At 45.2% G+C, this 226,512-nt stretch overlaps 18 protein-coding genes and 1 long non-coding RNA gene across 32 annotated transcripts; 17 read left to right on the top strand and 2 right to left on the bottom strand.

The window, feature by feature from the left end:
• Window positions 1-6,912: 6,912 nt before the first annotated feature.
• On the top strand, window positions 6,913-15,401 carry LOC133950321 (basement membrane-specific heparan sulfate proteoglycan core protein-like). Its single transcript, XM_062384572.1, has 12 exons — window positions 6,913-6,989; window positions 8,617-8,652; window positions 8,830-9,096; window positions 9,735-10,004; window positions 10,108-10,434; window positions 11,034-11,306; window positions 11,925-12,200; window positions 13,715-13,987; window positions 14,095-14,367; window positions 14,801-14,915; window positions 15,009-15,163; window positions 15,391-15,401. The coding sequence occupies exons 1-12, from the start codon at window positions 6,953-6,955 to the stop codon at window positions 15,399-15,401; spliced, it is 2,313 nt and encodes a 770-aa protein (XP_062240556.1). The 5' UTR covers window positions 6,913-6,952.
• Window positions 15,402-15,626: 225 nt separating this feature from the next.
• LOC133950320 (uncharacterized) lies at window positions 15,627-19,330 on the top strand. The gene is made up of 4 exons (XM_062384571.1): window positions 15,627-16,034; window positions 16,629-16,874; window positions 17,428-17,790; window positions 18,347-19,330. The coding sequence occupies exons 1-4, from the start codon at window positions 15,662-15,664 to the stop codon at window positions 18,661-18,663; spliced, it is 1,299 nt and encodes a 432-aa protein (XP_062240555.1). The 5' UTR covers window positions 15,627-15,661; the 3' UTR covers window positions 18,664-19,330.
• Window positions 19,331-31,506: 12,176 nt separating this feature from the next.
• Window positions 31,507-35,068, top strand: LOC133950319 (basement membrane-specific heparan sulfate proteoglycan core protein). The gene is made up of 5 exons (XM_062384570.1): window positions 31,507-31,583; window positions 33,147-33,182; window positions 33,360-33,626; window positions 34,265-34,534; window positions 34,638-35,068. Exons 1-5 carry the CDS (start codon window positions 31,547-31,549, stop codon window positions 35,066-35,068), a joined length of 1,041 nt encoding a protein of 346 aa, XP_062240554.1. The 5' UTR covers window positions 31,507-31,546.
• Window positions 35,069-35,201: 133 nt separating this feature from the next.
• LOC133950318 (uncharacterized) lies at window positions 35,202-51,925 on the top strand. The gene is made up of 18 exons (XM_062384567.1): window positions 35,202-35,259; window positions 35,564-35,836; window positions 36,455-36,730; window positions 39,472-39,744; window positions 39,852-40,124; window positions 40,551-40,919; window positions 41,443-41,750; window positions 41,953-42,037; window positions 42,353-42,601; window positions 44,479-44,841; window positions 46,097-46,348; window positions 47,007-47,252; window positions 47,503-47,622; window positions 47,745-47,760; window positions 47,853-47,944; window positions 48,068-48,112; window positions 50,795-50,857; window positions 51,095-51,925. Exons 1-18 carry the CDS (start codon window positions 35,202-35,204, stop codon window positions 51,103-51,105), a joined length of 3,372 nt encoding a protein of 1,123 aa, XP_062240551.1. The 3' UTR covers window positions 51,106-51,925.
• A 561-nt stretch (window positions 51,926-52,486) lies between these two features.
• On the top strand, window positions 52,487-54,483 carry cbln11 (cerebellin 11). Its single transcript, XM_062384455.1, has 4 exons — window positions 52,487-53,055; window positions 53,144-53,209; window positions 53,296-53,427; window positions 54,001-54,483. The coding sequence occupies exons 1-4, from the start codon at window positions 52,797-52,799 to the stop codon at window positions 54,279-54,281; spliced, it is 738 nt and encodes a 245-aa protein (XP_062240439.1). The 5' UTR covers window positions 52,487-52,796; the 3' UTR covers window positions 54,282-54,483.
• A 369-nt stretch (window positions 54,484-54,852) lies between these two features.
• On the bottom strand, window positions 54,853-60,686 carry si:ch211-63p21.8 (kelch-like protein 13). 2 transcript variants are annotated; one of them, XM_062384454.1, is made up of 5 exons: window positions 58,643-60,686; window positions 57,785-58,140; window positions 57,201-57,586; window positions 56,926-57,093; window positions 54,853-55,386 (listed from the first exon to the last, which is right to left on the bottom strand). In XM_062384454.1, the coding sequence occupies exons 1-5, from the start codon at window positions 60,432-60,434 to the stop codon at window positions 54,864-54,866; spliced, it is 3,225 nt and encodes a 1,074-aa protein (XP_062240438.1). In that variant the 5' UTR covers window positions 60,435-60,686; the 3' UTR covers window positions 54,853-54,863. The 2 variants fall into 2 exon arrangements, with proteins under 2 accessions (XP_062240438.1, XP_062240437.1); XM_062384453.1 differs by having other exon boundaries at window positions 57,201-58,140; window positions 58,643-60,685.
• A 3,382-nt stretch (window positions 60,687-64,068) lies between these two features.
• Window positions 64,069-67,423, bottom strand: si:ch211-63p21.1 (uncharacterized). The gene is made up of 7 exons (XM_062383465.1): window positions 67,223-67,423; window positions 66,685-66,791; window positions 66,219-66,302; window positions 65,962-66,036; window positions 65,268-65,338; window positions 64,994-65,165; window positions 64,069-64,653 (listed from the first exon to the last, which is right to left on the bottom strand). The coding sequence occupies exons 2-7, from the start codon at window positions 66,751-66,753 to the stop codon at window positions 64,444-64,446; spliced, it is 681 nt and encodes a 226-aa protein (XP_062239449.1). The 5' UTR covers window positions 66,754-66,791; window positions 67,223-67,423; the 3' UTR covers window positions 64,069-64,443.
• A 1,744-nt stretch (window positions 67,424-69,167) lies between these two features.
• Window positions 69,168-72,884, top strand: si:ch211-63p21.2 (FH1/FH2 domain-containing protein 1). Its single transcript, XM_062384286.1, has 9 exons — window positions 69,168-70,160; window positions 70,425-70,565; window positions 70,676-70,858; window positions 71,195-71,314; window positions 71,395-71,556; window positions 71,883-72,145; window positions 72,223-72,445; window positions 72,550-72,666; window positions 72,747-72,884. Exons 1-9 carry the CDS (start codon window positions 69,684-69,686, stop codon window positions 72,813-72,815), a joined length of 1,755 nt encoding a protein of 584 aa, XP_062240270.1. The 5' UTR covers window positions 69,168-69,683; the 3' UTR covers window positions 72,816-72,884.
• A 476-nt stretch (window positions 72,885-73,360) lies between these two features.
• hnrnpc (heterogeneous nuclear ribonucleoprotein C) lies at window positions 73,361-82,061 on the top strand. 4 transcript variants are annotated; one of them, XM_062383925.1, is made up of 10 exons: window positions 73,361-73,487; window positions 75,146-75,179; window positions 77,984-78,199; window positions 79,116-79,387; window positions 79,542-79,614; window positions 79,714-79,761; window positions 79,914-80,077; window positions 80,159-80,272; window positions 80,469-80,611; window positions 81,069-82,061. In XM_062383925.1, exons 3-10 carry the CDS (start codon window positions 78,195-78,197, stop codon window positions 81,174-81,176), a joined length of 927 nt encoding a protein of 308 aa, XP_062239909.1. In that variant the 5' UTR covers window positions 73,361-73,487; window positions 75,146-75,179; window positions 77,984-78,194; the 3' UTR covers window positions 81,177-82,061. The 4 variants fall into 4 exon arrangements, with proteins under 4 accessions (XP_062239909.1, XP_062239908.1, XP_062239906.1 ...); XM_062383924.1 differs by having other exon boundaries at window positions 80,156-80,272; XM_062383922.1 differs by having other exon boundaries at window positions 79,914-80,272.
• Window positions 82,062-90,426: 8,365 nt separating this feature from the next.
• On the top strand, window positions 90,427-108,367 carry ndrg2 (NDRG family member 2). Of its 5 annotated transcripts, none has more exons than XM_062383850.1 (17): window positions 90,427-90,747; window positions 96,583-96,718; window positions 100,662-100,747; window positions 102,133-102,174; window positions 102,256-102,361; window positions 102,453-102,573; window positions 103,181-103,243; window positions 103,523-103,583; window positions 103,775-103,861; window positions 104,147-104,203; window positions 104,337-104,440; window positions 104,572-104,610; window positions 104,706-104,757; window positions 104,949-104,996; window positions 105,104-105,139; window positions 105,272-105,323; window positions 105,552-108,367. In XM_062383850.1, exons 3-17 carry the CDS (start codon window positions 100,673-100,675, stop codon window positions 105,713-105,715), a joined length of 1,107 nt encoding a protein of 368 aa, XP_062239834.1. In that variant the 5' UTR covers window positions 90,427-90,747; window positions 96,583-96,718; window positions 100,662-100,672; the 3' UTR covers window positions 105,716-108,367. The 5 variants fall into 5 exon arrangements, with proteins under 5 accessions (XP_062239834.1, XP_062239833.1, XP_062239837.1 ...); XM_062383853.1 differs by lacking the exons at window positions 90,427-90,747; window positions 96,583-96,718 and adding exons at window positions 94,308-94,440; window positions 94,797-94,904; XM_062383851.1 differs by lacking the exon at window positions 90,427-90,747 and adding an exon at window positions 94,933-96,480.
• A 1,030-nt stretch (window positions 108,368-109,397) lies between these two features.
• si:cabz01007807.1 (uncharacterized) lies at window positions 109,398-120,342 on the top strand. 2 transcript variants are annotated; one of them, XM_062383445.1, is made up of 33 exons: window positions 109,398-109,521; window positions 109,649-109,696; window positions 110,089-110,154; window positions 110,308-110,364; window positions 110,532-110,606; window positions 111,295-111,348; window positions 111,439-112,422; window positions 112,570-112,689; window positions 112,780-112,860; window positions 112,977-113,039; window positions 113,136-113,195; window positions 113,323-113,358; window positions 113,437-113,499; window positions 113,585-113,635; window positions 113,708-113,776; window positions 114,053-114,121; window positions 114,219-114,326; window positions 114,678-114,734; window positions 114,836-114,901; window positions 115,251-115,304; window positions 115,416-115,475; window positions 116,190-116,261; window positions 116,346-116,396; window positions 116,473-116,574; window positions 116,647-116,766; window positions 116,858-116,953; window positions 117,035-117,079; window positions 117,182-117,256; window positions 117,673-117,741; window positions 117,839-117,878; window positions 117,964-118,021; window positions 118,235-118,562; window positions 118,910-120,342. In XM_062383445.1, the coding sequence occupies exons 1-33, from the start codon at window positions 109,504-109,506 to the stop codon at window positions 119,312-119,314; spliced, it is 3,720 nt and encodes a 1,239-aa protein (XP_062239429.1). In that variant the 5' UTR covers window positions 109,398-109,503; the 3' UTR covers window positions 119,315-120,342. The 2 variants fall into 2 exon arrangements, with proteins under 2 accessions (XP_062239429.1, XP_062239430.1); XM_062383446.1 differs by lacking the exon at window positions 110,532-110,606.
• Window positions 120,343-120,746: 404 nt separating this feature from the next.
• Window positions 120,747-130,593, top strand: LOC133950044 (uncharacterized). 4 transcript variants are annotated; one of them, XM_062384206.1, is made up of 23 exons: window positions 120,747-121,006; window positions 121,807-121,880; window positions 121,967-122,026; window positions 122,246-122,290; window positions 122,409-122,465; window positions 122,742-122,807; window positions 123,488-123,547; window positions 123,621-123,674; window positions 123,953-124,012; window positions 124,625-124,675; window positions 124,748-124,810; window positions 124,889-124,960; window positions 125,772-125,831; window positions 125,946-126,002; window positions 126,142-126,213; window positions 126,568-126,645; window positions 126,750-126,803; window positions 127,060-127,092; window positions 128,512-128,589; window positions 128,677-128,716; window positions 128,797-128,842; window positions 129,258-129,672; window positions 129,871-130,593. In XM_062384206.1, the coding sequence occupies exons 2-23, from the start codon at window positions 121,809-121,811 to the stop codon at window positions 130,345-130,347; spliced, it is 2,070 nt and encodes a 689-aa protein (XP_062240190.1). In that variant the 5' UTR covers window positions 120,747-121,006; window positions 121,807-121,808; the 3' UTR covers window positions 130,348-130,593. The 4 variants fall into 4 exon arrangements, with proteins under 4 accessions (XP_062240190.1, XP_062240191.1, XP_062240189.1 ...); XM_062384207.1 differs by having other exon boundaries at window positions 120,749-120,877; XM_062384205.1 differs by lacking the exon at window positions 120,747-121,006 and having other exon boundaries at window positions 121,025-121,880.
• A 4,346-nt stretch (window positions 130,594-134,939) lies between these two features.
• Window positions 134,940-142,953, top strand: si:cabz01007794.1 (mucin-3A). The gene is made up of 11 exons (XM_062384381.1): window positions 134,940-135,056; window positions 137,871-138,250; window positions 138,411-138,605; window positions 138,735-138,830; window positions 139,017-139,155; window positions 139,302-139,936; window positions 141,057-141,251; window positions 141,381-141,476; window positions 141,775-141,913; window positions 142,060-142,227; window positions 142,327-142,953. Exons 2-11 carry the CDS (start codon window positions 137,873-137,875, stop codon window positions 142,368-142,370), a joined length of 2,085 nt encoding a protein of 694 aa, XP_062240365.1. The 5' UTR covers window positions 134,940-135,056; window positions 137,871-137,872; the 3' UTR covers window positions 142,371-142,953.
• Window positions 142,954-152,085: 9,132 nt separating this feature from the next.
• LOC133950317 (mucin-2-like) lies at window positions 152,086-157,099 on the top strand. Its single transcript, XM_062384566.1, has 16 exons — window positions 152,086-152,241; window positions 152,561-152,755; window positions 152,885-152,980; window positions 153,167-153,305; window positions 153,452-153,605; window positions 153,855-153,996; window positions 154,316-154,510; window positions 154,640-154,735; window positions 154,922-155,060; window positions 155,207-155,348; window positions 155,580-155,685; window positions 156,005-156,199; window positions 156,329-156,424; window positions 156,611-156,749; window positions 156,896-157,042; window positions 157,095-157,099. The coding sequence occupies exons 1-16, from the start codon at window positions 152,086-152,088 to the stop codon at window positions 157,097-157,099; spliced, it is 2,142 nt and encodes a 713-aa protein (XP_062240550.1).
• Window positions 157,100-157,225: 126 nt separating this feature from the next.
• LOC133950316 (putative ferric-chelate reductase 1) lies at window positions 157,226-158,707 on the top strand. Its single transcript, XM_062384565.1, has 6 exons — window positions 157,226-157,338; window positions 157,658-157,852; window positions 157,982-158,077; window positions 158,264-158,402; window positions 158,549-158,608; window positions 158,703-158,707. The coding sequence occupies exons 1-6, from the start codon at window positions 157,234-157,236 to the stop codon at window positions 158,705-158,707; spliced, it is 600 nt and encodes a 199-aa protein (XP_062240549.1). The 5' UTR covers window positions 157,226-157,233.
• A 128-nt stretch (window positions 158,708-158,835) lies between these two features.
• Window positions 158,836-159,828, top strand: LOC133949584 (uncharacterized). Its single transcript, XR_009920158.1, has 3 exons — window positions 158,836-158,892; window positions 159,420-159,614; window positions 159,743-159,828. It is a non-coding gene; the product is annotated as an uncharacterized LOC133949584 (long non-coding RNA).
• Window positions 159,829-160,617: 789 nt separating this feature from the next.
• On the top strand, window positions 160,618-164,381 carry LOC133950157 (uncharacterized). Its single transcript, XM_062384379.1, has 10 exons — window positions 160,618-160,722; window positions 161,042-161,236; window positions 161,366-161,461; window positions 161,648-161,786; window positions 161,933-162,312; window positions 162,835-163,029; window positions 163,159-163,254; window positions 163,441-163,579; window positions 163,726-163,893; window positions 163,993-164,381. The coding sequence occupies exons 1-10, from the start codon at window positions 160,618-160,620 to the stop codon at window positions 164,034-164,036; spliced, it is 1,557 nt and encodes a 518-aa protein (XP_062240363.1). The 3' UTR covers window positions 164,037-164,381.
• A 3,142-nt stretch (window positions 164,382-167,523) lies between these two features.
• Window positions 167,524-197,031, top strand: arhgef40 (Rho guanine nucleotide exchange factor (GEF) 40). Its single transcript, XM_062384320.1, is given in 28 exon segments — window positions 167,524-167,723; window positions 174,163-174,252; window positions 174,678-174,753; window positions 174,756-174,784; window positions 176,975-177,260; window positions 177,637-178,789; window positions 179,015-179,253; window positions 179,334-179,522; window positions 179,796-179,910; window positions 180,086-180,179; window positions 180,286-180,372; window positions 181,042-181,158; window positions 182,256-182,354; window positions 182,478-182,629; window positions 183,444-183,582; window positions 183,774-183,893; window positions 184,100-184,291; window positions 184,398-184,919; window positions 184,999-185,372; window positions 185,511-185,760; window positions 186,083-186,172; window positions 188,045-188,251; window positions 189,986-190,165; window positions 190,260-190,440; window positions 190,679-190,789; window positions 192,579-192,688; window positions 194,079-194,121; window positions 194,509-197,031. Coding segments are annotated over 27 exon segments (5,232 nt in total). The 5' UTR covers window positions 167,524-167,720; the 3' UTR covers window positions 194,106-194,121; window positions 194,509-197,031.
• A 6,156-nt stretch (window positions 197,032-203,187) lies between these two features.
• znf219 (zinc finger protein 219) lies at window positions 203,188-223,207 on the top strand. Of its 2 annotated transcripts, XM_062384177.1 has the most exons (5): window positions 203,188-203,252; window positions 213,278-213,362; window positions 213,502-215,884; window positions 216,068-216,214; window positions 218,321-223,207. In XM_062384177.1, exons 3-5 carry the CDS (start codon window positions 213,505-213,507, stop codon window positions 219,478-219,480), a joined length of 3,687 nt encoding a protein of 1,228 aa, XP_062240161.1. In that variant the 5' UTR covers window positions 203,188-203,252; window positions 213,278-213,362; window positions 213,502-213,504; the 3' UTR covers window positions 219,481-223,207. The 2 variants fall into 2 exon arrangements, with proteins under 2 accessions (XP_062240161.1, XP_062240162.1); XM_062384178.1 differs by lacking the exon at window positions 216,068-216,214.
• Window positions 223,208-226,512: the final 3,305 nt, after the last annotated feature.

Raw genomic sequence — 226,512 nt, 5'->3', positions numbered from 1 at the left:
GCTAACTGCTCATCTTACACGTGTCAATTGTTGACATGTTACATATCAAACATTAAAAACACAACTGTTTCTATAAACTTTTATTGTCAGAAAGATTGCTAGAAAGAATGCCACATAGCTTTTTAATCATAGTTATTAAATGTACTGGCTTGGACAGAGGTAATAAATACAAAAAATACCAAGTATAATAAATTCATTCATTACAAAAATACAATTTGTGCCATCAGTAGCCAAACTGTAAACAAAGGAACACTTTATATTTGTGTGTCACCTTTTATTCTCTAAATACAATGTGAACTTTGCTCAGCCGTTACAGGGATTTGGCGTACAGAAGCTTTGTGAGCTGGTGTTGGGGCCCTCTGGGCCGGAGAATCAGGGTGGTCCTGCCCTCCTGCTCGGTGCTCCAGATACACAGAGTGTTCCCTGATGCTCAGGGAAGTTATACAGGGTTCAGACCTGCCCTTGATTGAACCTCGACACATAGCTGGCTATAACTTCCTGCTTGTCAGGTTTCTCATACTTGGCAGAGAGATCCTCAGGTTTTGAGATCTTCAGCACCTCATTCACATATGGGGCCGGGTCCTGAAAACCTCATGAAAGATGAGGTCCAACAGGTTATCCATGTTATCTGTAATACAAATTGAGGGTAAAAGTTGGACATTTTGCACTTTTTGTATTTATTATTTTCTTTTTATAATTATATTATTCTATTTATCGTGAAGACGATAAATAAATGGTCTTTAAATGGTGAAGACCATTTAGAGACAGCAGTTAATTGATATGTTATTTATGTTTCACGTACTGTTTGTACATTGTTTGGCTTTTAAATAGAGCCTGTAAGAATCATGGAAGATTGCATCTGCTTTCACCGGCTTTGCTGTGCACTCGCCCTTCTTATTTCACCAAAAGGCTGCAACAGCTTAAAAGGTGTAGGATGGTAATCTGTGATTATTGAAATGTTTAGATTAAATATTGAGTCACTCACGTCACATCTTGTCCTCTCCCTCCTCCAAGCAAGGTCTCTTACAGCTGAGGTCCCAACACCGACATCAGTGCAGCACAGTTTTCTGTGTGCCTATGATAAAACAGACACAATATCCATGGAGTCACAACAAATGAGATGCTGTTACAACTTTAACACGGAGACACAATCAATGACATGACGAAGTAACTGAGTGTAAACAAACCTGCACTTGCCTAAACACCAAAAGCAGCAATGTTATTCATGTTTGTCTACTGTCATGCATACAAGGAACTAACCCAAACTCCTGTAAAGTCTCTCCCTATCCCCCACCACTACATACTAGCCCCCCACCCCCTCACACACACGGCACAACATGCTAACGGCACTAGCCTCCACACAAAATGTCTAAAAGAAGCAAATACCAGAATTATAAAAAAAAATACTTACATTTCCCTTGTCTTCAGTATTGCGATGGAAAGATGGCACCGACCCCTCTTTCAATAACAACCTTTTAGAGAATCCAGCGTTACATTGGCCCAGGTTGATAAAACAGTCCGATTCAAAGTGGTGGCAGGAACGTTGCCATCATATATGAACTCAATCCATCTCAATCTTGTGTCTTCTGAAGCTGGAGTCACATGAAGACATGTTTGCACTCGACCACCGATTCATGCTGCTAGTTAGCTAATCCAAGTTTTTCCAAGGCTTGCAAGAATGAAATGGCGGACACCGGTGGACCGAGCTTCTATAAAGTGGGAGGGTCCATCTAGGGGTGGGTCGAGTGGTAGTGGGGGAGTGCAAAGAGCTATGGGGGAATGTACTAAATGGGCATTTTTCGACTATGACGTCTATTTCGGGGGAAATTCCATTGGACGCACTTTAGCACATAGTTTCTGAAATAGAGGAACCACAACAAATCGCGGGAGGGATTTTTTTCCAGAGTTTTTGGGACGGTAGACATGCCAGATACCCAAACTAATGTGTAGAAGCACTACAAAAGTGGAATTTTCATAATATGTCCCCTTTAACAGAAACATGTTGCGTGCGATTTAACATCTAATTGCATGTTTCCTGTCATCAAAATGTCACAACATGAAATGATCATAATCTAAAAAGATATTTTACACTGAAGACATATTTGAGGTAATACTACATTTTCTTTATTACTGCATTAAATTCCCATCATTGCTATCTCCATTATTTCAGATATCATATAATACAAAATGTCCAGTAACCATCAGGAGGACAGTTGTGTCTGGTGCAGGGACGTGTGCTGGTTTCTATCACGGTGGCTCCACAGCAACAGAAACGTATTAAAGTACAAGCAGCCTCAGAGTGTGTGTGTGTGGGGGGGAGGGGGGGTGTTCCTGTGAAGAAGGAAACTGACCCAGGAAACACGTCACTGAACAGCTGATATCTGACGATTCTTATCAACTAATAAATCAGTCGTTCTTATTTTCTGCTGCAAATGAGCTTTTACCAACATGAGGACATTGTTTCACTGCTGTTGTTATTATGTTGGTGGGTTTTAAAAACCAGTCTAACCAGTGGAAAAAGGGGATGGGGACCAGGGAGAGTTGTTTCTCATCTGATGTTAAATCAACATTATGCAGTTTTCTGGACCTTAAAGCAGCAGCTTGATGAAAGTGAGTCTGATGTTTGAGTGTGAACATGTCAAAAAGAGTTAATCATCACATGTGGCCGCAGGGGGCGCTGTTCTTCAGTAACAGGTACATAGTGTTGGTTTAAAGAGATCTCTACTGAACTCTGTAGACTGCTGCAATGAGTTCAAACCAGGACTTTTCATATATGAACATATATAAGTAAAGATATATATCTAGAGAGAAAGTTCCTGTTGCATCCAGCTGTTAGTTTTCACACTGATGGTTTTATCTTCCCTGCTCATTTGTATTTCAGCCACTGGAGGGCGCTCCTCTCTGTTTCCTCTCTGTTGATGTGTGAGGCAGCTCACTGTGCTTCAGTGGCTGTTTGCATGTGAGTGCACGTGATGCATGTTTATTATCACTGGAGGATGTTGAGGTGGTTTCTCCTTCCTTTTGGAAGAAGCTCCGTGTTTCTCCTGCTCAGTTCTTAGATCATTCAACGTCTGTGTGTTGTCTTTTGTTTCTTTGTGTTTTAATTACAGACAAATGTAAATTGAAAACTTGAAACCTGATAGTTAGAAATATTGTTGTGAAATAAACCCAGTGACAGTGCTGAGCTCTTGTGGTTATTGCTCCACACATGTGTCGTCTCTGTCGTGGTTCTGTCGACTCACCAGATGAAGACATCGGACTTTGAGAGCAGGACGAGCTTCATCTGGAAAGAACTGAAAGGTGGAAACATCTGGTTCAGGATCTCCAGCCTGAAGCTGTGTGATGCTGGGAGATACCAAAGCAAGAGACAGCACCACAGTGGAGCTGTGTGTGTGTGTCCAGTCAAACCAGTGTTTCTACACTTAGAAAGGCTTTGCTCTGGTTCTAGAACCTTCAACCTCCCTGTAGCTCACATGTTGTAGAGAACGACCTGAACTTTGTTCCTAGTTCCAGTTGATCCAGAACCCGATCCGATCCAGCTGGACTCCGGCCACTTTAATGCTGGTCTGAGGGAGATTCAGTCTGATCTGTTTGGGCCCTGAAACTTCAGGGTGGTGATTCTAGTCAGGTTAATGTGTTTTACTTTTCACAGGAAAACCATGTTAATCACTTAATAACAATCACAACATTAGAAAAAGGACATTTCAAAAGATCTGATCTGTGATGTTTCTTTTTGTCACTTCAGTGTCACCTGCTAAGCTAAGCTAAGCTAGGTCAAGCTAAGCTAAGCTAAGCTAGGTTAAGCTAAGCTAAGCTAAGCTCGGTTAACCACGTCCGTCAGTCGAGCACTAGGGGGCGGGACTATTTCCCATCTGGATTATGGAGAAAACACAGAGATCATCATCGTTTCACCTTCGAGGTCGAGTTTCTGTCGTGATGGAGGATTTTAACGACTGGTGTAATGTGTCCAAGACTAAAGACACGATAATCCACTTCAGGAAGTAGCCTCCACCGATTCCCTCTGTTTTTAATTCATGTCGGAGCTGTTGAAGTTGTCCGTCAAATTTCTGGGAACAACAATCGACAACAAACTCTCATTTGAAGCCGACACTGATCCTGTTTGTTTAAAGGTCCCCCAGCGATAAACGTCCATCACCAGGGGAGAAGGTTTCATGTGGATTCTGCTCACAGATCTATAGAACCTAACCAAGATGAAAGACTTTGAGACGTAAGAACTCATTCGTCCCTGCGACCGTCGGCCTCATTAAAGCGTCATGTGATCTACACGCCCTTATGTACATGTGTGTTGTGTGTATAGAATTATTACTTTCCTTTATTCTCTGCTGGCTGTAACACAAACAGACTCTTGGGGATAATAAAGTTGATCTTGAGCTGCTGCTTCACTCTATTTCATGTGACGTCATTATCTCGTTTCTCTGACGTCCAGCAGGTTGTTGGTTTGATTCCCCTGATCTCTTACTTTTCCTCTGTGTGTGAAATCAATCCACTTTTATTCTGCACTTTCACCTTTTTGACATTTATTTAAAAAGGTCTTAAATCCATGAGGCCATAAACACACACAGAACCAGTAACGCACAGTATTTCCCATGAAATATGAAGCTGGCATCTGCATTTCTATAGAAGCACATTTCTTTATTTCTTCACGACTTTTCATATTCATGATTTGTTTCAATGAGGTTTCTGGGGTTTATTTACTTGAATATTCTTTGTACTGGTGATGAAGTGTTTGTGACCAGTTTATGATTTGACCTGTTTATTATACTTTTATGATTCATTCATATATCAATGTGTAGAGTGGAGCTCTGACTGTGTCGTCCCACTGAACTGAAACACAACTGAACCAAATGCAATGAGACAATGTCCAGCTGACTCCAGTTTATTAACCCATTAAACATGGAACGTTAGACATCACCCCCCCCCCCATTCATTAAGCCAAATTTCATTTAATTTTTTTAACTAAACAAACAGCAGGTTTAACTTTGACATATTTTTCCATCTGTGTATAAACAGGTTGAAGCCTTTCAGTGTGAAGCTCGTTCAAATGGTGTTGATATGTTTTCTTACAGACTTTCTACTTTTTACCAAACTGACACCACCAGAAATCCTGTTTTTATTTCCACGTCATCTTCTGAATTGAATTTTGACTTCTAGCTGCATATTTGAATGTCGTACACAAAGCTCTCCTGGAAGTGGTTTGCTGCTGTAGAAAGATACGATCAGGTGTTCGTGCATTGAGGAGGAAGTGGAGCTGGATTTCATCATCTGATTGTGACTCAGCGTCTACTCAACTTCTTCAAACCAGGTTCTGCTGTGACTGAGCAGGAGTCAGAATCTTATCACACGTCTCCAGGCATCAAAAGGCTTTTTACATTTAACTACACTTCTATTTGTAGTTTGGGTAAAAGTGAATGTGATGAATTCAAACTACTGCTGCACATGGTTCTTGTTCTGTTCTTCTTCACACTGTGATTGAAGGTGATCTCCAGCATTTCACACATCACAGATACATGCTCTTTAAAAGACTGCATGTTAAGCAGCAGTCTTCATGCAGAGCATCTGGAGTCAGAGGACGGATCCTGAGAAGGCTCAATAAAGTGATATATTATCTTCTGATCTCCATGAAGACGTCTCTACCTCCACCAGGAGCTCATGTTCTCATCCATGTCCATTGTTGTGTTTGTTGGTTTATCAGCAGGACTACACAAAAACTACTGAACCAATATCCACAGAACTTGGCAGGAGGATGGAACCAAGAACCCAATGAGTTTGGTGCAGAAACAGACAAAGGGACAGGAAGTTGTTCACTTTGTTTAAAATGAACATGTTGGACTTTTCCACCAGTTTCCCAGTGAAAGATTCCATTTAGAGAACTGGTATATTAGTGTGTGCAGATTGATTGAACTGGAGAGTCGGGGCTCGGCGGAGGCACTCAGAGGGAAATTCTACATCTTGTGTCATTCTAGTGTTTAAGAATTAATTCAACACACAAATATCAGATTATTTACTTGCCTGTAAATCAGTGATAACATAAACGTCTTTGGAATTAGAATTAGAATTATAGGACACATGTTGAATGTGTTTTAACATCTGATTGCATGTTTCCTGTCACGTTGTTTCCTGTCATCAAAATGTCACAACATGAAATGATCATAATCTACAAAGATATTTGACACTGAAGACATATTTGAGGAAATACTACATTTTCTTTTTTACTGCATTAAATTTTCATCATTGCTATCCCCATTAGATATATAGATACTTTATTAATCCCATGGGAAATTTATGTCATCCAGTAGCTTATACACTTATACACTTAACCGATACATACATATAACAAATATACATAATGCAGATACTGGTACATGAATGGGTCTGACCCTATGGTACAGAATGCAATGATTTGATTGTGTCAGTGTCTAGAATGAAAGTGTTCTTGTGCTGCTGGAGTGGATAGTACAAACAGATATATATATTAATATAAAAACAAAAACAAAACAACAAAAAAATATATATATATAAAAATATATGAATATATAACAGTATTTAAGTGGTAAAAATTAAATCTCTGTGCATGGGGAGTAAAGGGATGAACAGTGGGTTGGTATATGATGAGATGAGAGTATTTCAGATATCATGTCTATCATATATCATATATATCATATCATTCAAAATGTCCAGTAACTATCAGGAGGACAGTTGTGTCTGGTGCAGGGACGTGTGCTGGTTTCTATCACGGTGGCTCCACAGCAACAGAAACGTGTTAAAGTACAAGCAGCCTCAGAGGGGGGGGGGGAGGTTCCTGTGCAGAAGGAAACTGACCCAGGAAACAGAAGAGCACCAACACCTCCCTCTCTCATGTTGATAAGAGATGTGCTCCACTGATCCTCCACCTGTCTTGAAGTGTGTTTGAGTGGAGCTGCTGGATGGGACCATGGGGCTCTCTCTGCTCCGTGTGCTCTCCTTATTCTGTGAGTATCAGGAACTTTTATTCTATCAATGCAAAGTGTTATCAAAAATGAATAACAGTTATTTAGCTATCGATTAAGGATAGTAAAATTAATTAGAAATGATACGTTATTCATTAAGAATAGCTAAATAACTAATGAAAACAGTAAAATTATCAATTAAGAATAATAAAACCTGTAATTATTACATATTACCCTGGTTACAGGGACCAACAAGTCAATCTTTAATTATCAGTCTCAAGTTTTAAAAGTTAAATTAATAATCTCAATATTTAATATTAATGATTATATAATAAACTGAGGGGATTTATCTATGTATGTGTGTGTTGTCGTGTGTGTGTGTGTTTGTGTGTGTGGGTGTGTGTGTTTGTGTGTGTGTGTGTGGGTGTGTGTGTGTGTTGTCGTGTGTGTGTGTGTTGTGTGTAAGTTTGTGGGGATGTTTGTGTGTGTGTGTGTCTGTGTGTGTATGTGTGTGTGTGTGTGTGTGTTTGTGTGTGTGGGTGTGTGTGGGTGTGTTTGTGTGTGTGTGTGTGTGTGTGTTGTGTGTAGGTGTGTGGGTGTGTGTGTGTTGTCGTGTGTGTGTGTGTTTGTATGTGTGGGTGTGTGTGTTGTCGTGTGTGTGTGTGGGTGTGTGTGTGTGTGTGTGTGTGTGTTGTCGTGTGTGTGTGTGTGTGTGTGTGTGTCTGTGAGTGTGGGTGTGTGTGGTTGTGTGTGTGTGTGTGTGTGTGGGTTTGTGTGTGTGTGGGTGTGGGTGTGTGTGTGTAAGAAAGAGAAGGGGGAGGGGCAATGGAGTAATGACTTGGTCACATGGTTTCGTAATCTGGCCGAATTCAAGTCGATGTTACGAAATTCAAAATGGAGGTTTTACGACCTCAGCGGCCCCATGAGGCCGAAGACAAAATGGCGGTAGGTCACGTGGGTTACACAAAGGATGTTTTCAGACAAAGAGATTCAGAAAAGCTCTGGAAACATTGACTTCACCACACAGTGCAATGATCTTTTGAAAGTCTCTGTAAACTTGGTCGGACGGTCACAGTGAAAACGTTCGACACAGCAACGGCTGAAATGTCTTTATCTATTTGCAGAGGTAACCAGACGCATGTATTCTGTTACATGAACTTTAATAACTTTTATTTGAGACTAAATTGTGATTGTTGGAGAACCGTTAGAAAGTGGAAACTATATTTTCTTTACATTTATTATTTGATCAAATTTTATACCTGATTCATTGATTTATTTGCCAAAAGATAATTTGAATAAGAAAAGTTGATTTAGAAACAAATCAAACATTGTGATGATCTCATGGAATTATAGACTTTAAAGTTACAGGTTGTGAATATTGTCCTGATGATTATCAGAGAAACAATCATCTGATCCACATGAATTCAAATAAATGGATCAAACTCAGTAGATCACTGATATTTAACTTCTTTGATTCATTGAGTTATTGATTCTCAAGACATTTCATACTTTTGTACAATTTCTTTGATGGGTAGTTTTAATACTACTGCTCATACTCTCTTTTACAATATAACAGTACTTACTAACAGACTTATTACTAGAGTCTGTACTGTGTTAGATTATTTACCAGGGTTATTAATGTCTGATGAGATACCACTGTTTCTTTCAGTGCTGAATACACTCCTCTCCTGTGGACTCACTGAAGGTGAGTCAGCTCTTTTCTTTATTGATCTCTATCTTTATTAATATGTATATTTCATCCCATTTTTCTTCCTGTGTGTTGTTACTAAGATTAGTGAGTATATGAATGAACTGAAAACTTATAGAACAAAACTCTGGTTGGTATTTCCTCTAACTATGTTCTGTTTGTGCGGGGGGGTAGATGCTGAGCTGACCTTTGAACCCAACTCAACCACTCTATATTCTGGGGAGCACGTTAATCTCACGTGTCACATTCGAGAAGCAAGTGTCAGTGAGTGGAGTTATGAGTTCAAGTGGAACGACAAACCACTGGTCCCCATCACTCCCAGTAACGTCCTCAGGATTCCAGAGCTAACGCCCGACGGGAACGGGGATTATCAGTGCATCGCTCACCACAACAGATCAGAAGAGAGCAGACAGAGCAACAGGGCCACTCTCTCTGTGTCAGGTGAGATATCCAGAGTCATTGTCCCCGCTGGGAGCTTCACCCACAGACATGTGGAGACACAGGACAAAGAGACACCAGTAAAGACCTTCACAGTAACTGGGACAGTAGAAACATGAAGCTTGTTGTCCACATGGTGTCGACAGCCGGACAAATCCAGGTTTCTTCTTCTGAATAAATGGGTTGATTTCTAAATAATTATATAAATATTAAAGGTTGTTATTTTAATGTATATATACAACATATTGAACACAAAAAATAAATAATGAATTGATCTCAAATTAATTATGAAAATATAGATTTTTGCTATTTTAATGGATTTATAATTCATACACTGAATTATTTAAATTGATTCCTAATGGAAGTATTATTTTATCCATGTATACTATTTACCTACATGTACAGAATAAAAAAATTATGATGAATTGATTCCTAATCAACATTGAAAATATATATTTTTTAAATCTTCTTTAATAAATGTATACTACTACAGATGTAAAGATTAATAATGAATTGTCTCCTAATTAATGATGAAGATATAATATTTTTCTAATTTAATAGATGCTTCACTACATGAACTGAGTTTCATAAAGTAATATGAAGGATCCTAATTAAAGATGTGAATATTCTTTCCTGAGCAGCACACAGACCCAGAGCCACAGTGAGAGCATCCAGGACGTCCATCCCAGTTGGCGGCTCTCTGACTCTGACCTGTTCTGTGGAGCAGTCTGCTGGTTGGAGCTACGACTGGTTCACACGTTCCCCAGACGCTGAGGAAACCGCCATCGCAACAAATCCTGTGCACAACTCTCTGAGCATCTCACAGGGAGGCAGCTACTGGTGCAGGGGGAGAAGGACTCACTCAGATTTCTTCTCAGAGAAGAGTCACGTGCATCACATCGACAGAACCTGTGAGTAGCAGGCTTTCATGACTGGCTACGATGAAACAGAACCAGTCAGCAGCAACATTAACCAGTTCTCTCTGTTGGTTTTATATTTGTGTTGAATGTTCAGTGTCCAACAGAAGCTTTGTCGTGCTGCAACACAACTGGACTCAGATATTCAGCGGTGAGACGATCTCTGTCAGGTGTGAGATCCAGGGAGGAGGAGACACCCAGTGGGAATATGAATGGAGGACAACAAGCTCCCACCAACCAGTCACTGGTCCAAACACAGCTCCCACACACAGTGAATACAGGCTGGGCCCTGCCTCTGTTTTCCACAGTGGAGAGTACTGGTGTAAGGCCAGAGCGGACTGGTATTCCTCAACAGAGTGGAGTGAGGCCTTCCAGCTGAGAGTAACACGTACGTCCAATCATCTTTCACAACCTCCACGAGGACGTTACGTCTTCACCTCTTTCTATTGGTTGTTCTTAGCAGGACCAGTAAAAACTACTAAACCAATTTCTGCCCAATCCCCAGTTAGCATCTGGGTGTGGACCTGAACTGGTCCACATGTAAACCAGCTAATGTGGCCCAACTACCTTAAAACCAACCTGGGTCTTTCTGGCACACATCAGGTGCTGTAGGCAAAGTGTGATCTGGATGTGGACCTCAAGTGGTCCATGAATGGTGAACATGGCTCAAACAGCACTAACACATGGGGGCCACCTTCGGCCCTTGTGGTTGACACACGGTATTGCTACGGCTCATCTGTGGCCCGGCTCTGGCAAACAGCAGTGGACTGCCCCAGTGCCATCCCTCCATGAGGTGTGTGGGCTGGATGCCAGAGTGACAGCGTGGGCCACATCTGGGCCTGAAGCATTGAGCTATGTGGGGATCAATGAACCTTTTACATGTTGAGATTCATCATTAGACCTTTTTGTCTTATATATTCTACGATCAGAACTTTGTCCTCTACTGAGTGAAACTCTGCTTCATACGCTTTAATCTGTTTCTCATTTAATTTGTCTTTCATTTTCTCTCACGCACTTTGAAAGCCGATACACCCAGGCCCAGGCTGACTGCTGATGACACAACCATCACAGGAAAGGGAAGCGTAGCACTGACCTGCTCTGTGGAGAACGCGTCTGAGTGGAGATACGACTGGTTCAGAAGAACCTCAGCCTCCTCTGCAGCTCAGATCCTAAGATATAATGAAACAGATGATGAAATCAGCATCTCAGAGGAAGGCATCTACAGCTGCAGAGGACGGAGAGGAGACACAAGCTTCCTCACAGAGGACAGCAACCGAGTCACAATAGAGAACAGAGGTAAGAGTCCGTTTGGAAATCCAAACACTAGTTACCTCCTGTGGAGGTTATATTCTGTCCCTGGACGTTTCTTTCTTTATTTGTTTGTCAGCAGGATTACACAACAACTACTGGATGGATTTCCACGAAACTTGAGACAGAACCAATGAGATTTAGATGGAATCCAAACATCCAGACTTTCTTTAACATGATGTAACTTTAACTGAGCAACAGCGCCCTCTGCAGCCACACCTGATATGTTTTAATAAGTTCAGAGTGTTATGAACTGATCTCAGTTCAGCTTCACTCTTCAGCTGCAGCTGGTTGTGTCTGTGACTCTCAGTCAGTTCTTCTCTCAGGAGATGGAACCCACTCACCAGAGTCACAGAGAACAGACGCTCAGGGAGAGAAGGAGGAAACTTTCTCCTTATTAAGACAGAGAATCATTACATTAACTTGGAAGCTGCTGTTTCAAGGTTAAGAAGTTGCAAAGTGTTTTTCTTTAAGATTGTGTGATTCTTGTTTGATTCTTTCCCTGATGAAGAGATGAGAGGACTGGTATCTGTACAGTTTGGTGGAGGGAGGAGCTGTACTGAGCCATTCTACTTTCTTCTGTTCTCTGTTTCTATTTGTGATCAGTTTCCCACAAGGCCTCTGTGGTCCTGCAACCTGACTGGTCTCTGGTCTTCAGCGGTGAGAGGATCACTGTCCGGTGTGAGGTCCCTGCAGATGAACTGACTGAGTGGGAGTATGAATGGACCCAACCCAACTCAACTACGGCTCCAACACACAATGAATACAGGATTGTCAACGCGTCCTCGTCCGACAGTGGAAGCTACAGGTGTTTGGCTAAAGACAAGAAGAACTTGAAGTCCACGACCGAGTGGAGTGATGACGTCACATTAACAGTTTCTGGTGAGAAAGACCGAGTTTTGAGAAACTGGCAAATGTCTCCTTCAGTTTATGTTCATATACTGCCCGACCACCTGCCCCCTTGACCCCATCCCTTCTCACAGTCTCCAGTCTATTGCCCCTGACCTTCTTCCTTTTCTTACCCATCTTATCAACACTTCCCTGTCAACTGGCTGTTTCCCTAATTCTCTGAAGGAGGCAAGAGTAAATCCTCTCCTGAAGAAACCCACCCTCGACCCGTCTGAAGTAAAAAACTACAGACCTGTCTCTCTCCTTCCCTTTGTTTCCAAAATTCTTGCACGCTATCTTTAATCAACTTTCCTCCTATCTTAACCACAATAATCTTCTTGACCCTCACCAGTCTGGTTTCAAGGCAGGTCACTCAACTGTGACTACCCTCCTTGCTGTCTCTCAGCAGCTTCACACTGCTAGAGCAGCCTCTCTCTCCTCTGTCCTCATCCTTCTAGACCTCTCTGCTGCATTCGACACAGTGAACCACCAGATCCTCATTTCCTCCCTTCAGGACCTCGGTGTCTCAGGCTCTGCTCTCTCCCTGCTCTCTTCCTACCTCAATGAACGCACTTATAGGGTAACTTGGAGAGGGTCTGTGTCTGACCCTTGTCCCCTCACTACACGGGTGCCTCAAGGTTCTGTCCTTGGTCCTCTCCTCTTCTCTTTGTACACCAACTCCCTCGGCTCTGTCATTCACTCACACGGCTTTTCCTACCATAGCTATGCTGATGACACCCAACTAATCCTGTCTTTTCCCCGATCAGAAACACAGGTAGCAGCACGAATCACTGCCTGTCTGACCGACATCTCTCAGTGGATGTCTCAGCTGTCAGTCACCATGTTTCACCAGGTTTTTATAACATCAAAAACTAATTCAGTTCAACCCAAAACTTGAACATACAGAACATCAGACGAACAAGAACTTCCTTTCCTCTTGAGATAATCTGACCTGTACTGCAGCCAGCCACCAGGGGGCGAGCTCACTGTTGTGGAGCTGTGATGTGGTCCATCTTTATATACGGTGAATGCTCAGCACCTTTAGACCAGATGGATGTGGTCCACTTCAGGCAGTGATACTGCTCCTCTAGCTTTCCTGTGGACAGAATGGATCTGAGCCTAAACTCGTCCACTTGTTAAAGAGCTAATGTGGTCCAACCATCCCAGAACCCACCTGGGTCTTTATGGTAAACATGAGGTGCTCTAGGCAAAGTGTGATCTGGATGTGAACCTAAAGTGGTCCATGTGGTGAATATGGTCCAAATAGATCCAAACGAATCGGGGCCACGTCTGGCAGCTTTGGTTGATGTACGGTACGGCTGTGGCTAACTTGTGGCTCTGATGTGGCAAACAGGTGGTATAATCTGGACCAAACCATTCTGTGCTTCTGCTTTTACTGCTGTTTTAGTTTGTACGACTGCAGAAGACTGAAGGAGATACATGTTCTACTCATTTCATTCAACTCACATGAAATGGACTAAAAGCCAAAGTGTTTTTAACATTAACAGAAAGACCAGCGGCTCAGCTGAGTGCTGACCACAGAGCCTTTCCAGTAGGGGGCAGTGTGCTCCTGACCTGCTCCGTGGGCCCAGCATCACCTGGATGGAAGTATTACTGGTACAGAGGTGAGAAGACCTCGGAGCCCCTGACGGATGAGGACTTCAAGTCACATGGACAAAGTGCTAGTGCCTCACGTGAAGGACTGTACTGGTGCAGAGGAGGAAGAGGAGATCCAGTTTACTACACCCAGTACAGTCACCCAGTCAGGATTCATGGAATCGGTGAGTGAGGAGAGAATCCATTCTGCGTCCATGATGTTTGTTGAGATGACGTAAAGGTTGATGCTGATACAAGCTGTGATTCTGTCTTTACTGGTGAATATGAACAGTCCACAACAGAGCTGCTGTGACTCTTCAACCCAACTGGCCGAGCAGATACAGAGGAGAAGCCGTCACCCTGAGGTGTGAGATCCAGGGAGGAGACTCTGAGTGGGAGTATGAATGGACAGCAACCAGCTCACATGCACCCCCCAACACAAAGGAGTTCAGGATCAGTCTGGGGTCAGATCTGAGAGCCAACTACTGGTGTCAGGGCCGACTGAAAGGTGCACGGCAGAACTCAACAGGATGGAGTGCTCCCCTCACGTTGGACCTGTCTAATGGTGAGTCAAGTCTTATTTAGTATTGAAATATAGGTGTTTAACTTTAAATATAAAAAAATGTTTATATGTGTTCAATGCACAGTTACAAAGAGAAGCCAAAATATCGAGGTCCCGCCCATACATGTGCTCGACCAATCACCAGTCAGAGTCAGCTGTCAATCAGGACGTTTCACTGTTTTTATAGCATCAAATAACTAATTAAAACCAAACTGATCAGAAACATGAACACGTGAACAAACTCAAATGAAAGAAACCATGGTGGACATGTACTGCAGGCAGCCACCAGGGGGCGGTGTTATAGTTTGGCTTCACTTTTGGGGGCAGTCATGTCGATGGCTGAATGTGAAGCATCCAGAAATGTCATTGGTTCCAAAATGAACATCTGTAGACAAACATGAAGACGTGTTTCTGTTGTGACGATGTTCTGTTTCAGCTGCTGCACCACCACCTGTCCTCACTGTGTCTCCATCATGGCTGACTCCTGGAGCCTCAGGGACTCTCACCTGTGGGGGGGTTCCACATCCCACTGCAGGATGGAGGTTCTACTGGTACAGAGCGGACCCCATTAGTTTGGATCCAGTCCCAAGATGTAAACAGTCAATTCGATATGGGTGGAGTGATTTGTACTATCCTACGTTCAGTTATGAGCTGCTCCCAGGAAGCGACGGAGGAACTGAACAAAACTCCTCCGTCATCCAAGGCCTGACGGAGTCAGCAGGTTATTCATGTCGAGCTGGAAGAGGAGACCCCGTGTTTTACACTGAGTACAGTGAGACAAAGTGGGTGTGGCCTGTAGGTGAGTTTGTTTCTCTCTCTTGAAGCAGATGTTGTCCCTTCAGTCGGTCAGTTACTTGGGGAACTTTACTTTGGCTGGTTCCTCCAGCTGATTCACTTTTAGAGGTCATAGGTCAAAGGTCAAGACAGATACAGGGTTAGAGAGACAATCTGAAGTTTATATTGATCAGAGAATCATTCCCCAAAATCTAATGTCACATGAAATTATTCTTTGTGTTCATCCTATAGGACTGACCTGAAGTTGATATTATTTATGATCATATGCTCAGACTGACATCATCATGATGTCACTGTGATGTCACTGTGATGTCACTATGATGTCACTGTGATGTCAACAAACGATGTCGTCCTTCTGACGTTTCCTCTGTAAAATGAGTCAAAGCCTAAAATGACTCTTTAATCTGGAAACATTACAAATGTTTTCTGGTAATATTATGACCTGATTCCCAAATCAAGAAGTGACTGAGATGGAGTCTCTGCTGATGACTTCACGTCTTTAATGCTCAACTCATTTAAACTATTAGTTTCTGTTTCACTCTTCATGTCACGTTTTTCAGATTCCAACTCGTCAGTGTCTCTCACAGTGAAGCCGGACTCAGTGCAGCACTTCTTTCTTAACCAAATCCGTCTGACCTGTGAGGGAAACTCTGATAGGTGGAGATTGTGGATGTTTACTGGAGACAAAGTAGAATTGTTCGAGTGCGAGTCTCAGGAGACAAGCTTCACATGGAAAATGGATCATCTTCCTTCTGGAGTTTTCTGGTGTGGATCTGGATCAGAGTTCAGCAACGCAGTTAACATCACTGGAGGTTGTAGTTTTTCATTGAATCTATTCACACTGTGCATGTTTCCAACATCCCATAATGTGATTTAAAGGTACAGTAGCTGAAAGTGGGGAGCACTGCCTCCCTTCACTGCTCCTGCAGGAGCTGCACCCCCCACATGTACCAAGATGCATCACATCAAACATGATCTCTGGATGAAATTCACCCTCTTTAATTACACAACCACACGTTCAACAACCAGAATCAGCTGTGAGAGTGTGTCTGTCTGCGTTACACAAGCAGACATCACGTGACTGTGTGGACGCCACAGCCCACAGCGCCACCCAGAGGCTGTTTCCCTCTCTGCACTCAAGAGGGAGGTCTTTTGGTTGGAGAGCAGGACTTATTGATGTCACATTCAGATTTTGTGATGCTCTCACTCTAAACCCTGCGCTCACACTCAACTCTCCCTGCTTGAGCTCAGATGTCCTGCTCTTGAATCCAGGGCTGTGTATTGAAACCAGATGTTTGTCCAGCGCACACACAACGTACAGCTCATGGACGTGAGGAGCAGAATGTGACAAAAAGTGCATTGAATGACTTTGGCTCCACTTTAGCATCTAATATTTAGACTCAAGCTGTTTATATACGAGCTGAATTATCAGGTTGTTCACATTGTTGATGGTTTTTAACTGTTTACAGTTCGAGGTGATGTTGTCCTGGAGAGCCCTGCCCATCCTGTGACTGAGGGACAGTCCGTCACTCTCAGCTGCTTATGGTTCAGAACAAAACTCGATTCCAACATCTCTTTCTACAAAAATGGTGAACTCCTCCAAAGTGATGTCAGAAGGAAACTGGAAATCTCAGCTGTGTCAAAGTCAGATGAAGGTTTCTACAAGTGTGAACATTCAGGAGACTTCTCACCAGAGAGTTGGATGTCAGTAAAATGTGAGTGTGATCAATATGAGGTAGAAAAGGAGTCTCCAGGTTGAGAAGTAGATTCAAAACTTTTCTACTCAGTATTTTCACTGAGACGGTTTCTAAACACCAGGTCCACTTGATCAATACACTTATAAAACTGTTTGTTACCTGGATACCAGCCATCTTTCACTTTTCAGGTCATTTAGAGCCAGAGTCTGTGAAATCATGATGGAGGTGTGGAGCTGGGGTATCGAGGTCCCGCCCATACATGTGCTCGACCAATCACCAGTCAGAGTCAGCTGTCAATCAGGACGTTTCACTGTTTTTATAGCATCAAATAACTAATTAAAACCAAACTGATCAGAAACATGAACACGTGAACAAACTCAAATGAAAGAAACCATAGTGGACATGTACTGCAGGCAGCCACCAGGGGGCGGTGTTATCGTTTGGCTTCACTTTTGGGGGCAGTCATGTCGATGGCTGAATGTGAAGCATCCAGAAATGTCATTGGTTCCAAAATGAACATCTGTAGACAAACATGAAGACGTGTTTCTGTTGTGACGATGTTCTGTTTCAGCTGCTGCACCACCACCTGTCCTCACTGTGTCTCCATCATGGCTGACTCCTGGAGCCTCAGGGACTCTCACCTGTGGGGGGGTTCCACATCCCACTGCAGGATGGAGGTTCTACTGGTACAGAGCGGACCCCATTAGTTTGGATCCAGTCCCAAGATGTAAACAGTCAATTCGATATGGGTGGAGTGATTTGTACTATCCTACGTTCAGTTATGAGCTGCTCCCAGGAAGCGACGGAGGAACTGAACAAAACTCCTCCGTCATCCAAGGCCTGACGGAGTCAGCAGGTTATTCATGTCGAGCTGGAAGAGGAGACCCCGTGTTTTACACTGAGTACAGTGAGACAAAGTGGGTGTGGCCTGTAGGTGAGTTTGTTTCTCTCTCTTGAAGCAGATGTTGTCCCTTCAGTCGGTCAGTTACTTGGGGAACTTTACTTTGGCTGGTTCCTCCAGCTGATTCACTTTTAGAGGTCATAGGTCAAAGGTCAAGACAGATACAGGGTTAGAGAGACAATCTGAAGTTTATATTGATCAGAGAATCATTCCCCAAAATCTAATGTCACATGAAATTATTCTTTGTGTTCATCCTATAGGACTGACCTGAAGTTGATATTATTTATGATCATATGCTCAGACTGACATCATCATGATGTCACTGTGATGTCACTGTGATGTCACTATGATGTCACTGTGATGTCAACAAACGATGTCGTCCTTCTGACGTTTCCTCTGTAAAATGAGTCAAAGCCTAAAATGACTCTTTAATCTGGAAACATTACAAATGTTTTCTGGTAATATTATGACCTGATTCCCAAATCAAGAAGTGACTGAGATGGAGTCTCTGCTGATGACTTCACGTCTTTAATGCTCAACTCATTTAAACTATTAGTTTCTGTTTCACTCTTCATGTCACGTTTTTCAGATTCCAACTCGTCAGTGTCTCTCACAGTGAAGCCGGACTCAGTGCAGCACTTCTTTCTTAACCAAATCCGTCTGACCTGTGAGGGAAACTCTGATAGGTGGAGATTGTGGATGTTTACTGGAGACAAAGTAGAATTGTTCGAGTGCGAGTCTCAGGAGACAAGCTTCACATGGAAAATGGATCATCTTCCTTCTGGAGTTTTCTGGTGTGGATCTGGATCAGAGTTCAGCAACGCAGTTAACATCACTGGAGGTTGTAGTTTTTCATTGAATCTATTCACACTGTGCATGTTTCCAACATCCCATAATGTGATTTAAAGGTACAGTAGCTGAAAGTGGGGAGCACTGCCTCCCTTCACTGCTCCTGCAGGAGCTGCACCCCCCACATGTACCAAGATGCATCACATCAAACATGATCTCTGGATGAAATTCACCCTCTTTAATTACACAACCACACGTTCAACAACCAGAATCAGCTGTGAGAGTGTGTCTGTCTGCGTTACACAAGCAGACATCACGTGACTGTGTGGACGCCACAGCCCACAGCGCCACCCAGAGGCTGTTTCCCTCTCTGCACTCAAGAGGGAGGTCTTTTGGTTGGAGAGCAGGACTTATTGATGTCACATTCAGATTTTGTGATGCTCTCACTCTAAACCCTGCGCTCACACTCAACTCTCCCTGCTTGAGCTCAGATGTCCTGCTCTTGAATCCAGGGCTGTGTATTGAAACCAGATGTTTGTCCAGCGCACACACAACGTACAGCTCATGGACGTGAGGAGCAGAATGTGACAAAAAGTGCATTGAATGACTTTGGCTCCACTTTAGCATCTAATATTTAGACTCAAGCTGTTTATATACGAGCTGAATTATCAGGTTGTTCACATTGTTGATGGTTTTTAACTGTTTACAGTTCGAGGTGATGTTGTCCTGGAGAGCCCTGCCCATCCTGTGACTGAGGGACAGTCCGTCACTCTCAGCTGCTTATGGTTCAGAACAAAACTCGATTCCAACATCTCTTTCTACAAAAATGGTGAACTCCTCCAAAGTGATGTCAGAAGGAAACTGGAAATCTCAGCTGTGTCAAAGTCAGATGAAGGTTTCTACAAGTGTGAACATTCAGGAGACTTCTCACCAGAGAGTTGGATGTCAGTAAAATGTGAGTGTGATCAATATGAGGTAGAAAAGGAGTCTCCAGGTTGAGAAGTAGATTCAAAACTTTTCTACTCAGTATTTTCACTGAGACGGTTTCTAAACACCAGGTCCACTTGATCAATACACTTATAAAACTGTTTGTTACCTGGATACCAGCCATCTTTCACTTTTCAGGTCATTTAGAGCCAGAGTCTGTGAAATCATGATGGAGGTGTGGAGCTGGGGTATCGAGGTCCCGCCCATACATGTGCTCGACCAATCACCAGTCAGAGTCAGCTGTCAATCAGGACGTTTCACTGTTTTTATAGCATCAAATAACTAATTAAAACCAAACTGATCAGAAACATGAACACGTGAACAAACTCAAATGAAAGAAACCATAGTGGACATGTACTGCAGGCAGCCACCAGGGGGCGGTGTTATCGTTTGGCTTCACTTTTGGGGGCAGTCATGTCGATGGCTGAATGTGAAGCATCCAGAAATGTCATTGGTTCCAAAATGAACATCTGTAGACAAACATGAAGACGTGTTTCTGTTGTGACGATGTTCTGTTTCAGCTGCTGCACCACCACCTGTCCTCACTGTGTCTCCATCATGGCTGACTCCTGGAGCCTCAGGGACTCTCACCTGTGGGGGGGTTCCACATCCCACTGCAGGATGGAGGTTCTACTGGTACAGAGCTGACCCCATTAGTTTGGATCAAGCCCCCAGCTGTCTACAGTCAATTCAACATGGTCGGAGGGATATGAACATTCCTAAGTTCAGTTATGAGATGCTCCCAGGAAGCGACGGAGGAACTGAACAAAACTCCTTCATCATCCAAGGCCTGACGGAGTCAGCAGGTTATTCATGTCGAGCTGGAAGAGGAGACCCTGTGTTTTACACTGAGTACAGTAACACAACGTGGGTGTGGTCTGGAGGTGAGTTTGTTTCTTTCTCTTGAAGCAGATGTTGTCCCTTCAGTCGGTCAGTTACTTGGGGAACTTTACTTTGGCTGGTTCCTCCAGGTGATTCACTTTTAGAGGTCATAGGTCAAAGGTCAAGACAGATACAGGGTTAGAGAGACAATCTGAAGTTTATATTGATCAGAGAATCATTCCCCAAAATCTAATGTCACATGAAATTATTCTTTGTGTTCATCCTATAGGACTGACCTGAAGGTGATATTATTTATGATCATATGCTCGGACTGACATCATCATGATGTCACTGTGATGTCACTGTGATGTCACTGTGATGTCAACAAACGATGTCGTCCTTCTGACGTTTCCTCTGTAAAATGAGTCAAAGCCTAAAATGACTCTTTAATCTGGAAACATTACAAATGTATTCTGGTAATATTATGACCTGATTCCCAAAACAAGAAGTGACTGAGATGGAGTCTCTGCTGATGACTTCACGTCTTTAATGCTCAACTCATTTAAACTATTAGTTTCTGTTTCACTCTTCATGTCACGTTTTTCAGATTCCAACTCGTCAGTGTCTCTCACAGTGAAGCCGGACTCAGTGCAGCACTACATCTTTAACGAGACCCATCTGACCTGCGAGGGAAACTCTGATAAGTGGAGATTGTGGCTGTTTACTGGAGACAAAGTAGAATTGTTAGAGTGCAAGTCTCAGGAGACAATCACAAGCTTCACATGGAACATGGATCGTTTTCTTCCTTCTGGAGTTTTCTGGTGTGGATCTGGATCAGAGTTCAGCAACGCAGTCAACATCACTAAAGGTTGTAGTTTTTCATTGAATCTATTCACACTGTCCATGTTACCAACATCCCATAATGTGATTTAAAGGTACAGTAGCTGAAAGTGGGGAGCACTGCCTCCCTTCACTGCTCCTGCAGGAGCTGCACCCCCCACATGTACCAAGGTGCATCACATCAAACATGATCTCTGGAAGAAATTCACCCTCTTTATTTACACAACCACACGTTCAACAACCAGAATCAGCTGTGAGAGTGTGTCTGTCTGCGTTAAACAAGCAGACATCACGTGACTGTGTGGACGCCACAGCCCACAGCGCCACCCGGAGGCTGTTTCCCTCTCCTCTCTTGTTGATGGTTTTTTAACTGTTTACAGTTGGTGTTGTTATCCTGGAGAGCCCTGCCCATCCTGTGACTGAGGGACAGTCCGTTACTCTGAGCTGCTCACTGGGCAGAACAAACCTCGATTCCAACATCTCTTTCTACAAAAATGGTGAACTCCTCCAAAGTGATGTCACAGGGAAACTGGAAATCTCAGCTGTGTCAAAGTCAGATGAAGGTTTCTACAAGTGTGAACATACAGGAGACATCTCAAAGGAGAGTTGGATGTCAGTAAAATGTGAGTGTGATCAATATGAGGTAGAAAAGGAGTCTCCAGGTTGAGAAGTAGATTCAAAACTGGGTTAGGGTTTCAGCTGGAAACTTATTTTACACATATTTTTACAGCTGGAAACTTATTTTACACATATTCAAAGTATTTCTACAACAAAAACCGTTTTTGCTCATGGATCTTTCTTTGCTCCTCACTGCTCCTCGTCTGATCAGTGACTCCTGCAGCACCTCCCTCTGCGTCTCCTGTGCTGCTGGTCGTTGGGCTGGTTGGAGGCTTCACACTGATTCTCCTCCTCTCGCTGCTGCTGATGTGTTGGTGCAGGAATTCAAAGAGTGAGAGCTGCTCTGGTTCATTTCATTTAAATCAAACTCATTCAAACTATTGTCACGATAGTCATGGAGCAGAGGTTGAAAAATAAAATCATGTAACGTGATCATTATTGTCTTTTCCACAGATCTGTGTTGTGACAGGTTGGTTCCACTCTCTCTTGTTTCATCTTCAACAAAACATCAATACTTTACTTTTTCTGTTTCATTCACTTGTGATTGTTTGACTGTTTCAGGCTCAGCCAGTCTCTGAGAACCAATCAGAGCTCAGACCCAACTGTCCACCACGATGAAATCCAGCTGCCAGTGTACTCGTCTCTTCTCCACGGTCAGCCGTCCTTCTCCTCCTGAATGCCTTCACAGATATTTCTAACTTGATGCTTTTCAGAAGAACCTAGTCACAAAGTTTCAATTACATTTCATTTGATTTGATTTTTTATTGACTCGTAGGTGACGACTGCATCTATGACTCAATCAGAGGAGACACGGAGGAAGGTACAGTGTAAAATGTGTCTCCTGCAGAGAAGTCCTCAATGAAAAACCTTTTGGTTTCAGGTGGACGGGCAGAGGAGGACAGAAATGTCCAACACAAAGTCATGACATCAATACACACGCGTGGTTTTCCAACATCTCATTTTAGTCACATGGTCAAAAGACAGACATTTGGACTTTTCAGTTGAGTCTGAAGCAGAGTTACAGGTGGAAGGTTCCTCAGACCCGGATCCAGACCAATGCACCAGAATGTAGTCTGACCCGGATCAAACTGAACCAGGGATCGGTTTTGCTGCGTCCACATAATGTTTGAACAACAAGGACGTTCATTTGCATTGGACCACGTGTGGAGCACCTGAAGCTGGTGAAGCTGGTTGAGATAGAGATATTAGAGTGGCAACGAGATCAACTACATGAATCAAACAGTGGTTCTCCACCTTCTCAAGTCGTTTCTGTCTGATCTTCACAGGAACCCGAGGTGATCCAGAGGAGACGTCTGACTACGTTAATGAAAATCCACATTCAGCTTCAGGTACAAATATTAACAACTGGCTGTTCAGCTACTGGCTCATGTGCATCTGAAATAAACCTCAACTGAAACTCCATCATATCATTATTAAATACTTCTTGTACGATAAGTATGCAGTTCAATTGGTGTCTCACATTTCAAATCCTTTGTGTAAAACTATGAACGGCCTTGATCCTGTTGTGGTGTTGAAGTATCAAGTGTGTACTTTATTAATTTATAGTTATTGTCTCTTTGTTTCAGGAGGACTATGAATGGTGCGTCCTCCAGAAAACAAGAGCATGAAAATCAACATTCATCCTGAAACACCTTCACATGTTAGACTCACCTGTTTTAAAACAGCTCATTGGAAAGAACGACTTGATCTGGATTGAATTTCAGTATAAATGAAAAATAAATGTTGTGATATTTGCTTTTGTGTTTACGTTCAATATTTCAATTGGCTGATATGGGCCTTTTAAGATATGCACCTATATGAAAAGGTTTATTTTTACAGGATAAACAATGTGCATCATGATTATATTTTACATTTAAACTTTTTTGTCTTAATTCAAGTTCTATATATTCTGTCTTATATGTGTTTTCTTTCTATTTATCTTTATTTCTTCATGAATATTATTTTACCTAAACTTTATTGCAATTTTATATAGAAGTGATGTTTTTTACTCCTTGATATCGGTATCTGCATTGGCCCCTAAAAAAAGTTTATTCTGTATATTTTTGCCACAGTCATGCAACAAAAGTTTGAATACAACCTTTGATGTTTTCCATTCGTACGTATAAATATGTCTTTGTTATTATTCACCAATGACTCAATGGAGGACGATGTCAGAAAGGATATCGTCTGTCTGTGGTTATGTTCCATATACAGTCTGTGGTTATGTTCCATGTAAAGTCTGTGGTTATGTTCCATATACAGTCTGTGGTTATGTTCCATATGCAGTCTGTGGTTATGTGTGATTATTTCCATGGCTCATAATTCTCTGTTTGATGAAAACACTCGTCTGCAGACAGTTTAGCTTTTTGTTTTGAAATGTGATGAACTGTAACAGATTATAATTCAAACACATAATTTGATGTGTTCTTTCTTTTATCTTTATTAAACTTTGAAATCCCAGCTGGACTCTGATGATATGTCCTGTTTTATTTTGAAATCCCTCACCTTACGTGTCCTCAGTGTGACTTCCTGTCTGAGTGGGAGCTGGTTCCCTTCTGGTCCACCAGTGTCTCCTCAGCCAGTTGCTCATGTCTGCAGTGGTCAGCTGGTCTCTGCCCAGTGAAGCTCTGCAGCTGATGGATGTTTCCTCCACATGACGTCTCTGCTCTGACGATGACTCCGGCTTTCAAGTGAAGACAAGAAGGTTTGTGTTTTATTGAGGCAGGAAACTCTTCTGTTGAACATTTAAACCTTTGTCTCAGTGGGAAGACTTTTCTCCCACCTGCAGGTCTCATCATCAGCCACATGGGGGCGCTGCAGCTTTTGATTTGATCTCTGAATTCTCTTTTGCAATAATCTCATCAAACTCTGATGAGAAAGAAATGTATTTGGGACGTTTAACCAGAAACTTTATCATTGTCAAGTTCTGTGTGTTTTCGTGACCACATCTCTGCCCAAACTTGAAAAAACTGCTTGATCAACCATAGAAGGGTGCAAAGGACAACTCAATTCTTCTTATTCTTCCATTTTTTATTTTCTTGATGTTTGATTCTTTCAGTGGACAGAAGTAAATCAAGGAATCGAATAGAATGAATTGGTTAATAACCTTTAAAAAACAGAAAAAGACATGCATTAGTCTCAAATAAATGAATAAACCAGCAAACATTTTCCTCTCAAAATGACCCCAGTTCCTTAGTTCTTAAACAAGTTCAGAATTAACAAACAATTCCAATTAACCTAGACTCTGAGTTACATAAAGTGTCATCATAATTAATTAACCCCATCTAAAGTTTTCAACAAAGTTCAAATTAGCATGCTAAGGTTATTCAACTTATAACTGTAATTTAATAATAATAATTATATGTATAAATAAATGTATATTAATAATAATAATTAACAACAGTCGTGGAGAAGCATGATCTTACTGCACCATCCAGATCAAAGCTGTTCTTTCCTACCAGTTGCGTCTTTCAGATTGATCAGGGGCTGTGGTCATTCCTTCTTCCCAGGAGCAAGTGCTAAGACTAGCTGACTGCATCCAAACATTTTGTGCCATGCATTCCCAGTGGGTGCGCAGGCAAATATGGTCCCCTTTAAGAGTTCCTGTTGGGCTTGGGTTCCACCACCATCTCTTGTGTGGTCGCCCTCTGCAGGTTTGTATGTGCTCTTGAAATGAATTGGGGTCTGACACAACACCTCCCATTTGACCTCCTGGTCCTTCAACCCAAGGAGGTCACACCAGCTGCACAATGTCCTGGATTCAGTTGTTCCATCTTCAATTTTGTTGCTGCTCTTCAACTGGAAGCAAGACAACTATCCGTCTGACATCCCTGTGAAGAATTGTCGCAGGTATTTTTGATGATGGTTTTTTCACCTTTTGCGTGACTTTCACCGTGGAGACTGGGTAGCTGGGGAAGGTTCTGACATGCACATCCCTCACAATTCCTTTTTTGTCAGTGTTGACATCAACAACTCTGCCAAGCCTGAACTGACCTCTCAGGGTGTTCTGGTCAGCTATCCAGACAACATCGCCAATAGCCACATTCCTGTGTGCTGTGTGCCACTTGGTCCTGACAAACAGGTTTGGTCCCGCTAACTGGCTCCATTTCCTCCAAAACCGGTCAACTTCTGTTTGGATGGCTCTTAGTCTCTTGTAAGAGTAGCCTTCAAAGTCAAAGATCCCTGGATCTCCGCTGGGTCCAGCTCTTCCAAGCAGAAGTGAATTTGGGCTGATGTATTCTACACAGTCCTCTCGGCTCTGAGTCCTGGCATCAATAGGTCTTTCATTGGCGAGGTTGGAAGCCATATAAAGGAAGGTTTGAAACTTCGCCAACAAGTCACTCGCTCGCGGGCATTCAGGATGTACGTCAGGTAAATGTAAAAAAAAAAGGCGCCTTCAAATTAAAATAAATGTTGTTTTCTTTGCATGTTCACTTATTTACGTTGACCTCACGCGGGCCGGTCACAGACAGCCAAAGGGCCGGATGCGGCCCGGGGGCCGTACAATGCCCAGGTCTGGGTTGGACTGTCGCTGACATGATAAGTGCTGTCAACGCATTTAGAGCTGAGATGAACCTTTTCTCTTATTTACAGAGAAACAAAGGGCTGCACTTTCCCTCCGTACAGTCAGTGTGGATATAATGGTGTTTGCCTTTTCGGGTCAACCTGTCACTGTGAATCAGCCTTTTCTGACATGAACTTCCTCAAGAACAAACACACAACACGACTTGCTTCATGTCGCCACACAGAGGGAGAGTGGGGGGGGTCTTCCCGGCATGAGTCGACCTTATTCGTGGCACCTGTTGCACTTGTGTCCGTCCTGGGAGAGGGATCCTCACATGTGGCTCTCTCTGAGGCTTCTATGTATTTGTACCTGTTAAAAGGTTTTAAGTAGTTTGTCCTGACTCTTGCTGAGGGTGAAGGACAGAGGGTGTCACCCCTGTTAAAGCCCATGAGACGAATTGTAACTTGTGAATATGGGCTATACAAGTAAAATTTGATTGATTGACTGATTGATATTCCTATATATTTATATATATGTATTTCTACTGTTTTTATAATATATATACAGTTTATATTTTGATTGCACTATCCACTCCAGCAGCACAAGAACACTTTACTACTGGACACTGACACAATAACATCATTGCATTCCATTCCTGTATCTATAAATATGCTCTCCGTATGCGATGTATGTGATTTATGTGATTTTTGTATATATGTCAGTGATGTGTTAAGTGTACAAGCTACTGGATGATCTGAATTTCCCACGGGATTAATAAAGTATCCATCTATCCATCTATCTTACTGATGCACATCTGCAAGACTCACTCAGAACTGCAGTATGAAATGATTCACTGTGATTTAGAACAAAATGCTACAAATGTGCTTATTCATACAAAACTGTCTAGAAAGATATCAACAGAAATTTCAGACCTGTGATACCTCTGACTTTCAAATGTTGAAACAGAATAACAGAAATAGATGTTGCATGTTTTAATATATATGTTTCCTACCATCATTGTTGTGGAAATCATTGTTAATAATAATTGTGAAGTATACTTAATATTGACGTGACCAGACAGTCTCTTCACATATACTGATGGTTTTATCTTCCCTGCTCACTTGTATTTCAGCCACTGGAGGGCGCTCTGTTGGTTTCCTCTCTGTTGATGTGTGAGGCAGCTCACTGTGCTTCAGTGGCTGTTTGCATGTGAGTGCACGTGATGCATGTTTATTATCACTGGAGGATGTTGAGGTGGTTTCTCCTTCCTTTTGGAAGAAGCTCCGTGTTTCTCCTGCTCAGTTCTTAGATCATTCAACGTCTGTGTGTTGTCTTTTGTTTCTTTGTGTTTTAATTACACACAAATGTAAATTGAAAACTTGAAACCTGATAGTTAGAAATATTGTTGTGAAATAAACCCAGTGACAGTGCTGAGCTCTTCTGGTTATTGCTCCACACATGTGTCGTCTCTGTCGTGGTTCTGTCGACTCACCAGATGAAGACATCGGACTTTGAGAGCAGGACGAGCTTCATCTGGAAAGAACTGAAAGGTGGAAACATCTGGTTCAGGATCTCCAGCCTGAAGCTGTGTGATGCTGGGAGATACCAGAGCAAGAGACAGCTCCACAGTGGAGCTGTGTGTGTGTGTCCAGTCAAACCAGTGTTTCTACACTTAGAAAGGCTTTGCTCTGGTTCTAGAACCTTCAACCTCCCTGTAGCTCACATGTTGTAGAGAACGACCTGAACTTTGTTCCTAGTTCCAGTTGATCCAGAACCCGATCCGATCCAGCTGGACTCCGGCCACTTTAATGCTGGTCTGAGGGAGATTCAGTCTGATCTGTTTGGGCCCTGAAACTTCAGGGTGGTGATTCTAGTCAGGTTAATGTGTTTTACTTTTCACAGGAAAACCATGTTAATCATTTAATAACAATCACAACATTAGAAAAAGGACATTTCAAAAGATCTGATCTGTGATGTTTCTTTTTGTCACTTCAGTGTCACCTGCTAAGCTAAGCTAAGCCAGGTCAAGCTAAGCTAAGCTAAGCTAGGTTAAGGTAAGCTAAGCTAAGCTCGGTTAACCACGTCCGTCAGTCGAGCACTAGGGGGCGGGACTATTTCCCATCTGGATTATGGAGAAAACACACAGATCATCATCGTTTCACCTTCGAGGTCGAGTTTCTGTCGTGATGGAGGATTTTAACGACTGGTGTAATGTGTCCAAGACTAAAGACACGATAATCCACTTCAGGAAGTAGCCTCCACCGATTCCCTCTGTTTTTAATTCACGTCGGAGCTGTTGAAGTTGTCCGTCAAATTTCTGGGAACAACAATCGACAACAAACTCTCATTTGAAGCCGACACTGATCCTGTTTGTTTAAAGGTCCCCCAGCGATAAACGTCCATCACCAGGGGAGAAGGTTTCATGTGGATTCTGCTCACAGATCTATAGAACCTAACCAAGATGAAAGACTTTGAGACGTAAGAACTCATTCGTCCCTGCGACCGTCGGCCTCATTAAAGCGTCATGTGATCTACACGCCCTTATGTACATGTGTGTTGTGTGTATAGAATTATTACTTTCCTTTATTCTCTGCTGGCTGTAACACAAACAGACTCTTGGGGATAATAAAGTTGATCTTGAGCTGCTGCTTCACTCTATTTCATGTGACGTCATTATCTCGTTTCTCTGACGTCCAGCAGGTTGTTGGTTTGATTCCCCTGATCTCTTACTTTTCCTCTGTGTGTGAAATCAATCCACTTTTATTCTGCACTTTCACCTTTTTGACATTTATTTAAAAAGGCCTTAAATCCATGAGGCCATAAACACACACAGAACCAGTAACGCACAGTATTTCCCATGAAATATGAAGCTGGCATCTGCATTTCTATAGAAGCACATTTCTTTATTTCTTCACGACTTTTCATATTCATGATTTGTTTCAATGAGGTTTCTGGGGTTTATTTACTTGAATATTCTTTGTACTGGTGATGAAGTGTTTGTGACCAGTTTATGATTTGACCTGTTTATTATACTTTTATGATTCATTCATATATCAATGTGTAGAGGGGAGCTCTGACTGTGTCGTCCCACTGAACTGAAACACAACTGAACCAAATGCAATGAGACAATGTCCAGCTGACTCCAGTTTATTAACCCATTAAACATGGAACCTTAGACATCACCCCCCCCTCCCCCCATTCATTAAGCCAAATTTCATTTAATTTTTTTAACTTGAACATAATAAAACAAACAGCAAGTTTAACTTTGACATATTTTTCCATCTGTGTATAAACAGGTTGAAGTCTTTCAGTGTGAAGCTCGTTCAAATGGTGTTGATATGTTTTCTTAAAGACTTTCTACTTTTTACCAAACAGACACCACCAGAAATCCTGTTTTTATTTCCACGTCATCTTCTGAATTGAATTTTGACTTCTAGCTGCATATTTGAATGTCGTACACAAAGCTCTCCTGGAAGTAGTTTGCTGCTGTAGAAAGATACGATCAGGTGTTCGTGCATTGAGGAGGAAGTGGAGCTGGATTTCATCATCTGAATGTGACTCAGCGTCTACTCAACTTCTTCAAACCAGGTTCTGCTGTGACTGAGCAGGAGTCAGAATCTTATCACACGTCTCCAGGCATCAAAAGGCTTTTTACATTTAACTACACTTCTATTTGTAGTTTGGGTAAAAGTGAATGTGATGAATTCAAACTACTGCTGCACATGGTTCTTGTTCTGTTCTTCTTCACACTGTGATTGAAGGTGATCTCCAGCATTTCACACATCATAGATACATGCTCTTTAAAAGACTGCATGTTAAGCAGCAGTCTTCATGCAGAGCATCTGGAGTCAGAGGACGGATCCTGAGAAGACTCAATAAAGTGATATATTATCTTCTGATCTCCATGAAGACGTCTCTACCTCCACCAGGAGCTCATGTTCTCACCCATGTCCATTGTTGTGTTTGTTGGTTTATCAGCAGGACTACACAAAAACTACTGAACCAATATCCACAGAACTTGACAGAAGGATGGAACCAAGAACCCGATGAGTTTGGTGCAGAAACAGACAAAGGGACAGGAAGTTGTTCACTTTGTTTAAAATGAACATGTTGGACTTTTCCACCAGTTTCCCAGTGAAAGATTCCATTTAGAGAACTGGTATATTAGTGTGTGCAGATTGATTGAACTGGAGAGTCGGGGCTCGGCGGAGGAACTCAGAGGGAAATTCTACATCTTGTGTCATTCTAGTGTTTATGAATTAATTCAACACACAAATATCAGATTATTTACTTGCCTGTAAATCAGTGATAATATAAACGTCTTTGGAATTAGAATTAGAATTAAAGGACACATGTTGAATGTGTTTTAACATCTGATTGCATGTTTCCTATCACGTTGTTTCCTGTCATCAAAATGTCACAACATGAAATGATCATAATCTACAAAGACATTTGACACTGAAGACATATTTGAGGAAATACTACATTTTCTTTTTTACTGCATTAAATTTTCATCATTGCTTTCCCCATTAGATATATAGATACTTTATTAATCCCATGGGAAATTTATGTCATCCAGTAGCTTATACACTTATACACTTAACCGATACATACATAAAACAAATATACATAATACAGATACTGGTACATGAATGGGTCTGACCCTATGGTACAGAATGCAATGATGTGATTGTGTCAGTGTCTAGAATGAAAGTGTTCTTGTGCTGCTGGAGTGGATAGTACAAACAGATATATATATTAATATAAAAACAAAAACAAAACAACAAAAAAAAAAATATATATAAAAATATATGAATATATAACAGTATTTAAGTGGTAAAAGTTAAATCTCTGTGCATGGGGAGTAAAGGGATGAACAGTGGGTTGGTATATGATGAGATGAGAGTATTTCAGATATCATGTCTATCATATATCATATATATCATATCATTCAAAATGTCCAGTAACTATCAGGAGGACAGTTGTGTCTGGTGCAGGGACGTGTGCTGGTTTCTATCACGGTGGCTCCACAGCAACAGAAACGTGTTAAAGTACAAGCAGCCTCAGAGGGGGGGGGGGGGGGGGGGGGGGAGGTTCCAGTGCAGAAGGAAACTGACCCAGGAAACAGAAGAGCACCAACACCTCCCTCTCTCATGTTGATAAGAGATGTGCTCCACTGATCCTCCACCTGTCTTGAAGTGTGTTTGAGTGGAGCTGCTGGATGGGACCATGGGGCTCTCTCTGCTCCGTGTGCTCTCCTTATTCTGTGAGTATCAGGAACTTTTATTCTATCAATGCAAAGTGTTATCAAAAATGAATAACAGTTATTTAGCTATCGATTAAGGATAGTAAAATTAATTAGAAATGATACGTTATTCATTAAGAATAGCTAAATAACTAATGAAAACAGTAAAATTATCAATTAAGAATAATAAAACCTGTAATTATTACATATTACCCTGGTTACAGGGACCAACAAGTCAATCTTTAATTATCAGTCTCAAGTTTTAAAAGTTAAATTAATAATCTCAATATTTAATATTAATGATTATATAATAAACTGAGGGGATTTATCTATGTATGTGTGTGTTGTCGTGTGTGTGTGTGTTTGTGTGTGTGGGTGTGTGTGTTTGTGTGTGTGTGTGTGGGTGTGTGTGTGTTTGTGTGTGTGGGTGTGTGTGTGTGTTGTCGTGTGTGTGTGTGTGTGTGTGTGTATGTGTGTGTGTGTGTGTTTGTGTGTGTGGGTGTGTGTGTGTGTGTGCGTGTGTTGTGTGTAGGTGTGTGGGGGTGTGTGTGTTGTCGTGTGTGTGTGTGTTTGTGTGTGTGGGTGTGTGTGTTGTCGTGTGTGTGTTTGTGTGTTGTCGTGTGTGTGTGTGTGTGTGTGTGTGTCTGTGAGTGTGGGTGTGTGTGGTTGTGTGTGTGTGGGGGTTTGTGTGTGTGTGGGTGTGGGTGTGTGTGTGTAAGAAAGAGAAGGGGGAGGGGCAATGGAGTAATGACTTGGTCACATGGTTTCGTAATCTGGCCGAATTCAAGTCGATGTTACGAAATTCAAAATGGAGGTTTTACGACCTCAGCGGTCCCATGAGGCCGAAGACAAAATGGCGGTAGGTCACATGGGTTACACAAAGGATGTTTTCAGACAAAGAGATTCAGAAAAGCTCTGGAAACATCGACTTCACCACACAGTGCAATGATCTTTTGAAAGTCTCTGTAAACTTGGTCGGACGGTCACAGTGAAAACGTTCGACACAGCAACGGCTGAAATGTCTTTATCTATTTGCAGAGGTAACCAGACGCATGTATTCTGTTATATGAACTTTAATAACTTTTATTTGAGACTAAATTGTGATTGTTGGAGAACCGTTAGAAAGTGGAAACTATATTTTCTTTACATTTATTATTTGATCAAATTTTATACCTGATTCATTGATTTATTTGCCAAAGGATAATTTGAAATAAGAAAAGTTGATTTAGAAACAAATCAAACATTGTGATGATCTCATGGAATTATAGACTTTAAAGTTACAGGCTGTGAATATTGTCCTGATGATTATCAGAGAAACAATCATCTGATCCACATGAATTCAAATAAATGGATCAAACTCAGTAGATCACTGATATTTAACTTCTTTGATTCATTGAGTTATTGATTCTCAAGACATTTCATACTTTTGTACAATTTCTTTGATGGGTAGTTTTAATACTACTGCTCATACTCTCTTTTACAATATAACAGTACTTACTAACAGACTTATTACTAGAGTCTGTACTGTGTTAGATTATTTACCAGGGTTATTAATGTCTGATGAGATACCACTGTTTCTTTCAGTGCTGAATACACTCCTCTCCTGTGGACTCACTGAAGGTGAGTCAGCTCTTTTCTTTATTGATCTCTATCTTTATTAATATGTATATTTCATCCCATTTTTCTTCCTGTGTGTTGTTACTAAGATTAGTGAGTATATGAATGAACTGAAAACTTATAGAACAAAACTCTGGTTGGTATTTCCTCTAACTATGTTCTGTTTGTGCGGGGGGGTAGATGCTGAGCTGACCTTTGAACCCAACTCAACCACTCTATATTCTGGGGAGCACGTTAATCTCACGTGTCACATTCGAGAAGCAAGTGTCAGTGAGTGGAGTTATGAGTTCAAGTGGAACGACAAACCACTGGTCCCCATCACTCCCAGTAACGTCCTCAGGATTCCAGAGCTAACGCCCGACGGGAACGGGGATTATCAGTGCATCGCTCACCACAACAGATCAGAAGAGAGCAGACAGAGCAACAGGGCCACTCTCTTTGTGTCAGGTGAGATATCCAGAGTCATTGTCCCCGCTGGGAGCTTCACCCACAGACATGTGGAGACACAGGACAAAGAGACACCAGTAAAGACCTTCACAGTAACTGGGACAGTAGAAACATGAAGCTTGTTGTCCACATGGTGTGGACAGCCGGACAAATCCAGGTTTCTTCTTCTGAATAAATGGGTTGATTTCTAAATAATTATATAAATATTAAAGGTTGTTATTTTAATGTATATATACAACATATTGAACACAAAAAATAAATAATGAATTGATCTCAAATTAATTATGAAAATATAGATTTTTGCTATTTTAATGGATTTATAATTCATACACTGAATTATTTAAATTGATTCCTAATGGAAGTATTATTTTATCCATGTATACTATTTACCTACATGTACAGAATAAAAAAATTATGATGAATTGATTCCTAATCAACATTGAAAATATATATTTTTTAAATCTTCTTTAATAAATTTATACTACTACAGATGTAAAGATTAATAATGACTTGTCTCCTAATTAATGATGAAGATATAATTTTTTGCTAATTTAATAGATGCTTCACTACATGAACTGAGTTTCATAAAGTAATAAGAAGGATCCTAATTAAAGATGTGAATATTCTTTCCTGAGCAGCACACAGACCCAGAGCCACAGTGAGAGCATCCAGGACGTCCATCCCAGTGGGCGGCTCTCTGACTCTGACCTGTTCTGTGGAGCAGTCTGCTGGTTGGAGCTACGACTGGTTCACACGTTCCCCAGACGCTGAGGAAACCGCCATCGCAACAAATCCTGTGCACAACTCTCTGAGCATCTCACAGGGAGGCAGCTACTGGTGCAGGGGGAGAAGGACTCACTCAGATTTCTTCTCAGAGAAGAGTCACGTGCATCACATCGACAGAACCTGTGAGTAGCAGGCTTTCATGACTGGCTACGATGAAACAGAACCAGTCAGCAGCAACATTAACCAGTTCTCTCTGTTGGTTTTATATTTGTGTTGAATGTTCAGTGTCCAACAGAAGCTTTGTCGTGCTGCAACACAACTGGACTCAGATATTCAGCGGTGAGACGATCTCTGTCAGGTGTGAGATCCAGGGAGGAGGAGACACCCAGTGGGAATATGAATGGAGGACAACAAGCTCCCACCAACCAGTCACTGGTCCAAACACAGCTCCCACACACAGTGAATACAGGCTGGGCCCTGCCTCTGTTTTCCACAGTGGAGAGTACTGGTGTAAGGCCAGAGCGGACTGGTATTCCTCAACAGAGTGGAGTGAGGCCTTCCAGCTGAGAGTAACACGTACGTCCAATCATCTTTCACAACCTCCACGAGGACGTTACGTCTTCACCTCTTTCTATTGGTTGTTCTTAGCAGGACCAGTAAAAACTACTAAACCAATTTCTGCCCAATCCCCAGTTAGCATCTGGGTGTGGACCTGAACTGGTCCACATGTAAACCAGCTAATGTGGCCCAACTACCTTAAAACCAACCTGGGTCTTTCTGGCACACATCAGGTGCTGTAGGCAAAGTGTGATCTGGATGTGGACCTCAAGTGGTCCATGAATGGTGAACATGGCTCAAACAGCACTAACACATGGGGGCCACCTTCGGCCCTTGTGGTTGACACACGGTATTGCTACGGCTCATCTGTGGCCCGGCTCTGGCAAACAGCAGTGGACTGCCCCAGTGCCATCACTCCATGAGGTGTGTGGGCTGGATGCCAGAGTGACAGCGTGGGCCACATCTGGGCCTGAAGCATTGAGCTATGTGGGGATCAATGAACCTTTTACATGTTGAGATTCATCATTAGACCTTTTTGTCTTATATATTCTACGATCAGAACTTTGTCCTCTACTGAGTGAAACTCTGCTTCATACGCTTTAATCTGTTTCTCATTTAATTTGTCTTTCATTTTCTCTCCCGCACTTTGAAAGCCGATAAACCCAGGCCCAGGCTGACTGCTGATGACACAACCATCACAGGAAAGGGAAGCGTAGCACTGACCTGCTCTGTGGAGAACGCGTCTGAGTGGAGATACGACTGGTTCAGAAGAACCTCAGCCTCCTCTGCAGCTCAGATCCTAAGATATAATGAAACAGATGATGAAATCAGCATCTCAGAGGAAGGCATCTACAGCTGCAGAGGACGGAGAGGAGACACAAGCTTCCTCACAGAGGACAGCAACCGAGTCACAATAGAGAACAGAGGTAAGAGTCCGTTTAGAAATCCAAACACTAGTTACCTCCTGTGGAGGTTATATTCTGTCCCTGGACGTTTCTTTCTTGATTTGTTCGTCAGCAGGATTACACAACAACTACTGGATGGATTTCCACGAAACTTGAGACAGAACCAATGAGATTTAGATGGAATCCAAACATCCAGACTTTCTTTAACATGATGTAACTTTAACTGAGCAACAGCGCCCTCTGCAGCCACACCTGATATGTTTTAATAAGTTCAGAGTGTTATGAACTGATCTCAGTTCAGCTTCACTCTTCAGCTGCAGCTGGTTGTGTCTGTGACTCTCAGTCAGTTCTTCTCTCAGGAGATGGAACCCACTCACCAGAGTCACAGAGAACAGACGCTCAGGGAGAGAAGGAGGAAACTTTCTCCTCATTAAGACAGAGAATCATTACATTAACTTGGAAGCTGCTGTTTCAAGGTTAAGAAGTTGCAAAGTGTTTTTCTTTAAGATTGTGTGATTCTTGTTTGATTCTTTCCCTGATGAAGAGATGAGAGGACTGGTATCTGTACAGTTTGGTGGAGGGAGGAGCTGTACTGAGCCATTCTACTTTCTTCTGTTCTCTGTTTCTATTTGTGATCAGTTTCCCACAAGGCCTCTGTGGTCCTGCAACCTGACTGGTCTCTGGTCTTCAGCGGTGAGAGGATCACTGTCCGGTGTGAGGTCCCTGCAGATGAACTGACTGAGTGGGAGTATGAATGGACCCAACCCAACTCAACTACGGCTCCAACACACAATGAACACAGGATTGTCAACGCGTCCTCGTCCGACAGTGGAAGCTACAGGTGTTTGGCTAAAGACAAGAAGAACTTGAAGTCCACGACCGAGTGGAGTGATGACGTCACATTAACAGTTTCTGGTGAGAAAGACCGAGTTTTGAGAAACTGGCAAATGTCTCCTTCAGTTTATGTTCATATACTGCCCGACCACCTGCCCCCTTGACCCCATCCCTTCTCACAGTCTCCAGTCTATTGCCCCTGACCTTCTTCCTTTTCTTACCCATCTAATCAACACTTCCCTGTCAACTGGCTGTTTCCCTAATTCTCTGAAGGAGGCAAGAGTAAATCCTCTCCTGAAGAAACCCACCCTCGACCCGTCTGAAGTAAAAAACTACAGACCTGTCTCTCTCCTTCCCTTTGTTTCCAAAATTCTTGCACGCAATTTAATCAACTTTCCTCCTATCTTAACCACAATAATCTTCTTGACCCTCACCAGTCTGGTTTCAAGGCAGGTCACTCAACTGTGACTGCCCTCCTTGCTGTCTCTCAGCAGCTTCACACTGCTAGAGCAGCCTCTCTCTCCTCTGTCCTCATCCTTCTAGACCTCTCTGCTGCATTCGACACAGTGAACCACCAGATCCTCATTTCCTCCCTTCAGGACCTCGGTGTCTCAGGCTCTGCTCTCTCCCTGCTCTCTTCCTACCTCATTGAACGCACTTATAGGGTAACTTGAAGAGGGTCTGTGTCCGAACCTTGTCCCCTCACTACTGGGGTCCCTCAAGGTTCTGTCCTTGGTCCTCTCCTCTTCTCTTCGTACACCAACTCCCTCGGCTCTGTCATTCACTCACACGGCTTTTCCTACCATAGCTATGCCGATGACACCCAACTAATCCTTTTTTCCCCGATCGGAAACACAGGTAGCAGCACGAATCACTGCCTGTCTGACCGACATCTCTCAGTGGATGTCTCAACACCACCTGAAGATTAACCTTGACAAGACTGAACTACTTTTCCTTCCAGGGAAAGACTCTCCCATCCACGACCTGACTATTAACTTTGACAACTCCGTGTTAACCCCCACTCAGACGGCTAGGAACCTGGGCGTAACACTCAACAGCCAACTCTCCCTTACTGCCAACATTACTGCAACAACACGGTCCTGTAGATTCATGCTGTACAACATCAGGAGGACACGCCCCCTTCTCACTCAGAAGGCGGTGCAGGTTCTGGTCCAGGCTCTGGTCATCTCACACCTAGATTACTGTAACTCCCTCCTGGCAGGTCTACCTGCTACTGCCATCCGACCTTTGCAGCTCATCCAGAATGCAGCAGCTCGACTGGTTTTCAACCTAAATTCACTCACACTACTCCTCTCCTCCGCTCCCTTCACTGGTTACCAGTGGCTGCTCGCATCCGGTTCAAAACACTAGTACTTGCGTACCATGCTGTGAACGGATCCGGTCCAGTCTACATCCAGGACATGGTCAAACGTTACACCCCACCCCGTTCACTCCGCTCTGCTTCGGCCAATCAGCTCGTTGCTCCCTCACTGCTAAACACTCATCAAAAACACGACTGTTTGCCGTCCTGGCTCCTGATTGGTGGAATGAGCTCCCCATCGACATCCAGACATCAGAAAGTTTACACATCTTCCGCCGAAAACTAAAAACTTACCTCTTCCAACTTTACCTTAAATAAAAAAAATAAAAAAAATAACACTACTAACAACTTTTGAAACTAACACTTAAGTAGCACTTAGATGGCACTTACTTATAGCACTTTATAGTTTTGCTTTATTTTGAAGAAATTGTACTTTCTTGATTCTTGTCGTCGTTGGTATGTACCCTCGGGTTTGAATGCACTTATTGTGAGTCGCTTTGGATAGAAGCGTCAGCTGAATGAAATGTAATGTAATGTAATGTAATGTAATGTAATGTAATGTAATATACGCTGATAAGAAATAGAATACAACAAAAACGTAACGAGGGATGCAGCAATTCAAAAGCTGAACATCTTACCGATATTTATCTCATTGTTGCGATCAGCCTATTGGCGAGTACGATGACGTTCACCGATGTTTAGATGTTATTCTCATCTGGGAGGAAACGAGTGCTCTTCAGAATCCAAGTGAAAACATCCTGGAGACAAACGATCTGGGACCAAGGTCCTGACGATACTCGACCAATCGTGAGTCAGCCTCATCTGTCAGTCACCATGTTTCACCAGGTTTTTATAACATCAAAAACTAATTCAGTTCAACCCAAAACTTGAACATACAGAACATCAGACGAACAAGAACTTCCTTTCCTCTTGAGATAATCTGACCTGTACTGCAGCCAGCCACCAGGGGGCGAGCTCACTGTTGTGGAGCTGTGATGTGGTCCATCTTTATATACGGTGAATGCTCAGCACCTTTAGACCAGATGGATGTGGTCCACTTCAGGCAGTGATACTGCTCCTCTAGCTTTCCTGTGGACAGAATGGATCTGAGCCTAAACTCGTCCACTTGTTAAAGAGCTAATGTGGCCCAACCATCCCAGAACCCACCTGGGTCTTTATGGTAAACATGAGGTGCTCTAGGCAAAGTGTGATCTGGATGTGAACCTAAAGTGGTCCATGTGGTGAATATGGTCCAAATAGATCCAAACGAATCGGGGCCACGTCTGGCAGCTTTGGTTGATGTACGGTACGGCTGTGGCTAACTTGTGGCTCTGATGTGGCAAACAGGTGGTATAATCTGGACCAAACCATTCTGTACTTCTGCTTTTACTGCTGTTTTAGTTTGTACGACTGCAGAAGACTGAAGGAGATACATGTTCTACTCATTTCAATCAACTCACATGAAATGGACTAAAAGCCAAAGTGTTTTCAACATTAACAGAAAGACCAGCGGCTCAGCTGAGTGCTGACCACAGAGCCTTTCCAGTAGGGGGCAGTGTGCTCCTGACCTGCTCCGTGGGCCCAACATCACCTGGATGGAAGTATTACTGGTACAGAGGTGAGAAGACCTCGGAGCCCCTGACGGATGAGGACTTCAAGTCACATGGACAAAGTGCTAGTGCCTCACGTGAAGGACTGTACTGGTGCAGAGGAGGTAGAGGAGATCCAGTTTACTACACCCAGTACAGTCACCCAGTCAGGATTCATGGAATCGGTGAGTGAGGAGAGAATCCATTCTGCGTCCATGATGTTTGTTGAGATGACGTAAAGGTTGATGCTGATACAAGCTGTGATTCTGTCTTTACTGGTGAATATGAACAGTCCACAACAGAGCTGCTGTGACTCTTCAACCCAACTGGCCGAGCAGATACAGAGGAGAAGCCGTCACCCTGAGGTGTGAGATCCTGGGAGGAGACTCTGAGTGGGAGTATGAATGGACAGCAACCAGCTCACATGCACCCCCCAACACAAAGGAGTTCAGGACCAGTCTGGGGTCAGATCTGAGAGCCAGCTACTGGTGTCAGGGCCGACTGAAAGGTGCATGGCAGAACTCAACAGGATGGAGTGCTCCCCTCACGTTGGACCTGTCTAATGGTGAGTCAAGTCTTATTTAGTATTGAAATATAGGTGTTTAACTTTAAACATGAAAAAATGTTATATGTGTTCAATGCACAGTTACAAAGAGAAGCCAAAATATCGAGGTCCCGCCCATACATGTGCTCGACCAATCACCAGTCAGAGTCAGCTGTCAATCAGGACGTTTCACTGTTTTTATAGCATCAAATAACTAATTAAAACCAAACTGATCAGAAACATGAACACGTGAACAAACTCAAATGAAAGAAACCATAGTGGACATGTACTGCAGGCAGCCACCAGGGGGCGGTGTTATCGTTTGGCTTCACTTTTGGGGGCAGTCATGTCGATGTCTGAATGTGAAGCATCCAGAAATGTCATTGGTTCAAAAATGAACATCTGTAGACAAACATGAAGACGTGTTTCTGTTGTGACGATGTTCAGTTTCAGCGGCTGCACCACCACCTGTCCTCACTGTGTCTCCATCATGGCTGACTCCTGGAGCCTCAGGGACTCTCACCTGTGGGGGGGTTCCACATCCCACTGCAGGATGGAGGTTCTACTGGTACAGAGCGGACCCCATTAGTTTGGATCCAGTCCCCAGATGTAAACAGTCAATTCGATATGAGTGGAAGGATGTTCACACTCCTAAGTTCAGTTATGAGCTGCTCCCAGGAAGCGACGGAGGAACTGAACAAAACTCCTCCGTCATCCAAGGCCTGACGGAGTCAGCAGGTTATTCATGTCGAGCTGGAAGAGGAGACCCCGTGTTTTACACTGAGTACAGTGAGACAAAGTGGGTGTGGCCTGTAGGTGAGTTTGTTTCTTTCTCTTGAAGCAGATGTTGTCCCTTCAGTCGGTCAGTTACTTGGGGAACTTTACTTTGGCTGGTTCCTCCAGGTGATTCACTTTTAGAGGTCATAGGTCAAAGGTCAAGACAGATACAGGGTTAGAGAGACAATCTGAAGTTTATATTGATCAGAGAATCATTCCCCAAAATCTAATGTCACATGAAATTATTCTTTGTGTTCATCCTATAGGACTGACCTGAAGGTGATATTATTTATGATCATATGCTCAGACTGACATCATCATGATGTCACTGTGATGTCAACAAACGATGTCGTCCTTCTGACGTTTCCTCTGTAAAATGAGTCAAAGCCTAAAATGACTCTTTAATCTGGAATCATTACAAATGTATTCTGGTAATATTATGACCTGATTCCCAAAACAAGAAGTGACTGAGATGGAGTCTCTGCTGATGACTTCACGTCTTTAATGCTCAACTCATTTAAACCATTAGTTTCTGTTTCACTCTTCATGTCACGTTTTTCAGATTCCAACTCGTCAGTGTCTCTCACAGTGAAGCCGGACTCAGTGCAGCACTACTATCGTGACGAATTCCATCTGACCTGCAAGGGAAACTCTGATAAGTGGAGATTGTGGCTGTTTAATGGAGACAAAGTAGGATTGTTACAGTGCAAGTTTCAGAAGACTAGCTTCACATGGAACATGAAATATCTTCCTTCTGGAGTTTTCTGGTGTGGATCTGGATCAGAGTTCAGCAACGCAGTCAACATCACTAAAGGTTGTAGTTTTTCATTGAATCTATTCACACTGTGCATGTTTCCAACATCCCATAATGTGATTTAAAGGTACAGTAACTGAAAGTGGGGAGCACTGCCTCCCTTCACTGCTCCTGCAGGAGCTGCACCCCCCACATGTACCAAGATGCATCACATCAGACATGATCTCTGGATGAAATTCACCCTCTTTATTTACACAACCACTCGTTCAACAACCAGAATCAGCTGTGAGAGTGTGTCTGTCTGCGTTAAACAAGCAGACATCACGTGACTGTGTGGACGCCACAGCCCACAGCGCCACCCGGAGGCTGTTTCCCTCTCTGCACTCAAGAGGGAGGTCTTTTGGTTGGAGAGCAGGACTTATTGATGTCCCATTCAGATTTTGTGATGCTCTCACTCTAAACCCTGCGCTCACACTCAACTCTCCCTGCTTGAGCTCAGATGTCCTGCTCTTGAATCCAGGGCTGTGTATTGAAACCAGATGTTTGTCCAGCGCACACACAACGTACAGCTCATGGACGTGAGGAGCAGAATGTGACAAAAAGTGCATTGAATGACTTTGGCTCCACTTTAACATCTAATATTTAGACTCAAGCTGTTTATATACGAGCTGAATTATCAGGTTGTTCACATTGTTGATGGTTTTTTAACTGTTTACAGTTCGAGGTGATGTTATCCTGGAGAGCCCTGTCCGTCCTGTGACTGAGGGACAGTCAGTCACTCTCAGCTGCTTATGGTTCAGAAGAACAAAACTCGATTCCAACATCTCTTTCTACAAAAATGGTGAACTCCTCCAAAGTGATGTCAGAAGGAAACTGGAAATCTCAGCTGTGTCAAAGTCAGATGAAGGTTTCTACAAGTGTGAACGTTCAGGAGACTTCTCACCAGAGAGTTGGATGTCAGTAAAATGTGAGTGTGATCAATATGAGGTAGAAAAGGAGTCTCCAGGTTGAGAAGTAGATTCAAAACTTTTCTACTCAGTATTTTCACTGAGACGGTTTCTAAACACCAGGTCCACTTGATCAATACACTTATAAAACTGTTTGTTACCCGGATACCAGCCATCTTTCACTTTTCAGGTAATTTAGAGCCAGAGTGTGTGAAATCATGATGGAGGTGTGGAGCTGGGGTATCGAGGTCCCGCCCATACATGGGATCAACCAATCACAAGTCATAGTCAGCTGTCAATCATTACGTTTCACTGTTTTTATTGCATCAAATAACGAATTAAAACCAAACTGATCAGAAACATGAAGACGTGAACAAACTCAAATGAAAGAAACCATGGTTGACATTGGATTTTTGGATTGGATTCAATTTATTGTCATTACACAGAGTACGAGTACAGAGGCAACGAAATGAAAAGAAGGATGAAGATTACAGCATAACATGAGGGAAGGGAGGAGAGAAAAACAACCCCCAGGCTATGCTCCTAGAGGAGTACAATGTGGGAACAGGAAAAACACCTCAGCACATAAGCACATACATTTTAAACATGACTTGCAACGGGGAGGGGGGAGGGGGGATGGAGGTAAGCCAGTGACTGGGTGTTCTGAGCCCAGCCAGTTGGAGGATGGAGGTAAACCAGCACAGACAAGCAGCCATCCGGTCCTGCAGCCGCGAAGCGCTGGTCACAGACCCGCTGTCAAACTGGGGGTACGAAGCAGGCAAAGGCGTGGGATGGGGGGTGTGGGGGATGCATATCTGTGTGTAATATGAACGTGTGTATGTATGTAAAGTTCGTGTATAAGTAGGCCTGGGTTGTCGCCTTCCCCTAGGCCACAATCAGACAGATTCTCAGTTCGCAGATTGCCGTGGAGACAGCCTTGATAGGGTCCGAGACAGGGACAGGTGTCTGTGGGAAGGGGGGGGGGGATGCAAGAGAGTCTCACTGCAGCGCTCTTCAGGGGAGTTGTTGTTCCAGCAATGGCCTTGGCCAGGCCCTTGCTGGTTGGGGGGGCCGAAACAGATAAGATTGGGATTGTTTGGACTTGCAAGTAGCCGCATTCCAATTTGCACGTCTACTCTATCTCCACTTTCACCGATTTTTCCAACAGGTCTCCGAATCGATCCAATTTCCTTTGCAGAGCCGTGAGCTTCTCCATGTTGATATCCATCTGGCGGTTAAGAGCCGCAGTCTGAGACTTAACAGCTCTGCCCAGCGCATCAATCATATGGGGCAGCCTTAGGGGGCTTTTGACAGCTGTCACTGTTTCATTTATTTTCCGAAAAACCAGGGCAGCGCCTAATCCAATCAGCAGAAAGCCTGTAGTCGTGGTTCCGAATAGGTAGATGTCTTCAACGTCCTCCACGGAAAGGGCCGCTAGGCACACGACACGCCACTTATCCCACGCGTCCATCGAGTAGCCAGCTGCGAACGTCCCGGCCGGACAGACAGGTTCCCCCGAACCCGAGTTCCTCGTCGAGAAGATGGTGTCAATTGCGTTGAGAGACCAACTGATCAAATCCATGATTTTAAGTTCGTAAAGCCGTGCGGAGAGAGTCTCTCAAGTGTAGGACAAGACAAGAGGAAGGGAGCCAAGCAGGGAAGGTTAGGGGGAGGAGAGGGAGAGAAAAATGCGACCGCCTTCGAAGAGAGCCAAACGAGAAGAATGACATGTACTGCAGGCAGCCACCAGGGGGCGGTGTTATAGTTTGGCTTCACTTTTGGGGGCAGTCATGTCGATGGCTGAATGTGAAGCATCCAGAAATGTCATTGGTTCCAAAATGAACATCTGTAGACAAACATGAAGACGTGTTTCTGTTGTGACGATGTTCTGTTTCAGCGGCTGCACCACCACCTGTCCTCACTGTGTCTCCATCATGGCTGACTCCTGGAGCCTCAGGGACTCTCACCTGTGGGGGGGTTCCACATCCGACTGCAGGATGGAGGTTCTACTGGTACAGAGCGGACCCCATTAGTTTGGATCAAGCCCCTAGCTGTCCACAGTCAATTCAACATAGTCGGAGGGATATAAACATTCCTACGTTCAGTTATGAGCTGCTCCCAGGAAGCGACGGAGGAACTGAACAAAACTCCTTCGTCATCCAAGGCCTGACGGAGTCAGCAGGTTATTCATGTCGAGCTGGAAGAGGAGACCCCGTGTTTTACACTGAGTACAGTGAGACAAAGTGGGTGTGGTCTGTAGGTGAGTTTGTTTCTTTCTCTCGAAGCAGATGTTGTCCCTTCAGTCGGTCAGTTACTTGGGGAACTTTACTTTGGCTGGTTCCTCCAGGTGATTCACTTTTAGAGGTCATAGGTCAAAGGTCAAGACAGATACAGGGTTAGAGCGACAATCTGAAGTTTATATTGATCAGAGAATCATTCCCCAAAATCTAATGTCACATGAAATTATTCTTTGTGTTCATCCTATAGGACTGACCTGAAGGTGATATTATTTATGATCATATGCTCGGACTGACATCATCATGATGTCACTGTGATGTCACTGTGATGTTTTCGTATCTTTCCCGCAGTAGTGTCTTGTTGAAGTCGGTGTTCGAAGACAGGAGACGCGGACCCAGTACTTACAAGTATAATGTTTATTACACAAGAGTATTATAGGTCAGGACGAGTTTCTAGAAAACTCGGAGATAACACACAAGCTGAATAGTGAAAATCCGCCTTGACTCTCCAAGGTAAGGCGTTTTATAGGGGAGTTGTTCACCACAAACCTAGAGATAAAATGACGTCACACAACCGGGCCTTCTGCCTAAATTTGGGAATGTGTCATACCCAGTGATGCCAGTAACGGCGGTTTCTAATAAATTGAGTGTTGGCAAAACCGGTTATCATTTTTAGGTTGAGGCGGCGGGGTGATGTCGGCAGGTGCTGAATGTAACTTATAAAGTAACTTGTATTCTAACTTAGTTACTTTTAAAATCAAGTAATCTGTAAAGTAACTAAGTTACTTTTTCAAAGTAACTGTGGCAACACTGGTCGTACCTTAAGATTTAAGGACCCGCTGAAAACCATCTCTCCTCTCATTATTCCATAGGCAGTTCAAGGATAGTTCAGACAAAGAGAAACACAATGAACACATTTGGAGGTAATACTTAAAGGTTTGAACTTAAGATTCAAGGCGCCTTAAGATATTAACATGTCATTATGATCTATACCTATGCTAGAGAAAATCATTAGCTGGATATTAACATACCATTTTTGGTTTGTAACTGTGCTATGGAGATCTATTAGCTAAGGGAATATACTACAATGTCAACAAACGATGTCGTCCTTCTGACGTTTCCTTTGTAAAATGACTCAAAGCCTAAAATGACTCCTTTAATCTGGAAACAAAACAAGAAGTGACTGAGATGGAGTCTCTGCTGATGACTTCACGTCTTTAATGCTCAACTAATTTAAACTATTAGTTTCTGTTTCACTCTTCATGTCACGTTTTTCAGATTCCTACTCGTCAGTGTCTCTCACAGTGAAGCCGGACTCAGTGCAGCAGTTCTTTCTTAACCAATTCCGTCTGACCTGCGAGGGAAACTCTGATAAGTGGAGATTGTGGATATTTACTGGAGACAAAGTACGATTGTTAGAGTGCGAGTCTCAGGAGACAAGCTTCACATGGACCATGGATCATCCTCCTTCTGGAGTTTACTGGTGTGGATCTGGATCAGAGATCAGCAACGCAGTCAACATCACTGGAGGTTGTAGTTTTTCATTGAATCTATTCACACTGTGCATGTTACCAACATCCCATAATGTGATTTAAAGGTACAGTTGCTGAAAGTGGGGAGCACTGCCTCCCTTCACTGCTCCTGCAGGAGCTGCACCCCCCACATGTACCAAGATGCATCACATCAAACATGATCTTTGGATGAAATTCACCCTCTTTATTTACACAACCACTCGTTCAACAACCAGAATCAGCTGTGAGAGTGTGTCTGTCTGCGTTAAACAAGCAGACATCACGTGACTGTGTGGACGCCACAGCCCACAGCGCCACCCGGAGGCTGTTTCCCTCTCTGAACTCAAGAGGGAGGTCTTTTGGTTGGAGAGCAGGACTTATTGATGTCACATTCAGATTTTGTGATGCTCTCACTCTAAACCCTGCGCTCACACTCAACTCTCCCTGCTTGAGCTCAGATGTCCTGCTCTTGAATCCAGGGCTGTGTATTGAAACCAGATGTTTGTCCAGCGCACACACAACGTACAGCTCATGGACGTGAGGAGCAGAATGTGACAAAAAGTGCATTGAATGACTTTGGCTCCACTTTAACATCTAATATTTAGACTCAAGCTGTTTATATACGAGCTGAATTATCAGGTTGTTCACATTGTTGATGGTTTTTTAACTGTTTACAGTTGGACGTCCTGTTATCCTGAAGAGCCCTGTCCATCCTGTGACTGAGGGACAGTCCGTTACTCTCAGCTGCTCATGGTTCAGAAGAAAACTCGATTCCAACATCTCTTTCTACAAAAATGGTGAACTCCTCCAAAGTGATGTCACAGGGAAACTGGAAATCTCAGCTGTGTCAAAGTCAGATGAAGGTTTCTACAAGTGTGAACGTTCAGGAGTCTTCTCAAAGGAGAGTTGGATGTCAGTAAAATGTGAGTGTGATCAATATGAGGTAGAAAAGGAGTCTCCAGGTTGAGAAGTAGATTCAAAACTTTTCTGCTCAGTATTTTCACTGAGACGGTTTCTAAACACCAGGTCCACTTGATCAATACACTTATAAAACTTTCCCCCATATTTTACAGCTGGAAACTTAATTTACACATATTCAAAGTATTTCTACAACTACAAACCGTTTTTGCTCATGGATCTTTCTTTGCTCCTCACTGCTCCTCGTCTGATCAGTGACTCCTGCAGCACCTCCCTCTGCGTCTCCTGTGCTGCTGCTCGTTGGGCTGGTTGGAGGCTTCACACTGATTCTCCTCCTCTCACTGCTGCTGTTGTGTTGGTGCAGGAATTCAAAGAGTGAGAGCTGCTCTGGTTCATTTCATTTAAATCAAACTCATTCAAACTATTGTCACGATAGTCATGGAGCAGAGGTTGAAAAATAAAATCATGTAACGTGATCATTATTGTCTTTTCCACAGATCTGTGTTGTGACAGGTTGGTTCCACTCTCTCTTGTTTCATCTTCAACAAAACATCAATACTTTACTTTTTCTGTTTCATTCACTTGTGATTGTTTGACTGTTTCAGGCTCAGCCAGTCTCTGAGAACCAATCAGAGCTCAGACCCAACTGTCCACCACGATGAAATCCAGCTGCCAGTGTACTCGTCTCTTCTCCACGGTCAGCCGTCCTTCTCCTCCTGAATGCCTTCACAGATATTTCTAACTTGATGCTTTTCAGAAGAACCTAGTCACAAAGTTTCAATTACATTTCATGTTGATTTGATTTTTTATTGACTCGTAGGTGACGACTGCATCTATGACTCAATCAGAGGAGACACGGAGGAAGGTACAGTATTAAATGTGTCTCCTGCAGAGAAGTCAGAAATGTCCAACACGAAGTCATGACATCACTACCAACCCAGTCTCATCAGAAAACTTTCAGTAAATAAGATGTATTATTGTTTATACATTGCTTTATACATGTTTTCCTAAAAGTCACTGTAGATACAGAAACAACAGTATCGTTCAGGTGATAGTGAGTTGAATGTGAAGGTCATTTCAATGAGCTCAAGAGAAACCTAATGTGACGATATAGTTGATTTCTGATAGATAACCCCTGCCTCATTAATTGTGGCGCTCTCGGTCCGTGGCGCTCTCGGTATGAACTGTCTCATGCAGGATCCTTCGCATTAGAGGTGTAATCTAGCCTCAAATATTAATATTATATAACGTGAATAACATTCACGATCACTGAAGGACACCACGCAGGGACGGTGATTTTAACAGCACGCTGCGCCGTGCTGGCATGGCAGCGTCATAGCAACGATAAAAACATTCGTGATAACTATTAAAATATTTATCATAAGCACGAACTGGCTGAAGACTGTGGAAGCAAAGAGCACATTTCTCACTAGAAATGGTGTCAGAATGTATTTTTATGCCCAAACTAAGTTACAAAACTATATTTTTATCTGAGAAAACAAGGAATATCCGCCATGTTTTCCTCTCCGCAGACGGGAGCTTGTGAGTCACGTGACGTGAGAACACGCCAATGCAAAACAATGGGCTGACAAAATGTTACCATCTCACACTCTGAGAGGCCAGATTGTGAGATGGTAACGTCGTTCCAAGTGGACCAACGTTGCCACTGAACGTTTTCTGATGAGACTGGGTTGTCACTACACACGCGTGGTTTTCCAACATCTCATTTTAGTCACATGGTCCAAAGACAGACATGTTGTGCAATAGTAGGAGTAGATTTGACGTTGGCTAATTATTAATAATCATGAAATATAATTATTAAAATAAAAAAATATTTATTAAAAATAATTAAACTATTAAGCTATTAATTAAGAATAGTAAAACAATGTGGTGTGGTCGTGTGTGTGTCTGCCTGTCTGTGTCTCTCTGTGTGTTTGTGTGTGTGTGTGTAAGAAAGAAAAAGTGGAGTGGATATGGCGTAATGACGAGGTCACGTGGTGACGTCCTCTGGCCGAATTCAAGGTGATGTTACATTCACGTACTTTCAAGATGGAGGTTACCTAAGTGAAGCCACGTTGCGAAAAGCAAAATGGCTGCCGGTCATTGACCTTAACAAAGCGGATCTTTAAGACAAAGAGATTTCTTATCTCGTGGTTTTGGCGCCGAATGGCGTCGAGATGTATAAAGGCTCTTTAAATCTAGATTTCTCCATGTAACATGAAATGTATAAATGTAGGTCGGGACGTGTGTAAAAACAGGTTTAGGAGAAAAGAGAGAGAGAGAGAGGGAGAGAGAGAGAGATCGGGAAAGCTCTCACAACATCGTCAGAGACAATCTTCCAGCGAAGCAGGCAGTCCAGTTACGTGAGATTTATCTTTTAACAGATGTAAATCTCCGCACAACATCTCTGACGGTAACACGTAAAAAGGATGCGCCGGCTCTCTACCCCGCGCTTCTCAAAAAAACACAGTAGACAAAGGAACCGGAGGTGTAGCACGGCTAAAAACAGATCAGCGATCTACAAACAAACACACTCAAATAAAGTGACAAGCTAAGTATTTAAACTAGTTCTCTGCCCAGACAATAAAGCCTCTTACTGTGACCTCCGCGGTGTTGCTTGCTTGCTTGGGATTTCCGGAAGTCCAGTGAATGTCTTGTTGAACCTCAGGATGCGTGCGGACGGGCGGATTCCTGGAAAACAAATGAGTAAAGTCCTGGCCTCTTAAGCGGTGCTCCGGTGGGTCTCGTGGTTGCAACGGAGGTCAGCGCTGGGCCGAATAGAGCGAACTTCTCTTGCTCTTGGAACGGAATTCTGCCTCGTCTCTTCTGCAGGAAATGAACAGCGGTGACGCAGCTGTGGATTTGGAAAGAAAGTCTCTGAGCTCGGCGAGCGAGCGAGTTCCTGTGCGCGGCCTTTTCAAGTTAAAAACAAAAATAGTCTCTATCAAAGTAAGACGTCGACTGATTAAAGAAATAAAACAAAATGAAAATTAAACAAACGTCTGTAATTGCTCCCTAAAAATACCTCCGGATCAACTAACTGGAAAGGTCAGCTCTATCTTCAGGGAATTGGGAATGGGCAGCGATTATTGATGAGCAGCCCCTCTTATTAACCTGTGGAGGCCCAGCCTCCTTGAGGTGTGGTCATGGGATGATGCTGGCTTTTAGCCAATTGAGTGTCAGAGATCAAAGGAGAGTGGGAGTGTCCAGGAGCACAGCGGGGGTCCTAAAGGCTCCCCCGCTAAAGCACATTTTCCAACCACCAGGGGAAGATTCTTAGGCCTGCTGGAGAATGTTTTCCCTCCAAAATTTACAATCCCTTGTCTCACCATCGGCTCCAGTGTCTGGTGCTCAGCCTCTGGACTCTGGCCCAACAGACATTTGGACTTTTCAGTTGAGTCTGAAGCAGAGTTACAGGTGGAAGGTTCCTCAGACCCGGCTCCAGACCAATGCACCAGAATGTAGTCTGACGTCTAACGAGATCAACTACATGAATCAAACAGTGGTTCTCCACCTTCTCAAGTCGTTTTCTGTCTGATCTTCACAGGAACCCGAGGTGATCCAGAGGAGACGTCTGACTACGTTAATGAAAATCCACATTCAGCTTCAGGTACAAATATTAACAACTGGCTGTTCAGCTACTGGCTCATGTGCATCTGAAATAAACCTCAACTGAAACTCCATCATATCATTATTAAATACTTCTTGTACGATAAGTATGCAGTTCAATTGGTGTCTCACATTTCAAATCCTTTGTGTAAAACTATGAACTGCCTTGATCATGTTGTGGTGTTGAAGTATCAAGTGTGTACTTTATTAATTTATAGTTATTGTCTCTTTGTTTCAGGAGGACTATGAATGGTGCATCCTCCAGAAAACAAGAGCATGAAAATCAACATTCATCCTGAAACACCTTCACATGTTAGACTCACCAGTTTTAAAACAGCTCATTGGAAAGAACGACTTGATCTGGATTGAATTTCAGTATAAATGAAAAATAAATGTTGTGATATTTGCTTTTGTGTTTACGTTTGATATTTCAATTTGCTGATATGGGCCTTTTAAGATATGCACCGATATGAAAAGGTTTATTTTACAGGATAAACAATGTGCATCATGATTATATTTTACATTTTTTATCTTAATTCAAGTTCTATATATTCTGTCGTATTTGTTTTCTTTCAATTTATCTTTATTTCTTTATGATATAAGTTTTACTTGAGCTTTATTGCAATTTTATATAGAAGTGATAGTTTTTTGCTCCTTGATATCGGTATCTGCATTGGCCCCTAAAAAAAGTTTATTCTGTATATTTTTGCCGCAGTCATGCAACAAAAGTTGGAATACAACCTGTGATGTTTTCCATTTGTACGTATATATATGTCTTTATTATTCACCAATGACTCAATGGAGGACGATGTCAGAAAGGACATAGTCTGTCTGTGGTTATGTTCCATATACAGTCTGTGGTTATGTTCCATGTAAAGTCTGTGGTTATGTTTCATATACAGTCTGTGGTTGTGTGTGATTATTTCAATGGCTTGTAATTCTCTGTTTGATGAAAACACTCGTCTGCAGACAGTTTAGCTTTTTGTTTTGAAATGTGATGAACTGTAACAGATTATAATTCAAACACATAATTTAATGTGTTTTTTCTTCATTAAACTTTGATATCCCAGCTGGACTCTGTCGATATATCAGAACATATGAAAATCATAGACATTGATGGTCTTAGCTCATCAGAATGTGGGCTTAGTATTACAATGATATGTAATAAAGGTATTTTGAAAGTTTAAAGGAGGTTTCCGTGGAGTGCTATTGTGAAGATGGGATTTTTACATTATAACACATTGTGAAACTACAAAGCCTACAACGTATTATTCATTATTTTTCTCATTTCCTATTTTTATTTTACTGGAAGCCATGTTCGCACAATCTGTCAGGACTTGAGGAAAGGAGATGGACCCAGATGCAGAGATGTTCAACAAAAAGGTGTATTTAATACAAAAAGAGACTTTAACTTAAGAAAACAAACACTAAAGGAATTGAAACACTGAAAAGACATGAACGAGAACAAGAAGACAAAAACACAAGGAAGCTTACTAGACAGCAACATGGAACACAGCAAGAACCAGAACATGGCTTGAAAAACAGCCAACCCGACAGAGGATAAGGGGAAAGACAGAGGCTTAAATACACACAGGGAAGGCAGGGGTAATTGGCCACAGGTGCAACACATGAGGAGTTAGAAACACAATCAACAAGACAGGAAGTGAAGACAGAAACCACCCACAAGGAACAGAGACTACAAAATAAAACAGGAAACAGAAAACACAGAGCCAGAAATACACAAACTAAACTGAGAACCTGACACAATCCTACCAGGGCCTGTTGGGACATGAGGAGAACTTGTGTCCCTGAGGGGCCTGAACACTTCTTTCCCTCTTCAATGAGGAGGGCAGGTATATAAGCCACTGCAGAAAAACCTCCCTCCACAAGCAAGAGAAAACTTTCTGCACATCACACAACACACATTTACAGGTGAGCCAATGGGGTCCAGGTCTTTGCTTGTGTTGACCCTCCTGGTGTTGTTGTGCGTGGAGCCCGGGTTTGGACAGAGAGGCGACGTGGACCTGGGGGAATGGATGAGAGCTCAAGAGAAGCTGACTCAGGATTTACAGGAGAATCAGAGACGTGTAGAAACCCATCAGCAGGATCTTGAAGCCCTGGAGGCCCGGCTCAATGCCACTGTGGACCAGCTGACGGGGCAGAAGGCCGACATGGACCAACTGAAGGAGGAGAACAAAGGTACGAGATCACGACTGAAATATTACCACAAATATTCCCCGTAATGCATTTTGTCAGTTAATATATTTCATTTTCAAAACTGGCACAGACCTGCAAACACGACTGAACGCCTCAGAGATGGAGATTGATGAGCTGAAACAGAGCGGTGGTAAAGGTAAGACAAGCAGACTTTAAAATCTACTCTCTGCGTGTGATTTCTTTCACTTTAACGTGAACACTTCTCTACATGTTTTCTCACAGCCGCTCCTCACATCGCATTCTCGGCCTCTCTGTCAAACTCGGGGGAGATTTACAGCGGACCCTGCACAGACAAGTCTCTCATTTTTAAAAGAGTCTTCTCAAACACCGGCGACGCCTACGATCACAATACAGGTTGGTTAAAATATCAACATCGAAGAACTGCTTTGAAACTAATCTTGTAGTCACTCGATGTCCAGAGGCTCTCAAACTTTAACACCTGCTTCTGGTATTTAGAAACAAGATCGAACAATGTGAGAGAATTCATTGAGACCACATGAGCTCATCGCAGTGCTCTTATGAAATTAAAGCTGGTCAATCTTTTTTAGATGTGTGTAAATCACTCTCCACTGCGAATGGAGCCTGAATTCAGTTTTGGATCATGAATAAATTAATTTGAATAATAATTAATAAATCACCTTGAGTTTCCTGTTCCTTGGTTCTGAAAAGCCACATTTCAGAAAGGTTTGCCCACACTCATAACAGTGTATTTATAGATCAGGATGTCAAACCACTAAACATGATTTTTCTATCCCATCATGTTCAATGAATTATTCCCTGACAAATAGGCTAAATTCTCCCAATGTTTAAGAACAAATCTGTGATCCGCCTCTTTGTGGAAATCCGCTCTGTAGTTTTTGCAGAATCCTGCTGATTAACTCAACTGGTAATGTCACTGAGTCATTTAGTGTCTTCTCTGTGTTGCAGGAATCTTCACGGTGCCCGTCGCTGGTTCCTACTTCTTCAGCTTCAGCACCTACGGCTACAACACCCACGTGATGGGCGCCATGTTGATGAAGAACGGCCTCCTGCAGATTTCCACCCATGAAAGCCCGACAGCCGACGGCTCGGACAGCAGCACTAACTCTGCTGTGCTGCGCCTGGCGGCCGGCGACAGGGTGCACGTGGAGCTGTGGGACAACGGCAGAGTGTTCGATAACCTGAACGGACACACCACCTTCAGTGGCTTTCTCCTCTTCCCCATGTAGATCAACACACACATTATATTCACACTGCGGATCTCTCATGATAAGAAAAAACTCAATTCATGTTTTCATAACTCAGAGAATTTTATTAAAGATATGTGGGAACATTCAGCATAATTACTGCAAAATAAATAAACTCACTACATTGTCCGTTTTCTTTTCTCTGCTGATTCTGCCTGATGGACTGAAAACTGAACCATGACCACAAGTGGGACAGCGCCCTCTGGTGTTCACAGTGAGTTTTAGAATCCATAGTTATTTTATACTTTTTGTCCTGGATTTAAACACCTTTTAAATACATTGAATTCATCTCAACCAAAGTAAACCACAGTTTATTGATGTCCTACTTTTGACAAGCCTAAAGAGTTATCTTACACACAAAAATAAACTTTATTGGAAATACCCTCATCCTGCCCTCATCTGCAGTGGATGATCTGACATTGACAGCTTCAAGTCTGATTCCTCAGGTAAACTATTCCAGAGGTCCGGGGCCTCACCATTTGTCTTTAGCCTCTACCGACTGATACCTAACCAGGCGAGCAGAAGATCTCAAACGTAAGCGACACACTTTAACCTCACCATGTCTTACAAACGTAAATCTGGTGGCAAAACCAGCAGAGACGCTCGTATGTCATTGTTGGGCCCGGGCATCTTGCCCATGTTTTCCCACCTCTGCGTTGTGGGGTCATAACGATGAACCATATTTGTGTCGCTGTATTCCTCGTGGCTGTATCCACCCAGCACGTAAAACTTTCCCTCCAAAACTGCACTTCCTGCTCCGACATGCGGCACCGGCAGAGATGTGATCGCGGTCCAGGAGTCAGTCTCCGGGTTGTAGACTTCACAGTCAAGCATGTCCACAACGTTCACGGGCGCACCTGCGGTGGTTCCTCCTGCGACGTAGAGGCGGTCGCCCAACGACTCCATGCAGTGTTTAGCCCGAGGTTTATTCATGTTCGCCAGATAGGTGCTTCCTGTCTCTGGGTGGTACCGAAATATGGAGGAAAGACACCTGTAGTCGCTGTTCATCCCTCCTGACACCAGGATCTGCCCTTGTACAACTTTTGCCACATGACCGCTCAGAGGAAGATCCAATGGCCAAGTGAAGCTGAAAAAGAAACGATCCATATGTAAGAATATTTGCACGGATCAGCCAAGACACATTTTCCTATAATCAGCTAATAGATCTTTTAAACATGGGTATAAACCAGGGGTATCCAAACTTTTTATCCAGAGTGCCACATACAGAAAAAAATTCGAAGGTCTGGGCAACTTACGCCGCCACACCCCCCTGCCCTGGAGCGGACCGTTGACAGTGCGCCTCAAGGCTGAATTATAGTCCTGCGACTGCAACCGCGGAAGCCACGCAGCTGCATCGACGGACTCGTTTTGGTTTATGCTTCTCTAACGTGCTGCGCGTGTTGCAACGCAATTCACTGCCAGGACACTAGGCGAGTAACGTTGTTTGTCGAAGACAAAACACACAAAGAAGAGACGTCTTCTTCTTCGTTAACTGTTTATTAACATCGCCACTCCGGCTCCTCGTAGCCTATTTCTGGCGGACAAATCGGCCAGTCAGTGATGGGTTATACAAGTGGTCATACTTTCAGATCTCTTCTGCCAAGTGCTCTTCTATTTGTTCCATATTCGTCCTTCTAAATCTTCCGTGATTTCCGCATATTGTGGGGCATGAAACCGGAAACTAGACTCCGGACAGGATGTAGTAAGGAGACCAATCACAAGCCTTGCGGGCTGCGTGAGGCTCGTGTCACTTTGTCGTATAGTTAGAAAAATTGGCGGACGCACGCAAGCCCGCAGCGGGCACTAAAGGGGCGTGTTGCATGTCTTGCGTGCATGCGTGCGTGCAACCCGACTATAATTCGGCCTTCAATTGCGTCGCTCAGGGCGAGGGGCGTGGCGGTGTTCTGAGGGACAGCTGGCAGGTCTGGGGTGAGATGGGCGCCACCTAGTGTCTAAACTGAGAAATACAATACAGTGGTACATGTTTACATCTATGGCGCATTATTCTCAGACTTTTTAAAAACTATTCCATAAGTTTCCTGTTAGTGCTCTCCCTTTTTTGGAATGATCTTTGACCTGGGAATAATCTCTGACCTGCTAATGGATGGGTATTGAAGGAATGTTCTTTAACAGGCGTCTTCAACTTTAGGTACAAAACATGTCCTTATCTAGTCAGAGGCCCTATGTGTGACGTAATTTCATCTCCCCTATAAGAATCCTTGTCGGGCATTGGCAAGACAGACTTTCACTATTTGGCTTGTGTTGTCCGCGGGTATACCATGGTGCCCGTCTGACCTGCAAAACTTCTGTGTAATAAACATTTTACACAAACAAGAACGAGGTCCGCTGAGATTCCTTCATCAACATCAACTTCAACAACAACATCGACATCTGGGCTGCATAGAATATACCATAACAGCTTGTTAAATAATTGACCACACATCAGGTTAAAGTGCTTCCTTTCATGATCTTGTCTTAATATGTTTTAAGACAATTATCGTTTCCGGTCAAACAACAATACAGATTTGGTGCAAGCTACCGATGTCGTAGATCGTTGTTAAGCAAGCTTGAACAAATTCTTGAAATGCATATTACACCTTGCTTTGAAAAATCCCATCGGACTGACCTCCAAGAGTTTGAAGTGGGGCAGTATCGTTCCACACTTTCTATATATTCCGGGTCACAGTGTCCACCGATGGAGAACATCTTCCCCTCCAGCACAACCACAGAGAAGAGGCATCTGTTCTGCTGCATGTCAGCCAGTCTCTCCCAGCTGTTCTGATGGGGGTCATACCTACAGATGTGGAGACAAACAATATGTGTATAGAAGCAGTGATGGATCCTGGATGTGGAAAGCTGTAAAAGAATGTTCCTGGAATAATCAAGAGCAACTTCCCTCACCTGTAAACAGAAGTCAGGGTGTCATCAGTGCCATAATACTTTTTGCCCCCGAACACGTATAGTTGTCCTGTGAGCACCGCCACCTCGTGACTGAACCTCGCCGACTCTGGTAATTCTCCCAGCCGTCTCCACTCCATGGCCTTTTTTATCCCTGTGTGGCTCCTCAGGGAATTTCCAAACCAGAGTTCTCTGCTGATGCTGCGGGTAGATAGGTCTTCAGAGGTCTGTTCACCCCCAATCAAGACCAGACTCTCTTTTGGCAGATAGATGCGGCACTGACTCTCTGGTGTAACCTCATTGGAGCAGAATTCCTCAAAGATTGCTTCGTAGAGCTCGACCAGGCTGTGATGAGTCCAAATATCCAAAGACTGGACCTCATTGAATTCCTTGAATGTCATCAGGGGGAAATGGATAGTTTTCATTAACACCTTAGCAAGTTTGAGCCTTTTCTTGGGCTTAGCTTGAATCCATGCTACCACTGCTTTGAATACAAAGAGCTCAGATGGAACGCAGAGTGAGTGACTGCTCAAGTACTTGAGGAGTTGTTTGGCTGGGAGATCCTTGAACTTTAAGGTGCAAGCTACCTTTTGGAATTGTCGCAGAACAAAGTCGTCCGCACTTTCGAGCAGCTGCACCATCTCGTAAGCCACAGCAAAAGATGCCACGTCCAGGCAGGAGAGGGGATTGATTTCTCCCTGCAGGAAGTCGAGACACAAGGAGAGGGCTGGCTGATATTGGAGCTGGAGGGTGGTGCTGGTAATCTCAAAGACAAAGCTCCAGCTGAGGGGCAGAGCGCCGCTGTATGAGCAGCCAACCAGAAGCTCCATCTCAGACGCCAACAGGGAGGGGAGAGCCACCCGAGGCTGATGGGACTCCCTCATCCCCGAGGTAAACATGCCATGGAAGTAGTCGCTTCCTGCAGCCAGGATGACTCTGTGGACTAAACAGACCATGATTTACTATAGACGAGCCTCTGCTTGTTCTTTGTTCCATGAAAGATGATTAAATTATATCATGGTAAATCCAAACCACAATCTTCTCCAAGTCATTTGGAAACATTATAGAATTATGATCTAAGGTATGGTTCAGTTATCTCTGGATGGGATGCTCCCTCACAAAGAATTGTTTTCTGTTTCAACTTCAATATCACGATGCCCACATCTGCTTAATGCAGCGCACATGGGCCAACTGGCCAATCAGAGCAGACTGGGCTTTTTCAGGAGGGGGGGTCTTAAAGAGACAGGAGCTAAAACCAAGTGTTGGAGACAGAGGCTGAAGAGAGGAGCTGCAGAGATGGACAGTCTGAGGACAGTGATTCTGAACATTAGAGCATGAAAACATTTTAAAGTAACAACACAAATTAAAATGATCAACCAGGATATGAAGCACAATATGTCTCCTTTACACCTTTACATAAACACATGAATTGGTGGTCTACTAACCCGGAAGCGATGCTCCAATACCTTCCAACGTGACATCACAGCCCACCCTGTCCATCCACAGCTGCTTGATGGACTGAAGACTGATCTTCCTTTCCTCCGCAGCAGAGATCTTTTCTTCTTTCTTAATTCCTCCAGTTTTCGGTGACTCTTCCTTGTTGCAGAGATGCATCACTCGAGGGACGCAGAGTGTTTGAGCTGCGCCCTTTATCCGATTCACCGTGTCCTTGTTCAGACGGGACATAAATCCAGAATAGGCAAACTCCACAACTGCCTCTAATCCAACAGCATCCACTTCTGGACCCAGGGAAATTGACCACCTTGTATCATCTTCTCTTTTATTGTTTTCTGTATTTCTTCTGCTCAGGCTTTCCCGGACAAGGGAGCTGACAGCAGCCAGGACAGGGGAGTGTACCTGGAAACTCTGCCCGGCCTCTGTGCTCAAATGTAGGTCGGTGAGAAGGGAAGAGTCCCTGAACTCTGTCAAAGTGAGAAATAAATCAGTGGAATAATCGTCTCTGCAGTAAACCTTCCCCTCATCTTCATCCTTACAATCCATGTCTTTGTGTGATATATGATCTGCTTCCTCTTCATCTGATGAGTTATCTTGTTCCTCCAGAAGATCTTGTTCCTCCTCAAACCCTCCTCTGGATCCTGTGAATGAGTCTTCCTCATTAGTCAGCTTCTTGTTCTGATCCTCCTCTTCAGTCCACACTCCAAGGACTCTACTGTCATTCCTCTTTGGTTCTTCCACTTCCTCGGGATCCTTGCGTTGCTTCTCTACGTCTCTTTTTCCGTTGTTCAATTTTTCAGAATTATAACCTTCATCCTCCGATCCCAACCGCCGAGAATCTTCATCAGATTCAGATGAATCTGAGAAGTTTTCTTCGTCTTTTAAGGTTTGAGCGGCACATTCTTGATTTTGCTGAAGACGCTCTTTTTCAATTCTACTGCCGTCTTCTTCCTCTTGTACCTGCTCTTCCTCCTTTTCTTTACCATCTTCCTCCACCTCCTTATTCACCACAGGCTCAATCGCTTCCTCCACTTCTCCCTCTTCCTCCCATAGCTCTGCTTCTATCAGCCCTCCTTCCCTCCTTATCATCTCCTCGGCCTCCCTCCCATTCCCTATTCCAACTATTTCTGCTTGCGTCACTTCTTTTTCCTCCTCCTCTTTCACCTCCCTCCTCCCTTTGTCCTCCCTGTCTTCTCCATTATCACTCCCTTCCCCTCCCACTTCCTGTTCCTCTGCCTCTGTCTCCCCATTTTGTTCCCTCTTCTCTTTAATTTCTTCCTCTATTTCTTCCGGCTCCATCATCATCCCCAGATTTACCTCTTCACTCACTTCCTCACATTCCCCTACTTTCTCCTGTTGCTCTGCGATTGTCACCTCCTCCACCTCCCCCTTCTTTCCTCCCTCCATTTCTTCTGTCACCTCCCTCTCCTCCTCTACATCCACCTGCTTGTCCTCCTCAAACTCCGTCTCTCCCTCATTTTCTTTCTCTTCCTCCTCTTCTTCTGTGACTTTTTCATCATTCACCAGCACCGTTAGCTTTACCTTCTTCTCTCCTTCTCCCTCCTTCTCACTCCCTTCTTCTCCCTTCCCTGTCCAACATGCTTCATTTTCCTCCTCTTCCTCACTGTCCTCCTCCGTTTCCTCACCATCGTCCTCCTCCTCCTGCTCCTCCAGATTTGTCCAACGACTCAGCCTCTCACTCAATGTCCTCCTCCTTTTCTTCTCCATACTTTTCTTCCATTCCTCCCACTCCTGCTGCAGGTGTAGAGTAACCACTACCATACTTTAATCGGTGCTAATCCCTTTAAATCACACCTCCCTTTTCCCAAATCACTCACCACACTGACACTTCTCGAATGCCACAAAATTGCAGGATACTTTGTTTTTTTTACAGCGTTTGATCAAAACGGCACAAAGAAAAATCCTCTGCTGATAATCCAGAGGTTGGATGTTGCTGTTGCAGGCAGCTCTACCTCTTTCTGCAGGCAGCAGCCGTGTCGTGTCCTTCTCCTCCTCTCTCTCTCTCCTGTATTAGAGTTTTCAAAAGTGGTACGGGTGCCCTAGATTTCTCACATATCCTGTTATACACTCGCTAACTGAAATTCTAGACTGTTTTGGCGGCTTCAGTTTGAATCCTTACAGAGATTTGTGAGGAGATGATGCATCAAATACATTAAGGTTACTTTTGGTGTATTGTTGGGGGATTGATTCTGTGTCTTCTTCTTCATAAAAATAATAGTAATAATACTGATAAAGTTAATTTGTGCTGAGTTACAAAATAAAAGTGCATATTATACAAAAGTTCTGGTCAATCTACGCAATGCAATAAAACAAAACAGAAACAGCACAACAGTAAAACAATAAGAAGAAAAATCTAGAAGAAAATAAAACTGCAAACATTTCTGTATATGTTTTATTGCCCTTTTAACCCGATTCTGCTGATCTTTGTCATTATTAACCTTTCATCATTTTATATGTTGATAATCAACAAGGCCTATATTCACAGGTCTGTGTTTTTTAATCCACACATTGAAGATTTGGTTCCAGGCTAGTTATAAACAAGAAACTAATCTTGTTTATAACTGCGACACAGCAAATCTCTGCCAATATGAGATCAAGCACCGAGACATTTCGGAGCTGGGGGGTCTTGGATATTTATTCGGGCCCATATGACTTGGGGATCAGTATTAAATGCCCAGAGGGTCAATAGAGGGATCACGTTGCTCCTCTACAGCCAAACACAGTGGAATCTGGGTCAACTGTTGAGTGGGACTGGAAGGCCGAGGGGGCAACAAAACAACAACATATATACTTGTCTGCGTTGGCGCCAGCAGACAAAGCAAACAACTGGGTCCCGCTGTAACCTTGACTGGGAAATAGCTTCACGGGTCTGGAGCAGCCGTCTGTGGACCCTCACAAATCACCACGCTGTCAGAAATAGCAGCTGGATTGGTTTGCTTTAGCTTTCAAAAAATTCCTATACATCTCCAAGGTCTACATGAATCTCAAACTGTAACAGAGCCATCGAACATTCAGGGGAAAAGTTTTCTATTGTTTTCTATTGCTCACACCAGCCGCCTCCTGGACTCTCAAAGTTTTAACGTAGTGGGACAAGGCCCAGTTCAAGATAGGATGAGATATGCAGAATAATAACCACCTTTCACTACAGATATATTGTTTGTGGAGAAATGTACTTGAGTAAAGTACAGTGGCACATCTACAAAGATGTAAACTGTGCATGAGGAGATATTGAAATGGTCTATCTGTATATTATCTAATGGGACCCTGATGATGCCCAGTAACCAGGCTGTGAGTCAGGAGAAGGAATACTCCACATGATGAGGTGCAGGTGACGAGTGGAGTTTAAGAAGGAGAAGGAGTTTTAAGGGGCCTAAAGCACATGATGTTCTTTCTGCAGTGAAGGACACCCACTAACTAGCACGGCTCTATCCAGCCCATCAGACTCTATAAATCTGGGCTGTAAGAAGGTTTCAGATGACAGCAAAAAGAAATAGCAGAGTCACATGTGATGTTAGCGTGATCCCTTTTGGCAGCATGCCTTCCAGGTCACGGTCAGGGCGAGGGACGTGCACGTGTGGCATCATGGCCACTCGTGTAAAGAAAAATAGATGTTCAATGTTAAAGGATATGAAAGACGACACCATCTTCAAGGAATATTTCAAATGTCTCTCTGTGTCCTGTGTGTCCCGTGCTGCCTCGAGCCGGGCATAACAGCCATACGTTATTTTAATGTGCTCAGTCAACATGTTAGAGTGATGCCATCCACCAACACGGAGGAGGTGAGGTTTATGGCCTTTATACTGCTGTCAGCCACCAGGGGGAGATGGAGCCGCATTGTAATCCCTTTTAGGGAGCTGTCATGTCGTCCATCTTCATTTACAGTGAAGCTCTGAAGTTCTACTGAATCTATCCACTGAAATGCTTTGAAGCAGGAATGGTGTGAGTGGATGTGTTGGGAATGAAACTGGTGGCCAACACAATCCTACACAAGGACTTTCAGCCACACACACACACACACACACACACAGACACACACACACACACTCTCTCTCTCTACAACTGAACAGCTGAGTGAACCTTTTCTTACAAAATTTAAAGAAAATTTAGGGGAGGCAGATAACTTATATTTATTTACATATGTTGTATATATAACATTACGTTATATATATAAAAAGTCACTAAACCACAATTTGCTGTTATCCTATACTTTAGATAAAGATGGATGACAGCTCCCCAAAAGCGAAATTAAGGCATATTTATTGCCCCCTTTGGGCATTGTAGGTCATAACACCCCCCCCCCCCCCCCCCCCTCCTCCGTGTTCACAGATGGGACATGGACAAAACGTCAAATACCTTTTTTCTGTCATCGTTGGTAGTTTTTATCAGACTGGTAACTGTGGTCAGGTTTTAGATAAAGGGAAAACATATTTACTGGCCCAAAAAAGATGCCCATTCTTTTAAGGTTATGGTTTAGAGGAAGAAACACAAGTTGTTGTTTTTTTGTCAAAATACAATCTAGTTTTATTGAACTTCTATTGCCCCAATGAAAACCGAGGTGAAGATACATACACAATTTAAACCTGGGCGTTAAAACCCACTTGAACAAAACAAGGTCCTAAACATGAATGAAATGAGCTTATACAACCGTTCTCGTTCAAAAACAACTTGATGTTCAATGTACAGAACAGAGAAGCCACAGCAAAATGGATCTTTACAGTAAGAAGCACGACTGATTGTCAAGTTCACTTTCTTTCTTAAATAATCACTCATGATCAGACATATAAACATAAATACTTATCAACACGACAGTACTGTTTTGACTGTAAGACTGTGAAAGTGTTTTAATTACTTTAACGTAGTAAAGTTCCACTAAAGCTCGTTTTATTTTGAGGTCAGCTCATTTCACAAAAAATACACAAGTGCAGCCAGACTGAGGAAGAGGAAGAAGAAGACGAAGAAGAAGAGGGATCCACCTCTTCACAAGTCAAATAACACATGTTGTCCCCAATGAGCAGATGCACAGTAGATCACACACCTGATTCCCCCCGCTATAGCTTTTTTAATTTGATCATGTCTTTTTTTAGTCCCTGCATTTGTGAAATATATTCACAGGAGACGTTTCACTGCAGCAGGAGCAGAGTGTTTGCATAGTTCGGCTGCAGCGTCGTGTTGACATGTTTTCCTATGGAGCCTGCCCCCCCCCCACACACACCATACTGCTCCTGTGGCTCGTCGAGATGAGAGCTCTATTTTTACAAACGAGGGGGTGAGGAAGCGAGGTGAGATGTTCTGAGGCAGAAGCAAAGGCTGAGTATATGTTGTTTTCATAGGAGCACGTTCAGGAGCAGGTGCAGTGTGGCACTGTGACATGAAACCCCAAGGTCAACACCCCCCCCCCCAAACACAAACAAACAAACAAGATGCTTCAAATCAGTTCAACATGTGAGGGAAAGAAGAAATAAAAACATCTTGACATCTTCATGGCCACACCAGTCTGGACCAGGGTCCGACCCAAGCTCCAGGTCTGTGCTTCATGTGATCTGGTGACTTCTGGTTTCATGATGGAGCTTAGGGATCGGATTGAAGAGTTGTGACTGACAGATGTTTGTCGGGAGCTGCAGCAGCTCTGAAGGTCGGAGCCAAACAGGAGGTGTGAAGGCCCATAGCTGGTCTGCTAACCTTTACCCAGCACACTACATCGGTCTATGACCTTTTCAGATTTGTTGGAACTTTTTCACATGTCTGGAATGATGCGGTGGAGATGTTGGGGTCAAGCCCCGGCCCAGGGGAGGAGGAAGGAGACGATAACGATGACGAGGGACAGGGAGAGGGGCAGAGAGAGGAGGAGGAGGACAGGGAGAGAGAGGGAGGACGGCCACAGGGACGTCAGCTTGGAGCCTCGGGGCGGATCCACCCGGCTCCTCTGCATCTCCACGTTGGGCCGGCAGATGATCAGCGGCCTCACCTGTGATATGCTCTCCTGAGAGACGGGGGGGGGGGGGGGGCAGACTCAATGCAGGTGTTTGGATACAGCTGTTGTTTAAAAGCAACAATAGAAAAATTAAACAGTATAAACACATTTACAGGCTGAATATCGCTATGTACACAATGTAAATAAAAACAAAACTGAATTCAAACCAATTATACTCAACCTTCTCCCTGTAGTTTATACCTTCATGCCTTGAAATACTTTAATACATACTTCACTCACTTTCTTTTTGGTTCTAACACCAGAACTTTAGTCAACCAAGTGAGTTCAGTGGATTTGAATCTTCTGATGTGTGTTGTGATGGAGCCGTGCTGTGTGCTTCTTGTCTCACCTCCAGGATGGTCCTGCTCTGGGCTCTGTGGGGACTGAGCCGGACGCTCCAGCGATGGGATCTGTGGCTCCTCCCACCATCGTCCTCGCTCTCCGTGGTGTCTTGCCGAGCGACGCGGGGACGCTTACGCCTCCGCGAGCTGATTCGCTGGAGGGAGCCCGGCTCCTGAAGTCTGAGCCAATCGAGTTAAAAGGCACAAGGTTAGACGATAACACATGTGTGGGGTTACACACGTGTGAATAATTGTGTTTGTGTGTTTGTGCACATCACAAACCTGCAGTCTGTATCCTCGATATCAGCATCAGCATCACTCTCCCCCTGAGGGTCCGACAGCAACCACTCTTCCTGCAATACACGATATATAAATAAATATATATAATCAAATACAAAAATGTGTCAAATATAATATAGTTATGCTGCTGCATCGTGTTATTTTGAAGGTTTTGGATGAAAAAACAGTGTGAATCATCTATTTCTAAACCCAGAGCAACACTTGATGATGCTGCTGGTCTGCGTGACTGCTCTCCTGCGTCACTTTCTATTTCCACCATTGTTATTTTGCATGAGTCAGCTGACGCCTCTGTCGAGACGGAAACTGAGAAAACATCCGTGACGTCAGATCGTGGGACGTGAAACCTCAACCTGCTGCCACCACTGCAGGACACATGGAAAGAACTACATCCTGATCTCAATAGTTACTTTATTTTATTTTATAAACCTTCTATGGAGTTTGGCTCTCTGTAACTGTAGTGAGTGGGTTCCATCTCCTGGTTCAGGAAGCTGAGGATCATGGGTAATATCCAGTCAACACATTGGTAAACTACCAAAGTAAAGGCAACAACAAAACATGTCAGAAGCTTTTATAAGAAGCTTCAGACACATGCAGGCGAGACTCTTAGGTATCAGAAGTAGTTGTATTCACGCTTTTGAGACACACACACACACACACACACACACACACACTTTACCTCTGTGCCGTAGCCCTCAGAGTACCTGGTTAGCATCACCCTGTGTTTCCCACAGTGTTCACACAGCAGTTTGTCCTGAGCAGAGGAGGCAAGAAGGAAAAGGACACGTGAATATTCACCCACACTGAGGACGTGAAGTGGATGAGCAGAGACGGAGGAGGAGGAGGAGGGTCGTGTGTCCAGAGCAGAGGAAGAGACACTTTGTGATGTGAGCGGGCGGAGTGATGGCCTCAGACACTCGAGTGGGAAGCACTCACCGGCGTGGGTGTGTGCGCTTCTGAGTACAGTGTGCAGGGACCAGCCTCGCACAGACACACAACAGCTACACAACTCGCCCCCATCTGAGACAAAGACAGAGCGAGAGCGTTAAACACCTGTGATGAGTGAGTGGACGCTGTGCAGGGGAAGCTTCTCGTCCCTGTTGTCGTTAGACAGCAACACAAACTGTGTTGTGTATACGCGTGCAGGTAGAAAGGATCTGAAGGTGATCAGACGTTACATATCTTCACACATGGTCGTAAAGAAGACAAATACAAAAGAGTCGCAGCTTTTAGTCAAATGAGAAAGTTGTGTGGACGTGAATATGAACGAGTTATTCTATCAGCAACTCAACACCATGACAGAAACAACGTCTTATTCAGAAGAATGTCAATCATTGGAATATCTATATCAACAAAGTCAGAGATGAGTATGATGAGCAGGGTTTCATTAACAAGATCTCACCTCACACTCATCGTCAAACGTCTCTCCGGAGGAGAAGAGGCCGTGGGGGTTGGATTCCCTCTGCAGCATGACCTCTGACCTCTGACCTCACAACCTCACACACACAGCTGTTGGGACACACACACAGGAAACATGGCTGAGTAACTGAGGGGATTACTGGAAACGCTGGTTGCTGACTGTCGACAATACTTTGATATATTGGGTTTGAGTCTCGAGCCAGTGATGTCATGTGTTTCCCCTGATGGAGAATCGTGCAGCTGTTGGAACGTGACGCTGAACGGACGCGTCATCACTGCACCTCTGGAACATCTGCGCAGCTCACGTTACGTAACCGCAGTGATGGAGCCCGCACAACTCTTCACGTGAAGACGAGGCGGGAGAACACGCGGGTTTTTATTCTGAATTGAAATAACGTGAAATCCTGTGATAACAATACACGTGACAAATAAACGCGGTGGAAATGAGGCTGAATTGTTATTGACGCGACGGAGAGAGAGAGAGAGAGAGAGAGAGACAGCAGCAGAGTGACACCTCTCACCTCTCACAGCATCTCTGTCCCGGTGTCCCGGAGCCGAGCCGCTAGCGGGGACCGGAGGCTGGCAGCTGCACGCGGCGGCGGAAGCGGCGGGAGTCCGGGACATGGCGGCGCGTGGAGGCCGTGAGCTCGCGCGGCTCGTGAGAGTTTGACATTGTGGCGGATCCTCGGTGTGACGTCAGAACGGGGGATGAGTGACAAGCAGGAGAGGGAGGCGCGCGAACGGGGGAGGGTTCCCAAAACAACACGGGAGCGCGCCAATGGGGGGGGGGGGGGGGGGTCTCTCCGTGGAGTCGAACCGGAGACGAACCAGAGACCTTCTCTGCCCATAGTCCAAGTTTCTGCCACTAGACCACCGCCTCTGGGAATGGAGTCCATGTTTATTGACTCTCAGGCACAAGGACAGAGCCTCAGTCTCACAAAAGACCTGGTTCCAGTGAGAACTGTATATTTGTTTGAATAAGAGTCTTGGTTCCAAACGGCCGTCACATGATAAACTGTTCTCTCTGGTTTCTGAGCCGGACGACTTAGAACCCTCATCGTTCTCAAAGTGGGAGCGATTACATGAAATGTTTCCCCTGATCTTTATCTGGTGCTGTCAGTGCTCAGAGTTAATGCTCAGTACAGACACAGACACAGACGGACAGAGACAAATACATATCACACACACGCAAACACACACACACACAAAGAAAACACATGCTCTGTTTGTTTTGTTCATGACGAGACGATGCAAACAAACACAGACACACAAAATCCCGTGCACATAACAAAACCACACATGGACCGCAAAGTTCCACCATCTGTTTCAGTTACTGTGACACATCATGTACTTGGAGGTAAATACAGATCTACACTCGTCTTGAGACCTGTACTGGAGCCAGCCACCAGGGGGTGATACACGTGGTGAGGCATCTTTCTGTGGAGCGCTGCCACGTTGTCCATCTTTGAATCTATGATTTAAACACAAATTTGTTAAAAACACTTCACCAAAGCTTTACATCGCAACTTATAGTTTTATCATGTGGTCAAAGAAATGGAAGGTTTGAATTATTTAAATCCTTTTTGCTGCAGACATGAAAACTCTGTTGATAAATAAATGTCCAGGAGTTTTCCAGTTGGAGCTCATTTCGGCCTAGACGTCCCCTGAGCCCCGCTGCCGCCTGCAGGAGCACTGAGTGAGATAAAGTGTAATTAGGGGGGGTAATGGCCGAGGGAGGGATCCTCATTATGGCTGCATGTGGACCATGCAAATGAAAGTACAGGTTCTCTCGTTATTCTCCCAGTTAAGCTGCAGTGGTTCTGCAGTTGTTCTGGAGCCTCAGGTTCAATCACAGAATCTTTCTTCCTTTTTGAGACGTTGTTTTGCGCCGTGCTTCACAATCTCTCTCTCTCCAAAGATTCACACAGAAACAGAACGGTCGACACACGCACTCGGCCAATCAGGAGCCGGTCTCAGCTGTCAATCATGACGTCTCAGCCGGTTTTTATAGCATCAAATAAAAACCAAACTGATCAGAAACATGAGAACTTGCCCACACATGAGGGTGAGAGGAACTCCCTCCATCCACTAACATGGAGGAGGCAGGATGTATAACCTGCCACAAAAGGGCCATATGTCGTCCATCTTTCTTACGTAAGGTCAAGGTGCCACATATATAAAAACATATTTGCTGCCTGTTTATAGAAATACAGTTGGAAGTACAGAAGGGGATGCAGGGCAGATTTTGGACTTGTGTGAGCTCAGGGGGGAGAAGCAGAGGCAGAAGAGGAGGGGAGCCACAGATCACCGGAGGCTGATAGAGGTTTGTTTATACACATGAAGCACTACAAACAGGAGATGCAGCCCCGATAAGCAAATTAAGGGAAAGGGTGCAACTCAAATAAACCAAAACCGATGCACCTCTCGCCCTCTGTGCTTCTGAATCTCTCACACACAGAAACACGAGGAAAGAGAAGCGACGGCTGGAGAAGCAGCATTTGGACGTTCTGGAAGTTCTGCAGAAAAGCGTTCCTCAGATTCCTTTGTCCTCCATCAGAGCTGGATGAACACAGCCCGTCATAGCTCCTGAAGCTCGTCTCTGACTGAAGTCACGGGTCTCTGGCGCTCGAGCAGGACAGCGGTCAACTCTTGGATCAACTCGTCCTCTCATGAGTTCAGGGACAATTGCAGGTTAGGGTGAAGTGAGAACATCCACTCAGAGGTGGTTGGAAGGTTGAGACTTTGTCGTGTGAGTTATGTGCGTCTGTGGTTGCAGAGTGAGGTGGTGAGGATCCACAGACATTCAGAGGAGGGGAGGCGGCTGCTCACTGCTCACATTTTGCTTTGGTGAGGCTGCATCCTTCATCCGATCAGCTTGTTTGTTGGAGTCACCTGTTCTTCAGCTCTTTAGAGAAATCATCACCTTCTTTGTCAGGTCAATGCCACTGAACATCAACAGAATCTCTGTTTGAGTCGCAGAGCATGAAGGAGGCCGAGCAAACCAAGGAGAACCCCCTGACCTGGGATCTGGACCAGCCCTGGACCTCCTTCCTCAAACCTGCTGCACGCAGTCTGTACCTCGACACCTTGGATTTCTCAGACCTGTGGGATGAGGAAGACAGCACAGAGGACGAGGGAACCATTTCATCTAATGAATCATCAGCATGCCTCCAAGCCCCTCCGGCACCCCCTCCTCTTCCTCCTCTTCCTCCTCCTCTTCCTCCTCTGGCACCAGCTTTATCCTCAGATTCACTGAAAAGTTCGACCCTCAAATCTCGGACCTTGAAGCTCCACTGGAGGGCAATGCAGACTCTGGCTCCCCTTCCGAGGATGACCCGCTTTGGGACCCAGACCATTTGGGCCGGACTTGAACCGGTGGATCTGGATACAAACCGGCTGGAGTACCTGTTTGAGTCGAAGGGCAGTAGCACCTGCTTTAAGCTGGCCTCTGGGCGGCAGGTAACCAACATCTGTTGAGCCACGTTTGACCAATATTTGAGTTACCGTCAGGTTTTCTTTACATGTAAAACTTTGGGGAAATAGTCAGTTAATAATAATCAGATCATCATCACTAGTAAATTGCCGTTTGCTGCGTCATGTGAATAAAACAGGAGGCAGCACTTTTCCATTGGATTTTATAGAACCACAAATGTGTCTCTGTCGGCAGCCAATCCTAAAGGATGCTCTTACTAGTCTTGTATCTTTCCCTGCGTCTCGTCACAGAAGCAGCCGTCAGTGTCGGTGCTGGGGATGAAGCGAAGTAACATCATAACCATCACCCTGAGCAGCCTGCCGCCCCCCCGCCTCCTCCCCCCTGCCATCTACAGCATGGACAGCAGCGTGCTGGACAGAGAGGACGTCCAGGTACAGTAGAGGTCGTGTCCCACAGTGAAGATTCAGCATCAGCATTTAATGAACAGTTGAAGTTTACTTTCTTACTGGATATGATAACATATTCTTTATCCATCAAACAGCGGCTTCAAGCGTTGATCCCAACGGAGGAGGAGCTCTCTCTGATCAGGGACGCCAAGGCCCAGAACCCCCACTCTCCTCTGGCCCAGGCCGAGCTCTGCCTCCTCACTTTGGGGGAGATCTCTCACCTGAGCTCCAGGCTTCAGCTGTGGGCCTTCGCTCTGGACTACGACTCCTTAGAGAGGGTAAGAGACAACAGAATGAAATCTACAGAGCTTCAGAGAGATAGATGCACAGACTCATAAATATCAGCCCACTTAATATGCCAGTTTCATGTTTTATCTTCTGAGAAATCGAGAATAAGGTTGAAAAACGCTTATCTTGCATTCCTGAAGACAGGGTTCTTCAAAGGTCCAGATCACATCGTTCCACCAAGTGTTGTGATGAACCATCCGGTAGATTTTGTGTAAAACTGACAAACAAACGCAAATAAAAACATCCTCATAAAACACACAACTATTGGTGGGACCACTTCCATGATGTCCTGTCACCAAAGATGTGATTCTTCCTTCTCTTTGCAGGAGATAGCTGAGCCTCTCTACCATCTGAAGCTGGCGATGGAGCAGCTGGCAGGAAGCCAGACCTTCAGATGTATTCTGGCAACGGTGTTGGCGATCGGAAACGTTCTAAATGGATGTAAGGTGGGTGCACTGTGACTCCAGGCCCCGTCCTCCGTGCAGTTTTCAGGTTCAGTGAGGGTTTGTCTTCTTGTCACACTAAGGCTCGTGGGTTTGAGCTGAGTTACCTGGGCAAGTTGTCCCAGGTCAGGGATACACACTCCCGCCAGCCGCTGCTGCACCATGTGTGTGTGCTGCTGCTGCAGCTCTACCCACAATCCTCCGACCTGTACTCCGACACCAGCGCTGTTACCAAAGCTGGAAAGGTGCGTAGTTATCGTGTGTGTGTGTATGTGTGTGTGTGTGTCCTGACTGTGTATTTATGTTATGCTTGCATTCGACTTTGCAGGATTATATAAATATAAAATAAATTCAACACGTGTGCTGCCATCTAGAGGCCAAAGCATGTCGATGTCCCCCTGGTGGCTGCCGTAATATAGGTCATAAGTCCCTCCTCCTCTACGTTAGTGGAAGGGACATGGACCGAACTCGTCCATGATTCTAAAAATCAACTATGTAAATGTATTCTAAATGAATCTAGACAACAATCCTCAAAATGTTGAAACTCCCCGTGTTCTTCTCCTCTTTACAGTGCGATTACTCCCTCGTCCAGTCCAACCTCTCTCAGCTGGAGGCCCTGTGCAAAGCATCATGGGAGCAGCTGAAGGTGCTGGACAAGGCAGAGGAAAAGAGGAAAGGAGGAAAGGGGGAGAAGAGGAGGGGGGTAGGAAGAGGAGGAGGAGACGAGACCTCGGCTCAGGAAGGTTCACTCCGTCAACAGCTGCCGAAGATTTTGAAAGAGTGCGGGGAGAAGCTGAAGGTCCTCAGAGCTGTGCACCGCCGGGTCATCAACAGGTGACTGATCACAGATTCTCCCTCCTCAAACCAATCAACAATACTTTATTAAGACTTCCAGTTTTCTGCTTCTCCAGGTTCCACTCTTTCCTCTTGTTCCTGGGCTACTCCCGAGCGATGGTGAGAGACACCAAAGCCGAGGACTTCTGTAAAACCATCAGTGACTTCTCCCTGGAGTTCCGGTCCACACGGCAGGGCCTCCTGCTGCAGAGAGAGCGGGAGCGACCGAGGAGCGGCGCCGAAAACCAAAGCCCCAGAACTCCTGGAGTCCGGCGCAGAGGTCAACCAGCGCCCACACAGGTTTCTCATTCTCTCATTATTCTAACAGAAATGGTTTGAAGTAAGGTCACGTGAGTAGCGTGGATGTTGCTCATATCCTAACTGAGGCCCTGCTGCCCCCCCAGGAGACTGAGAGAAGTGAGGAGCAGTGTTTGCTGGAGGAGGTGCTGCGAACGCCCGAGTCCATGTCGAGGCTGGACGCCACGCTGCCTCGACACCGCAGGAGGATGCCGACATCCAAGGTGCTACATGCTACATGCTCTTTCTCTTGTCGTTGTGTATGGAACGTGTCGTGCTGAACCGATGTTCTGCTTCTCGTCAGGTTCGTTCTCTCGGAAGCCGAAGTGTTGATCGAGCAGATGTCACTGAGTCACTGAGTGGGAGGATGTGAACAGGTGCTTAACACATCACCTCCCTTTATCAGTTTTTAATTATGTTCTTTGTTTGAAAGTGAAGATGCAATAAAAATCAGTTTTGATATAAGTGTGTTTCTGTGTGTGTTTTAATTGAAGACGACAAATTAGCATTGAAATATGTAACAATCAGTAACTAGAAATACAGCAAGCTGTTGTCTTAATGACTTTATCTCTTTGTGAGACAATAACTGTTATTATCTTGTTCATTATTTTGTATCTTTATTATGTTTTACCGCCCATAGACAATTTTATCAGATTTATAATCATTTATTTATATATATCTCTTTAAATCATAATTCAATAACATATATTGATTAGAAAAAAGTTAAAACCTTACATTATGCCTAATTAAATTATATTTTAGGTTTTCTATTTTCCTGTTTTCTTATTTTGCGTTGCGTTGAGCTCTCTCGGCCACCGTAGCACTGGCAGGCGCGTCTGCCAATCCGCGAGGCGTACATCCGCAAGGGCGGCGTGTCGAGCGTCCAATCAGAGGCCGGGAAGCGGCAGTGGGCGGGAGGTTGTGATGCGTTCAGGGCCGACGCCATTTCGTGTTGGCTGGTTTCAAGGTGAAACACCGCGGAGCCTCGATCGGAGCCGTTTCAAGTAAAAACAGCGTTTTACTCATTTTTAATAATAAGCTCCTGGTGAGTATTTTGAACCGAGAGATTTGATTTTTCCCTCCTATTTTTTCCCCCTGACTTTCAAAGCGCCTGTGGGAGTTTTTTTTGCTTTTTGTTTTTAATGTCTTTTTCCCGGTGTCCCTGAGACTGTGTTGGCTGTGGTGCGTACATTTTGTTGAGTGCTCAGTAGCCTTTGAAGATTTTTGCCTTTTATCTTTCGAATCCGACCTTTAAAGCCCGTCTCCCGGGGCTTTGATGTGTGGGAGCGGTCTGTGTGTCTGCGTGTTGTCGTGAGGAATCCTCCAGGCGGCTCTGGACTGCGCTTTTCTGGAGACGTGTTTTTGATTTTTGTGTATGATCTGTGCCTCACGAGACTCATGTATTTTTCCTGAGAGATGTATTTCCTGCAGCAGATCTCTGAGGAGTGATGTGATCCTTCAGGAAGTGTGTGTCCCTCCACCCTGGAGGAGAAGTGCGTGGCTTTTTGTGATCAGGAACATTGACTCCGTGTTTTTGATGGTTGTACCTTTGTGTAGCTTTGGTGCATTTTGGTTTCTGGTTGTAAATCATTAAAGTTTATTGTCTTGGGAAACCCAATCATTCATTCGGTACCAGTTTGTGAAGCTGCTTCGCCCCAGGAGGAGGGCCTGTGTGTTTGTGTTTGTTTGTGTGTGTGTGTGTGTGTGTGTGTGTGTGTGTGTGGAGAGGGGGGGCTGCTGCTGGTAGGGAGCTGCACCCAGGCCTCCACACTGATCCTTTAATGTCGTAGATTCATGTCCCCCCCCACTCTACTGTCCCCCACACCGTCCTCTGCCAGTGTCCTTGAGCAGGAATCCCTCCAGGCTACAGGGGGCGCTGCTCTGCTGGCCACCCCTTCACTCTGGACAGTGGAGGGGCAGCCACCAGCTCCCCCTGCTCATTCAGCTAGAGTCTAAGACAATCAGTTAGAAATCATTTAAAAACAATAATCTATTGTGTTTGTTCTATAGACACTGAACTGTTGAATGTAAAATCAGTAAAACTGTAGTTTGACCAAAAGACATTAATTACAGGACTCAATTAATCACTGCAATGTTGAAAATATAAAGATACATTTGGGCCCAATGCAAATCCATACAAATTGATTTCAATATCAGAATATTTACTTTTCATAAGTCGACGTTAACTCCAGAAAGAAGCAGCAGCAGCAGGAGATGGTTCGAGTCCGAGTGGGAAGTCCACAGGACCATTTAGGGGAGGGGAGGAGTCTGGGAAAAGCAGGAGGCGGGACATGATGTATTAATTTATCACAAAAATAATCTCTTCCAAGTTGTGATTTGCTTTTTAAAGTTTTGCGTCCGTTTCACATTAGAAAGGTCTCCGACACGCCCCCTCGCTCGCTGACATGTCAGGACGTCTCACCAGGGGGCCGTGCAAGAACATGTCCAGAACAACTGGACAACTTGGATTTTTGCTCCTCACACACTCTGGAAGGTTTCAGGGACATCCCCAGACCTCCCTGCATGTCTGACAGCAGTGTTGAACTCATTAGGAACATTACAACTGGAATAATCTTTTTGTTTTTTACCTATTTCATTTGACTTTTCATAACTGACCCTCCCCCTCTTGTTTGTGTAACAGGTCTGGTTCATTTTCAGAGGATTTCCTTTCTAATTTTTTCCATTTTGTTTCCCCCTGTTTAGTTTTTGAAGCCACTTTTTTGAACAGCGGCAAATCGTAAGTTGGTCTCAACCTCTTTTTTTTTTCCACCTCAACTTTTGCATCAGTTTTTTTTCTATATTCCACTTTTGTTCTCACCCCTTTGTGATTTAGCCCATTTCTCCCCTTTTGGATTTCCTAGAGCAAGTAGCATGTAGTGTTTGATTTGAATTGAATTTATTTGATTCTCTGATGCTGTTTGGGACTCGTTGCCTCTGACATGAGCTTCCAGACATTTCCTCAGTTCGTGATTATAAGTAGCTGAATAACACTTCCTCATAAAGTCTTAGATGAAGGAGCGATACCAACCAAGGCCAAATTAATCCAGATTTTTAAACGTTACTTATTTTTTGTGCGAGTGCATGTGATGGAGTCAACTTGAGTCCTTTACATTTTTTCACAGAAACCTCATCCACTCGCCCTCTCGCTCACTGTGAGTTTTCTAGAGATTTTCCTGCGTTTTATCATATTTTCTGGACATTTGACCACGGGGGGTGGGGGGGTGGGGGCCCCTTCAAGTAAAGCCCCTCCACAAAATGTCAGGTCTGAAAGCAGCTTACGATCCCTTAATCCAGCATGGCTTCTGAAAACCACCAATTACTAACTCACTCACTATTCTAGAATACTTTTTTGATTTGGAAAAGAGACTCTGGAAGAACTTTGATCAAAATCATCAAATCTGTTTTTTTCTCACTTGCTTTTTTCACATCCATTTTCAGTTCAATGGAACTTTTCTTTTTCTATATTTAAAATAACCCTCGACACACAGCTGCACACATGTGGGACACCTGTCCGCTGCCGAGCTGCTCAATCGGTCACGAGTCTTTTTCCATCGAGCGGCAGCAGCACGACTTTCACAGTTCAAGCACAAACATTCACTCACGTCACTGATCGGCTGTAAAACGACATTTCCTGTGAACATCTTTATATCCGTCAGTGCACGGCCCCGATGAGGCACCGGACAGGACAAGGTGCCACGATAAATGTAATGATGTAAATATACTGTCATTGAATTACACACTACAATGAAAACCTTCTTTTAATATATATAGGTATAAGATCTGTAGCACATAGCGTCCCAGGCAGATTTGACATTATAGCACAACCCATTATATCAATAGAAAAGTCCTGCAAGAGAAACCACCTGTGTGAAGCTTATATTGTTCTGTCTGTCCGTCTTTCACCTCCAGGAAGTTACCAAAATAAAACAACGACTGCATAGTCAGCAATGTTAATGTCTAACGCGTATACATCTTTTCAAATGGTACTTCTATGAAAAGTGGAGTACAGCCTTATGAAGAATCCAAATTCAAATCCATTTTTAGGAAATATTCATCGCATTTGGCCGATTTTCTGAAGTGAAGCTAATTTCACAGTGGACTCAAATTCGGAGGACGTCATTAAAACCCTTATTCTGTTGAGAAAAAAAAAATACAATCCTCACGGAGCGAAGTCCCAGAATGTGTACCTCCTTTAAAATGGAAACGTCAAAGACACGGTCACCGAAGGGGGGGGGGGGGGGAATTCATCACAAACTGACGTTGACTCCACTGAAACAAGTCGGTGTCTAGAAGTCTTGATTTATATCGTAAAGGAGTTTCTGTCTCAGTTTCTAGTTTCAAGTCTTCTTCAAACAGCTGATGTTCATTTAGTGAATTATGATCATTTAGAGTCAAACAGACCATAAAGCACCGGATGTATGGGGGGGTGGATACCATGTGACAGCTAGTGGCGTCCAATGGGAGCAGGTCTCAGGTGTAGTTGTAGGTGGGCGTGGAGTGTCTCAACTCTCAGTCAGGCTCCACCCCCTCCAAATATGGTTATTCCTGGTTTCCAAAAAACAAGATGGTGCTGAACACAATGAAAAACTCGAGGCTCAAAAACTGTATAAAATACTTTGTGACCTCGCAGAGAAAAATCATTCTGACAGATTCAAAACTGTAGTTTGAAATTCCCTGCTAGTTTCGCCTGTCACAGTGGGTTAGTCCAACCAATGTGGTCGAGGGGGGGGGGACTGGAGACAGAGCGTCCCTGTGTGTGACGCATGCTGTGATAATCCTGTGAGACCAGAGCGTTACGTAACTCTGCGGCGTGGAGACGATTGTGACAGCGGCCACAGTCGGGCGTCGGTGCTCGTATCAAAGCAGACGCTCTCACCTCCGGGACATGTTCTCTGTGATAATCTGCTGCTGCGTCACATGATGTCGAGCAGCGAGAGGACAGAGTGTGAGCGAGAAGACAGCAGAGGATCAGGATCTGATCTGAACTCCACTCATAGAGACGTGACAGGAGATTCCATTATCTTCTACTGTAGTTTAGTTTTAATCTGCAGACTCTCCTTCCTTCTTCTTCTAAATGTTGCTCACAAAGTCAAACGATGAAGAGGAAACTTCAAGCTGAATATCGATCTGAAACTATAAACGTGAAATTTACAGACAAAATGCAAATATTACAAACATCACGTTAAGTCCAGTTTATTTTAAAAAGCACATTTCAAAACAACCACGGAGCCAAAGTAGCAAAGAGCCGGAGGACGACACTATATGTGAAATACAAGACGAGAATAAAATAGAGTAAAATGTTTTGATGTGGATTTTAACAACTCAGAAGTTCTAGAGTCTTGAATATGTTACTGCTCCTGTGGTTTCATTTGTTAAATATTTACTGCAACAAACCTGAACATTATAATCTTCATCCCGGTGGTTCCTCTGTCTTTGCTACTCTCTTCACCCTTTGTAGAGATCTTTGAAGTTATTTAATCTATGAGTCAATCATCTAAGGTCTAAATGCATCTGGTTTATTTGTCACCGTTTATCCCACAGGTTTTTATTTTTATTTTTTTTACGGGCCACTCAATTTTTTAAAACCTTGTGAATCCCGTCTTGGGTTCCATCAGAAATCCAAGCAACCCCCCCCAGAGCTAACGCCTGGAGGTGTAGTAGACGTCTCCACAGTCACTGACTCGGTCTCATAGTCCCTGACGACCTCCTCCTCCCCAGCAGAGTCAGGCAGGCCGACCTCCGACCCCTGACGATGGAGTGAGTGCTGGCAGCTTCATGACCTCACTGTGTTCTGCTTCCTCCCGGGGGGAAGTCCACTCACACAGTTTGTAAAGTACAGGACCAAATACATCAATGAGTACAGTAGTGTTTAGGACAGTAGAGGATGAGGACAAAGGGCAGTTCTGTCTTAGTAAACATGTTTTACTCTATTTACCTTCAGCCCTCACTAGTGCCTGCGTTACAGTGCCCCCCAGGGGTCAAGGCCAGAACTGTTTTGAGGAATACTTTGACATTACCTGTCAACACTCTTCTTCTCCGGTTCCCCCTGCGCCACGGAGCCCGTCTGCACCGATACACAGGGCCTGTACTGTGATGACAGTGGTGCATGATGGGAACAGGAACCTATTGACAGATAATGCTAAAGTATACTGAGGTCATGCAAATGTAATCCTCTAAAGTTCTGGCGGTGAGCCTTTGGCGGCTCGTTAGTAAACAGTTGATTAACTGATAGAATATCAACATAAATATTGATTCATTTAATAAAAAACACCAAACGTGCAATTTAAACACTCAGATTCTTAAATGTGAGGATTTCCTACTTTTCTTTGCTTTACATCATTTAAAATGAAGATGTCCACTTGGAATCTGCTGTGACCCTCTTCCTCTCTGGGATACACGTTAAATGTATGTTTTATAATAATTATTAAAGGTTATTACACCAGCTGAACTCTCACTGATACAAAGGATTTAGTTTTCAGGATAAAACACGAGTTAGTGTCAAAGCCCAGAAGAAGCTCCTACATACAGAACCAGACACAAGCAGACACAGATCACTACGTCAGGTCTTTGTCATCCACCTCTTCTCGTCTCCCTGAACACAAACCTCCACCTCACCCCCCCCTCCTCTCCTCACCCGTCCTCCGTGCCTCCCCCCTTCTCTGTCTCTGTGCAGCTGCTCGTCGTCCTCCACCTCCAGCTCGATGGCCAGCAGCAACGTGACCAACAAGACCGACCCCCGCTCCCTCAACTCCCGCGTCTTCATCGGCAACCTCAACACGCTGCTGGTCACCAAGGAAGACGTGGAGGCCATCTTCTCCAAGTACGGCAAGATTGTGGGCTGCTCCGTGCACAAGGGCTACGCCTTCGTCCAGTTCTCCAACGAGAGGAACGCCCGCACCGCCGTGGTCAGCGAGGACGGCCGCATGATAGTGGGACAGGTCCTAGGTGAGGGGGGGTGGGGTTTGATTTCATTAGTTTTGGATTATTCCAAAGTTGCTCTTATTGTTCCCTGGTGTTTTCCTGCAGCGACAGAAGGTGTAAACTCAAAGGAACATGTTCCTCTGGCTCCTCACAGCTTCTTCTCCTTCTCCTCCCTCAGACATCAACCTGGCCGGCGAGCCCAAGCCGCACAGATCGAAGACGGTGAAGCGTTCTGCTGGAGACATGTACAGGTGAGGACACACGCCTCTGACACGTGGGGCCTCGTGTGAAGGTTAACAGCTTTTTAATGTAGTGAAGCTTCTCCTCCATCTCTTCTTCTTCTTCTGCAGCTCCTCTTTTGAATTGGACTACGACTTCCAGAGAGATTACTACGACCGGTGAGGCCTGTTTCATTATTTAATGAATCGACCACGTATGAGCTTGTTGATCCAGGTTTACTGTCTGGTTCCCACAAATCTGTCACTAACATGAGGTAGATGGATGCACATAGAAAACTTAGTAAAACTTTAAACTTGTGGTTCTACCTCAGGATGTACTCGTACCAGTCCCGGGTGCCTCCCCCCCCCCCGCCCCTGTCCCGCGCCATCATCCCCTCAAAGCGTCCCAGGGTCAGTCTGAGCGGAGGAGGAAGCCGAAGAACCAAAAGCAGCTTCTCGTCCTCGTCCAAAAGCAGCCAGAGGACGTCACGTACAAGTCAGTCCAACACTGTCTCTGTCCCTCCGAGTCGCATCGCCCAGGATCCTCGTGACTGTCCCTCTGTTCCTGTCTCAGCAGTGAGGACGGATGATCTGCAGACCATCAAGAGGGAGCTGACGCAGATCAAACTCAAGGTGGACTACCTGCTGGAGAGCTTAGGGCACATGGAGAAGGACCACAGCAAGAAGTCTGGTACGTCTGAGATGATGCAGAGGACAGCGTTTTAAAGACAAGGGTCAAAATAATGAATCAGGAGAACATTTAGTTCTATGCAACTTTTACTGAGCAACAGCGCCCTCTGCTGCCAGGGGTGGTGTGAAACTCTGTGGGGGGGAATGATCCTCATCAGCTCCCATCAGTCTCTCTGTGTGTCCCTCTGTCCTTTCAGAGATGAAGAGCAGCAAACCAGAGCCCGGCGAGCTGTCCCCGCTCCACTCGTCCACCTCCAGCAAGAAGGACGACCGGATGAAACGGGACAGAGAGATGAACGACTCCGAGGAGGAGGGAGACCTGCTGGATGACGAAGATGAGGTGAGGAGATGAAGCAGATGTTCGGGTTGTCTCTTTACTTGTAGTGTTTTCATAAAGTTTCAGTCTTTTGTTGAAAACATGTTCTCTTTCCTTCAAACTTTTGTAATTTGACTGTTTTTTGTCTCCAGTGACATTTCAGTCCCACCGTCATTTAAATCATCAAATAACTTATTGAACATACGTCAGTGTGATGAGATATTTAAAGATGCTTTAACTTTTTTGTTTGGTCCATGTCCCGTCCACTAACATGGAGGAGGGGAGGGTTATGACATGAACTGCATCCAGCCACCAGGGGCCAATCAAGATGATTTGATTCCCTTTTAGGAGCTGTCATGTCGTCCATCTTTATTAACAGTCTAGAATCAAACCATGTTTTATTTTTATTTGTTTACGTCGTGAAAAACCAAGAGAGGAATCCGCTCCGCTCACGTGACGTCCATTTTGTCTTTCTCTGCAGATGAAAAGCAGAGGAAGAGACGAGGATGAGGAGGAGGATGAGGAGGAGGAGGGCGAGCAGGAGGAAGGAGAGGACGACGGCGACAGCGCCAACGGAGACGAGCTCTAAACTCAACAGACGCATGAACACGGAACCGACACGCGTCACGTGCTCATATCTGCTGACTGGACATTAGTACATGTGTATTCCTCTCTGTCGCACAGACACACACACTAACTCTCACTGTGTGTCCACTGCTTCTTTCTGGATTTCTTCATTTTTATTTTTAATGTTTCTTTCAATTTCATAGACCGTTTCTGACACTGGATGAAACATGTCATTGAGGCCAGAGGCTCGTTGGTTTGAGGATGAATGTTAATGTGTTGCACGTTTGACCTCGGGGGTCACGAGCTGTTTCCGTATAAAAGCAACAGAGAGCCTTCTGCAGTTATTGATTTTTAGATTAACGTGTTGAGTTGTTGCTTAATTTGAACAAATGACCACTCAGCAGTGGCCGACATTTGAAATTACTCGGTAAGAAATATCCTGAGGTGCAAAGTTTTGAATTTAAGTCAAATAACCAGATGTGGTAGAAAAGCCCAGGCTTCATTTTGATTTGTTATTATCCTCGACCCGGCTGCTGCACCGCTGCTTCCTCGCCAGCAGAGGACAGTGTGTCACAACAAGGACTACACATCTGTTGTGTCTCATCTTCACCTTCTGCTCGTCAGATAACAGGTTCTCTCACGTGAGACTGCAAACGCTCGGACAGAAACCTCCCTGCTCGAGACCCCTGGTCTGTGTTGTGGAGGTGCTGTGACCTCCGTTGACCTTCACTTGTGTGATGCAGTGCTACTCCATGTTTGTTTCTGTTTGTCACTCCGGCTGCAGGTGAGACTCAAATTTATGTGTTTTCCAAAGTTGGACCGTATATGAGATTTGGGAAGAACCCACGTGGATGTGTTCGACTCATTGTACTGTATAACAATAAAATAAAAAGTTTATAAAAAGGTTCAGGTGCCGTGGACGTGTCTCCACTTCCTCCCACTTTCCAGAAATGAACCCAAAACATCTGGTGTACGAGCGCGGCCATCTTGTGGACAGCGGATTCTGACCAGGTCTCCGTTCACAGTCCAACACGTCTCTTCACACACATCATCAACATGCTTCAGGCTCAACTCCAGTAACAGCTAAATACATGTGAACACAGATGAATCCAAAAAGCTTCCCGATGAGTCATCGTGTTGCGTCTCTTTCTCTTCATTGGTCAAACTGGAAACCAGAAGAAGCTCTTCAGAATCTTTAAAAGAGATTAATCTTGATTGTTCATTTATTAATAGCGTCAAATTAAAACCAAACTGCAAATACTTAAATATAGAGAACTACCTCGAATTTAATGTCTTAATATTTCTGTAAAAATGAAATCTCTCCTAATCAATGTATTCATTTAATCTGTCGGTCCTGTTATCGTTTGTCTAAATTTAGGGATCACGAGGTACTTCATTTCGAAACTACAGCTCCCACAATTCTTAGGGAGCCCAAACCGGAAGTAAAAATCTTTGCGTGGGACACAAGATGAACCTCTTGTGTTTTTAGCTTAGCTTTCCTCATTAGCACCACTTAAAGTGTCCCGAATTAGCCATGAGTACTTCCTGTTTGCATTCTGCTATTGGACTCGCAGACGGCTCGTACCGAATTCTTTTAATTCTGAAGAAAACGTAGAAACGCGATGATTCCCGGGCAGGTTCCTGAGAAGCGAGCAGCGCCCCCCCTTTCTGTGATTTCAAAGCGGATTTGTGGACGTTTCTCACAATGGACTTCGGATGTGAAGATGTCTTCGGTAAGTGCAAGTCCCAGCGAATACAAAAATGTGCGCATGATGTTTGTGTCTGAGTATTTGACCGAGTTATCAGCGACAGAGTTTGAGGAACTTGACGCAAAGTGCAGCGACGCTTCCCTGTTGGAGTTTCAGGTGTTTTTAAGCTGCTGTGTGAACTCACCTGGTCACACGGGTGTTTGTATTCATCTGTGTAAAATGAGCATTAACAGGTGAAACTGCTTCTTCTCAATCTAAAGTCCTATATCAGCAAACACTGAACAGGTTCTTCTATCTGTTTTAATCTTTGCATACTGATCGTTGGGCCCCAGTTTAAGGATTTCAAAATAAAAGTCGCTCAAGGAGATTATGTTTTCTGTCTGTTTGTAACAAAATTTAAAAAAAAGTACTGTTCACTGAAACTTGGTGGAGAAATCGGATGAGAAAGAACCAATGAAGCTCCGGCTCCGATCAAGTTTTTTATTTATTTATTTTGTTAAAATTTTATTTTGTTAAAATTGATTTTCTTTAATTATCGAGGAAATATTCAAGGATGTAGATAAAATAAATGAGTCATATTTGGGGGTTTGATTGATTTTATTTAATTGGATGAATGAGTGATTCAGTCTTCAAGATAGACAGAGAAGAAGAAAACCAGCCTGTTTGTCCTCGACTTCATTACCAGTGACCAAAGTGCATCAATACACAGCTTCCTTATTAATATACATGATCCTGCTGCAGCCTGCTGAGGCCGTGGAGTGATGGATGTAAACACAGAGAGGAAGAGGAACCAGGGAGAACTAATCAATAAGCTGCCGTCCTCAGGGTGAACGGTGATTAACCAGGAGACAACAAACAGAGGAGGCCGGGAGAATGAGAGAGGAGGGATGGAGGGAGGGAAGGAGGGAGGGAGGGATTCACTGGCCCTAGAAGACCAGAGACAGATGGAAGAAAAGATGACAGATGGAGAGAGGAGAGGAAGAGCCTGGAGGAAGAAGAAACAGTTATAGTGAAGAAGTGCAGCTCTCTCTCTCTCTCTCTCTCTCTCTCTCTCTCTCTCTCTCTCTCTCTCTCTCTCTCTCTCTCTCAGCATGTGTTCATTAATAATGTTGGTAGTTTCTCCGGTGACTAATTTACTCTTGATGGGTTTTCCTGCTGTGACGAGTCTAAAGTCACATCACATAGTTTTTGCAGACTTTTATAAAAGATGGAGAATTTTGAGACTGTGTCCAGTTGTAAACAAAATCCTGCAGCAGTCCGAATATCACATGTAGAATAAATATAGAGCAGATGTGAATGCTGTGTCGGGGGATGCAGGTGGGAGGGAGGATGAGAGTGACGCAATAATCCGAGTCAAAGAGAGGTCACGGCCGAGGAGGAGAGAGAGAGGGGAAGAAGAAAGTGAGGAGGAGGGGGATGAAAGCAAGGAGGGTGGCAGGGCAGAGTTCATGAGGAGCGAGAGAGGAGGGAGGTGGAGTGATACAGGGACGAGCGTCACTGGGAGTTCATTGTGTGAATGTGAGAGAGTGTGTGTTAGTGTGTGTCTGTTCACTGATTCATGCATGTGATCAAAGAAGCATCTATAGCAATAATGAAAAGTGCTGCTTTAATAACAATTTCCATTTGCACCTAATTCCCAGTCCGTTAAGGAGTAACGAGTGACGCTCTGCCGACACATAGAGCAGCTGCTCTGCTAAACCACCGTCTGAATGACAAGATGCTTCTGGTTCTGAGAGTCTGTGGAAAAGACTGAAAGTAAGAGTGTCATTGAATGATGGCCCACAAAGAAGGTAAAAAAACATCAATAAACTTAAGTTAAATGTAAATTAAATATAAATAAACACCCTGTCTGGAGATGTTAAATGTGTCTGCACTCAGTGACTGCTGTGAATATGATAAATAATCATAATAAGAGGAGGAGGAGAAGGAGGAGGAGTGGAGGAATAGGTGCTGTAGGATGTTGTGCCTCCCGCCTCTTTTCTCCCTCCGGCCATATTCAGCCCCCCCCCCCGTCTCTCTCTGTTTTCCCTACATATCTGTTTACTATCCCCCTCTGCTTCTTACTCCCCTGCCCTTCATCTCTCCGTCACTCCTCCTCCCTGGCTCCCACCCTCCATCACTCCTCTCAGATCTCTCTCCATCTACCATGAAACACCATCCCTCTCTTTTCCCTCCCTCCCCGCTCGCTGCACAGCGATTGTAGTCTGATCTGAGTTCAGCCTCAGACTTCCTGCCAGCCACCTGTAATCGGTCCTCACAGATAATCTGCTCGTGTTCAGGAACATAAAATGTGCAGATATATCAGTTTTTTCAGAGTGATACATTTATACATGAGAACCACACAGATGCTGCTGCCTCAGAGAGCTATGCCACATATCTATGCATGTCAAAGTATTAACAAGTCGTCCTCATACAGACACTCATTCCATATATTTATATAAACATTATACAACTAGAGAAGCACTCAGGGACCTCCACCAGGGTCCCACACTCACAGGTGTCCTCAGAGGGTCCTCAGAGGGTCCTATGTTGTTGTCTTTGTCTCTTCCTTCCACTGAGTTATTGTGTAATCCTGTTGGCAAACAAAGCAACAATCCAACTAAAAAACACACAATCAGACGGGGGGCGAAAACATAACCTCTGTGGCAGCAGTTAGTTTCCCTGATGCTCTAACAAGTACTGCAATGTTTTTGTTTACTTTTGTTTTTTGTTTGGAGTAAAACCAGCTCGATCAGCCTTTCTGTCCATATGGTGGAAGCTCCCGTCTCGTTGTGTCCTGTCCTCGGGTCCAGAGACGCTTTCCAACACATTCATATTCATCAATATCACTTTAATCTCTAGAAACTGGGTTATTGGCAGCGGAAGATGATTCTGCCTCTCAGCACTCGTCCCTGTCTCGTCCTCACGCGCTCATTTGACAGCTTTCCTGAGAGTCTGTCTTCGTCCACCGCGGGAAAAGAAAAGGAGACGAGGAACTGAGAAGAAGGAGAACAAGATGTGGATTGGAAAGAAGGGATGAGACGGAGATGAAGGAGGTCTGTAAGAGGACAGAGAAGTAGAGACAAAGACGTCACAGTCACCGCAACTAGGTCAGGCACCCAGTGATGTCACAGTGATGGCAGCCCACCGGGCCAATCACATGCAGGGACACGCCCACAGGAAAATAAACTGGGGACCCCCCCCCCCCCCATGTTTTCCTGCAGCTGTTACACATCACACACACGTTAGTCTACTGCCTAAATGTTAAATGGACAGTTAACAGAGGACTGGCCCGGTTCCAGACGAGATGCAGTAACTTTTACTTGTTTTCCTCTCCCTCCTTCATCTTCTTGTCCTCCTCGTCCTTGTCCTCCTCGTCCTCCTCCTTGTCCTCGTCCTCCTCCTTCTTCCTCCCTCCCCCCGTCCACTTCCTTTCACAAACATCAAACCGTGACCGAAGCCTCTTTCTTCACTGAGACGGAGCTGACGAGGACGGCTGCAGCGTGCACACGACACTGGAGCTATTCCTGAAGTTCCTTTTTGATTTCTTCCACATCAGACACGTCCACTTGTCCTTCATCAAGAGCTGATAGCTGTGCATTCGAGTCTGTCTGTGTGTGTGTGTCTGTGTGTGTGTGTGTGTGTGTGAGGCAGATTCAAACAGACCTGAGGCTGTGGTGCGGAGGTGACACATGAACATAAAAAGCTAGAAGAAGAATTTGTCACTGTAGCAGCTGGAAACTCTGTCGTCTGTTTTCTCAGACGATGATAACGAGCCGGTGACATTCAAACTTAATTATCACTCTACATGCTCCTGGCGTCTAAATAAAGACGAAGTGCAAATTAATCAGAATAATGAGCAGAGGGGTGATAAGTGCTATTTTTAAATGAATTGCATCGTCTTGGAGTGAGAACTGTAAATTCATGTTTAAATGGTTTGAGTGAAAACGTGATTCTCGTGGGGGATCACATATAGAACTCAAGGGAAATGGAAGATCTTAAGTTTTCTATATATTCTGCCCTCATGATAAATCAGATGAGATGATTGATTTGTCTACTAGTAAGATATAATGTGCACGAGGACATGAAGTGAAACACATGAATGACTGTAAAACGTGCTCATGTAATATCTTCTAAGTGAAAACAAAAGTCTCTCATTCACAGAAGCTCATCTTGAATCTGTGAACTCACACCATCCCTGATAATAACTTCTGACTGGTCATTTAAAAATCATCATAGCATAGTTCTACCTGTTCATTTATTCTTTCTGTGGTGTTTTGAGTGTCTTTCATGCACCAACATGAAAATGAAACTGTCCTTTTTGATTTCTCTGAGTTCTGAGGTTGTGACTTGCTCCTGACAGTCACTCAGTGCCCCCTGTTAGGATCATTGTTGGTCTGTCCATGTGTAAGCTGTTATGTGCATTTAGGGAAATTAAATCATACGTTGGAAAACAGAAAGAAAGCCAGATTCTCTTTGGAACATTCCGATCTTCTCGTCCTTCCATCAGGATCAACCCTGTTGAACTGCTGCTGCGGTGGGTAGGAGACGGGAGGAGGAGGACCTGGGCGTGTTATAAGGAGCAGCCGGGGTCACCAGGTCAACTACTGTGATTAAAAGGAGCCTGGTTTAGCCGGCGCGGGGGCCACCAGTGGAGAACCAGTGGAGAACCAGTGGAGAACCAGTGGAGAACTGCATCTGCTGCACATTATCCAGTCTGTCTGGGATCCGTCGAGCGGAGAGGACGAGATGGGCTGATCCAAGCCACTGCTCCCAAAACTGCTGAAGAGGAGCTCACATGGAGGAGATGAAGGTTTTCCTGTAGATCTGGTTCAACGTTACCACAGCCGGAGGATCTGAAGACCCACAGCCGGCTGAACGGATGCATGACACAGACGTTTCATTCGAAGCTTAAATCTGAAACTCCTGCACATGGAAATCCAGCACATCCCTGAATACAGGATGTGCTGGAATCAAACTTGTGACTCATACTTTCATAATTACATGACCAGCTACCTGCACCGGCCCCGGCTCCGTCCCCGAGGTCCAAAAATGATTGAGCTCAGGTTTCATCATCTTAATAGCACGATAGTGGATTACACCACACAGGCATTTGATTGACACAGCGGGGGAAGTTGATTATAATGGAAGGTTACAATCAACCGTCCAAATGGGATTCAAGCTCTTTCTCAAAATGCTAAACCTTGTCAGAATATAAAAAGTACCTCAGGTGCTACTGGGTCCTTTTATAGTTTTGAATGTCGGTTTTGTTTGAACATCATATTTCAAGCGGCGCCAGTGAAGTCACTTCCTGCTCCACGTGGAGCTCAGCAGCCAGCGTCTTGTCACAAAGCATTTCCAGGCTGATTGTTCTCTGTGTCATGTGACTGCTTGTGTGTCAAGCTTCTGGGTTTTCTATTGTACCTCTATCTTGATGTTGGCAGGCGTACAAGAACAAGTCCTGTGCTCCACCTCGCTGTTTGACTGGTTGCTCCAGAGGCAGAAATCCCCTCACAGACCCTGAAGTCAGACCTCGATGTGGAGAAGTTTGTAACTCTCCAACCTGTTAGACATCTTCTCTGGTGGAGTGCTGGTGCTCCGTCACCGCCTCCTGCTGTGGAGGAGGGACTCCTCCCAGTAGCCTCGGCCCAGGATGGATCGCTCCCAGTAGCCTCGGCCCAGGATGGACCGCTCCCAGTAGCCTCTGCCCAGGAGGGACTCCTCCCAGTAGCCTCGGCCCAGGAGGGACTCCTCCCAGTAGCCTCTGCCCAGGAGGGACTCCTCCCAGTAGCCTCGGCCCAGGAGGGACCGCTCCCAGTAGCCTCTGCCCAGGAGGGATCGCTCCCAGTAGCCTCTGCCCAGGAGGGAACGCTCCCAGTAGCCTCGGCCCAGGAGGGATCGCTCCCAGTAGCCTCTGCCCAGGAGGGATCGCTCCCAGTAGCCTCGGCCCAGGAGGGACCGCTCCCAGTAGCCTCGGCCCAGGAGGGATCTGAAGTTCAAGGTTGTTTTTCCGGTCATGCAGCGGTCAGGAGCTTCAGGAGCTTCAGGAGCAGTGTTTTGAATAATGTGTGGTCCACAGCAGCAGTCAGATGTTCTCAGCTTGTGTTGCTGCAGCAGCTCGGCCACCAGGGGGGCGTTACGTCACCGTTAATCCAGCCGGGCTGCACAGCCGCTGGGTCGAGATAACCAAAGACCAGTGATATCAAACTGGAATGTTGTTGCGTGTCCCTCCCTCCGGGTCCATATCGTTTCTCCTTTTCTGTATTTATTATTTTTACTCCCACAGTCGCACTTTGTATTGATAATATCAAACCAGTCCAGTAGAGACTCTTCCCCTCTGCTCCTCTGGGACAGAGTGTCTCCGTGTTCAATGGTGGAACAGTCCACTCTCAATCTATTAACACAACTGATGAATAGTGAAAGTGATATTAGATAATATAAGCTTTTAGTAATTATGAAGTGATACAATGAATTCTATGAGAGATCAAAGTTAAAAACTTCAACATTCAATAACTTGTTGGTCTCCATCCAGGGACTCCTTGGACTCATGTCCCCTCCACAGATCCTCCTTCCTCCTCCTGTTCTCCTCATCCTCCTCCTCTCCTCTTCATCTCCTCGTGTCCTCCTCCTGTCCTCTCCTTCTCTCCCCTCCCCCCTTCCTCTCTTCTCCTCTCCTCTCCTCGCCTCTCCTCCTCCCCTCCTCCTCTCGTCCTGTCCTCTCCTTCCCTTCTCTCCTACTCTCCTTCTCTCCTCGCCTCCTCTCTTCCTCTCCTCCTCTCCTCCTCTCCTTCTCTCCTCCTCCCCTCCTCCTCTCGTCCTGTCCTCTCCTTCCCTTCTCTCCTACTCTCCTTCTCTCCTCGCCTCCTCTCTTCCTCTCCTCCTCTCCTCCTCTCCTTCTCTCCTCCTCTCCTCCTCCCCTCATCCTGTCCTCTCCTTCCCTTCTCTCCTCCTCTCCTCCTCCCCTCCTCCTCTCTTCCCCTCCTCTCCTCCTCCCCTCCTCCTCCTCTCTCCTCCTCTTCTCCTCTCCTCTCTCCTCCTCCTCCCCTCCTCCTCCTCTTCCTCTCCTCCTCCTCTCTTCTCCTCTCCTCCTCTCTCCTCCTCCCCTCCTCCCCTCCTCCTCTCCACCTCTCCTCCTCTTCCTCTCCTGCTCCTCCTCCTCTTCTCCTATCCTCCTCCTCTCTTCTCCTCTCCTCCTCTCTCCTCCTCCCCTCCTCCTCTCCACCTCTCCTCCTCTCTCCTCCTCCTCTCCTCCTCTTCTCCTCTCCTCTCTCCTCCTCCTCCCCTCCTCCTCCTCTTCCTCTCCTCCTCCTCCTCTTCTCCTCTCCTCCTCCTCTCTTCTCCTCTCCACCCTCTCTCCTCCTCCCCTCCTCCTCTCCACCTCTCCTCCTCTTCTCCTGCAGGTGTGTTTATTCACCTCGGCTTCAGTCGGGACCACTCGGCTGTTCGGCTCCACAGGATGGACCGTACCACTGCCTCTCTTTAGAGGGGGGTGCCAGAGGGAGAACAGGGGTTGAACCTCACAGCCCGCACGTGTTAACTCGTTATTATGGTTCAGACTGAACTGGGACGACCCGAGTTAAAATCCAACCTTCACTCATTTAAATAGAACCAAACAACTTTCCTCGTCTGCAGCTTCTCCCCCCACCCCCCCTCACACCTCCATCGCTCCTTGCTGCCTTCTGATTGACCGCTCCATATTTTATTTCTCTCCTCCTCACAGGGCTGAGTTCTCCTCCAGAGGAAAGAACAACAACAGGAGAGAGAGAGAGAGAAGGAGAGAGAGAAGGAGGACGCAGAACTCAGAGGAGGAATAGAGGAGAGTATCCGGAGCACCGTGAGAAGACGTGGACTCACCGGAGGAGGACACTCAACGAGACCGTTTCTCTCCCGTGCGCTCAGTGGAAGGTGAGTTGTTGTTGTTATTGTTGTTGTGGCTCGTGCACAACTCACACGCAATTTAAATTTAACGGGTACAGGTGATTTTTTTTAGCAAAACAAAAACAAAATGCAAATTTTCCATTGTTTCATTCTTCAGTGTTTGGGGGGAAACGTTTCTTTTCATGGGGGAGTTTCGTGCTCGAGACGCGTGCGTGGAGGTGCGAGGGCTGTGTCAGAAGGACACAAAGTACCCCCCCCCCCCCCCCCCCCCCCGTGTTTTGACTGAATCCCGCTGCAGACCTCTGCACGCACGGTGTATCAGAATTCGCACGCACGCTCCATATGGACTCGAATAAAATATAGAATCAACTTTCTCCACGGTGCGTGCACGCGAGTCTGTGGAGAGAGAACGCGTGATGGATGCAGTGCGTGTTGGTGACGCGCGCACATGTGGCATCGCCAGCGGCTCTTTGTTCCCCCCCCCCCTCCATCGGCTCAAATCTCCCGCACACTGAATGTAGGACAGTATTGACATCCGTGCGTGTTGCGTGAACTGGAATCACGTATGAACTTGAACCCCCCCCCCCCCGCCACTAACCGCTCTGCTCACCCGCTTCATCCATGCACCCCCCCCCCCCCACCCTACGTCTTGTCTATAGGCGCATCCCTGCTTCTCCTTTGTGCTGTTCCAGAAACACTGCACGCCCCCCCCCCCCCCCCCAGCACCGACACGGCTGCTCACTTGGTGATTTTCCTCATTAAGGTGGTTTCTGCTCAGATAAGGGGTTGTGGGGGGGTTGTGGCCCACGACGCCAGAGGAGGCTATTTAATGTCAATGTCAAATGGAGGTGTGTGTGTGTGTGTGTGTGTGTGTGTGTGTGTGTGTGTGTGTGTGTGTGTGTGTGTGTGTGTGTGTGTGTGTGTGTGTGTGTGTGTGTGTGTGTGTGTGTGTGTGTGTGTGTGTGTGTGTGTGTGTGTGTGTGTGTGTGTTCACTGGCTCTGTTGGCTCAGATAAATAAATCACGTGAGGAAGGAAAAAAAAAATAAAATGAACCGTCTGGAGCCAGTACCCTGAAACAAGATTTGTTTCATAAGAGTCTCTTATAGCTATAAAGTGGGCTGTGGGTGTGAGTGTGTGTGTGTGTGTGGGGGGGGGTTTGTGTATGTGTGTGTGTGTGTCATGCCAGACCAAGGACAAACACACACACACGACCAGTTTATTACTAACCCAAGTAACCAGGACCTCGCAAAGGACCTCCTAAGCACACGGTCCCCATTAGGTCTGATGGTCCTGTCAGGGGCAGTGTTTATGCTGGGAGAGGTCCTGGATAGGTGACAACAACCAGACGCAGCCCGAGCCCCTAACCCCCCTGAAGCAGAACCCTTACCCTGCTAGAGCCTAGCTCTGACCCTAGAGCGGGTCTAGACCTCACAACAAGTGAGATGTAAGGACCAGTGTCCACACACACACGGCTCCACAGAGGTTTTCACTCTGCAGCGTGCACGCTCACACTCACACTCACACTCACACTCACACTCACGCTCACACTCATGACTCATTCCACGTCCAGAGACCTCGCAGCTCTTAGTGAAGTGGAGCCCCTGCTGATAACGTGCACACACACATGCACACGCACAGACCTTGAGAAGTAGACGTCTGAGGATCGTGAGCTGTGTCAGAGACGAGTCCTCGGCGGGTTGTGTGTCTTTCTCTGTCAGAACCGCTGGTGTGTGTGCATGTTTGTGTCAAATGCACTTTCACTTTTTATATCAAAACAAAGATGGAGATGTTCTTGCAGCGTTCGAAGGTTCAGCTCAGTCTCATGTCCCTCGTGCACATGGTTTTGTTTTTAATGTCCTGAGGTTTTGAGGTATATGTGAGATTTGTTCCTTCAGCGAGGACGAAGCAGCTGAACAGGATTGTGTGTTTGTGTTGCTCAAAGTGTTGCTTGTGGCTGTTTCTTCCCTGATCTGCAACAAGGAAGCTGCTAACACCTCAGTTGTGTTGTGCTGGAGAGAGAAGTCAGAGAGACGTCAGATAGAAACCACAATGTCCACGAGGAAGTAACTTGTTATTGACCCCCCCCCCCCCCACCCCCACAGAGAATAACTCATAGCTCTTGATAAGAATCTGGTGTATTTAGGGAACTGATATCTAGGAGTGTGTAGCTTGATTAAATTGACTGTTTGGAAGATTTGCATAGAAGTTCACACAAAGTGCAGAAGCCTGAATAAAAGAATCTGCATCGGATACGATAGGAAACCAACTGAGGGAGCAACATCCTCTGTGCATCAGTTATTAATAGAAGCCCCAACCCCCTGTTATGATTTTGAAATGTGACCATCACTCTGTGAAGCCTGAGTTGCCCTGAGGACGATGTTCCGCTGGTGATGTGTCACCGAGTTGATTTGTGGAGTTTATCTGGAGTCGTGTCCTTCATGGTCAAAAATAAACCGTCCATCTGCAGCAGGGTGTTTGTGTTCGGACTCGTAATCCCAGATCAACGTGTTGACATCGCTCGGTTCAGTCTCCTCTGATGCTCTGAACTCAAACGTCCATAAATGACCAATTTAAACCATTTTGTGTTTTACCTCCTGTTGTTGTTTCCTCTGACGAATGGAAGCTTTTGCTGTTAAAGCAGTGGAGTGTCCCACCGATCAACCAGCTTCATCGTCTCCGCACCACTGACCTGTCTCCACGGGGCTCTGGACCATCTGACCTCACTACTGAGTCGTGGCCCCGTTGTTAGTGACAGTTTGACCTTCTGCCCTCCAGGCGCAGTACCACCAAACATCCACCGGGCTCCAACGCATGTTCACCTCCGACACAAGGAGCCATGTCAATGTTTTGATATTGTTTCTAAAACTTAGGGCTTTACGATACGATATACATTTGTAACATGTTGAATGGTTTAAAATATTAATATTCCACCTATTGTCTGCTTTATGAGGCATTTTCACCTGTATGTTGTGAATGAAATTTGCTAATTTAGTTTAATTTCTCGGTTTTATCACAAAAACACTTTTTATTCGTAGAAGACTCATTTTTACCCGAAATTGAGGAAGAATCAAAGCAGAAAGTGGATATAATTCTAACCGTAGTGAATTAAGGATCTCGTGGTGGGAGCACACGAGTTGTTACACGAAATATTTAACGTTGCATTCGCACATTTGCTCCGTTTGCCGAAGCCCGGCTGAACTTCCTTAGGTATCGATGTTGCCGCCGGGCGACTTCCTGACTTATCCCCTCCGTCACCTTCCTGTTGACTCGACCAATATTAACATTTACTCCTCCTGTGTTTGCTGATCCGTCAGTGTCGTGAGGACGAGATGCTCGACCTGTTAAAGTGGTGGTAACGTGGCCAGGCATCAAAATGTGAGGCGTTCATTTCTAAAAACCAAACATCCTCCATATTTGAGCTTTGATTCAATGGCCTGATCGCTGCTATGGAATAGAAAGAAATGCAGTGTAGAGTGGTTGATACGTGTGTGTGTGTGTGTGTGTGTGTGTGTGTGTGTGTAGTGAAGCTGGCCAGTAAACATCTATAATTGGACTGTGATGTTGCTTCAGAGGTGGAGTCAGGTCCCAGAATATCAGAGAAGTAACCTCTGTTGCTCTCTCCTGCCGGAGGCTCCTTCTTCTGTCGAGGTGTTGATACTGAAGACGTCTCCAGCTGTTGGGAGTGAAGGAGCCGGTGTGATGATGACACAGCAGCTGAGGTCAGGTGTTGTTGTGACAGTTTGTGTGTCGGTGCTGGTGTTGATGTCTTCGGCTGTAACGACTCTTCAGACTTAACGTTGTGTTCACTGCTCAGTAAAAAGCCTTGAAGGGCCAATGCCAGTTTCATTTGTTGCCACTGGAACAAATTAATAAATGAAAAAGATAATTTTGAATTATTAAAGCTGTATTAACGGTATTAAAGGTTTTACGTGTAGTTACAAAGCCACAGCTGTATTTTAGCTAGCTATATAAATATATATTTATAAATGTTAAATACATTGGTTATGTTTCCCTAGAAGTTTTTATCAAACCTTTACGACAAAGAATATAATTCTTCAATAACTCACCTGTCCAGCTTCATAGACAGGAGACCAACCATATGACTGCCTCTTAGACAAAATGGAGCATTGAGCAGAAGATCCAGATGTTTTCCTCAGGAGGACGAGACCCAAGCAGCCACGAGGCAAGTTGGACTTTAGCTTCTTCAGGTGGAGATAAACACAAAGGCAGCTGTTGATATCAACCCAGTGACTGAATATGATCGGCTCAATTCCGGTGTGTAATAAAAAGCATAATCTAGACCTATTAAAACAGTTGGATGAGTTTTATTTGTCCTCTTCCAGATGTTTTCCTCAGTGTGACCCACAGTGCAGCCACTGTAACTGACGTGGTCTAATGTGTCTCTCCTGCCTGTTGGGTCAGACTGAAAACATTGATTCTTCTGTGTTGACAGCGGATGCAGCTCAGTGTGTGAGAACCTCGGCCCACGTTACACACGAGTCGTGAAAACACAAAGCAAACACACAGAGTCGTGCTCAGGGCGACGGGGAATGAATCGTTTGATGGAAACCAGAGCAAACACAGAGGAAATGGGCTTTTTCCCACTCAGACTATATCCTCTCACTTTTCATGAGTAGAAGTAAAGACACCAGCTTGTGTTTGCAGCCCAGAAATTGGTGGAAATATCCAGTGAACAGATATTGAAGCACTCGTGTGTTTAAATGTGGAAAGGTCAGTTATTTGAATACGACTCCTTGGGTTTCAGTTTGGCACCAACGTGCACTACGACTGGTTTCTGGAACGTGGGCTGAGATGTATTTTTACAGCCCGTACAGTACAGACAGCTGAGGACTGCACAGTGTGTAGGTGTGTGACTGAGTCTCATCTCGTACATGTGTGTGTTTCTCATCTGCTATCATCAGAGTCTTGGCTCCTGCAGATTCGTGTTTGTGAGAAGAATGGATTTCATTTCTTCATCTCTCCTGTGTGGGAGTCATGAGCAGCGGCCTCGGCTTCTGGGTCAGAGCGTACGGGTTGTTTACGGCGTAGGTGTTTGAGATTACAGCAGGTTTCATATGCTGGCATCTCGGCCAGTGTGTGTCTGTGTGTGGAAGTGTGTGTGTGGGGGGGCTGCCCAGTAGTTTGCCTGATGGCTGGAGGCCAGGTACAGATAGGCCAGGCAGCACAATGCCCTGCCTGTTCCTCACAAACCTTCACTTCACACTATTTATAGAAAGACGCTCTTCACGAACTCCATTCATATTTCACAGGTCGGTCGGGTTTTGATTTTCCTGGAATATTCTCTACGTGGTGCAGAACTCTCACTGTACAGCTGCGAGCTCTTCAGATGTGTGGTGAGGTCGAAGGCGACAGGTTCACGATGTGCGTGCACGTGAACGAGCGTGTGTGTGTGTGTGTGTAGCATTCCACAGCGCACGATTACATAATCAGGAGTCTTTGTCAATAGAGCCGAGCGGTGCAGAGTGTAGAGGATGTCGGTGGAAGTGACTCGTAGAAGAGATTCTGTGGGGAGAATTTAAAAAACCATCAAATTCACTTTCATAATAATCAGAAATACTTGTAATGTAACTTCATATTTTAAAGATACATAAAATCCATGGAAATTAGACATAACTACGTGTGTGTGTGTGTGTGTGGGTCCTGGAAGCTGCTTTAAGGAAAGTTGTGTTAAGCTGCAGCAGCAATCAGGCCCATGGATCTCTATCAGCTCCAACAAATCAATATACCACAGCTTGAAGGTCAGTGTGTGTCTGTGTGTGTCTCTCTGTGTGTGTTTTATAGCATGAATCAAAACAATTGACCAGTCTCTAACTATTTCTCTTTTCTGTTTTTAAATGTAGCTCCTCACAGATCTGCCCTGAACCACATAATCCCATATCTTTTCGTGAGGTAATAAGTTGAGGTGAATCACGGCTTCACTTCACTGAGACACATCCTCACAGCTGAGACGTGAGACGTTCACGGGCCAGTTTCAGAGTGAGTTCATAAGACAACAAACCCATCATTTTGAAGCTTATTATTAGGTTTGAAACGATTTTATGGAAAATATTGTTGTGCAAAGACGTATCTATCTCCTGTCGAAGCCCATGCAGGGACTGTCGTACTGTTGACGCCATTATTGAAGAATATACGAGGAAATTACAACCTTCACCAGCTGAGATCAAAAGATTCAAGATATAAAACTACCTAAAACGACTCAAATTTTATGTTATATTGTTTAGTTGGACCCACAATTAACAACCATAAAATAAATTTAATAATAAAGTAAGTTTTTCTGCATTTTATTGACATTTTCTTGTCGGGGATCTGTTAACCTTTATAGATAATATTCTTGTATACTTCAGTCGAAGCACATCTGTGCACTGAAGCATGTCAAGCTGATGCCAGGTGTGTGTGTGTGTGTGTGTCCCCATGCCGACCATCAGCCATCGAAGCCTCGGTCATTAACGTCATGTGACACTCGGGCGAACTCGGGAGTAAATGCACAGAAACATACGTTGGCTGAAATCCTGATGCTACCAGGCGACGGCTCAGGAGCTTGTTTGCCGTCTGTGTGCAGATGATGTTGAGTGTCCATATACACAGGTCCTGGACCAGTGAGTGCTATCACACAGGAAATACACACACCTTCTCACATGGAAAATGAACACAAATGTTGAGTTGTGTTGCAGTGTTAAAGAAAGTGAGAACTGGATCCGGCCTTTAACGGCCTCCACACCAGAATGTTCTGGTTTCTTCTCGGTGTCAGGCGCCCTCCGTCCCTCCAGTTTGTTGGTTGTGTGTTTTTTTGCCAACAAATCCACCAACAGGTGAAGAGGTGACGTCCCAGGTGGAGGTAGAAAGTAAGAGGAAGCAGTGGATTGATCTGCTGAAGGAGCTTCATGAAAGACGGACTGAGAGGCTGTAGGTCGGAGGGGAGCTGAGGTCATGATGGAGAGAATAATGAGCGTCCTGAAAAAAAGGAAAAGGAGTTAATCCTCTGGGTGTCGGGCGAGGGAGGATTTGAGGAGACAAGGGGCCGGAGTGATGTGCAGAGAGGAAACAGGCTCCTCTAAGCTGCTCTCTACTGGTGTCTCTTTACTGGTGTCTCTTTTGGAGAGCCCAGGTGATGGTGAGCCCGTCCAGCCCCGTGGGAAGCAGCAGGAGGTTTGAGTGGAGATAGTGAGAGAAGGTTCAGAACCAGGGAACAGGAGGAGCTTTGGCTCGTCTGCGGGTCTCCATGGTGGCTGCTGCTGAGCTCCCGTCCTCTCCAGACATTTGTCCTCCATTGTTCTCCCTCGTTCTCTGCTCTCCGACCTGGCAGCAGATCCCAGAACCCTCAGAGTGACTGATGTGAGTTTCAATCTGCTCAACACAATTTCAAAATGTGACAGTGTTGAAACGTGTTGAAGAGTTACACACGCAGCAGCCGGGACACTTCCTGCTCTGCGTGTTGTAAATGACTTTTTTTGTTAATCACTGATTTAATCTTTGTTTGCCTTCTGCCTGACGTCCTGGATTACGTTCAGATTAATGAGCTCAGTGGGAGGTTTGTTGTGTTTTTATCATTTAATGTTCACGTTGTGTAACTCTGCTGCTCGATGGATGTTTAATAAATCACAGAGGTGACGAGAGAGAACAGCAAACCCACCTCACTGGACACACTTTGTTGTTCTTGAAAATGGTGCAAGGATACAATTACCTCAGTCCCACTTTTATAACCCTGCTGACACACACACACAAACACACACACACATATACACACAGACACACACATAAATAAACCCAGCGGAGAGACCCAGGTGTTGAGGATATAAATTACACTCGGGGCCGAATCCGTTTCCTGAAGTAATTAATGTTTGTCTGCCATCACACCTGGGTACCACTGTGTGTGTCTGTGTGTGTCTGTGTGTGTCTGTGTGTGCACAACTCAGCTTGACTGAGACAGTTTGTACGTGACACAATTAAATATGTGAATATTCCTCTCACAATAATTAGATAAATGCAAACATTCTGCCCACTCGCTGTGAAAGAGCCACACGTTGAACCTTTCAGCTTTTCAGCCTTCAGCCGACTCTCTGTGTAGATGTGACCTTATTGCTGTGTGCCCTACTTCAGTGTTATTGTGTCTGTCTGCTTTGTTCAGAGAGAGAGAGAGAGAGCGGGAGAGAGGAATGAGAAGTCAGCAGTGCAGAGCTGTGAGACAGATTAGAATAAAGAGGGTGCCTCAGAGGAAGTTCTGACAGCCGCTTCTGAACAGAGACAATCGAGAAGCAGATTAAAGAAACATCCAGAAGCTGTTTGAGGTTGAAGCCTTTTTATTTCTGAGGACTTGTCTCCACGTCTCCAAAACCAACTTGATTGAATCCGGTTAAAACTCTTGGTGGAGACACATGTCCACTGACTAAAGTCCTTCATCCACAGCTTCAAGTTCCTGAGGTTATACAAAGTGAGAGTGACTTGAAACTGTAAGAGAGTAGTCGACTGGAAATGTTTTTAAATTCCAGAGTTACTGTGCGGAGACATTGTGTTGAACTAAAGGATCAAGAGACAGAGGAGGAGAAAGAGAAAGAGGAGGAGAAGGGGAGGAGGGGGAGGAGGAGGAGGAGGAGAAAGAGGAGTGGGCGGTAGACGACTGGAATGATTGACAACAACAGCTCTGCATGATTATTAGAAAAACAAGCTTGGATTAATTCAGCTTGAGCGATGATGCACTGCAGCTGAAATCTGAGACGTGGAACCTGTTCAGTGCAACTGTTGAATGAGGAAGGAGCAGGAGAGGCAACAGGAAGTCAGGCGTGATTGGTCTCTCTCTCTCTCTATCTCACCCTCTCTCTCTCTCACCCTCTCTCTCTCTTCCTTTGCTTCTTGCTCTTAATGACAGTCTGTCTTTTGAAAGATGGATGATGGAGGGAGTTATAGGCCGATTAAAATATTACAGTATAGGAGAGAGAGAGAGAGAGAGAGAGAGGGAAGGAGAGGGAGAGCGAGGGCAGATTACATTTGCTGAAGTCTCACATATTCTCACAAGTCAGGATCCCTTAATAAAAGTATGGATTCCTGGTGGATCATTTATTAAACAGAAAGGCTGCACAGACCTTTTTCAATTCTACCGAACTCTCAAATTGATAAACAGGTGAACTCAATGAAGAGACGTCAATGGAGGGTCCTGATCAAAATGGCCGTGCAAACCTGTGTGTGTATTTATAATATATATTATATATATATTCCCCCCCCCCCCCCGATGTGACGCCAGCTCTGCAAATAGACGATGCAGTCATCGGGTTGTGAGAGCATGAATGTGTAGCGTACACACACACACACACACACACACACACACACAGTGATGTCAAGAGATCAGTATGTGGGGTTTAAATGTCAGACTGAGAATAAAAGCTCACTTGTTCTTAATTCTGTCTTTTTGCCTCCGGACGAGTCAAAGTGCTTTTGTACGATTAATTGGATTCTAGAGAAAAACCCTTTGATTGGACGAGTTTCTTCTGAAAGGCTGAACGAGAGGGATGCAGCTTTAAGAGAGCAGAAGAATGACATCGTCTTCTTCTGTACAGCTGAAGTTCATTCTGTAAGTTATGTGTACACGGGTCAAAGGTCACAGCTCTAGTTCCTCTCCCAGTGCTGAACCATCACATGTGTAGAAAGACTGATTTCCAGTTTGTCCCCTTGAGAAATATGTATTCATGTCTTTGATGCTGAGTTTGTCTTTATTCAATTTGCAGATCCTCTTCCTTTTACACTCTGTCCCTCCTCCCTCTCTGTTCATCACTAGTTAACTCTCAGCAGGACCCACAGGACAAAGTCCCAGAGGAAACTGCACATGGTGTTTAATCACTTTGTGTGTGTGTGTGTTCCAACGTCACAAAGTGTGTGTGTGTGTGTGAGGATGACCTTTTTAATGCCCTGGTCTCTTTCACCGGTACAGGAAGTGACACCATGACGACAGAAATGCAGGAGATCGCCATCACGGAGGAGAAGCCGCTACTCACGGGTCAGGTTGACTCCACCAAGGTCAGACACACAATCACACACACACACACATGACATGTCAAGCAGAGAGAAGAACTAACGGCACGGTGTAACATACATGATGTGAAACCACACGTCTGTGGCAGAGTAGAAGCTCGGTGTGAGGAGCTCTGGTGTCATGGTGGAGGGGCGAGGGAATGTCTCCATAAAGACAGTGAGACAAGCATGTCTGGTTTGTGTCCTTACAAAACCTACATGTGACAATATGTGTCACAGTTGTGTGCACTGCCGTGTGTGTTTGTGTGACGTGGACCCCCCCCAGGGGACGAGGCCTCTGCTGCTGATGTTGCTGAGCAGAAGCTGCAGAGCTGAGACGTTTGTGTCTCACTGCTGACACCTGGTGGACAAAGAGCCCAACTACAGCTCCCACAACAAAAACAACACGTCTGCACATTCACAAAGAGAGAACAGAATTCAAAGCAACACCATGTGACCTGTGCTGAGCCACAGCGCCCCCTGCAGTCTGGTTTCTGAATATTGGAGATAATAACTTCTGAGTCTTTTTACTTTATGTTCACTTGTGCTATTAGAGCATGTAACACAAACTTCAAATCCTTTGTGTCTTTGGCAGAATAAAACACAAACTGTGTTGTGGTTCACTCTGCTCACGCTGACATTACCCTTGAGCCTGAGGCTGCTGTGCAAACAGAACATCGCCCACAGTCCCTGGTTTAATCTGAGCTCTTGAATCACATGTTAGCTGAGGCAAAGTCTCTCTGGCTGCACGAAATTATGAAATATGTTAATATTGTAGCACCACTGGAAACTGATAAAAGTAAATATTGTGATATTTAATGAGTGTAAATTGAAAATGCAGCAGGATCCATCCTGAGCTTCTGTCTATGATGGAGTTCTAATATGAGTTCTATGGATCGAGCCTGTGACCTTCTTATACTCCAGAGATGAGGCCATCACCCACCTGCTCCTTTCTTCACCTGCTCCTCTCTTCACCTCCTCCTCTCCTCACCTCCTCCTCTCCTCACCTCCTCCTCCTGACGCCGCCCGGCTCCTCTTCCTCAGCTGATCTTCATCTGAGAGCCTCTGATACTGGCCGTTCACTCTCAGGCTAAATGGATCTGAGGCTGTGAAGTGAAGAGCATCATTCAGAACCTCCCCCTGTCCCACTTCCTCCAGATAACCACCACCTGAAGGTCTGAGGAGGTTTCTGCTGCGTCTCAGGACCCGACCTGCCTGTGGGACTAGTTCTATACACTAACCTTATACATGCTCTGTCAGGGTGTCAGAACCAAAACGGTTCACTCTATACACACACTGATATAACAGCTTGGATATGAATCAGATGGTGACATGTTTACTAGAAAGGATAAAGGTTTAATAATCATAAAGTGTCTGCCCTGTCGTTGCAGGACGCTGAGCTGGTGGCGAGGATTCTCCTGGACCAAGGACAGGTGAGACAGATTGTCCCTGGTCTGATGATGATCTCAGGGTTTGACTGTACCTCACTGTAGACGCTCTCTGGTCCTCTGCAGGAGCACAGTGTGGAGACCCCCCATGGAGTTCTGCACGTCACACTCCACGGAACACGGACCACCCGCAGGCCAGCGATCCTCACCTTCCACGACGTGGGCCTGGACAGTGAGTCCCCCCCCCCTGTCCCTCAGCCTCGTCCTGACCGTCTCCCCTGTCCCTCGTTCACGACTTGTCCCTTTTCTTTTGTGTCCGGCAGGTAAGAGCTGCTTCTCTCACCTGTTCAAGTTCGAGGAGATGCAGGAGATCGTGAAGAACTTCACCCTGATCCATATCGATGCCCCGGGTCAGGAGGAGGGCGCTGCTGACTACCCCGCCGGGTAGGACTCTAAAACCGGTTCAGACGTTTTCAGAGCTTCTCCAGAGTTTCGGTTTCACCACAAACCCTCTTCACATCTTCGTCTGTGTCCTTACGTGTGTGTGTGTGTGTGTCTGTGTGTGTCTGTGTGTGTGTGTGTGTGTGTGTCTGTGTGTGTGGTTTTGTCCTCAGCGTCCTGCAGTAACCCATCTTCTTTTTTTCTGAGTAATCTTCTCAGAAATGGTAACAATCTTCTCTTTTAGGGCTTAAACCTAATCTCCTCCAGAAATACTTCAAGTTCCCATCGCTCCATCTTCCTCTAAGTCTCTCGTCAGAGGTTTAAAGAAAATCCGTCCTCGTCTCTTTCTGTCTCACTTCTCTTCCTCCTGAACTTCTCCTCCTCGTGAGCACCTTCAGCGACCCTCATCTTCTTCACTGGAGACTGAAGCTCGTTCCCTTTAGATAAACGATGAACTGTAAATAAAGATGGACGACCACCTCCACTTCCTGTCACCTTCTGTGCTTTATATGAAAGAGGCCATATCTGAAAATCATCTTCTTTTCATCTGATAAAAAGACAAATCGATGTTAACATGTGAGCTTTTGTGTATTTCATGTTTCTGCTGAAGATACCAGTACCCCCCCATGGACACCATCGCGGAGATGATTCCTGCCGTCCTCCAGTTCTTCAAGTGAGTTCACGCTAACTTTGTGTTCGACTTCACACGATACGAGACTAATTAAAGCTTATTCTTACGATCTTGATTTTAATTTGTCTCTAGTTTGTCTCGTAGTTTTTAAGATTTTATTATTCTAAGATACTTTATTGTCTTAATATCATAATAATACCAGGGGCTATTATAAAAAGTTCTACTTTAAGAGACATTGTTGTGGAACTCAAACCAGGTCTTAGTAATGTTATTTATCTGAATGTTGTCTGATGTTAATAAGTGGGTGTCGCCCTCCGGCAGCTTCCGTACGGTGATCGGAGTGGGGGTGGGGGCAGGAGCCTACATCCTGTCCAAGTTCACAGTGAGTGTCATCACTATTATTGATCAGGTCATCATCTGATCAATAAGATAACAGCTACTCACTAATTACAATAACTGGACTCGGACAGTTTCCTGTGACAACACCAACAACATGTTAGATTGTGTAGCTGATGAGAACAAAGTGAAATGAAATGATATTAATATTAACTCACGTGTTTTTTCTGTGGTCAGCTGGCGAACCCGGACTCGGTGGAGGGGCTGGTTCTGATCAACATTGACACCAACGCTCGTGGGTGGATCGACTGGGCCGCGCAGAAGGTCTGCTCTCCTTCTTTTATTCTTTACTTCCTTTGTGTGTTTGCTCTCTCCCCCTCTTCCCTTCCTCCTCCCTTCCTCCTCCCAGCTTCCTCTCATAAACACAGACAGGTGTATTATTATAATCCAGTTTGTGCTGATGTGAGTTTTCCATCACTTTAACGATGTTGTGTGTCCCCGTGTCTCCTCATGCGTCTCAATGTGTCCTCATGTGTGCTCATGTATTATTGATCATATCATTGGTTAGCGTGTTGGATGATAAACAGTCTTATTGGTTTTCCTCTGCAGCTCAGCTCCGTGACGTCCTCGCTCACCGAGCAGATCCTGTCCCACCTCTTCAGTCAGGTACGAGACAACATGTCCATCACGTGATTAAATCATTTATGTCTAAAATCAGCGTGTGTTAGTTGCACTGAGGAAGAAAAACACTGAGGTCTGTTGTGTAACTTCTCTGTGTCGTTCCTCTGACGTCCTGCAGGAGGAGCTGTCGTCAAACACCGAGCTGGTGCAGTCTCACCGGGAGCGGATCTCCAAAGCTTCCAACCTGGTGAACATCGAGCTGCTGTGGAAGACGTACAACAGGTGAACGACATATTTAATTATATATAATAACAAATCCTCCACTTAGACAAACGACTGTTATTTGCTTTTATACCTTGTTAACTTTTGTTTTAACTTTACTTTCATGATCTTCTCGTTTCCTTCTCATCCAGTCGCAGAGACTTGAACATCGACCGCAGCAGCACCTTCAAGTAAAGACCCTCCTCACATTAATCTTTAATCATCATATTATCTATTGATTTATAAACGTTAATTCTCTTGTAATGTCCCCTTGTGTCGACCTCAGGTGTCCAGTGATGCTGGTGGTCGGGGATCAAGCTCCGTACGAGGAAGCCGCTGTGAGTTCCAGCTGATTTCTTCACCTCTGAAATATCTTCTTTATTTAATGTTCTTATATTTTATATTTTACGTCAAACATCCAAACATGGCTCCACTTCCTCCCACCATCCAGAAATTAACCATAATATTACAATCATGTTGTCCAATCTTTAAAACCGGGATTTATTGTCTTTCCCTCTGTGACCACCAGGTGGAGTGCAACAGCAAACTGGACCCGACCACGACCTCGTTCCTGAAGGTGAAGAACTCTCGTGTGTTTTTATTCATCGTCCGTTTCCTCTCTTCCTCTTTTCTTCTGCTTTGGTTTCTCATCCTCTCGTTCTCACGTCTTCTCTCCGAACGCAGATGGCCGACGCCGGTGGTCTCCCTCAGTTGACCCAGGTGACGTCACTTCCTCTCATTCAGAACATGGAAAATTCATTTAATTTCAAAGTGATACCGGCTGCCGCCACATGGGGTCGCTGATTCCTCTGTCACCTGTTGTACTGAGAGAATGAATCTCTTGTGTTGCAGCCGGCGAAATTGACTGAGGCGTTCAAGTACTTCATCCAGGGCATGGGCTACAGTACGTTCAATATCATATTTATATTATATCATATGAATACATATGGTACAGTGGTACAGAAAGTACTGGTGGGGTTTTATTAAGATTCACGCTCTAATCGTCTTTTTCTTAAATGTGACTTCATACTTCTGTGTTTATTGTGAACACATCAAACTATATTCACTGTTTAATTCTCTCTCTCTCTCTCTCTCTTTCTCTCTCTCTCTCTCTCTCTCTCTCGCTCCACAGTGGCTTCATCTTGCATGACCCGCCTCTCTCGCTCCCGCACCACCTCCCTCTCCTCCTCCTACTCCATGGACGGGTCTCGCTCTCGCTCCCGCACCCTGTCTCAGGGCTCGCAGGGCGGCCAGATGCCCCCGAGCCCCTCCCAGACGATGGAGGTGTCCTGCTGAAGACATAGTTAGAGAGAGAGAGAGGGAGAGAGAGAGTGAGTGAGAAAGAGAAGAGGGTGATGGTGGAAGGAAGGGAAAGACAAAGCATTACAATAACACAGGAACAAGACGAATGGGTTTCTTATTTGTCAGTAAACGATCTTCATGTCCCCAGAAGAGCAGAGTTGGAGCAGAGGGAGGGAGGAAGAGGGAGGGAAGAAGACGACAGGAAGTTGTCCTCCACTTTTTGCACCACACACATGTCCAGTCCTTCTCCTCAAATCCCCCCCCCTTCCAGCTGAAAACAAAATGGATCGGGTGGCTCTATGATAAAAGTATAAGACGTGCAGGGAGATAAGAACCAAAGGGGACGGGGGGGGGGGGCCTTCTCTCTGCCTCCCCCTGCTGGAGCCTCTGTCGGCCGTCAGAGCCCTTAATTAAAACAAGGACGTCTAATAGTAATAATTGTAATTCTGAAAACGGTGAATTGTTGTTGGTGATCATATTGTCGATTATGACGAAGCTGATGATGACGATGTTCTAGGAAAAAAATAACACATTTCTCTTTATTACGCAATGAATTTAAAAATAACATAGATATAAAAGATAGTCTAGAAGAGATACTTATAACAACAATGTGTGTCTACTACTTTTTAAGCTAGTTTTTATTGTGTCCTTTTTTATTTCTCTGAATTAAATTTTCTTATTTGTAAAGTGCGTCAGCGAGGGTCCGAAGGTGCTGATTGGTTACGTGGTAACAGCCAATGAGAGTCATTCGAGTGACTACTTCCTGCTTGACGCTGCCGGGTTGTTCGTGTCTTCCATTTGCCCCGTGCGTTACCGACTTGTTCTGTTTTCACTTTCTATCGGAGGACAGAAGGTTTTATTTTCCGGAAGTTGCTGAGAGGTTCATATTTTTCTTTTATATACTGCTTACGAGCTGTGTGTGTTTGTGTGAGAGTGTGTGTTGTTTTGATGGAAGAACGGGTCGGTAGGTGCGTGTGCGCTTAAGCTAGCTAGCACCCTATTGTTAACACTAGTCGCAAAACAAATACTGCTTCCAACGTCGCTGGACAGTCTTGAACTGTGCGTCCAAATATCTGCAATCCTGTTCTACCCACCAGGGGGCGTGACATCACCAGCTAGCAAGTGTGTCGGATATTGCATTGCAGTACCAGACGTGGCCAGTTGGGATCACTGTGTTTGTCAACGGGGTTGTAACTTCTTAGCTTTGGCCGTGCATGTATACCTCCGAAAAAAAACCAGCTAGCCTCCTTGAGTTAATGTGCGATGTTAGAGGAGCGTACGTTAGCTCCGGCAGAAGGAAGCTTTATTCAACCAGTGGGGTCGGAGAGATGTGTGTGTGTGTTTATGTTTGTGTAAGAAAGTAAATGTGAATTGTGTGTGTTCAGTAAGCACATTTCACGAAGAGGAGAAAAGTTCTTTTAGACGATTTATTGGGATTTTTTGGGGCCGAAGACGAAATGTCCCAACATCGATATCTTGGCTGATACACATTCAAAAATAAAATCGTCAGTAACTAAATGTCGTCATCAGAAGCAACTTTTTACCCCGTCTGAAAAAGGCTGACATTTCCCTTGATGTTATCGGCCAATCAGAATGTCGCTGGGGCTCTAATAGAAAAGAGAATTGATCCGTTTTGAGACCAACTCAACATCCTGTGACTTTCCTGTTGTTGACAATGAAGCAGCGCGTCCACTGCCTTCACACTCAGGAGACAAGACACAGAAATGCTGTCCCATTCTTTTTCTGTTGTGTGAACCGATCTGGAAAAGCCAGTGTCCTGCCAAAAGGGAAAAAATCCCCAAAATACTGAGATTAATCAAGCAGCAGAAAAAGCTGTGAAACAAAATCAATCCATGATCCTTCTACGCCCCACGAAGCTTCTCACTGCCCTGGTTCCAAACACGAGAATCCTCCGAGCGGATGTGTTGTTTTTAAACTTCCGTGCACGATGTCTTTGTTCCACTTTCTTGTGAAGATCAGAATCATTGTTGTGAGTCCGTTTTTGTTTTTGTTTTTGTATTAAAAACCTGTTTGATGAAGCAGAGCCATGATCTTGATTGACACCAACCACGTGGTGGAGATCCTTTTCCGATGTGGTGTCCAACCCGAGCCGCCTCCGTGTTCTCAGCCCCGTCCAGAGGGATGAGATGTAGAATGTAAATGCCCTCCCCCCCCCTCCCCCCCACACAGACACACACTGACATGCAAACTCCAACAATTGAGCACGGAAACTTTTACCAAACAAGTGACAACGGGTGGAGCAGAGATGTGAAATTGCCAAATAAAGGAGCAGTGCTTCTTTTGCCGAGTGGAGCCGGGCTGTGTGATTGTAACCGCTCGTCCATCTTGTCTTTGATCATCTCTTGATTTTGACTTTGATCACAGTGTTCTTTCCTCCGTGTTGGAATTCATTTCTCTGTGAAGTGTTAGTTTACCGTCCCGATGTGCTCACAAGTTAGTGTGTGATCGTTCTCGTGTAACTTTTTTAGCATTAGCACTGATAAGGGAGAATAATATAATTAACGGTAAAAAATAATGTATAGAGAATACAATCAAACTTTAATTGTGTGGCTAATTTTTATGTGTAACACAATAAACATCCTGAAAAAGTCAAACGTAAATATTAATAAAAGCTGAAGAGAAACATCCTGTGTCCTGTTTTGATTCGTCTAAAGGGGTCGATGTAAAGAAATAATTATTTTGGTTTTAAACACTATGCAGTGTATATATATATATATGTATATATATATATATTTATATATATATATAAACATCTTAAATCTGACATAAAAATGAAACATCTTTAGTAGCAATATGACATTTTTGTACATGAGGCAGAATTTATTAATTTCTTGCTCCGTGATTGCAGTACAACATACAATAAAGAATATGAATTTCCACCATTAGCCACTGTATCCTGATAGCAGCTACTGGTCTGTAACTGGGACACGTTGAATATATCAGTTTGAAAGTGGATTCCAGTTCCAGGTTCAGTTTCTATTTAACTTCTGACAGTAGACCCTCTGACCTGACTCTCACACGTGACCTTTAAGACTCCTCAGTAAATACATAGGTGAAGTGGGCGTGGTGCAACAACAGACACGTGACAGACACTTTACGTTTATCTCTTAGATTAAAGTTTATTATGCCCTTGATCTATGTGCGCGCCTACGTGTGCACGTGAACCACTCCGCCCGGTCGAGCTGGTTGAGAACAACCGGTCTGGGCACATTATATACATGAGGACGTGAAGGAAACCACCTGTCCATCACATGCACTTTGCAGAGACCGGAAACGAGTGAGTTTTCAAAACAATAGTGAAAATGTAAAAATTAGGAGATTAAAAAAAGTACATTTGAAGGATGATGATGAAAAATGTGACTGAACATTAAGCATAATGATAAGTGTAATATTATAACAATATTAATAAAGGAAAAATCATTCAGAGAGTGAGATACACAGATTGATAGACAGATGGATAGACAGATATATAGATAGATTGACAGATAGATAGATGAATAGATAGATAAAAAGACAGAGAGAGAGATACTTCTCAGGTTGACTCAGTTAAAGATCTTGAGCTGATCGTGAAGCCCGAGTCGCTGCTGAGCTTTTATTTTGAAAAGCCGCCGGTGCGCCTCAGGTGAGTCGAACCCGCAGATGACGATTTGACGCAGTCGAGGACAAACTGATGCGAGACACACGTCCTGATCCAGCGGGTGAATCTCCTCCGAGGACTGAGACCCATGAGTCTGATCTGATACCGAGAAGCAGCTGGAGCCATGAGGGGAGACGCGGCGGTGAGTTGGACCGCGGGACTCGAACCCTCGTGGCAGAGGAAGCTGTGATTTCACCTGTTGTCCCGGAGCGAAATGTGAAAGTGTCTCGTGTTTGTGTTTCCTCCTCTTTCACACGCGTGTTTCTCAGGAGAACGTCGCAGCAGAGACAGAAGGAGCATCTGCAGAAACACAACCTGTGAGTGACTGGTGGGAGGTGAACTCATGATGGGAGCTGAACTCATGATGGGAGGTGAACCATATTTAACACGTTCTCCTCCCACACGCCTGTGGACCAGCCGCTGGTTCCCTGTCAGCTGATCTGAGGCTGGAATGTGCTTCACCTCCATCAGCTGTGGGGGGGGGTCAGGGTCATGATGGAGGTCACATGAACTTTGACTCGGTGGTGTTCTGGGTTTTCTTATTCACTCTTCATTTGTGACCTAAATTGAAGACGTCTGGTCGATATGTTAATCTGTAACTTCACCAGAGTCTATGTAACTGGTTTCTTACGGCCCAGTGGGATTTGATCTGTATTCATTTATGAACTTGATGATGACAAAGACATTTTTCTGTTTGTTTTCTTTGCAGAGAGTTGTGACGTTACGACAGATGCTGAAGAAAGCTTCTCAGAACCCGTCCCTCCCCCAGTACACGGTGAGAGGCTTCACACTCACAACACAGTGTCACGCACTGGGAACCCCCCCCCCCCCCCCCCCCCCACGGGGCCGGCACTGAAGCCTTGTCTCCTCCAGTCCGGAGATGAAGGTGGACAAAGAGGTGATGGTTGAATTCTCTCTCTCTCCTCAGACTCTCGTTTCATCTCCCTCAGACTCCGGTGGATCGTCTGTGAACGAGCCTCAGAAGGTGTGTGATGAACTGTGTGTGTATTGTCGAGTGTATTTCTAAGACACTCCCAGTTGTGTTGTGTTTGTTGAGCCGCGAGGCGACAGCAGGACTCGATTCTCCAGTTGAGTCGTGAGCGTTGTCAGGCTTTTGTTTCATAAACATGTTTTTGTGTGTTGTTGACGCAGGACGAGGAGCCGGCTCACGTGTCAGCTGCTGCTTCACATGTTACGGACTCGAACCACCGGCACCACTCGGCACAGGTGAGGCTCAGCATGGAGGACACGTGGTTCAGCTCCAGAACCATTGACACCAGTTGCACACGTGAACTGGGTCGTTGTTAAGTCGCAGCGTAAGGTTCAAACAGCTGAGTTTTATCAACTCAAATCCTCCTCTTCCTCACAACGGCTTGAAGAGGAAGGACAAGCCTCCTCTTCCTCCTGCAGCACGAGTTACACCGGCAGCGTTTCTTTCTCTGATCCACAAAACATCACATGATTCAGGAAGTTCTGAAACCTTGTCAATGTGTTTGTGTCCGAGCAGCCCGACTGGGCCAGGTCCTCCTCTGCAGGTGAAACAACAACAACAACAACAACAACAACAACAATCTGCCACAGCTCCTGAATTAGCTGCAGCTTCATAATGACTCTTACTCCAGTTGTCTCAAATAGATTAAAGTTATGATATGATTGTTCCACAGTAAGTTCTTTATATTGTTAGGTTTTACCAGTCTGTGAGAAACAGTTCTCTTTATTTTGACAAGGGCCAAAACCTACATTTCCAGATTCCTCTGGCAGGTTGTGCTGTGCACGCTGCACATTTCTGCTGAGTCATGCTGTTATTCTTACACAACGCCTTGACCTACACGACCTTTTCTCAGATGTTGCTGACCTCATTCCACCGTCTGTCTAACTCCTCCTCCTCTTCTGTCTGTCCCCTCCTCCTCATCAGAATGGAGTCCATGTGGACCCGACCAGAAGGAACCCGTTTTACTCTGATTACCTGGTACGTGCATTAAAGAGGCGTCTGTTGTAAAACCACATTAGACTTGAACCTTCTGAGCGAATCCCTGATGTCCATGTGTTCTACCCTCAGGAGTCGGGCAGCAAAGGTCACGTGATGGAGAACGTGGAGAGAGAAGCAAACCTGAACGACATCTTCGTCCCTCCACCTGAATTCCAGAGCTCCCCTCTGGATCTTCAGCCCGAGCTTCACGGAGAGGAACCTCAGAACGACCTGTTCCCGACCTTCGCTCCGAGCCGGGTAGACAACCTGCCGCTCACATTGACCCGAAAGGAATCTACTGATGGTCATCATCACGATGAAACCTTCAACTCTCCGGACTTATTCAACGTGAACCTGCAAACACAGAACGTCTCCAGAGCCTCCGAGGGGGGGGGCTGTCTCCAGGCTGCTGAAGGAGCAGCTCGAGCTGAGGAGAAGAACCTCTTTGAGAAGCCTCCTCAGATCTATGTGCCTGATCTGCTCAAGTCTTCACAGCCCAGAGCGGGGAATCCGTTTTATACTGGTTCCACAGATGGGGCAGATTTGTTTCCTTCTCAAAGTGGAGAACTTCTCCACACGAGCCACAAACCAGATCCCTCAACCAAACACTTTGACCTGTTCAACTCGTCGAACAAGGAGAACCGGGACGTGTTCTCATCCACAAACACTTTTGACCCGTTCTCAAGCCCGGTTGAAAGGAATCTATTCCAAGACGTCTTCAGTCTGGACGACCCGTTCGGAACCACGCCTTCAAAACAAGGTGACCCTTTCCAGGAGGTTTCCAATGGGACTCCAGACCTCTTCAGTCCACTTCCCTCCAGCAGCAGCACCGGGTTCTCTCCACACCCGCTCAGCAGCACATCAGAGATGAAGCCGGACATGCTGTCCTCTCCAGATCTCTTCAGGGCGACGCCATCAGACTCTCTTCCAGCCATCCAACCGGCTTCCTCGAGCAGGTCACATGACATTGTCCTGACCACGCCTCAGGGAACCAAACATTCGATTCTTCATCCGACTCCCTTCAGTCAGGCCCGAGGTCTGTCCCCCGGTCCGGATCCTGCTGAGATGACTCGTGTACGTAAGAGGTGTCGTTCAACATGTAGACAGCTGTAAACAAACCTGTGTTAATACTCCCACTCTGGACTTTAACTGGGAGTCTGTAGATCCCACTGGGTCACATGATCTGATTTATATGATGTTATGTTTCCTCTTCATCATCAGCATCAGAGCTTCAAACGTCCACCGAAGCCACTCCCCCGAACTCGACCACAGAGGGGAGAGAAGCCACAGATCCCAGAACTACCACCAAAACCAGGAGGGCCACCCCCCCCTCTAAAGCCGGTATGCAAAGGAAGGATTGATGTGTTTTTAGAACCGGGTCTTTGAGCGTTCTGTCCTCACTCGTCTTTGTCCCTCTTGTCTCGTGCTCAGGTCGAACCTCCGGCTCCTAAGACGTCTCCTAAACCGGCCTTCAGGCCGCTGCCTTCCATCCGCCGCAAACCCAAAACTCCGGTACGTTAGATTAGATCCAATGAGCTCGCTACGTTTATAATAACTCAATTAGTCCTGTTTGAAACACGTGTTATTAGCATACACCTCTGAAAGATCATCTTTCATTTCTTTTACAGGAAAGTAAACCAGTGAAGTCTGAGAACTACGTGGTCTACGAGGACATCCTGCTCATCGGACAGGTCCGTCTCCACCAGAGACAACATTATTAAACTGAAGACTCCTTTCTGTAAACGTGTCTAATGTTCAGCATGAGTTCTGTTCAAATCCCCAAACAGGAAATGTGTGTGGAAGACTGGCCTGAGGACAGTCCACAGCTTAACCCTGAATTCAGACCAGTAAGAAATCACTTTAAAAGTTCATCACATGTTCTAGTTTATTATCAGTTTATCAATAACAGTTCTGAATGTCTGTAATGCTGATGAATGTCTCAGCTCATGAATTAAATATTTGTTTCCCTTCAAGTCTGGAAGGTTGAGACTGCGGCGCGAGTCCATGAAGGTAAGAGACGGATCCTCTCTAGTTCAGACCGTTTGTTTTCAAGTGTAGAAAGAGAAACTATAGAAGCTCCACTTTCAGGTGGAGATGGACCATGATGGAGGAAGTGGTGAGGACCAGGATGCTTCTGGAAATCCGAGCAAGGTAAAATCAGACTCATCACTCAATGATTCAACTGGATATAGTTTCTAGAGTGTCACCTAATGTTCTGTCCAAACATCTAATCCAGAAAAGGGACAAGAAGCTCAGAATGTCCCTCCTGTCCAGAAGAGGCACGAAGGTAAGTGAGTTCCTGTGAACCTCAGCTTCTCTGCTCTGCACGTGTCCGATGCTTCTGCTCCTCACTCCTCAGGAGAAGTTTCCTGACGCCACGAAAGAGGGAAGGAGCAGGACACTCTCCACCCCCCCGAGGTCCTCCAAGGTAACTGTCCTCCTGTCTGGAGTCCAACTGTCCCTCAGCATCAACGCGTCCCTGCATGTGTGATTTAGAAGATGTGTTAAAGTGTGTGAAATGTGATTGCATCTAACTGTGCGTCACGATTCAATGAATTAGAAGATTGTGTTGAGTTTTATTTACGACAAACCCACAACCTGCTGCTTGTTCTATTGTGGAGATGGAATATAGATATAATCTGTGCAGTTCCATGGAGACAGAAGAACGATGTGTTCAGATTAACAGAGTGCTTCCATCTCTCAGGAGGTTTCCTCTGAAGAGCAGCAGGCTGCAGCAGAGCATGAAGATGAACTGAACGGCCTGGACTACAGAGTAGGATTCATTATTATCTTCTGATTCTCCATATCTACGAGCAGGATTGGTAAATGGAAAATGGTTTCATAATGTTTCTGTCACTTTGAATCACCAGAAGAAACCTCTGAAGAGCAAAGTGACTCAGCTGCTGAGACGAGCTTCCACCAAGACTGCAGTGCGGGGGGGAAAGAGCGCAAGCGGAAATTCACCTAATGACACAAAGGTTTGTTATCGAGTGTTTACTGCTTCATGTCTTCTCTTTGAACTGACTTCTGTATCGCTTTTAAATAGTTTCCTATTTATTATTAACTTGTAAAGCACCTTGTTAGTGTGTTTTGAAAGGTGCTATATAAGTAAAATATGGTATTATTAATATTTTGACCATCTGCAGCTCAAATTGTTGGGTTTTATAATTCTAAGAAAGCAAATTCATTCACATCCTATTGTCAACGCATTTAAAGGAGTATTAGGCTGGTTTTATTTTTTTTATATATAACATTATTAGTTTGTTATTTGTTTCTTTAGGACAAACATGAACAGTTTATATTTTAATGCCGTGTCTCTCTGATGGCAGGCGGCGGTGTCGGGGGGGAGTGAAGCTGAGGACGCAGCAGACGCTCAACATGACGAGGTGAAACTGTTTACTGCTCAATAACCAACAATAAAGATTCTAATGTGTTTTCAGCATTTAAAGGAAAACCGTTTGAATATTGTGACTTTTGTTTTCACTAGAAGAGAAAAAACAAGATGAAAATGAAGTTTGTGCCACAAAGACGATTCTCCACCTCTCTGCCAAAGGTTTCAGACTCTCACTGTTTCCACGACTTCACTTTATATCCCTCCAGTTTTCATCAGAGGATCATGTGACAGTTTTTGATAAGAAACACTCGTCAATAAACAACAGTCAAAGGTCCAGAGTCAGGAATCAGACTTTATTGATATTTAGTTATTTCCTAAAAACAAAGTGTAACACAAAGAGCTCGGCATGGAAACGATCCCACACAAATACACGTATACACACATTTATACACTCATCTACCCACAAGCACACATACAAAATAAATAAAAGACACCGGCAGAATTAATATCTAAAATAACAAAATGGAATGAAGGAAATATAAAGAAGATGTAAACTGTTTGTCTGCAGACGGACGATGAAGTGAGAGGTGCGACTGGATACACTCCACAGAAAGGATCCAAGGTAGCATCGTACATGTGTGTTTGTGCGATGTGTGTGTGTTTTGATTGAGTTGTTATGTGTAGCGACTGTTTTCTATCTCATCTGGGACGTGTTCTCTTTAATCACTGGAAGGATCGTGTGTTTGAGGACGAAGACGAGATGAAAGACTTCGGTCCTCAGTCCACAAGCAAGGTAAAAAAAAACACACAATGACTTTCACGACAGCTTTGAACTCACAACGTATATAACATACATGTAACATATTTGTTTCCCTACTTGAAATAACATTTTCACGTGTTACTGTTCAAATGTTTTACTTTTATTTAATATCTTTCGTAGGCCTCACTTTAAGAATTGAGACGACAACAAATTATCACATTTATTTGGGAAACTTCTGTAAAAAGAGTCATAATTTATTTCATCAGGGATTTTGAAAAGTGAGTTATTCAGATCCATCCAGCGCCTTCCCACTGGTACCAGTGAGCAGCTTCCCACTGGTACCAGTGAGCAGCCTCCCACTGGTACCAGTGAGCAGCCTCCCACTGGTACCAGTGAGCAGCTTCCCACTGGTACCAGTGAGCGCCTTCCCACTGGTACCAGTGAGCAGCCTCCCACTGGTACCAGTGAGCAGCTTCCCACTGGTACCAGTGAGCAGCCCCTGGAACACAAAGACAAACAGAAACAGTTCAAATATCCACAGGACAGAGTGATCTACAACAGATAGCGGGTTATGATGAGTGTTTATTATGTTAGCTTTCATCATCTTAGGATGTATATAATTCTTGAGAAGTTTTATTCTTTATTGTTTGTCAGAAAAAGGGGAAGATGTTGTGACTTCTATGCTGCAGGCTTTTCAAAGTAAAGCTCCTGACTTGTGTAATAACTGGTTTGAAATGTGTTCCTCAGGGAAGTTTCACGGGCGACAGGAACTTCCAGGAAACAGATGAAGATTTCTACGGATATGACGACTTGAAACCCGTAAGTTTCTTTTCTCTCAGTTTTGTCATTGAACCTTTTTATACCCGGTTTTCACCGATTGGGCTTTTTCCTCCTCATCAATAGAAGAAACCAGCAAAGATGAAATTCCTGCACAAGAGTCACAGAAGCTCGAAGGTGAGGTTTCTTTCTCTGTAGCTGATTCTGCTGAATTCGTCTTTTCACTAATTCCTGTGATGCGGTGGTGAATCAGGAGAACGTTCTGGACGAGTCCAGTTCCCAGAGGAAGATGAGCAGCTGGTCAGTCGAGGAGCTGGACGGGGAGGAGCTCTACGGGATGGAATACTCCAAACAGGTATTCTATAAGTACAACCAGTATTTTACCACTTTGTCATGATACTAATAAACTCCTTGTTGCTCTTATCAGAAAAAATCCAAACATAGAGGTTCTCACACCCTTCAACCCAAAGCTAAGACGAGCTCCGATACATCCAGACAGAGTGAGGCGATGGGGCGGAGCCACCACACACCGCACCACGCAGCTCACGTACGCTCAACGCTGGTTCGATGCCCGATGGAAACATTACACATCGTTGTGAACCTGAGTTAAACTTTTCCTTCTGGCTCCGTCTCTGCAGGACGACTTTGCAGTGGAGGAATTCACAGGGAATCTTTCCACCAGTAGAGGAGAGATGTATTACAGTGAGCAGTATCTAGACGACTCCTCCAAACCGGTAGTTTCCTCAACCTGATAAGAGTTTGTGCTGCGTCTCTGTTTAACAATGAAACTGATGTCAAACTGTTTGTTGTAACAGAAGAAGTCCCTGAAACTCAAAGGCTTCAAAAAGCACAAGACTAAGGTTTGTCACTTTGACTCTGATTGGAAAGACGGACGAGAGGAGCATCAGCTAACTTCTCCTGTTTGTGTTGTTTTGTGTTGTTTTGTGTGGTTTTGTCGGCAGAGCAAAGACAGGCCTCCAGAGTGGAAGGATCCATCTGGATTTTCCTCGGGTGACTTCATGTCCGAGGCTGCAATGGTTCGTTCCCACCTGTCGAGGGATCGGCCGTCATGTGACTCAACTAACCCTGGATCTGTAGAGATTTCCATCCTGTGGCGTCTCGTGATCCTTAGATCAACTTCACGTGGTTTCATGTCCTCGACTCGCTGACTGTTTTGCTCTCTGATTTTCCATAAACAAGTATGTTTATGGAAAATCCCATGTTCCAGAATCATTATATTCACAGTACAGGGTACAATAATTAACAAAAAGTTAAATCCGAGTCTGTTTAAGACCTTAATGGGTGAAAAATTTGAATCTGTCAAGTACTATTGATATGAAGGAATATTAAAATCCTAGAATTACTTACGAGGTGAAGTAATAATAATAATTCTGAGTTATCTCCAAAAATATGAACAAAGTGCTGACGGTGTGCTCTCTGGCTCCCCCTGCAGGCGGAGTGGATGGCGGCTCAGCAGGATGAACGAGCTATGGCCGGTTTTCAGGATGAAGACGAGGACGGGGTCAGATTCCCTTTAACAATATTCTTCTAATATTCAGCTCCATGTCCATGTGTCTCCTGTGCACACGTCTAACACTGTTTCCCTGTTCTGGTCCCAGGACACGGACAGTTTGATGGAGTGGTGGAACACCGTGGAGCGTGAGTCCGACTTGTTTGACGAGTAGAAACGAAGGTGGAGGATCTTTCTAACGTCACTGATCTCTGTTGCTTGTTTGTTTGTCAGAGTGGGACGAGCTGCCGTCGGACGACGAGAGCCGAGTCGACCACCAGGACGAGTCCAGGTTCGTGTTCAGGAATCAGAGCCGGGCTGGTTTACACTTACTGGTTTTCTCTAATAAAGAAAACGAGTTGAAGCAGTTGAACTTTAAACTTGTTTGATAACGACGTCGTGAGAATCATCAGAAGACTTTTCACTGAGATTTGATGAACTGTTTCCATCGTGATGTTGTAAAGTGAGGATAACTTGCTCTGCTCCACGTGTGTTTGGCGTCCAGGTCTTTCAGCGTCTTGGCGGACAAGGTCCACCGCGGCCTGCGAGTCTTCAACAAGGTCTTCACGGAGCGAGCCGAGATCCTGTGGCAGTCCATCATCCTGCTCCACGCCATCACCGACGACATCAGCGACTTCCACAGGAAAGCCAAGGCCGCCGGCATCACCACCACCGCTGTGGGGGGGGTGGCGGCCATCACAGGCCTGGCTCTGGCGCCCTTCACCTTCGGCATCTCTCTGGTGATCACAGCTGTCGGTGTCGGGATGGCGACGGCCGGAGGAATCGCTTCAGCCACCTCCGACAACTCCAACAACATGCACGACAGGAAGAAGGTGAGTGGACACTGTGACCTCTGACCCTGGTTGTGTACACGTGCAATACGGGAAGAGGTGGTAAGATCGTGAGTTCGATACCAGCACCTAGGTTTGCACACCGATCAACAATATGAATGTTATGATATAAAGCTGAAGATTTACAAACTTAAACCAAGTTCCATATATTCTTCTTATTTATAGTTAAATGGTTAAACTGGAGTATCAGGCCTCAATTACCTTTCTTTGTCTTTATAGTTTTAATAACTTTGAATGTATATATATCGATCTATAGGTATCAACTTTTAGATATCAATGGTCTAGATTTCTGATATTTAACCCAAGGATGTGACATTCCTGACCACTAGGTGGAGATAGCGCTGAATGAGTATGAAGGTCACCTGCTGGACCTGGGGAAGATCCTCCACTTCATCGATAAGGGCTTGTACAAACTCCGCGGCCACCCGTTCCTCCGGTCGGGCACCCAGCACTACTCGGAGGACTGGGAGACTCGCAGGGCCGTGCAGATCATCAGCCTGGTGGACTCGCCCGTGATGCGAGCCACGGAGATCATAGACTGGGCCATCGCCTCGGTGCAGGGCCTCTTCAGGGGGATGGACCAGTTCTTCGTGAAGGACTCACGCGAGCTGAAGAAGGGCTGCAGGATTGAGGTGGTGGCGCAGATCAAGGGTGTGGCCAACGTGCTGAACACTGCCGTGGTGGAGCTCAACTCCATCAGGGAGGAGCTGCAGGATGCAACAGGAAGCGTGTGAGACTCCAGGTGGACACAGCTCTGCTGGATCAACAGCGCCCTCTCCTGGCCGGGGGAATGGTCCCACGTAGAATGATTCTAACATCAGATTCTGGACTTCATCAGAAATGAGGGTAAATTCCAGTCCAATGCAAAAATGTGAAGATTTTATTAATAAACAGAGGTTTTTATTCAGCTGTGGATTCATATGTTTTAACATGTTTTCAGTTCACTGGTGAAAATAACAGGGAATCCTTGATTGGATTGTATTATGTGATTTAAAGGGTGTGGTCACAGATTCGTCACCTTAAGCATGATGAGAAAAAATATAAAATCAATATTAACTCACAAAGATTGAATTTGTGCAGCTGTATTGAGTTGTAATGTCGGTGATTTTTTAATTATTTTTGTTGAATCTACAAATTGGATATCGGTGTAATGAGGCAGGTTCTTAGTGGATTTACAATTTACACATTGATTTTCTGGAATTAAGCCACTAAATATAAAATGTTACAATATTCCTGTTTCATCAGGGTAATTAATCTTAAATGTATAATTATATGTCATTGCTTCATTATATAATTGTTGTTTATGTCTGTGTGAAAGAGTTATACAATATCTTATTTTTACAGTGCTCATGTGTTTGAGCTTTAAAGATTTCTATCTCCGTAGATTCCGATTTGATGCGGCTCCTGAGAGGAATGTACCTGTAAAGGTCTAAAGATATTTTATTTTGTTATATTCAGGTATTATACTATGTGAATAAAGAAGTTGTGAATGTGTCCCGGTTGTTTATTTGGCCTCAGGTGATCATCTCTCTACTTCCTGTTATTGTTCGTGTTCAGGTTACAAACCTAATTTCAATATTTTAAACTTAGCAGATGTACTTTGGTGTTTTATTCAGAAACTTATTTCTACCACATAACAAACTTATCACGTGATAAAAGTCAACACATTGAATAGAATACTACAATTCTGGTTATAGAGCTAAATGTATAAATGGAATTTGAAAGCTATTTCATTCAACAATGAAAATATTAAATTTCATTTGTATAATGTAAGATATCTGTGCCTCTAATCTTTGGTTTTTACATTTAATTGTTTTTATTGAAAAGTAAAACGTAGTATTGTAAGGTAAATAAAAAGTATTATTGAATCGCAGTAGTTATTTAATATTCTAACAATAAATAAGGAAGTAATTTGTCCATCTGCTTTTTCCCATTGAACCCTGAAACATCTGAAACATCTGTAAATGTTCCGACTGGTTCTTGTTCCAGTTTCTTTTTCTATATATTTGATTTCAACTGTTTATTAAATAAACATCTTCGGTGAGTTTAACGATGAATTAGAAAATTAAAAGTGAAACGTTTGAGAAACGAGAAGAACTTATTTACATGTAAACGAGTGAAGAGGCCACGCCCAGTGTCACAGCTGATGTGAGTGACAGCACAGGAAGGTCAATCTACTCCCAGCTGTGTGTGTGCGTGTGTTTTAATGTGTGCGTGTGTTTAGTTGTTTGTGTGTGTGTGTGTGTCACATGTTGTTGACCCTGTGTGTTTGATTGTGTTTCATGAAATCGGACCAGGTGAGTTTCAGCTCCGCCTCATCAGTTTCTGGTCAAACCGGTTTGACTCCGGATCTGAGGGAAGCGAAGCTGTGTCGCTTTGACCCGTTAACATCTGTGTTGTTGTTGTTGTTGTGAGTCCGCACGGAGGTAGGTCCCCGCTCCGCTCATTGTGTTGTTTTTGTGTAGTTTGTGTTTGTACCGGAGACTGTCCGACGTTGTTGTAAGCGAGACACCAAACTGCGTTCAAAATTCTGCCAATTTACAGTTTCGTTGTCGTTTGCGAACTAAAACATTGAAGGAAGTTCTCAGAAACTTGTCGCCGTACATTTGGATTCAAGTTGTTCAATTCGTCTCCTTCACTGTCACCAGAAACTCACTTGTAGCGTCACGTTTTAACTTTTGTTGGTCGCTGCTAGTACAGCTCTCTGCCACTAGCTGGACGCTCCGGAGCAACCACGTGACGCGTCAGTTAAAGTGCTAATCTAACCGAAACGTGTTCTTACGAAGGACGCAGGCTCAGCCGATTCTTTCACTAACACCCGAGCTCACACTTAATCACTAAAAATACACCCGACGACCTCTGTAAAGCTTAAAATGTGTGTAATACCTTATATTGCTCAACATTTGAACGGAGTTTGGTTCCTTGGCCAGTCAGGAAAAAAGTTAGGATACCATTATACTGAAAACTTTAAATTAGGTTTAATTTAGTTTAGTTAAAAACATAATGACAAAATAACACACAGCTTTAAAACATTACTATGAAAATATTTAAATTTTCATATGAACTGCTTGTATCTTAATTTGCCAACATACTGAACAGTTTGGTTTTGATTTCTCTAAAGCTCTATAAAGCTGTTAATCACTGTACTGTTCACATGGCTGCCAGGTTATAATAATTCAAATCTTGTTTCTTCTCGTCCTCATGTTACACTCTTCATGTATCGTAGCAATGCACATGTTCAGAAGAGAAAAGGGCTCCACAGCCCAAACGCCGGCGGTGCCACCAAGACCCAGCAGGGAGGTGTGTAATAAATACAGTATATGAAATATGATGTTAAGGATATTTAGTGTCTGTGCTGTTAATGGAGGCGTGTTGTGTCTGAGCAGGAGCTGGATCATCCAGTCGCTCACAGCCTGAACCCGAAGGACCCAGAGACGACCTCACAGGTAAATAACAACAATCACAATAAAGTCTTTTTTTTAACTGTTAAATCAGGAGAGGTTCTCTGGTACCAGGACTTTTATCAGTATAAATAAAATGAAGTAAACAAACAGTCCTGGTTTTACCTGAAGTAAACTTTCCAGTGTAAATACAAACAATCAACTCAGAATCAGGAATTGGCTTTTCAATGCGTTTTGAATATTCTCTTTAATTTGCTGTCGTAGGAAAACAACAATGAGGTCAAACAGGAACTGAACCCAAAGACCAAGGTGAGAACAAGTCACTCCTACTGAATCTGAAGTGTGGGGAGTTTCTGTGGCTTATAAAGAATAACTGAGTATAATCAGTCGATCTGGTGCCTTATGAATCTGTTTCTATAAACCTCAGAGGACGGGGGTGATGGGGGTGATGCAGCAGGTCAATCCCTTCAAGTCGACCTCACCGGTACGAAGCAGCTTGAGTGTTTAGTGAAGGTTCTGTGTTGTATGATTTAATGTGTTGTTGATTTAACGTGTTGTTGATTTAACGTGTTGTTGATTCAACGTGTTGTTGATTTAACGTGTTGTTGATTCAACGTGTTGTTGATTCAACGTGTTGTTGATTTAACGTGTTGTTGATTCAACGTGTTGTTGATTTAACGTGTTGTTGATTCAACGTGTTGTTGATTCAACGTGTTGTTGATTTAACGTGTTGTTGATTTAACGTGTGTTCTCTGCGTAGCTTCCCTCCCCAGTCAACAAAGCTCCGTCGTCTGAGTCACTGGAGCCGGAACCCGACTCCACTCAGGTGAGAGGAAGTGCCACATCGAACTCTGCTGCTTCCTTTGAACTCAGATCCTTTCATTTACCTTCAGGACGAAACTCCAGTTTGGTTTTAATTATTATCTACTGAGCTCTGATTGATTAATTGGGGGAGGTAACGAGTTCAGGAGCCAGATTCTTTTTTCTTAAACAAAGGATTAATCAAGAACTACTCAACCAATCCATTTAGCTTGTTTCCTTTGGAGAGATAGTGCGTTAGCCTCGGTGGAGGTATGTGCTCTTATAGACTTATGTATTTACATTTTTCCCAATTATTTGTAATCAAATATTTTTATATTTGTGTACATGATAAACCCCACGGACTAATACTGATATTAGGGAGTAAAACGGTTCCTCAGATGATGTCGTCAATCTCTTATGACCAAGAAATGTAACTGAGGATTAATATTTAACAGTTTAACTATGAACTATAGTATGAATGCTTATGAAACGTAAATGCATACAAATGTATAGAACTTGAATTAAGAAAATAAACGTACATTTTTACGTATCATATAAACATGAAAAGTCTATCCCTGGATATAATGCAAATAAATGCAAAGTCCCTTTTGTACACTTTGCTTGTTGTCCTGTAGTTTGTTATATGAAATATGGTGAAAACATGATAGAGGGTGTAGATTCCATTTTGTAAACCTTGTCCCTCAGGGCGCCGGCGGGCTGAAGGTCGTCCTGCAGAAGGTCAACCCGTTCAGATCCAGCTCCCAGGTAACAGCAGCCCCGTGTGGACGTCCCCATGAAACCATGTGTGTCACATTAACTCACCTGGATTCTGTCTCAGGTTCCTAGAGCTGCTTCTGCTGAGTCCCTGGAGCGAGTCCCCGAGTCCAATCAGGTGGGAGAGAGAGGACTTCACTCATTCAGAGTCTTCATCACGTACTTAGACTTATTGTAAAACATTTGATTACAGAACTCTGTATTTATGGGCAGTTATAAAGGTTGTTGAGGATATTTCTGAAATTGGATTAGTTCAAAAAGTATAGAACTTGAGGTGTCAGCAAGTTTTTGTTGGACGTGTAATTAAAGAATAAGTTGTCAGAGCAGGACAGTTACTGGCTCTTATGAAACATCTATGATGGTTATTATATTTGACCTGGTGATGCTTTGTTTCAGAATCCTGGTGTGTTGAAAGGAGTCATGCACAAAGTCAACCCCTTCAAGTCTTCAGCTCAGGTACTGATTCTGTAAAATACACAAGGATATGAGATAATACTACAACTGCATGTGATCTTATAATGAGTAATACTTGTATATGTGTGTGTGTGTGGGGGGGGGGCGGGCTACATGGATTCACACCTTTTATCATATGTGCAGGTTTCAACAAATTACATTTTACAGTTATAAATATTAAATCGAAACATAAAGAAAGATTACATTTTGACTTTTTTTTAAGACCCCAAAAAAAACCATAACATATTATGATCAATTTAAAAAAGCCAAATGTGACATAGAAATGCAGCTGTAGAGATTTTTGAGATAATGAATAACTGAGATGCAGTATTTAAATACTTATATTTTAATATAATATTCATCCTTTGCAAACAACCACAAACCAGAGCTGAAATCACTTTTATTACCCTGGTCACCACATGTCTGAGCCTCTAGGGGGCGCCAAACATTCTCAATATAATAATGTTATTTGAATCTCCCTTTTGTCCTTTTGTTTTCTCAAAAAACGTTTGTGTATATAGTCATAATTTAATATTGTACTTTTCTCCATTTCTTGGATATTTTAAAGACGAGAATTCACAACAAATAACACAATCACTTCTCTCTCTGCTGTAGACGCCCCACACTGATCCACCAGCGGCTGGAGGAGAAGTTCAGACCAAACAGGTAAATTCTGACTGAACCGTCCAAAACATCGAGTTACTCTTCACTCGTCCAACCGACGTTTGTGTTCTCTAGAATCCAGGGATGATTTCAGGAGTGATGCAGAAAGTGAATCCCTTCAGATCCTCACAGCCAAAGGTACCAGTTTGAGTGATTATTGATTTATAAATGATAAATGGCTCTGTAGAGTTTCTTACTTGTGTGTGATGTTTCCAGGAACCTCTTCACGGCGACCACTCCTCCAGCAGCGGAAGCTTAACGGACACTCACAACTTACCAGAGAAACAGGTACACAACATGTACAGTAACACACAAAGCACAACTTCTAGGTTTGTAACACAGCATCCATTTGTTTAATTATTGTGATTCACTTCTAAACGTACCATATTTCTAATGAAAGAGGGTTTTTCTTCTTCAGATTATCGTGTAGTTGTAGATTAAGGCTGATGCTATTAGTCGATATTGTTAATAATTGTAATATTCTATTGTTAAAATTACTCATCAGGGTTTTCACTGGGATTTTAAAGTTAATCTTCAGAATTTAATCCTCAACATGTGTAAAATCCGTCTGAATGTGTCTTGGTCTTTAATAAATTGGTTTCTTCCTCCACCACTGTAATGTGTCCCTACTGCCACCAGGTGGTAGCAAAGATAAACCTGACTGAACTATTTCAACTAAACACTTCTATCGTTTCACGTCTCTGACACAACTGTTGGTCAGTTACTGGCTCTATATGAATAATATTTAAAGTTAACATGTATTTACCTCTTGCCCCTCAGTCTTTATCTTTTGTATTCTTAGCTTTTGTTCAAATCACAATCTTCCTTCTTTATGTACAAATGTCACTTCGACCCAGGGATAAGGTCAAAGGTCATTGTGACCTAACTCGTGAAGGAATTGTCAAGTGGAACCTTTTTGTCTCTGGAGTCTTTTGTTTGTCTCCTTGATCATTTCTCAACCTTCAGGGGAATTTCCCCAGTTTCACCAGTTGACACTTGATTAGATTCCAGAGGTCAAAGGTCACATATGATGCCTAAAGCTGCTCTGGTTGGAATAAGAAAACCTTCACTCTGTCCTGTGACGTCTGTTTAACTCTAGAACCCAGGGAAGTTCAAGGGGATGATGCAGAAGGTGAACCCCTTCAAGTCCCTCACACAGGTAACAGAGCTCAGATCAGTTAATTGAGACGATAACGAACTTTGTGACATTTGAAGTAAACAATCAGCTTCACTTTTAATAAGTCATTAACTGTGATCTCTCTCCGAGCTGCAGACGGAGGATGAGACCGACTCGCTGGTTCCTGCTGGCCCCTTGTCCCTGAAGACTGAGGTGTGTGTTCAGATCCCAGTGCTAATGAGTCAGACGTCAGTAGCTGCAGAACTGACCTGAGAACACCTGACCCTCGTTATCTTTTTCACATTTAAAGACCGAGCTGCTCATAACTCGTCTTTCTCCCGTTTGTCGCCAGGAGCTTCGGGATCTTCACAGTGACCGCTCGTCCAGCTCTGAGAGCCTGGATGACAGAACCATAGAGAGACATGTAAGACACCGACATCCTCCACTGAAGCACATGTAGCCTGAATCCTGTATTAACACTGCACTCATTGTTTCTGGTTTTACTGCCGAGCGGAAATGAGACTCTGAGGTAAAACACGTCGTCTCACCTGAAGAATGCAAAGCATCCGACAAGGTGAAGACCTGACACGAGAAAACTAGTTCTTCATCAGGAAGAAGCTCTTTCCTAAAAACTAATGAAACAAACCCGATAATGTTGAAAATCGGCAGCTTCATAAACGTGTGATCGAGACCTTGTCTGATGCTTCGTTCGAAACATTTTGTGAAACCGCTGCGTGTGTGAAACTGACGTGAATAAAGAACCTCTGGTCGTTTCCAGTCTGTTTGGTACGTCGACTCCGACGCCACCGCTGAGGTGACAAGTGAGCCTGTGAAGCCGCCAAAGAAAAAAACGATGGTATGTAGCCCTGGGCGGAGGTCATATTCATACCAGATACTGAAGTCAAATATCTACATGCACAGTATTAATAACACTGCTAACGAGGGCTTTGTCTTCTCCAGACTTTCAGAATAAAGAGGATTCTGCCCGGTGCTCTGTTTGGACCTGGAGCAAAGGTACTTCAGCTCGTGGTCCTGCGCGATATTATAAATATGTATTAGTTAATATCAATAGTGATAAATGTCACATCCTTGTCTGCCCATGAAGAAGAGTTTAAAACTACAACCTTCACTCACTGATCAATGCATACTGGAATATCGCTTTATAGCTATTGATGACAATTTAATTGTGATCATTATTGATATCGTTTTAACATTTGTCACTATTCCTAAATGGTTCTTTATCTAACTATCATGTTTCTGTTATAATCAGGATTCTTCATCAAACTCTCAGGCCTTAACCGAGGTGAGCAGGAAACACAGCTTGATGTGTGTGGTCCCATTTAAACACAAACTTTTGTGCTGTTAATTAACACTTAACTAGGAATTCAGATCATTTAAATGGAGTAAAACGATAATGTTCAGTTTCAAGTTTAATGTGGAAAATATAAACGCAGTACAGAACATTGAATTGGATGCGAGTACATCGTCAGTATCTGTTTCCCACAGAGCAAACTTCACTGGGTGCTTGTTGTTCACACATTATATTCTCACATGCAAATGTGTTTGCACAGTGTCGTTAAGTCACCGAGCAAATAAAACCTATCAATGCCATAATCAACCCCACAGGCTCATATCTTTTTATAAGGGGTGAATCATTATCCTGCCTGTGTTTGCTCGTGTCGGTTTCAGCTCAGCTGTTTACTTATTTACACACTGGAAATATTTTAGTTAAAATATCTGGTCAATTATTTCTCCAACACAATCATTTATTCCCATCGCAAGCAGCCGGATTTTCACATATTTCTTTATTTCCTGCTGAGCTTCGATGACACGAGCAAACTCAATGAAATGACATTCATTTTAAAAGACTTTTAAAAAAACATCTGTCTGGTTCATGAGCTCAGTCGACTTCAATCTGTTCTGTGCATCTTGGTCTTTCAGAGGGAACTCAGCAGTGACAAATTCTTTCAATGGCGTGTGCAGAGCGGGGGGGGGGGGGGGGGGGCGGGGGCTGCTCTGAGCTAAACATGATCTGTCAAGAGTTTCAACCATACAGGTATTTCCAGTAGTTCTACCTACACAACTGGGCCTGCTCGTGTTTCACCTCTCGTCCAGAAGGCTTCTTCTGTTCTGAGAAGTTTCAAGAACTGAAGAAGCCTTTTGGACGAGAGGTGAAACGTCTTCACATCATGTTTAGCTCAGAGCTACCTCCCCCCCCCTCAGCATAGATTTGTGTTGTGTGTGAGTTGTAGAACCTCTGAAAAAAGAACAGTGTTGAACTCTGACGCCTGCTTGCTCCGACACACACTTCATTGTCTGCCAGGCCCGATGGAGGAACAGCTGTTATTGTGCAACACACACTTACTACACATTCCGAGGCAGGAAGCTTGTTGTGTGTGGGAAACTCCGCCTGTTAACCTCTGACCTCAGAAGCCAGCGCCTACAAACATGTCATCACACAATAGACACATCATTAAGTTGTGTAAACTACAAGATGCAGGTTATGAGGGAACCTGAATGATTACAGGTGATGAAGAGTGGTTTAAAAATCCCACTGATCATCCAGTGAACTGCAGCTGATAATACTTAGGTGTATAGAAGAGGAGCTGGGAACAGTTTGTGATTCTAATGAGTTTTGAATCCAATTAGGTGTTGATCTGCATTCTGGAAACACAGATTTGATGAAGAGTTGCTGAACGAATGTGTCTCCTCTCTGTTCCAGGAGGTCGTTGAAGTTCAGACTCTAGAAATGGCCGAGGTGCCGGTTCTCGGCGAAGGAGCAGCCGTGGACCCGCTGGACGTACGCACCTGAATGTGTCATATTCCATCATGTGATGCTCGGAGTCAGATTTAATTTACACACAGAACTGTCTCTGTTCATTTGCAGGATGAAGACGGTCTTCTGGAGTGGTGGAGAACAGTGGAAGGTACGTTCACAGTTTGAACAGGGTGCAGTTCACCTGTAGGGATCCAGTTTGAAACTGATACTTGTTTTGCCGTGTGTCAGGATGGGAGGAGTGGAATGCAGCAAACCAGAATGAGGAACCTGAAGAGTGAGTAAACCTTTGTGATTCTCCAAGATGTTCAGATACCATTGTTCCCTTAACGCTGCGATACCAGTGCATACAATGAACAACAGCACTAACTTCATTATTTGACTGTCAAAACCAAGGAATATTCTTTTAAATTATTGCATTCAGTACGTCGCCATTTAACTTGAGGGACTTTTTAAATTATATTAAATAAATAAATTAAGCGGAGATCTCTTCACCGTTCAACGCAGCGGGGAACAAGTGATTCTCCGTGACGTAGCGTTAGCCAGGGCTAGTTGAGTAAAAGTTTCACATAGATTTATAATAATAATAAAGCTGAACATCTCTTATCAATGTGATGGTAGAATTCCTTTTGGTCAATATTGTCCAAGAGCTGCATTCCAGTGTTTGTCTTCTCTTCGTGTCCTTGCCTCAGGGTTGTGGAAGACGCAGCCGATCGTGTCTTCATGGCCGCTCGTCTCTTCGTCCGCTTCTTCAACCAGCGCGGCGCCTCCCTGCAGCAGCGCGTCCTGGAGCTCCTGGGTTTGGCCGATGCAGCCGACAGTTTTCACAAGAAAACCGTCACGGCCAGCGTCGGTGGGGGGGTGGCCAGCGTGGCCGGGTCCATCACCACCATCACCGGCCTCATCCTGGCGCCCTTCACTGCAGGAACCTCCCTCATCGTCACGGCTGTGGGCATCGGCATCGCAACCGCCGGGGGCGTGGCGTCCGCTTCGGCCAACATCACGGACACGGTCCATTCGAAGACCGACCGCAAGAAGGTGGAGAAGATGATCCAGGACTATGAGCAGGAGATGAAGGACATCAAGGAGTGTCTGGAGTTTCTGGAGGTGAGAAGAAACGGTTTTCAGCTTGACTGTTACACAACTTGAATATCTACTGAACCATGAGAGGTGTTGAAGTCGACTCACGGTTCAAATGTGTGTAGTGATAATACCAACATCTTTTTAAACATGAAGTGCTACAACTGATTCATGTGAAACGTGTTTTCATGAGCTTCAGCCCTGACGTATTGTTCCTCCTCACAGGAGGGGATGGAGACGCTGGAGGAATGGGACTTTGAGAAATTTACTGAAACCATCTCCAAAAAACACCTAAACCAGAACGTGAAGCACGTGTTGAAGGAGGGCGGCCGAGCCGGCAAGGCTCTGGTCATCAACACAGAGAGTCTGATCGGCACGATTCAGGTCCTCAGCGTTGCAGGCAGCGCCGCCAAAGCCGCCCAGGTGATGAGCGTCACCACCGGCGTCATGTCGGGCCTCTTCCTGGCGCTCGATGTCTTCTTCCTGGCGAAGGACTCCGTGGAACTGAGGAAAGGCGCTAAGACGGACTTTGCAGTAAAAATACGAGAAGTTTGCAAAGACCTGCAGGACGGACTGCTTCAGCTGAACAACATCAAGGAGCAGCTGCAGAAGACCATGGATGGGATCGAGGTGGAAGTGGACGAAGATGACGAAGTGCAGCTCAAGTCTGATCTGAAGAAACTCCTGGAGCTCGAAGACTGAAACCAAACCCAAGTTTCAAAAACAGTGTCAAGCCAAAAATGAAGTTTAAGCAGAAAATTGCCTTGTAGTTTTTTATAACTGTAACAAACCTGCCGTGTTATGACCAGGGTTTATAAGTAGCTGCTTTGTAGGACTATATTTCAAATATTTATTTTTAAAGAAGTTTAATTATTAAACTAGGTTACCATATTGTCATTGTGATTATTTAATGACTGTTTCTTTGCAATTAAAGTGTTTCTATCATTACTCATTTTGAAAAGAACATTTTTGAACAAAGGAGACTGACACAGATGTGACAGCAGCATGAAAGACAAAAATTATGAATATCAACATTATCAGGCTTCAAATCTCCTCTTCGTAAACTCCTCTGGTCACTCACGTGCACATTTCTCAAGTTTTGAACGATCTCTGATCCTTCTCATTGTACAAAAGTATCATCCTGCTTTACTGTTCCTTGCTGCAAGTCCATCACATGCATCCAAACCTAGAACGTGACCATACTTACCGACTCTACTGCAACGCTGCCGTGATGTCATCAGGTCGATGCGGTGCACCACGGAAAGACTTCATTAGACATCCCGTCTCAACTGTTTACTCAGATCAATGTAAATCTTCATGAGACGCCTGGCTTATCATTTCCCCCCGCAGAAGAGGTTATATTTTTGTCTGTTGGAAGGATGCAGTGTGACTCAGGGGGTGGATCCAGGACAGCTTTTCACTTTCTTGTAGAATGTGAGACCGAATAATTAATCCCAAAATCCATTATATTTAGGGGAACGATATCTATGAGTCTACTGTTGGGCCTTGGCAGAGGTGCGATTTTTTAAATGTCCTTTAATCTGATGATAACTTAACAGTGTGTTACAAAATTCCTTCATGTTTATTTAGTGCTTTAAAACACGAAATAGTTACAATAGTTTGCTAAACTACAAATTAACAAAGGAATGCACAGAGCCTTCACAACAGAATGCAGGTGCAGCCATTGGAACTGTTTGTTTCTTAACATGAACAATGGTTTGACACAAGCATAGCATGAACATGCTTTCCATGTAGCCTGTAAATCTGAACCTATGCCAGCTAACATGTTTCTGTCACATGATCACTATTATTTGGCTTTTGTCCGATCGATCTCTAAAAATTCCCCGACCAATTTGATGCTAATCATACGTTGATTTTCCGTAACCTCACACCGCCAGTTTACCGAAAAGTTCCCTCTAAGTGACGCTCCCAGTTACTGTAATCAAGTAATCAGTGGACGTGATGTGTGTCGGAAAGAATCTGCTGCAGTTATCGGACACATGACACATGAGTCTTTGTTCCATGATGTAGCAAAGGGTTGAACAAAGCACATCTGGATTTGGTTGCTTATTGGTGTGATTGTTTTTCTAGCGCATTACTATTTGGAACTACTTTACCCAGTGAGCGTTTGACAAGGTGATTTTCAATAAAGTGATTTATAAAGTTCTTATGTGCGACTGAAACTGCTCACAAAAAGTACCCGCTCACACATATAACACAATTCAGCATTACTTCCTTAACAGTCATCCATTCGCCCATAACGGAAACGACCCACTTGAACTCCTAATACAGCTTAGGAGTTCGCTTATGTGTAGCATAAGTAAAACATGATGAGAAGTAGATATGGATTCATGTGGAAAATTCTGATACTGCTTTCCAATGCCTTGATATATTTTATATATATATACATCTTAACACAAATATAAAGGACCTAAAAATAAACAATACAGATAAACCCCCATTTGTTAGTGATATGAAGTTTTCATATGACTAATCAAACATCATTAGGGACATTGACTCATCGGCTGGTCTGTTGTAGCTCAGAATGAACTTTGATGAGGTTTCTGTCGTAAGTCAGGTCAACTGTTTGATCCGGACAAAATTATCTATTTATCGTCTAAACTTGAAATACAGGAAAAGGCTCAGGATGTACATTTTTTATAAATCATATAATGAAATCATATGAACGTCATATAAAGTTTGCTGTACAAGTGAACACCTTGCTCGTGCTTGAAAATACGAACGGGTTTAGAGAAGTCTAGATTTTACTTTGAGGGCAGTTTGTGGCCCTGGTGAGCTGCTGCTGTTACACAAACACTTTCTAAATCATTTAAATCAGCCTTTTTGTGCCAGTGAGAGTTGGTTTAACAAAACATTAAAGTCTGAATATAACGCAGTCCAACATTTCGTTCTCCGACATACACATCATTTTTGTAGTGGAGCGTTTCTTTGTGTCTCTGCATGAGTTCCATCCCATGTCTGTCTGGTTGGACTCGACCGTCAGGTTTACTGATGGTTGCCAATCATACATGGGAGGTAATAGGAGAGCAAGAACAACATATGATGCCCCAGGGCTGCCAGTCACTCAGCTTCTTACTGGGAAACTCAGCACCAAGTGTAAGAACCGCATTTTGTGGCTTTTATATTCTTGAATCCGGCGTTAAGGAAACCAAACAACATAATCAGGAAGTGCTCTGATGAATAGTCCACTGTTGCACAATGCACCTCTTCACCAAATCTCAATTTCCTGTAAAAACAGTTTACCATAAATTAATCAAAGACTGATAATTCAATTGTTATCGAAACTTCCACCAATTTCCAATAGCTGATGTAAAACTAAGTGTTATATTAAACATTCAGAAATGCCTTGCTGATGACATCTGCTATACAAACAAACTTTCCGGGAATTACAATAAGTCTGACAGAAATTTTGGTGAGGAGATGAAATATCTGCAGCTTCCCTCCATTCACTGCACGACTTGTTTCAACAGCCCACTTCCCCATCACTCACAGTCAAAGTCACTGATTTCAATTTTACTGCCTGATTGATGACTGCATGAATAACTAGTACAGGAGTTATTCAGAAACTGACCCAGCTCTCCCTCACAGGCTAGAGGGGAACACAGTGACACAGCACTGAATACAAAATGGAGTTGAACACAACAATGTGCTCAATGGCTTGTTCTTTATCACGTTCCTCTTCACTGTTCTCCTGCTAACGGCCGAATAAAACACCTTCAAGGGTTAGGGATAGGGTTAGGGTTAGGGATAGTCCTGTCAACTAGGAAACTACCCCAAGCCAACTGCACCTGTCCCAACACCGCCGGCTGTACGATGCCTCTTACGCAGGCACATCAATGCCTAACCCTTACCCTTTCGGTGTGCGCGTGGGTGGAGCTAAATGCTAATCTGAAAGGAGATCATTTTTTTTTATTGTAACACAAAAGATGGTTATGGCTGGAAAACACATGGTACAGCAAAGTAACACCCACAGTGTGTATTCAAACAAAGAACTATTTAAATGATCTCCGACTTTCTGTGTACAGAAGATTTATTCTAAGAGTATTCTGTGATGACAGAGTCTCACACCACGTGAAGTGTGCCAGGCGAGATCCTGTGACTCGATTGCTGCTACGCTAACCAAACATGTTTAACGTCACAGGTTCATGAGACTCACAGATGGTGCCAGTGATTATTCTTTATCTACTGCCCATAACAGTCACATGTTCAATTACACTTTAACCAGATATAATCACAACCAAATCTGAGTGTTAATAATTTGAACTTAAACTTTGATGCAAATAATACAAATAATGTTATTCAATTATACCTAATGCAAAGAAAAGAGATATAAAATCTAACATGAAAGCAAATCTGAGGAAAGATAAAGATTAATGTTTAGAGCAGTTCAATTTCTTATAAATTACACTATGGGAACTTTGTCCTGTATTGTTTATCATCTCCATTTGCAGGAAGAAATACAGAAGCCTGTGGTGGTAATTTGACATGTCCTCTATAGTTCTTCAAATATCACTATACCAACTGTCGCTACGATCGCAATGTCGTGCTAACTGTGACCTAAATGGATAATTGCCACTTCCCAACTGGCTCAGCGCTGCCTTGACTTGCAGAAACCACTGAACACAATGGAGATGTGGAAGCAAACACAACGGTGCTTATAAAACATTTCTTGGCATTGTGTTACAGGTCTCATGACTAAGTGCAAACGCACACACACGCACACACACACACACGCACGCACGCACGCACGCACGCACGCACGCACGCACGCACGCACGCACGCACCTTTCTGTTACCTGCCCTCTGTATGTTGTTACCCCTCACGACAGGAGTACACGATTCCATAAAAAGATGTACCTATATGAGCACTTGTGTAACATCTAAAAGGTATTAACATTCACAGTGAAGATCCACTATTCATACTTCCAAATAAAAGCACTTGCTGTTAGTTCAATTAGAAGAAGGTATTACCAACCCCTGCTGATACAGAACAATTTGATTCCTTGCAGAGAGACTAAAACACGTTTTCAGACAGTCAGACTCTTCTGCTTCACGTTCCTCATGTTGGGTTCAGGCGTCGTGAGCTTATGAGGAAGTAACGCAGTTCACACAAAGCAGGTTAATGAGAAGTGACAAGGCAAAATCCACGGACTGCCTCCATCACACACGACTTGAATTCTTCAACACACCTTCTGGAAACATCATGTGTGACGTCAGCAGTCTCCTCTCTCCTCCAAAGTTTAAATAGTGACACCCAGTGAACAGGTGTCACATCTCACTGGGAGCCAGTTAGGGACACCAGGACTCCACCTAACAGCCACGCTTGAGAATAACACCATCCCTTCGGCTGCTTCACCCTTCATTCGGACTCATAACAGGAAGATCTAAAGGTAAGTTAAGACAATGACGTTTATATTCTTGAAATTACTTCCATTATCAACGGAATATAGGTTTATCTTCAAGTTACGTTTAATAATTAGTAATAATTTCCTTATTAAAAGTTTTCTTTTGTACTTTCTAAAACTCAAATTCTGTTATTTTGCTTGTTTAAACCTATAATGAAGGGCAACTATTAATTCCCAATACGATAAGTATTTTAATAGCATAAAGTGAAAAATACTAGTGCTGTCAGTTTAACGCGTTATTAAGCGTAACATTTTTTATATTTTGATGGTAGATTTAATAAGAGTGATTGAATTTGGGTCAATGTTCCTGATGTGAGGGGGGAGGGAGTTCCAGAGGTGAGGGGCAGAGTGGCTGAAGGCTCTAGATCCCATGGTGGACAGGTGGACTCGGGGGACGGTCAGGCTGATGGAGGAAGCAGACCTGAGCGACCGGGTAGGGGCATTGATATGGAGTAGGGCAGAAAGGTATGGAGGAGCGAGGTTATGGATAGCCTTAAATGTATGGAGGAGGATTTTATAGTCAATGCGATTTTTAATAGGAAGCCAGTGGAGTTGATGTAGAACGGGGGTGATGTGACTGAAGGATGGTGTTCTAGTGACGATACGGGCAGCAGCATTCTGTACCAGTTGAAGTTTATGGAGGAGTTTGTGTGGGAGACCAAAGAGAAGGGAGTTGCAGTAATCCAGGCGGGAAGTGACAAGGGAGTGAACCAGGATCGCGGCGGTGTTGGGAGTGAGTGAGGGGCGGAGACGGTTGATATTGCGGATGTGGAAATAGGCAGACCGGATAGTGTTTTTGATGTGGGTATGGAATGATAGAGTGCTGTCGAGGACGACACCCAGGCTCTTAACCTGAGGAGAGGGGGAAACCAAGGAGTTGTCTATGGTGAGGATGAAACTGGGCTGTTTGGTGAGGGTGTGTTTGGAACCAATGAGGACTGCCTCCGTTTTTTCACTGTTTAGTTTGAGGAAATTGGAGGAAAAACAGGATTTGATTTCCTGTAAACAGGCACAGAGGGAGGAGGGTGGGAAGGTGGAAGTGGGTTTGGCGGAAACGTAGAGCTGGGTGTCTTCCGCGTAACAGTGGAAATGAATGTTGAATTTACGGAAGATCAGTCCAAGTGGGAGGAGGTAGATGATGAATAGGATAGGGCCAAGGACAGAGCCCTGGGGAACACCAGAGGAGAGGGGGGATGTGTGAGATGTGAATGATTTTAACTGGATGAACTGAGTACGGCCATAGAGATATGAGCGGAACCAGTCTAGGGGTATGTCAGTAATGCCAATGGAGGCTAGTCTGTCAAGGAGTGTGGAGTGGGATATGGTGTCAAAAGCCGTGCTCAGGTTGAGGAGGATGAGGATGTATAATAGTCCGGACTCAGCTGCCATCATTGGTGGTTGACTAAGTCACAATCATTTTTTAAAACATCATCGTATCAGGCCGTCATGAAGTATCAGGAGCGGGCGAGTGAGTGTGTCTGTGTGTGTCTGTGAGTGTGCGCCCCAGATAGCGCTCCGGTACGTAGCTCCGCCCCCCGCCTCGCGCACTCGCTCAGAGAGACACAGTGAAAGCAGAGCGCGTTCTCGTGGAGCAGCCGCTCAGTGACCGACTGCTTCTTAACTATGAAAACACTGAAAACCAGAGTTTCTCTGGTCTCAGCTGCTCAGAGATCAGCGCTGCAGCTTCTTGATCAGAGCAGAAGCTGCAGTTGGTTTGTACCGATGTTCAGTTTCTGTGTCCGGCTCCAGTCTGACCTGCTCTCCCTTTTTGTTTTCACATTTAAAATTAAATATATATTTTTAAGCTATTAGGCTGCAGCTATATGTTTTTATAGAAAAGGAGTTTAATGTGGCTATTAAATGTGACTAAAACTAGACTAAAATGAAATTTGTTTTCGTCGACTAAAACTAGACTAAAATGAAATTTGTTTTCGTCGACTAAAACTAGACTAAAACTAAGAAGGATTAAAATGACTAAAAGGTGACTAAAACTAATATGCATTTTCGTCAAAAGACTAAGACTAAGACTAAATCAATAATAGCTGCCAAAATTAACACTGGAGTCTCAGAATTATTCACACTTCACCCTAATTGAAGATGAGGTTGAGTAGGCGAGTCGAGTGTGGTTCATATGTTTTCACACAGTCAAGCTGAGTGTGAGATAAAAGCTGTTCGTAGCCAGGCGTCAGTTCCACGTTGGTCCAAATCGTTGAGAAAGAGACATTCCAGACATGCCTAAGACCTAGCTGAACGTATTTAAGACCTAGTACATAGTATTTTAAAAACTATAAAGACTTTTTAAGGCCTAAACTTTAGATACTATTGATATACTTCTATGTTTTTCAAAAAACTTCTCCTCATACTTTACAGATATCGTTTTGAAATGAAGCGAGAACCAGTGGTGTTTTACAGTGTGTTAAATTATGTCCATATACTTTATAGACTAATATATAGAATCAATTATTTGAAGTAGTTTGCCTCCTGATCCAGCAGGGGGCGCTCACTAGCAGCATGACGTATTGTACGCCAGTAATGTTGCGTGGTTTTGCCCCAAAATTTGAGAAAGCTAGCAAGTGGTGAAGGCCCAAATTGTGTGTCATACCAAAGTTGTTCTAACTTGTGTTTTTAAGTTAAACAGCCGTAGTTTCTGAAGGCTGGTGTAACATGTACTGATACCACAAGGGGGAAATATTGATGACAAATGAAAACAAAATACAAATCCCCATGTTTTGTGTTTTATTTGTGTAGCTATTTTACCGCCAAAGTGCCCCTAACTAAATTATATCCTTCCTACTCTAGACATGGACAACAGCCTAGTGCTCACTGTCCTCTTCCTGGCTCTTTCCTGGATGTCAGGAACCAGCGATGCTACCAACTCAAGCACGACGTCAAACAACATGACGACAAACAGCATGACCACAAACAGCATGACCACAAACAACATGACCACAAACAACATGACCACAAACAACATGACCACAAACAACATGACCACAAACAGCATGACGACAAACAGCATGACCACGGCGCCGCACATCATGACGACAAACAACATGACGATGTCGCCGCACAGCATGACAACAAACAATATGAACACGGCACCAGCAACTGCAATAACAGCAGTAGCCACAACATCCAATACAACACTGATTACCAACAACACAGTGATCGTTCTTGGGGTGAGTAATGTCAAAACTGTGTCGAGGTGGATCCACATCGTCCATCTTTATATACAGTCTATTCTCCAAACCAGTCAGAAATTAATGTCTGACCTCTGACCTTGAACCATTTCAAAGTGCACATAATCCCGCTAACACGTTTTTCTCATCTCCGTTGCAGACGCCTGTTGGCCGGACCGGATGTGGGACCCAACAGATCTGTGGGTCTGAGCCCTCTGACTGTGACCCCTCATCATCTTCATCATCGTGTTTCTTCGTTTCTGCCAAGCAGAGGGACGGTCAGAACTTTGAGTTTTCCATCTCAGGGGAGTCAAGTGGCTACATCGCTGCCACGGTGTCAGCTGACACCACAGTGGTACGTGGTTCTATCACTCCTTCACCGATTAAAGTTCCATCAAGTCCAACCCTGAACCAATCATTCAGTTTGTTCCGAGTTATCGGTGTAAACAGGTACAATGAACTGTTTTGTGGTTTTGCTCCACAGGGAGGTAACGACACAACCTACGTCTGTGCGAACAATAATGGCAAAGTGAAATTCTTCAGCGCTCTCCTCGACAACGACAAGCTGACACTGACAGAGGTGAGTTGCACAATTTGTCCTAAGGGTTTGATAATGACATCTTTGGTAACATGGCCAATTCTTTTGAACGTGTAAATCATTATCAGATGTTTTATGGGCCCCTCCAAAATCCATATCAGTTGGCTTCTAGTTGACATAGTACGACTATGATCTTTGTGGTCTGTTAAACTTGTCTTTGCTCTGCAGCTGCCTGTGAACTCGGTGCAAGGCCGAGTCGATGGAAACCTGATCCAGTGCACGTTTGTTGCCACTTTGGACCTGTCCACCACAAGAGCAGCAGCAACAAGCGCCTCACTGTCACTCTCCACCGGGACCTTTGACAACAGTGAGCTAACACATTCAAGATATACAATTACAACATACAGTCAACTAAGAGCCACTCTCAGAGACTACACAACATAATATATTCATACTTCCCCCATGTTCTGATCACATGTCCCTGACCTGTCTGTCTAATGCTTGTTCCCTCAGCTTCTGGATCTCTGGGAACCCCCGACACCAAGTTTAGGAGCGGAGTCGTAGACCTGAGCGGTTCTAATGCCACCATCTCTAATGAGCTTACCACCACAACCACGACCACGACCGCCACCCCAATGACCAACACCATGACTACGCCAACGCACAGCATGACGACAAACACCATGACTACACCAACGCACAGCATGACGACAAACACCATGACTACGCCAACACACAGCATGACGACAAACACCATGACGACGACGCCGCACAGCATGACGACAAACACCATGACTACACCAACGCACAGCATGGCGACAAACACCATGACTACACCAACGCACAGCATGACGACAAACACCATGACTACACCAACGCACAGCATGACGACAAACACCATGACTACACCAACGCACAGCATGACGACAAACACCATGACAACGACGCCGCACAGCATGACGACAAACAATATGACGATGCCGCCGCACAGCATGACGACAAACAACATGACGACAAACAACATGACGATGCCGCCGCACAGCATGACGACAAACAATATGAACACGGCACCAGCAACCGCAACAACAACAGTAGCCACAACAACCAATACAACTCTGATTACCAACACCACAGTGATCGTTCTTGGGGTGAGTGATGTCAAAAAGCAGAACTGAGTAACGGAACACAATCTGAAAGTCACTTTTATTGATGTGGCAGAAGTCCTCTCATACGACTCAAATTTGAGTTTATAAGGAGTCATTAATTGATTAAAAAAAAGAAGTTAAACTTGTGACTTTACTTGGACTTCAGCACTTTGATGTGTTTTTAACATTGCTATGCACAAACATTGAAACGTATGTAACACACAGCACAAGCAGGGACGGGTGCACCTGCCAGAGCACACAAGCTCATCATCACATTCAGACTGGATTCGACTGTATGCATAGTTTAGGCTGCAGAGACCAGCTGCACAGGTATCAGATACCAGGTGAACAAGATGGACAAGATGCATGTGTGTTTCTATAAGCCTCAGAGTGACCCTTGCACACTTCTCCCGTTTTCAAGACATACGACTGATAAAACACATCGTGATTCGCTGAAATACTCGCAGAAAAGTCGAAGCACTTAGTGTCTTGTTTATTTCTTAACATTCTTAGTGTGCAAAAAAGTTTTTAAGTTGCAATTCAAACGATGGCTGACAATCTAAGTGAAGGGAGTGATAACGAAGTAGATTACAGCAGCGTCTCATTGAGATGATGTTCCTGCTGACTTACTGACTAAGGCTCAGTCGGTAAGAGACGTATTAAAGGAGGAGGGGGAGAAGGAGGAGGAGGAGGAGGAAGGGTCTCTGACATTAATGATTTAAAGACGTGTTATACGAAGATTTTTAATGAAATCCCAAGGTTTCAGCTATCACGAGTTTTCATGTCATGTCTCGATCTACTTCAGAGGCTGAGAAATTAAAGTTTCTGTAAACATTGGTGATTCTTCCAGCTCTTCAGAAAACGCTCCGGTTTAATGACATAATATAATAAGGGATTCGAACACTGGATTCAAAACCAGATTATATATAAAACTGTGGCGAGGTGGATCCACATCGTCCATCTTCATATACAGTCTATGCTCCAAACAGATTTGACTTGAAGCTTATGATTCAGGTCATGATCTGTGCCTTGATAAGCTTCAAATCAATGTCTGACCTCTGACCTTGAACCATTTCAAAGTGCACATAATCCCGCTAACACGTTTTTCTCGTCTCCGTTGCAGACGCCTGTTGGCCGGACCGGATGTGGGACCCAACAGATCTGTGGGTCTGAGCCCTCTGACTGTGACCCCTCATCATCTTCATCATCGTGTTTCTTCGTTTCTGCCAAGCAGAGGGACGGTCAGAACTTTGAGTTTTCCATCTCAGGGGAGTCAAGTGGCTACATCGCTGCCACGGTGTCAGCTGACACCACAGTGGTACGTTGTTCTATCACTCCTTCACCAATCAAAGTTCCATCAAGTCCAACCCTGAACCAATCATTCAGTTTGTTTCGAGTCATCGGTGTAAACAGGTACAATGAACTGTTTTGTGGTTTTGCTCCACAGGGAGGTAACGACACAACCTACGTCTGTGCGAACAATAATGGCAAAGTGAAATTCTTCAGCACTCTCCTCAATAACAACAAGCTGACACTGACAGAGGTGAGTTCCAGAAGCAGTGGAGGAGCCGGCTGAGGATATTCTATATGTCTACACTTCACTGGACTCTTCTTGTGGTTCTGCAGTGTTTTCTAAAGTTAATGACACTGTAAAATATCAGGAAACAATTTGTCGTAACGGTTTGTTAATGACATCTTTGGTAACATGGCCAATTCTTTTGAACGTGTAAATCATTATCAGATGTTTTATGGGCCCCTCCAAAATCCATATCAGTTGGCTTCTAGTTGACATAGTACGACTATGATCTTTGTGGTCTGTTAAACTTGTCTTTGCTCTGCAGCTGCCTGTGAACTCGGTGCAGGGCCGAGTCGATGGAAACCTGATCCAGTGCACGTTTGTTGCCACTTTGGACCTGTCCACCACAAGAGCAGCAGCAACAAGCGCCTCACTGTCACTCTCCACCGGGACCTTTGACAGCAGTAAGCTAACACATTAAAGATATACATTTACAACATACAGTCAACTAAGAGCCACTCTCAGAGACTACACAACATAATATATTCATACTTCCCCCATGTTCTGATCACATGTCCCTGACCGGTCTGTCTTATGCTTGTTCACTCAGCTTCTGGATCTCTGGGAACCCCCGACACCAAATTTAGGAGCGGAGTCGTAGACCTGAGCGTTTCTACTGCCACCATCTCTAATGAGCTTACCACCACGACCACGACCACGACCGCCACCCCCGCTGTGACTGCACACGCCACCACGTTCCAGCAGTCACTGGTGCAAGGTCAGAATAAGAGATAACACGGATGATGATGTAGAATCTAACCCAGATAAAGCCACGTTTGTACAATGACTAAAAACTGTTCTCCGTCCTCCTCTTTAGTTCTGCTGATCTCTATGGGCGTATTCACTATGCCCCTGGTGTGAGGAACACAAAACCTTCAGGATTCAACACAAGAAGAAACATAACTTCTCAATCTAAATATTTTTTTTAATGTACACAGTATATCCCACATTATAAGGATCATGCTGAATTTAAAATCCACTCACTGGAGGTGCAGGTAGGAGTGCTGGTGGGTGGTGAGTCTTCTGACTGCTTTCAGGTGTGTTGTAGAATCTAAAAGAAATAAGAGAATATATGTTGAAGTTTTGAATGAAAGGTTATGTGTAATATATTTACCCCCCCCCCCCCCGACAACCTCATTGTTATTGATGTTCTCGTTCTTCGTCACGCACTATGAAGCTAGAAAATGGCTGATATATGCCGTATCAAACTTTCTATTGTAAATGTGTGTGCTGTACAATAATGACTTAAAAATGAAGCCTTCGGTGGCTGATGTGTGTGAGTGTGTGTGTGCGTGTGTTTGTGTGGAATAGCGAACGCAAATGAGCCGTTGTGTATTAGGTATGCAAGTTACGATACGAAAAGCTGTTGATAATTAATTTTGCAGTTTGCATAATGTAAAATAGTTTTTATTGCCATTTCTCATTAAAGTTATATTTAAAACAAGGTCTGATTGTTCTGATATTGTTGAGGGATGGAAACACCAGTCATCTCACACACACACACACACACACACACACACACACACACACACACACACACACACACACACACACACACACACACACACACACACACACACACACACACACACACACACACACACACACACACACACACGCATCACAAACTGAACATTATAAATAAGCCTGTATGTTAGCTTTACATTTCTTCGTAATCACGCGAACTGAAGGCTAGCCTGAACACAACACAGTAGCCTAGCGGCTAACGTTCCATTTGAGTAATGCTCGTAGTTAGCCGGGATCTCCAGTTTTGTATCCATGAATTCTCTCGGGGCCCAAATCAAACTGTCGGTGGAGGATTTACAACACAACCAATTAACACAGCCAGGAGGTTAATCATAGTAGATGTGACACAATACTGTCGTGCCAAGTGTCAACAATGAGTGTGATGAATGCACAGTAGTTTTAGTTTAATTCCTTTTTCATTTGGTTTGTGGTAAGTTAGGTTAGTTTGGATTTTTTTAATGAAAATAATTGTTTATTTGGCATGCTTTGGTTTTCTTTTCTGTACTTGTCCTGAATTGAAGTCTAAATATTTGTTTTGATTTATTGTATTTGTTCTTTTTGGGTTGTTTGTTTTTGCAAAAAATAATTTGGAATATTTTTGGCTATTTTGTTTTCTAGTCCTATATAAAAGGTGACACATCATCACTAGTGCACCTCAGGATCATTGGGTGTTTCGGCCATTACCACCAGACATCCTCTGCCAATGAAGGCCCCGCCGGGGTTGATCAAACCCCAGGGTGTGTCCCACTAAGTTTATAGTATTCTAAGTCTTAGATAATTTAGAAAGGATTCTTAGTTTTGTTTTGAGGATCAACAGGTTTCTAACTGATTAGGTTTAAGGGTCAGGGTTAGGGTTAGGTTTTAGGCATAGAGTTGGATGGGTTAGGGTTAGGTTTAGGCGTAGGGTAAAATAGTTAGGGTTCGGGTCGTGTCTAGACATAAGGTTAAATGGTTATTTTTAGGGTTAGGTTTTTAGGTTTGGGCATTGGGTTAGGTTTAGGGCTAGAGTTAAGTGGTTAGGTTTAGGCGTAGGGTTGAATGGTTAGGATTAGGGTCATGTCTAGGCATAGGGTTAAACGGTTCGTTTTTAGGGTTAGGTTTAGGCGTAGGGTTGAGTGGTTAGGGTCAGGATTTAGGGTCATGTCTAGGCATACGGTTAAACGGTAAGTTTTCAGGGTTAGGTTTTAGGTTTAGGCATTGGGTTAGGTATAGGGCTAGGGTTAAGTGGTTCGGTTTAGGCGTAGGGTTGAATGGTTAGGGTTAGGATTAGCGTTAGTTTTAGGCATAGGGTTGAATGTTAAGGGTTAGGATTAAGTCTAGGTATAGGGTAAACTGTTTAAGTTTAGGTATAGGTATCTGGTTAGGGTTAGGCGTAGAGTTTAATTAGTTAGGTTTAAAAAGTTAGGGTTAGGTTTTTAGGAAAACTATTGTTTTAGGGTTAGGGTTAGGGTGAGTCCTGTCAACTAGGAAACTACAACTGCACTTTTAAAATGCATCAAAGTGGCACGAAACCGATGTTCAGAAATGACATCATGACTCTTTCTAATTCCCAGTATAAGCAACCAACTTCAGCTTAGACAATCTACTTCCTGTTTACACAGGCACATCAATGCCTAACCCTTACACTTTCAGTGTGTGCGCGCGTGGAGCTAAATGGCTGGAAAACACATGGTACAGCAAAGTAACACCCACAGAGTGTATTTAAACAAAGAACTAGTTAAATGATTTCCAACTTACTGTGTACAGAAGATTTATTCTTAAGTATTCTGTGATGACAGAGAGTCTGACACCACGTGAAGTGTGCCAGGACAGATCCTGTGACTCCATTGCTGCTACGCTAACCAAACAGGTTTAACGTCACAGGTTCATGAGACTCACAGATGGTGCCAGTGATTATTCTTTAACAACTGCCCATAACAGTCACATGTTAAATTACACTTTCACCAGATATAATCACGACCAAATCTGATCATGAAACTAGCAGTTCATATTAGTTTTAATAATTTGACCTTAAACTTTGATGCAAATAATACAAATAATGTTATTCAATTATACCTAATGCAAAGAAAAGAGATATAAAATCTAACATGAAAGCAAATCTGAGCAGCTACTTGAGTAGGAAAGATAAAGATTAATGTTTAGAGCAGTTCAATTTCTTATAAATTACACTATGGGAACTTTGTCCTATATTGTTTATCGTCTCCATTTGCATGAATAAATACAGAAGCCTGTGGTGGTAATTTGACATGTCCTCTATAGCTCTTCATGTCAAATATCACTTTCCAACTGGCTCAGCGCTGCCTGGTCTTGCCTTTTCCATAATTAGGGATTTTCATATGATCATAAGAAACCACTGAACACAATAGAGATGTGGAAGCAAACACAACGGCTGGACTGGTGCTTATAAACCATTTCTTGGCATTGTGTTACAGGTCTCATGACTAAGGGCAAACCCACACACACACACACACACACACAAACACAAACACGCACCCTTCTGTTACCTGCCCTCTGTATGTTTTTACCCCTCACGACAGGAGTACAGGTGTTTAGACACGATTCCATGAAAGATGTACCTATATGAGCACTTGTGTAGCATCTAAAAGGTATAAACCTTTAAGTTGTGTCTGAACCTTGTCCCCTCACTACTGGGGTCCCTCAAGGTTCTGTCCTTGGTCCTCTCCTCTTCTTTTTGTACACCAACTCCCTCGGCTCTGTCATTCACTCACACGGCTTTTCCTACCATAGCTATGCCGATGACACCCAACTAATCCTTTTTTCCCTGATCGGAAACACAGGTAGCAGCACGAATCACTGCCTGTCTGACCGACATCTCTCAGTGGATGTCTCAACACCACCTGAAGATTAACCTTGACAAGACTGAACTACTTTTCCTTCCAGGGAAAGACTCTCCCATCCACGACCTGACTATTAACTTTGACAACTCTGTGTTAACCCCCACTCAGACGGCTAGGAATCTGGGCGTGACACTCGATAGCAAACTGTCCATTACTGCCAACATTACTGCAACAACACGGTCCTGTAGATTCATGCTGTACAACATCAGGAGAATACACCCCTTCTCACTCACAAGGCGGTGCAGGTTCTGGTCCAGGCTCTGGTCATCTCACGCCTAGATTACTGTAACTCCCTCCTGGCAGGTCTACCTGCTACTGCCATCCGACCTTTGCAGCTCATCCAGAATGCAGCAGCTCGACTGGTTTTTAACCTAAATTCACTCACACTACTCCTCTCCTCCGCTCCCTTCACTGGTTACCAGTGGCTGCTCGCATCCGGTTCAAAACACTAGTACTTGCATACCATGCTGTGAACGGATCCGGTCCAGTCAACATCCAGGACATGGTCAAACGTTACACCCCACCCCGTTCACTCCGCTCTGCTTCGGCTAATCGGCTCGTTGCTCCCTCACTGCTAAACACTCATCAAAAACACGACTGTTTGCCGTCCTGGCTCCTAAATGGTGGAATGAGCTCCCCATCGACATCCGGACATCAGAAAGTTTACACATCTTCTGCCGAAAACTAAAAACAAACCTCTTCCGACTTTACCTTGAATAAAAAAAATATATATATACTAACAACTTTTGGAAACTAACACTTTAGTAGCACTTAAATGGCACTTACTTATAGCACTTTGTAGTTTTGCTTTATTTTGAGGAAATTGTACTTTCTTGATTGTTGTCATCCTTGGTATGTACCCTCGGGGTTGAATGCACTTATTGTGAGTCGCTTTGGATAGAGGCGTCAGCTGAATGAAATGTAATGTAAATATAACATTCACAGTGAAGATCCACTATTCATACTTCCAAATAAAAGCACTTGCTTTTAGTTCAATTAGAAGAAGGTATTACCAACCCCTGCTGATACAGAACAATTTGATTCCTTGCAGAGAGACTAAAACACGTTTTCAGACAGTCAGACTCTTCTGCTTCACGTTCCTCATGTTGGGTTCAGGCGTCGTCAGCCCTCGAGGAAGTAACGCATTTCACAGAAAGCAGGTTAATGAGAAGTGACAAGGCAAAATCCACGGACAGTCTCCATCACACATGCCCTGAATTCCTCACCACACCTTATGGAAACATCATGTGTGATGTCAGCAGTTTTGGTCGTCTCCTCTCTCCTCCAAAGTTTAAATAGTGACACCCAGTGAACAGGTGGCCCAATCTCATTGGGAGCCAGTAAGGGACAACAGGACTCCACCAAACAGCCACGCTTGAGAATAACACCATCCCTTCAGCTGCTTCACCCATCATTCGGACTCATAAAAGGAAGATCTAAAGGTAAGTTAAGACAATGACGTTTATATTCTTGAAATTACTTCCGTTATCAACGGAATATAGATTTATCTTCAATTTACGTTTAATAATTAGTAATAATTTCCTTATTAAAAGTTTTCTTTTGTACTTTCTAAAACTCAAATTCTGTTATTTTGCTTGTTTAAACCAATATTGAAGCGCAACTAATAATTTCCAATACAATAAGTATTTTCATAGCATAAAGTGAAAAATACGTAACCTATAATTCATATTTGTTCCTTATATTTTAAATTCTAATTTATATTGATCAATTATTGGTTTAAATATGTTTTGTTTTTGCTCCTTTTGGAACGGTTAGGTTTTCTCTGAAATATTGTAAAGTCTTGACTTGAGATAATAGTTGTTGGGACTACAAATAAAGTTTTATAATTCAATTATATAAAATGAGGGTAAAATTTCAAATGGTTTACGATGACATACTGTGAAGCAAATCTAATTAAAGATCGTAGACTGCAGTAACACCTGAAACGATCTCTCTACCTCACAAACGTAAGGTTTACATGAAACGATACAACTGAATGAACGGGGGGAAACGTGCTCAGAGCTACTCACCTGTTTGAAGATATATCTTCCAGATATGAAGGAATATCAGAGTCTCAGAATTATTCACACTTCACCCTTATTGAAGATAAGGTTGAGTAGGCGAGTCGAGTGTGGTTCATATGTTTTCACACAGTCAAGCTGAGTGTGAGATAAAAGCTGTTCGTAGCCAGGCGTCAGTTCCACGTTGGTCCGAATCGTTGAGAAAGATACATTCCAGACATGCCTAAGACCTAGCTGAACGTATTTAAGACCTAGTACATAGTATTTTAAAAACTATAAAGACTTTTTAAGGCCTAAACTTTAGATACTATTGATATACTTCTATGTTTTTCAAAAAACTTCTCCTCATACTTTACAGATATCTTTTTGAAATGAAGCGAGAACCAGTGGTGTTTTACAGTGTGTTAAATTATGTCCATATACTTTATAGACTAATATATAGAATCAATTATTTGAAGTAGTTTGCCTCCTGATCCAGCAGGGGGCGCTCACTAGCAGCATGACGTATTGTACGCCAGTAATGTTGCGTGGTTTTGCCCCAAAATTTGAGAAAGCTAGCAAGTGGTGAAGGCCCAAATTGTGTGTCATACCAAAGTTGTTCTAACTTGTGTTTTTAAGTTAAACAGCCGTAGTTTCTGAAGGCTGGTGTAACATGTACTGATACCACAAGGGGGAAATATTGATGACAAATGAAAACAAAATACAAATCCCCATGTTTTGTGTTTTATTTGTGTAGCTATTTTACCGCCAAAGTGCCCCTAACTAAATTATATCCTTCCTACTCTAGACATGGACAACAGCCTAGTGCTCACTGTCCTCTTCCTGGCCCTTTCCTGGATGTCAGGAACCAGCGATGCTACCAACTCAAGCACGACGTCAAACAACATGACGACAAACAGCATGACCACAAACAGCATGACCACAAACAACATGACCACAAACAACATGACCACAAACAACATGACCACAAACAACATGACCACAAACAGCATGACCACAAACAACATGACCACAAACAACATGACCACAAACGGCATGACGACAAACAGCCCGACATCAAACAACATGACAACAAACAGCATGACCACAAACAACATGACAACAAACAACATGACGATGCCGCCACACAGCATGACAACAAACAACATGACGATGCCGCCGCACAGCATGACAACAAACAACATGACGATGCCGCCGCACAGCATGACAACAAACAACATGACGACGCCGCCGCACAGCATGACGACAAACAACATGACGACGCCGCCGCACAGCATGACAACAAACAACATGACGATGCCGCCACACAGCATGACAAACAACATGACGATGCCGCCACACAGCATGACGACAAACAACATGACGATGCCGCCACACAGCATGACAACAAACAACATGACGATGCCGCCACACAGCATGACAAACAACATGACGATGCCGCCGCACAGCATGACGACAAACAACATGACGATGCCGCCACACAGCATGACAAACAACATGACGATGCCGCCGCACAGCATGACAACAAACAACATGACGACGCCGCCACACAGCATGACGACAAACAACATGACGATGCCGCCGCACAGCATGACAACAAACAACATGACGACGCCGCCGCACAGCATGACAACAAACAACATGACGACGCCGCCACACAGCATGACAACAAACAACATGACGACGCCGCCGCACAGCATGACAACAAACAACATGACGACGCCGCCACACAGCATGACAACAAACAACATGACGATGCCGCCGCAGAGCATGACAACAAACAACTTGACGATGCCGCCGCACAGCATGACGACAAACAATATGAACACGGCACCAGCAACCGCAACAACAACAGTAGCCACAACAACCAATACAACACTGATTACCAACATCACAGTGATCGTTCTTGGGGTGAGTGATGTCAAAAAACTCAAATCTGAGCAGAACTGAGTCATGGAACACAATCTGAAAGTCACTTTATTATGTGGTAGAAGTCCTGTCACACGACTCAAATTTGAGATAATAACGAGTCATTTTTTGAAAAACAAAAAAAAGAAGTTAAACTTGTTAAGCACACCAGCTCATCATCACATTCAGCCTGGCTTCGACTGTATGCATAGTTTAGGCTGCACAGACCAGCTGAACAGGTATCAGATACCAGGTGAACCAGATGGACAAGATGTATGTGTGTTTCTATAAGCCTCAGATTGACGCTTGCAAACTTCTCCTGTTTTCAAGACATACGACTGATAAAACACATCGTGATTCGCTGAAATACTCGCATAACAGTCAAAGCACTTAGTCAGAAATGTAGCTTTTTTATTTCTTAACATTCTTAGTGTGCAAAAAAGTTTTTAAGTCGCAATTCAAACGATGGCTGACAATCTAAGTGAAGGGAGTGATAACAAAGTAGATTACAGTAGCGTCTCATTGAGATGATGTTCCTGCTGACTTACTGACTAAGGCTCAGTCGGTAAGAGAGGTATTCAAGGAGGAGGAGGAGGAGGAGGAGGAAGGGTCTCTGACATTAATGATTTAAAGACGTGTTATACGAAGATTTTTAATGAAATGGTTTCAGCTATCACGAGTTTTCATGTCATGTCTCGATCTACTTCAGAGGCTGAGAAATTAAAGTTTCTGTAAACATTGGTGATTCTTCCAGCTCTTCAGAAAACACTCCGGTTTAATGACATAATATAATAAGGGATTCGAACACTGGATTCAAAACCAGATTATATATAAAACTGTGTCGAGGTGGATCCACATTGTCCATCTTTATATACAGCTCCAAACAGATTTGAGTTGAAGCTTATGATTCAGGTCATGATCTGTGCCTTGATAAGCTTCAAATCAATGTCTGACCTCTGACCTTGAACCATTTCAAAGTGCACATAATCCCGCTAGCACGTTTTTCTCGTCTCCGTTGCAGACGCCTGTTGGCCGGACCGGATGTGGGACCCAACAGATCTGTGGGTCTGAGCCCTCTGACTGTGACCCCTCATCATCTTCATCATCGTGTTTCTTCGTTTCTGCCAAGCAGAGGGACGGTCAGAACTTTGAGTTTTCCATCTCAGGGGAGTCAAGTGGCTACATCGCTGCCACGGTGTCAGCTGACACCACAGTGGTACGTTGTTCTATCACTCCTTCACCGATTAAAGTTCCATCAAGTCCAACCCTGAACCAATCATTCAGTTTGTTTCGAGTCATCGGTGTAAACAGGTACAATGAACTGTTTTGTGGTTTTGCTCCACAGGGAGGTAACGACACAACCTACGTCTGTGCGAACAATAATGGCAAAGTGAAATTCTTCAGCGCTCTCCTCGACAGCGACAAGCTGACACTGACAGAGGTGAGTTGCACAATTTGTCCTAAGGGTTTGATAATGACATCTTTGGTAACATGGCCAATTCTTTTGAACGTGTAAATCATTATCAGATGTTTTATAGGCCCCTCCAAAATCCATATCAGTTGGCTTCTAGTTGACATAGTATGACTATGATCTTTGTGGTCTGTTAAACTTGTCTTTGCTCTGCAGCTGCCTGTGAACTCGGTGCAGGGCCGAGTCGATGGAAACCTAATCCAGTGCACGTTTGTTGCCACTTTGGACCTGTCCACCACAAGAGCAGCAGCAACAAGCGCCTCACTGTCACTCTCCACCGGGACCTTTGACAACAGTGAGCTAACACATTCAAGATATACATTTACAACATACAGTCAACTAAGAGCCACTCTCAGAGACTACACAACATAATATATTCATACTTCCCCCATGTTCTGATCACATGTCCCTGACCTGTCTGTCTAATGCTTGTTCACTCAGCTTCTGGATCTCTGGGAACCCCCGACAGCAAATTTAGGAGCGGAGTCGTAGACCTGAGCGGTTCTAATGCAACCATCTCTAATGAGCTTACCACCACGACCACGAACACGACCGCCACCCCAATGACCAACACCATGACGACGCCAACGCACAGCATGACGACAAACAACATGACGATGCCGCCGCACAGCATGACGACAAACAACATGACGACAAACAACATGACGATGCCGCCGCACAGCATGACGACAAACAATATGACGATGCCGCCGCACAGCATGACGACAAACAACATGACGACAAACAACATGACGATGCCGCCGCACAGCATGACGACAAACAATATGACGATGCCGCCGCACAGCATGACGACAAACAACATGACGATGCCGCCGCACAGCATGACGACAAACAATATGAACACGGCACCAGCAACCGCAACAACAACAGTAGCCACAACAACCAATACAACACTGATTACCAACACCACAGTGATCGTTCTTGGGGTGAGTGATGTCAAAAAACTCAAATCTGAGCAGAACTGAGTCATGGAACACAATCTGAATGTCACTTTATTGATGTGGTAGAAGTCCTGTCACACGACTCAAATTTGAGATAATAACGAGTCATTTTTTGAAAAACAAAAAAAACACTGGATTCAAAACCAGTTTATTTATAAAACTGTGTCGAGGTGGATCCACATCGTCCATCTTTATGTACAGTCTATTCTCGAAACCAATCAGAAATCAAGGTCTGACCTCTGACCTTGAACCATTTCAAAGTGCACATAATCCCGCTAGCACGTTTTTCTCGTCTCCGTTGCAGACGCCTGTTGGCCGGACCGGATGTGGGACCCAACAGATCTGTGGGTCTGAGCCCTCTGACTGTGACCCCTCATCATCTTCATCATCGTGTTTCTTCGTTTCTGCCAAGCAGAGGGACGGTCAGAACTTTGAGTTTTCCATCTCAGGGGAGTCAAGTGGCTACATCGCTGCCACGGTGTCAGCTGACACCACAGTGGTACGTTGTTCTATCACTCCTTCACCGATTAAAGTTCCATCAAGTCCAACCCTGAACCAATCACTCAGTTTGTTCCGAGTCATCGGTGTAAACAGGTACAATGAACTGTTTTGTGGTTTTGCTCCACAGGGAGGTAACGACACAACCTACATCTGTGCGAACAATAATGGCAAAGTGAAATTCTTCAGCGCTCTCCTCGACAACGACAAGCTGACACTGACAGAGGTGAGTTGCACAATTTGTCCTAAGGGTTTGATAATGACATCTTTGGTAACATGGCCAATTCTTTTGAACGTGTAAATCATTATCAGATGTTTTATGGGCCCCTCCAAAATCCATATCAGTTGGCTTCTAGTGGACATAGTACGACTATGATCTTTGTGGTCTGTTAAACTTGTCTTTGCTCTGCAGCTGCCTGTGAACTCGGTGCAGGGCCGAGTCGATGGAAACCTGATCCAGTGCACGTTTGTTGCCACTTTGGACCTGTCCACCACAAGAGCAGCAGCAACAAGCGCCTCACTGTCACTCTCCACCGGGACCTTTGACAACAGTGAGCTAACACATTCAAGATATACATTTACAACATACAGTCAACTAAGAGCCACTCTCAGAGACTACACAACATAATATATTCATACTTCCCCCATGTTCTGATCACATGTCCCTGACCTGTCTGTCTAATGCTTGGTCACTCAGCTTCTGGATCTCTGGGAACCCCCGACAGCAAATTTAGGAGCGGAGTCGTAGACCTGAGCGGTTCTAATGCCACCATCTCTAATGAGCTTACCACCACAACCACGACCGCCAACCCAATGACCAACACCATGACGACGCCAACGCACAGCATGACGTCAAAAAACATGACGACAAATAACATGACTATGCCAACGCACAGCATGACGACAAACAACATGACTATGCCAATGCACAGCATGACGACAAACAACATGACGATGCCGCCGCACAGCATGACGACAAACAACATGACGACAAACAACATGACGACAAACAACATGACGACAAACAACATGACGACAAACAACATGACGATGCCGCCGCACAGCATGACGACAAACAATATGACGATGCCGCCGCACAGCATGACGACAAACAACATGACGATGCCGCCGCACAGCATGACGACAAACAATATGAACACGGCACCAGCAACCGCAACAACAACAGTAGCCACAACAACCAATACAACACTGATTACCAACACCACAGTGATCGTTCTTGGGGTGAGTGATGTCAAAAAACTCAAATCTGAGCAGAACTGAGTCATGGAACACAATCTGAATGTCACTTTATTGATGTGGTAGAAGTCCTGTCACACGACTCAAATTTGAGATAATAACGAGTCATTTTTTGAAAAACAAAAAAAACACTGGATTCAAAACCAGTTTATATATAAAACTGTGTCGAGGTGGATCCACATCGTCCATCTTTATGTACAGTCTATTCTCGAAACCAATCAGAAATCAAGGTCTGACCTCTGACCTTGAACCATTTCAAAGTGCACATAATCCCGCTAACACGTTTTTCTCGTCTCCGTTGCAGACGCCTGTTGGCCGGACCGGATGTGGGACCCAACAGATCTGTGGGTCTGAGCCCTCTGACTGTGACCCCTCATCATCTTCATCATCGTGTTTCTTCGTTTCTGCCAAGCAGAGGGACGGTCAGAACTTTGAGTTTTCCATCTCAGGGGAGTCAAGTGGCTACATCGCTGCCACGGTGTCAGCTGACACCACAGTGGTACGTTGTTCTATCACTCCTTCACCGATTAAAGTTCCATCAAGTCCAACCCTGAACCAATCACTCAGTTTGTTCCGAGTCATCGGTGTAAACAGGTACAATGAACTGTTTTGTGGTTTTGCTCCACAGGGAGGTAACGACACAACCTACATCTGTGCCAACAATAATGGCAAAGTGAAATTCTTCAGCGCTCTCCTCGACAACGACAAGCTGACACTGACAGAGGTGAGTTGCACAATTTGTCCTAAGGGTTTGATAATGACATCTTTGGTAACATGGCCAATTCTTTTGAACGTGTAAATCATTATCAGATGTTTTATAGGCCCCTCCAAAATCCATATCAGTTGGCTTCTAGTGGACATAGTACGACTATGATCTTTGTGGTCTGTTAAACTTGTCTTTGCTCTGCAGCTGCCTGTGAACTCGGTGCAGGGCCGAGTCGATGGAAACCTGATCCAGTGCACGTTTGTTGCCACTTTGGACCTGTCCACCACAAGAGCAGCAGCAACAAGCGCCTCACTGTCACTCTCCACCGGGACCTTTGACAGCAGTAAGCTAACACATTCAAGATATACATTTACAACATACAGTCAACTAAGAGCCACTCTCAGAGACTACACAACATAATATATTCATACTTTCCCCATGTTCTGATCACATGTCCCTGACCTGTCTGTCTAATGCTTGGTCACTCAGCTTCTGGATCTCTGGGAACCCCCGACAGCAAATTTAGGAGCGGAGTCGTAGACCTGAGCGGTTCTAATGCCACCATCTCTAATGAGCTTACCACCACAACCACGACCGCCAACCCAATGACCAACACCATGACGACGCCAACGCACAGCATGACGACAAAAAACATGACGACAAATAACATGACTATGCCAACGCACAGCATGACGACAAACAACATGACTATGCCAATGCACAGCATGACGACAAACAACATGACGATGCCGCCGCACAGCATGGCGACAAACAACATGACGACAAACAACATGACGATGCCGCCGCACAGCATGACGACAAACAACATGACGACAAACAACATGACAATGCCGCCGCACAGCATGACGACAAACAATATGAACACGGCACCAGCAACCGCAACAACAACAGTAGCCACAACAACCAATACAACACTGATTACCAACACCACAGTGATCGTTCTTGGGGTGAGTGATGTCAAAAAACTCAAATCTGAGCAGAACTGAGTCATGGAACACAATCTGAATGTCACTTTATTGATGTGGTAGAAGTCCTGTCACACGACTCAAATTTGAGATAATAACGAGTCATTTTTTGAAAAACAAAAAAAACACTGGATTCAAAACCAGTTTATATATAAAACTGTGTCGAGGTGGATCCACATCGTCCATCTTTATGTACAGTCTATTCTCGAAACCAATCAGAAATCAATGTCTGACCTCTGACCTTGAACCATTTCAAAGTGCACATAATCCCGCTAACACGTTTTTCTCGTCTCCGTTGCAGACGCCTGTTGGCCGGACCGGATGTGGGACCCAACAGATCTGTGGGTCTGAGCCCTCTGACTGTGACCCCTCATCATCTTCATCATCGTGTTTCTTCGTTTCTGCCAAGCAGAGGGACGGTCAGAACTTTGAGTTTTCCATCTCAGGGGAGTCAAGTGGCTACATCGCTGCCACGGTGTCAGCTGACACCACAGTGGTACGTTGTTCTATCACTCCTTCACCGATTAAAGTTCCATCAAGTCCAACCCTGAACCAATCATTCAGTTTGTTTCGAGTCATCGGTGTAAACAGGTACAATTAACTGTTTTGTGGTTTTGCTCCACAGGGAGGTAACGACACAACCTACATCTGTGCCAACAATAATGGCAAAGTGAAATTCTTCAGCGCTCTCCTCGACAACGACAAGCTGACACTGACAGAGGTGAGTTGCACAATTTGTCCTAAGGGTTTGATAATGACATCTTTGGTAACATGGCCAATTCTTTTGAACGTGTAAATCATTATCAGATGTTTTATGGGCCCCTCCAAAATCCATATCAGTTGGCTTCTAGTTGACATAGTACGACTATGATCTTTGTGGTCTGTTAAACTTGTCTTTGCTCTGCAGCTGCCTGTGAACTCGGTGCAGGGCCGAGTCGATGGAAACCTGATCCAGTGCACGTTTGTTGCCACTTTGGACCTGTCCACCACAAGAGCAGCAGCAACAAGCGCCTCACTGTCACTCTCCACCGGGACCTTTGACAACAGTAAGCTAACACATTCAAGATATACATTTACAACATACAGTCAACTAAGAGCCACTCTCAGAGACTACACAACATGATATATTCATACTTCCCCCATGTTCTGATCACATGTCCCTGACCTGTCTGTCTAATGCTTGGTCACTCAGCTTCTGGATCTCTGGGAACCCCCGACAGCAAATTTAGGAGCGGAGTCGTAGACCTGAGCGTTTCTAATGCCACCATCTCTAATGAGCTTACCACCACAACCACGACCGCCAACCCAATGACCAACACCATGACGACGCCAACGCACAGCATGACGACAAAAAACATGACGACAAATAACATGACTATGCCAACGCACAGCATGACGACAAACAACATGACGATGCCGCCGCACAGCATGGCGACAAACAACATGACGACATACAACATGACGATGCCGCCGCACAGCATGACGACAAACAACATGACGACAAACAACATGACAATGCCGCCGCACAGCATGACGACAAACAATATGAACACGGCACCAGCAACCGCAACAACAACAGTAGCCACAACAACCAATACAACACTGATTACCAACACCACAGTGATCGTTCTTGGGGTGAGTGATGTCAAAAAACTCAAATCTGAGCAGAACTGAGTCATGGAACACAATCTGAATGTCACTTTATTGATGTGGTAGAAGTCCTGTCACACGACTCAAATTTGAGATAATAACGAGTCATTTTTTGAAAAACAAAAAAAACACTGGATTCAAAACCAGTTTATATATAAAACTGTGTCGAGGTGGATCCACATCGTCCATCTTTATGTACAGTCTATTCTCGAAACCAATCAGAAATCAATGTCTGACCTCTGACCTTGAACCATTTCAAAGTGCACATAATCCCGCTAACACGTTTTTCTCGTCTCCGTTGCAGACGCCTGTTGGCCGGACCGGATGTGGGACCCAACAGATCTGTGGGTCTGAGCCCTCTGACTGTGACCCCTCATCATCTTCATCATCGTGTTTCTTCGTTTCTGCCAAGCAGAGGGACGGTCAGAACTTTGAGTTTTCCATCTCAGGGGAGTCAAGTGGCTACATCGCTGCCACGGTGTCAGCTGACACCACAGTGGTACGTTGTTCTATCACTCCTTCACCGATTAAAGTTCCATCAAGTCCAACCCTGAACCAATCATTCAGTTTGTTTCGAGTCATCGGTGTAAACAGGTACAATTAACTGTTTTGTGGTTTTGCTCCACAGGGAGGTAACGACACAACCTACATCTGTGCCAACAATAATGGCAAAGTGAAATTCTTCAGCGCTCTCCTCGACAACGACAAGCTGACACTGACAGAGGTGAGTTGCACAATTTGTCCTAAGGGTTTGATAATGACATCTTTGGTAACAAGGCCAATTCTTTTGAACGTGTAAATCATTATCAGATGTTTTATGGGCCCCTCCAAAATCCATATCAGTTGGCTTCTAGTTGACATAGTATGACTATGATCTTTGTGGTCTGTTAAACTTGTCTTTGCTCTGCAGCTGCCTGTGAACTCGGTGCAGGGCCGAGTCGATGGAAACCTGATCCAGTGCACGTTTGTTGCCACTTTGGACCTGTCCACCACAAGAGCAGCAGCAACAAGCGCCTCACTGTCACTCTCCACCGGGACCTTTGACAGCAGTAAGCTAACACATTCAAGATATACATTTACAACATACAGTCAACTAAGAGCCACTCTCAGAGACTACACAACATAATATATTCATACTTCCCCCATGTTCTGATCACATGTCCCTGACCTGTCTGTCTAATGCTTGTTCACTCAGCTTCTGGATCTCTGGGAACCCCCGACACCAAATTTAGGAGCGGAGTCGTAGACCTGAGCGGTTCTAATGCCACCATCTCTAATGACCTTACCACCACAACCACGACCACGACCGCCACCCCAATGACCAACACCATGACTATGCCAACGCACAGCATGACGACAAACAACATGACGATGCCGCCGCACAGCATGACGACAAACAACATGACGATGCTGCCGCAGAGCATGACGACAAACAACATGACCGCGGCACCAGCTACTGCAGCCGCAACAACAACAACAGCAGTAGCCACAACAACCAATACAACACTGATTACCAACACCACAGTGATCGTTCTTGGGGTGAGTGATGTCAAAAAACTCAAATCTGAGCAGAACTGACTCATGGAACACAATCTGAAAGTCACTTTATTGACTTTCCGTTTGACAAACTGACTAAGGCTCAGTCGGTAAGAGAGGTGTTCGAGGAGGAGAAGGAGGAGGAGGAGGAAGGGTCTCTGACATTAATGATTTAAAGACGTGTTATATGAAGATTTTTAATGAAATCCCAAGGTTTCAGCTATCACGAGTTTTCATGTCATGTCTCACTCTACTTCAGAGGCTGAGAAATTAAAGTTTCTGTAAACATTGGTGATTCTTCCAGCTCTTCAGAAAACACTCCGGTTTAATGACATAATATAATAAGGGATTCGAACACTGGATTCAAAACCAGATTATATATAAAACTGTGTCGAGGTGGATCCACATCGTCCATCTTTATGTACAGTCTATGCTCCAAACAGATCAAAAATCAATGTCTGACCACTGACCTTGAACCATTTCAAAGTGCACATAATCCGGCTAACACGTTTTTCTCGTCTCCGTTGCAGACGCCTGTTGGCCGGACCGGATGTGGGACCCAACAGATCTGTGGGTCTGAGCCCTCTGACTGTGACCCCTCATCATCTTCATCATCGTGTTTCTTTGTTTCTGCCAAGCAGAGGGACGGTCAGAACTTTGAGTTTTCCATCTCAGGGGAGTCAAGTGGCTACATCGCTGCCACGGTGTCAGCTGACACCACAGTGGTACGTTGTTCTATCACTCCTTCACCGATTATGTTCCATCAAGTCCAACCCTGAACCAATCATTCAGTTTGTTCCGGGTCATCGGTGTAAACAGGTACAATGAACTGTTTTGTGGTTTTGCTCCACAGGGAGGTAACGACACAACCTACGTCTGTGCCAACAATAATGGCAAAGTGAAATTCTTCAGCGCTCTCCTCGACAACGACAAGCTGACACTGACAGAGGTGAGTTGCACAATTTGTCCTAAGGGTTTGATAATGACATCTTTGGTAACATGGCCAATTCTTTTGAACGTGTAAATCATTATCAGATGTTTTATGGGCCCCTCCAAAATCCATATCAGTTGGCTTCTAGTTGACATAGTACGACTATGATCTTTGTGGTCTGTTAAACTTGTCTTTGCTCTGCAGCTGCCTGTGAACTCGGTGCAAGGCCGAGTCGATGGAAACCTGATCCAGTGCACGTTTGTTGCCACTTTGGACCTGTCCACCACAAGAGCAGCAGCAACAAGCGCCTCACTGTCACTCTCCACCGGGACCTTTGACAACAGTGAGCTAACACATTCAAGATATACATTTACAACATACAGTCAACTAAGAGCCACTCTCAGAGACTACACAACATAATATATTCATACTTCCCCCATGTTCTGATCACATGTCCCTGACCTGTCTGTCTAATGCTTGTTCACTCAGCTTCTGGATCTCTGGGAACCCCCGACAGCAAATTTAGGAGCGGAGTCGTAGACCTGAGCGGTTCTAATGCCACCATCTCTAATGAGCTTACCACCACGACCACGACCGCCAACCCAATGACCAACACCATGACGACGCCAACGCACAGCATGACGACAAAAAACATGACGACAAATAACATGACTATGCCAACGCACAGCATGACGACAAACAACATGACGATGCCGCCGCACAGCATGACGACAAACAATATGACGATGCCGCCGCACAGCATGACGACAAACAACATGACAATGCCGCCGCACAGCATGACGACAAACAATATGAACACGGCACCAGCAACCGCAACAACAACAGTAGCCACAACAACCAATACAACACTGATTACCAACACCACAGTGATCGTTCTTGGGGTGAGTGATGTCAAAAAACTCAAATCTGAGCAGAACTGAGTCATGGAACACAATCTGAATGTCACTTTATTGATGTGGTAGAAGTCCTGTCACACGACTCAAATTTGAGATAATAACGAGTCATTTTTTGAAAAACAAAAAAAACACTGGATTCAAAACCAGTTTATATATAAAACTGTGTCGAGGTGGATCCACATCGTCCATCTTTATGTACAGTCTGTTCTCGAAACCAATCAGAAATCAATGTCTGACCTCTGACCTTGAACCATTTCAAAGTGCACATAATCCCGCTAACACGTTTTTCTCGTCTCCGTTGCAGACGCCTGTTGGCCGGACCGGATGTGGGACCCAACAGATCTGTGGGTCTGAGCCCTCTGACTGTGACCCCTCATCATCTTCATCATCGTGTTTCTTCGTTTCTGCCAAGCAGAGGGACGGTCAGAACTTTGAGTTTTCCATCTCAGGGGAGTCAAGTGGCTACATCGCTGCCACGGTGTCAGCTGACACCACAGTGGTACGTTGTTCTATCACTCCTTCACCGATTAAAGTTCCATCAAGTCCAACCCTGAACCAATCATTCAGTTTGTTCCGGGTCATCGGTGTAAACAGGTACAATGAACTGTTTTGTGGTTTTGCTCCACAGGGAGGTAACGACACAACCTACATCTGTGCCAACAATAATGGCAAAGTGAAATTCTTCAGCGCTCTCCTCGACAACGACAAGCTGACACTGACAGAGGTGAGTTGCACAATTTGTCCTAAGGGTTTGATAATGACATCTTTGGTAACATGGCCAATTCTTTTGAACGTGTAAATCATTATCAGATGTTTTATGGGCCCCTCCAAAATCCATATCAGTTGGCTTCTAGTTGACATAGTACGACTATGATCTTTGTGGTCTGTTAAACTTGTCTTTGCTCTGCAGCTGCCTGTGAACTCGGTGCAGGGCCGAGTCGATGGAAACCTGATCCAGTGCACGTTTGTTGCCACTTTGGACCTGTCCACCACAAGAGCAGCAGCAACAAGCGCCTCACTGTCACTCTCCACCGGGACCTTTGACAGCAGTAAGCTAACACATTCAAGATATACATTTACAACATACAGTCAACTAAGAGCCACTCTCAGAGACTACACAACATAATATATTTATACTTCCCCCATGTTCTGATCACATGTCCCTGACCTGTCTGTCTAATGCTTGTTCACTCAGCTTCTGGATCTCTGGGAACCCCCGACACCAAATTTAGGAGCGGAGTCGTAGACCTGAGCGGTTCTAATGCCACCATCTCTAATGAGCTTACCACCACAACCACGACCACGACCGCCACCCCAATGACCAACACCATGACTATGCCAACGCACAGCATGACGACAAACAACATGACTATGCCAATGCACAGCATGACGACAAACAACATGACGATGCCGCCGCACAGCATGACGACAAACAACATGACGATGCTGCCGCAGAGCATGACGACAAACAACATGACCGCGGCACCAGCTACTGCAGCCGCAACAACAACAACAGCAGTAGCCACAACAACCAATACAACACTGATTACCAACACCACAGTGATCGTTCTTGGGGTGAGTGATGTCAAAAAACTCAAATCTGAGCAGAACTGACTCATGGAACACAATCTGAAAGTCACTTTATTGACTTTCCGTTTGACAAACTGACTAAGGCTCAGTCGGTAAGAGAGGTGTTCGAGGAGGAGAAGGAGGAGGAGGAGGAAGGGTCTCTGACATTAATGATTTAAAGACGTGTTATACGAAGATTTTTAATGAAATGGTTTCAGCTATCACGAGTTTTCATGTCATGTCTCAATCTACTTCAGAGGCTGAGAAATTAAAGTTTCTGTAAACAGTGGTGATTCTTCCAGCTCTTCAGAAAACACTCCGGTTTAATGACATAATATAATAAGGGATTCGAACACTGGATTCAAAACCAGATTATATATAAAACTGTGTCGAGGTGGATCCACATCGTCCATCTTTATGTACAGTCTATGCTCCAAACAGATCAGAAATCAATGTCTGACCTCTGACCTTGAACCATTTCAAAGTGCACATAATCCCGCTAACACGTTTTTCTCGTCTCCGTTGCAGACGCCTGTTGGCCGGACCGGATGTGGGACCCAACAGATCTGTGGGTCTGAGCCCTCTGACTGTGACCCCTCATCATCTTCATCATCGTGTTTCTTCGTTTCTGCCAAGCAGAGGGACGGTCAGAACTTTGAGTTTTCCATCTCAGGGGAGTCAAGTGGCTACATCGCTGCCACGGTGTCAGCTGACACCACAGTGGTACGTTGTTCTATCACTCCTTCACCGATTAAAGTTCCATCAAGTCCAACCCTGAACCAATCATTCAGTTTGTTCCGGGTCATCGGTGTAAACAGGTACAATGAACTGTTTTGTGGTTTTGCTCCACAGGGAGGTAACGACACAACCTACATCTGTGCCAACAATAATGGCAAAGTGAAATTCTTCAGCGCTCTCCTCGACAACGACAAGCTGACACTGACAGAGGTGAGTTGCACAATTTGTCCTAAGGGTTTGATAATGACATCTTTGGTAACATGGCCAATTCTTTTGAACGTGTAAATCATTATCAGATGTTTTATAGGCCCCTCCAAAATCCATATCAGTTGGCTTCTAGTGGACATAGTACGACTATGATCTTTGTGGTCTGTTAAACTTGTCTTTGCTCTGCAGCTGCCTGTGAACTCGGTGCAGGGCCGAGTCGATGGAAACCTGATCCAGTGCACGTTTGTTGCCACTTTGGACCTGTCCACCACAAGAGCAGCAGCAACAAGCGCCTCACTGTCACTCTCCACCGGGACCTTTGACAGCAGTAAGCTAACACATTCAAGATATACATTTACAACATACAGTCAACTAAGAGCCACTCTCAGAGACTACACAACATAATATATTCATACTTCCCCCATGTGCTGATCACATGTCCCTGACCGGTCTGTCTTATGCTTGTTCACTCAGCTTCTGGATCTCTGGGAACCCCCGACACCAAATTTAGGAGCGGAGTCGTAGACCTGAGCGTTTCTACTGCCACCATCTCTAATGAGCTTACCACCACGACCACGACCACGACCGCCACCCCCGCTGTGACTGCACACGCCACCACGTTCCAGCAGTCACTGGTGCAAGGTCAGAATAAGAGATAACACGGATGATGATGTAGAATCTAACCCAGATAAAGCCACGTTTGTACAATGACTAAAAACTGTTCTCCGTCCTCCTCTTTAGTTCTGCTGATCTCTATGGGCGTATTCACTATGCCCCTGGTGTGAGGAACACAAAACCTTCAGGATTCAACACAAGAAGAAACATAACTTCTCAATCTAAATATTGTATTTACTGTACACAGTATATCCCACATTATAAGGATCATGCTGAATTTAAAATCCACTCACTGGAGGTGCAGGTAGGAGTGCTGGTGGGTGGTGAGTCTTCTGACTGCTTTCAGGTGTGTTGTAGAATCTAAAAGAAATAAGAGAATATATGTTGAAGTTTTGAATGAAAGGTTATGTGTAATATATTTACCCCCCCCCCCAACAACCTCATTGTTATTGATGTTCTCGTTCTACGTCACGCACTATGAAGCTAGAAAATGGCTGAAATATACTTTTATCCAACTTTCTATTGTAAATGTGTGTACTGTACATGATGCAATAATGATTTCAAAATGAAGCCTTCGGTGGCTGATGTGTGTGAGTGTGTGTGTGTGCGCGTGTTTGTGTGCAATAGCAAATGCAAATGAGCCGTTGTGTATTAGGTTGTGTATTTTTATTGCCATTTCTCATTAAAGTTATATTTAAAACAAGGTCTGATTGTTCTGATATTGTTGAGGGATGGAAACACCAGACATCTGTTTTCACTCACACACACACTCACACACACACACACACACACACACACACACACACACACACACACACACACACACACACACACACACACACAGAGTTGCATCACAAACTGAACATTACAACTAATTAGCCTGTATGCTAGCTTTAAATTCTTCGTAAACACGCTAACTGAAGGCTAGCCTGAACACAACAAAGTAGCCTAGCTAACGGTAGCTACATGTAGCGGCTAACGTCTCATTTCAATAATGCTCGTAGTTAGCACGGGTTTTCGGCTTCAGACACGTACCGGTGTTTTTTGCACTTTTTCGGGCAAAACTGCGCACGAATCCAACTTTTGAAAAACAAATCCCATGAGCGACAACAAGCGACGAAGTTTCTCCGACAGCTGAGTTCACCTACAAACAAAGATGGCGACCGGAAGTGGTGTCGCATCAGAACGTCGCACAAATTGTAATATTATTAAAAGTCATCAAATTATTTAATTAACTTTGTTCTATGAGAGCTTTCAAAAGTACTAAAGTCATATTATCATCACAAACTAATCGTAGCATAATGAGGTTAAAGTAATAGTCTATTTAGAGTAAGATTATAATATAAAAAAAAACTCATAATAATACGAGAATGAAGTTGTCTTTGAAGACATTTTAAACATCTATTTGTAATGCTACTCAACTTATAGGCTATAATCAGGTTTAACCCCCTTTTCCTGTAAACATTTGAACACTTGATGCAACACTGTGTTATACACATGTGGACATATTGTTTTGCTGGATGTGTATAAATATATGCGTGTATGTGTTTTCATCTGATTTATGTCTTTTATTTAGTTTTGAATGGCTGAAAAATAATAAACTACTAATCATGGAAAAAAAGTACCTTGCAGTCCTGTGGACAACATCATGAGGTTTAGGGAAGTATTAGTCAAGTATAATTTACTTTGTCAATTTGACTTCATACTCCATGCCGAGACGCCGGGATCTCCAGTTTTGTATCTGTGAATTGTCTGGGGCCCAAATCAAACTGTCGGAGGAGGATTTACAACACAACCAATTAACACAGTCAGGAGGTTCATCATAGTAGATGTGACACAATCCTGTCGTGCCAAGTGTCAACAATGAGTGTGATGAATGCACAGTAAAATAAACCAGTCAGGCGATGCAGTGTGTAAGAAGACACACACACACCGAGCTGGAAGGGGTTGGACGTTGTCCTTCTTGTCCTTCTTGTCCTTCTTGTCAGTTGTCTTTGAGTCTCTACTTTCACTCAGCACTCACACCCCTCGAGCTAACTTTGCAGTATCTGTCACACTTCTGCTCTAATCCTAAACTATTTTACCTCAACAAATAAAACAAAAGTCACATTTGACAGTGGACGTGCAGGTATTCGTTGTCATGCTCGTCGCCCATCAGTGTTTTTTATGCTGCTCATAAAGTCAAAGCTATCGGACAAAAAAATTAATCAAATAGAAAGAGAGAGCGAGGAGAGCGTGGCCTAGGGGATAGAGCGGGTGCTCTGCAACAAGAAGGTCGCCGGTTCGAATCCCACTCTATCCCATCTGCATGCCTAAGTATCCTTGGCAGGATACTGAACCCCTAGATGGCCCCTCATAAAATGATGAGTGTTCTAAAAAATGTAAGTCGCTTTGGATAAAAGCGTCAGCTAAATGACATGTAATGTAAAATAAAATACCCAAAATTATCCAAGCAATCCCAATAGGAGGTAATTGTTTCCCTTTATGTATTGTAGAGGTTGTTTTGTTTTTAATGACTTTTTGAAGTGTTCTCCTGGTATCAAATAGATCATTGGAGCCATTACCTCCACTTTTTCGTTAATGCAGTGTGCAACAGTAAACACAAGGTGGCGCTGTTGACTAACTGAAGAGAACGTTCATTCCTTCACGCGACCATTTAAACACAGATCATAAAGGACACAACCAGTGTCTGTGGCACCACGGTGGACCAGTGGAGCTAAAAGAAAGTGTGAGTCATGGAAACTCCAAACTATAAAATCAAAAGAAACAAAAAAGACAGAAAAGTAATAATGTACTAAAGCTATAAGTGATTTATGTCGTTTTTTGTAATTGTTTTGTTCAAGATAAGATTTTATGTTTTTAAAAATCATCTAATTTTGTTCTTTTAGGTTTGATTTTATTTATTGGTTTAAATGTCATTATATATTTGTTTGAATTTATTTCATTGTTTTTTATTTAATTTTATAATTTTATTGTTTCCTTTTCTTATTTTATAGATGTAAATGTTATTTCAAATTATTTTATTTGACAGTTGACATTTGACACCTGGAGGAAACGTTCTGACGAGTTGCATTGTGGGGAATGTAGTACTCAGACTTTTGGGAGCTTGAACCTCACGTGGCGACCGTAAAAGTTTTGAATATCTCGATCAGTGTTGAACCAATTCTTTAAAATCAAGCTTTATTAACATTTATTGAGACAATTAACAACGCACATATTGTTCTGGTGATCAACACTGCTGCAAACACACTTACAAAATTAATATAATGTGTTGATTCCTGAGCAGAAATACTCACTCGAATGATTATTTAGAGTTTGAAACGATACTTTGCACCGAAATTGGTTAAACGTCGCACAGGATCAACTCTCTGCCTCTCACAGTCACTGGTTCCATGTCACTGGGACCAGTGATAATAAAACATCACAGGGTTTGTTTACGCTGGGTGCGGCGTCACAGCTTTTTATTGTCTATTCATGGAGGCAGCTCAGGGGAAAAATGGAAAGTTTGAGTTCAGACTGTGGGGCTGTTGTTAGAGGAGGAGGAGGAGGAGGAGGAGAGGAGAGGGGAGGAGAGGGGGGGCGTGTGCGTGGGACTGCGGAGGAAAAGTCAGAAACCAGCTCCAGGACATTGAGGCTGGAGAGGAGAGGAGGATTGTTTTTATCCGCTGATAGAGACCGAGGGAGATCTGAGCCCAGAGAGGAGGAGGAGGAGGAGAAGGAGGAGGAGGAGGAAGTCATGGAGACTTTTCGACTGTGAGTGAAGCGGAGAAAGTTGTTCTTTTAGTGGAGGATGCGGAGAGGAAGCGATGCAGGAAAGGAGCTGAGGACTCTGTTGGGAGTTCCTGACTGAAGTCATGGTAAGTCCCTGCTCAGGCCGATTCACAAATACTCCTCACAGCTTCTCTAATGCGGACTAGACTAAAAGTATAGTTTGAGAAGCCTGATAAAATATGATTAATACGTTTCAACATGATTTTTTAAAAAGTGTAACAGTCTTACATTTACTTAAAAGTACAGTTTCAAGGTTTGCATTGTGCTTTGTATGAATATTTTGACATTTAAACTATCACCCAGACTCCAAAACCCCCAGACAGCTTCCCCTTTCTATATTTTCTACTTAAATCATCACTTCTCATAAAGGCATGTGTTTGATTTAGTGAGAAATATGCAGCAGTCAGCAGCTACAAGTCTTTTATTAAAGCTTGCCGTGTTGTCAGATGCCATCAGCAGCACATTATGCAGATTCCAGATGTGTGACGTTTGCAGATGGGGACGAGGAGCATCAATAGAGCTCTGTGCTGCGTCTCCTGGGACTCTGTTTACCATCCACTCCCACTAATGGTCTGATCCACACACACAGAGGCGGTGGGACGGACTGAGGCACATAGAGGAAATAATAAAGATTTTAAAGACGTTTAAAGATTGAGGTTGTGTTCCTGAACCTCTGTTGTTGTCGGGCAGGGTGGAACAGTTTGGCAGGGAGAGGAAGAGAAAGAGGCAGAGAGAAAGGGAGAGCTGGAGGAGTGTAATAAAAGAGGAGGGTAGGGCTACTTTTTTATTTTAGGAGACTTGGACGGCAGCTACAGTGGTTTCGGTGATGCCGCATTTTCCACATTGGACCTGGGAGAAAAGGGAGCAGAGAGAAAAGGAAAGAAAGAAAGAAAGCAGGAACAAGGGATGGCAGGAACTTCAGGAGAGGGAGAACATGTGCAGGAGGGGTTCGACTTCCTCAGACGCCAACGGGGAAAGTTTGGGATTGACAGGAGGAGTTTTACAGTCACAGCAAAGTTTTAAAAGTGTTGAGGAACAAAATGTCTCATGAATGCAAACCTGCAGAGAACACGTGTTCAAAATATGAACAAACGTGTTCATATGAACTCGCTGAGGGAGAAACACGGCTGCTAACACATGCACATAGGTGTTAAAATGCATCAGCATACAAAGAGTCACACACATACACACACAACAGTGTTCTTACTGGGGCACCAGGTGTTACCATCGCCTCTGTCTGCTGGATGAACCAATCAGACCCAGAAACTAGAAGTCTGAGGAAAGTGGCAGCGAGTGTGTTTGTTTTGACCTCCCTTGCAGCACCAGGCGGGTGGAGATAACAGGTGAACATTCCAGACAGGAGCAGACGGGTTGTCGATCACAGGAATCTGTCTTCAGCCGGGTTTCCTGTGGTTGTCAAGACTCTGACTGACATGTACAGTGATGCAGACCAACACACTGGACACGTTTCAACACAGCAGTTTGTTGCATGTGGTGTTAATCTGCTCTTTATTCTCTATAATCCAGGATGCAGCTAAAGAGCCTGGGTGATTTATCAGGAGGCAGATTTGAGCCTTTCACAGATTCAATTACATTTCCTGGTCAATCTTTTTTACTCCTAGAATCGGCATCCGACACCAAAAGTCCTTATTGTTCAGAATACAACAAACATAACCATGAAATCATAGCATCCATTGGATCTCATGTTACCGAATGGGCGTGTGAAGAGGAACGTGTTGCTCACAGTGAGCTCTGTGTTGCGTTTCAGCCTCTTTCAGGTGGTTGTTGTGGTTCTGGAGGCCCGGGCACTTCACGTGCACGGCCCTGAACAGAGGCAGGACGAGGCCAGCGAGCAGCGGCTGAACAAAGTGGATCATTTAGCAGCTAAAGAAACACAGATTCCCCTCAGGAGCCGGAGAACCACTGTAACATTACCCAAAGTGTGAGATTACACCATTATTACAAATAACTGCCAAAGTGCTGCGTGCCTCCTGGTTGTGTTAATAGTGAACAATCTGTTAATGATAAGGAGAGAAGATGTTGTGTTTACAGATGCTGCACAAACAAAGTGACCAAAAGAAAATATCCATCTTTGAACATATGATTTGAGTTTATTACAACACAAATCATATGTTTGTGTTGTTTCTAATGTTCACGACAGCATCAATATGATCATAACGAGTCACATCCATTTGGATGGTTTTCACTGACAGACTGGAGCATCACAGTCGTCTGAGACAATCGGTCTAAAGTCTCTGCTCAACCCTCTGGAGCTCAGGTCAGATCAGCCGGGAGATTTAGGAAAGGAAATTAGTCTCAGGCCTCTTTCCCCTTCGTCTGCCTCCCTCCTGATTTCTTTCCCTGTCTCCTCTCTTCACTGCACCTCCTCTTTGTCAGTTCCCCTTCTTCTTCTAATCATGTCATCTTCTATCACTCTCCCAGCTCCTCTCGGCTCTATCGCTCTTCTTCTCCTCTTTGTCTGCTCGACACGTTCTGCCGGGGTCTTCATCTGGTTTCCATCATGGTTGCTGCTGCTCTTGTTTCCCATCGATCCCTCCGTCTGGTCAGCTGCCTCCTCCTCCTCCTCCTCCTCCTCCTCTTCTTTCCTCTCTCTGTCTGAGGCCTCACAGGACCGTCTGGTTCCCTCAGTGTCTGTCTCCTTTTCAATGTGCTTTCTTAATCGCTCAATCTATTGCACAACCTGACAGTCTGAGTGCTATTTAAGTCTTTTGAATTTCCTTTTGATTTTTACCTTATTCTGATCGTTTTCTCTCTCTCTCTCTCTCTCTCTCTCTCTCTCTCTCTCTCTCTCTCTCTCTCTCTCTTTTGTACACCTCTCCCCCTCTCTGTCTGTTCTTCCTCTCGGTGCCAAGCATCTGTTCGGACGACCAGCGCCTTCCGTTGAGCGTCAGCGTACAGGGGAGAAACACAGGAAGTCTGACACATGTTCCCTGATTCTGTACCGTGTGTCCACATCCCACACCGTCCAGAGGATGCACACTCACTGCCCACTGGCCCGCTTGTCCTCAGCGACGCCGCTCGCACTCTTCTGGTGACTCAACGTCCACAGGCTGTAAATAGCATTGGACGAAGGGAAGGTGTCACAAAGTGCATTGTGGGTACAGGACCTCTGCTGTTGTTGCCTGTGAACAGTCAGGAAACCAAAGCCAGGGTAGAAGGTGTGTCGGTAAAGAGGTCAGAACAAGAAGAAACATTAGAGGATTTAGTTGTTAACTCGAGGATCCAGTTTATCTCAGTAGTTTTAAACTCTTCTACTCTTGTACTTTTACTTATGTAACATCTGTTGTACTTGCTTCTGCAGGTAGTTGTACTATATGAACAACATGGTCAGGATCCCTGTCAAAGACCTGAACTCAGATCTGGTCTTCACTACCTTGTCAGTTCGGGTTCATGTGGTGATAATGTGTTGATGGTGGAAAATCTGAGATATAAAAGTAAAGCCTCAGTTCTGGACGTCCGAGCCTGAGGCGACAGCGGAGTGCCTCCAGTGGAGAGGAGGTGAATCACATCTATAGTTCCTTCAAGAGAGGTTTTACACGAGAGGCTCCTTTTGTCCTGAGATGAAATCGAATTTACTAATTCCATTACTTCGTTTCACGTGCACGTCTCAGCCTGTGAAGAACAGCACAGTGAGTAATTGCATTAGAAGCACTGGGACCAAAAGAGTTTGGTTAAACAGGAAAGGAGTTTATAAATCACCCAGACGTCTCCTGTGTTAGAGGCTAAGAACATTTCCTCTGATTTTACTGGGAAGTTCATAATATTCACATGTAAGGGAGGAATGTGTGGTTTGGTGGAAGAGCAGCATCGCTCCCTTCACTCGTAACTCCCAGTGCGTTTGAGTGAGTGTGCTTCCAGAGTGAAATTCCTTTCTTTGGATGTTAGCAGTGGTGCATCCTGTTGGAGGTTGAGTGCTCAGGCAAGCAAACACAACACGAGAGGTTCTGTGTGGGGGAAAGGTGCTGCCGCAGTGACACGGTAAATCACACGCTCCAAACTAAATGTTGTTGCAGGTCATGAGTGAGCCACGAGGAGTTGAGCTCAGGGACATGAGGCTGATTTCCTCTTCTCAATGTTCCTGTAGAGTCCAACCTGAGCTTCAGTAGGTCAGGCAGGTTCAGAGACCTTTACCCGATTCACCCGAGTTGTCAGAGTTCCAGTTGCAAGAACGGAAGATGGAGACGGAGCAGAATCATGCTCACGCCTCGCCACCGTTCAGACTCAGACTCAGGCACGTTGTTCACCAGAGGAACGAGCTGCCTATCTGAACCTCGGGGGCTGCACGGAGCCAGATGGAACCAAACTGCATGCTGGTTCCCAATCGCCTCCGTGAGACTGTTGCAAGAAACAAAAGCTGCAAAAAAGACACAATAGCGCACACGTGTGTGTTTGTGTTTGTGTGTAATCGGACATCCACGGACCACAGGAGCAGATCAGTGGAAGCTTTCTAGATTTTGACTTTAATTTAGTGATGAATTAACTCAACTGGTGTGGGAGGCTTCAGTCTGAGGGGGAAGCTCCCGCTGGCAGCCCCACAATCCCCCCCCCCCCCCCCCCCCCGCTGGGATTTTACTAGACTCAATATGTTCTGTCCGTGAGCCAGGAGGCTGTTAGAGCTTCTTTACAACCAGACACCTTTAACAGCAGCCTCCAGGGAGACCGGTGCAAACATGACGCATCTAGACCAGAGACTCTGAATATAAAGACAGAAAGATGGAGCACATGATCGCCTCCTGGTGGCTGGCTGCAGCTCATAGTCATAAACCCTGCCTCCTCCATGTGAGCAGATGGGACATGGAACAAAATAAAATCTCAAAGTACAAGTTAAAATAGTTTTCCAGTAAGTTTGGTTTTGATTAGTATTTTCTTTAAAGGGTGAATTGTGATGATTGACAGCTGAGACTGACTTGTGATTGGTCAATAGAGGATCTGTTGGATGTTGTTTTCAGTAAATCCCTCAGATTCTTAGCTCTGTAACAAATCATCAGTCTTGCGTCATTAGAATAAGATATTTTGACTGTGGTTTTCCACAATAAGAGATTTAGTGGTTTTGTTCAGGAAAAACAAAAAGAGTAACACAACCTTTTGAGCTGCTTCTGGAAAACAAATCTGTGCGTTCAGCAACATTTATGAAAGTTTTTTGTCATTCAGATTTGTTTTCTTCCCAAATTGCGTGTGCAGCTCTCGTCCAAAAAAATCCTATTTGAGCCTGGTGCCACTTTGCTGAAATCACAGATGAAGAGTTGTCTCTGCAGCCGGGAGAGAAGAGAGAGGACGGGAAACAGAAACCTGATCTCATGTGAAGGACCTTGAGCTGCAGAGCCGGCTCCAAGCAGCTTCATGTTTTCAAAGTTTGAAAGAACATTGTTAAAGACGTCCTCCTCCTTCAGTCCCCATCTGTCCTCCTCCCTGTCCTGTGTGACGTGTCCCCGTCTTTCTTTCCAGACCGAGCTTGAACCCTTTATTTGTAGAATTCATTTTGCCGACTCGTTATAGAAACTGAACTTTGTCTCAGATACGTCTCATTCTCTCCTCCTCTGTGGCTGCAGACCACAACTCCCCTCTGTGCACAAACAAACCCAGAGGAACCGTTTTGAAACTCTGTGGAACCCAGGTCCTCTTCAAACCCCCCCCCCCCCACCAGCTCATTCCCTCCTGGCTCTCGCTCTCCTTCTCCAGCCACTCTTCTATTTTTCCGTACACCCAGTTCTCCCAGTCTGGTTTCTCTCCCGCTCTCTCCATCCCCTCGGTTATTGTCGGCATTCACAGAGAGAGAGAGAGAGAGAGAGAGAGAGGATCCCGGGGTAATTGTTGTCAGATGAGTTTCATGGAGTCGGACGGAGGTGAAACAAAGAGAGTCGGCCGTAGAGGAAGAAAGAGGAAAAAACATAGAAGATGGGAGACGAGGGAACGAGGGAGTGGGCGGTGGGAACCGAGGAAAAAGAGGCAGAGAAGCAGATGAGGAGAGAGAGAGAGAGAGAGAGAGAGGAGAGAGAGGACAGAGAGAGAGAGAGAGAGAGAGAGAGAGAGAGAAGTTGGAAAAGAAAAGAACAAGAGAAGAAAAAAGTTGCAGGTCACCACAGCAACATTGAGTGTAGAAAAATAAACAGCATGCGTGTTGCGTGTTCTGCTCCGTCACCACCCCCCCCCCCCCACCCCCTCGTTAGGATGTGTGTGAGCGAACGTGCAACTGTGCATGCATGCATGGTGTGTGTGTGTGTGTGTGTGTGTGTGTGTGTGTGTGTTTGGGAGTTGCTCTTTTGTTCTGGGGGTTCTTACACACTGGACTGGGCCTTGGAGGAAATGTTTGACGCTCCCCAGACCTTACAACAGGAAGCTGGAAGTGGAGTATGTGTGTGTATATTAGTCTGTGTGTATATCTGTGTGTGTGTGTGTCTGTGTGTGTCAGCAGAAAGCGAGGACAAGCAGGCTGTTAAACACAAACACAGACATTAGGGTTGATTCAGTGTCCCGTTGGATTAACCCTGTCTTGCCATCTCTCAGGGTTCGGAGGCGATGGAGGACTGCGTGCAGGGGGCGCTCTCGTCCCTGTATCCTCCCTTTGAGAGCACGGCGCCGCCCCTCCTCTCCCAGGTAGACGTCCCAAAACACACACCTTCACTCAGACACACACGGTCAGCGAGCCCCATGTAACTAACCCAGGTTCAATCAAATGACCGGCCGGCGCTGCAGAGTAACACAAACCTGATACAAGCTGCTGCTGGAAGCCAACACAAACAAAACGCAGCCGGCCGCTCAGCTCCGGCCCAGAACTGTCCCTGAGTCTGTTTTCGTTCAAGCAACGGAGTGGGACTGTTACTGAGCTGCAGCGCCCCCTGCAGCCACACATGGGCATTCATTCCAAGAGTAAAGATACATTTAAAAACAACTGGACCTAAGTTCATATATTTAGCTCACACGTCTGCGATGGTATGTAACATTCACAGAGTTTTTGTCCTGTGCACTGATCCTCTGTGTGTCTTGTGGTGTCCTTGTCCCCTCTCTGCACGTCTGTCCAGGTCTTCTCCGTCCTGGAGTCGACGTATCAACACGACAGTCTCCGCTACCTCCTGGACTACTTTGTTCCTGCCAAGCACCTCTGCACAAGCTGCAGCAGCACGCCTGTGTGAGTCCCCCACGCCGCACACAGGACACACACATCGCTGTGTAATCACAGGATCATCCGTCACGTGTGGAGAGAAAGAGAAATGTGTCAGCTGTCAGCGATTTGAGATTCCTCTGGTGAGAGTGAGTTGTGCTGAAGAATCTGGTCGTAAATCTTCTTCGGCGAGTCGGTTGGGACAAGTCCAAGTCCGGGTATTGAGTTTTTTTGTCTTTGTTAGCCGGTGCAGAGAGACAGAAACCATAGGAAGCGCGAAGGGGAGTGAGTGACATGCGGTAAATGGTCCATGTGGCTGGGAATCGAACCTGCAGACTTTCTGTAACATTGTAAGATGAGGTGTTTTTTTCTACCTTTTCACGAAATTCAATAATTTATGCAATTTGGTGCAATGTGTTTGAATGTGAGGCATTGGTGGAGTTACTCACTTTTCAGCTATTCAAGTTATTTCTGGGATTCTACCACATTAGAATTTACTTATTTTTGCTTTCAACTATTACCCAAACTTTTTAAATTGTCAAATCTCAAAAAGAAAAAGTCCAAGTCCGTCTTGGATCCAAGGGTCAGGTCTGTGAACTAGTACCTGGTCACAAGGGAAAGTTCAAGGCCTCCAGAACATGACAGGAGTGACCCTGCAGCAGTTAACTGCACCGTGGAGGGTCTGTGTGAAAGGGACATAGTGAAAGTAGCTGGTGAAATATGAGACTGAGCCGCCGCCGGTGGTTTCCTGCCTCTGGGGCTGCACCGAGTCGACAGATGAGAGAAACACAGAGAAATAAAACAAGTATCAGGTGATATAAGGAACTGGACACAGCAGCTTCCAGTAATTGTGTCGGGCACAGAACAAATGAGAAACTGAGGATTTCACCGAACACACACACAGATGCACAAACTTTCCCACCCGACACAGACGTGCACGGCCATTGTGAGCAAACTTTGTTTTGATTGTCGCCGAGCGGAGCTGCCGGGGCCGGCCGTTAGCCTGCGTGAGTCACGACACTAATTCCTTCCATATGTGAGGGAAAGAAAGAATGAGTAACAGAGCAGCAGTGGGAGTCGAGGCAGAGAATGAACATGGCATTCATTCACTGTGCCGGCGTGCACGCGCATGCCTGCAAGGAAACACAAGATGCTGGAGGTTGTGCAGATTATAGTGGACTGATTGAGGAATTTTTTGGAGGAATGGGAGGTGGCGGGGGAAACACTGGGCTACATTGAGGGGACGCAGGCGAGAGGGAGGAGGACACAGGGAGCTACAGAATGTCTCAGACCTTCTCAGAGAGGAAAAGTCACACATGCTTTTAGATGCTAATCGCCGCCCTGACAGATATCCAGAGTTTTTCAGAAAGTGGCTCGGGAGGGAGGCTGAGAAGTGGAGATTGAATAAAGGGCAGAGCGGCGGAAAACGCTAGATGGAGGAGAGGTCGAGAATATAATTTGATCAGGTCTCATGAGTCTGGAGGGCAGGGAGGGGGGGGATGGGGGGAGGGAGCAGCCCCGTGTCAGTCGATTATATGAGACTGGGAACAGCCGAGAGGCTTCGACCTCAGACTGTGGGAGCCGGGCTCTCGATCAGACTCAGCATCGATTGAGGTGGGAACAGTTTGGATTGAGGAGGTTTCTCTTATTAGATCAGCTGGTTGACGGCAGGAAGGAACCGCAGGGGGCCTCAACCCAAACGCACACACTTCTTCACTTTTTAGGATTTGTTGTGGTCTCTATATTTAGACCCTGTTGTTGACTTGACTTTGTTGTTAAACGTGTTTTCCTCTCAGCAGTGGCACGTCGGGCGGTCGTCCACATGTTTCTGACTCACACTAACTCTGCAGCCGTCCAGAGTCTTCTATCCCACGCCCCCCCCCGTGATGCTAGCTAAGCACTATTACGCTTTAGAAAACACGGCGTGAGTCACATGTCTGACACTGGCGTGGGGCTCTGTGCCAGTCCAGCCTCTGAATAGTGTCGCCCGGTTCAGCGTTGGTTCTAGAAATGGAACTGGAGTGAGGAGCACAACACGGCTGTGGGAGAGAGAGAGAGAGAGAGAGATTGTGCCTGAGCATTAAATAGAGTTGGGGGGAGATCTGTAAAGGGCGTTAACATCACTCGGACCAGAAGAGCTACAGAGAAAACGTGATTATCTGCAGATGAAGATTTGATTCTTTAGAAGCTGACCTGCCGCTCTGTGTCTCCTCTCAGTCTCAGTACCTGGGCTGCTTGTTCCTCCACTCCGGCTGGCCTCTGTGTCTGGGAGAGAAAGTGGTCGTCCAACTCTCCACCCTGGACTGGAGGCTCCTGCGCAGTAACGACTTCTACCTGCAGGTGGTGCCCTTCTCCACGCGCTGCCCCCGACTGGCTCTGAAATGTCTGGCACCCGGCGGGCGCACCGTTCAGGAAATCTTGGTGCCCGAGTCACAGCACCCCCTTGTGTTCACCTCTGAGTGGCTGCACAGCATCAACAAAGAGCGAGGCCACAAGAGGGAAGGTGAGGAAACCACTGACAAAGCAAAAGCACGAGTCAATAAAACCTCTGACTCAACCGACTGGATTTCCTCGAACAGATCTAATGAACTTGATGCATAATATTAATGCAAACACAATAATAATGTGTGTTCAGTTTTAATAACCTCCTCCTGTTAGTGGGTGTATTCGTTGATCAGTTTTTTTCATAGCGTAGAACTAGTTTCATTCGTCAGTGAAGCCTGAAGGCAAACTAGAGAAGTGAAACAGAGGTGTGGCGAGGAGTGACCACCAGGTGGCACATGGAAGGAGAAGCTCAGCAGGTGGTGGGCAGTGAAAAGAACCTTGAAACAGAGGAACTGAAATAAATGTATAAATGTTGTCTTCTCTTATTCACGTAGTCGGCGGAGGACTTGACACCTGCCTGGTCAGCACATGCGATGGTGTGGTTCGAATTCCGTGGAAGGAGGTGGTCTACCCAAAGTTCATCCACGACCCGTCGGAGGAGCTGGGTTTGATGTCGAACTACGACGGCTCCATATCCGGCCGCCTGCCCAGTGAGGGGGGCAGCAGCAGCCTCGGGGGCTGGGGTGGATCATCCTCTGGGGAACTGGACTCCTGGTCCTGGGACGAGGAGGAGGATCTACAGCCGGACGGGCTGGACTCTGGGTCAGCGCTCCCCCGGCGAAGGCGCAGCGAAGACGGGCTTGGGCGGACAGCGAGGCCCCCTCAGCTTGACGGGGACTATGTGGAGCTGTTGGAGCCTAGGGGGGGTCCGGATGGGGGGGTCGACCCACGGCAAAGGTACCTGGAGATGCATGGGATCTCCAAGACCAAGACGTTGCCTCTGTGCAGGAGAAGTAAGGCCATCAAACTCCAAAATGGCAGAGCTTGGGGGTATGGGAGAGTGGAAAGGTCAGGAAGCCTTCGGGCGGTTCTTGGTGCTAGAGGAGACGTGGCGAGCCCCAGAGGTGACACCTTAGCTCCTCCTCCAGGAGGCGCTGAGCCTTGCAGAGGGAGGCGGTCTTATTCCTCCTCTGTCCTTGACTCTGACGAAGGAGATAAAACCAGCAGGGACTCGGGGGGTGTAGGAAGCAGCCAGCTGTTTTTTGATGGCCCATCCAAGGAGAGGAGGCCAGGCGTTGGCAAGGAGAGAGAGAGCGGCGGCCTCGTGCAGCCGGGCAGAGACGAGCTCAGAAGTAAAGACTCAGAGAGCCGCGACTGTTTGGTCACTAACGAAATCCACATGTCGAGGAACCACAAGGTGGAGCATGTGGTAGAGGGCCACTCCGATCCCGGGTCTCACTCAGACTCGGTCTTTGAGGACACTGATAAACCACTGAGCGGCGACAGTGACGCCACCACGCCGACATCAGACGCACCAGAGAGACCGTTCACTGGCGTTCCAGGAAGTGGAGACATCACCAGCAGTGGGTCCACAACCACGAGTTCCTCTAAGCCGAAGGTGGCAGGGGAACAGGAAGGAGGAAAGACGGAGGACAGGATGTGTCCCAGAGGAAAGGAAGTTAAAACTGCAGGATTCAGAGCACCACGGTACTGATGCATTTCTTATGATTCACTGCAGTCTCTCGTCTTTTCCTTCTTCACACGTCCATATGAAACTCCAGATAGGTAACACGTAGGTGCAACCTCGGTGCACAAGGTACAGATTGTCCCAATGTACATACATTCAGCCCTGAAGCAGAGTATACAAACCTCACTCTGAAGAACATTACATCCGAAGAGCGTGATTATTAACTTTCTATTGAACGTCTTTAGGAGGAAAAGGAAGGGGAAGGGGGCCAAAGGAAGAGCCAGGTCGGCCGGGCGTGCACACCACAAGGTCTCGAAGCTGCCGGGTAAAGCTGCTCCGTCAGGTCCGACCTGCAGCTCTACTTCCACAAAGCTGCCGGTCACCGAGGAGAACCAGTCGGGACAAACAGAACCGGCTGTCGAACCGGATGCCGTGCCCACTGCAAACAAAGAGGCCGCGGAGAACTCCAAGACAAGCGGTCCAGGTCGGAAACTAGACGTTTATCCACGTGCGTCAGATTTGAAATGTTCTCCATCTTGAATATTCTCTTTCTCCTCTGAACAGAGACGGAAGCTGAGTCTTTGTCCGTCTGTAACGGACAATCCGGCACATCCCTATTTAACCACTCTGATGAAGAGCCACAGGCGGCAGAGACATGTCCCGGTCAACTGAACGGCATCTTGTTCAAAGAGCCCCCCCTCCTCAGGGAGCTGAACACAGAACTCCTCCAGTCGGGGAAGCTGAAGTTGACAGGCGAGTTTCTTGTGTGTTTCTGTGTGAGACGAGGAGTCGCCTCAAATCACTTCTACTTAGTTTGTCTGGACATGTTGTGGCGTCCATCTTTATATACAGTCTATAACTTGCACCTTTAAACTTTCTTAAAAATGACTAATTCAGCTCAGGCAACATTATACTTTCTGCGTGCAGCTCTCAAAGCATTGTGGGAAATGCAGTTCCTGATCCGTGTTGTATTCACGCTGTACTTTCTCTCGGCCCCCCCACTCACCGCTAACTTTGGTGCAACAGGGACGGTGGACCGGCTGGGACGTGCTCTGGTTGTCTCGGAGATGGACGCCTCAGCTGAGGGTTCATGTGAGGACGAGACGGTTCGGGTCCTGGCCTGCTACCACAGCATCACCCGGTACCCCCCCCCCCCCCCCCGCCCCCCTTCTTCCAGCTTTACATGTAGAATTTCGAGAATTCAAGTTTTGTACTTTTAACTGCAGGTGTCTCATTTTATAAAGAAGTGAGTTCTTGTCTAACCTCTGCTGTCCTGCCTCTGTCCCCCTGTCCCTCTGTCCGTCCGTCCTCATCAGGCCGGCAGCCAAAGACAAAGGTCTCACGGTGTTGATGGACAGCAGACGCTCTCCACCCTCCGCCCGCTGCCTCTCTGCACTTCACAAGTTCCAGGTGAGAGGAACAAAATGAAAGTTCTTCGAGTTTGCTCGTGTGCTTTTGATTATCCTGCAGATGTGATCAAGTAGCTCCGTCACATGTGTTTCTGTGCATGCTGCAGCTGCTGGTCCCTGGAGGCCTCGGGTCGGTTCTGGTTTTGTTGGAGGAGCAGCAGGAGGCCGTCGCTCTCCATGTGGATGGAGCAGAGGTGAGCTCATGCAAATCACATGTTTACAGGTCAAAGACCAAAAGTTCAACCGGTCATTTTCCTTTAGTTCGGTTTGATTTCACGTTCAAGTGGAAGTAACTTCTCACAAACCCTGTTCTGTTTGTCTGACGACTCGATGATCATCAGACGCTCGTATCTGAAGCTTGAAAGCAAATCGGTTTCTATCCGCTTGGCCCGAGTAGAGTTCGTAAATAACTCCCATGTTACCGGTAATTCAGCTCGATGCTCTGGCGTTGATCTGCAGAGATCCTCCTCCTCGCTCCTCCTCGCTCCTCCTCGCTCCTCCTCGCACTGAGGCATGAGAACATTCCTCCAGCCATGTGGTTTGTATAATAACCAGGCGCTGGAACCCGTTTGCATGTTGAAGTGGAATCCCGCCCAGGAGATGTTCACGCTGAGCTGTGGCAGATTCTTTTATCCGTGTGGATGAATAAACAAATGGAGATAGAACTGGAAGAGGAGAACTTGCTTTATCTTTCTCGGCTCTTTCTCTAGCATAAAAAGCAAGAATTAATTAAGTCAGGCTCTCAGAAGCAAGAAGGACGAGTTTGTGTCCACAGCCACGAGAAGACGAGTGAAGATACAAGTTTATACTGAAGGATGAACTTTCCTCTGTTGACTCATTGTGTCATTTCCTGTTGTGTGTAGGTCCACATGGTGCAGGGAACCGGGGTCCTGCAGCAGTTTGTGGACAAGCAGCAGCTGCTCACAGAGATGGACGGAGACTTCGTCCACTGCCACTCAGACTGGCTCGCCTTCAGACTGGTGAGAACCTACTGGTTCTTCTTCTGTGGATTCATGTGGATTCTCAAAGGAGCTGAGGGGGTGGTCAAAGGTCAAAGGTCAAGGTGGCCTCACAAAACATGATATCTCAAGTCGGCCTCTAGAGGATTTCTTCAGACTTTGACCTGTTGTCACTTGGAGTCAAGGATGAATTTAGATTTCAGTGATGAAAGGTCAAAGGTCGCAGTGCCCGCACATCAGTGTATAAACTGGTACTGCCCTGGTCAGGGTTGTTTCTCTAGTTTCCTCTAACCTTCTACATCCTCCACAGTTTCTAATTTTCACGGTAGATCTACTTCAGCCGAAGCAGCAGATCTCCTGATCGCTCTGTGAACTGGTCTTCATGGGAAATTGAGCAGGAAATGATCACTTGAGGTTTTTCAGGTCGACTGATATCTGTGCTTTAGCTACATTAATCAGATTTATTGGTTTCAATTACTTTAAAGCTGTTTCCTCACAGAGTTAATGCAATTTGTCAAATATGTAGATTTCAAATGTAGTGTAAAAACTATAACAGGCTGTAGCTGGAGAATGTTTGAATGAATATCTTAAATTTCCTGATATGGAATTTGTTGTTGACAGAAATAATTGAGGAAATGTTTTTATTCTAATCAACAGGATCAGTTTCAGGAGGACATTTCCTATTTTAACTGAGTAAATGGGTGGAATTGAAATATAACAACTGAGTTTTCAGATTTTAAATCTCACCACCGATAGTGAGGCTGTAGATGGGAGAGGTTTCAGGAGCAGGACGGGCAGAGGAGATGATGCCGGCTGGAGGGAGCAGATGTTCGTGGTGGTCGGCGTTGTCACAGATTCATGATGAACCGGGTGCGAAGGACAAATCACTGAGACAAAGACAAAACAAAAAGACACTTGAAGACTCTTAATGGGTTTTTCCCCAGACAGTTTATGTAGCGTTATCCAAACAGACCCACACATGTTCCGGTGCTCTGTGCTTTCTCTGACCTCTCTCATGGATCCATGAGCGAGTTCCTACTTTAAACTTACTTTACCGACGGTTTGTGTAGAACTTTTGTCTCAAATCACTGATTCTTCTTGTACTTTTTTCCCGTCAGAGCCTGGAGAGTCTGACAGAGCGTTGTGAGAGCGCCCTCATGCTGCTGGGAGAGGCGCTGCAGTCGATGGACACTGAGCCACTGCCAGACAACATCAAGGTCTTTATTAGTTTCTTTACACTGATTCTGACACTAAAGCTGATTTCAGATTTCACTGTTCGTTGTGGTAATCATCACAAATTTCCAGAAACCTCTCAGAATGGTCTTCTTGTTTTTCTCCAGGCGGTTCCTCTGAGCATCGACAAACACCGACAGCTGATGGCGAGCGTCCTGTCCGACCAGCGCCTAACTGAGCTGCAGCAAAGGGGCGGGGCCTGGCTGGCCGGACTGACTAATAGCACATCTGGACTAGCACAGAAGTCGCCAGACTGCAGGTAATGAAAGATTCTCTAATGTACGAGAATGATAGATTTACAAATAGGACCAGAGTTTTTTAAAGATTGAAAGTGAAAATTCCCACAGTCAGTGAATGTATCTCAAGCAAAGAAGTGATGAATTGGATTTAAAAAGAAGTGGAACAAATATTCCACGACTTTTATTAATAGCAGCAGTACGTGCTTCTGCTTATACTTGGATAATAAGAGGCTATTTTTGCTGTTACGCTCTGGAGACGGTTTGAGTATACATTACGCTCGGCTGCATTGAAGTTAGTTTAAAGAAGTCGTGACTTTCAGAACAACAGGAATCAGTCAAATACTCACAGATCCACAAACCAGCTCACGAGCAGCCGGGTCTCGAGGGGCCGACGAGGATCTGCATCGCTCCCCTCTTTAACTCAGGCTGACGCATTATTGTGTGGAGATGAGTTATAGGTTAAAAATAATCCTCATCTGGAAAACAAAGGTGTTTGATTTAGTCTCCCAGCTGGAGGAGGAAGAGGAGGAAGAGGAGGATGAGACGGAGAACCGATTTCCAGCTCAAACAGGATCTTCATCGTTGTATCTGCGGCGGTTCCTCTTCTGTTCTAACGAGTTTTGGTTCATTCTGAACACGAACGAGTCAAAGACAACTGAAGGCTCTTCTTCTCTGACAGCTGCTCTGCAACGCTTCTGGTTTTTCTCATAAACACATATTTTCCCAGAGCCAAAATATACGATTTGGGCCGAGAGCTCCCATTTGGAATCTGATTTTAAAAGAGAAAACAAGTTGCCTCTCTCACCGGCTCATGTTTGATTCTCGTCCTCTCAGGGCTGCGCTCGCCGCCACCTCCAAACTCTACGACAGCGTGGACGACGCCCTCCACCGGCTCGTCCGCGTGTCCAACCAGAGAGGTCGCGACCTGGAGGCTCTGGGACGACTGGCGGGGCTGGCGGACCAACTGGAAAAGGTGTGTGAGGAAGGAAATGGAAAGTTAATCAGAGAGGAAACCACGTTTAGGTTCTTCTCATCAAGATCCTTCAACTGTTGTTAACATGTTTAAAAATCCTTTAACCAAGTTTTGAGGAAATCTGTCCAGCAGTTTTTGTGTAATCCCCCCCCTCTCTCTCCCGCTCTCTCTCTCTCTCTCCCCCTCCACAGTGCGATAAGGAGATCGAGCGAGTCCAGTCCCAGCTGGAGGATTACAAGGACCCCCCTCTCTCCCTCAGCCGACTCTCCCTCAAGCAGCAGAAGTTTAAGACCTTCAGAGAGACGGCGAATGTGAGTGTTCGATAGCTGACGCCACGGAATCGTCTGCACGCGTGAACGGGAAACGTTGTAAACAGATGTGTGTTGAGGCCACAGTTGTGCGTTTGTGTGCAGGCTGATTTGGACGTTGTGTATTTCCGTCAGAATTATTCCAGTCATGTTTCCCCCGGAGGTTTTCCAGGCACAGGCCTCACAGTGGATCTGCTTGAATCCTCCAGGAGCTGCACAGCGAGACTCTGTCCGTCCTCAGCGTCCTGGAGAGCTGGTGCGAGCTGGACTGGGGGGGGCTGAGCAACGTCCAGATCCGACTTCCTCCTGTGAGGGAGAAGCTGAGGGACATGTCCCACTGTCTGTCTGACTGCTGGACCACCCTGGACAACACCCAGAGGCTGCTGTCCACGCTGACCGAGGTGAGGCAGCCTCGTCCCACGTCCTCGACACCTCACGAGACTTTAACGTTTTACTGGAGACGTACAAACACAGGGTGGTGACTCTGGTTCTCTCTGTCCTGTGCAGGCGACCCAGTGGTGTGATGCCGTCTCCTCCTCCTCCTCCTCCTCCTCCTCCTCTTCGTCCTCTATCACCTGCCCTCTGGCCTCCCTCCCTCCCATCCCCCCGTCACGTTTCCAGGACGCCCGCTCCCTGGCTCTGGAGCTCGGCGGGGGGGCGCTGCTGGACCTCTGGACCCAGACGGTGGAGCGCTACCAGAGGACGGTGGCTCAGGTCAAGCCGCGGTTCCTCCAGCCGGACAGGGGCCAGAACCCGGGCCAGGGGAAGCCCAAGACGCCCTCGGCCAGCAGCCTGTGGGACCTGATGGGCCCCGAGGGGGAGGGCGACTGGGGGCTGGGGGCCGGAGGCAGCGAGGGGGGGCTGCAGTCCTGGGGATCTCTGGCGTCGCTGTTCAGACCCCAGACCTGCTCCACCCTGAAGATCGGAGAGGAGAGAGGGAATAAGAAAGACGGAGCAGGGGGAGGAGCCGGGGGAGGAGCTGGAGGAGGGAAGTTCCTGCAGAATCTTCTGAATCCTGGAAAGAAGAGCGTGAGTTGTTTTTTATATATTGTGTTTCTATTCTTCTGTCATGTTGGTTTATTTCCATAAACAATCTGTCTCCGTTCAGCCCCCAGAGGCGCCGCTCCCCCCCAAACCCCCCAGGAAGCGCCACCCGAGCTTCGACCTCCAGGCGCTCCTCGCCCCCCGTCGGGGGACAGCCACCCCCAAACCCGCCGAGTCCCCGGTGAGCGGGACGAGCCGCAGCTCCCCCATGTCCTGGCTGGGGAGACGGGCGTTCGCCGACCCGGTCATCACCACCGGCATGGCTGCGGCTATACCTGGGTGGGGCGGGGGCGGGGCGGGAGGAGGCGTGTTGATCCGGGGGGTGGAGGTCAGCAGCAAGGAGGTGGTGGACTACACGGGGACGCCGCGGCAGCACGTCCTGCTGGGGAGGACGGAGAGGGAGACGGGGACAGACCGGACCGGCTCAACTCCCCAGAGGTGGGTTCTTCTTCCCTGTTTGTTGGAACCTGTGGGGGTGTGGTTCCGTGTGAGGAAACAAGAGTTCATGACCTTCAGGAAGTGATTCGTCCTCTTCATCAACTCTCTCTCTCTCCCTCCTCTTCCTCCCTCCCTCAGCAAGCTGTACCTGCTGTGGTGCCGGATGCTGAGTTCAGAGAGGCAGTACGTGGCCGTGCTGAAGGGCGTAGAAGAGACGTACCTCCCCCTGCTGGAGCTCTCCGACACGCCGGCCTCCATCAGGGGGAAGGCCAACGCCCTCTTCCCCAACTGGGCCGGCCTCAGCTCCTTCCACGCGCAGAACCTCCTCCCGGCCATGGAGGGCGCTCTCGTGCAGAGCTTGTTGCAACAGGACTGCTTCAGCAAATACGTGAGTGCAGGAATGTCGTGGGGGGGGGGGGGGCAAAGAAATAGAACAGAACGTAGACTGTTGATTAAGATGGACAACGTGACGTCTCGATCGCCCCCTGGTGGCTAGCTGCATTATAGCTCCTCCTCCGTGTTACCAGATGGGACAGGAAACAAACTAAAGAGTCTAAATACAAGTCAAATTAATGTTTCTGTCATTTTCTGTGACTTTCTTTCCTGTGACTGGAGATATTTTTATAGAATACAGAAGAAAACATACTTTTTTATTCTCTTACATATCAAACTCCTACTTACACTTTTCACTGTCTTCTCTTCCTACACAGCGGGAGCAGTTTCTTCAGTATTCTCACTACATCCGGACCAAACCAGAACTGGACTCTCCACTGGTCACACAGGCCGCGGACTTCTTCAAGGTGAGACTCGTCCTGTTGCTGACTCCACGTTCAATTTCCTTTCATTACGAGAACTCAACCGGTTTCAATGAATATTTCTTTTGTTGTGTTTTCCACAATCTTACCAGAGTTATATTGAAAGTCCCTCCGAGGTTTCTGTTGGAAAGAGAGTTGTATTAAATTAAAGCTCAAAGTTAAGCACACATAAGGACAAATAAATGAAATAGACTATGGATTTAACTAATCCATAGTCAAAATAGAAAACGTAACTTGCCAAATAGAAGAAATGTTAGAATGTGGATGGAAAAATGATAAAACTGATTGTTGTAATGAACCTGATTCAACATTTCCTGGACTCAACTCATTCCAGTCATGATTTCAATGAGAGAAAAGCTGCTGCACATTCCTGAATCCATGCATAGAAGATATTAATAAATAATAAGAGCATCAGGGTCAAACATTTTCTATTTGGGAATTTTCCTTTTTTCTGAAATATCTGTTCAACCCCAGTGTGAGATCATCATGAGTAAAAAAAAGCACAAACCAATTAAAGTTGCTTTATTCACCAGTGGCAGCAATTAAAACACGAGCTGTATACAGTTAAGCTAATTACATGTTTAATGTACATGAGAAAAGCCAATTAAAGGCGGATTATCCATAAAGTAATTTGAGCTCGTGGAAAAAACAATTAACGACATCGACACGTTGTGAGATTTCTAACTCGACTTTGAAAGCAGCAACCACAGAGCTGAAGACCTGCGGTTCTAGTGAGTCACCACCAGGAGGCAGTGTGAGCCGGTCCTGCAGCTGGAACACATTGTGTGTTAAGTGGATGCTTTATGGTGATTGTGATGGTGATGGATGTGAGCCCGGTGCTCAGGTTAGAGGATGATGGTGATCACACCCTGATTGTTACGACAGCTGAGGGACGACGTGACACGGGTCAACATCTGGGACATCAAGATTCTGTTCATCACGACTAAAACTGAAATCATACAGATGATACTGAAGCAGCTCCTCACATAATTCGATTTAAAAAACTGTAATATTTCAAACTATTTTAACATAGAATCTGAGCCAAGTATTTCTGAAGACTAGTTAAGACCAATATGAGCTGTACTTTCAAAGTGTATTAAGTTATTGGACATTGTGATGGAAATCTGGAAACACTAGACGCTGGAACATCAAATTGATCTTCATGTATTTTATCAGGAGCTTTCTCAGGATGAACACAGAGAGTCCCAGGGATCTCAGAAGGATCGTATACAGGAGACCTGAGGCTGATGGTCTGAGCCAGTTCAGACTGGTTCTGTAGGCGCAGTTTGACACAGGAATAAATGATTTGCATACGTTTCCATTGGGTTCTTGGAAAGTCAATAAGTAATAGAGGTCAAACAGGTAGAGAGAAAGGTCAAACAGGTCTCAGGTCCCAAACACTTCAGGTCATTAGACAGGTCGTCAGAAAGTTACTCTTCAACTACAGAATAGGTTTGAACCACACTTAGTTATTTTCCACTACAACGTGTTCACCAGCAGTTTAGTTATAAATGAACTTTACATCGTCCGAACTCGGCTCTGAAAGACGAGACGCTGGTTTCCAGTAGAAAGTTTCTGGTTTTCATCATTTTAAAGTTTTCCTCCTTCAGAGTAAATGTTCATCTTACACATGAAGATGTACATTAATATCAATAGTTATTGATTTGAATCAGGTTTGAAACAACTGTTGTGTTTGAAACTGTAAAGTCTCAACCTTTACTTATGTAAAGTTCTTTAAGATATTACACGTTATGATTATTGAATTACTTAAGTTATATAGTGTCTTCTTGGCCTGTGGTGAATCAGTGAAAGTCGGCCACGTCTGACCTTCTCCTCCCCCCCCCCCCCCCCCCACAGTCCAAACTCCCTGCTGCCTCCCCCCTCTCCCCCCTCTCCTTCCCCCACTGCCTGCAGGCCCCCACCCAGAGGCTGGAGCAGTACTGCGAGGCCCTGGAGGAGCTGGGAGGGATCAACGCCGCCTCCGACTCCGCCCTCCCCATCCTCAGACACGCCCAGCAGCACGGCGAGGACCTCAGGGCCAGTGACCTCATCGTCGGATGTCCGGTGAGAACGCTCGTCCCAGTTTACCAGTGTGAATCAAGTCCCAGTTTCTGTCCTCGGGGGGGCGAGGAGCTAAATCCTGTTGATGAGGTCGGGCCGGAGGAGGAGATGGAATCATTAGCACGTTTATTCCCTTCATCTCAAGCTCGTTGTTTACAGTTTGACGCTTTGAAGAAGAGAATCCAATGGTTTTTAATTCTGGATCATATTCTCTTTATCTCCCAGTTGGTCGACCACTGGACGATAACGTGAGGTTCACTCGTCACATCACAACACGGACGAGTTCTCTAAGTCTGCTGTCAATCATGAGGTTTCAAAATCAAATAAATAATTTAAATCAATATTACTAAATCATGAACAAACAGCAGTGTGATGGCTAAAACTTAAAATTACAAAAAAACATCATTGGGAAGAAAATGTACTTGACATTACTGCAGCCAGCCACCAGGGGGTGCTCAGAAGGTTTTGGCTTTACCTTATCTACTTATCTTCAATTCAATTCTTTATCAGCACATTGATTAAGTTGATTAGAATCCGTCAAAGACAAGATGGAAACACACACACACACTCAGTTCATTCATAGAGTAAGAAACACATCAATAAAGTCTGAGTCCTTATTAATAAATAAAAGAAACGTTAAAATAAATAAAGCCTCTTGGTCTTTATGAGACGTTTCACTGCTGGGTGGTTTCTACCCAGTACACGTTTCCAGTATGAAGTTGTGTTTCCCTCTGTGGACACACTGGTTCCAGGAGATGATAGAAAGAGGAGGAATGAACCGGTCTGCTGTGGACGTGGATTTCAGAAAACAGCTTTGGAGTTTATCGGTGTGTACTGTGCCCCCCCCCCCCCCCCCCCCCGACACAGTAGTGTGGTTCAGAGCTGGTTGTGACAAATGTCGGACTCTCTCCCTCACAGCGGCACAAACGCTCCCATTGAGCTACTTCACTTCACCCCGCTGCTGCAGTAAAATGCCTGTGAAGTGCAGGTGTGTGTGTGTCTGTGTGTGTGTAGGTGTGCATGTGGGTGTTCAGAATGTGCATGAAGCATCACTTGTATCGTGACCCTCACTTCTCTACAGATTTAACTTCTGTGTCACCGGTTGTTTCCCCTTTTCATTGTATTGTGCGAGCGATCGTGAGCCAGTTTGTCGTCGTGTTTTGCTGGTTGTGTGTCTTTGTGCGTCTCCTGCGTGGGTCTTTTAAGGAGCGTTACGTAACGTTTGACTTTCATCAACCTCTCCCTGCCTCTGGTCGGAGCCTCAGCTCTGTAATTGCTACGAACAATAAAGTCACATTTCTAGAAAAGGCGTGAGTCAGGCGGCCAATCAGAGAAGAGATCCAACAGACAGACGAGGGAGCGAGTCACAACGCTACACAACGTCGCAACAATCCTCCTTTGTCGTGACTCTGTGCTGGAATTGAGAACATCGTTTTTCAGACTTTGGAACTGAAACGTCTTCAAACTGCCTGATATGACAGAAACCATGTTTTCTTGGTCCATGTCCCATCCACTGACGTGGAGGAGGCGGGGTTTATCACCCCCACTGCAGCCAATCACTTCAACTGCCAATGAAAAACAGGATTTTACTTAAACGGCCTCTTAGGAAATGAAATACAGATGAGGACCCGGGGCCTCGGCCTCAGGACAAGACGCCTGCGTCCTAACATGTGTCTGTGTGTGTGTGTGTGTGTGTGTGTGTGTGTGTGTGTGTGTGTGTGTGTTGTGTGATGTCAGACCCCCGTGGCGGAGCGTGGCGAGCTGGTGCGGCAGGGCGAGCTGATGGTGTGTGGCGGAGGTCGGAGGAAGAGGGCGGGGGCGAGGAACGTCTTCCTCTACCAGCACGTGGTCATCTTCACCAAGCAGAGGAGCCCCGCGCCCGGACGCACGGCCTACAGCTACAAGCACAGCATCAAGGTACACACACACACACACACACACACACACACACACACTATCTCTGATCTCGTCACCTCGACTTCACGTGTCCCCCCCCCCCCCCCCCCCGCAGACGGGTGAGATGGGTCTGACCCAGCGAGTGGGCGACGACGGGCTGAAGTTTGAAGTTTGGGTTCGTCAGGCTCCTCGAACCCGGGACTGCGTCACGCTGCAGGCCCAGGACCGGGAGGGCCGGAAGGCGTGGACTCACGACATCGCACAACTGCTGTGGACTCACGCCATCAGCAACACAGGTAGAGTGGGTGCGACCTCTGACCTCTGACCTCTGACACCTCAGCACTAGGACTCGCTGCATGGCGTTCCAGATGAAGTAGAACAGATTTTTCTTAACTTGACTTAGCTCGACTCTTCCTGAGGCTAACTCACCCTGATGTGTTTGAGGTGCATTCTGGGTAACGTAGTCGGCAGGAAGCTGGAGCACTTGGTTTGTGTAAAGAAACCGAATGTGTCCTCCCTGTGTCCCCGTCCCAGAGCTGTGCCTGAAGGAGTCCCTGTGCATGGGCATCTCCAGTAAACTGCTGCTGGACGCCTCTGGAACCCCCGGCTCAGAGCTGGACTCCATCTACAGCCTCAACGACAGAGGTGAGCACCACACTACGCACATCTGGAGCATCTGGACCAGTGCTCAGCACGGGGGGGTGGGGGGGGGGACTCAGGTCCGAGAAGCACCGGAGAATTGATCTCAAAGCTTAGATGTAATCTGAGGATCATTAACAGGACCCGTAATCTTATAGCCAGTGTCGTTATGTTGGGAAAAGATAAATTACTAACAAGAGAAGACCCCCCCCCCCCCCACCCCAACCCCGCACCCCCCCACCTTGCCTGGATGATCTCCTGCTGTGTTCTTCAGATGTGAAAGACAAACTCCAATGAATGACCAATTTCCAAGCTATGTGATGTATGAATATACAAAAATATACATATTTATATATATATATATGTATAAAATATTAAATATTTCAATCCTACTTCCCCCCCCCACACACACACACACTATGAATTTTTGATATTTGTCTCACACTTTGAAAGTTGTGAAGCTCTGTGACGTGCCTGCAGAGAATATGAGGCCCGACTATAGAAACACATTCTACTGCAGCTGTGATCTCTCTCTCTCTTCTCTCTCTCTCTCTCTCTCTCTCTCTCTCTCTCTCTCTCTCTCTCTCTCTGCGTCTCTGAGAAAACGACTGTGTCTCTGTTTCTATACGAAGTTCATCAATGAAACATGAGAAAAGCTGCTTTGATGGTTATTGCAGATTTATCTGCTGCTTTTCTTATTCCTGAGTCGATATGAAGGCAGTTGACATTCTGTACCTAAGATGTGTTTTATACACAATAATTATATAGTTATATATAGTGATTTCTTTTTTATTTAAGTCCATTGTTAATGTAAATAAAAAATCTGAAATAAGAATTAATATAAAAGACTTTTAGCACGGAGATTCAGGTATTTTCTTGGTAATCACAGAAGATCTCAGCTTTTTAAACCTTCTCAGGAACATCGGTTATTGTTTTATTTTGAAGGAGGAACATGAACCTGAACTTGAGTAAGAGAAATCTAAATGAGACTTGATATTACCAGCAGGTTTAGTTCTCTCCCATCCACACATAGAATCAGAAACAGGTTCACAACACAGACGATATTCTGACAGAAGAATAAAACAACCGGAGCATCAGAGGCCGGAAGAAGAACCTGATCCTCGTCACTGAGGAACTCTACGTCAGGGTTCCTCTTTGAGTCCAGAGCCGGTCGCAGGGTTCAAACATGACAAATTAAAACCGATTCCCCTCCACCCATCCTCCACCCATCCTCCACCCATCCTCCGTCCAGTCTCCGCCCAGCCTCCGTCCGGCCGCAGTGGCCCCGGAGCCGAATCCAGTCCCCACTCACCCAGCGGTGTAATGCTCGTTCTGCCCACCAGGGGTCTCATTGAGTGCAGCGGCTCAGGATTTCAATGCATGAACTGTCCTCTGGGACACAGTGTTAGAAATTCATTGAACAGGATGAGAAATCTGCCTCCTCACTCCGACTCCCCTCTTTGTCTCTCCCTGTACCACCTCCATTTTTAATTTCAACAGAACATTGTGGCACAGGGGTTTTTACATTATACTGCACACAAACACGCACACACAAACACACACAGGCACACACGCGATGCAAATGGGAATCGAACCATGCATGCAAATTGGGCCAGTAAGCAGGATGGTGTCATTATATTAATGTGTTGCTGCTGCAGCACCTGAAGCAAAAAGAGACAAATATACATTTTGAGTGTGTGTGTGTCTGTTAACTCTCTCGCTCTCTCACACACATCCTCCCTCTATCCCTCTCTCCCTCTCTCGCCCTCCCTCCCTCACTCTCTCCCTCCCTCAGTCCACAGTAGCTGCTCCGACTCCTCCTCCGTGGGCAGTCAGAAGGAGGGGGGATCCCCGGCGTCTGGGAGGGACCCCAGGAGAAGCTCTGGCTCAACAAGTTACTCACAGGTGGGCTTTAAAACACGCCTGAGTGATTCCTTAGGGACCGGAAACATTTTCTATTTGGAGAAAACACTCGACACGACGTTGTGTTTGATTCAAATCTGAAACGTGCGGAGGGTAAAACCAGGAGAGAGGAACTCTGGGGCCCAGAAGGCGCCTGATAGGACTTTGTGAGGGAGTCCTCAGGATGCAGGGCTCTGAGGCTGCTGCAGCGAATATTACCAATGATTCTATTTAATTACAACAATATGTTCATAATCAGCTTTTATGTATTTTGGCTAAAGACAGAGATTTTTAAAGAGAAGCTCAGAGGCTCTGGAACGTCCTGTCCTGGTTCTTCCTCTGAATCAAAGCTAAAACATTCTTTCATCTTACCACAGTCCTGATTCTACAGAAATCTATTTTTATTAATGTGACGAGTGGTCATGCTGAAATTCTCTGGTACAGCTATTAGTATTCATATTCTTTTATTTATTCTTTTATGACTGAGTTCGTTTTTGAAGCTCTTATATTTCTTTATGCAGCTTTTTCTCGACAGTACAGAAACAACCACTTTCCCAGCCGGACTCCAGCCGGAGACGTTGTAATCACATGGTCACTGACCCCAGATGCCTGAAATATTTCATTTTCTAATCAGCAGTAATTTGCCTGATCTCCGGCATGATTTCTTTTTTTAGGAACGGATTAAGTTTTCAGCACAATCATTTGTTTGTCTTTTCCTGTGAGTTATATGTTTGAGCAAAATAGAAAAGAATCCTTAATATGACGACTTAAAGATCTTATAACGGTCCTTTAATAAAATGTCTATAAACAGCTGGACCTATAAACATTAAACAAAATGTCTATAACAAAATTAAAACCCAGAGAAATCTGACGTTTTACTTTGTTAAAACCCAAACAACGCACGATGAAGCAAACACACAACGCTAGCCGTTTTTTTCCTCCCACATTTTGTATTGTTAACTCTTAATGAAGCACAATTATTCCCATTTGCTGTGTAACGTGAATAAAACTTTAATTCGTAAAGTAAAGACAGAAAGCATCTTCTTAGCTGTAAGTAAACAGAACTACCTGACTAGCATCGCCATGATAGAGTCAAAATGAATTTATTCTGTCTACACAAACACAGACACACACACAGACACACACACACAGACACAGACACACAGACACACATTCTGTGAATCTCCTTATCTAGCAAACAGAATTTGACAGATTGGCAAACAGACTTTGCTCGCAGCAGATTGACAGACAGACGGACACACGCAGCCCAAACAGAGGAGGGCAAACACACACACAGAGATATGCACATAGTCAACAACAGGGGGGGGGGGGGGGGGGGGTGCACACTTTAGTGCAGATTATACAATGTGACGGTTTCTCTTGTCCTCCTCAGAGTCACTCTCCCTCCACGGCCGTGTAACTGCATCGCAACACGAGTAAGTTCCTCTTATCGTTTCCCCCGTGGACGCTAAATAAAGATGGACGACTGCTCCTTGGCCCCCTGGTGGCTGGCAGGAGCGTAGGTCATGAATTCGGCCTCCTCCATGTTAGTAGATGGAGTACACGTCAAATACACGTTTCTCAGTTATATGATGCTTTAAATCCCTGTGAAGCTTTATGATTGACAGCTTCACCTCTGCTGTCCTGACTCATAACTCCAAACGGTTTTGGGAAACTGCAGCTTAAGGACACTGAGACTTGTCGTCCATCTCATTTACATCTGAAGCTAATGTTGACCTCCTCCCATAGTTCACTTTGCAGGATGTTAATATTTTCTTTTCTTTTGCTTCCTCCTTCTCCTCCCGTAACTTATTCCCGATCAGAAACTGGACCCCGGACCTTCTGAAGACCTGGTCCTCTCAGCTCCACCGGTGGCCGAGCCGAGCTGGACTTCAGGCAGCGAGGAGACTCTGGTTGAACTTCTCCCACCGGCTCGCTCTCCTTCCCCTTCGCCCCCGAGAACAAATCAAATGCCAGCAGATTATCTGGAGCAGCGCTGCACCGCTTCCCCCCCCGTTTTAACCCCCCCGCCACCTCCGATATGAAAGAGAACCAACAGAGAGCTGAACTCCCCCCCCCACCCAAAAGAGGGATCAAACTGCCCCTGTTTAGAGCATGACGAGCACCAGCAGGGCTCTCTGCACTCCGCCATTTTGGATCTGCCAGTCTCAGTTGCTGGCAGAGTCATTGACACCGAAGGCACTTCAGCCACACAGTGCTGCCATTGTCTGTCCCGCGGCTTCCCACTAGGCCAAACCACTTGGTCTGAACCACTGACTGCCGGCCTGGCTCGCTGGACGCATCACATGCTCCGGCCTCTGATAATAAACAGGAAGTAAGATGCCAGGGCGTAAATCCAGCGTACGATTTAGATTTAGAATGTGTCATGGACTTTGACTCACAACGCTCAGTGGACGACTCCACACTTCTTCTCTCCTGCCTGTGTGGAAAAGGAAGAAATGCTAGGTGTGATTGCATCTATGTAAATGAGGCAGGGGTGGTGTGAGTGTGCACACACACACAAACACACACACAAACACACACACCGATAGAGACGCACAGTGTCTCTCAACACATGCAGTCATTCTTATTGTTGTCGGACAGTGGAGCACTGTTCACATGCTCACACACACTCACTGTGGCCATTTTAGAGGCTGGTACAAAACGACAGGCAGGGTTCCTCTCAGCTTCGCCTGGATGATGAACATCTACCCCATCGTTATAAAGTCTGATCCTGGGTCTGTCTCAGCTCATGTTTTAGTTTTATTAACAAGGATCTACAGGAAAATCTGTATTTAGTCTTCTTCAAAGTGTAACTTGAATAATGTTCTTGTGTCTGACGTGACTTTAACGTACCGTCTTATATACGATGCCATATCCTATATGCCAAAGGTTTAACATGGGTGACTGTGCAATGTGGATTTGTGAACACAGAGTGTTGGGATCGCTCTCAGATTGAAGGTGGGTCCGTTGCCACGTTCTGGTTTTACTGGTTTCGTCCTTGCCACGAAAAAACATGAACCGATTGTTCTTTTAAAAATAAGGAATTTGATCGATCTGACCTGGAGACGTTTGGTTTCTGGTTCTCGGTTTGATTCTGGAGTTGTGACGCCTCAGCTACGTTTTAAATCAATAGTTTGCACTTTCTTGAGTGAGATTATGATATCACATGACTGCATGAATATGGAATTAAGTTAGCGTAGCTTAGCACTAAGACTGGAAGCAGAGGGAAACGTTTACTTATATCACAAAATTTACGATTTAACTCATTCTATGATTAGCTTAGCCAAAAGTATCTGAAGTTATCTTAGCCTTTGCTTAAACAAGATAAAACACATTTGCTCACTTGCTAGCTGGTTCACTTCTTGTGCTAAGCTAAGCTAACTCTTGGCTGTAGCTTTAGACAGAGCTAGCCTCCTCTTGTTTTGCTTTAGCTTCGAGCTAGCTTCCTTTTTACCCCGCTTCAACTTGATGTGCTAAGCTAACTTTGATCTTAAGCTTGACTTTGATGAGAGAAACTGGACAGTGATGATCAAGCTTTTAATTCTGTTAAGCTAATAAGCACATTTCAAGATAAAATATGGAGCCATTGCTTTCGGATACAGAGTTTTAAAACGAATGGAACAAATGATAAAAATAACGACTAAAACTCTGCTCCTCTGCCAGGATCCATTTATAGAAATACATGTTCTACTCAAAATTCCAATACACACATCAGAACTGAATACAAACAAAACAATCAACAACATATCTGAAATCAGTTTCAACATTTCAACGACGTAGTTCATGTTTTACGACGGCAAGGACGGGCTCGGTAAAGACCAATCAACATCCACTCGCTGGTTTGATTCTACGTGTGTACTGAACAACACCACGCTTCAGGTACAAGCTGAAACCACCAGGTGGCGTAAGTCGAGTCTGCAGACGACCTCAGCTCTTTGTCACCGTTATCAGATTTAGCACGTTTCATATCTGCATCCAAATTCAGAAATTGCAAATGGCCATCGAGCCGTTTCTGAATCAATATGTAATTTGTTGGCTCGGAGAAACCCCGTGTGCTTCGTAGCCTTTAGCTGTTTGGTACATTGCGTTATATCGGAGCAGAGTAATGAGCACCATCTTTCATTCTTACTGCAGTATAGATTGTCATATGCAGACCCCCTCACTTCTATATGCCACAGCAAGGCAGTATTATTAATGTATAGAAACTTTCTCTTTTTCTACGACACACCCGGCCTGATGTTTACATTTTTTGGAAGGAATGTTTGAAATGCATGTTTTGCTTATACTTGATAATTGTACTGTTTTTTTTTTTGGTGATGAATTAAAACTGGAAGGAAGTTCAGAACGTCTCCGAGGAGATTCAAGGAGGTGCAAGGGGTTAAAGGTCGCGCTCCCAACTTGTAGCAGGTCTGACCTTCTGAAACCTCGCGGCCTGGAGCTCGCCGACATCGAGCGGGGGGGTCTCTGCCGCTTCCTGCGGGCCTCACAAAAGCTGAATGATTAGATAACTACAGTGCAGCGCCATATCAAATAGTTCCAGGGATCAAATTCTCTAGAGCAGGGGAGGGCGGCTCCACCGAGTGTGTGTGTGTCCATCTGTGCATGTGAGGGCCATGGAGAGAGGAATGAGAGATAAAGGGTGGGCAAAGAGGGGGGGGGGGGGGGCAACAGGAAGGGGCAGAGCTGAGCGAGGGAGCGAGGGAGCGAGGGAGGAGAAGGGCAGGAGACAGTAGGTGGGAATGATGGGAAATGAGTGAGGGCGAAGGGGCAGACAGACAGAGAGGCACAGTCAAGGGGCGAGCGAGAGAGAAGAGAGGGAATAAGAATGGAGAGGGGGGCTTATAGAAAGAGAGGGAGACACAAAGTAGACTTAGAACTTTTTTTTTTTTTCTCTAACGGGGAGAGAACTAAGAGAGGGCCGAGCGAGCTGCAGAGTGGATGCAGGAGACAGAGAGAGAGAGAGAGAGAGAGAGAGCGGGGTAAAGGGGGGATGTTGACAAAGCAGCGAGACGGAGGGCGAACAAAGAGAACGTGGAGAGAATGAGTCGGGGGAAACATCAAAGGGATTTTTCAGGCCTGGTTACCGGGACAACAGACATTTGCATGCGATTAGCTTTTTACATCATATTAAGAAGGGTTAGGGTGGGGGGGGGGGGGGGGGGGGGGGGGCGAGGGGGGGTGGGGGGGAGCTATAGATCATACACACACACACACACTGTATGAGATAGAAAAAGGGAGAGAAAGAAAGAAAGAGGGACGTTGGTCATCTCACGCGGATAAACTGACTTACAGGCAGCCAGCCAAGCACTGCCTTTGTGAGAGAGAGAGCGTGTTGGGGCGAGATACAGTAATGTGCCGCCGCAGACATTTTGGTGAAGGAGGTCAGAGGAGGCGTGATCCCCCCCCCCCCCCCCCCCCCTCCTCCCTTCAATACAAGTTTCACCACAACGATTCAAACTCCACACAGACGCACAAACGTAGGGTTCTCAACGTATCTTTCACACTTTGTTTTTAAAACCCACATTCTAACACAACGTGACAATCCACTAGACGCACAACGGATTGTTAGCGTCAGCGTGTAGAATTCCAACAGGGTGCGTTCATGTGCGCCGTCTAGACGCAGGTGTGTGCAGTAGAAATATGAATACATAAGGATCATCGCACATTTGTTCCCCAACATGGATTCTCATAAACAGCTCGTTGTTTGCACACATGCATCAGAGAGAACGCACAACTCACACACACAACCTGCCCTGCAATCACAGGAGCCATTAAACATGTTTCTGTGGGCTCACACCCTCCGGCGGCTTCTACACATGTAATATCATCCTGCCATATCTCTCCTCCACCTCCCTCCTCCCTCCTTCCTTCCTTCCTTCCTTCCTTCCTTCCTTCCTTCCTTCCTTCCTTCCTCCCCTCTCCCCCTTGCCCTGTCTCTCCATCAATCCACGTCCCCCTCCCCTCCTCTCGCCCTCCCTTCTTATCCATCCATCTTCCTCCCTCCCTCTTAATCTCCACTTCTCCCTCCTTATATCTCTCCTCCCCCTTTTTTCCCCTCTTTCATTCCCTCCTTCTTTTTTTCTGTCTCTCTGGCCTCCTCTCTCTCTCTCTCTCTCTCTGTGTGTGTGTGTGTGTGTGTGTGTGTGTGTGTGTGTGTGTGTGTGTGATGCTTCAGTGCCCTCAGTCAGTATTGTGGCTGCATTGTGCCAGTAGGCGTCGCCTCGACAGCCGTTGTCACGGCAGCATTGTGATGGGGGTGTGAGTGGTGGTGGTGGTGGTGGTGGGGGGGGGGTGACGGTGTGCGTGTGTGTGTCTGTGTGTGTGTGTGTGTGTCAAGGGGTGGGAGTGTATTACAGTATCAATACCCTGACACTGCGACAAAAAGGACAGCAGTCGTAGCCACATATCACTCCACCTCTGCACTCCTCCTCCTCCTCCTCCTCCTCCTCCACCTCCTCCTCCTCCTCCTCATTCTCCTCCTCCTCCTCTTCCTCCTCCTCCGTCGTCTCCGTCCTCCCTCCATCCTCCCTCCACCCAAATCAATTCCTCCCTCCCTCCTCTCAATTGATTTCCCACCATATCTCACTGAATATGTGCATATTGATCCTCCCTCCTCCTCCTCCCTCCTCCTCCTCCCTCCTCCTCCTCTTCACCTCAGCCTCATCCCTCACTCCATTCTCTCTTTCCCCCTTCTCTTGTTTTTACTCAAACATCTATCAGATTTCATCCCCTCCATCTACGCCCTCCCCTCCACCCTCACCCCTTATCTCACTTCATCTCTCCCTCCCTCTCTGTCTGTCTTGCACACACACACACTCACACACACACTCACAGACACACACACTCACACACACTCACACACACTCACACACTCACACTTCCCCTCATCTTTCATTTCATCTCCCCTATTCTTTCCCCCTCTCTGAACCATCTCTTCTGCCCCCCTCACTTCTCTCTCCATCACACCTCCCTCCTTGTCTCCCTCCCTCACGGCTGTTTTTTTTTTGTTTTTTTGTGTTTTGTGTGTGTGTGTGTGTGTATGTGTGTGTGTGTGTGTGTTTGTGTGTGTGTGTTTGTGTGTGTGTGTGTGTGTGTGTGTGTGTGTCTCTGTCTCACTCACTCTCTGCATATTAATTGGTGCATTTCTGCTGCGGCGGAGAAAACAATCAAAGCGTCAGGGGCGGGTGATGATGCCACTGTGGCAGCCGCAAACACGTACACATATGTACCGTGAGCATACACACAAACACAAACAGACAGAGAGAAAGAGACACACACAAGGCCCCTACACACACACACACACACACACACACAATCGGAGTACAGTTGCAGACAGAGCATTCATACATATATGCACTCGTATACACACACATAAGCTGCTGACACGCAAAATGTGCAAACACACACACTCAGACACACACATTGATTTACTATGTAGACAAGCATGCACTGCACATACGCCACAGACTTAGTCAGTCACTCTCAGACACACAATAGCAGGCTTACAATGGCTGATCCAGGAGATATGTTCTGCGTCAGCAAAGACATTTGAATTTCCCAGCCAACGTTTACCTTCACACAGAGTGCGAGCACATCACATCACAATGTTCAAACCGAAGCGTTCAGGGAGAAATGTTCCAGCTTTCAATTAACTCACACTTCTCTGTGTGGGTCGGGAGAAAGCGAACGCACAAAGCGAGAGGTCGCATCTCAACACTGTTTGGACTGAAGCTTTATTGCAGGAGAATCAAATCAAAGCGTTTACAAGCGAGAGAAGGAGGTAAACAAAATGTAAAGGTGAACGTTTTTACATTCCTCCCAGAAGCCACCATTCAACTGGCTTTGTGTTGTTGTGTTACGCTCGCCTCACTCTGCAGCTCCCTGTGATGGAGGCTGAGAGGTGATGGAGGAGGCGCGTGGGCTCCTCCACTCCACTCGTACCGTGGACGCTCCGCTCTCGCCTTGTGGTCGTTTGCCCTCGTGCCCGATGCTCGCTCATGAAGTGCAGAGCGACCGGCAGGAGAAACCGAGTCTGTGTGGAGCTCAGCACTTTGAAACGCTGAGCGATGGAGCAGATACGGCCGATGGCAAAAGGTCTAATCAGGAGATCAGTGTATGTGCTTCTGTTGAGATAACAGGAGACACAGCGACTGGCAGGGAGAGTGAGTGTAGCTGCGTGGGTCTGGAATCAAGAGCATTCATATCAAGATTGTGGATATTCAGCCAGATTCCCTTTTGAATCAGATATAATGTTGGAGGGTAAGACGCACAGTTGTGTGTAGGAAACGAGTCTGTGGATCCTTGCAGCCGGTGAAGGAAACAGACTCTTAAAGCTCGACCCTCTGTGCTCGTCTGTTCTGCAGCGTCATGACTCGAGGTCCGATGTGCAGAGCTGAGCGGCTCAGAGCAGCTGCTGAGAGAAGAACTGCACGAGCTTCTAAACTGCATTCACCAGTAGGTTCTATATGAAGCCCACAGGAGAGTCCATCACAGCCAGAAGGTTCTGAGTTCCAATCCCAAGGTCTCTCTGTGTGGAGTTTGCATGTTGTGTCCAGGTTTTCCTTGTGACTCCGGCTTCATCTCACAAACACCTGCAGCTGAGCTGGAGACCAAAGTGCTGGATGGCTTCAGCTGCCCTCAGAGGATCAGCAGCACAGGAGGATGAATCCACTGACTCCTCCTCGCTCAGTCTGGGTTTCACAGCCCAAAAGACCGGTTTCATTTATTGTCAGTACATTTGTAAAGATGTACAAGCCGAGTGTAAGATAATCACCTGCTGACGAGGGGAAGTCTCACTTTCAATCAGAAGCACAGGTCTTTAACACGTTTCCCTGCTTAGCTCTAACACCTTATATCTCCTAATGTTAAAGAACCTGAAAAACTATTCCTGGATCCAGCCCCTTAATCAAATCTACTCGTTAACAGATTTTCTTGGACCCTTCCAATGAATAACATCTGTTCTGTAGTTTTTGTTTATTTTGCTAAAAGACAAACAGAGATGAAACATTTAAAAAAGATAATTCTGTCAGCGTGAAGAAACAAGCAGCAGGCAGAAGCCATGTTGGCCAATCAGAGGCCGGGATGAAAGTTCTGAACAGAACCATGAGGCTAACAATTAGTGGCGCATCGCACAGAGGAGGAATCCCATTCATGGACTCACAGGGAAGTTATTAAAACCTTCGTAGGAATCTTTCACTTATTACTTCCCTTTTTGTGGAGGAGCCATTCAAACACAAATATAATTCAAAGAACATGTCCGTGTGTATTGAAGTGTGGCTGGAGGAGCTCTTTAAGGTCCAGTTATTGTGTCGGCCTCATTCTGCTCATCACTGTTGTTCCCGGCGGCTGAATGTGACCCGGCCGGCATCAAACAGCCGAGTCTGGTTCAGGAAGAGATTAGCTGCTGAGGAGAATCAAAGAAAACACTCGTGTTGGACAAAAGAGCCAAAAGGAGGCGAGAGTCTCTGCCTTAAATTCAACAGGTGGTGAGAAACTTATTATAAGATCATATTAGAATGAGGCTCTGTTTCTGCTGGATGGGAAAGAACCCAGAGATTCTGCTTCTTCAAAATCTGGTCCACGATAAAAAAATCAAACTAAATCAGAGCAGGATTATTTTTGAAGTTTGCATTTCAAGAGTTTTTAAAATGTGAAGAGTGAACTTGAACCTTTCAAGATAAAAGAGGCACTTTTAAAACTTTTACTTCTAACTTTCTCAAAACTTTATTGTCAACATTTAAACTTCATTCACGCAGTGCAGAAAAGTTCCTCCAATGATTTAGAGTGATTTAGACTGAATCATCTTTAACTTTATTCTCAACATATCTCTTTGTAATGTCAAATAAAATGTCTTCTTCCAGTTTAGTTTGATTTTAGTCTGAAGATTTTGACTTTCTTCTTATCAAACTAACTTTAATCTCCACATTTGGACTTTATTATAATTTGAGGACAGTGTAAAGTATCTTCCTGTGTGTCTGTCCCCCCCCCCCCCCCCAGGTGAGGCCATGTGCTTCGGGGGTGTCCGACCACAACACCTGACCTTCCTCCTGTCATCACTTTAAACTTCTATTGCTGTCAAACTTTTTCCTCCCCCTCCCCCCTTCTCTCTCTCTCTGTCTCCCCCCTCACCCCTTCACAATAAAACGTTTCTCCCCTCTGTCAGCCCCCCCCCCACCCCAGATGCCATATTTAGGATACAAATGTGAGGAGATGACAGCGTTGTAAAATGGAGCCCGTGCTGAGATTATAATTAACATTTCCAACCTACATCACTCTCCCTCCTCCGTCCCGGCCTCTCTCCTCCTCTCTCCTCTCCTATTCACTCACTCACTCCTGTACAATAAATGGGGAAGAAAGGGAAAGAAAGGGAGATGGAGGAGGAGAAGGAGGAGGAGAGAGTGAGAGAGAGAGAGAGGGTGACCAAACGGAGGGAGGAGGGAGGGGGAAACGGCGTATGCTTGTATACAACCCTGATTTCCATTTTTTTCCCAACTCGTAATGTATTTAATTCAAGTGAAACGTAATCATGACGTGTCGTGTCATTAATCTCCTCGCCGCCTCTCCCGTAAGTACACTGAGTCTTTACTTTACACATATATCTGCTTTTATGCCTCACGCGCCTCTCGCACAACGCTATGTTTACATGTGCACTTTTACGCGTGATGCAGTGACGCATCTGTGCCAAAACATTTACGCAAAATTATAGAATTTATCGCGTTTTTCTTTCATTTGTCTCCAGCGTGCAGGACACGGGATAATGGCCAGTGTAGTTGTTGTTGTGTTATTTCTCAGTTTGGATGTAAACGAATGCGTGTGTGTGTGTGTGCACGCGCGAGTGCTTGCATGTGAGTGAGTGGCATGAAGCATGTATGTAACCGCGCGCTCCACGGACCACTTTACGTGTGTGTCATGTATGTGGAGCCGGTGTATGAGCGCGCGTGGCCGACATGGATGTGAGCCCGCGAGCCCCTTCGTAGATCCGTGACATGACAAAAAAAAGAACACACGCAGGGGGATTAACGCAGATTTAACGCAAAAGAAACAATGTAGCGTGAGAAGGAAGTGGAACCGAGCGGGACTCGAGAACCGTCGCGACCGCACGAAAAGTCGCTTGAAGCTGCGTTTGGTTCGGAATCCGCGGAACTTTAACCAAGTTGTGTTCGCGAGGGAAGCGGCTTTTCTCTGCTCGACGACGACCTCCCACCGCTGCGGGATTCACCGAACCGCTTTTTATTCTTTCCTAAAAGTAGCTCCGACGGAAACATGCACAAGTTGTCGGTGCGTAACGGAGCCTGTCCCCCGCGGGAAGCCGCACGCAGACGTGTCGTCCCGGGCGTAAAAGTGCATTTTTGCGTGTTGGCAAGTTGATCCACAAAAGCGTAATTTGCAGAGAGACGCGATTAGCCGCACTAATTCTTTTGTCGGGCGCACATCGGGCATTGTGCGGCGCATTGTTTGCGAGACGAGCAGCGTCACTTTCATCCGGGATGTGCGCAGACCCGCAGCCTCGGATCGGAACGCTCCGGATCAACGTCGCCTCACTTTCCCCTCGGCGCTTTACTACAGTGTTTACTACCAGCCGGCTACTTGTCCTAACCTCACCCCGGGAAGTGGCACCGCGACCCGGGCACGTCGGGCCAGTGTGTGCGTGGAGAACGCGTGGTGCCAAGCGGTTACAGAGAAGTTGCCGGTTTTCCAGCCCCTGCGTTAAAAATGTGCGTTTTTTTGGGGTGGGGGGGTGGGGGGACATGGTGTCTCTTCTTTTTTGGGGAGGGGAGATTGGCAGCGGATTCGAGATGAAATCCATGATGGCACTTCTTCCTCTTCTTCTTCTTCTTCTCTTCCTCCTCCCTGCTCGCTCACTCGTCTTTTCCCCTCCCTTAATCTTTTGTATAGAAAATTTAAGAACAAAATGGAGCAGGGGAGAGAGAGCGATAGATGGGCTGACATGACACAACCCCCCGACTTCTCCCAACTCCCTCCCCGCTCTCCACGCTCTCTGCCCGGGCACGGGCACGGATCGGCGGCCGTGGGTCCACGCCGCTCCGGTGGAGGTGTTGTTCACCGGCGCATTGTTTGTTGACGCTTATTTATTCCATTAACGTGCCTCTAATTGAGATGGCCGCGAGAGAGAGAGAGAGAGCAGCCGAGCGAGGGGGGGGGGGGGGGGGGGGGAGCGACTGAAAATGGTTGCACGTTATTGACGCACATCACTGGGGCGAGGAGGACATTCCTCTCGAGATAAGGCGCAGACGTGTCATCTGGGTTCGACCAGACACTCCCGCCGCCTGGTTCTGGATCCGCTGGAGAGACGTGCACGGATCCTGAAATGCCCTATTTTTCACATCCCAGCCCAAATGTCACACTCCTCAGCGCGCGTGCACACTGGAAGTAGGTTGACATTGCTGCTCGTCCTATAATCAGCGTGTCACGGGGCGGCCTCTCTCCACCTCGGCTCTCTGCTCGATGCTTTATCGTGTTAAACTTTGTGGATATGGAGCAGCCTCTTTCGATCCGCGTGCACGTGGAAAACAGAAGAGGAGAAAAGCACGAGAGGTGTTTCTCCTCTTCTGTTTCACTTCGATGACTTTTTATCTTCACCATGTTCACTGAAGCTATTTTCTCTATATTGAAACTAAACCTTAAAGCTTCACATGCACCTTTCACAACTAATCACTTCTTCTTATCACTTTTATGATCAGAAGCTTATTTTCTTTGTCAGAAACTCATAGAGACAAACCTCTTCTCTAGATATTTGATAAACTAAACCTTAAAGCGTCACATGCACCCCACAGGTCGTCGACCTTTTCAAACACGATGATTATTATTATCTTTTGAATATTTCTCACTAGAACCACCTTTTCTAAATCACATATTTTAACAGAAGCTACTTAACTAATAAAACAAACCTCCACTGGATCATTCATTTAAAACTAAACCTTAAATCCACTAAAAGTGATGAGAAAGCTTTTCCTCAGAACTTTACCATAAACTAATAAAACAAACCTCTCAAATGTTTTACCTTCAACCTTAAAGCTTCATCTTTCTGTGTCCTCGTCCTTCAAACTGAAAAACAAAACCTCTTCCCTAAATATTCTCTAAACTAAACCTCATATTTTTTTGCTTATTTCTACTTATAATTACTTTTTCAAATCACTTATAGTGACTATAGCGACTTAGCCTCGTCATAAACTATTACATTTAACCTCTAAATATTTTATCTACAACCTTAAACTAACCCTTAAAGCTTCACCTCTCTGTGGGAAAAGGTCCTCCTCCCCTTTTCAAATGGATCAGTTCTTTTGATTATTTCTCACTTTTCTATTCCCTCCCCTTTTCAAATGGATCAGTTCTTTTGATTATTTCTCACTTTTCTATTCACGTATATTAACAGAAACTAATTTCTTTGGCAAAAGCAGAAAAAATCACCTCTGCTCGATGTTTGATAAACTAAACTTTGAAGCGTCGGCCTTCTGTGGGACGAGTGTCCAACAGGTCGTCCACCTCTTACGTATTTTATTGACACGAACAAATGAAACAATATAAAACGTGTTCATACATAAATATGTTAAAAGGACCGGAAGAAAGAATCATTAATTCCCTCCTGGAGTGCCGCTCTGATATCGGCAGACAAGTAGATAATAAAAGCTTCTTTTATCCTCGTCCACAAAGATTCATACATGACGACTTCATGTTGTGGCACTAATGATCCGAACTCCCCTGTCTCCACCCGTCTGATGCCCTCGCCTCATTCAGGCCCGCTCTGCTCGTTACGCTCAAGTATCCTCCTCCTCCACCATCCACACCGCCCCCCCACAATCTTTGTTCATACTGTACTGTACTTGAGGGGGGCCACACGCACCCCCCATCCAGGTGGCTCCCGGGGGGGGGGCGGTGGAGATTGTAAGCGAGGGAGAAAGAGAGTGGGGGAGAGCGAGTGTTAAAAAGGGAGAGCAGTGGAGCACCAATCAAGGCCTCTGATTGATATAATTGGGTCATTAGTGCGCTGTGGGAGAGGCACCTGCTTGCCCTCAGTTAGGAGAATCTACTGCTTTGTGACATTTCCACACTGTGGAGGCTTCTCGCTGGCTGCCCGGGATTAGAGTGTATTTAGAGCACGGGGGTCTCACTTAAATAGTTCAACACTTGTTCCATTTGTGCTCAGTTGTCAGACGACTCTTAAACCGATTGGTACGACGGACGCCGACAGGTAGATGGTTCGCTTCCCCAGGAGTTTGGATGAGTGGGATCATAACTTTGGGGATCAAAGGAAGGTGAGAAGGAGGCAGCGGGGGGAGGAAGGCCGGTTGAGGGTCAGGAGATGGTCCCATGAGTCCCACCTGTCAGTGTCGGCCAGTTGTGAACTTTAGGTTCTCTCTCCCTCCATCGTTCACACAGCTACCTCTGTTTCTTTCTGTTCGTGGGCCTGAGAGCAGAACCATGAAGTGAGGTCAGTCCCCCCCCCCCCCTTCATCCGTTAGTCTGGTGGCCCTCCGAGTGTGGTCAGGCCTTTAGGTTCAAATCCCCCGAGAGACACAACACGGCTCCCCTCCGGCCTCATGTGTGTGTGTGGTCGAGGTGGGGGGGGGGGGGGCAGAGAGCTGTCGGAGCTCCGAACACTGACCCTCCATATTCATCAGTTATATTTAACTCGCTGTGCACATGCTCTGCATATTTCCCCCGGGCCGAGTAGAGAAGCAACCTGTGTTACTATTCTCTCCATAGGAAGTTGCTCATGACTGATATATGTGATACACACATATTCCACAAGGAGGTCACCGTGTAGGGGTCAGCGTCCCAGGGGCTTCTGGGTAGTGGGCGTCTTGCCTGAGGACACTTTGCCTGTGCCCATTTTGTATCAGGATATTCATGATTTCATAATTTGACAGTTTTAGATTTGTGACACGGGAACAACATCCTCAGGTGGGAAGCAGAGATAAACCTTTTAACAAGAACACAGCGGCTGATTTGCTGCTGACATCTGCTTCCAAAAGCAATTCTCCCTTAAAGAGGCTTCAGTCTGGTAATCCTGAATCACACGAGTCAGTCAGAGCGCTATCGCCTCCGGTGGTTTGAGACTCGGAGCGAGAGCCTCGTCTCATCTGCTCCGAGACGCTGGGACGTTCTCCAACGCTCAGACGCTTTGACTCGAGCTGCTGAGGAGGTGCAGCCTCACGCTCTCCTGCGCTGGAGGAGCGATTCATTCAGGAAGAGCAGGAGCAACAGCTCAAGAGGAGAGCGAGAGAAGAAGGAGGAGGAGGTATTAAGTGGTGAGGTGAGACGGGAGGAAGGAGATAAAACGTTCCCATGAAGCCCGGGGCAGGAAACGTTTCCTCTTCCAGCTTCTTGGCGACCAGACCGGATCTGAGGACAGAACGAGAAGGTGTCATTTCTTCACCTGGCTCCAAACTGTCCAGAAGGTCGACTGCTCATCGAGCTCACACGAGACTCCCCGAAGTGCGTCGAGGTCGACCTCAGGCCCTTTGACCTCTGGCCCTTTGACCTGAGGCCCTTTGACCTGAGGTCGACCTCTGGCCCTTTGACCTGAGGCCCTTTGACCTGAGGTCGACCTCTGGCCCTTTGACCGCGACACCACCCTCACCTTCAAAACCAAAGAGACACAAACGTGTAGAAGAAGTCAAACCAGTGGAACCTTCACAGAACGCGTTGGGTGCTCGGTAGGAGCCCCCCCCCCCCCCCCATCACTGGTGGAGCTGGAGAGGAGAGCCAGACAAAGAGGGAGGGAAGCAGTGAGTGAGGCGGGGGGGTTCAGTGAAAGGTGAAGTAAAGGAAATGAATCCCGTCGGTGGGGAAGCTCGCCACATGACCACGCGATAAAAACCACAGGTTCAAATTATAGAGCACCGCACACAGAGCGGCATCCCCTCTCTCTCCGTGGTCGGCCTCTCGATCGCCCACTTCCCCCCCGAGGAACACCTTCATCACATGAAGTAACGCGGGAAGAAAGACACACTTGTGAGGATTCACAGAAGTACACACAAACACACAGACACACACAGATATACACTTGACCTCAGTGTGGAGATCCGGCTGGAGACCGTAGAGGTGCCTGTTGTTAGGACACACACACAAACACACAAACACACACACACACAATCTCAGAGGAAAACAACACTAAAATACCTCGAGAGTGCAAAACACACTGTCAGCGTTCAAACCATTTTGTTTTTCAAAATGAGAAATAATCATATTTAGAGCTCTACAACACTACACCCCCACTCACACCTGTAACCTGCCCCCCCCCCCCACTGTACCTACTGCCTGCTGGTCAGTCGAGGGAACACAGGTTCAGTCACTTCTGCACTGACTTCTCTTTTCTGGAGCCTACGTCCATTTGTATTTACGGTTCCTATCAGGAAATAAATAATATGATAAAATGATACAAAACCTAAATGTAAAGAAATGAACCTGTCCAATGCAAATCAGAGCTCGTTGGGGTCAAGCTGGGTTTGGACAAAAATGTTTAAATGATATTCGGGTCGGGTCTGTCAGGCTCCGCCCCCTGCTCCTCCAAATATCAAGATGGATGAACAGAATGTCAAAGTGGAGGCTTCAAAATGGCAGCTCGCAGCCGATAGGTCACGTCACGTTTCAGGCTGTGATCATCGTCAAAATAAATCATCTGAGGATATGAAACGGCTCAAAGACATAATTACACAAACTGTAATGACGGGTTGTGAGGAGACATTGCTTAGCTGCTCACAGTGTTGACTTGTGTACGTATACAAACCCACTTAATATACAGCCTGTAACACATATTCATACACAGATAGTGTTCTGCCCTCACATACACACAATCACACAATCACACAATGAAAGGTGTTCACACCCTCACATTTATAATTATGATGTGCAGTGTGAGCGGCGTGTTCGAACCTGCACTAACTGCCTTCACAATAAAGCTGCACCGCTCACTGGATATTTACACAATGACTTCAGCCCCCCCCCCCCCAAAAATAAACTTGTCTGAACATATTGTACTCCTGCTCCCTTGGCAACTATTTATCAGCGATGTGATGTATGACTCAGCAAACCCCCCCACCCCCCCGTCACTGTATTCACACACACACACAGACACACACACACACACCTTGTGTGGGAGTTGTTTTCAGTGTTTAAACGACGCTGATTTTAATTCTTCGTTTTTTTTGGGCCCAAAAAAAAGGTCATATTTGGCCCCTTGACCTCTGTCGTAAAAACTAATTTCCAGTTAAAGCAATTCAGCGCTTGAAGTGTCTCAGTTGCCACGAAGTGTGATTACAGTAATGACAACATCATGGCAATGCTTAACACAACAGCAGTGTACTTTTAAGCCGTCATTACTGCGCGAGCTGCTGCTGTGCGGCGCGCTGTAAAAAAAAACAAGTAAACGCAGGTAAATACACGTTAAATATATGTTATTATTATCATCGTGCATCTCCTGTTCAGACCTGACTGAAGGATTCAGGTGGATCCCGTGCAGCCAACATTAAATATGCATTTCTCTGATGTGTCTTTAAAAAGTGATTCCTCCCTCTGCTCCGCTCTCTGTACTCACTTCCCTTTCAACAGCGTGTTGAGGGACGGCTGCAGATGATTATGAATGAATCATGTTTTGATGGTTGTGGACAAACGTGTCTCCAGCCACGGACAGACACCAGGCTCATGAGTCTGGGACTCGTCGGGTTTCTTAGTTCATTTACACCTGAGGTTTTACGTGCGTGTGTATGTGGAGGATAGTGAAGCAATGTTATTTGTGCGTGTGGAGAGTTGTGTAGCTGTATCTCAATCTGTGTGTGTGTGTGTGTGCATAGTCAGATAAATAAATTTGTAAAAGAATCTGAAAAGACTTACAAATGCGTAAAATGCAAAAATCTATAAATGCGTAGGCTACATAGATAGATAGCATTTTCAGATTTTTTTAACAGTTACACAAAAATGTACAGATTTTTCTTCGACAGATTTACAGATCTGATTACACACACACACACACACAATCTGAATTTGTATTTTCCTCTACACATTCACAGATCTAATGCCAACATGCATCTGCAGATTCTTTACACATTTGAAGATTACGCACACACGGATTGAGATAGTGTCACCCAACTCTCCACACAGACACACACAGTATTGGCCTCATACATCTGCTCCACCTGATTTCTTTCACCCCCCCCCCCCCCCCTGCTTTCCCTGCATCCTTTGCTGCACCTTATCTCCATCTAACCAAATTTTCTTTATTGGCCTGACGGGGTCGGTGGATGGGGCGGCCACCGTCATGGTGGAACAATGCATTGTGATGCTGATATTCATATGATAATACCATCAGACTGGAGATAGGTTCAGAAAGCCTGTGTGTGTGTGTGTGTGAGTGTGTGTGTGAGTGTGTGTGTCTCTGTGTGTGCTGACTTTTCAGATGTTTTTTTAAATCTGTTGTTCTGTGTTGATGTTAATCCGCAGCCTGCCACTCCACCGCTCTGTTCCAGCATGTCTGTCTCTTTACCCTTTTTATCCCCCCCCCCCCCCGACACCACATCACATTAAATCGTTTTCATTCATATGGCTTCCGACGATTTCTTTTTTTTTTTGAATGCTCGCTGCCCAGTTTGTAACAGCTCTGTATGTTTCTCTCCGTCGCTCTCCCCCTCTCTTTCTTTCTTTCCCTCCGTCTTTCTCATTTTTTCGCTCTTCGCCATGTTGGCAGGGCCCAATCCACCAGCTGATATCAGCATTCCCTGGCACGCCGCCAACTGGCAGCACTGCAGGAGAGACAGAAAGAGAGAGAGAATGAAAGAAAATTAGTGAATAATAGACGGAGGGAGGGAGGGAGCGAGAGAATGAGAGGGGGATGGGAGGAGTATGAATCAGGGGGAGAAAGAAAGACAGAAGGCAAAGGAAGACGGGGAGAGAGAGAGAGAGAGAGAACAATAATGGTGGATTAAGAAGGGACAGAGTGTGTGTCTGTGGTTGTGTGTCTGTTTGTGTGATTGATATGGTGTGATATCCCTGTGAGTCATAGCTGAGCTAAAATGTCAACTGGCTACATGAGAATCTCTTTGTCATCCAGCCTCAGTAACACACGCACAGACACGCACAGACCCACAAACACACACATGTACACAAATGTACACAAATCCAGCAGATCACACGAACACTTAAGTCACGGCACCGCCACGTGAACACGGATGTGGGCGAACGACACCTGCGAACACAGATGTTGTGTTGTTGTGCCACAGTGATTGATGACCTTTTGTTTTTCCTCGGCTGCGTCTCAACTCCATCGAGTGACGGACACACAAACAGCAAATGTGCACAAACCCACTGGAACTGAGGCAAACTGCTGTGCACTCACAGTGTTTGGACGTGGCTGCCAGGACGCTTGTTGTGTGTTCACTTTGCTGCTAATCACGCTTTATGTTTTAGCAGACTGCATTATCTCAGGGTGACGGTAAACACACGGCAGAGGAGTGAGCGAGTAGACGAGCGGCCATGACTAAGCAGCGAGCGGGTCAGAGTCACCACACCCAGCCGGCAGATTGAAGAAACATGGCTGTGCATACATGCATGTGTACTGTGTGTGAACGTGTGTGTGTGTGTGTGTGTGTGTATACAGTCCTGACTTAAGCTGCTACTGTGTGAGTGCACAGGAAGGGCGTGAGGGGAAGTCAAAACATCACGCGCCCATCCTGTTTGGGACAGTCCATGTCCTGTGGTGGTGGGTGGTGGTGGGTGGTGGTGGTGGTGGTGGTGGTGCCCTTAACTCCTAAACACACGCAGATACCCGCTGGTGCACATTCCCACTAATCGTCCCATATGGGCTCCCAGTACGCAGCAGCGGGACGTGAACACATGCAGGAGGCGGCTGAGCAGGTGTACACCTGTTACACACAGACGCACACATGCATGTAGACTGAGGGGTAAATGAAGATCAGGAGGATTTGCCTTATACTTAACATTTAAAACACACTGAATACGTTGCTCTAATTACTCTGGGATTGATTCAGTGTTATTAGAATCAGTGATGGGAAATAAAGCAATTGTGTACAAATTGCTTTTAATCCTGTTTTGCAGAAATCTGATACCTGCTGTTTATCGCTCAGCAAAATCATTTCCACCCACGTTATCACTCGGTGGTGGAGAGAGACACATTCTATATCTATCTGAACAAAGATAGTTCTCAAGTCAGTGTTGAATACACTTAAATATTAAAGTACAAGTATTTGCAGAGTGTATCCTATCCCTGAAAGCAACAGTCACTACATGATTGTGGCCGAGTCCGAATTGTTAGAGTAGAGTAGAAAGTACAGATATTTGCTGATATAAGTGAAAAGTACCGAAAAGAAAATCCAAATCCATTACAGAGTACAAATACATTAAATAGGTACAATAACAAAGTGAATGTACTTTGTTACATCCCATCACTGTTGACACTGATCATTCTTAAGTTTTAAGTTAAATTCGAACTTGTGCTCAAACATGTTTGTGTGTGTTTGTTTTTTAAATGCTATTTAAAGTGGAATCATTGTTAGATCTGTAATTTTAGTTTCTCATTAGTCATCAGTTGTTTTGTCTGTTTGTTTTTGTTCCCAGGAAATTAAAGGAGGAGGCTGCCACAGCAGAGAAACCCCCATCAGCCGAGACCATACAGAATGGCATAAGATCGCACACACTGCTGGTAAATCTCACTGTTTGCATCAACACTCGTTTTACTGTTACACACCAAAGATAATTATACACAAGATGCAGATTAAACCTTTAAACTTAAAGACATCCGTCCCCTTCCCTGTCTCCCTCTCTCTGTTCTGCTGTGATAGAGGATGGATTCTCCGCCGGAGTGTGTGTTGTCTCTTTCTTGTGAGCAACCCCAGTCCCCCCCGACGCTGCCGTCCCTGGACCACAGCCCTCAGGCGCTGTCCCCTCACACCCAGCTCTCTCTGCCCGACAGCCCCGTCCTCCTGCCCGTCCACAGCCCCGGACCCTCTCCCCTGAGCCCGGACACCACGCCTTACTTCCCCCTCTCCCCCTTCCCCCTCCTCGAGGAGGACGACCACCACAACGTGGACGAAGAGGATGACGAGGACGGGCTGGATGCAGGTCCTCCGTCCCCGACCCCAGCGGTGGCTCTGTTCCCTGGAGGAGGGGGACAAGGAGCTGGGTGCAGCCCCTGTTTGGATACCTCCCCCCCGGTGACGCCATCAGCACCACTCCTTGGATTCGAGACCCTGGAGCTCGCCCTCTCCTCTGGGCCGAGTGGGACCTGCAACGACGAGCTGGACCTCCAGCTGTTCCAGAAAGACACTGTTACCAGGGCAGTACCTGGAGGGGGAGGGGCCTCATCAGGGCCTGCACTCAAGTTTCCCTGTCTCGTCTGCGGGAAGAGATTCCGATTCCAAAGTATTTTGTCTCTTCACGCCCGAGCTCACAGTCTGGACCGAGACCGCCGAGCTTCAGCCCTCTACCGGGGCGGCCTCCCCTCAGCGCCCCTGAAGCAGCAGCTCAAGGTCCAACAGAATCACAAAGACCTAATCCAGAATCACAGGAGTCACACAAACCAGCGTTCACTGCCAGGGACGCTCATCCAGCATCTGATAGAGGAAGAGCACGAGGTCAAGTGTCTCGATGACGGCCTTCAGACAGACCACAACCCAAACTTTCTACTGGATGACAGCACACCGTTGACCCCTCCACTTACAGAGGACCCTGTCTCTGTGACCTCTCCCTATTATTCCACCACTGGGGAGGGGGCATCTGCCTCCACGGCGCCTACGTTTCGCTGCCATGCCTGCAAAGGAAAATTCCGCACAGCTTCAGAGTTGGCACGCCACGTCCGCATTCTCCACAACCCGTATAAATGCACCCTTTGTCCCTTCTCTGCCAGCCAGGAGGAGAGCCTGGCATCTCACTTGCAGGAGTGCCACCCTTCTCCAGAGGTTCCATCTCCGCCACCGGCCTTCAACTCCAGGCCCATTATTGCAACCCCTGACACTCCGGTGCCCACCCCGACCCATACCCCAGCCCCGACCCCCAACACCACACAGGCGACCACAGCTGCTGCAGCGGCGGCGTCCCCCACACTGCCAGCGTTTCGCTGTGAGATTTGCGGACAGCGGTTTACCCAGTCATGGTTCCTCAAGGGACATATGCGAAAGCACAAAGACTCCCTGGACCATAAGTGCCAGGTATGTGGCCGTGGCTTCAAGGAGCCTTGGTTCCTCAAAAACCATATGAAGGTTCATCTCAACAAGCTTGGACTGAAAGCTGGTCTGGGGACTCTTGGGGGGCCGGGAGGTGCCAATCAGCAGGCCAAAGGCTCCGCAACTAACCACTCTCTCAACGCCCTCTACTCAAGCCTCCTTCTGGCACAGCGAGGAGGTGGCAGAGGTGCAAGGTCAGACAGGAACGCCGGAGGCAGACTAGGGATGGGATCAAGCAAGTCAGCCATCCTAGGCTACCTGGGGCTGCCCAGTGACGGTAGTGGGGCCAGCTGCATGGAGAGACTTCAAGCAGTGGCTCAGGTGGCAGAGATGGGAAATGGTGGTGGTGGGATTGGCGGCCCAGGAGGTGGAGACCTGGGAAGAGCAGCTAGAGCCATGGGTGACGCTACAGCATCGGTATCTGAAGGAGAACAGGCAACTTGGTGGCAGCTGGTAGCTCGCAGCCTTGCAGTCGCTCAGCAGCAGCAACAGCAGCATCAGCAGCAGCAGCAGCAACAGCAGCAGCAGCAGCAGCAGCAACAACAGCAACAACAGCAACAGCAGCAGAGGTCCCACCAGCAAGGCCAGCAGCAGGGCCAGCGAGGAGCTGGTCGGAGCTCTGTGATCACAGAGGCCGACCAAGTCAGAGCCTACCTCGGAGGCCTAGATCCAAGAGAAGACTCAGGAGCAGGAGGGCCATGGGAGTGCCCCGACTGCGGGAAGCTATTCCGCAGCCTGCAGCAGGTGGTGGTCCACGCTCGCGTTCACACTCAGAGGCCCCAGAAAGGAGGCGGGGGCGGTGGCGAGGCGGAGGGAGGTGGAAGTCGTCGCGGAGCGGGACAGGGACGAGCAGGCGGCGGCGAAGCGAGGCAGGAATCTCAGCTTCACGGCAGCGGATCCCAACAAGCGGGAGAAGTGAGACAGGAATCCAAACTGCACAGCGGCGGATCACAACAAGCGGGAGCGGCTACGGGGTTTCACTCTCTCATCTCAACCTTCAAAGGTACAATCGCATCCGCCTTTCTTTTCCATTTGGTCTTTTGGGTTGTGTTTGTTTGCTCACATATGAAGGTGCTATTATCACAAGAGTATGTTATTTCATATTGCTCCTCTGTTGTAAATAGAAGCTCTCGTGGGGGCCCTTTAACGCCAACTATTATCTGCACATTTCTCTCTCTACTTGCAGAAGAAAATGGCTTGACAGCAGTCTCCTCCATACCTTCAGTTCCCATCAGGGAGCGAGTGCGTGGTAGAGGAATAAAAGACTGCCCCTACTGTGGGAAAGCCTTCCGCTCCTCACACCACCTTAAAGTGCACCTGAGAGTTCACACAGGTGAGAAACTCTTGTGAGTTTAAAAAGCCACATTTATTTTTTTTAACCTCTATAAATCCCGGGAAAGGTTTTGTTGAGCAGAGCTACCTTTTTTTATTCTTTTATTTATTTTTACACATCACCTCAGAGAGCTGGCCGGTGCTAATCATAGCTTCTACTGCAGGGCGCTCCACGGAAGCAGCTCCTGCTTCCGTGCCTGGTTGAGGGTATATTACCATTAAGTCACTTTAGAGAATAAAACTGGTAAAATCTCTACGTCTTTATCCTCATCCCTAAAAAACATGTTCTCCGGAAAGGTTCCCTTTTTTTGTCGTGCTTCTGATTAGCCAGAAACTGAGCAAAGGGAAAAAGGTTTGAGATCGTTTTTCTCACCTGGACCAACGAGGTTATGTTTTGGAAAGGTCGGGGGGGCGGGTCACAGAAGAGCACATTACTTTTTGGAGCAGATTTGATTATGGTGGTGGATCCCGGATCTTTCTTTTCACCGTCTTTTACATTGTGAGATATGACGTTGGTGGAGGTTTACCTCTATGAGCCTGTTTTATGTTTCTATATGTTACAGGGTCAATGCATTTTAATTAATGCAAATGTAAAAATGTAAATGCATAATATTGAACCATGCAGGCTAGTTTTCATCTGCAGGTTTACAGTTGAAAGCATCAATTGACATTTTGACACATGCATAAAAACACAGAGTCGCATACACAGACATCATATCTATGAAACTTGGACCAAGGCACAGAAGTCCTGCTGTATTCTCACATGTCCTCGCTGTGACAGTTCGTGGACATTTTACTCGGAGGCTGCAGGAAAAGCGACTGACTCAGACATTTCCCACACAGCCCCGGGGAAACATTCAGGGAAACGTCCAGACTTCAGTGCAGGTCTGAAAGCAGCTGCTGGGTTATATTCTTACATTTCATATTCTTATGTTGAAGTCATGATGGGACATTTTTCTCTCACAGATTCTTCTTCATTGTCTCTTCAGTCTTCCGAGTTCCGAGACCTGCTCTTTGAAACAAGCCAATCTGGAAGTGATCTAATTAAATTCACCTCAGATCATTTTTAATAATTGGGACTGTGGGGCCGAGACGTGGCTTTTCAAACAAGCTTTAAAAAAAATCTAAAAAACCTTCTACTGAACATCTTGTGACTGACTCACTCACTCTAATTAATGATCCATACTCATAAGACTCTATCAGTGTGAGTCACTGTCATTTTGTTGTTTTGTTATTTGCCTTCGCTTGATGCGTTTGATCAAAAACTGAGACCCGTCTTCCATTTTCAATCTCCAGCAGCAGACAACTGGAGCTCGTCCAAGTCGCTCCTGCACGACAGAGCCCAAAAGGCATTAAATTAAACCTATTTAGTATTTCCATCAAGAGAACTCATCTGCAGCTGGCAGGACCCATCACATCCCAGTTATATTATTCATGGTAGCACACAGCTCTCTTTCTCATGCACTGCTGCATCTCTCGGCCATCAAGTGATTACCACATGGTCAGTAATTTAAGTGAAGGCATCAAATTATAATAATTCCCTCTTGAGAACATCACTGCCTCTCGAGACTTTAAAATCCCGTCATTGTATTTTGCTTCTGAAATTTAAATGAAATGATCGTCCGGCGACGTCTTCATCTACAGATCTGCATTCTTCTTTCCTGATAATTCTTTTTGTTCCTGTGAATGAGATCATTAAAGCTTCTCTAGTGTCAAACATCTCCTGGTGGTGATGATGGCCTCCAGCCTTCTCTTGATTTTCCCAGTGTGTAATTGTTAATCACTGATGGAATACTGCCATCTCCCTTTGAAACGTGAAACTACATCTCTCACTCAACACTGCTCAGATGACTGGTGGGCAGATGTGTCTGATTATAGAGTTTGTACAGTTCCTATATTTTATGTTATGTTTTTACATGATATGAGAACCAGTTTGAAACTCATCTTTTGTCCATTAGTGACAATGTGAAACCAAAACTAACCAGATCAAATGAGACTATGGAACGGGGTCCTCACGTGTCACCAGGGGGTGAGGCTGGACTTTAATTGCTTTGCTGGATGATGAACTGATTTTCCAACCTTCTTTTCTCCATCCTGTTTCCTCTAGGTGAGAGACCCTACAAATGTCCCCACTGTGACTATGCTGGAACCCAGTCCGGTTCCCTGAAGTACCACCTGCAGCGGCACCACCGGGAGCAGCGCAACGCCTTGTCCGCCTCGTCCAACTCCTCCTCTGCCGGCCTCACCTCCACAATCAACAGTCTGACCTCTGGAACCTCTGGGCTGGCCAAGCAGCGCCGCTCCCAAACCAACCACTGCCCCATCAACCGAGGCCAGTCAGACCCCCCCGCCTCTCGGCTGGGCCAACAGTCCTGGCTGCTGGGTCTTCCGGACCAGCGAGAGAACCGCAAGGCCTTGTCGGCTTTGAGGGACGTGGACTTGGAGACCCAGTACAGGTATCTGTCCGGGGTGATGGGAGCGCTTTACCAAGGTGGAATGGAAGGAAGCTGGATTAGAGAGTCTCCCCCACCAAAGGCCCCTAAAGTGTCCCGGCGTAAGCCCCTGACCACGAGCCGGATGGTCCAGCCCTCCAGTGACAAGGAAAGCCCTGCGTCTTCTACTCAGGAGGGCGGGTTTGAACCTCTGGATCTGTCCCGTCGTCCCTCGCCAGGGTTGGGGGGGATGGAGGATGATGTGGTCTTGAGTGTGGGGGAAGGAGGGGTTGTCGATGGCAGCGATAACTCATCAGGCGTCAAACTGAGCCAGTGTTTGTTCTGCCCATTCCGTACGTCCTCAGCAGAGCTCATGGCCATGCATCTCCAGGTCAACCACACCAGTAAGTCTCGGCGTAAAAGAGGCTCTTCAGCTACCTTAGACTACGGCGGAGCCTCAAAGTCCACCAAGCTCGGGACGGACTTCTCTGATCTCGATTCCTTGGGGATATGGAGGCCTGAAGGTGAGGCCCCCCTGGGGGAGTGGTCCTCAACCCAGACCCTCAACGGGCTCTCAGGGGATCAAGCAGGACATGGGGGTAATGTTCTGGACTACCCGGACTCCAAACTGGCCTCAGTATCCAAGAATGTAAGGGACGGTCTGGGGCTGAGGGAGAAGCTGGAGGAGGAGGATGACGAGCAAGAGGAGGAACTGGAGGATAACCTGGAGAACAGCAGTGGAGAGGACTCGCAGGACCAGGATCTGAGGATGTCCCTCGCTCTGTCTCCGGCCCTGAGCTCCATCCACATGGTGGAAGACGAGGAAAGAGTCTGAGCCGACTTACAGGGCGTCTGACGACTCCACTTAGATGGAGGTTTGGGTTTTTGAAGAGCGTGGGAAGCATCGCAGAGAGAAAAGGTTAAATGAAGAATTGCCCCTTTACACTTTCATTTCCAGAGAGACTCGAGGAGTCTGGTGTTTTGGAGGTTTTCGAAACAGAGGAGAGGGAAACGTCACAGCTGTTGAGATCCCTCTCCTCAGTTTCAAACGTGTGGTTTACCTCAGTACAACAAACGTCCTGTTGAATATCACAGACGCATCTTCACAGGATCTTTAGGCCACTTGTTGTTTTGTTTTTGAGCTTCACTCTCAGACGGAGGATTCTCGGATGATCTTCTCTTTGACACATAAGTAAATCTCGGGGCAGCGCTTGCATCATTCCAGAGTGAATCGCGATGCATTTCTTTCACAATTGTAACGGACTGTAAATCCCACTTCACCACACTGACCCGGTTGGAGCTGACTGAAGATTCTCCTGACTCTGACCACTGAACAGTTTGAAGTTCCTCCTCCACCCACACGGAGGAACCTGTAGTCTGGACGAGTTTCAAGCTGTGAACATCAGCGAAGCTACTTGGTTTTAAGTTAAGGCGTGAGGTGTTGCAGGCCGTGTGTTTTCTCTGTGTTTCACTGCCTTGTGTGTCTGAAAAGTGTTTCTAGATGATTGTCCTAAAAGAAAACCGCAAGAAAGCATTTGTAATTTTGTTTATTTTTCAGTTAGTGCCTGTTCGCGTACTGTATGTTATTGAGAGAGTCTCCGGTGTCCCTGAGGCTCCGATAGGTTCATTCATTTTATCTGAATATACAGTTTAAAACGATTTAAGTACAGTATATTTGTTAAAAGTGGTTCTAGGTCGTTGTGAATAGTTAAGTTGTAAAAGAAACGCTACGCGGCCGAGTTAGTGGCTCGGCTGGAACAGAAAAGACAAAAAAAGAGTTGGTGATATAAACACAATGTTTAATGAAAGACGTCAAAGCCTCGGCGGTGAAAAGGGGTCACGGTTCAAATCTCAGTGTTTACAATGATGTGGGTCGGGGACGCAAACCACAGAGCCGACGGACGGACGGCTCTCGAACCCACGAACACAATCAACCGACACGAGACAGCGACTCAGCGTGTCCAGAAACCAACGCCACGTTCTTCTCCTCCGTAGGAGAGAAGTCACGAGGTAGAGACACAAAAAGAAAAGGAACACCCTCTGCTCTCCAGTTTCTTTTAGACGAGTAGATCCCCGCTCTTCTTTTATAAGAAAAGAAAAGACAATGGTAGGAGTAAATATTAAAACACTAACAAATGCATAGACATCCCAGTAGAATATGTGTAGCTTTTGTAAAGACCAGAAGAAAAAAAAAAAGACGAGACTTGTGTTTATTTTCATTTCCAGATTCTTACAGAAAAAGGTTATCAATATAGGTAATATTGATTATAATGTTCGTGAGCTAAGACTAGTTGGAATGTCTAAACAGAGCACTGTGCAAGGTTTGAGTTCCCAAAGTAGTTGTTTTTTATTTTTGAAGTTATGGATATAGACCAAACATCTTTTCTTTCCAATGGAAGTCGTCACTTTCTGTTTTTAAAACGTGTGAAGTTGTGGTTTGGTGAGAATTACCCCATCGATCAGGGAGAAGAGGCCGTGAGTCGAACTTCCAACCGGTCGTTAAAGAAAGTTCAATATCAACACCACGACGGAGCACTGGGGCCAAACTGGAGGAAGATGTCTGAGATTATGAGAATAAGGTTTAATTCAATAAGAAGCTCGACATTCCTCATTTGAACGCAGGGGACAAGTGATTTTATCTTATTCTCCCTCTATATGACATGTAGCCTAAAATAACCACTTTATTCTCTTAAGTGTCATAACATTCTCACTTTATCCTCGTTATATGTTTTTATTCTCATAATATTACAAATTTTTTCTTATAATACCACCCATGTATTCTCGTTACATTATTTTATTCTCGTGATATCACAACTTGACTCTTAGAATCTCAGATTCTTCTCTCCCTGGCCCTGATCCTCTGTTCTGCTGTCATGAAGGTATATTTATGAAAAATGATGAATGTCAGGTGGAGGTTCTCCAGGTGAACAGCTGTTATTTATCTACCTGTCGATGGGGTTATCCTCTGACTGCATCCACACCTTGATGTGCATTCATGTGTGTACGTTGGTTTTTAGAGCACCTTATGAGTTCTGTAGTGAAAGTCCCTTAGTGGTGTCTCTTAACAACTACTGTCAATGCCACCGTGCCTTCTGTTTCAAGCACTTCCTGGTGTATTTTGTAAAACTCACCAAAAGCACTTAGCCCATTTCGACACTCTCTCTCTCTCTCTCCCTCTATCCCCCTCTATCGTTCCACTCCTCATCATCACCTCTTCTACTCCATCCTCCTCTTCCTCCCGGCCCCTCCAGGTGTTCTCATGTCTCCTTCGTCCTGGTCAAGGTCACGAGGCCTTCAGTTCAAACACCGTGCGAGACTCTTGACAGGAAGGACCACCTGACCTCTAGAGGAGTCAACACATCACTGTAGACGGAGGGTTTCACTCCTGTTGAACACTAACCCTCGGTAAACCAAAGCCCAAGTCCAAGACTAATTTAATCTCGTGAGCTGCCAAAATATGTCCGAAGTGACACTAAAGTTGAGAAAACACAATAATTCACTGATCCTCTGTCACCCCCCCCCCCCCGCCCTCTCTCTCTCCTCCTCTCGCTCTCTCGCTTGCTCTTCCTCCATGTCCCTCTCTCGTCCGTTTCCTGTCTCTCTCTCTAGCACCACTCGAAGGTGACGCGTACATATCTGGTATTGAGGCCTTTATTAGATTCTTATTTCAGTTTGTGTGGTGTTTGTTCGATGCCGTTGAGATGGAAAAATGCTCTTCTTATGATGATTAATATTATTATTATGGTTTTGGCATTATGGTTAAAAAAGAAAAGAAGATAAAAAAAACAAGAGACATGTGTTGTTGAATGTTGTACAGATAGAAATAGAGATGTTGTGTTTTTTTTAAAGAGAGCACAAACCCGAGTGATGGTCCCTTCTCCTCCTCCCATTGGCAGATGGGAATAAAATAAAATGCCGATCGTTCTAAATGTCTAAGGACAAAAAACTCAGTGATGGCCGGATTTTTTAATCATATGTTTCTTATTAGAAAGCATTTCTCTCTGGAGACTTGAATGTAATTATTTGACTCAGAAATCCAGAATCCCAAAATTTGAAGAAGAGATAACAATCCTGTGTGAGACTGAAGCAGCACTTGACTGAAAGCTAAGTTGAATTAAAGTAAGGAATCAGAGTTTCTGTGAGTTGAACTCTGAGTTGAACTCATTTGAATTCACAAATAGCTTCTGTTAAAACTGCTGAAATAGACTTTTGCACATTTCTTTAGCCGAGCGCGATGCGGCGCCCGTATGATAATCCAGATGTTTTGAATATTGCACCTTTTCCCCTGATTCTAAATCAGGTCTTTTTAACCAAAAGGATACGATTATTATTTAACGTGTGTATCGGACGAGTATTTATCGGTGAGGATCCTGAAGACGTGACAAATCCCTGCGAGCTGCGGGGGGCCACGCCGGGTTTGGGCTCTTGTGTAGTTGACTGCCATTGCAGTGAGGGAAAACTGATCTAAACATAGTAGTGACTAATATGACTTTGTGGACAGATTAAAAAAAAAGAAATAAAAATGCAACACATTAGAAATAAATAAACACAAACAAAAATAAGCCAGTGTCTCTTTCTTATGTGTTTTACATCATTGGTCATGTTGCAGGTTTGTGACGCTGCCACTTTCAGAGGAAGCTTCAGCGCCATCTTGTGGCTTCAAATGAAGCTGCATCAATGTGTGGAATGTGGGAGCGCTGCCTTCCTCTGTTTATACACTGAGGTTATTATGTTTTTAAACGATAATGATAAATGCTGGATAAAGATATGTTGATGATAAAAGAGTCAAAGTATATAACAATAATCAGGGAGTCTTGAGAAGAGTTATGTGATATGTGGATAATTACACGTATGTAAAGATGGACGACAGGACAACAGAAGGTGTCTCATCGCCCCTGGTGGCGGACTGCAGTGTCAGTCATAAACCCTGCCTCCTCCATGTTAACAGATGGGACAAACTAAAAAAAGTCATTACACCTCAAAGAATGTTTTCTCAAAGTTGATTACTGTAATTTTAGGAAGTTCTTCATTTTATGTGTTCAAGTTCTCATTGTTACAGGTTAGTTTGCGTTTCATTAGTTATTTTGATATCAAATTGGGGTCAAAGGTCATGATTGACAGGTGGGACTGACGTGTGATTCCCAAGACGTCTGCGTTGTGTCGTCCATCTTTGTTCTGGACGTTACACCCTGCACGTAAGAAAATTCCATTAGAGAAATACATTTACAGTAAATATAATTTTGTGTAGTAGAAATATACTTGTTTTCCACTGGAGGCCAAGTTTCTGCTTCATTTATGTAACATGAGAAATGAGAAAATACTCTGGCACATTCAACTTGTAAGTGACAAAAGGTACAAGTACTTTGCTAAATACTCAAAGAACTACGTTCCTGTGTAGATCTGTCAAATGGAACAAATTACACTTTGTTTAAATCTCTTCTTTAAACGTGACTCAAACCAAACAAGAAGCCAGTACAGATGTTTTATGAACCAGATGTTGTTAGACAGAGGCTCTGACTTGTGAAGGCCCCCTGCCCCCCCCCCCCTTTGTGGTCTGTAAAGAGCTCGATCGTCTCCAGGCGTCGGCTAATTAACGATCATCTGATTACCTGAACCTGTTTTACTGCAGCTCTGAGATCCCGAACCAGCAGCTGCCTGGGAGTGGAGCACGAGGCTGAGGAAGATATAATAACATTCATAAACCAGAGTTACACAAGATAGTATTATTTATGCTTTTTGTATGTAGATTTTTATCTATTTCCGATTTATATATAGACATAAAGATAGATTCACTCATCAAACTGTATCGTTCTACATTCGATTCGGTAGATGAAAGTCATTTTGTGTTATTTATGGTCTAAATAGTGATAAAACAAATCTTCATCTTGATCTATAAGACATACGATTTATTTTGGAAAATCCCTAATGGAAGTATCACAATGATTCCTGTATATATAATTATAACAGACTTTATCATATTTAATTATAGAACTAAGGTATTTTTATAACAATCGACTAAAGATATTTTTTTAATCCAAATAAAGAAATAGAGGATAAAGAAACTCCAATTAATACGATTCTGTGGGAGGCAGAGTGAGAAGCTCCAGGGTTACGCTTCTTATTATGTTCCTATTAGCCTACATCCCTGTAGTAGGGCAAATAGTCTGCTCCCTGGTGACTGGAGGAGAGTGAGTGGGCGAGGAGGGGGGGGGTGGAGGGAGAGAGAGAGAGAGAGAGAGAGAGAGAGAGAGAGAGGAGGAGAGCAGAGCATCACTTCATTCCGTCAGTTCGCAGCTTCCCCTCGGATCCTCCACAGGCAGAACCCGGTGTGTTCCTCTTCTTCCTCCATCACTCACTCACTCACCTGCTCGGCTCGGCTCGGCTCGGCTCGGCTCAACACGGAGACTCAAGGGAAGAGAAGACATCAAGTCCCACTTCTGCTGCAGAACTCCCTCCGCGCACGTTTCCAAGATGAGTGAGGTGAGTGCGCAACGCGTGAACCGTGTTTGATGCAGTTGTTGGACTTGTTTTTACGCGCTGCGGTGTCTCTCTCTCTCTCTCTCTCTCTCTCTCTCGCTCCATCACGCACCTGTAAGGATGTTGCGTTAAACCTTCTCTTATTTCCCCTCACACTCCCGCACTCCACCCCAGCCCCTCCAAACACACCGCGGTGCATGCGGTGAGAGAAGCGGGACTTGAGCTTTTAGCGCAGCGCGCTCGACTCTTGTCTTTGGCTTCAGTCCCAAGTCTGACAGAAACACTGCAATGAGCGGAGCAGCGACACCAGCTCCCTCTGCCACTGGGCACCGCTGGAGCATCTGGTGGAGCAGGAGCCCCCCCCCCGGGGACGGGAACCTCCGAGCAGGGTTCTACAGGATCCAGAACATGAAGATGTTCTGTTCCTGTTCCCACTGTTCACATTCCATCAGATTCCAAACAGTCACTTCTCCTGCAGATCCACGATGCAGTATTTTCTGCTGCTGTAGGTTTGTGGTGGAGTTCCCTCTGCGGGGTGGGGGGGGGGGGGGGGGGGGGCACAAATCAAACTCTACTTTATCTGCAGTAGATTCATAATGAAATATTTACAGCTGAACAATAAAGAAGCTTTTCTTATGATAGAAATGAGGCAGAAAGCTGAGGGGCAGTGATGTGCACGTCTGACGGAAGCTCTGCACTTATGGGTAATTGATGTTGGGACGAGGCTGCAGTAAAGAAATATAAAAGATTAATATTTCTATACCGGGCTTTGGATGGAACACACGAGGCTGCGGGTGGACGTATGGACAAACCCGCAGAGATCAGGACAAAAACATTTGTATCAATAATTTAATATTGTGTATTACTAATATTAAGTTGGAAGACAGATTGTAGCTTCCAATTGAAGGTTGTAGTTTTAAACTATATATTTATATATATATATATATATATATATATGGTACTTTGATGAAAATCATATTGCGGATCATAGTTTTATTCCCCCCCCCCCCTCCCAAAAGTCCAGAATAACGTACCTCCTTCAGGGATGTTTAGTTTTCAGCCCAGTCCGTTTGTGTGATTGTGAACAAAATTACAGAAAAATAACACAACGGATTTTGATGAAACATGGTGGAAGGAGGAAGAAGGAGAGGAGGAATCAGCCATTACATTATGGTGCAGATCCATGACTGTTCTTTCCCCTTTCTTTAACATTTCATCATTTCCCCCAGAGGACTGATCTGAGTGTTTCTGCTGAGTGTCTTTCTTCTGCTGAGAGGATTCATGACAGAACTGAGAGAGTTACATGAAAATACTTTGTGAAGGTTCTCACTCTGTGGTGTTTCCTCACATCGGCTGCACAGTGAGAAGAGCATGAGGCAGATGAGAGAAC

The sequence above is a fragment of the Platichthys flesus genome, chromosome 24 (genome assembly GCF_949316205.1).
Source record: "Platichthys flesus chromosome 24, fPlaFle2.1, whole genome shotgun sequence".
Classification (NCBI taxonomy): domain Eukaryota; kingdom Metazoa; phylum Chordata; class Actinopteri; order Pleuronectiformes; family Pleuronectidae; genus Platichthys; species Platichthys flesus.
This window is presented reverse-complemented; position numbering and strand designations above follow the sequence as displayed.

Bases quoted from the DNA above. Each gene is read 5' to 3' on its own strand.
- si:cabz01007807.1 (XM_062383445.1), top strand. The intron at 116,397-116,472 runs GTGAGGTTTCTT...GTGGTGAATCAG, and splicing joins AGAGTCACAGAAGCTCGAAG to GAGAACGTTCTGGACGAGTC. The intron at 118,563-118,909 runs GTGAGTGGACAC...CCTGACCACTAG, and splicing joins ACATGCACGACAGGAAGAAG to GTGGAGATAGCGCTGAATGA.
- LOC133950157 (XM_062384379.1), top strand. From the start codon at position 160,618: ATGACGACAAACAATATGAACACGGCACCAGCAACCGCAACAACAACA. The intron at 163,030-163,158 runs GTACGTTGTTCT...TTTGCTCCACAG, and splicing joins TGTCAGCTGACACCACAGTG to GGAGGTAACGACACAACCTA. The intron at 163,255-163,440 runs GTGAGTTGCACA...TTTGCTCTGCAG, and splicing joins ACAAGCTGACACTGACAGAG to CTGCCTGTGAACTCGGTGCA.
- si:ch211-63p21.8 (XM_062384453.1), bottom strand. From the start codon at position 60,434: ATGGTAGTGGTTACTCTACACCTGCAGCAGGAGTGGGAGGAATGGAAG. The intron at 58,141-58,642 runs GTTAGTAGACCA...TGGTCTGTTTAG, and splicing joins TATTGGAGCATCGCTTCCGG to TCCACAGAGTCATCCTGGCT. The intron at 57,094-57,200 runs GTGAGGGAAGTT...CCACATCTGTAG, and splicing joins ACCCTGACTTCTGTTTACAG to GTATGACCCCCATCAGAACA.
- LOC133950044 (XM_062384205.1), top strand. From the start codon at position 121,782: ATGTTACACTCTTCATGTATCGTAGCAATGCACATGTTCAGAAGAGAA. The intron at 124,013-124,624 runs GTACTGATTCTG...TCTCTGCTGTAG, and splicing joins CCTTCAAGTCTTCAGCTCAG to ACGCCCCACACTGATCCACC. The intron at 129,673-129,870 runs GTGAGAAGAAAC...TCCTCCTCACAG, and splicing joins AGTGTCTGGAGTTTCTGGAG to GAGGGGATGGAGACGCTGGA.
- ndrg2 (XM_062383850.1), top strand. From the start codon at position 100,673: ATGACGACAGAAATGCAGGAGATCGCCATCACGGAGGAGAAGCCGCTA. The intron at 102,175-102,255 runs GTGAGACAGATT...GGTCCTCTGCAG, and splicing joins TTCTCCTGGACCAAGGACAG to GAGCACAGTGTGGAGACCCC. The intron at 104,758-104,948 runs GTGAGTTCCAGC...TGTGACCACCAG, and splicing joins CTCCGTACGAGGAAGCCGCT to GTGGAGTGCAACAGCAAACT.
- LOC133950316 (XM_062384565.1), top strand. From the start codon at position 157,234: ATGACGACAAACAATATGAACACGGCACCAGCAACCGCAACAACAACA. The intron at 157,339-157,657 runs GTGAGTGATGTC...TCTCCGTTGCAG, and splicing joins CCACAGTGATCGTTCTTGGG to ACGCCTGTTGGCCGGACCGG. The intron at 158,078-158,263 runs GTGAGTTGCACA...TTTGCTCTGCAG, and splicing joins ACAAGCTGACACTGACAGAG to CTGCCTGTGAACTCGGTGCA.
- LOC133950321 (XM_062384572.1), top strand. From the start codon at position 6,953: ATGGGGCTCTCTCTGCTCCGTGTGCTCTCCTTATTCT. The intron at 8,653-8,829 runs GTGAGTCAGCTC...GCGGGGGGGTAG, and splicing joins CTCCTGTGGACTCACTGAAG to ATGCTGAGCTGACCTTTGAA. The intron at 10,435-11,033 runs GTTACGTCTTCA...GCACTTTGAAAG, and splicing joins TTCACAACCTCCACGAGGAC to CCGATACACCCAGGCCCAGG.
- si:ch211-63p21.2 (XM_062384286.1), top strand. From the start codon at position 69,684: ATGAAGGAGGCCGAGCAAACCAAGGAGAACCCCCTGACCTGGGATCTG. The intron at 70,566-70,675 runs GTACAGTAGAGG...TCCATCAAACAG, and splicing joins TGGACAGAGAGGACGTCCAG to CGGCTTCAAGCGTTGATCCC. The intron at 72,667-72,746 runs GTGCTACATGCT...GCTTCTCGTCAG, and splicing joins GGAGGATGCCGACATCCAAG to GTTCGTTCTCTCGGAAGCCG.
- LOC133950318 (XM_062384567.1), top strand. From the start codon at position 35,202: ATGGCTCAAACAGCACTAACACATGGGGGCCACCTTCGGCCCTTGTGG. The intron at 42,038-42,352 runs GTTGGAGAGCAG...AACTGTTTACAG, and splicing joins CTCAAGAGGGAGGTCTTTTG to TTCGAGGTGATGTTATCCTG. The intron at 47,945-48,067 runs GTCAGCCGTCCT...ATTGACTCGTAG, and splicing joins GTACTCGTCTCTTCTCCACG to GTGACGACTGCATCTATGAC.
- si:ch211-63p21.1 (XM_062383465.1), bottom strand. From the start codon at position 66,753: ATGCTGCAGAGGGAATCCAACCCCCACGGCCTCTTCTCCTCCGGAGAG. The intron at 65,339-65,961 runs GTAAAGTGTGTG...CGTGTATTGCAG, and splicing joins CTGAGGGCTACGGCACAGAG to GAAGAGTGGTTGCTGTCGGA. The intron at 65,166-65,267 runs GTTTGTGATGTG...CGATTGGCTCAG, and splicing joins ATCGAGGATACAGACTGCAG to ACTTCAGGAGCCGGGCTCCC.
- znf219 (XM_062384177.1), top strand. From the start codon at position 213,505: ATGGATTCTCCGCCGGAGTGTGTGTTGTCTCTTTCTTGTGAGCAACCC. The intron at 215,885-216,067 runs GTACAATCGCAT...CTCTACTTGCAG, and splicing joins TCTCATCTCAACCTTCAAAG to AAGAAAATGGCTTGACAGCA. The intron at 216,215-218,320 runs GTGAGAAACTCT...TGTTTCCTCTAG, and splicing joins GCACCTGAGAGTTCACACAG to GTGAGAGACCCTACAAATGT.
- si:cabz01007794.1 (XM_062384381.1), top strand. From the start codon at position 137,873: ATGGACAACAGCCTAGTGCTCACTGTCCTCTTCCTGGCTCTTTCCTGG. The intron at 138,606-138,734 runs GTACGTGGTTCT...TTTGCTCCACAG, and splicing joins TGTCAGCTGACACCACAGTG to GGAGGTAACGACACAACCTA. The intron at 142,228-142,326 runs GTCAGAATAAGA...CCTCCTCTTTAG, and splicing joins CCAGCAGTCACTGGTGCAAG to TTCTGCTGATCTCTATGGGC.
- LOC133950317 (XM_062384566.1), top strand. From the start codon at position 152,086: ATGCCGCCGCACAGCATGACGACAAACAACATGACGATGCCGCCGCAC. The intron at 154,736-154,921 runs GTGAGTTGCACA...TTTGCTCTGCAG, and splicing joins ACAAGCTGACACTGACAGAG to CTGCCTGTGAACTCGGTGCA. The intron at 156,200-156,328 runs GTACGTTGTTCT...TTTGCTCCACAG, and splicing joins TGTCAGCTGACACCACAGTG to GGAGGTAACGACACAACCTA.
- LOC133950319 (XM_062384570.1), top strand. From the start codon at position 31,547: ATGGGGCTCTCTCTGCTCCGTGTGCTCTCCTTATTCT. The intron at 31,584-33,146 runs GTGAGTATCAGG...TGTTTCTTTCAG, and splicing joins CCGTGTGCTCTCCTTATTCT to TGCTGAATACACTCCTCTCC. The intron at 33,183-33,359 runs GTGAGTCAGCTC...GCGGGGGGGTAG, and splicing joins CTCCTGTGGACTCACTGAAG to ATGCTGAGCTGACCTTTGAA.
- hnrnpc (XM_062383922.1), top strand. The intron at 79,615-79,713 runs GTGAGGACACAC...CTTCTTCTGCAG, and splicing joins TCTGCTGGAGACATGTACAG to CTCCTCTTTTGAATTGGACT. The intron at 79,762-79,913 runs GTGAGGCCTGTT...GTTCTACCTCAG, and splicing joins CAGAGAGATTACTACGACCG to GATGTACTCGTACCAGTCCC.
- cbln11 (XM_062384455.1), top strand. From the start codon at position 52,797: ATGGGGTCCAGGTCTTTGCTTGTGTTGACCCTCCTGGTGTTGTTGTGC. The intron at 53,056-53,143 runs GTACGAGATCAC...AAACTGGCACAG, and splicing joins ACTGAAGGAGGAGAACAAAG to ACCTGCAAACACGACTGAAC. The intron at 53,210-53,295 runs GTAAGACAAGCA...GTTTTCTCACAG, and splicing joins GAAACAGAGCGGTGGTAAAG to CCGCTCCTCACATCGCATTC.
- LOC133950320 (XM_062384571.1), top strand. From the start codon at position 15,662: ATGCTCAACTCATTTAAACTATTAGTTTCTGTTTCACTCTTCATGTCA. The intron at 16,035-16,628 runs AAAGGTACAGTA...AACTGTTTACAG, and splicing joins AACATCCCATAATGTGATTT to TTCGAGGTGATGTTGTCCTG. The intron at 17,791-18,346 runs GTGAGTTTGTTT...CACGTTTTTCAG, and splicing joins AAAGTGGGTGTGGCCTGTAG to ATTCCAACTCGTCAGTGTCT.